Source organism: Myxocyprinus asiaticus, chromosome 5 (genome assembly GCF_019703515.2).
Source record: "Myxocyprinus asiaticus isolate MX2 ecotype Aquarium Trade chromosome 5, UBuf_Myxa_2, whole genome shotgun sequence".
Lineage (NCBI taxonomy): Eukaryota > Metazoa > Chordata > Actinopteri > Cypriniformes > Catostomidae > Myxocyprinus > Myxocyprinus asiaticus.
The window spans coordinates 28,822,554-29,110,911 of record NC_059348.1 but is presented as its reverse complement, the minus strand read 5'-3'; the positions used below and the strand labels follow the sequence as shown (position 1 = coordinate 29,110,911).

General features: G+C 38.7%; 4 protein-coding genes across 14 annotated transcripts; all 4 read right to left on the bottom strand.

Annotated features, from left to right (window-relative positions):
- Positions 1 to 56,372: 56,372 nt before the first annotated feature.
- On the bottom strand, positions 56,373 to 63,848 carry LOC127441529 (eukaryotic translation initiation factor 5A-1-like). Of its 2 annotated transcripts, none has more exons than XM_051699063.1 (5): positions 63,644 to 63,848; positions 62,348 to 62,537; positions 61,661 to 61,765; positions 59,617 to 59,748; positions 56,373 to 58,282 (listed from the first exon to the last, which is right to left on the bottom strand). In XM_051699063.1, the coding sequence occupies exons 2-5, from the start codon at positions 62,513 to 62,515 to the stop codon at positions 58,220 to 58,222; spliced, it is 468 nt and encodes a 155-aa protein (XP_051555023.1). In that variant the 5' UTR covers positions 62,516 to 62,537; positions 63,644 to 63,848; the 3' UTR covers positions 56,373 to 58,219. The 2 variants fall into 2 exon arrangements, with proteins under 2 accessions (XP_051555023.1, XP_051555024.1); XM_051699064.1 differs by having other exon boundaries at positions 63,670 to 63,848.
- A 10,254-nt stretch (positions 63,849 to 74,102) lies between these two features.
- On the bottom strand, positions 74,103 to 78,914 carry LOC127441525 (solute carrier family 2, facilitated glucose transporter member 2-like). 3 transcript variants are annotated; one of them, XM_051699055.1, is made up of 5 exons: positions 78,843 to 78,914; positions 77,753 to 78,113; positions 76,546 to 76,641; positions 75,126 to 75,286; positions 74,103 to 75,013 (listed from the first exon to the last, which is right to left on the bottom strand). In XM_051699055.1, the coding sequence occupies exons 1-5, from the start codon at positions 78,849 to 78,851 to the stop codon at positions 74,840 to 74,842; spliced, it is 801 nt and encodes a 266-aa protein (XP_051555015.1). In that variant the 5' UTR covers positions 78,852 to 78,914; the 3' UTR covers positions 74,103 to 74,839. The 3 variants fall into 3 exon arrangements, with proteins under 3 accessions (XP_051555015.1, XP_051555018.1, XP_051555016.1); XM_051699058.1 differs by lacking the exon at positions 77,753 to 78,113 and having other exon boundaries at positions 76,546 to 76,660; positions 78,843 to 78,897; XM_051699056.1 differs by lacking the exon at positions 74,103 to 75,013 and having other exon boundaries at positions 75,248 to 76,301.
- A 492-nt stretch (positions 78,915 to 79,406) lies between these two features.
- LOC127441510 (traf2 and NCK-interacting protein kinase-like) lies at positions 79,407 to 222,492 on the bottom strand. 7 transcript variants are annotated; one of them, XM_051699024.1, is made up of 33 exons: positions 222,159 to 222,492; positions 188,445 to 188,510; positions 143,975 to 144,031; positions 141,730 to 141,855; positions 132,256 to 132,366; positions 130,604 to 130,694; positions 126,569 to 126,699; positions 119,514 to 119,568; positions 117,797 to 117,875; positions 116,570 to 116,745; positions 112,916 to 112,982; positions 112,613 to 112,811; positions 110,530 to 110,640; positions 108,904 to 108,990; positions 107,270 to 107,464; positions 105,570 to 105,875; positions 102,673 to 102,837; positions 101,518 to 101,763; positions 100,857 to 100,984; positions 100,637 to 100,776; positions 97,113 to 97,210; positions 92,708 to 92,886; positions 89,363 to 89,468; positions 89,062 to 89,205; positions 88,476 to 88,578; positions 88,036 to 88,206; positions 87,239 to 87,382; positions 86,844 to 86,978; positions 86,513 to 86,613; positions 85,942 to 86,091; positions 84,656 to 84,815; positions 82,879 to 83,018; positions 79,407 to 81,403 (listed from the first exon to the last, which is right to left on the bottom strand). In XM_051699024.1, exons 1-33 carry the CDS (start codon positions 222,213 to 222,215, stop codon positions 81,320 to 81,322), a joined length of 4,308 nt encoding a protein of 1,435 aa, XP_051554984.1. In that variant the 5' UTR covers positions 222,216 to 222,492; the 3' UTR covers positions 79,407 to 81,319. The 7 variants fall into 7 exon arrangements, with proteins under 7 accessions (XP_051554984.1, XP_051554985.1, XP_051554987.1 ...); XM_051699025.1 differs by having other exon boundaries at positions 100,857 to 100,966; XM_051699027.1 differs by lacking the exon at positions 105,570 to 105,875.
- Positions 222,493 to 235,008: 12,516 nt separating this feature from the next.
- On the bottom strand, positions 235,009 to 285,326 carry LOC127441517 (phospholipase D1-like). Of its 2 annotated transcripts, none has more exons than XM_051699040.1 (26): positions 285,192 to 285,326; positions 266,609 to 266,797; positions 262,310 to 262,479; positions 261,747 to 261,889; positions 259,868 to 259,979; positions 258,761 to 258,826; positions 258,333 to 258,391; positions 257,517 to 257,609; positions 256,937 to 257,089; positions 254,783 to 254,932; positions 254,540 to 254,623; positions 252,570 to 252,651; positions 252,284 to 252,394; positions 251,246 to 251,437; positions 250,597 to 250,792; positions 248,229 to 248,357; positions 247,959 to 248,077; positions 247,668 to 247,781; positions 246,869 to 246,979; positions 245,504 to 245,592; positions 242,017 to 242,130; positions 240,250 to 240,299; positions 239,277 to 239,411; positions 238,622 to 238,775; positions 238,412 to 238,529; positions 235,009 to 236,949 (listed from the first exon to the last, which is right to left on the bottom strand). In XM_051699040.1, exons 2-26 carry the CDS (start codon positions 266,760 to 266,762, stop codon positions 236,725 to 236,727), a joined length of 3,123 nt encoding a protein of 1,040 aa, XP_051555000.1. In that variant the 5' UTR covers positions 266,763 to 266,797; positions 285,192 to 285,326; the 3' UTR covers positions 235,009 to 236,724. The 2 variants fall into 2 exon arrangements, with proteins under 2 accessions (XP_051555000.1, XP_051555001.1); XM_051699041.1 differs by lacking the exon at positions 285,192 to 285,326 and adding an exon at positions 261,996 to 262,041 and having other exon boundaries at positions 235,010 to 236,949; positions 266,609 to 266,756.
- Positions 285,327 to 288,358: the final 3,032 nt, after the last annotated feature.

Here is a 288,358-nt window from a genome sequence, read left to right as displayed (position 1 = left end):
GATGGCAATACTGTAAACAAGGTGTATGTCTGAGTCTCACTCCATTATTTTACCAGAACATTTTCATCATTGCAGTGTCATGAATAATGAGTGTGCAGGTAGTGTGTTGGTCTGAAGCAGTATATGGGCAGCTATCTGTGTTGGCGGTCATGTCCTCTGGCAGTATCAGCTGGCTCTATTAGAAGATATAAATAATCATGAGTTTACATGAGGGAGACAGAGAGAGAGAGAGAGAGAAAAGGAGAGAGTTATGTTGCTAAAAAAGACCCTGCATGTCCATCATTTAATAATTATTGTGCAGTTAACATGAATCTTTTTCTTTAGCAAAGCAGAGAAAACAATTAGACAGAAGGAGGCAATGAATGTTTAATGACTCTGATGAGCACAAACAAATATTTTCCTACAGAGGGAGATCAATTCTGCCTCCAAACCCTTTGCAATTTTCATTGTTCAGCATTTTAAACAGTATATAATGAGGATGAGGTTGTTCACAACTTTAGATGCCTGTGAAATTGGATCTTATATTACAGCTGTGACTAATCAGCCACATAAAGAAACACTTTCGCTTTCAGTTTAGACTCTGCAGTAGACAGGGTACCTGCTTTGTTCCAAAACATTGGAGGCAGCATTTTAAATCATCATAGGCACACTCCAGACAAGAAGGCTGTTCCAAAAGGAAGGCATCTAAATTATATTGCCTTCAAAGATACCTCGTTTTAGCTAAATTTCAAAGTAGCATTACATGTGTCTTTGATAGAAAAGCAACTTATAAAATGTATTGTGCCGAGCTCAGTAAACAGATACATATAAGAGGTTGAATGATGTGAAATGTTGATTATAAATATAAAAAGCACAATATAACAATGAAAAGAACAAGTTATGTTGAAAATGTATTATTTTACCTAATATTTGTGTGTCCTTCATTTTATGCTTGTTAGACAATCCCATTAGCTTAATAAGTTAGCAAAAAGCTAATATCAAACTTTATTGAAACTCAGTAGAAGTCAAGTCTCTCATGCCAAGCACTATTTGTGTGGGACAGAGATGCTGTCTATGTAGAGTGTTCCAAATCAGTCACTTATGATGTGCAATGACCAACCTGGTCTCACAGAAACAATACTTACATTTTTGCTAAATTATTATTTTGTGGCTCATTGTATGTATTTTAAATTAATTAATTTTTTTATTTATAGATTTTTTACAACAAATAAACAACGGTTATTTATTAATAACTTCTCGGTTACTGTTGTAACCTCCGTTCCCTGATGGAGAGAACAAGACGTTGTGTCGATGTAGTGACACTAGGGGTTGCCCTTGGGAACCCCAAACACCTCAGATCTTTGAGAAAAGGCCAATGAGAATTGGCGAGTGGAATTTGCATGCCACTCCCCCAGACATACAGTATGGGTATAAAATGAGGTGGCTCGCAACCACTCGTTCAGGTTTTGTGCTGAGGAGCCGAGACAGGGTCCCGGCCATTTCAGCTGGTAGTACAGCGATGTGGTGGGGGGACACACGACATTGTGTCGATGTAGTGACACTAAGGGTCCCTATACGAAACGCCACAACTAGCTGAACCGTGTTACTCGGACTGCAGGTGCAAGCAAGCTGCTGCATGCGTAGTAGCAGGTGCACCGGTCTGCACATAGCCTCCCCAATGCCCCAAAAAACATTGTATAGTTCTCCACATCCCTGGGGGGGAAGAGACGTATCTAGTATGGGAGCAGGCCGTGCCAGCCACTGCCTTTTTTCTCTATGTTTTCTCTCCACAGAGAATTCAGTTATTCGGCTGGGGCCATTTTAACGCTCAATATATGCGCCGGGGAAGGTGTTCTTTTCCTATCCTATTCTTTCAGGGGGAAAAGACCCCTCGGGGACCACATCCTGCCCGGAGGGGAGGTAACATGTGGCAAGCATGTCATGTGGTCTCAGAGCCACACATGGAAGAGGCGCGGTGGTAGGTCCTGCCTGAAAGGGGAGGAGCTCTACAAACACGGTGACCGGGACAGAGAGGGCTCTGTCGAAGGGAGATGCAGGTCTGCCGACAGGGAGACTGTACTGCGGAAAATACATCACAGGAGGTTACCGGAGTAATCAGCACCTGTGGAGCGCCTACCTCAGTAAGGGCATATTAGCACACATACTGGTTCCAGCTGTGAATTCCTCAGCTGAATTCGTGAGCCACAGGGTTAGGGAGGAAGGACAACCAGGGTTCACGGGTTCGTGAACTCGCATGGGAAAAGAAGTGCACATCTTCGTCTCTTTGGAGGAGAAAAGGCACTATACGCAAGCAATACACCCGTGCCAGCTGTCCGTATTCCCGAATTTATCTGTTCGTACCTGACAGAACACGGGACGAAACTGGCTCAACCTGGAGATTGTAATATCTCGCGAAGGTATTGGGTGTCACCCAGCCAGATATACCCGGTGGAGCCACGCCCCAAATCGCCTCCAGCACCAGCCGGGCCGGCCTCGTACCCGGAGATAGAAGGCACGGTGCGGGGGCGGCTAGAGTGGCTTTCCCCCTGAAGAAGGAAAGCCGTGAGCGCAACGTTGCCATGGTCATATTCTCGCAATGAGAACATGAACCATCCACGAATGCTGCCTCAGTGTGGTTATGACCCAGACACGTGAGGCAGCACCCGTGGTCATCGGAAGCGGAGAGATAGTGACCGCATCCAGGAATCACACAAAGACGGAAAGTCTAAGTCTAAGTCAATGTGTTTGCTCTAATAGAGAAAATATACTCTTTGCAGGAATATAAACTCTCTTAGTGCTGTCGAAGAGCCTAGGGGCGTAATCTGCACAGATCTGTGCAGAAGGAGAAAAAAGCCGCTGGAATGCGCCATATATCCAACAGCAAATGCTTCTTGGGAGGTGAATGGACTGGTAGTGGAAGACAGCTTGCTGACACACAGCCGCTCGGCTCCGAAGAAAAAATCTGAATGAGTAGTTGCAAGCCAGCTCCTTTTATACCCGTATGTCCGGGGAGTGGCATGCAAATTCCACTCGCCAATTCTCATTGGCCTTTTCTCAAAGATCTGAGGTGTTTGGGACTCCCAAGGGCGACCCCTAGTGTCACTACATCGACACAACATCGAGTTCTGATTTGTTTCATTAAAGCCAGCTCATGTTTCTGTTCTCTAGTCTACAAATTTAAATAATTTTTTATTTCTAATCATATGTATCTTATGTATATGTAGTTTTAGCAACAAAAATTATAATAATAATCATATAATGAGTAAAATATATAAAGTAGGTAATGTGATAAAGTTATGATAAAGTAGGATGTTTACTTCGACACTTCCAGTATAGACGGCCTCAAGCCGCTGTGTCGCGTCACATCAGTGGACACGTTCGGTGTAGGCAGGGTGTTATACCTTTCAAGGTGCACTATTATCTATTAATATTTTAATTAATATTATTATAAATTAATAGTTTCCTCACTAAAAAGTTTTCCTAAAGAAATTAATTGCAATTTTCAAACATATGTATATAATCATGATGACTCACTTGAGATGAAGACCCCAGTCATAGCAGTAACCTTATAAAAGCTGTTTTATTCTACATGGGGAAGGTCCTTTCATGGGGGCTGCGATGTTAGGATCACATGATCAGCCTGTTATTGGACACTTTCACACGTGGACTAAATTAATCATGGCTGACTGTGAATAGTGAGTGATTTTCTTCAATGACATCTGTAACTGAAAACTATTCTGTTTGAATGATGCTGCATCCAGGCCCTTAGGTGTCAGTGTAAGTCCAATATTACATGAACAAAAACTTACTTGCAACTTTAATATCAAAACAGCATGTGGTTTTTGCATCTTCTCCACACTGAAGCACAGATCTTGTGTGTTATACCTCTATTTTGACTCAAAGTCATGATGATTAGTAATTGTGTCTAAATGCATCCATGTGATATTAAGTGGAACTTGCAATGCTTTGAATGTGCATAGTGGAGACTTCTGCAAGACAGTGAGACATAACTTGCAATCTAAGATTGATGTCTCATGGCTTGCTGGAAGGAGAAGTGGTATTTCCTCACCTTGTGCAGGAGATGAAAAGAAAATAAACACCATTGGGAAGTTAATAATGTGGAGCAGTGCTGATAATCACAGAAAAAAGTAACTGAGTATCATTTTTTCTGATTGCCGTGTGAGGAAAAAGAAGGGCGCAAACAGAACCGTGAACAAGACCGTGTGAATGCAAGAGAATATCTGCAAGAAGGCATTAAAGTACCACCATCATGTTAGATAACGGCTGGTTTAAGTGATGACAAAAATAAAGGTACAGAGAGAGAGAGAGAAAAGAGAGAGAGAGAGAGAAATGGGTTTGAGAAAAAGACACAATTATAAAGAAAGAATAAAACAAGATGTCAAACTGTTTGTTTCTTTTGATATCTCATTCTTTCTATTTGGTCCCCATAGGAATTGCTGTGCCATTGTCTCAGTAAGATTATTTGCAGTTTCCATGTTTTTCAGTACAGTATTTACACACTATTTTTGTGTTGAGGAGACAAACTTTTGGAGATATTGCTGGAAGTTTGGTTCATGTTCATGCAAGATCTTGCATTGTCCACACAAAATCTTGCACTGTTTTTGCCAGCCTGGTCTCATGAAATTACATGAACATGACAACATTTTTGCAATTAAAGTTTTTGAAAAAATGTACATGTAAATGTAAATGTACATGTTTGTCTGCAGTTTTACAGTAAACATTATCAGGAAACCCGTCCTACAAAGAAACCCCAGAGAGGATTTGTGAGTAGTCATCTATAGTCCAAGTCCAATGCTTCAAGTAAATCCACAGCAGCTTAAAAGCACTAAACTTAAAAGAAAAACAAAATGAACACCAGAATGAAAGGAGTTGCAGAGTCCAAGGACTCCAACAGATATCAGAAGAGAAATGGGTCTGCCTTTTGTGGAATAAACACAGCCACCCATAAATGTCACTCATTCATCATGGAAAACAATAGGCAATGGGTTTTCACTGAGGACAGATAATTGTGCAAGGATGGATCATTTGAGAAGCCGTACAAAGAATCCTCCAGACAAACAGGGATAACATATCTTCAGACATTCATAAGCAATGTTACATAATGCCTGACTTCCCGCACTGTCAGATACCTTCTTAGAGACATGTGGACTTCTTTAGCCCAATCAAGAATAGCTTATTGTTGATTCAGTGATACAGCCCTTGTCATAGTCCTGATGAAGAGAGTTTATCTAGACCAAGGCCAGCACAAAGGGCTGTAATGTCGGCCAGATAGTAAAGAAGATGGGAACAAGGCCTTGGAAGCTGGAGCGAGGGATAAAAACATAGCAGGCTGCCAGTGAGTGTGTTACGGGTGTAATGGAGAAGCCTGGCTCCAAAAACATCTGCTTGTTATTTAGGCCTTGAAATTGAGTCTACGGCATTGTTTTATTCCTTTGAAAGAGCTGTAGGCACTAAGCCTTGATCATGAGCCCTACAAGATGGTACCCGATGTTTAATGAAGTGAACAACTATTGCAGATGAGGGGGTGCCATTATATATTGTTTTACTGGGGAGCTACATGTTCTTTTAGAATGTAGTGGTAATGTGATTCACTTATCTAGGCAGATACTCTAAACTTCTATTGTTTTTAAATTGAGCTAATTATAATTACTATAGACTAACCCAACCCTAACCATAAAAGAAGAGTTTTTTACATTTTTTAATTTATTTTTTTAATAAAAAAATAAAATGAAATAAACGAGCATGATCTCTATAAATTACGTGACTGCAGTTTCCTGAGCATATCGTGTTTTTCAGTTTTTAAAGTTAATGCTCTATCATGTTTTAACAAAACGTACCTACCTATCATAAACCTTTAACTGAAACCTAACCAATAGTCTCATAAAATGCAAATGCGATATGCACAAGTCACGTAAAAAAAGAGCAGGTGTAGTAAAAATTTCTATTAACTGATTTTCCAATTGAGGACGTCTCTGAATGATCCTAAAGGGCAGTTTTGTCAAACTTTGGCAAATTTTTCACCAAACAAGTATGTACAAAGTATGTACAAACAAATGTAGTTAAGTATGTGTAGCCAAGTGGATTTTTCCACTTGTAATTTGGTTCTGGTCATAAGTAGGACATGGTCCCTTTGGGACCGGAGTTTTGTGACACCCTCTTTCCGGCACACTTTCGTGTTGAAGATGTGAGAATATGCATTGTGCAAGAGAGCTCCCGATTTTTTTCATTGGTTGATAATTCTTTGGGATGCATATGGATTACATGTGTGGAGTTTGGCCATGTTTTTGCACATGCAGGACTGGCCTCTACCATATTTCGTTGAACCATACTTCGTTTCCGTATTTAATTTTTGTATTAAAATCTTTGTAATTTTTGTTTTGTTTTGGGGCTTTTTGTATACGGCCCCATTGACCGCTGTTTTTTGTTTATTTTTTAACAGCCATCAGATAAAACCCTCCAAAAACAGTTTTGTGTCCTGTGTGGTTCTTTGCAGCCCACCGGCTACATATGTACAGTCAATCAAACACAAACACACACACACACAAACAGCTGATGGTTATTCCTGCAGAGAACAGAGAGTACTGCTCTTTTAAACATAACATTGCAAGAGTTAGTACATGTTTGTTTAGGGCACACATGCCTCTTACTCTCCAGGTGGTTAAATACACATGTGTGGAAACGGATAACATTTCGTGTTCTCCCAAAATACAGAATACTAACTGCAGACAAGTACAAGAACCCCTATGGTTTGAGCACTTGAAACAGAGATTTGATTGAGCTCTTGAGATTCAAGAAAGAAATCTCGAAAAGTCTCAGATCTGCTAGTACAAAAGAAACAATAGTCTGAGGTGTCTAAAAAACAGCATGTAAGCTTGCCTTGTTAAGCAGCACTCATTAGTTTCACATTACACCAAAGTAAACATGGCCACTCTTCTATCCAGCATAATCACAGATCACATTTCAAACATCAGGTCCCGGCATGACTGAAGGTTTGACTGAATACATTGTGTACTGGAGGCATGGTCCAATCAAAATTATTCAGTCCACAAGTGTGACCATACAGTCAATAAGACTTTCTAATCAGATTTAGAGGAATATTATCCATCTGGCTATGAGGAATCCTGTACCAATTTCTGAACATGTGAACTAAAGTGCTGACAGTGTTAAACTCATAGTCTGAGAGTGAATGTGCCATTAGCAAGATAGATGAGCCCTCAGCTTCCATTTTCCCCAATGCTCTCTTGTTCTGTAACCTCTCTGATGTACGAGGCACTTTATCATTTTTCCCCAGACCTCAACAGCATGTCATTTGATGTTGCACAGGAGACAGCACCAATAAACACTAATAAATAGAAAGAAAAATAAAGGTGCTGTCCTACAGTACATACAAAAATAGATTTGATAACAGTGATTTTAGTCCATTTTTAATCTTGAATGTAGAGGGGGATCTGACCAGGTGGGTCTAATATTTGGCTGTTTAGCATGGTCCAGTTAGCCCCTGCTGGTAGATACCGTAACTACACCCTCTGTACCCAAATGCAGTCTTCTCCATTAACAGCCATAAAGCATGCCAAGTAGGCATGTATTCTGAAGAAATAATAGCATATAAATAAAAATATTTTATTATATTTTAGTAGAAGTTTTTAGTGCCTGGTTGTTTTAGGCACTAAAACAACAATCAAAACAAGCAAGTACATCTGACCCTATCTGTTATCTGTAATGTCAGAGCTCAGGGCAGTCTGAAGGGCTTGGGACTGTGTGTGTTCTTGTGGTGCCATATGCCAATCGGGTGAGAGAAAAAGGTAAAGTACAGTTTTACACCTGATGTGACAATGTATGTGTACGGACCCTTTACATGCACACTCACCTGGCCATATCTGACTGTCCATACAGGCCATGTGGCGGGATGAAGTAGGAGTGTACTGTGTAAAGAACATTCATACTGAAGGAGTGCTGAGAACATTAGTGGGAGAGATGTGGCTGTGCACCAGGAAAAACATTCTCTTACCTCACAACATGAGAATAACAGCCTACAAGTGCGTCAAAACAATCAAGTGCCTGTGTACTTCCCACCTCAAGCAGGTGTGAGAATGTGTGTGAAACAAGCTTAAAAGTTTAAAAACCTTTACAAAAACAGATTATGGAGGGGTCTGAACTGTCCATGTCTGATATTGTATATCTTTGGTATGAACCCCTTATATTGTAAACATACTCATTGGTCCATATAAGAAACTGAGAATATGATAAGGCCAGCCACTGTTTAAATGCACCATACAGGCATTTATTTTTTTTTATCTCCCAAGACCCATCTTCTGTTTTGTAACAACCACCCACATAAAATTAGGGAAGAGAGTGTTCATTTTTACCATGATTGATTCAGGGTTTTTAATGCTTTCACAGCGCTAGGTAATGTGGAAGTTCATAAACATGACTGAAACCCACAACTTTTATATATTTAGGCTAATGACAGCCTGTCAGTTCAGTTTGAAGACAGTTTGTGGTCTAGTAATAGCTTCAGGCTATCGGTCTGCATTCAGCACACTACAGCCAGGTCATGACCTTTCAGGATACAGAGTGCATTTCCAGCCCAGACAGCAGGAGGATTATAAGTGAGCAGATTTAAAAATTAGTTTTTATAAGGATCTGATTGTTTCAGTCAATGTGTAGTAACATCAACATGTGCATATCAAATGCTGTTATGTTGAGACAGTTATTGGTTTGATTTGATCCCTACTAGAGTTACATTAAATTATGGATTTATGCTGATTAAAGGCTGGTTTGTTGTGATAAAAGAGTAAAATGTCTGATCTGTACTGGATTTGGCTGGTTAGCTTTAGCAGTAAGCCCCTGCTGGCAGACACTGCAACTACACTATTATATGGCAATGGCAAAAGCTTTTTCTCCATTGATGGCCATTCAAAAGTAGCTAAGTATCCTGCATTTTTAGCATGCAACTTATAAATAACCAAAAATTACAACTAATTTGAATGGAAACCTCCACGTGTATCTATACATGCTTTATTGTGCACCCCCCAACCTATTCTGTCCTTTAAGAGTTACTGAATAAAGAAGATATAATATCAAATTGAATTTCTTTTTTCAGGCACACTGTAAGCTGAGCTTTGGATATTGTTCCTCCATCAGGAATGAGGGCTCTCTACTCAAAAATGCAAAAGGGAGGTTGTGACTGTGACATGGCCATGCGTTTATGTGGGCCCCCCTGTCTGGCATATATTAATTTCATCCAGCTGATGAGTCATTGTAAAAGCAAAAGGGAAACATACCATTCTGCCTAAAATCCCATGGTCTGATTAGGCCTACAGCACAGGTTTTTTAGGCCTAGGAGGGAATTATCCATCACATCTCCCATCTAACTCAGGCCCCTCTTTGTTCAAAGCACAATTTTGGCTCTTTTTTTTCCCTCCCCTTTTCTCCCCAATTTGGAATGCCCAATTCACAGTGCGCTCTAAATCCTCGTGGTGGCATAGTGACTCGCCTCAATCTGGGTGGCGGAGGATGGATCTCAGATGCCTCTGCGTCTGAGACCATCATTCCGCGCATCTTATCACGTGGCTTGTTGAGTAAATTACCACGGAGACATAGCGTGTGTGCAGGCTCACGCTATTCTCCGCGGCATCCACGCACAGCTCATCATGCGCCCCACCGAGAGCGAGAACCATGTTATAGTGACCACGAGGACGTTACCCCATGTGACTCTATCCTCCCTAGCAACAGGGCCAATTTGGTTGCTTGGGAGACCTGGCTGAGTCACTCAGCACGCCCTGGATTCGAACTCGCGACTCCAGGGGTGGTAGTCAGCGCCTTTACTCGCTGAGCTACCCAGGCCCCACAATTTTGGCTCTTGACCTTACTGTCAGTGCTATGTTTCTTGTCATATTGGAGATATTGAAGACTGACAGATCTCAATGAGTATAATTAAGCAATATCACACAAGCAAGCATTCTTTTGCACTGAACATCAGCAACGGCTTTGATTTGGTGGATAACTAGGGTTGGGTATCGATTTGATATCAATTGATATCGATTCTTAAATCCCAAGATCGAATGGCAAAATTCTGGACCAAGTTAGAAGGTGCCCTGAAGAATTAACAGCATTAGCTAAGAGAGAATTGTTTTCATATTCAAGCAAAATGGACATTATAACTGAAATATGCTCAAATGAATCGGAATAGAATCAAAATTGGAATCAAATCAAATCAAATTGAGAGTTTGTGAATAGAAAATTTAAATCTGTACTAATACCCAGCCCTATCGATAACACAGTGCTGATATTCAGTACAACAGCAAGAATGAGAGTATGATATTGATTAATTGGTAACACTTTATAATAACAGTACATGAATAATCATGAATTAATACCTGAAATAATAGTTACTTCCGCATAAATTAATGATGAGTTAAGGAATGGACTGATCAGGAACTAATGAAGAGCTAACATTAACTACAACATGACTCATATGAATTCATGCTATAATAACAGCCACCTTAATTACATGTTAGTACATGTTTGATAGTTAATGCATTAAATAACATTAGGGAATAAACTAAATCAAACAGCCTTTATAAGAAAGAATTTTAAGTATTTCAACCTTGAATTAAACATTAATATTTAATATTATCATTATTAAAATATTTTATACATTTAGCTGTCTGCCGTTTCACCACAAAATGACGTTGTATAATTCCGCCATTTTTTTAATGGACATAAAAAACTTAGAAAACACAAAATCAAAAATAATTTGATCTCAACCCATTTTACTTTATTCTCCATCCCTTTTATTTCATACTCAACCTACCACTCAATTCGCTCTTCATCCGGACCATAAAGGAAACTGTCTTTATGATGCTGGATCAATATTCATTTTTTTTTTGTTACAGTATATAGGCTATTGTTCTCAATATTTTTCCTGGTTACTTTCTGAGTTTCATCAGTACTCAAAATCAAGATTCACAATTATGATAATGACTGGGTCATCATCAACATCGTTGTTAATAATAGTTATTTGTTCATTTTTCTGTGGACATTTGTGCATGTAAACATTCAATCATTTATTGTGTGTGAACTTCATCCATTTCAAGTGCAGAGAGTTTGCTACATTTCTGCCCAGAACTACAGTATGTGGAGAGTTAGTTTCTGATGGGGCACTTATAAGCAGTGCTCTCTTGGTGTTGGCTGGCTGCTTGCAACTATTTCCTATGTTAATGGTGACATTATTAATCTAAAATTATTGGTTGTTTTGTTGGACTGAATTAAGGATTGGAGTCAAAGTGTCATAATATTAATTTTGACGATGTTATGTGCAGTATTTGAATTAACTGTATTATTTGAATTGAACGTATTAAGTGCTAACATTAGCATTTTTAGCATTTCCGATTTGAATGAATGAATGAATGAATGTTGAATTTATATAGTGCTTTTTCTGATACTACACTCAAAGCACTTTACACAGTGAACAGGGGACTCTCCTCAACAACCACCAGTGTGCAGCATCTATCTGGATGATGCGACAGTAGCCATAGTGCACTAGAACCCTCACTGCACACCAGCTGTTGGTGGAGAGGAGAGAGTGGACTGATACAGCCAATTAATGGATGGGGATTATTAGGAGGCCATGATGGATAAGGGCCAATGGGGGAATTTGGCCAGGACACCGGGGTTACACCCCTACTCTTTACGAGAAGTGCCCTGGGATTTTTAATGACCACAGAGAGTCAGGACCTCGGTTTAACATCTCATCCGAACGATGGTGCCTTTTTACAGTATAGTGTCCCCGTCATTATACTGGGGCGTTACGACCCACACAGACCGCAGGGTGAGAACCCCCTGCTGGCCTCACTAACACCTCTTCCAGAAGCAACTTTAGTTTTCCCTAGGAGGTCTCCCATCCAGGTCCTGACCAGGCTCAACTATGCTTGGCTTCGGTGGGTAACCAGTCTAGAGTTACAGGGTGATATGGCTGCTGCTTTGACATAAGGAGATATAGAGAGAGACGAAACACACCTTATAAATAATTTAAAAGTGTCTTGTATGTCTTGTATTTTATTTTGAGTCTGTGTATGTTTCAAATGAGATTTCATTCATTTAAAACAAGATTGGAAGACTTTTTCCCTTTATATTTTGTGTTTTTAATGTCATATATGCTGGTGGATTTGTATTTTCAAATAAGCAGATCTTTAAAAATCTTGGTCTTTATTTCACTGGTACAAAAGGGTAAGGATCACCTTAGTGCATGTGTATAATTACTAACTCATTATTAACTAACCATGAATCCATGACTTGTTAATGTATCATCATGTCATGTCTTTACTTGGTGGGGTGCATCATTCTTAACTCATTGTTAACTAATCATGAACTGTCATCAAACTGATGACTTGTTAATGCAGCATCATGTCATGATTTGACTTGGTGGGGCATATCATTATAAACTTACTATCAACTACACATGTACTACACTAGAATTCATCCCAGATAAATCACATATTGTTTAGCATCATTTGGTTTGACATAAGGTAAAAGCTGAGATGCGGACATGGAATGTGTATGGATGACGAGTGAACTGAGTGGTAGGACCCACAGTGGTAGGGTTAGTATGAAGGGAAAGGAATGGAAAATCACACAGAACGGGTTGAGATCAATTATTAATATTAAAAATAATTATTGGTGGCAATCATTAAAGGAAAAGTTCACCCAAAATTGAAAATTCTCTCATCATTTACTCACCCTCATGCCATTCCAGATGTGTGTGACTCTTTTTACTTCTGCAGAACCCAAACAAAGATTTTTAGAAGAATATTTCAGCTCTGTAGGTCCATAAAATGGTGACCAATATTTTTAAGCTCCAAAAAGCACATACATGCAGCATAAATGCAATCCAAATGACTTCAGTTGTTTAAACCATGTCTTCTAAAGTTGTCCAATCAGTTTGCGGTGATATCAGGCCAAAATATTACTCTTTTTTCACAATAAATTTCCTTGGCCATCATGATTTCAAACTTGATTACATTCCCTTGCATCATCTAGCACTCTGTGCATGCATCAAGCACAATCAAGTGTAACTGAGCTTGAAATCATGATTGTGCCTAGAGATGTACAGTGAAAAATGAGTTACATTTTGGTTTATTCTCACCCAAAACCAATAGCATCACTTACGAAGACATGTATTAAACCACTGGAGTCATACAGATAATTTTTTTGCTGTTTTATGTGCTATTTGGAACTTCAAAAATTTGGTCCCCGTTCACTTGAATCATGCATTGTATGGGCCTACAGAGCTGAGATATTCTTCTAAAAATCTTCATTTGTGTTCTGCAGACGAAACAGTCATACTCATCTGGAATGGTGTGAGGGTGAGTAAAAGATGGGAGAACTATTCCTTTAATATTTTCAACATTTGATAAGGATGATCCATGTAAATTAAGCAGAATAATCCTGCGTCATCCAGTGATGTTTGTGGCGAACCTGAAGACATCAAAAAATATAATTTATTTATATTATGACTACATTATGCACATTTAATTCAAGTTTGAAGTACTTCACATTCTTTCTTATAAGGGCTGTTTGATTTAGTTTATTTCCTAATATTAATTAATGCATTAACTATCAAACATGTAATAACGTAATTAAGATGACCGTTATTAATGCATGAATTCAAATGACTCATGTTGTAGTTAATGTTAACTCTTCATTAGTTCCTGATTAATCCATTCCTTAACTCATCATTAATTTATGCAGAAGTAACTATTAATTCAGGTATTAATTCATGATTATTCATGTACTGTTATTATAAAGTGTTACCGATTAATTATACTCTTTGATAATGTGCTTTTATACAACAGCTCTATAAACAAGATGCTGCAATCTTTAATAATGTCATGGTTACTTTCGGAACCTCCGTTCCCTGATGGAGGGAACGAGATGTTGTGTCAATGTAGTGACATTAGGGGTCACTCTTGGGAGCCCCAAACACCTCTGATCTTTTTTAAAAGGCCAATGAGAATTGGCGAGTGAAATTGGCATGCCACTCCCCCGGACATACGGGTATAAAAGGAGCTGGTATGCAACCACTCATTCAGGTTTTGTGCTGAGGAGCCGAGACAAGGTCCCGGCCATTTCAGCAGGTAGTTCAGTGTTGTGGCAAGAGGGACACAATGTCTCGTTCCCTCCATCAGGGAATGGAGGTTACAAAAGTAACCATGATGTTCCCAGTCTGTCACTCACTCGACGTTGTGTTGATGTAGTGACACTAGGGGTCCCTATACAAAATGCCACAACTAACTGAACTGTGTTACGTGAAGTGGCGGTGTGTGACGGGCAGACTGCTGTGTGCCTCGTAGCCAGCACACCAGGCCGCCACGTAACCTCCCCCAACATTCTTTATGAGTGTCGAACAGTTCTTCAGTTCAAAGTCGACTGCCCAACAAATAGGTGTACAGGCTAGTCCAGCTGAGGCCTTTTTTCCTTCTCTTTTCTCCCCAAAAAGAGTGGAATTTGTTAACTGACTGGGAGCCCTAAGTGTCTATGTCGGGGGGGTGTTACTCCCAAGGGGATAACACCATGGAGACCACACCCCACCCAAAAAAGGGAGGGGGGGTATTTTGAGTGGAAATACGTCACACGGTCTTTACCGAGCCTTGTCGAAATTATGTCATGTGGAGAGGTCCCATGGTGGGTCCTACCCAAAGGGGGAAGAGTTTCTACAAAGCATGGCAGCTGGGGGCAGAGGGGCATATCACATGGGGTTGCCTTTGGGGAACCAGCACATGCAGAGCACCTACCTCAGTACAGGGCCTAACTAGCACACTTACTGAGCCAGCAGCGAGTTTCTCAGCAAACTCAACTGCCACAGGGCTAAGGAGGAAAGTCATCCAGGGATCACAGTCTGTGAACACTACTGGGAGTCAGGAGCACATGTCTTCCCCTCAAGGGGGAAGCTTGCACCGGACACAGCAACGCCAAGGCCGGGTCTGCCTCCTCCTGGGGCAGTGCTTGCAGGTTCACCACCTGATCCCTAAAAGGGGTCGTGGGAACCTTGGGCACATAGCCCGGTTGGGGTCTCAGGATCACGTAAGAGTAACCCGTACCGAACTCCAGGCACGATTCGCTGACAGAGAACGCTTGCAGGTCCCCTACCCTCTTGATGGAAGTGAGCACAGTCAGGAGGGCAGTCTTCAAAGAGAGTGCCTTAAGTTCAGCTGACACCAAGGGCTCAAAGGGAGCTCCCCGTAGACCCTGAAGGACTACAGAGAGATCCCATGGGGGGACGAGGCGTGGTCCAGAGAGGTTCAACCTCCTAGCGCCTCTCAGGAACCTGATGATCAAGTCATGCTTCCCCAAGTACTTACCATCTACCGCATCATGATGAGCCGAAATAGCGGCTACATACACCTTCAAGGTGGAGGGGCACAGCCGCCCATCCAACCTCTCCTGCAGGAAGGAAAGCACCGATCCGACTGCACATCTCTGGGGATCTACGCATCGGGAAGAACACCACTTAGCGAACAGACACCACTTCAAGGCATACAGGTGCCTCGTAGAGGGAGCCCTAGCCTGAGTGATCGTGTCTACCAATGCGGGCGGTAGGCCACTTAAGTCCTCCATGTCCCATCCAAGGGCCAGACGTGGAGATTCCAGAGGTCTGGTCGCGGGTGCCAGATGGTGCCCCGTCCCTGAGAAAGAAGGTCCTTCCTCAGAGGAATTCGCCAGGGGTGGCTGTCACGAGGAGCGTGAGATCCGAGAACCATGTCTGGGTGGGCCAATAGGGTGCAACTAGGATGACTTGCTCTTCATCCTCCCTGACCTTGCACAGGGTCTGTGCAAGTAGGCTCATTGGGGGAAACGCATACTTGCATAGTCCAGGGGGCCAGCTGTGTGCCAACGCATCTATACCGAGAGGTGCCTCGGTCAGGGCGTACCAAAGCGGGCAGTGGGAGGATTCCCGGGAAGCAAACAGGTCTACCTGTGCTCGACCGAATCGACTCCAAATCAGCTGGACCACCTGAGGGTGGAGTCTCCACTCTCCCCAGAGGGTAACCTGATGTGACAGCGCGTCCGCTGTGGTGTTGAGGTCTCCCGGTGTGTGAGTGTCTCGTAGCGACTTGGGGCGCTGCTGACTCCAGAGGAGGAGACGGCGCAAGTTGTGACATGCAATGGGAGCGTAGACCGCCTTGGCAGTTGATGTATGCTACCGTCGCTGTGTTGTCCGTCTGGACCAATACATGCTTGCCCTGGATCAACGGCTGAAACCTCCGCAGGGCAAGCAGTACTGACAACATCTCTAGGCAGTTTATGTGCCAACGTAGCCGCGGGCCAGTCCAGGAGCCAGAAGCTGTGTGCCCGTTGCATACAGTGCCCCAGCCTGTCTTGGAGGCGTCTGTTGTAACCACGACGCGCCTGGAGACCTGCTCTAGGGGAACCCCTGCCCGTAGAAATGCAAGGTCGGTCCAAGGGCTGAAGAGGCGGCGACAGACCGGCGTTATGGTCATGCGATATGTCCCGTGGCGCCATGCCCATCTCGGGGCACGAGTCCGAAGCCAGTGCTGAAGTGGTCTCATATGCATCAACCCGAGCATTGTGGCTGCTGCTGAGGATGCCATATGCCCTAGGAGCCTCTGAAAGTGTTTCAGTGGAACTGCTGTTCTCATTCGTGAGGCGCGCTGTCATCGAGACTGAGTCCAACTCCAAACTGAGAAAAGAGATGCTCTGAACCAGGGAGAGTTTGCTCTTTTCCCAGTTGACCCGAAGCCCCAGTCGGCTGAGGTGCCGAAGCACGTGGTCCCTGTGTGCGCACAGTAACTCTCAAGAGTGAGCTAGGATCAGCCAGTCATTGAGATAGTTGAGGATGTGGATGCCCACTTCCCTTAGCGGGGCAAGGGCTGCCTCTGCGACCCTCATGAAGACGTGAGGGGACAGGGACAGGCCAAAGGGGAGGATCTTGTACTGGTACACCTGGCCTTCGAAGGCAAAGGGTCCGCAGGAAGGGTCTGTGTCCAGGAAAGACCGAGACGTGGAAGTACGCGTCCTTCAGGTCTACCGCCGTGAACCAATCTTGATGCCAGACGCTTGCTAGAATGAGCTTTTGCGTCAGCATCTTGAATGGGAGTCTGTGCAAAGCCCGGTTCAGTACTCGCAGGTCCAGGATTGGTCGCAACCCACCGTCTTTCCTTGGTATGATGAAGTAAGGGCTGTAGAACCCTTTCTTCATCTCGGCTGGAGGGACAGGCTCTATCGCGCCTTGCGCAGAAGGGTAGCGATCTCTGCATGCAAGGTAGCGGCGTTCTCGCCCTTCACCGAGGTGAAGCGGATGCTACTGAACCTGGGCGGGCGCCTGGTGAACTGAATCGTTTAGCCGAGTAGGACGGTCCGGACCAGCCATCACGTCGGGTTGAAAGCGCGAGCCACTCGCCCAAACTCCGAGCGAGGGGACCAAGGAAATGATCACGTCAGACGTACCGGCGGGTGGGGCCTCGCAGCGGAGCGGAGCTCGAGGTGACACGTCGAGGGGATCCGAGCCCCATGGCCGTGCTAAGTCCAGGGACATTGAAGCACTTACCTGGCTCCTGCCACCCACCATAAGATTGGCCGAAGGGGGGGAGGAGGAGTCTCGTCCCCGTAGTCCACCGGACCCAACCTCATGTGGGGGTGTTTGTGCCACAGCTGGGCGCACAGGGGCGGGAGGACCACCGCTGGAGCACCATACCTGTAAAGATGAGACGATGGATGGTGGTCGTGACGACGGCCGTGCACACCAGACATGTGACCCAGGGAACAAGGAAACTGCTCTTTTACTGAACTTTTGGGTACCGCAGCCTCTTGGGCATGTGGCGCAATTAAATGAAAACAAAACAAAAGATTCTGCTCCCGGCCCTCCACTGGGGGAGGGAGTGGTCTGCTTACCAGCTCCAGTGTAGCAGGTCTCCTTGCCCCTGGGTCGCCCATCTCAGGGGCACTTCGAAGCCTTCCTCGGGTTCTTAGCGGCTGGCCGTGAGACGGGTGGCGTCTGCTTCCTGCGCTGGGCTCTATGCCGGGGCTGGGCCATGGTCATGTTCTCGCAATGAGAACATGATCCATCCACGAACGATGTCTCCGCATGGGCAGCGCACAGACACGTAAGACAGCGATCGTGGCCATCGGAAGAGGAGAGATAACGAACGCAACCAGGAATAACACACAAACCGTGTGCCGCTCTTTCAGAAAGAAAATATACTCTTTTAGAATATACTCTTTTAAATGTTCTGCCGAAGCACCCAGGGGCGTTCTCTGCAAACCACAGATGCAGAGGGGAAGAAGCCGCTGAAATGTGCCGTAAGATCCAGCAAAGAGAGGTGAATGAACTCGGTGGATGAATTCAGCTCAATGAATAGAATCGCTCGATTCCGAAGAGAAAATCTGAATGAGTGGTTGCATACCAGCTCCTTTTATACCCGTATGTCCAGGGGAGTGGCATGCAAATTCCACTCACCAATTCTCATTGGCCTTTTAAAAAAAGATCAGAGGTGTTTGGGGCTCCCAAGAGTGACCCCTAGTGTCACTACATTGACACAACGTCGAGTGAGTGACAGATAGCGAACCTTCATTTTAATGTGGCCAGTTAGTTTGTGTAACTTTTCTCTGCCAATAAAATAGTCCCAAAAAAGCCAAAGCATCAAGCTTTGCATGTTGCTATGCAATGCACATATAATTGACATGCCCCCGACTTCTTAAAGAAAATTCTCCCCAAAAAGATCATTCAAAAAATTCAAAAGAGTTGCCCACTAGTAATAACACCTTTATGTGTGCTCAGCTCATAAATACTGACTTGAAAGCTGCATAATACTAACTTGACCAATGATAGTCATCACATTCATGGCTGTCTTTCAGTGGAAAGAAAGCCTTGGTTTGCACTCATAACATACCTTTGGGTATTTTGATTGACCAGTGCAAACAATGGTGTGTAACATGTGTAAAAGCCATCTGTGTGCTTAGAGGGTAAAATCTAAATTATACACTCTGCCATTTTACCACCTCAGGCATACAGCACTAACCTGTAAATATATAGAAATCTCTAAGGAAAATAACATAGGAATATAGCATGCACAGAACAGACATGGGTTTCACAGCTGGTGCACATTAGAATGGGACATGGTGAATCAAAGGGAAGGAGAAGGGGTGAAAAATGAGAGGGTGGGCACTGGACCATTGTGCAGATGGATATGCCAACAGAATGTTCTCAAACTAACATTCCTTCTAAAAATACACACACCGTTGATGGAGAGGTTGAGTGCTTCACACCAGTGACGTGTGACGAGACAGACGCAAAGCTGAGCTACCACTGGACTTGATGTCCCAAAAAGGTTTGGTACTTTGATCATTGAGTTACAAAGATCATAACACCACTGGAGCAAAACAGCAGTTAAAAGGGTTTTTGTTTTGCGAGAGCAAATCTCCATCTTATGGCCTCCAGGAGGAGCAGCTTTGATCTGCCTGTTTTGCATGTTTCAGTAGAGATGGCCAGCAGAGAGTGAAAACAGTGGAGTGGGGGCATGGGGCCAGGATAAGCAGATCTTCTGGGGAGTTTGGTCAGGATCAAGATATTTATTGCACTTCAGCATTATCTCAGTCACCAGCACCTTCTTGTTTCTATCGCACAGGTAGAAAAACACATTTTAGAGTAGTAAGGCCACTACCTGTAGAGTAAACATATACATCAACAAATGATTACCATCACATCAGATACACATACAGTGGTGTGAAAAAGTGTTTGCCCCCTTCCTGATTTCTTATTTTTTTGCATGTTTGTCACACTTAAATGTTTCAGATCATCAAACAAGTTTAAATATTAGTCAAAGATAACACAAGTAAACACAAAATGCAGTTTTAAAATGAAGGTTGTTATTATTAAGGGAAAACAAAATCCAAACCTACTTGGCCCTGTGTGAAAAAGTGATTGCCCCCTAAACCTAATAACTGGTTGGGCCACCCTTAGCAGCAACAACTGCAATCAAGCGTTTGCGATAACTTGCGATGAGTCTTTTACAGCTCTGTGGAGGAATTTTGGCCCACTCATCTTTGCAGAATTGTTGTAATTCAGCCACATTGGAGGGTTTTCAAGCATGAACTGCCTTTTTAAGGTCATGCCACAGCATCTCAATAGGATTCAGGTCAGGACTTTGACTAGGCCACTCCAAAGTCTTCATTTTGTTTTTCTTCAGCCATTCAGAGGTGGACTTGCTGGTGTGTTTTGGATCATTGTCCTGCTGCAGAACCCAAGTTCGCTTCAGCTTGAGGTCACGAACAGCTGGCCGGACATTCTCCTTCAGGATTTTTTGGTAGACAGCAGAATTCATGGTTCCATTTATCACAGCAAGTCTTCCAGGTCCTGAAGCAGCAAAACAGCCCCAGACCATCATACTACCACCACCATATTTTACTGTTGGTATGATGTTCTTTTTCTGAAATACGGTGTTACTTTTACGCCAGATGTAATGGGACACACACCTTCCAAAAAGTTCAACTTTTGTCTCGTCAGTCCACAGAGTATTTTCCCAAAAGTCTTGGGGATCATCAAGATGTTTTCTGGCAAAAATGAGATGAGCCTTAATGTTCTTTTTGCTCAGCAGTGGTTTTGGTCTTGGAACTCTGCCATGCAGGCCATTTTTGCCCAGTCTCTTTCTTATGGTGGAGTCATGAACACTGACCTTAACTGAGGCAAGTGAGGCCTGCAGTTCTTTGGATGTTGTTGTGGGGTCTTTTGTGACCTCTTGGATGAGTCGTCGCTGCGCTCTTGGGGTAATTTTGGTCGGCCGGCCACTCCTGGGAAGGTTCACCACTGTTCCATGTTTTCGCCATTTGTGGATAATGGCTCTCACTGTGGTTCTCTGGAGTCCCAAAGCTTTAGAAATGGCTTTATAACCTTTTCCAGACTGATAGATCTCAATTACTTTCTTTCTCATTTGTTCCTGAATTTCTTTGGATCTCGGCATGATGTCTAGCATTTGAAGATCTTTTGGTCTACTTCACTTTGTCAGGCAGGTCCTATTTAAGTGATTTCTTGATTGAGAACAGGTGTGGCAGTAATCAGGCCTGGGTGTGGCTAGAGAAATTGAACTCAGGTGTGATAAACCACAGTTAAGTTATGTTTTAAAAGGTGGGGCAAACACTTTTTCACACAGGGCCATGTAGGTTTGGATTTTGTTTTCCCTTAATAATAACAACCTTCATTTAAAAACTGCATTTTGTGTTTACTTGTGTTATCTTTGACTAATATTTAAACTTGTTTGATGATCTGAAACATTTAAGTGTGACAAACATGCAAAAAAATAAGAAATCAGGAAGGGGGCAAACACTTTTTCACACCACTGTATTATTTGATTGCCTGCTAGAAGCCAGCTCATACAATTGCGAAGTAAATGCAATCTAGAGGAACGGTTTTGATACGTGTAAATGGCCACATCCATTGCTGGATGATTCACTGACCTTAATCCCAGTGAAGCATATTTTATGATGTCCAGAGGATGGAGCAGTCTGGGACTGAGACATAGACATAAGCTGTGTCCCAAATGACACACTATACACTATGTCCTTACAAAATTTACTATGCACTAAACCATGTAGTGTATGAATTTTCAGTGTAGTATCATCCGAAATGGAACACTTAACGGTTTGTTACTACACGGAAGCATTCGCCCTTTAAAAGCTGATGGAAGTGACGTTTGAAGTGCACGTGATGTGTTGCCACTAACTTTAGCACATTAGTGGACCTCAGTTCAAAACTTGTATCTCAAACAACGTACATATTCACATAGCGTGGGGTGATGGTAAAGCATTCAACTTAAATATGCAAGGCGCAGTCTTCACAGAAGTTTCACTAGCTGCTACATTCTTCAATATTTACAACAGTTTTGTCAGACCAGCAACGCAGCCAGGTAACTCGGCCCCTTCCTCTATGTACGGCAAGCCGCATACACTGAGTGCATGAAGTGTCCAACATTCCACACTCCGTTTTGATGGTTGAAAAAGTGCATCATCCAGGCACTTAAAGTACACTTCTTTTTGTTCCATTTTCAGCGTAAACATACTTCTCGCACTACTTACACTACAAAATGACATGGAATAGTGCAGAAGTGTGTGGTTTGGGATGCACCTACAGTGCCTTGGGTTGCCAGATCAGGCTGTGAACCCAGACTTGTTGTTTACTCAGCAACCACTGTCTCAACAAATCACTTATATTGCATTTAATATCTATATCATGTATACTGTATTTAACATACCAAGGCTTGGCAACAGCAAATACATAAAAACACATGAAATCACACAGTTTTAAACATGCACTATTGAGGATAAGCTTTGCACACATATTTGCAGAGCACAACGAATACAGTAGGGTTCAAAAGTTTGAATCCATTTGAGTGTGTTTTAAAGAGCATCTTGAGTGCTTCAATGGAAGCTAGGAAATCTGACCTTTTTTTTTATAAAGGAGTTAGCATGGTTAATGTCACAAATATGTTTATTTCATTAGTGACCTTAAATTTTATGTTATAATGTTTCTTTATTTTTCAATATTAAACTCATAAAAAGTTTATTTTTAAGTTTTAATTAGATTTCAAATCCCATTTTTCTGTTGAACCCCACTGTAGTTGCTCACTGCTTTTTCAACTCATGTGCTCAAGATCATGAGTTTCTCTAAAAGAGGCTGAACAGGGCATTTCTCCCAAACATAAGTTTATCTAAAAATAAAATTTAGGTACGCCATAGAAATAATAATTAAAAAAAAAAAAAAACTGATAACAAAATACATCCCACACTAGCTGGGTTTCCATCCATGTATTATTATGCAATTTTTGGATATCGCATTCAAATTTTTAAATTGTACAATGTTGTAATAATTCTACAGGATCTGTTCTATTACCCCTGGTGGGTTTTATTTGCTGCACTCATTGATCGGTTCATGCATGGCTGCATGGATGGGCAGAGAGTTTGCCCAGCACAAAACCATACTGCCATTTCCAACAGTCTATAAGTGAATAAAGTATTCATTCAAGTATTTAAGTCAATTATTCATTTGACAGAAGTGGTCATGACTGAAATATATACAGTTTGTATATTATTCATATTATGTTACTGTTGCTAAAACAGCATACATGTGGTTAGAAACAAAATATGATTAAGTTTAATAAACCAGAGACCAGAAACATAATGAGCTGGCTTTAATGTAATGGTCAGAATTTATTTAGGTATGTAAGGGAAAAAAATTCTTGGCAAAAGAGATTCTAACAAACAGTATGATTTTTGGTGAGTAAAAACCATTTTATTTTGGATGGGATAAGAAAGTGGCTGAAGTAGCTCTGCAGCACGTCAACAATAGAATGGGGCATCCGTCCACAGTCGGCCCAACTCAACGTCACAACAGATGCATCCAAGGTCAAGGTCAAAGATATCTCTTTCGTCCCCGAGGGGCAATTTGTTGTACAGTCAGCAGTAAACACACAACCATCAGACAAACATTAATAATTGGACAATAGGTACAACATAAACAAAAAAATCACATTGAATTATTTAAGCTGGAACAAATGAGTCCTTAAGTCTATTTGTCCCACATGTTGGCAGATTGTATTTGCGGCCAGACAGAAGCAACTTAAACTCCTTGGACAGGGGGTGGCTAGAATCAGCCAAAATTGACTGGGCCTTCTGTAAAAACCCTGACCTTGTACAATGAGTTAAATCATTCAAGGTCATGCCTGCAATTTTGCTGCACACTTTAAAGATTACCCTGAAATCTGTTTCTATTTTTAATGTTAAGTAAACTGTACCAGCTGACAAAAGAAAACATAAGGACAGATTCAATAAAACAGGAATAAAACATTTTCATAAAAGTATTATCAACATTAAAACTTTGAAACTTTCGATAAATGTACATATATTGATGGGCTTTTCTACACACAGCATCAACCTGATACTCGGTCAACTTGTCATCAATGACAGTGCCAAGATATTTGTACTGCTGCACAAACTCATAAGCCTGATCATTAAACACTACATGGGATATGACTGTTGGGTTTCTCCTCAAATCTATTGTCATATCTTTAGTTTTCGATACATTAATGTCCAAAAAGGACGACTTACACCAATCTGTGAATTCCTCCACTACAGGGCCATGATCAGGGTCATCACTACTGAGAAGAGACACGATCACCGAATCATCGGAAAACTTAATGATATGATGCCTCACATATTGGCTTTAGCACTCATTAGTGTATAGCACAAATAAAAGAGGCGAGAGGACACACCCCTGGGGCGATCCCGTGAAGGAGAAAATAACATCTGATAAGACATCATTTACATTCACACGCTGCGACCTTCCAGTTAAAAAATCCATCAGCCAAAATATCATGCCAGTATCAATGCTGTGGATACTGCCTAGCCTTTCTGCTCAAATATGAGTCTGGATACAGTTAAAATTAAAATTAAAAAATTAAAAGTAATCGTACAAAAGTCTTTGTACCCTCAAGGTGTGATTGAATCATGTTTAAAAGGGTGCCCATCGCATCGTCAACACCCCTGCCTGACCTGTAGGCAAACTGGAACAGGTCCAAATTTGCCTGCACTGTATTTAGAAGAGCATCCTTCACAATCTTCACAAATGATTTCATAACAAGGGAGGTAAGTGCTACAGGCCTGTAGTCATTGAGTGACTTTGGAACATAATTTTTTGGCACAGGTACAATGATGGAATCTTTCCAAAGACAAGGAACCCTATGGAGATAGAGTGACAACACAAAGATAAAACAGAATATATCTGCCAACTGTTCAGCACAATTTTTAAGAATACGACCTCCAATACCATCAGGACCAGGACTTTTCTTTTAGAATGTACAATATTCTGTTCAAGAACAGCATTTTTGAAAACTGACAGTTCCTCACTGAAATCATTAAAATGATTATAAAAATGTTCAGTTCATTAGAAAGGTCAAGGTCAAGCTTGCCATCAAAGGAAATTTCTTAGACTGTATCTCCATCATTGATTTTACATCTTCCCATGCAGGGTGTAAATTACCAGTACTGAGCATATACTCAACTTTGTCCTTACGCTTAGCAAGCTTAAGTTTTTTTTTACTTGTTTCTGTAATTCCCTGTGTCACATCCCCTTTGTTAAAACTAATATTTCTCTGTATAACTGTGTTTTTGACAGATTTGAAGACCCATGGTTTATTATTTGGAACGGACGTGTGAGGGACCATTCACACCGAATGTGTTTTTGCGCACGTCTGTTCAGTTTTCCCATTGTTTAAACACATGCTGGACGAAAGTTTTTGAGACTTGCACCATGTCTCGCTTTTATATCAGTGTCTCATGCAGGACCGGCATATTTTAAACACCATGTCAAGTTAAAAAGAACTTCAAATTTTCAAAAATGCATGTTGAGACACCTGCGCTCTCTTTCATTCTTTGTGCTGCGTTTTGATTGTTTTTAGCACAGTTGTCACAAAGATTCAACATTCTAAACAAGTTCAGGCTGCATAGAGGGGACTGTTGCATTGTTTCATATTATTCCAGATTGCTCTGCACCAAGTGAAGTTTCAGCAAATAAACGTTAAGGCAAGGCTTTTTTTCCCTTCTGCTCTAGTGTACTAAGGGGCTGCTGTGCCTTGTTAAAACTGTGTATGTTTACTGTTTCATTACTGTTACAAATGTTGCCTCTATGCTTACATAAAATCCAGCCTATTGCAACAGTACTTGCTAGGACAAGAAATTAGATAGTAAGCCATTTCTGGTTCGGGTTGGGTTCGGGCTTAAAATCTGACGGTATAGTTCGGGCCGGGTAGGGTCAGGCCACATGGTCTCGGGTACGGGTCGGGTTCGGGTTTCATTTTAAGGCCCCTGCAGACCTCTAGGAGGGATACAGACAAGAGTCTCCCAATGTCTCCCTAACAACCACCATTTTATACCAGTTTTTGTTGACACAGAGACACAAGCCTCCACCGAGTGATTTACCGATCACTGTGGAGTCTCTGTCAAGGTGAAAAGGTACCCCGAATCCATCAATTTCCAGATCTGAATGAGAGTCTTGTTCTTTGAATCACGTTTCCGTTAAAGCAAGAAGACAAGCGCTATTGTATTCCGTCAGGAACTTGACATTTGCCCGAAGCTTGTCAACTTTGTTACGGAGTGATTGAACATGAGCCAGGATGACTGTGGGAAGGGGTATCCAACAGTGGCCCTGTCTCTTAAGCCTCTGGCGCATGCCGCCACGTCTCCCCCTTTTCCTCACACCCGTTGGCTTGGATGCCCAGTTCCAATTCCCCTCAGAAGGATCCTGCTGGATGATCTCCGTGGGGAAAGCTGCCGAGGGGTCCACGAAACCCACACCGGAGTTGCGTAGTAGCAGGAGGAACTCACGGCTATACAGGAGAGGCTCCCGGTACTCACAAAGTCCACTCAAAATGTGGCATACAAGCATAAAAAGGAGAAAGAAGTTCGTCGAATTAAGGTGAGTCATTTTTGCTTCTGTTTACCTTCAGTGTAGTTGAAGAAAATCAGTAGTGACCATAAAACAAAACAAGAAACATTAAAACCAGCACACTACACAACCGCTGCTGCATGTCGCCATTACCAAGGGGTGTTCGATTTCGAGTTTTTTGGAGTGGATTCTCGACTCCAGCCGTTGGAGTCGATGGAATCGACTCTTCGACTCCATTTATTTTTAATCAGGATAGTTTAAAAATTCAGGCCCATCACCAGGGATGGCAACAACCCGACGCTCCAGTGTAGACAGAGTGTTAAACACATGGGATGGAAACGCTGCTTTATTCGCAAATTGCTTATGCAACATAAAAAAAAAATTGCATAAATTAAATATGCAACTTAGATGGAAGCATAGCTACTGATATCCTCTTATGCAGATAAGGAACATAGAGAGGATAATGTTATAACGACACAAAGAATTAGACAGAGGTAATAGAGAGAAAAAGCAGATTGCATTCTGACTTCCTGTGTAAACACCTCATTTAAATATCTGCGTCAAGCTCTACCCCTGGGTCAGAAGGAATTTCACCCCAATCAAAGAATTCCAGACATTTAAAATTCAATTAAGGGTTTCCATCTGACTCAACGACTCTTTCTTTTTAGTTCCAGTGTCAGTCTATATTTTGTCCTACATTCACTGCATGAAAACAAAACTACACAATAGTCCTATTATAATAATGCCCAAGCTTTAGCAGTCAGTGTCAGCAGTCATATTCCCACACTTCTGTGCTCAAAGATGTTTACAAATACTGCAGTGAACAGTTGGATTGTTTGGATATGTGACCAATGTTTATTATTCAGTGTCGACAGTGATGAGGTTCCCGACAAAAGCAGGAATAGTGAGAGATGTTTAGTCAGATCATTTCTGCAGCTGTCCGGAATATTCCAGAAGGCCTAGTTTTCCATGACTATATGTTATCTACACCACTAATGAAGCACATTGCACTGTAACTCACAAAACTTACTAGGAACTTGTCTGCCTGTCTGAGATCTTTTTTGTTTTCATGAATCAAGAACAATGTCCTGGCTCAAACTAAAAGGAATGTAGTCGCTCAATGTCCTCTCAATTCACAACCTTTAGCACTTTTTGTATTCACAGGCTCCTGCAGCGACAAGGATATCCTTTATCATTTCAAAACACTTTTGATGAGTCCGGAAACATACAATCACCAGAGCTGGGTTTGCTGTACAGTGTGAAAAAGGATCCTTCCCTGCAATTTTGTGTCAGGACTCTTGGGGAGTTTCCAACCCTAAGATGTTATAATAGTATGTTATACGCAATAGTATAGAATAGTACGCAACTATTCAGTATGAAATTAAACACAGGGATGATGCAGTAAGTAACTCAAGAGTACGAACTATCATAAATTAATATACTGTATATTTGTATAAGGATTCGTAATGCCAGTCTAAGTCAAAACACTTCACAAAGCTGCGAGTGGCAAACTTGGATGCGTGTTTAGAAAATCTCAGACCACTTTCTTACAGATCACTGATAAAACATTGTATAAATGAAAAATCATGTTATGTCAGGACAGTAACTCGACATTATCTTTTTTTATTCAGCAAAGCACGTTTATTCACCAACCCCACCATAATTCAAACACATTTTTAGTGATTAATAGAATGCATGGCTTTTATGAAACTACAATGTACAGAAAAGAGTAACCATCATCAATAAATCACAAACAAATATATTTTCGGTAGCGCAAAATTGCTAAGCCACTCGGCCAATATTATTTTCCCCCTATTCCAAAACACACCTGTCTTAGTAAGAGTAGTAGCCATGTGCTCACATGGAAAGAATTGTTTTGACCACTGGATAACTGAGGTATGCCAAGAACATTTTTGTGATGTAGACATACAGTTTGCCCCTTTTGGCTAAATGGTCTCATCGTGGCGTGAAAAACATGAGTTGAAATACCTGATGGAACACAGAGATTTCTTATGTAGATCAGGGCTTTTCAAGTCCGGTCCTGGAGGGCCATCATCCGGCAAAGTTTAGCTCTGTCCCTTTTCATTAACACCTGAAGCAGCTAGTTAAGGTCTTCGAAATTAGTTAAAAATTACAGGCAGGTGTGTAAGAGCAGGGTTGAAACTAAACTCTGCAGGATGGTGGCTCTCCAGGGATGGAACTGAATAGCCTTTTCTTAAATTATATCACTTACTATAGGCATGGGTTTGAAGTATATTTACATATTTTCCAGAGCAGTTCCAGGTACACTAAACCAAGAAAACCTGAAAAAGTCATTAGTTAATACTTTCATCAAAGATTTTGACCAAGTCATTGGAATGACTGATCTCTTAAATGTCTATGGGATACTCATTATGTTATTATCGAGCTACAAACTGATGTAGTCATGTAGACTGTAACTCAGTCGAGTTACAGTCCAGATCGGTTTAAGTATAAATGACACAATTTATAATTGAATATTTGATGGAAGGATGTCAGTTGAGGACAACTCTGTCTTTTGGAACATGCACAAAAAGCTGTGGCCAACTGTGGTCCGATTAACATGTATACTGGACAAAGCCAAGCTACAATCTACAGTCTAGGTCTGTAGGTCAGACCTCGCACAATGAACAGCACCAAATCAGCATGGGCATTTATGCTGGTCTAAACTGGTCTTTTCAGCAGGGCTCTACAAGAGTGTAGTACCTGTATGAGTGTGCATGCTTACGTTCTTCTGAAGGAACATTAGTCCTGTAATAAAATATTATTTGTAATTAATAGCAAAGAGGTCTGAAATACAGTACCTGGATATCCGTTAGCAATAGCATTCTCATTGCTCTCAGTGGCTGCCAGAAATATGTGAGCCAATCACCTGAGCCATAAATGCCATGTTAGAATTCAATATTAGTACTCCTTGACGCAGACAACGGGGAAAAACAGTCTGTTTTAAGACCCCTTCAAGAATTAGTGACTGGAAAAACATCTAATATACATTATAATTATTTTTTTTTTATTTTTTTTTTACAATTAATTGTTTACAAAATATTTAGTTTATTATTTGTTTGATCATTATTTCATCAGTTTGTCAAAGGAGAAAATGCTTTTTTTACCGTCAGGGGCTAACAACTGAAGCTACCACTGAGCCTGACCCATTACTACTGTATAAATCCAACAAGACCATACAGCAAATCGACATATCACATATAGAACTTGTACATCTCCGAGATGTCTGTTTTAAATCTTTTCCTCTGAAAATTTCCTCTGGCATTACAATCTAATTAACATCTGCTAAACATCTTTAGAAGATCAGATTTACAAACCTTCTAAGTCATAAATGTCTCAAAGACATCTGCTAAAAGTCTTACTGACATCCGAGACATACTTATTGAAATATTTCTTATAGTCGTATTGCAGATAAGCAAACAACATAAAAATTACGTCTTCCAGATGTAAACACACACATCAAATAGACATCTGGGTGATGTATGTGTGCTATCAGGGTATGTTGCTTTCAAAATTTCATGTACCCTGAAATCAACCTCATTCTGTGGAACAAGTGCCATCCCCCATCAGACATGATACTGATAGCGCAACCTTAAAGACACAGGTTCTGATCCCCTATGAACCAGGAAGTGATCTCATTCACATAAACAATGATACGGTATTTGTGATGCGGAGGCTGGTTTTAACTCTAAAATAACATTTTACTCCACTGATGGTTGGGTTTAAGGTTGTATTTTTGGTTAGGGGCAAGAGTTAATAAAATACGCTTTCCTGTTCACTGTATAACATCATTTACAAATAAAAATAAAACTCTGTGGACATTTCACCTGAAAACTGGAGCTCACACATGTCCATACGTTCAACAAACCTTCCAGCTTCGCCCACTGGGGGCAGTGATTTGAATTACGGTATACACAGAACAATATACCTTATTCACAGTAGAGGCATCTTTGACATTTAACAGGAATGAAAACGAGGCTGTGAGGGAGAGACTTGCCATCTCATCAATGGCACGTATGGAACAAAGCTGTATAAATCTCCTAGATCCCATCTGGTTTTTCACAACTCATGTTGTCTGGATTTTTTCATTTTTTTCCTCCTAAATGATCTTGGAAATATATTTTTTCAATGTTTTGTCTGCGGAAGGATTCAAAAACTTTTAACTGCAATACAGCCCACTGAAGAGACTGTAAGTCTGTCCCTTACAGCCTCATTGTCATTCTTGTCAATAATCAAAAATGGTGCAACTGTGAATAAGGTCTATTTCAGCAGCAAAGTTTTCGATCTACTGCAGCCAAATTCACAGTGAGATTAGTCTGTTGCGTCAGTGCCACTTGACCATGTGATCTTGAACAATATGGAAAAAGTGCCACACAATGGAACTATTGTGGAATTGTTATATGTAAATGGAACATTCTGTGTTATCTGTAATCACGAACAACATATCTGATAATCTGTTACCATAATGCTGATTAACTTTTCAGATAAAGTGATGACTTTCTGTCAAGGCCCATTGTGGCAAGCAAGAATATCAACCACTTCCTTGAGAGCAGCTGCCCTCAACCTGGGTGTACTGCATTCCAGAGCAGTGTTGTTTTCTTAACTCTGCTCGACTCGGCTCTTCAAACAAGCAAAGAGCTTAACATGTGCGGTTGATTTTGCCTCCATGAGGAGCATTACATTCAGTCTGAGTAGAAAAATACTTCTTAAGTACCACACTTAAGCAGTCTTATGTAAGAGGCTACAAGCTATTCCTCACCTGCTAAATTATGACATTGCCAAATGTAAGAATTGTTGATATAGTTTAAAGTGGGCCATTCTTCAAAGATATAAGTGGTTTTATCTGAGGAAAAAAAAACTTTAAATATTCCATGTTTAATCGCTCTTGTGTGTTTTGTATTTATTTTTGCTCTCCGCTCAGATGGAAAATTGCCCCAAGCTTTTCACATAAGATATTCAATGCTGTCAGTGCTTTTATATCTATTTTTCTAAAAACATGAAAAACATCAAATTATGAAAGAAAATATTTCTCAAGGAAAAACCTTGCCAATATAAAGTGTCAGAGACAGGCTTCACATGGGTGTTTGATGAGAGCTGCCTTGTAAAAACTACATTAAAAGGGGCCAACAGCTCTTATCATTCTTCAGCATTTTAATCTGTGTCCTTCCCACATCAGAGCTACTTCCAAACGTAGGAGTTGAGCTTCTTTATTGTTTTCACTTTGACTAGCTTAAAGTATCATTCCATGGTGATTACTCCCACTAACAGTACAAAAGTTTTTTTTTAAATCCAAGCTTAGCCATAGAAATGACCACTAATACCAAAATCAATCTGTAATATTTTAATCAGGTGCTTCTCAGCAGTTAGCACTTTTAGGCCTGTCTAGAAACAAAATAACAGTAACTACAGAGCAAAAAAAAAAAAACATTTGTTTGGAATCATTTAAGCTCGCTCCAGGACCACTTAGAAGCACATGACTTATATTGACAGATGTATAATGAGACCAGCAGACAAAAATACCAATTATTTTATTTAGCACATTGTCTAGAATAATTGAAGGTATATCTTACATGAATAGAAAAGTTTCAGTTCATGTCATGCAGTTGTAATAATATTTACGTCTCTCTGCAAATTCTTCATGAGCTCAGAAGAGAGTGAACACCTGTTGAGTGAAACCATTAAATGAGTCAAACAGTGTATTGGGAATACAAGTGATGATGCCTGGGCCGGTACTCAAAGCTTCCTTTGTGCCAAAAGAGAAATTCTCTCTCATCTGTTTTCAATACAGACATCCTTCCATCAACCTCTCCCTCTCTCTCTCTCTGTGTATCTCTCTCTCTCTGTGTATCTCTCTCTCTCTCTCTCACTCTCTCTCTCTCTTTCTCTCTCTCTCTCACACACACACACACACACACACACACTCTCTCTCTCTCTCTCTCTCTCTCTTTCTCTCTCTCTCTCTCTCTCTCGCTCTCTCTCTCTATTCATCCTGAAGCCATGCTTATTAATTTGCTGGAAAAGACAGAGCCAGATGTGCTCGAAGGAATCTTATGCAAATGTACTACGGCTTCTGAAAGACTGTTTGCAGTCCCAGAGTACAAAGAGACATAGACATTCACTGTGTTTGAAATAATTGCACAAAAAAAAAAAAAAATGCTGCCTTTGCTGCCTTTGGAAGACAATTTCCTTAATTAGATAGTTATTTCACACACAAGACAACTAAATTAGATTAAAGGTTATTAATTATGCCTCCTTCAAATACACAGAAATTGTTCTACATGTGTCAAACTATAGATAAAAAGTAAACAAATTAAGAGAAATACAACCAAAATACATCTAAAAATTAGATGAGAAAATTATGAGTTAAAAAATCAAGGAATTTGAGGATGTTAATGTTAAAGCAGCAGAGAGTAAGTCAGTTAAATACATTAAAAGTCATGCAATTTGGAAAACTCTGTGTATGGCCATGACTTCACAAGAAATGCCTGGAGGGTTCTTTACACAGGAGCTGGACAAGAATATATGATTATCTGAGCTATTGTACTGCTACCACTGTTGAATGTACAGCTGAAAAGCCAGTCTGAGCCTCTCTCATCCCATGTAATCTTTCTCTTCAGAACATCCTGACAAATAAAGGCTCTGTCCATCTCATCTCTTTAAACACCTGGACTGAAGGAAGAGGATTTAAATAGGCTTGAGAATGTCTCTTAGATTCATTACCACACAAATGTGCTGCTTATTTGAGTAGTTTTTCGATATGGTGCTCTATCTTAAAGAAAAACTAATTTCAGAGTATATTTATAATAGATGCTACAAATTTAAATGCTGGGCCATGTTGGTGGACTTCATAGGAATTAAGAAGCTTACCCTGTATTTGATCATATTTCAGGAAGATAGTGATGAGATGAGATGTGAGATGAGATGAGATGAGATGAGATGAGATGAGAATTTATTTCATTAATTTAATTATTTATTAATACATTTATTAAATAAGATGTCAAAGCCTTTGGCCTAGCAGTTACCCAAGATCTTGCATGTTGATCATGTTGTCATAACTATTCCCTCTCTCTTATCCCCATTGCTTCCTGGCATCTCTGTACATTATTATCAATAACAAATTGCAAGGAAAAAAAAAACTTAAGATAAATATGGAATGTTCCAGGTTCAACAAAGTTAAGCACCATCAACAGCATCATATAGATAAAATAAATAAATAAATAAACTTTGTTTAAAAGAAAAAATCGCATCTACTGTAAAAAACATTAAAAAACACTGTTTCAAAAGTATAGCCAGAAGACTTTTAGTGAGTTCAAGTCATATTGGAATTATCATATTTACGAGTTAAGCGTACATGAACGCTACCACAAAGTCATAATTATGAGTGAGAATATCAGGATTTTCTTTGAGCCTCGAACTGGGGCTGAGTTCAGGATGTGTCGATTTAAGAATCAAATTGGAAGCAAATTGTTATTTGTAATAATTCAGTTTTACTTGGCAGTTAAGTTTTTTAGGTATTTTTACTGTTAACAAAAAATAACAATAAAGTTTGTCAGAAAACAAGACTCATTTAGCTGGTTTATGAAGCAACAGGCTTGTGCAACAAAACTACATTTCCCATCATTATATGTGGTTGCACAAGAATGATAAAATAGATAGATAAAGCATCAATTATATACCTAATGCGCAGCTTTACAGTTCATTTTGTGGAAAATGAGAGAAAGAAATATGTAATTGCCAAACGTATCCATTCTTGGCAAATAAAATCACTTGCACGCACATCACATCGTATTTACTATTTCCAATCTTGTAACTATGAACTTCCCAGGAGGACTTGGACGTATTATTAAACATAATAAAATCGCTTACTAACATTGTCCCTGCAAAGTTATACCCAATATTCCAACATTTTTTGTCATGACAACATAAAGCTGGCACACCCTGTAATCCTGGTAACTTTCGCATGATGTTTGCATAAGGAAACCAAGAAGGGAGGTGACATAACTCCCTTGTTTACATGGAGCTGATTGGGTAGTTTGCAAGACCATTGTCTTAAATCAACAGAAGAACATAAACTTATCTTCTTCCTGTTGTCTGCATACGTTCATGATGTCCGATGTCAAAAAACAACCAGAAAAGTCAAAATGCAAGCTGTCAAAAGCTGAACATTCCTTTAAACAAATCTGTTGCCGTAACCTCCCTTTACTAATGAAAATCACTAAAATCCCATGCTAATGACACAAGGCAACACATTGTACAATGACATTGTCAAGAATCAAATGAGGAAAACTCTCACTGATCTCTGAGAAATTAAACATGGTAATCCATATCTAAAAAGTCCCCTTTTGAGCTGTCCTGATCATTGTCAAAAAACAAACATAATGCTGTGAATTTAAGCATATTTCTAAAAATGCTCTCTGCTTTGGCACTTTCACTGACGTACTCCAGTCCTCACGATGAATACCTGTGTAGGGAACAGCATATATGTTTTGCCATTCCTCTTCCCCACCCAAATATGGATACAATAACCTTACAGGAAAGTAGGGAAGGGGAAAATAATGATAGAAATAAAAAACTTTTAGCTATCGTTCTTATCATCTGGGGATTCACCCTTTCATGCTTCCTGGTAGTGCACTTCAAATGGAGCCTAATGAAGGGGTGAGGGAAGCGTCATGTCTGTTATGAGCCTAGGGAACATGTTGCCCACCTGCAGGGACACATACTGTCCACATTAAAGGACAACGCCCTAGTGAACCTGGAGCAAATAAACGAAAACAGCCTCTGCTTTTGAATAAAACTGCATCTGTCCACCCACTCCCCCTCCCCTACATATTTCCCATCTCTTACAAATGAAAACTTAATACTCTCTGCCTGACCGTACATCCACTGCTGTTGACCCTGAGAAATATTGGCCAGCTGAGGGTCAATAACAGTGTGGGTCAGTCATGTCAGTTAACAGAGAATCTGTGAATGGTTCTATAGTTTAGATCATGTGTTTTCAATCTTTTCTGAATTAGGTACTTTAAGCCAACCCAGGGGCCCTCTAATATAAAAAGCTAAAATGCTTTTATTGGTCACATTTTATAAGAACTTTTGTCAATAAAATTAACAAACAGTTACAGCATTATGCTCATTTTAAAGCACTTTGCCATCACCAGGATTTATTGCACCACTTTACTATCCAACAGAGAGATTTACATTTGTATAGAACAAATTAACCACATTTAGTAGTGCATTTTGTAATATATCTGCAGAAAAGTTCTGTATGTATCAAATGATAGTACAACCAAGTGATGTCTCATGTGTTTGTACATTTTCAAAATCATTTTAAAAGAACGGGTAAAATGGTGTGCCTAACATGAGTCATTGGCTGAAATATGAAAGCACTGCAAACATGGCTGATCAGCAGAAAAACAGAAAATCACTCCCTAAAATAAGGTCAGAACATGCAGATAAGATTGTGCAAAGAAAAAATAAAACAACCCAATATAACAAAAACATATGGGATCACTTTACACACTGAAGTGATTGTGTGACATGAGGCAATCCTGAACTCATGGAAGGTCCTCTTTAACGACAGGGCCATAATTAAATGAAAAATGACAACATAGGATAAAATAAGGTACTGTTTTCATATGTATGAAGTCTGTTGTTTGTAGTTTATTGCTCTAAACAGAAAATGATGTCTACCAGATAACCACAGATCTAAGTTGTTTGGTACTTTCTAATGAAATCAATATTTTCTTCTCTTAAACACAAACCTTCTTATACCCTGCTAAAAAGACCAGCCTAGACCAGCATGAATTTCCATGCTGGTCCAAGCTGAATTATGCTGGTTTGTGGTTTAAAAAAAACAAACTAAATTACAATAGTTCTCTTAAATTTAAAAATACTTTCATGTTATCATCATGTTTCATTTTGGGTAAGATGTTAGTTTTTCCTTTTTTTGTTTGTTTTGATTTACCTTTTCAAGTACCTTTTACTCAGTGACTGACAAAAAAGTTGATGTTTGATTTTATAGCAAGTTTACTAATATTTAATGAAAAGAGTGTTAACTGCTAAAAAATTTTTTTTAAATGAACTGGATAGGTAATGTTTGTCAGGCAAACTTATATGTTGGCTTGACAAAGCCTTTACTGAAAGTTTAAAAGTTGAAAGTTTTAAACTTGTTTTAAAAGTTTTAAGTTTGATGGTTATACAGATATTAAATTAAAAGAATGTTCTGGGTTCAATACAAGTTAAGCTCAATCGACAGCATTTGAGGCATAATGTTGAGTACCACAAAAATTAGTTTTGACTCGTCCCTCTTTTTCTTTAAAAAAAAGCAAACACCAAAGTTACAGTGAGGTGGTTACAATGGAACTTAAGTGAATGGGGACAATGAAAGCAAATGAGGCCAAATTTTGGAGTGTTTAAACAAATGTGAAGCTTATAATTTTATAAAAGCACTTTCATAAATTCTTCTGTTTAAACTTGTGTATAATTTGAGCTGTAAAGTTGTTTAAATGGTCATTTTTTACAGTCGTTTTAGGGTTTGTTGACATTACGTCGTCATGGTAACAAAGTTGTAAAATTGGCTAAAACTTTACACAGAAAAGGTTAGTAAACGATTTTATTACACTAAAATTATGTTTATATGCATATTGTTTATGTCTTGCAGCTATACTTTTGAAAAAGTGAGTATTTTAAAGTTCAGAAATTGGGCCGCATTCACTTCCATTGTAAGTGCCTGACTGGAACCAAGAAAATAAATGTTTGTGGTACTCAACATTATGCCACAAATGCTGTCGATTGAGCTTTAATTGTACTGAACCCAGAACATTCCTTTAATGCAAACAGTCAGAATAATAGAAAGACAGACAGTGACAGGCCACGTACACACTGCATCTAAATATGGTTGTCAGTTCACCTTTTAGTGCTTAATTCTGTTCTGTACACACACAGTTCAGTAATTTACAGGAGTGACAACCGCATTCTACAACCGAATTAACTCAAAAAATTCAGGTAGTGAAACCTGCATTTTCATATATTTGTGAGTTTGGTGGATGTAGCCTAAAAGCTCTAGGAGGAGTTAAAGGAATAATTCACCCAAAAATGAAAATTCTCTCATTATTTACTCACCCTTATGCCATCCAAGATGTGTATGACTTTCTTTCATCTGTTGAACGCAAACAAAGATTTTTAGAGGAATATTTCAGCTCTGTAGGCCCATACAATGCAAGTGAATGGGTGCCAAAATTTTGAAGTTCCAAAATCCACATAAGGGCAAAATAAAAGTACGCCAGATGACTCCAGTGGTTAAATCAATGTCTTCTGAAGTGATATTATAGGTGTGGGTGAGAAACAGATAAATATTTACGTTTTTTTTTTTTTACTATAAATTCTCCTCCCTGCTCAGTCAACCTTCACTTCAGTTTCATTTTCCTATTCTGCTTCTTCTGTTTTTGGTGATTCACAGTCTTAATGCATATCGCCCTTTACTGGGAAGATAGTAGAATTTATGATAAAAAATTACTTAAATATTGATTCGTTTCACATACACACCATTCACTTGCATAGTATGGACCTAAGGAGCTAAAATATTCTTTTAAAAATCTTCATTTGTGTTCTGCAGAAGAAAGAGTCATACACATCTGGGATGCCAGGAGGGTGAGTACATCATGAGAGATTTTTCATTTTTGGTGAACTAACCCTTTAATGTTAGGGTTAGAAATTTTGGTATCGATGTATTTGGAATTACCCTATACAGAGATTGTAACAGTATGTTGGCTTTGTCTGTTTTCAGATTATTTAAAATTCTAAATTACCTAAAAAGATTAAAAGATTATGCTACTCATTACAATTTTAGTTGTGTAATTTGTAATGAATACCGGATTGCATTTGATAATCTACCCAACACTGTGTCTATTTGTTGGTTGATCTCCCCCAAAAAACAAATATTGTGGCTCTGTGGCGCCATCAAAACATTGTTGCTCGTTTCAGCATCCCGACCAGCCAGACACAGTTAATTTGGGAATAGCGTGAGTTTGGGGCGCGTTTCGGGACTATATGTTTGTTCCTTGTTTTAACCAAGGAAGACGGGGAGTTTTAAGGAATCTGTTATAAAACAGTGATTAATTTTGCTAATTCATTTGGTGGCACAAAAATTTTCAACAGGGTATATACTGTACTATTGTTTCCCAACACTCTTTGTCTTTACAGTGAAATATGAAGGCAATGCTAATTCTGCCTATTCTTTCATTAAACTGTTTATTAGTACTGTGGCAAAGAGTCAAAAGTTATTTTTATTTTTTGTTTTTTATTTTTACTCAACTAAGTGAACATTTGTAGTGTCTGTTCCAAAAAAAAAAAAAAAAAAAAAAAAAACCTTGAACAGTTATGCAGCTCTTAGAGCCCTAAGAACACCAGACTCTCTGACAAGTCATAGGTAAATGAATCCAAAGGAATGTACAGGATATGAGTTAGTTACATCTTAATGAATGGGGCATTTTCATATAGCAGTGTGCTGTGGTTCTTTTGGCCCAGTTCAAATCAAGAGTAATGACTTCACAGGAAGCCGAGGCTTAGAGACAAGATCCCACTGCTGTATGGGAGGCCACGGTAAGACAAGGGGTTACTGACAGAGTATTACCCTTTTCTACTCTTTGACTCTTTCCACTGCTCTCTTTTTTCCTATGTGTCTTTCAAGTCAAGTCAAGTCAAGTCAAATTTATTTATATAGCACTTTTCACAACAGACGTCATTTCAAAGCAGCTGTACCGGAAATTAAGCTATCACAGAAATGAATTAATATAATTCCAATATTAGTTATTTATGTTTAGAACTATTATGGTTTCAATTAGTAAACTAAGTAAGTGTTGTGTGTCCATGGTTAAACAAATTGATTTTGTATGAACTATAAGTTTTAGTGTTAAAGTCCTTGAAGTCATACCGAATTAACTGAGGAAATACACGTAGATGGGTTGTCCTTTGATTTTGGCAGATGAAGGCTTTTGTTGGCGGTTGATTCATTTCCAAGTGGAGATATTTTAATTAATTTAACTCTCGTCATAAATTGGAGGTGGCCCCTTTAATACTGGAGTGTTGGGACACCAGACCAAGTTTGTGTTTCATGCTGGTTAGAAGTGAGAACATGTATTGCACAACTGAGCTCCCAGTATTGTTCATTGTTTGAGAATTCTTTGAGTAAATATCCAATTTTACACAAAATGCTGATAAAAGTGCATTAAATATGTGTTCAGAAGTGTTGTATGTTAAAACTGAGTATTTGTTGTGGGTTATTTTTGAAGGATGCATATGGATTGCATGTGTGAAGTTACTAACCACATTTTGGAACTGGGTATGTAAATTTAACGTGAAACACATCTCATTTAATGATTTATAGCCCAGAGTGTTTTCCAGTTTAGTAAATAACTGTTGTAGGTGTTATATGTGGAAAACCTATGTAATGAGAATTCTATTGTTTTAAACTGCAGTACATTTCCTTAAAGTCTGGTTAGAAATGCATAGAATGCTTTGAGTGATTTAAGCATGTAATCAAGACATAAAATACTGTGAGTGTTTAAGCAAGTACTTGGATGCATAAAATGCTGTTAATGATATAAGTATGTATTAGGGTGATGTATGCTGAAGCATAGGGGTAAGCTAATGTTCTGTTTTGTGTTTTCTTTTGACATTAGCCTCTACCGTATTTCATTTGATGTATTCGTTGAACCATATTCCATTTTTTTGTATGTCATAACCAGATTTCAGTTTCTGTATTTTGTTTATTTTGTTAAATACAATACATCGACTGCTGTTTTTTTTTTTTTTTTTTTTTTTTTTTATCAAACAGCCATGAGATAAAACCCTCCCAAAAATAGATTTGTGTCCAGTGTGGGTATTTGCAGCCCACAGGCTACATCTATGTAGTTAATTTTTTAAGAGTGTGTTGTCCCTCCTTTGACCAAGATGATACAGGTATCATTTAGTGAGGAGCGTCGCAGTCCAGCTGGAAGCTTATGGCAGATAATTTTGGTGAACTACATCCTGAGCTCATGCTTCAGACAGTGGCTCATGAAGAATCCCATGTCTTTAAGTTTGCATCAATTCATCCTCTGTGAAGTCTGTCTTAGTAGACTGAAGTGAACTCTGGCTGAAGTTGGTCATCATCACTCAGCTACACTTAGCAGTGGGAGCAGTACATCAGTCAGGACCGGAGATGGATCTTGGAGGTTTTGGTAATCTCGGGGTATATATCCTGAGGTTTAGACAGGGAAAGAAATAGAATAAAATTAGCATAGATGCCATTCACTTTAAAGCAGTGTTAAAGAATAAGTGAAGTGTTTCCGGTTCTAGCAGACCTAACTAAAGCAGCATAACTATGAATTGAGGGATAAATGAGGTGTTTGCCTGGCTGAAGAGATGAGTCTTTAGTCTAGGATTAAATTGAGAGTGTGTTTGAGTCCCAAACGATACTAGGAAGACTATTCCATAGTTAGGAGCCAAGTAGGAAAATTATCTCCCTCCTTTTGTGGATTTTGATATTCTCAGTATTGTTAACAGGCTGGAGGTTGGGAAGAATCTAAGGGGGCCCCTGGACAGACAGAGTCCCAGCAGACCTCCCTGTCCCCTGCATGCTTTTCCTGTATGATTATGTGATAAATGGCCAATTCGCACAGGTTAGCTTAAATTAAGACTGCTCTTACTTAATAATAAAAGACGATCTAGTGTGTGGGATCCCCCAAAAGACTTTCAGTTGTTTGTCCCAGAAGCACTTTTTAAGCACTTTTTAAGTGATAAATGCACTTCCCATTTGTACAGGACATTTTTAGCCACCCAGCTCACCAATGCGGAATAATCTATGAGGGCCCCTTAACAGGGGCTCAGCAAAACTCCCTGTCCCCTGCATGCTTTTCCTGTATGATTTTGTGATAAATGGCCAATTCGCACAGGTTAGCTTAAATTAAGACTGCTCTTACTTTATAATAAAAGACTATCTAGTGCGTGGGATCTTTCAGTGGTTCAAATCAAATCACTTTTATTGTCACACAGCCATATACACAAGTGCAATGGTGTGTGAAATTCTTGGGTGCAGTTCCAATCAACATAGCAGTCGTGACAGTGATGAGACATATACCAATTTACAATAACATCAAATTAACACAACACAAAGTCTAATATACACATAATTACAACACAATATACAAATAATAACATACACTGTACAGTATACAATACACACAATATAGATACACATTATTCAATAAAAATAAAGTATATATAGTAGTATATAGTAGTATATATAGAATGTACAGTAGGTTGTATTGTACTGTATTGACATTCAGGCTGTCGGTTGATAGTAAGTTGTTAAGAGAGTATATAATATATTAATAATATAATTTATGACAGTCTGGTGTGAGATATAAGAGTAAGAGTAATAAAGTGCAGTGCTGATGTATTTTGATCATGGGAGATCAAGAGTTCAAAAGTCTGATTGCTTGGGGGAAGAAGCTATCATGGAGTCGGCCGGTGCGGGTCCTGATGCTGCGATACCGCCTGCCTGATGGTAGCAGTGAGAACAGCCCATGGCTCAGGTGGCTGGAGTCTCTGATGATCCTCCGAGCTTTTTTCACACACCGCCTGGTATATACTGTATGTCCTGGAGGGAGGGAAGCTCACCTCCGATGATGTGTCTGGCAGATCGCACCACCCTTTGCAGTGCTTTGCAGTTGTGGGCTGTGCTATTGCCGTACCAGGCGGAGATGCAGCCAGTCAGGATGCTCTCTACAGTGCAGGTGTAGAACCGTGTGAGGATGTGGCGGTTCATTCCAAACTTCCTCAGCCATCTCAGGAATAAGAGGAGCTGATGAGCCTTCTTCACAACGACTTCAGTGTGGACAGACCATGTGAGTTCCTCAGTGATGTGGACACCCAGGAACTTGAAGCTACTGACTCTCTCCACTGGTGCTCCATTGATGGTGATGGGACTGTGTTCTCTGTCTTTTCTTCTGAAGTCCACCACAAGCTCCTTTGTCTTACTGATGTTGAGGGAGAGGTTGTGCTCCTGACACCAGTGTGTCAGAGTGTGCACCTCCTCTCTGTAGGCTGTTTCATCATTGTCAGTGATCAGACCTACCACCGTCGTGTCATCAGCAAACTTAATGATGGCATTGGAGCTATGTGTTGCCACACAGTCATGTGTGTACAAGGAATACAAGAGTGGGCTAAGAACACAGCCCTGTGGGGCTCCAGTGTTGAGGGTCAGTGATGAGGAGATGTTGCTGCCTATTCTAACCACCTGGCGTCTGCTTGACAGGAAATCCAGGATCCAGCTGCACAGCGAGCTGTTTAAGCCCAGAGCCCGGAGTCTCTCATCTAGCTTGGAGGGCACTATGGTGTTGAATGCTAAGCTGTAGTCTACAAACAGAATTCTCACATAAGTGTTCTTTTTTTCCAGGTGGGAGAGTGCAGTGTGTATTGTAGATGCAATGGCATCATCAGTGGAGCAGTTGTTGCGGTAAGCAAACTGCAATGGATCTAGAGAGAGAGGCAGCACAGAGCAGGTGTAATCTCTGATTAGTCTCTCAAGCATTTGCTGATGATGGGGGTCAGAGCAACAGGGTGTCAGTCATTTAAGCAAGTTATTTTTGATTGCTTTGGAACAGGCACAATGGTGGATGTTTTAAAGCATGTGGGGACTACAGACAAAGAGAGGGAAAGGTTGAAAAACACCAGCCAGCTGGTTCGTGCACGCTCTGATGACGTGGCCCGGAATGCCGTCTGCGCCCGCGGCTTTGCGGATATTCACCCGTCGGAAGGATCGGGTTACATCCGCTACAGAGACGGAGAGTGAACTAACCTCTGTAGCTTCAGCCGCGAGAGCTCTCTCCGCGAGGGCGGTGTTATTTCCCTCGAAACGAGCATAAAAAGTATTTAGCTCATCCGGTAGAGAGGCAGCGGTGTTCATGGCGGAGTTTTTATTCCCTTTAAAGTCCGTGATGATGTTAATTCCCTGCCACATGCTTCTAGAGTTGGTGGTGTTAAACTGTCCTTCAATCTTGTTCCTGTACTGGCATTTTGCTGTTCTGATAGTTTTTCAGAGGGCATAACTGGCTTGTTTATGCTCCTCCGTGTTCCCGGAATTGAAAGTGGAGGTCCGCACATTAAGTGCCGCGCGAACATAACTATTTATCCATGGCTACTGGTTCGGATAGATCCGTGTTGTTCTGGTCGGAACAACGTCCTCCACACAGTTTCTGATGAAACACATTACGCTATCAGCATAAAGCTCAATGTCGTCATCAGAGGCGGACCGGAACATCTCCAAGTCTGTGTGATCAAAACAGTCCTGTAGCGTAGAGTCTGATTGGTCCGACCAGCACTGGATCGTTCTGAGGGTGGGTGCTTCCTGTTTCAGTTTCTGCCTGTAAGCAGGCAGAAGCAGAATGGAAGAGTGGTCCAATTTGCCAAATGGTGGGCGGGGGAGGGATTTGTAGCCATCCCGGAAGGGAGAGTAGCAATGGTATAAAAACCCGGTCCCCTTGTGTGTTGAAACTAATGTGCTGGTGGTATTTTGGTGTGATTTGAAACTGGCTTTATTAAAGTCCCCGGTCACAATGAACGCGGTCTCAGGGTGCGTGGTTTCCTGCTCACTTATACTCCCATACAGTTCCTTGAGTGCCCGGTCTATGTCAGCTTGTGGCGGGATGTACACAGCAGTGATAATGACCGCTGTGAATTCCCTCAGTAGCCAGAATAGTCAACACAGAAGCATGAGAAATTCCAGATCAGGAGAGCAGAAAGACTTGATAGAATGTACGTTCCTCTGATCACACCAGGATTTGTTGATCATAAAACATACACCACCACCTCTGCTTTTACCTGAGAGGTCTTTCGCTCTGTCCGCTTGGTGCACGAAGAACCCTGTGGGTTCAATGGCTGAGTCTGGAATCTCTGCAGACATCCAAGTTTCCGTAAGGCAGATAATGCAGCAGTCCCTCGTCTCTCATTGGAAAGAGATCCGCGCTTTCAGCTTGCAGAGCTTGTTATCCAGAGACTGAACATTTTGTCCAGTAGAATACTGGGTAGCGGGGGTCAATTTGCACAGCATCTTACTCTGATGAGAACACCGGCTCTGTTTCCCCTTTTCCTCCTGCGTTTCCGCGTCTGGACTACCCAGACAAAGGGCTCCGCTTGCGTGTTTGTAAACAGCGGGTCAGCATTGAGGAATTTGAAGTCCGGTTTACAGTGTGAAATTGCTGAACCAATGTCCAAAAGTGTTTGTCTGTCATAGACAATAAGGCAGACAACATCCAAGACAAAAAACATAAGAATTGTGAACAAAACAAACAAAACACTACCATGTTGTATCGGAGCTCACAATGCAGCAGCCATACTCGGCACCATCTTGAGTCCCAGAAGTACTTTTTAGCACTTTTTAAGTGCTAAATGCACTTCCCATTTGTACAGGATGTTTCTAGCCACCCGGCTCTTCATCAGACCAAAATTTCTATTTTTGGAGCTGTGGTGTGCAGACTTTTTCTTTTGGAGATTATTTTGGTCGGGCACCTACACTGAGCACTTTCACTATTGGATGTGTGTGCTTTTACTTATTGTTTTGATATTACTCTTCTAAGCAATTAGACTTAAAATTGTCACCTGGCGGTCTATAAGAAAGTCATGAACTTACATTGTAAAGGGCCCCACACATATCAGGGGACCAGCAGACCATTGAAAGAAACCCCTTAAGATAAGAAAATCCCCTAGTAACAAAACTTTTACAATTAGAACTAAGGGTTTTCTCAGATTTACATTTTTGTTGGTTGATTCTCAAACATAACACAGAGCAAAGCAAAATATGCATGCACAGAGTCAACCATTATCCCTCTTAACCCCCATAAATTCCCCATCCTCCTCTCAGTTCCCAACCCCACCCCAACCCCAAACAAACATTCCCGTGGTCCAAGCCTGAGTATACACATATAAACACGAAGAGAAAAAAAGTTTCTCTCCACATGACCCTCACTGAGAGCCTTCTTGAAAGGTCATGCATTTGTCCCATTTCTTACCATATGCACCTAATCTGCCAAGCTGTTTGTATGACATCTTTTTGAATGTCGCCACCCTGCCCAATTCTGTGAACAACTCTTGAAATAAGTGAGTGCCAATTGACTTCCATCCTCTAAGAATTATTTGTCTGCCAATCATTACACTAGTTTGGACCCAGCTTTTTGTATATTTGTCACCTACTTTAATAACCACCCCATCACCCAATATACATAGTCTGGGGCAGAATGAAATTTGAGCATCTAAAACCTCACAGATAAAATTCTTGATTCTTAGCGCAAAACCACAGAGCATGGGCTATGTCTCCATCCTCAAACTGACATCACCATCAGGTAGGTGTGCCTTTTAAACCAAACCTAAACAATCTAGAGGGAGTCCAATAGAAATTATGCAGAATCTTAAACTGAATAAGGCATACCCTTGGATCCCTAGACATAGTTTAAAAAAAATTAAGAATTCTTTCCCACTCCCCATCATCCTATACCAAGTTCAGATATCTTTCCCATAACCTCTTAAGAGCTGTTAAGGCCCATAAACAAGACTCTGAATCAATGAGGAATAATACACTGATGCTGAGCACCATACAAAGAGTGTCTGCAGCTTTAGGGTGCTGTGTACTAAAATCAAAAATTGTACAAAGTAAATGGCGCAACTATGAATAACTGAAAAATTGAGAACTAGAAATACCAAATTGCTGTGTTATACACTATTTTCAAATTATATCAAAGCTCAGTTTTCAGAAAGGTCACCATGTGTAGCGACACCCCTTTCCATCCACTCTTTCCAGCAAAAGGGGGACTTGTTAATACATCATTTGGGATTCAACCATATGCTTGAGGAAACATTTAGGTAAGTATCAAAATTGAATAGACTGGAAACCTTTGTCCATACTGAATGTGTGTGTGAAATAATGGGATGCATTTTTACTTATCTAGGCAATTTGATAGAAAGACTTTGCAATGGTGAAATTAGGGAAAGGACCACTTGTTCAGTGTTGTACCAGAGAGGGGCTCTCTCAGGTAGAAGTGGGCCAACTATCAAAGATTAAAAGCATAGTAATAAAACAAAGTTTTGTGGAGGCCTAAACCTCCTTTGTCAATTGGTCTTTGTAACTTACTAAAATGTACCCAAGGTCATTTACCATTTCAAATAAAAAACGTAGATATTCTATCAAATTGTTTAAAATAAGAAAGAGGAACTTCTAGAGGGAGAGACTGCAGTAAATAACTGAATTTGGAAATATAATTATTTTTTATAACATTGAAGTTCCCAGCCATAGTGGTGCCCACCTATCAACATCACATGAGAACTTTTTCATTAATAGGTCAAAATTAACACTAAATCTCTCAAATTTATGGAAATAAAATGCCTAAATACCTAATGCCTTGCTTGAGTCATTGAAAGGTGCCAGGTTGGAAAGCTGTGGTAGGGGAATATGCTGTCAGAACAAGAGCTTCCAATTTAGACCAATTCACCCTGTATCCTAAAAATTTGGAGAAAGAATTAATAATTCTGTGGAGGCTAGGCATAGATCTTCTAGGGTTGGAGACAAATAATAATATGTCATCTATGTAGAGTATAATTTTATGCACCACACCTCCTGCTACAATAACAGGAAAATCATCCACTTTTTTTATTGCGGCTGCTAATGCTTCCAGGGCGAGACAGAACACACAAAGGGGAGAGAGGACAGCCTTGCCGGGTTCCCTACCAAGAGAAAATAAATCTGAAATGAATCCATTAGTTTGCACTGCCGCTGACTGATGTTTATAGAGTAACTTCATCCACCCAATAAAAGTGTTCCCAAACCCGTACATTTCCAAAATCTTAAAAAGATAGTCCCTTCCAGTCAGGCTTCCTAAGCAACCGATTGGCCCGTTTGCTAGGGTGGGTAGAGTCACGTTGGGTTAACAACCTCGTGGGCGCCATAATGTGGTTCTCGCTCTCGGTGGGGCACGTGGTGAGTTGTGCGTGGATGCCGCGGAGAATAGTGTGAAGTCTCCACATGCGCTACGTCTCCGCGGTAACACACTCATCAAGCCACGTGATAAGATGCACGGATTGATGCGGAGGCAACTGAGATTTATCCTCCGCCACCCCAATTGAGGCAAGTCACTACGCCACCACGAGGACTTAGAGTGCATTGGGAATTGGGCATTCCAAATTGGGGAGAAAAGGGGAGGGAAAAAAATATAGTCCCATTCCTCACTATCAAACGCCTTCTCGACGTCAGGTGAGAATCGGGGTCTGATCATTCAATACTGACCACATAATATTTATAAAACATCTGTGGTGGGCAGGGCGGAGCCGAGCGGCGTCTGGGCAGAGCAAGGCCAGGAAGATAAGTGGTTCAGTCCGGTGTTTTTTTTTTTTTTTTTTTTTGTACATACACCGTACAATTGAACTGCACATGAAAGTTTTCAATTAAATAGGCCCCAGTACATAACAACATCAAACCCACAAAATGAACAAATAAACTCAACAAAAAGCCAATGAAGGGAAAGAAAAAATAAATTGAAAAAAGTAGATAGAGAGAGACAGAGGGCAACCTACCGAATAACAAACCCTCTCAGACCGCATCAGCAAAATGCTATGTAGCTCTGTGCGTGCGCTCTGTTTCCAGATGACGGCCCGCTGTGTCGAACAAATTTGGAATAAGCCTGTCCAGGAACTTTACCATATCTTGACCTTCCTTTCCTTCAGGGATTCCAATGAAACAAACATTATTACGTCTTCTTCGATTTTCCATATCCTCTCATTTTTCCCACACCTGATCCATATCAGTTTTATGGGTGGGTTAGTCTGCAGCTCTTTTCCGGCTGCTTCCAGAGACTCAATTCGCTTTTCAGCCTCTTCCATTCTTGTGATCAGGGCGGAAAGTTTCACCTCCATAGATGTGATCGCTCTACGTATTTCCACAAGGCCCTCCATGTCAGTCGAGATTTTCGTTAGCCCTGCAAAAATGTTTGCAATATCTTGACCTACATCCTGAGGCACGCTAACTAGACCCCCGCCATCTTGCTCTTGAGAGGCATCAGACACGTGTGACCGTAAATGCCTTTTAATGTCTCCACAGGCCGATGATTTAGAATTCTTCGACATCCTGCACTCCCAGCGCAGATTACCAATCAAAACTAAATCAGTTCTCACTGAGTAATGTTGACTGAAAGGATAATTATAGCAAAATGTAGCGGAGAACGGCAGTAGGCTGCTTCCACTCGCATAGCGTCACGTGACTCAACCAAGCTAAGGGTTTTCTTAACTTAAGGCATTTCTTGCAACTGTGCCCAGAATATGAACTTTAGTAGTGTGCTCTTTTGACTTGGTCACATAGCAACCACCTAACAACACCCAGTTTCAAGGGAAAATTACATTTATGTACATTTAAATGTACAGCATCTCAGACATAAAAAAAAAACCACACATATCCCAGCATAAACACAGAATGGGATGTTCAGATTGGTTTCTGGACAACTTTTTTTTTTTTAATCTTGAGAAACCACCTTTAACATCTACCATACTTCACTCAGAGTATTTACTTGTTTAGGAAGCAGCTGTGATGATAGAGACTCAGATAGAAACAACATCATGCTAGCATGTGTCTAATGGTTTCTGGACAGGGACACACTGTGTGGCTAGTTCTGATCTGGGATCAGGGTCTGGTGATGAGGGCCTAATTTATAATTATATTTATTTATCACACATTTGCACATATACAGTGAAATTCTTTTTTTCACATATCCCAGCTAAGCTGGGGTCAGAGTGCAGGGTCAGCCATGATATGGCACCCCCGGAGCAGATAGGTCAAGGGCCCAACAGTGGCATCTTGGTGGTGCTGGGGCTTGAACCCCCAACCTTCTGATCAGTAACCCAGAGCCTTAACTGCTGAGCCACCACTGCCCCTGATATGCATGAACACTGTCTACAGAGGAGCAGAATGACTCATACTTGAGTAACCCTTGGAGAGGCAAATACTGTAATATCTAAACTGGGCATTTTGCATTACTGGAAGGTTTTAGCTTGTATCAGTCTTACTCAGATTTTCTCGTTTCCTGAAAAACAAAAACCACTCATCAGGATGACTGTAGTTTAAATTGGTGGGGGGGGGGTTTCAACTGGTGGGACTCGACCCAAAAGTAAGTTGCAGGGCTGTTCGGATAGGGTCATGGACAGTGGGGAAAGGGCAAATTTCATGATAATCTCACATTCAAAGCTTTATATGCGTTAAATATGCTTCTGATCTTCTCTGCTTTATCTCTGGAATTCACGTGCGTCAACTGGACTTCCCTCGATATCGTGGAGCAGACCACAAAATTGATGTGACCCATTTGAATTCTTGTTATAGTCTTCTCGTTTAAAGTGCTATGGAGGAAGTGAAACTTCTCAAACAGTAGACAGTTCTGACGTTAAAAACAGCACTGAGCATGAAAAGACCTATGCACCAAAATAAAGGTTTTTTAGATTGCACATTATCTCCTGTACTAAAATGTATTATGATTTTATAGTAGTATCAGTAACTGCAGGATTTTGACCAAAAAAAATTGTTTCATTTTAAATAATCTTAATCAATTAGGTAGAATATATTAGACCACATTTTAATTACAATTGTGGCTGTGTGTGTGGGCAAGACAGACAGTAGCACTAAACTGATCCACCAATCAGAACGTTAATTTCAGACACGATGATATTTGCTAACTAAACGTATTTTCCATTTCAGCAAGGGGTGGGAAATTTCCAGTGTCTAATGCTGATGCACAAGCATCCCTGGAGTAACCATAATGCTTGTGCATCAGCATTAGACGAAAATGTATTTCCCTGATAAAGATATATATATATATATATATATACTCAGTTTTTCCAATAGTAATATATTTCTGTTTTATTTACTTTCACTTGGAGCTTATATTCTAATGCTGAAGTGTACTGTTCTCCATGTTGCAAAAGGCTGTATTTTATGTAAGCATCGTAGGCAACATTCGTAACAGTCTTGTAACGGTAAACACACAAGTCACGGCGGTCCCTCAGAACACTAGAGCATAAGAAAAAAAAAAAAACATTGCCGTTTATCAAACGCTGAAACTTTGCTTGGTGCAGAATAATCTGGAATAATTAAAAAATTGTAACAATCATCTCTTTGCAGCCTGAACTGGTTCAGAACATTAAATCTTTGTGACACCTGCGCTTAAAACAATCTTGACGCAGCTCAACGAATGAAACAGGATGCAGGTGTCTCGACATGCGTTTTTGAAATCTGAAGTTATTTTTAACTTGATACAGTGTCTAAAAATGTGCCGGTCCTACATGAGACACTGAAGAAACAGCGAGACGTTGTACAGCAGTCAAGGACGTTCGTCCAGCGCGTGTTTACATAGAAAAACAATGGAAAAACTGAGTAGATGCACGCAAAAACACGTTCAGTGTGAACGGCCCCTCATCCGTTTGGGCGTATCTGTGTGAGTGAGCGCGCGTGGGCGAAACAAGTTCGGAAGGCCTGTATATATATATATATATATATATATATATATATATATATATATATATTTTTTTTATTTATGTACTTATTTATTTATTTCCATAAATTACAAACCCGAACCCAAAGTCCTACTGACCCGAACCCGGCGGCTTCGTGAACCGCTCTGAGACCGCAGACAACAGCATAGTCGCGTGTGAACCCAGAACAACATGTCACCCCTCAAGCGGTTTTTGCAGAAATATTCTACTCGGGCTGGGGGCCCCCCGACGTCCGGAGCCCCACGCAACTGCGTGGTTTGGGTGGTGGTTAAAACCGCTACTCTCTCTCTCTCTCTCTATATATGTAAACATTTAAATTTAACTTATACAATTACACTTTGTGAAAATACTGCATATATTTCAGTCGTGCTAGTTTTTGATGCTGCACAACTGTGTCCCTTAATTATTTCAATATGTATTTTTATTTTTTTGCCTTTTTCTCATTATATCAAATCATTTCAATTTATATTTCTAAGTAGGCAAACCATTTCACTATACACAGAAAAACAAATAATAGTACACAAATAAAACAAATAACCATTCATTCTATTGTAGGCTATCAGAATGAGCTTTATTGCCAAGTGTTCTCATGTTCACAAGGAATTTTTATGGAGACAGGAGAAACAAGTGCACACAGAACATTACAGTTAGACACAGAATATAAAACAAGGTAAGAGTATAAATATACATACAAATAATAGGACATATAACATAGAATGGCATATGTACATGTGCAAGTGGTAATGTATGTGCAAGGTAAGCGTATGTACAGTTATTTAATTAAATATGTGTAAATTTACATATGTGCATGATATATTTATTTACATTATTGCACTATGGGGGAAGTCCTGAAGGCAGTTTAATTGTTCATGTGGAAAATAGCCTGAAGATAAAAACTGTTCTTGTGCCTGGATGTCCTGATGCTGAGTGCTCTGTAGCGCCGGCCAGAGAAGAACACTTTCCTCACTCTGGAGATGTACAGATCTTGGAGGGTGGGCAGGGAGGGCTATATCTGGTAATACAAGATAATGTTTTAACGTGATCATTACTTCACTCATATTAGCTACAATGCTTAACAGTTTATTGCATATTATGTATATATTAGTTTATTAATTAGAGTAATTATAAAGTATTAACAATTTTCATAGTAGCCTAATGAAAGTAACATTAATGACACCTATGAATTTAAATACATACTTAACATCAAGTTACCATACCATGGTCCTTGGTAGTGTACTGTACACCATGCCAGCAAGAAACTTACCCTGATATACATTTTGTAAGTTCATGTGGGACTATGATTACAACAGCCATTTTTTAATGGAAAAAAATATATATTTCTTACTCATTTTACATATGTACTGTATAATATTCATAAATTCACAGTATGCCCACCTCTTCAGACACTACTACACCACCAGGGTTTGGATGGTTACTTTTTAAATGTATTCCACTACAGATTACAGAATACATGCTGTAAAATATAATTTGTAACGTATTCCGTTAGATTACTCAAGGTCAGTAACGTATTCTAAATACTTTGGATTACTTCTTCAGCACTGGTTGATTTTTCACTTGTTTTGACTTTAAAAACTCTGCCAGTACAGTAAGACAAAATACATATATTAAAAATACATTCTCTGAAAAACCTAAATATCTTATGCAGTGTTGTTTCTAAAACAAGATTAATCAAATTGATCTTGTTTTAAGGATGTTTAGATATTTTTACAGGAAAACAATACAAAAAATTATCATCAAGAATATGATTTCTGCCAAAGGTCAAAGGTCTTACTAGAAAAAAAGAAATTATGATCCAACGTGAATTTCCTTGATAAAAAAATATGATCGTGCCTGGTAACGTGCATGTAAAATGGCTAGAAATAGCATTTTAGATTAGTGTAAAGCTGACAATTTACACAAGGTTTATTTCTATTTCTTCTGCTCCAAACTTACTTCTCTGTCTGCTCATATGAATGTAACACATCATAAGAAAGTGTTTCACCACTGTTCAAATGCACTTTGGATCACATAATTTGTATGTATAAATGTTTTCCATCTGAAAGGACTAAATATTAAATAAAATAAAATGCAAAGTAATCTCTTCAGTAATCAAAATACTTTTTGAATGTAACTATATTCTAATTACCAATGATTTAAATTGTAACTGTAGTGGAATACAGTTACTTATATTTTGTATTTTAAATACGTAATCCCATTACATGTATTCTGTTACTCCCAACACTGTATGCCACTGAGTGGTACATATGAGGACCAACAAGAATCATCCCTGGATTTGTGCATCATTAAAAATAATGGATGTGGTGGAACGTTTTTTGTCCCACACACACATGTACATTTAAAAGCAGATGAACACAAAGGCATCTACATCTGCATTTAATCTGTTTTATTCCAGCCTCTAGAATGTATGTTCTGATTTCAGAGTTGAGAAATGTAAAAAGAGCACTGCATTTCACAATCCTTCTCAGAAATGTTTATAGCACCACTGGGGAAGGACATATGCTACAGGAATCACTTGGCAATGCCTAAGGCTCCCGTTAGTAAGAAGACACATATGTAAACAGTGGGAAAGTTAACAGGAAAGAAAAAAACAGAGAACTTCCACATCTCAGTTTCCTAATCAAATGCACGTTTGAGCTGGACTGAGTTGATAGTTAAACTGTGCTGTACTGACATCTAGTGGCTACAGTATTTTATAAACGTTTAAGTGCTGGATATGACTCTTATTCAGAAAATGAAATGTAAATCAGAACAAAGGGGTAAGGCAATAGCCTAATATTATATCATAAGATAGTTTACAATATACAACAGTTAGTTACGGTTACGGAGATTGCGGTTTCTATAGTGAATGACTCTTGCGCATCGGCTACTGCAAAATAGTGAGAAATACACCAGCTCGGACGGCTATTTTTCCACTGAGAAAGCTGACCTTCAGAAAGCTGACAGCATCTCTGCTTGGGTGTGGCAACAGGTGATCACACACGCTCTGTCTCTCTCTCTCTCTCTCACACACACACACACATCCATCCTTGTTTATCCAATAACCTGTTAGAAACAGCACAAGCTGTGATACTATTTCTGAAGTGAAATTTCTGAATTACTAACGCATGCTTGGACACATCATTTGGTTTGAACCAGCAAAGGCAGATTCTGATCTGTCACGTAAGAATGTAGTTCCATGCACAAATGCATTTTCATGACCATACTCAGTTTTTCCTAATTTTTAAAAATGTACTTGTTCATTGAACTGTTGTATATAAGCAATATCACACACGCAATCGTGCTATATGGCCCTAAATCAGCACTGCTGTGATTACCTACGGCACATTGGCCAGCGGCCGAATCACAACAGTGCTGATGCAGGACCATATAGCACTCTTGCTCGTGTGATATTGCTTAAGTATTGTGAGCTGAATGTACTCAATATAGAAGGGTGTTTCTTTAACTTCTAGCACTGTGGATTTCTAAAAGGGTAATTCTCATTAAAACATGTTTCACTCTCTCTATATTTTCTTTTAATTGACTACTAACAATTTTCAACAGTGTGTACACAAATCACAGAAGATTTATGTAATTTTTGTTTGTTTTTTTTTTTTCTCATGAAAATTCCCATCACAATGTCACTTCCAGCACATCTCAAATTCCGTATTGTGTTTAATAGAATTCCTGGTGGAAATTACATTTTTAACGTTTTTCAAATAAAATGATTGTCTCCTTTGTCTTGCTGAGACTAATTTCATAGCTAACATTTTATAAAATTATGGCCAATAAAAATACTCTGTTCAAGTGATATTTACCTTGAATTTCCGTTGTGTTTTTCAAACAACACAGACATTTTTGTTGACTTGGTAAACAAGTAGCCTACATTCATTTTTATAAAAATAAAGAATTATGATATTAATAAAATATTGTATAAAATAAAAATAAAATATTACACAAAATATTATTGGGGCAATAGAAATAATACAATATAAAATACAAATAAAAATTAAGGCCAAAATTGTTTGTGTGCGGTGGAAATGTACTGCACTACTGTGGGACAGTGGTAATTTTTGAAAATTGTTAGAAATAATTTCCATAAAATACATAGGCTCAAACATGTGTCTTTATAGGTTTTAAACATGTTATATTTTGTATTTTTATAATGGATTTTCATAGTTTAATACTGAAAATCCAGCTAAAACAGTCAAATTTATACAATGTATTTAAAAAAATGTATCAAAAATAAATGAAAGCATGGTAAAAAGGACATTAAATGGCCCAAGGTTTTAAGAAATACCCAGAAATCTTTATAATGAATTTGCTAAACAGTAACAAAAAAAAGTCACTTTTGCTGTGCGTTTTTAAAAGACCCAAAAAATTTAAGAAAAGTACTTTACTTGCTGTGCAAGCCTCTACCAAAATATCTCTGGCTTGAGACAGAGAGGAGAGCTGTAAAATCCATATTAAGAGCTAAAAGCTTACCAGCTTCAGGCTGACAGGCAAAATGCCATTGTTTCAATTTTCAAAGTCAGCACATTACAACAGAATACCATCTGACTCGTTTGGGCAACAGCACAACTGGGCAATTGTTGCAAAATCTGTGGAATAAAATTCACTTTCGTGAATTTTAGTTTTTTTTTTTGGTTAATCTTTTGGATACTTGAACAAGACAAATGTTCATTGTGGCCACCCACAAAGATAACACAAACTGTGCTAATCCTTACAAAATGTAATATTTAAAGCTTTGATCATGCTTATTTCAGCTAGTTTTATTTCACAGGAAAGCAATGGGCAGTGACAAGCAGTGCTGCAATGGTCTTTTTTGCTCCATTTTTCCATGTTACCTGATACATTCATACTATTAGAGGAACAGTGAAAGTTCAAAATATCAGCATGAACAACTGCATGACTTTCTACAGTTCTAGTAAATGGAAGCTGATTTACAAAATTTTTTTCTGTCTTTGCTCTGTATACCCGTTATCCTATTGGTTCTAAGGATCAAGTATTATACAGAACAAGAATTAATGTGTTTTAATGGAAGAATTAAAACAAATCAGATGGACAGACAATCTATTGAAATGATTTTTGGAAAATGTAAAACTATTTGAGATGGCAAAATAAAAAAGCCATATCCTTAACCGTATGAGAAACAGGTATTGAACAGGTTTGTGTCTACTTCAAATCACGAGATCAGAAAATAATAGAATGTGCTTGCATGGCTGCCTTGATCGATAGATGACTGTTTAAAACAAATGTTTGATGTCCCTTTTGGATCAGAATCATTGTAAGCAGACCATGTGAATGACTGCACAGGCTTTATATAAATTGTAACCAGGTTGAAAAAAACACAAAAGCGATGTTTTTTTTCCTTTCAAGTTTATTGTAATTGCTCACCTCTTATCCCATCTGTGGTTTCCAACAACAATCATTCAACTATATGAAAAACACTGAACACTATCATTTCTACTGCTTGAGTGATTAAGCACACCTTCTTAAAGTTTGAACTGGTTGTACAATGGCCCAAGCTACTTAATTTAGATCCATACTGCTCTTCCATCATCTGTTAAGTTTTGCAGATAAACAGTGGTATTTTACAGGCAAAGTTAGAATCAATACAATACATTGCAAAACAACCAAACAGTGGAAACCTGAGAGACTCAATAAGTTTAAGATGCCAATGTGTACACTTTTCAATACTCAGTCATGTAATCCTTTCCATTTTTGAGCTCCCAGATTGGATTTTTTTTCTTCCTTTTTTTTTTTTTTTTTTTTATAAGAGCTATATTTCTAAAAACAAAAATTGGTCTCTTGAATCAGGGAACACAAATACAAATAACATGGAAAGACAAAAGCTGAAAATACCTCTTTGAAAAAACTTTCTGCCCAACCAAGTGCCTTTTAATTTGTGAATCCAGCTTACGATAAACAAAAGTATATTTTTAAAAAATTATTTAAAAAAAACAAAAAAATAACTAACACTCAGAGGAACCAAAATGCAAAGATATTATGTTCCCTAATCTTCTATACTGAGAGAAAAAAAAATTAAAATAAAAATACTATGAAAATACTTTCTTTGAGCAGAATGCAAAGAGTGCCCCTATAGGAAAACAAAACATAGCCTTAAAACAACTGAACAAGTCAGGTGCATACAAGTCCACAGAATGTGAATTCTGAAGACTGTGTATTGGTACTGAAGCCCTTTAGCACACATAATGTGTGAAAAACTAACAAGCTAGTTTCTGCATCTTAAAATCAGTTTGATGTATAGCAAAGCTACTGTAAACACAAACACATAGTTTGTTACAGAGGACATCCATTACACCTGCATCACAGCTGATTAACCAGTGCAAAACTCAAAGCCTTCCCTTACTGCTGAAAAGATGTAACAAACAAAAAGTTTTTTTTTTTTTTTTTGCTTTGCTGCATTAACAATTCTTAATTGTGATCAAAAAAGAAAAGGTTAAATACATAAGAATATATGAAAGACTGTAAACTTAAATCCAAGAAAAAAAAAAAAAATGGAAGTCAGGTAAACTAAAACTACATAAAAAAAAAAATGTTTTGCAATGTGCCAAATAAAATGCAAGGTTCTGATCAGTTATATTGTATGTGGTCATTTGGTGGGGATGCAAGTTGCTCTAGTCAGTTATTAGTCAACAAAAAATGACAACTTTATGCCTTAGGATTGCTGGTGGTCGGCCAATCGCCAACCTGTCAAAGCAACATTCTGATAAATTTTAGCCTACCTGAGACATGCAGGCTTTGGCACAAATGTTGATGTACCAAATGCCGACAAACTAGTCAGTGTCATTCATAGAGGTAATCTTCTATAACTGTTGCCTGATTTGCAACAGTTTAAGGCCCAAAGGCATTAAAACAAATCACTGACAGTTACTGCAATGTGTAGAGCTTTAAAAAAAACAACCCATTCCCATTTTTTAAATGATAAAAGTGTCAGCATATTGACAAAAGGAATGGATGAAGGGAAACACTAAAGTCCAAACATGCAGGAAACTTCAGTGATTTGGAAATATCCTGATCAGACTGCACCTTACCAGGTCCAGCAACTTTTTATTGATTAACAGAACCAATTCTGGGTAGTTTGTGAAGGCTGTGGCTTTGGTGACCTTCAGAACTAAAATGTGATATTTGTGATAGAGGCCCTCACTCAACCAGACAGACTTCCGTTCATTATGAACTCATGGGTTTGACGGCAATCGGACACTCCTCGCCCATAGCAGACAACACTGAGACCTAAAAGAGTTAGACACGAAACATCAGCAAAAAACTATGAGCTTTTTTCAATTCATTTGTGATACTGTATAGGGATTTTTTTCCAAATCCTTTGTTATAATTTTATACTGCCCTAACAAAGAGCAATTTTTAGCCAATTAAATATTACATAACGGTGCATACATTTTTTTCTTGTAATATTCATTTCCATTCATTTTTAGTATTTATTTTTTTTAAGGATTTTATAATATTCCTAGGTTTTTCCTGACTGTGTGAACCTTGATTTAAATACCTGTGCAGGGCTCCAGACTAAAAAAAGTTACTTAGGAGCCATTGGCTCCTTAACTGAAACATTTAGGAGCCAAATGGCTGTTTTTAGTTGCTAAATCATATAACTGCTCAATTTAGACTGTTGTTTAGAAACAAGATATAAAGCAGAAGACAGCTGATAAACCATTAATTGGAGGTTTAATAACAGTATATACTGCCTATTTGAAGATAAGTTTGCATTCCCTTTTGTCTCATAAATGTTCACTTCTCTTTCATAATTTATACAAATATGACAGATAAAAATTTTTTTATTTAGTACAGCTCTTCAGAATCTACATTACAGATATTTACATAAAGTATAGTATGCATATAGTAGTGTGTTGCCTTCTTGAGCATCAATGAATGTTTGCACCTTGTGTAATAGTTGTGTGAGTCCCTCAACTGTCCTAAGTGTCAAAAGCTTGATCTCATATATATATATATATATATATATATATATATATATATATATATGGTGCAGTGGTGCAGGACTTTTAATTATAAAGAAACCAGGAATATACATGGGACTCCTATTTTAAAATGTCTGCACTCCCAGTTGTGAGCTCACTAACGGCTGATTCCCTGAGAAAGTGACTCTGATTCAAACTGCTAATCTGAGCTCCTGAGTTCAAACCCTCAGTTCTTTTCGGGTGATTCATGAAAAAGACCTGGTTCAAAAGAGTCATTTGGTCATGACTCTCTCGTACTGGGTTTGTTGTGGTGCAGCGAGCTCATCACAACAGAATGGGTGAAAAGCGTATCGAGACACACTGGTGGTGCGCGCTCTAAAAATTTATTCAATAACTCACAAGATGATATCTCACCAAATCACATATGACCGCACACAACCTGACTGTCACCAGTGGTGACAAGAATTGGTCGCAGACCATTTTAGTCGCAGTCTGGAGCCCTGCTCTAACAACGGAGAACTAATGTAACTTCAAAAGACAAAGAACTTACATCTATAAATCTATTATAAAACTGCATTTAAAAAGTCTAAAATCACAATATAATATGAAGTGAATTTGAATAGAACAGACACAGACCAAAAATTCGTCCCCAGATTCAAATTTGCTCTCTATTTCTTTTCCGAGGTCCCCATCAGGCAGCTTAAGGTCCTCACGCAAATCTCCATTGTCCTTCAAGAGGGAAAGGTAGCCATCTGTAATGCCAACCAGCTGTGCCAAAGGGAAGACAAAAAAGGCATATTATTCCACAATACCACAGAATAGAAATAAAAAAATTTTGTTTAGTATAGCCCTGGCCCATGAAGCTCTATAGTTGTGCATAACCACTGACTGAGATGTGTATGTATTCTGGCAGGCACACAGGACAGGATCTTTTGGAATCCATTGCATTCCATTTAATGAGCATCCAGAGTTGTTAGAAGAGCAATTTAAAAAACATACTTGGTTGTAAAATATCTACAATAAGAGCTGTGTTTTTACACAAAAGCTGACTACCCATAAAAAGTTCTACATAAAAATCACCTCCTAGACCAGGGGTCGGCAACTTTTTTGACATGGAGTGCCATTTTTAAATTTTCCTAGTCAATGGCTGTGCCGAAGCATGTGATTGTATCTGAAATTTGAGTCCATTTGTAAAAATGTTTCTATTTTGCATTTTTCTAATTTAATCATTTATTTTTCATTACAAATGATATTATCAACATAACAATTTGAGTAAAAATGTTTGCAAAATGCAGTGATGATGATATCATCATGATCCTGCATGTAAATTTTCACAGAGCATATTGTGAAAGTGCTTTATTGAAAGAAAACATGTCCTTTTGTACAAAATGAATGAACACAGTTAATGTCACAAATTTGCTTATTTGATTACGGATCAAGTGGAATCTTAAATATTTCTTATATTGTGTCACACGTTTTTCAAAATCACTAGTATGCAAGCAATAGCGAGAGAGGATCAGGCTATTTTTTATTTATATCAAGTTTTTCACACATGCATTCCACTCTACATCTTGATGTAATCCTTCCTCATGATCACGCAGAATGTTTTCATCAGCTGAATGGGAGACTAAACACTAATAAAGTTTGACGAGGCTCGTGCAGCACGTGCAAGCCATTCATGCATCACAAGCTGATCAACGAAAAGTGCTAAATCGCACCTCCAAAATCCTAAAACTTTATTTCCAGGTTTAATTTATATTTTGAATAGACTCAGATTGTTGAACCCCACGATGTGGGTTTATGTTTTCTCTTTTAATTGTTTAATATAATTTTGTGTGTGACCGTGGTTTAAGGAGGGTGTACCTGTATGCTGGTTTGGAAATCTCAAGGATTAATAGTGGTGTTTTCCTTATTACATCACATGTTGTTCTGAATGCAAAAAGAAACAAATGAAACGCTGAATGTAGGCTGTCATCCGCGCAGCCAGACCGAATTAAAGCATGCGCTGCATGAGTCTGTTGGGTATACTTGCAGTCTTGTCACATTTTAACTTTTCATTTAGCCTCCCATTCAGCTCATGAAAACTCGCTGTGTGAACATGAGGAAGGATTACATCAAGATGTAGAGTGGAATGCAGGTGCGGAATTTATAATAAAAAAAAAAATTGTCTACCCCTCTCTCGCCGTTGCTGGCGTGCCAGTGATTACCCCTCCGTGTGCCAATGCTGGCACACGTGCCATAGGTTGCCGACCCCTGTGCTAGACCAATGATGGGTCTCTTAGAGCTTTCTGCCACAGGACTTTGGTCTAATACCTCGAAAAGCAATACAACCCTGAGATGGTAAAACATTTATTATGCTGGCAAATATTACAAACATAAACAGACATTACAGTACAACCATGTTTTTTATCCACTTGAAATCAGATACAAAGGATCACACACTACACTCAAATCAGTTATAATATCAGGAAAATACAATGAATATTCAATCAGTGAATATCTTTAAATCCAGCTGAAAGGGCTCAGGATAAGAGACAGGGTGAGCAGTGCCATTTAACCTCATCAATAATGGATAAAATTTGGTAAAAGCTACACTGGACTTCTGCACATGTGAATATGATTGACAAAATATGAAAATGCATTGATAAATAAGGCCTAAAGATTATTTAAGGTAACTTACTTGATAGTCAAGTCTCTTGATGTTAGGAACATCCATGTTGTGGGTGGAGGGGCAGATGTCTTCATTCTTCTTTCCAGTAAAAATGTCAATTCCAACCAAGTGAACCTGAAAAAGAAAATTAAGCCTCTGCATTTAGGATTATTGGGGGGGGGGGGTCTCCCCAATTGGTATGCCCAATTCCCAATGCACTCTAAGTCCTTGTGGTGGTGTAGTGACTCGCCTCAATCTGGGTGGCAGAGGACGAATCTCAGCTGCCTCCATGTCTGAGACCGTCAATCCGCGCATCTTATCACGTGGCTTGTTGAGCGCGTTACCGCGGAGACATAGCGCGTGTGGAGGCTCACACTATTCTCTGCGGCATCCATGCAAAACTTACCACATGCCCCACCGAGAGCGAGAACCACATTATAGCGACCACGAGGAGGTTAACCCAACGTGACTCTACCCACCCTAGCAACCGGGCCAATTTGGTTGCTTAGGAAGCCTGACTGGAGTCACACAGCACGCCCTGGATTTGAACTTGCAACTCCAGGTGTGGTAGTCAGCGTCTTTACTTGTTGAGCTACCCAGGCACCTTGCAGTTAGGATTTTTAATGTTTAAAATTTACAGTTTCAACATCATACAATGCATTACAAAATCTGGCATTTCATCATAAGCCCTTGGCAGTGAGTTTATGAATATGACACCTTGGCATGTCCATGCTTGCCAGTCTTGGAGGTTGACATCTCCACAATCTTGCATGCACGACCCTTCAGTACAACAAAGCCATTCTTGCGCAGAGCGCTGCACTGCATGGGGAAGGTTAATGAAGCCCCAGCATCACCACTGGTGAAATCAGTGTCAAGATCAGCCATGATGGGTTAATATCCGAAGATTCTGGGCACAGGGAAATATAAATAAGTGGCACAAATCATTCATAACAAAAAAAGTGGAGGTAGCATGGTATAGTGATGGTATCAGATAGCAATACCATGGTAGTTTGATTACTATATTCACGTACAATAACATTTGCATAATGTCAAGTTTTTTTTTGTTTTTTTTTTAAACAAAATATAGTTCTAGCATGGTACATTTAAAACCATGGTATTGCCACGTTCCAAAAAAATAAAATAGGATTCTTTCTGACACTTTATACTTGCATGTGTTATACAACCATTAAATGCTAAAATTGCTTGATTAGCTAATACATGACCAACTGCTTATCTCCATCAATGATCAACTGGATCGAGTTAGTAACAAAACAATTAAGGCACTTTTAAAGGAACGCTGAACATAGATATCTGGAGTTTGCTGTAAAGGAATTACAGAAAATGCAGGAAAGAAATTTGCAGTTTACAGAAACCCACTCATGTCTGGCAATCTGGAACCATTATTTGTATATAGGGATCAAATTCAGCATATTAGCGGGACCACGTTCTGATAAAAGTTCTACTGCATTAATCATTAACAGTTAAAGCTGAAATAACACGTTGCCCTTGTTGTAAAAAAAATAATAAATTGTAGTGTTAGGGGCCGTTCACGCCGAACACGTTCTTGCGCTAATAAAAGCGGCGCAACGTTCAAAGACGTCCGTACAACCGCGTTCGCCCCCTAACTTGTTAAAGTATGCGAACTCAATGAAAACGTTGTAAAATTGATTAGCTGTATTAATCAACTAATTTTTACAATATGGCCCACGACTTTAGGGTTAGACGCCTCTAAATTTGCTGAATCTAAAACAGCCAGGGCGGACAGAAATGTTTGGTCTCAATGAATGTCTCCGTTTGTAGCTGCACACAAAGTTAACCGGAACTACGGAGTTAGCTGACTCATTTAAAAACAGCTAATAATCTCACAAACCGTATAAATGTCACTTTGGAACAGAACTTTAGTAATGGTACGTTGTTAGCAAAAAAGTTAACATAGATGCTCTGAACTGAAAGGACTTTTGCCAGGCCGTTATGCGATTCTTTCTGTCCTTTCAATGAGCATGAGGTACGCACCTACAAAAACTAACAAAACTCCACACCCAAACGCTCTGTTCGACGGTTTCAGGAAACTTCGTCTCGAATCGCTAAATCCTCTTCCAAACTTGTTCCACCCACTATACTGTACTGGACTCTGAGGATTCGCATGTAAATGTTGCGATGCTGGTGCAGTGAGCGTCCAAAGCGCCAGTCATTCCCTTGCAACAAAAGAGAGTGTGTTCTGCGCAGGCGCAAAAACCTTCGCTGCAACGAGATTCTCATGAGGGCGAGAGAACACGAGATACTTCAGTGAAGTGTTGCTCAGTGTGAAAATGCAGCAATGCTATATAGTAAAATGAATAAACTGCATCAAAACAACGCAGTCAGCTTTAATCTGTATGTTTATTTTTGTTCTTAAGAAAACTTGGTCATATGGTAGCCATCATCTAATAGTGGGTTACTATATTAACACTAGAACGCATCGTCTGTTAACTTCACCCACCTTAAAGGGTAGTTCCCCCAGTAATGAACATTTTCTCATCATTTACTCACCCTCATGTCAACCCAGATGTTTATGACTTTCATTCTTCAGCAAAACATAAACAGATTTTTAGAAGAATATTTCAGCTCTGTAGGTCCATACAATGCAAGTGAATTGTGATCAGACATTTGTTGCCTGAAGGAAACATAAAAGTAATCCATAAGACTCTAGTGGTTAAATCCATATCTTCAGAAGTGATATAATAGGCGTGGGTGAGAAACAGATTAAAATGTATGTCCTTTTTTTACCTTAAATCTCCACTTTCACTTTTACATCTGAAGAAAAGGACTTAAATATTGTTTCTCACCCACACCTATTATATCACTTCTGAAGATATGAATTTAAACACTGGAGTCATATGGATTTTAGGTTTCCTTTATGTGATTTTTGGAGCTACAAAGGTCTGATCACAATTCACTTGCATTGTATGGACCTACAGAGCTGAGATACAGTGCATCCGGAAAGTATTCACAGCGCTTCACTTTTTCCACATTTTATGTTACAGCCTTATTCCAAAATGGATTAAATTCATTATTTTCCTCAAAATTCTACAAAAAATACCCCATAATGACAACGTGAAAGAAGTTTGTTTGAAATCTTTGCAAATTTATTAAAAATAAAAAATCACATGTTCATAAGTATTCACAGCCTTTGCCATGACACCCAAAATTGAGCTCAGGTGCATCCTTTTTCCACTGATCAACCTTGAGATGTTTCTACAACTTGATTAGAGTCCACCTGTGGTAAATTCAGTTGATTGGACATGATTTGGAAAGGCACACACCTGTCTATATAAGGTCCCACAGTTAACAATGCATGTCATAGCACAAACCAAGCCATGAAGTCCAAGGAATTGTCTGTAGACCTCCGAGACAGGATTGTATCGAGGCACAGATCTGGGGAAGGGTGCAGAAAAATTTCTACAGCATTGAAGGTCCCAATGAGCACAGTGGCCTCCATCATCCGTAAATGGAAGAAGTTTGGAACCACCAGGACTCTTCCTTGAGCTGGCTGCCTGGCCAAACTGAGCGATCGGGGGAGAATGGCCTTAGTCAGGGAGGTGACCAAGAACCCAATGGTCACTTTGTGGAGAGAGGAGAACCTTCCAGAAGAACAACCATCTCTGCAGCACTCCAACAATCAGGCCTGTATGGTAGAGTGGCCAGACGGAAGCCATTCCTCCGTAAAAGGCACATGACGGCTTGCCTGGAGTTTGCCAAAAGGCACCTGAAGGACTCTCGGACCATGAGAAACAAAGATTGAACTCTTTAGCCTGAATGGCAAGCGTCATGTCTGGAGGAACCCAGGCACCGCTCATCACCTGGCCAATACCATCCCTACAGTGAAGCATGGTGGCGGCATCATGCTGTGGGGATGGTTTTCAGCAGCAGGAACTGGGAGACAAGTCAGGATCGAGGGAAAGATGAATGCAGCAATGTACAGAGACATCCTTGATGAAAACCTGCTCCAGAGCGCTCTGGACCTCAGACTGGGGCGAAGGTTCATCTTCCAACAGGACAACGACCCTAAGCACACAGCCAAGATAACAAAGGAGTGGCTACGGGACAACTCTGTGAATGTCCTTGAGTGGCCCAGCCAGAGCCCAGGCTTGAACCCATTTGAACATCTCTGGAGAGATCTGAAAATGGCTGTGCGCTGACGCTCCCCATCCAACCTGATGGAGCTTGAGAGATCCTGCAAAGAAGAGTGGGAGAAACTGCCCAAAAATAGGTGTGCCAAGCTTGTAGCATCATACTCAAAAAGACTTGAGGCTGTAGTTGGTGCCAAAGGTGCTTCAACAAAGTATTGAGCAAAGGCTGTGAATATTTTATGTACCTTTTTTTTTTTATAAATTTGCAAAGATTTAAAAAAACTCACGTTATCATTATGGGGTATTGTTTGTAGAATTGAGGAAAATAATGAATTTAATCCATTTTGGAATAAGGCTGTAACATAACAAAATGTGGATGGGATGGAATGAGGGTGTTGAAGTGCTGCCGACTTGGAGGGGTTCATACTTGGTGCCTGTATTTCCGTTTTCATCTGGATCAGGGTGGCGACCATCACGGACCGTGGATTCGAGGTGGCGGCGTCAAGACCGTGGTGCTAACTTAAATCTATGTTCCCTGGGTAGCGGTAGGTCGGGAAATGCATATGGTACTTCTCAACTTTCATCTGACTCTATCTCCATGACAATAGCTCTAATCAATTCAAGATTTCTCTCTAACAAATCCTTTTATTCTGAACGATCTTTTTCGCTCTCATGAATTGGATTTTCTATTTGTTACAGAGACTTGGCTCAGCAACGGCTCCTCTTTCCGAGCTTGCACCTCCCGACTGTGGCTACTTTAGCTCCCCCAGGGCAGTCGGTAGGGGTGGGGGCCTTGCAGTTATTTTTAAAAACAAGTTTAAATGCAGACTTGTCTACTGAGGTGTTTTGTACATTTGAAGCTCAGTTGATTATGCTGAACTCATTTAAATCTGTTATGTGCTCACATCTACAGACCTCCATATCACAAAGATTTTATAAATGAGTTCTCTGACTTTTTATCTGCTATTATTCATTGCTCAGATAACATTTTAATTATGGGGGATTTTAATATTCACGTGTGTTGTCCTTTGAGACCCCTGGTCAAAGAGTTTGTTAATTTATTAGATTAATTTGTTTTATTTTAGAGTGTTGCTGGCCCTACACATATGTGGTCATACCCTTGATCTGGTTTTATCTCTTGGTTTTTCCATTAGCAATGTGCAAATTGCTGACACTGTTCTCAGACCATAAGACTGTTATTTGTAACCCTATTTTTTCATGCAATGATCAGGTTAATGATGGCCCTGTTGCTGTCGACTCTCATTTTATCTCTCCCTCTACCGCTAGTAGTTTTTCAGCTGCTTTTAATGTTTCTCCACTGAAATCACTGCTGGAGTCTCCATTTTCTGTCATGGGGCCTGAAGAGTTGGTCTCCCAGTTCAACTTATGTTCTGGCATCTTAAACATTGTGGCTCCGTTAAAGCTCTTGGGAAGAAAAAAAGTCAAGGCTCAGCCCTGGTTGAATAGTAATACCCGTGCTCTTAGGCAGGAGTGCAGGAAGGCTGAGCGAAAGTGGCTCAAAGATAAATTACAAGTTTCCTATGAGATTTTGAGAGAATAAATTTCAAAGGGCAGTTAAATTAGCCAGATAAAGCTATTTTTCTAATATCATTTCAAAGAACTGTCATAATTCTAAAGTTCTTTTTTCTACCATTACATAATTTCTTCATCCAGTTGCCCTTACCTCCATCTCCCCTTCGGTGGACACGTGAGCAGTTTTTAAAATTTGTTTCTGTTAAAATTGCTGGTATACGCTCACGGATCTTACCTGTTAGTAATGATCCTGTTCCCTATTCTGTTCCGCAAAATCTGTTGACCTGTTTTGTACCTGTGTCCCTGTCTCAACTCAAACACATAATTGCACATATGAAGCCTACTGGTTTTTTGTGTGATGTAATTCCATCCGCTTTAAGGAGGTGGTGGACTCAATTGGTCCAAGCGTGTTATCGATTGTCAACAGAAGCCTGACCACTGGTATTGCTCCCAGCTGCTTCAAGCATGCTGTTATTCAGCCTCTTAAGAAAGCAAATCTTGATTCATCTGATATGAACAGCTTTCGACCTATATCAAAATTATCCTTTATGTCAAAAATATTAGAGAAGATGGTGCTTGCACAATTAAATGATTTTTTAGCTAGCAATAATTTGCTCGATAAATTTCAGTCAGGTTTCAGAGCCGGTCATGGTACAGAGTTGGCTCTGAGAGTTTTAAATGATATTTTATTAGGTGTGGTTTCTAGTAGTCCTGTTGCTCTTCTGCTGCTGGATCTTAGTGCTGCTTTCGATATGGTCGATCATGACATTTTCATCAATCGCCTAAGAGACCAGGTTGGCATTCAAGGGTTAGCCTTAGATTGGGTCTCTTCATATCTCAAGGGTAGAACAATTTCAGTCTGTTTAGAGAACTGTTCTTCATCAGTTGTTCCTTTAATGTGTGGGGTTCCTCAGGGCTCCATCTTGGGACCTGTTTTATTCTCCTTTTACATGCTTCTATTAGGAAAGATCTTTAATAAGCATGGCATACAGTACCATCTGTATGCTGATGACTCTCAACTTTACTTTCCTATTAAACATGGGAAGCAACCCTCTTTTGAGTCTCTGTATAAATGCATGGCTGATTTGAAGTGTTGGTTGGCAAACAACTTTCTCCAATTAAACAAGGATAAGTCAAAGAGTTTATTCTTTTTGGTCAAAGGGGATGTGGGGTAAATTTAGATGGCAACTTATTGCTTCCAGGGAAAAAAACTTTGTGAAAAACCTGGGTGTTATTTTTGACACTGAGCTCAAGTTTGATAGGCAAATAAATGCTGTTGTTAAAATAGCTTTTTCCATTTTAGATCTATAGCAAAGTTGAAGTCCATCCTCTCTTTTGATGATTTGGAAAAGGTTGTGCATGCCTTTGTGTCTTCCCGTTTGGACTATTGAAATGCTTTGTATCTGGGTGTGAGTCAGGCCTCTCTCTCTCACCTGCAGCTGCTCCAGAATTCAGCTGCTAGGCTTTTAACTGGAGCCAGGAAAAGAGACCATATTACTCCAGTATTGATTTCCCTACATTGGTTACCGATCCAGTACAGAATCCAGTACAAATTGTTGCTATATGTATTTAAGGCTCTCCATGGTCTAGCACCAGAGTACATCTCTGATTTAATAAGTTTGCATCAACCTTCAAGGTCTCTCCGCTCTGGTGATCAGCTGTGTCTGTCGGTTCCTTGATCTCACCTTAAAACTCAAGGTGATAGTGCTTTTGTGGTGGCAGCCCCTAGACTTTGTAACGAGCTTCCGTTGGCCATGAAATCATCTCCGTCTCTAGTGTCTTTCCAGGGGGCCTTAAAAACGTATTTATTTTCCCTAGCTTTTAATTAATTGCATTATAAATTGTACTATGTCAATTTCTCTTATCCTGTCTTTGTCGGTTTTAAATGCTTGTTGTATTCTTAAGCTGTATGTGATGTTATTTTTTGTAACTCCATGGTACAAAAAATAACTTTGGTACCCAGTGCGGTTTTTGAAAATGCTCTATAAATAAAATTTAGTTGAGTTGAGGGTGAGTAAATGGTGAGAAATATACTTGCAGATGACACGTACATATTCATATTTTTATATGGCATATAACATATTTAATTGCAAAAGAAATGGAAACTGAAAACAACCAACGTATTACAAAAATAATACCAGTGTTAAATGCATTGAATCCTATAGGAGTGGTCCACCTGTATAGGTGTAGAAATGCAAATTCTCTAATAATTAAAAAAAATATTCAACTAAATGTTTAAAAAGTAAACAGAAGACACCTTAAATGAGGAATACCTGGAGTGGCAGATCAAAAGACCACCATGTAATGAAGAAGATATGTCCTAAAAACTAGACATTGGGACATTTTTGACCCACATTCCAGGATTGAAGTAGATATTATGATTGGCCAGTGACCTTTTTCTTTTTTTTTGGAGGGCTCTTAAAAGCATTAAATGGACCTGTCTACTATTTTCCCTGTAAAACATGTTTCCCTGTCTGCTGAACTAGGGGTTAAATTGAGAATTTGGAGGTTAGGGAACTTTATAATCGGGTGGTGATTTCATTTTATAATTTCATACAAAAAAACAATATTACAAATGACATCGGCATTGAAAAAGGCTGCATTTGCATGAACTCAAGAAATCTTAGAATTCAGTACGTGGAAATTCAGAATTTTAAAATTTATAATTTGTAATAAAAAAATATTTGTATTAAATTATGTGTGCAAATTAGAAGCATTTCTACTAATGGCCCCACCTGTAGGCTATATTTTCTAGAAAACGAACAAATATTTCCAAAAAAAAAAAACGAATTAGGATGCTGCATATTTTGTGATTTTCTATGGCACAAAGAACGGACCACAGATAAAAAGAGAAGAGTGTGCACATCTGTCTCTTGCTGCTCTGAGCAGTGCCGCTCTTGCATATGCCGCACAGAATCTGCAACTGACTTTAGCAAAGCATAGTAAGCTTGAGGGGGGGTGGGGGTAAGTACACTCGCTAACTGATTAAAAAGTCACTGTATACCAAAAATCTTGCCTTCTGCTGTAGCTACTAAATCTTGTTTAGACTCTGCATGTTTAAACCTGGCGCATTCACAATACATGCAAAAAAAATACAGTTGATTTGAACTCTTTTTATGGAGTTGAGTGTACTGGAATTATGTAAAGTGGGTCTTGAGTAATTTGAACAGGCCAGATTCTATTAATTGGGTTGTAAATTCAGTTCATCGGTTCAGATAATTCGCAAACATTTTAAACATTGCTTTAAAAATAACGACAATAACACAGTAACAAACATTTTTTGTTTTCCATATAAACTTACATTTTAAAAGGCAAACATAGAATACAACAAATTGTAACTCTGAATTGGAGAAATATAATACTTCACAAAACAACTGCAGACAATGTTCCCATAGCTTAATTTTAAATATACTTCATATAATTCTCACATTAAGGTTTATATAATGTTTCATATCACACATCCAAACACCACAAATCTAAACTCCTCCACTTTTACGATTTAAATAAGGGATCACATTAGAAGGTATACTCTGATGTTGAAATTTCATTACAGTATTTCAATATAATTACTAAAGTTGAAATGGTATTTGACTGTATTTCAATCATTAAAAGCATCTTCACTACACTGGGGGAAAAAATTGAAAATATGACAACATCTTAAGTGATTTTCTTTTTCTTTTTTTACAGATGGATAACTTTGAAAATATAAAATTTTTTCTAATCCATGCATCTCCATGAATTCAACATAAGATGTACAAAGGTCACGTTTATGTTGTGCAACCTCTCTAATGATTATGATGTTGTGATTAGATAATCTGTTTTCCTTTTTCTAGACCATAAGAGTTCTGGAAAAATGATTTTTTTAAGTCACTGAGCTCTCATGATGAGGCTCTATGGAATTCTCTGTCCTAACAGGTGAGTTCTGTGAAAGCAGTAACATCCTTCACTCCACAGTTTCTATAAGAATCTAATCTTGGCTAATGGCCCTCTTTAGGCCTCAGTAGAGCTCTTGAGCTGGATTATCTCAGTCTCAATTTGGGCTTTGTTTGGGAAGGTTCCTCGTTTGTGCTGAAAGACAGCTGCTATTTCCTCAAAAGTCTTCCCTTTTGTTTCAGGTTCACTAATGGTGAAAGCGAAGAGGAGTTTTGCAAAATTGATGAAGACATAGCTCCCACAAACCTCCTATGGACCAAAGCAGAGTTCATTATTTTTAAGTCTTTCTTCTTATTCTGGAGATTAAATGAAAAGGTAAGTTTAATCAAAAATGCACTCAATATTTTTTTGTTTTTGTTTATGTTGCTTTGGCCAAAATTATACCGACACCTAGCTGTGTGGATCTGGAATCATGCAAAAGCAAATTTTTTTTACCATTGTAGAAATGCACTATTCACAGTCAGCCATGATGAATTTATTCAATGAGTGATAGTGTCCGATAATAAGGGGTTACCAAGATCAAGATCAAGTCATGTGATTTCAACATGGCAGCCCACAGCTCTATGGCCAAACAGAAGACAGGCTTCAGCCACCTCAAGTTCCAGAGTTATTCAACAGCCAGATTACACTTAATCCATTCACAAGGTTTAAGGTGAGGTGTCTCTTTGGATCACAGTACTGTTATATGTAAACATGATTGATAATGTCAACGTAAATTTGTACAAACTCTCAGATTTTTTTATCATGCTAACAAATGCTAGGCTGTTTTTTCAATTTGGCATTTATACACAAAAAAAGAAATTCTGTCTTTTCCCACCCTCATGTAGTTCCAAAAAGATGTCACTCAGATTAAATAGACCAATACTTTGGCTACGTCACTGCATACGTCACACACAGAGGTGCTAAAAAAAAAACTGTGCGAAAACCTTTTTCGGATTTTGTTGTTGAAAAATGATTTTGAGGCCTCTCGTAGACGGCTTTGGTTTCAAGCCATTAACATTGCTGACTGTAATGGGGAGATCATTTCAACTAATGGCTTTGCAGCGAACATTTATAGCGAACATTATTATAGGTACAGTGCATCTGGAAAGTATTCACAGCGCTTCACTTTTTCCACATTTTATGATGTTACAGCCTTATTCCAAAATGGATTAAATTCATTATTTTCCTCAAAATTCTACAAACAATACCCCATAATGACAATGTGAAAGAAGTTTGTTTGAAATCTTTGCAAATTTATTAAAAAAAAAAATGAAAAAAAATAAATAAATCACATGTACATAAGTATTCACAGCCTTTGCTAAGTACTGTGTTGAAGCACATTTGGCACCAATTACAGCCTCAAGTCTTTTTGAGTATGATGCTACAAGCTTGGCACACCTATTTTTGGGCAGTTTCTCCCATTCTTCTTTGCAGGACCTCTCAAGCTCCATCAGGTTGGATGGGGAGCGTCGGTGCACAGCCATTTTCAGATCTCTCCAGATATGTTCAGTCGGGTTCAAGTCTGGGCTCTGGCTGGGCCACTCAAAGACATTCACAGAGTTGTCCCGTAGCCACTCCTTTGTTATCTTGGCTGTGTGCTTAGGGTCGTTGTCCTGTTGGAAGATGAACCTTCGCCCCAGTCTGAGGTCCAGAGCGCTCTGGAGCAGGTTTTCATCAAGGATGTCTCTGTACATTGCTGCATTCATCTTTCCCTCAATCCTGACTAGTCTCCCAGTTCCTGCTGCTGAAAAACATCCCCACAGCATGATGCTGCCACCACCATGCTTCACTGTAGGGATGGTATTGGCCAGGTGATGAGCAGTGCCTGGTTTCCTCCAGACATGACGCTTGCCATTCAGGCCAAAGAGTTCAATCTTTGTTTCTCATGGTCTGAGAGTCCTTCAGGTGCCTTTTGGCAAACTTCAGGCGGGCTGTCATGTGCCTTTTACTGAGGAGTGGCTTCTGTCTGGCCACTCTACCATACAGGCCTGATTGGTGGAGTGCTGCAGAGATGGTTGTTCTTCTGAAAGGTTCTCCTCTCTCCACAGAGAAATGCTGGAGCTCTGTCAGAGTGACCATCGGGTTCTTGGTCACCTCCCTGACTAAGGCCCTTCTCCCCGATCGCTCAGTTTGGCCGGGCGGCCATCTCAAGGAAGAGTCCTGGTGGTTCCAAACTTCTTCCATTTACGGATGTTGGAGGCCACTGTGCTCATTGGGACCTTCAATGCTGCAGAAATTTTTCTGTACCCTTCCCCAGATCCAAGCCTCGATACAATCCAGTCTCGGAGGTCTACAGACAATTCCTTGGACTTCATGGCTCGGTTTGTGCTCTGACATGCACTGTTAACTGTGGGACCTTATATAGACAGGTGTGTGCCTTTCCAAATCATGTCCAATGAACTGAATTTACCACAAGTGGACTCCAATGAAGTTGTAGAAACATCTCAAGGATGATCAGTGGAAACAGGATGCACCTGAGCTCAATTTTGAGTGTCATGGCAAAGGCTGTGAATACTTATGTACATGTGATTTTTTTTCATTTTTTATTTTTAATAAATTTGCAAAGATTTCAAAAAAACTTCTTTCACGTTGTCATTATGGAGTATTGTTTGTAGAATTTTGAGGAAAATAATGAATTTAATCCATTTTGGAATAAGGCTGTAACATAACAAAATGTGGAAAAAGTGAAGCGCTGTGAATACTTTCCGGATGCACTGTATGTTATTAACTCATATCATTATAAAAATTGTATAGCTAAGATTCTTTCTGTATTTATGATGGCTTTGTGTCGTACTTTCTTTTAATCATCTGCTCTGTCAAATCTAACACAACAGTTTCTGCCATCATTTACTGCGCATGCAATAATGGGATTGGTCTATATGGAGCCTCTTGTACTGGTTGGGTGTCAGTAACATCGGATCTCATTGGTTGGACATGTGCCATAAGCAGAATATATGATTAGAGAGCTGCAGTGGAGATGAAAATTAGCAGTGAATAATAACTTAAATTTAATTAAATTGGTGTGTTCCTCACACAAAGCTATTATATGGCTTCAGAAGACTTTTGAATCATAGCACGCCACAAATATGGATTACTTTAACACTATTTTATTTTAAGATTTATGTATTTCAACTTAATTACAAAATTCCATTAAATTGAATTGTGAAATCTTTAAAATAACTAAATTACATTAACAATAATAATAATTTAAAAAAAAATCTAATATTACTTAATTCACTTTGATGGAATTTGTTTATAAAACTGAAATACTAATCTTAAAAAAAAAAACTTGACAACTCATGGTCAACAGGAATTGTTGTGATATGGAAAATGCAAATATTCTTTAAAAACTGTAAAGTGAGAGCTATGAGAGAAGCTGGTCAACAGAGGCTTGCGTGTTCGCGCAAGATTTTGCATTGTTTAGTGCTAAAACATTATACATCAAAATTCATTAAAACATCTCCTTTTGTGTTAAGTTTGGTACAACATGAGGGTGAATAAATATTGACATCATTTTCATTTAAATGAACTATTCCTTTAATGTGCAGTCCAATGGAACTTGTTTCAAATGAGTTGGAATTATCTAAAACATCAGACTCAAGTTACTGTCAAAAACATCAAGGGAAGGCAAGACCCAAGAGACAACACCACTCTACTGTTTCCAAGAGACGAGAGCCTGTTCCTCAGCAGCCAGTGTTTGCCTATAAATTAGTGCCTGTTTACCGACACGAGTGAAAACGATGTTTATAACTCCAACTCCAATAGTGGCATACACAGGCTGACCGACCCCCGCTGTCTGGAAGATCGAAGTCGAATAATAAAAAATCTAGAAAAAACACAGATGATCAAATATTACTGTTGTCTAATAGAAATGGTGGTCATAAAATGTCAGCCAAAAGGGCAATTAAAATGGAAGAGTAAAGCAAAATTAAGCTCACTGCGTTAATTCCAGAGAACTGCTGGAATAAATGCATCATAAGGGCCACAAAGAGCTGCCTTACGATGGACACTTTCGCCTCTTTCATGGCCTCCTCCTTCTTTGCCTGCATCTCTGCTATGTCATTTGAGGTGTCATAATCCCCTTTTAGTCTTTTCAAATCTAACAGAAGGAAAAAGGACAGTAAGAATTGAGCATCATCGTTATTTTGCCTGGGTTGTCCTTATATCATCACCTTACAAGACACACTGATGTTTTTGGTCATTTACCCTCTGAATCCCTGACATTGGAAATCTAATAGAGAATTAAAACAATTTTTGGGTAATTGACAACCTTTTGATAATTCTGATTATTATAATCTGAAACCTCCCCAGATATATGATCACATGATTAAAGGAATAGTTAACCTAAAACTTTAAATTGTGTCATTATTTACTCACTGTCATGCTGTTCTAAACCTGTATGTTGTAATTTTGTCAGTGCAACACAATAGTAGAAATTTGTTATATTTAAAGACCATAATTACCATATAATAGCCATGGCTGTCAAATAAAAATTAAGTAAAGCACCATAAAAGTAGCATAATAGTAGTCAATCTAACTTGAGCACTGTATTCCAAGTTGTCTGAATCTGTACGATAGTGAGAAACAGACCGAAATGTAAGTTGTTATTCACTGATAATCTTTACTTCCACCAAAGCTCACATCTAGCCTGCATCATGTGTGCCAAAAATGGTGCGTCAATGTCATTGATGCCAAAAAGCACTGGTTCTCTTACTTCCTGTAGAAACCGATCGTGAAGGAGCATTTTTTTTTTTCATTTGAAGGAGGACATGCACTAGACTCCTGCACTTTTTGGAGCTTGACCGACATGGTCGCTATGTAATTGGCTGTACATTATCCAGATACATGGACATGAAATATTGATCTGAGTTGAATTATTTTATGAACTTGTAAAAGTAAACAGTTTCTCCAACTTCCACTGAAGTCACTGACAAATCCCGCTAGAAAAGAGGACACCATGCCTCCAATGGAGAAGACAGCCACAGACAGTGACCAATATATGACCACAGATGGATCAGTTGGATTTTCCTGTTCTGTAGAGTTGCCTCCATCTCTACAGGTCAGATCTTCATTATATACACACAGAGACCTAGTGTAGTGCCTCTCACAATTACCTAAAATGTAAAATAACACTGTCATTATGCTGCCAGTGCTCTCATTGTGCTGTCATGTAAAATCCCAGCCCAGTATGATATTTAATAATAGACCTTTCTCTAGGAGACAGATATACTGTATTCTCGGAGAAATAAATCCATATCTTGCTCTGCTCAGAATTTGTAAAGTGAAAGGTAAGATACTGAATATAGTGGTAGTAATGAAGCACAGATTGAGAGAAATAGATTGGGTGTTGATGCTGACCTTCTGTGGGGCATTGATTATGCCCAGACTGTATCCTATCTGCAGAGAGCCTAGTACAGCTGTGAACACTGCCAGAGTCAGTGTGCCTGTTAACTTCTGCAAGATAGTTAGGAGCCTGTCAACACACGCATACAAAAAAAACTACTAACAAAGCAGTGCTTGATTTGCTCTTGATAAATTCAGAACATAGTGCCAGAAATGAGGAATACACATTATTTGGAAATCCTGCAGAAATTACAACACTCAATATTTGCAAGAGTACTGAGAGAGCAAGAACTCTTTCCAGGGCTTCACTGAAACAAGCTCCAGTTTTGGATGTACAAGTTTTGCAAAGACACTTAAAAATCATTGCAACATACACACACACACACAAAATGCTTTTCCCAAGCACACAATGAAAGGGCAAGGTTACACTATTATTATATAAAATATAGTATAAATAAAATAATAAATGAAAACTAAAATATATTTGGAAAATGAATAAAATATAAAGTCCCACTTTAGGTGTCATTTACTGCTATGTACTTTTTTGATACAATGCACTTGTGTCCATACGTGTTGTTGCATTTACTTACATTTGTAGTTACACTGTTAACCTTACCCCTAACCTTAAACCTAACCCAATCCTTACCCTAAACCTAACATCTACCCCTACCCCTAAATACCCATACCTCAACCTCAGTAGCAGTAAATGTGAATCTTGCGAGAATTTTGCAGAATAAAATTGTAACACAGTAAATATATTGTATGTATTTTAATGTTAGTACATATCAAAGACAACTAATATAAAGTGACCAAATATAATTATTTATTATAATAATATTGTAACATGGTTAAAAAATGGGAAAGGAGAGGCAGGAACAGGCTGAACGGTCAAAATAATATTTAATGAAACAAAAAGACAAACACCACAAATGCACAAACGGCAGCTGCGTGTGGCTCTCTCTCTCTCGAACTGCCACATCCTGCTGCACTTATCCCTCTCCTCGGCTGATTAGCCTCCTCGTCACACTCTTCCCTCCTTTGCCTCAGGCCAAGGAACTGCCGGGGAATTCCTTTGGCCCCGCCTGCCGGCAGGCTCTTCCCCGCCTCTCAAGAGCTGGGGAGGGGGACGAGGGAAGGGAAAAACAAAAACAAAAAGAGGAGAGGGAAAGGGTAAGGCGGAGTGACAGTGAGAGAGAGAGAAAACAAACTTGCTCGCCGGTACCCAGACACGCTGTAGCCTGGTCCTTGACCACTCCTCCATCCTCTGACGGACGACAGCCGCTCCTCCCTGGGCAGACCGACCAAGTCCACTGACCCCTGGCGGATGGAACGCCCCTCCGCGTTTTGGTAGGGAGGGAGCCCCTCCGCCCCTGGCAGCGGCTCCACCACTCCAGGCAGCCGGCAGCGAGCCCCTCCTCCCCTCGCGGACGGCGGCCGTTCCTCCATGTCCAGGCAGCCAGAAGCGGCGACTCCATTCCCCCGGTGAACGGCCACGGCTGCTCCTTCAGCGCATCCCTCCTCCTTCCCGGGTTTCGGCACCAATGTAACAAGGTTAAAATGGGAAAGGAGGAGGCAGGAACCGGCTGAACGGTCAAAATAATACTTAATGAAACAAAGAGACACACAACACAAATGCACACACGGCAGCTGTGTGTGGTTCTCTCTCTCGAACTGCCTCATCCAGCTGCATTATCCCTCTCCTCTGCTGATTAGCCCTCCCCCTCGTCACAAATATTAATAAAAATAGTGAAGGTGAACATGAAAACTGCATTATTTTAAAATATTTATAATACTATATAATTTGATATAAAATTATATTGTAACTACATTATTAATAATAATGTAGTTTGTAACATGTAATATGTGTATCAAGTGTTACCAAGAGCAACAACTGAACTGTTGCCTACCACAGTTCCTTATTTGGAGTTATTAATCCATTTACAACTGAATGGCAATTAATTTTTGTGTAAATCACAGTTGCATTAATGTTCAACTCTGAAACATCGTAATCTCAGCACATACAAGTACAACCGCCGCACTCAAAAATATCTCATGACTTTCTCCATCTCATTCATACAACAAGAGTAAATTCACAAAACGTGAACATTTCAATTTAGGGAACAATTAGCCAAGTCAAATGCCATAATTACATTCATAAGATAGTACACAGTCTTTCACATTGCATTTACTCAAAGTCTGAATAATTAAGTTGCAAAGCATGAGTTTCTGGTTAATTACAGCATTCTGATTGTCAGTAGTCACGGATTTATGAAAAAAACAAACAAAAAAAACAAATCAATGAATCAATTTACCTTGTCCATTTTGTACGAAGCATGAGCAAACGCTGCTTGTGGTGGCTAATGGTGGCTCCAAGGTTCTCAACTGCTTTCCCAATACCCAGTAAATGATCAATCCTGTCACTGCAAGATCATGCCGCACATGTGTTTGCTGTGGTGAAGAGACCTTATGCCAGAAGACACCTGATCATCTGATCATGTCCATGTATTAACAGTGTTTCAAATAATTTTCCAACTCAAGATTAGTCTAATATTCCACTCTTTACAACAATGAAAATTACATTTTTTATACTCATAGATGTCATTTTAAAGGATATTAATGCATTTTTCTGATGCAAACAGTGAAGAATGTCAGGTGTCAGCATTGCTGGATTAGCTTTTTTCAATCAGTATAACAAAACGTTGTCGGATAAGGCATATTTGCTTGAGCAAGAGGAGTTAATGTATTACATCATCTATTAAAGAGCAAAGACTGAGGGTTGTATCAGTGCTCAGCGATATTCTTGCTTCCATGACCTACGTGAAAACAGGCACCCTTTCCAAACAAACAAAACAGGGGACACGACAATGCAAAAAAAAGGTATTTTATTTTTCTTATTAAAAAAAAAAAGAAAAAGAAAAAAGGAGGACATAGTGCTTCTATCACCGTTAAAGAACCAAAAAATTGTTTTACAGCTTTTGAAAGAACGACAATCCTTAAAAACGTATTAAGACAGAAACATATTAAGTAACCATTCTTGAGTGTCAAATAGTTATTTAAAAGAGCTCAGTGAGGTTAGAAATTATTTCTTTCCCAGCACTAGCCAACACAGTGTTTCACACAGCATACATACATACATCAGCAGGACATTATTGCTAAAAACCTCTCATTCCTTCACCATTAAAATATCTTCATTTGCTAATGTAAGAGATGTGAAAGAAATATAAATATCTATATAGTGTGCAAACATCAAGTGACTAAGAAAATCGAAAGCATTGAACTGATGGCCCACCCAGTCAAGCAAACAAAACAAAGAAATGTAGTAACATGAAACAAACAACATAAAACAAAATCTATAAAACAATATATTATGGCTAATGGTACTTCTGCTGACCTAAAAGTCCAGATCAATAATATTTTAGGCCTAAAGTCAGTTTATAAATTGTGAATTTCAAGTAGCCTATTACATCGTTGTCAAGAAAGACCATTTCCCTTTCTGGAATGTTTTGAGCCCCAGTTAAATTTGACCAATTAAACATTATTACAAAATAAAAGTGCAAGAATATGTAGTTTAACACAATACCAACCCATTTAAATGTTGAGAATAGAGGCTTATGTTAACAACAGCCCACAAGTGACGTCTGCTATGTAGCTTAGAGTTATGGCATACAAATATTAGGCTCAAATTTAAAATCAGTGTGCATCTAATGGTTGATTTCTTTACTTATACATGTAAACTTGTGCTAGGCACTATTATGAAATCCAAATTAAAGTCATTCTCAGTTGTCACTGAAATACAGGTGCTTTTATCTTTCTTTACCTGTCTTTCTTTCCATTTAAAACTCACAGGAATTTTATTGATATCAAACATCATGTTGGTCTGACAGAAACATCATAGAAGATCTGATCCAGTGTCTACACAAACATGCAACCAGTGAGGAGGACAATTTTAAAGACCATTTTAGTCTCAGTTAACTTTCATGCTCCAGTTTTCTCATGTTTAAAACATTCCAAAAAAGACCAGAGAAGTTAAAAGAATGAATAAGAAAACATGGTATGCAACTTGAAGTTCCACTCATGACCCAGGCAGCAATTTTGTTGGCTAATTCCATTTTTTTTTTTTTTTTATCTCAAAGCTATAGAACATGAACAAACTGAACTACATTTTGAGATACAGTACTTTGGATAATGTCCAGTATATGGATCTTGTTGACAATATACAAATGAGCACCAGTGTTGTTTCTTCTGAGCACGTTGCTCTCTTTTGAGAAATTGGATAAAACTAATTTTCACAAATATCTGTGAACTGGAAAAACCGTTGCCAGTACTGGAAATGACACATCTAAAGCTCGGCCTGAGTGCTTGCTAAAGTCACCCCAATGTGGTTTTATTTTTAAATACTGTCCAATTCTAATCATGCATGAGACTAAAATTTATTGACAACTGAAAAGTCAATCAATGGGAAAACAGGGGAAGGAAGGTAAAGGGGGGGATACTTAGAGAACTGATATCAGGCTTTACTGGAGGCCACAAATAGGGTCCAAAACCAAGTTCAAGTCAATCAGCCCCCTCTTCTGGGGACTGTATGCCACTGCAGGTGATCTCAGATACTGCATCTCCATGAGCAGTGTGCAGAGAGCCAGTGCACTCACCAGGGCCCCAGCCCATTTGTCCAGGCTTAGTCTCTTTATTATTGTTGTTTTTCAGATTAATGTGTCAAAGTACCGTGCGCTCACAAATGCAATGCTGACAGGACAGGATAAGGCTCCACAGTGTTTGGTCTGCAGGAGCTTCACCAGTTCATCAGAGTGTTCCTGTTGAGCGTCATGAAGAACACTTGACTGCTGCCTCCCGAGCGGACCGAGGCAAAGAAAACCTACAGAAACAACAGTGTTAGAATGTGCAATGTTTTAATCTTCAATATCAAACATACTAAAATAGATAGCTAATCCTGCTGAAAAAAAAAAAAAGACTAGACTATCTAAACTGGGTCAGATCATGACCAGTTAAAACCATTTTATTGACCAGTATAATGTGTGTTTTGGGCATTCTCATGTTGGTTTTGGCCCTAAAAAAAAAACAAGAAAAAAAAAAAAACAGCTTACACCAGCCTAAGCTTGTTTGCTTGTCTTAGCTGGTTTAAGATGGTCTAGCTCCGTGGTTCTTAACTGGTTTTGCTTCGGGACCCATATTTTACATTGGACATCAAGAGATGACCCAACATAGTAAAAAACCTGTATTTAATGTAGCCTGGATTACATTTTCTTTTATCTTGTATAATTGAGGGGCATGTATCAAGTGACATAAATTTGGTTGATGTCATGATAATACTAAATAATAATAATAATATTAATAATAAATAATAGTATTTGTTTTGAAATAAAGTAGTCTAAACACATTTAGAAACTTTAACCACAATTGCCACAGCTGTAATTAAAATGTGGTCTAATAGATTTGACCTTATAGATTAAGATTATTTAATATAAAACTTTTAAAAAATCTTGTCAAAATACTACAGCTACTTTTAATGTAAAATAATGATACATTTTAGTACGGGAGATCATGTGGAATCTTAAAAACCTTTATTTTGGCACATAGGTCTTATCATCCTCAGTGCTGTTAACGTCAGAACTGTCTACTGTTTGAGAAGTTTGGCTTCCTCCATAGCACTTTAAACTAGAACATTCAAACAATAATTCAAATGGGTCACATCAATTTTGTGGTCTGCGATGCAATATTGACGGAAGTCCGGTTGTCACACATGCGCTCCAGAGATACAGTAGGTTAAAGTAGAGCAGATCAGAAGCATATTTAGCACGTGTAAAGCGTCAAACGCAAGATTATCATGAAATCTGCCTTTCAACGGATGGAGAACCATGGCATTGTTCTTTCCCTGCTATCCGTGACCCTATCCGAACAGACCTGTGGCCCACTTTTGGGTCGAGTTCCACCAGTTGAGAAACACTGGCCTAGCTGGTCTTCCAGTCTGGTCAAACAGGTCTTCAGGTGGTCTAGTTGGTCTCTCAGCCTAGCCAAGATGGTGCTAAATTGTCCAGCCAGCTGGTCTCCCAGACAGACTAGCTTGAAAGTGCTTCAAACCCCTCTAAATCCAGAAAAGCCCACCTAACCATTTTAGGCTTGCAGCAGGGAAAATAACCAGCTTGCTAAACAGCATGCTCATCTAAAACCAGAAATACGTCTTGTAATTTAAGCTGGTCCAAACTGGTCTAAGCTGCTTTTCAACAGGGAACATGTAGCGGAGTACACATTAGAAATGGATAAAGTAGATGAACAAACGTTTGCAGATCTACAACAATTTCAGGCTCTAAACAAAAAGTTGAAGTGTCTAACCTTGTCATTCCTTTCACAGAGGAACTTCAGTCTCTGAGCTCTCTTGTGCATGAAAACCCCATCCAGGTGGCCTGTCTCCACAGAGCGGATCTCAATGGCTTTCTCTCCCCAGCCCATGATCTGGTTGGAATGGATATAAGCTGCAAAAGAGAACAGTCAAGTATAGAACATTTTTTACTTAAATAATGCACCTCTTCATTAGCAAAATCAACACACCAGTTCACTCAAATATGTTGAAGGCATTTCATTTTGGAACAGGTTTACTATAAAATAGATAGTTCAGACTAAAATTTGATAGCATGAGCAGCATTGTAAAATGCTGATAAAAACTTACAGTACTCCCTTTATTAAGGCCATGTCCTCACTAATAAGTTTTTGGTTGAAAACACATTGATTTTACTAAGTTTATGCCACTCGTCCACATTGGAACATCGTTTTCCTACACTGAACACTCTCTTGTACCACACACCTTGGAAAACTTTGATGTTAGGGAACGGAAAACGGAGTAGTGTTAAGTATTAGTGTGAATGTGGCCTGGTAAATTCTGTATTCATGCAGCAAGTTGTCACGTCACTTGGCAATAGTAAACAGCCTCCAGTTAGGCTAATGAACAATATTACTTGGCAGAAAAATTATATTAATTATTAATTTAAAAAATTTACATTGGTGTCTTCGATCATTGCTTTTGCTGCCGTTTAAAAAAAGCAATGATCCGCTCGAGGCTGTGTGTTACAGTGATTTTGTTATAGGTAAGGGAGTTCATACCCAACCTGTTTTTCTGTCCTGTGCTGTTTTTGATTTTTTTCTATGTAAACATGTTTTAGACGGATGTCTTTGACGTTGCAACATGTCTTGCAGTTTTTTTTCCTCATTCACACACAGCAACAACCACAGTAAATCAGGCTGATGTTTAGCAAGAGTGTTCCAGAGGCAACTCCCTTAAAATGAATAACTCCGTCCACAAGCTCCACTAATAAAGCACAACAGCCTGCCAAACATTAGGCGTTCTGTCCAAGCACCCCCCCCCCCCGTCAAGATTATTATATAGGATAATGCGCCGAGCGCCCCAAATCCTCCAAGCTAATGCATTACTCAAAACCAGCTCACACACACACACATAACCGCAATCATATTTTTCAAAACAGCAGAGGAGTTGAAGGCAAGTTTGAATGTTATTGAACTTTGGATGAACTACTTTATCTCCTCCCACAGGGCATAGGCTGTGTGGTGGCCCTTTGTTGTTTTCCTGCACGTCTGTTGCCTATGCATCCCTCAAGCTCTGTGTAAGCCCATGTACTGCTGGAACAAGCTAACACAAATAGACACAGCGGTTGTGGTAGAGGACAAGCAGATATCAAGTGTGAGCGTGACTGTGAATCACGGTAATACTAAGGCAAAGGTCATTAAGGCAAACTAAAGAGAACAGCCTTCCTTTCAGATAAATTAAATAAGAGGGTCGAGACAAACTTTGTCTTCAGCCATGAGTCACTGTTTTCTGACATGACGCTTTTTCCAAAGGGTAAATTTAGTGAAGGAATAATCTGTTCAAAACACTATAATTAACGACCATTGCCTTACAAAAAAGTACTGTGGCAGGACTATGGTACAGTGATGATACTGGAGAGTATTCCCATAGTACTTTGACCTTTACCATGGTACTGTATGATTACCATAGTCATATATAATGGTACACTTGTATGTTTCTCATGATCTTAAAGCCTTTTCATCAAAGAGCTGAAACGAGTTACTATGTTTCTATCGACAGATGCAGACTCACCAACAGAAGTAGGCATCTCTCCCCACTGCAAGACCACGTCCTTGGTGATTCTGCCGTAAGTATTGACATATACACCCTCGTCTTCATAACACAGCAGCATCTCCATGCCATCAGTCTTAGGAAGCACCACGATGGCGTGAGGTGTCACACTACTCTGAATCTGAGAGAGAGAAGGGGAAGGATTTACTGGCAGATCAGGCTGCAGTGCTTAAAGAGACCATTAGAGGGCCACATATTCCAAGAGTCTTTGTTTACTGAAGGGAATCAAAATAAGACAACAAAGGAGGCTCATGGCACAAAGCCCATCTCAGACTGAAGGGAAATTTAATAACAGCTGCAACAAAATCTGAATGCTCTGGATTGATGCATTACTCCATTAAATTTTAAGAGCAGCAAGCGTTATCACTGAGCAAGTTATACAGTTATGAACACCTTAGAGCACTCAGCATGAATGTATTTATTTCTATGTAACTTTTCACAATTGTGTTTTTGACATTTCATGTTTAATTTAGTAGAAGAATAGCTTGTCTCCTTCAATGCTCCTTCAAATCTTCCTGGCACCTCTCACACCAACAGGTGCTGTCAAGGGAATATGATGGGTGTGGAGGCTCATGTCATTTTCCAAGATTAGACAACAACCTCCGAGAGCTACATCACTAAGGGATCCTCTGCACCAATCACAACAGCCTTCCATACACAGAAGCAAAACTACATTGTGTTTTTACAGATGCCAAACCACAGCCTGGTATCACTGAGACTCAAACCAAAGGACATTATTTGTGTCTGGATTGTACTAATTTCTGGTTATTAAATATTTGTTTTGTAATTTAAAAAACTTTTATTGTAATTTTTTTTAAAATATATGATTCTTCACAGGACTTTTCAGAACAATAAGAATGGCCCGGGACAGTGTGAGAGTGTTTCAGAACAGTTGATGGAACTGTCACTTGCCCTACTGGGCCAGTGCTCACATTCTTATGTTCCAAAAACCCTTAGTGTTTGGTGAATTTTGCTGAAAACTAAAAAATGTGAGTAACTTATGATAGTTTTGGAAGCAAGGGTTATAATGGGTTACAAATAGTTAACAAATCTGTAATTATTGCTCTGTATTCCATCATTTTCCAGCAAAAGCATTTATGAAGTTTACACCTGTCATGGAGCTTTTTTGTGTCAAGGCCAGTAAAAATATCAGCAGAGCAAGTAAAAATCTAAACTACTTGCCCAGTCAAATAGTTATTGTTGATCTATGAGGCTAATTAATTGTGATGGGGAAAAAAATTACTTACATGTGAGGGTATGTAGATGTCATAGGGGTTCCCAGAATCCACGTCTATCACATGAAAGCCCACACTGGAGCCATAGATGACCTTTAACCTCTGACCCTCTTCTACAGTCAGGTCCACCAGCTGAGGTTTGTGATGCAGTTCTGTGAATGACTGCCCGGGATAAGTCGAGAGGAAAGCAGAATAGATCAGATAAAGAGATAGATGCTGAATAGCCTGGGGAATTTTTCAAGGCTGTATGTAATTGTTACACAGGCAGTTAATGCATTTAAACAGACCCATCAAGGTAGAAGCATGTTCTTTCATTTACAAATTATTCTTTCCCATATGGTTTAAATAGCAGTACTTAGTGATTTAGAGGCAAAGAAAGAAAGAAAGAAATGTGAAAAGAAAAAAAGAAAAAAGAAAAAGGAGAAAAAATAAAAAGGAAAGAAGAAAAGAAAGAAAAAAGAAGAAATGAAAACGACAGACAGACAGACAGAAAGAGAGAGAATGAGGGAAAGAAAAAGCAGAAAAAGAAAAAGAAGAAAAGAAAAATATTAGAAGGGAAGGACATACATAGAGTGCTTAATACCTTGAAAGCCATGAATTTATGGTAAGGTTTGGGGGCCCATGCGTAAATCTCTACAGAGTTCTTCAATGCGATCACCAGGAATTTGATTCTCTCGTATTTCACTGAAAACAAAGTCAATCAGACTTTGAGTTACCTGCAGCTCACATTGGCAGTCTGTCATATTCATACAGAAGCAGACTGACACCTGCTGCCACTCTACATGCTGTTAGAGCGAAGCAGAATGATAATCCTCTCAATTAGCATCAGAGATCTCTATTAGCCTACTCTACCCTTACTGTCTTTAGCCCTCATCCCTGACCTCTAGTCAAGGATGCAGAGATAGTTCACTTACCAACTTTATAGTGAATGCATCCTTCAAGATCTCCAACAGTGATCCAGCCCTGTTTCTTTTCCACCTCTGGATCATTGTGCAGTATTCTGTTCCTCAGCCATGACAAGTAGTAGACACGTAGCTTGTTTTTCTTCCCTGTAAACACCAATGAGAGGGTAAACATGTTAATGAAACATAATGTGTATCCCTTGAAGACAGTCATATCTAAGATCTTCCACCAGGTGCTTTGGTTCAAAAATTATATATCTCTTAAGGGAAGCAGCTCAGATCCAGGAAAATGCTCTTTGCTTTAAAAACATGCACTGAAATCTTATCTGACTGCAGTACATGACACTGAAATATGAACTTTTCTATGACCCTGTTTAGCAGTGTTTGATCCCTGCACTCAGACAGACCTGATATGGTGACCAAGACATTTAGACCCTCCAGCACCTCCATCTGTTGGAAGCGTCGGCGAGTGATGAGGTTATAGACCTTTCCCTGACCACTGCGGTCCAGCAGCATTAGACCATTCTCAGTGCCAACCAACAGGTTCACACCTGAATATGCACAAACACAAATACACAAAACACAAGCCTTATTACTACGTAACATGACACGGTCACCACAAACAAAGCTTACACCGTAACCTAACCCGGTGCGACATGACAAAGTGACAAGCGATAAAAGCCATCTCTTCCATTTTAATCTGAGTTTCTATCCTAATCAGCCGTGACAAGCATACAATTTTGTCAATCACTCGGTTTCTACTTCTGCCGCATCCCTCTGGATAGCCCTGCTCACGAAAACTCGCTACTCATATATTTTTAACATTAAACATGAACAAGGAGAGGCTGATTGTGGGAGTTGCAAAACTTGTGAAATTATATGACAAATCCCTCAAGATCAACAAGAAAAACCACAAAAAGTATAATGAAGTCATGAAAATACAACTTAAGTCTTCTTAGTTTTACGTTCTTTAGTACAGTGTGTTGTGAGAGAACTCAACACACTGTTCCTATTGACTTTGATTTTGTTGCGCAGCGCAGCATTTTTGCTTTCAGTCTGGACAGAAAAACTCCTTGTTGCTGGAATCTTGTCAGATTGTGCCGGGCTTGGACACAATGTTAAGACTTAAGGCAATTAAAACAAAAAATGCTTCTGTTGTGAAATAGGTTTATATAGTCAGATAGGTAGAGAGAGGGTAATGTACCCCATAGAGCTGCACACAGGATCTCCGAGTTGAAGCGTTTCTTGTATTTGCGGATCTCTGGCGTGTCGCTGTGGGGTCTGATGTTGGTGGGGTTGACGTTAACAACAGAAATCTTGCGAGCCTCGTTCAGTTTGGCCTGTTCCTGACGCAAGAGCTCATTGGCAAACAAAGCTGCAGATGTGAGAAGACACAGAAGAATATTATATGGTTTGAAACAGGAAGCATTTCATTCAAACGATTACCTTCACAAGAACCAAATTCGACTGAACGCAAAATTATGAATTGAAATGGTTTTGATTCATTCAAATGTCCACAGTTTCTGAATCAGAATTCACAAATAAAATAAAAATTACGTGAAGAGCCATCCAAAGTAACTTTTCGTCAAAGTCTACCTTTAATTGTTTGCATACATTGATTTGATTTGTTATATGTTTACTTACCGGCAGCTGAGCTCTCATCATCATTGTCTGTGGGGGAGGTCGGATACACAAGCTGGTCCACAAAAGGAGTGAAGGAAGCTTTCGATGCATCGCCAAGCCCAAACTGATAAAACAACATTGTACCATATCAGCTGCAGTGAAAAGATTTAACACCAGACGTGCAGAACAAAAGGCAGTCTGGGTTTGGGGCTAAAAACACAATAGAAACACAATTCCTCTGTTTGGATAATAGATAGGACAGAAGATTTAAGCTCTGACTATGAATGAGCAGGCAATTTCAGACAAGCTGCCTATTCATAAATAGAATCAAGAGTTGGTCCAGATACAGTAAATCCAAGATTAGAGAGCAATATTACTAACAGAGTTTATTGTTATTATTATTATTTTTTAGGCCTTTTGGCAATTGTATTAATAGTGTAGTATATAGGGGACAGGAAATTAAAAGAAGCAGAAGGGGGAATAGGACTGGGACTTGAACTTGTTTGGCTCATGTGAGCGCCACAGCTCAAAGTGTAAGAGCATGTGCGATTACCACTAGGCCATGCCTACAACTGTTTTTTTCTTTTACTCTCATCATGTAATATACCTCATCCATAGAGTTCAGTTCCTGAGAATTGAGTCCAGTAGGAGTTCCTGATGGGGATTGGCTTTGCTGCAACAGGTCTGGCAGGTTACTGTGACCCGCGAAACCATTGCTATCGCCATGCCCCATGCGCTGCCTCTCATTGGTCTACACAGTGAAATGGACATCAATTAAAAGTGGGTACAAATAACTGTTTGTGTGTGTGTGTATAATATTTGATGTTGAAAGGAGAAAATACATGTGTATGGAGAATTTTTGAGAGATCTGGTAAATAACCTCTAATCTGACTGGCATGGAGTCTTACCTCTCTCATCCTTAGGGTACCATCTTTTGATTCATCATTGTAGGAGTCACCAAAAGAGTCATCTTGGGTGCTTGTGAAAGATTCATTATTCCCCTGAACAGAGGGCCTGAGTGAGACAAACACAGGAAACATGGGTTTCAGTTTAACAGATCAACATCAAACCCCACAACAGAATTAATTGACATTTTATTTATTTTTGCCTTTTTACCACAATGCTATTGATAGGAGGGCTGGGTTATACTGTATATATTTATAAAAATCAAATCTTGATATTTTCAGTCTTTTGATGATATACGTCTCTATGTTCTCTGATGTAGATGGAGTATAATTATGCTTTTTTTTTCCAGTCAGAGTATTTCGATCAAACACTTGTAACCAGGTTGATACAAAATGAAAAAATACAGTAGATATTTACAAAGCACCTCCTCTTTAATTATAAACAAGAACATTGCCATTTTTATGGCTTTTTAAAGTAGCAATTTGTCTGGAAAGAGATACCTTTATACCTTTATACAGTAAACCATTCATTTTGAGTGAAGAAAAAGATGATAGTTAAAATACTTAATTCTATCAGTTTTAAACAAAAACAGAATCACACCACACATATCCAGGGATCAGGATGTCACAGAAATTTGGGGAAGGTCTCTTTTGACTTGGTTTAGGAAGCAACCATCTTGCAACCATAGGAATGCCCTAGCAACACTCTAGTATCACCCTAGAAATCACCTCAAACACCCTGACATTGCATAAATATAAACAAGTGTCATAAAATCTTTTGACTTATTTATTCATCGTTGTGAAGAATCCAAATGCATTTTGACCAAATACAAGAGTAAGATTTGTTTTGCACTTTTTTGAACTCTTAGACGGGTCAAAAATTACCCACACATAATGAATATGGCATATTCTCCACTCTGTTTTTCACTAAATGTACACAAGATAGAATTAATTAAATATTTAATAGTTTTCATTTATATCCACCAATAATACAGTAATAAACAGCTATATCTATCTACATATATTTTTATTACACATTTTTATAAGGGCTGTCAATCAGTTAAAATTTTTAAATCAAATGAATTACATGGTGTCAATTCACAGTTTTCACATTTCAATATTTACTGAGGAATACCCCATAATAAAGATAATTGTGTATGATTAAAATAACAAATATCATATTTACTATTATTACATATTATTGTTATCCATATCATTGAACATAGCCAACCTTCCATCTGCACTATTTTTAATTGCTTTATGTCATCATGCGTAAAGACGGACGCTTTGATCTTCTTTCTTTGGTTGCGTCACATTTTACTAGTTTTCAACATCTCTAGTCATAAGCGCTGTTTTTAAGATGCTGTGTAAAGTTACAAATATTTTGAAACTTTAAAAAATGCATCTTGAGATTTTTGGATTCTGTTATTGGCTGTCTAGCTGTTTTTGAGTGCAAAAGCACATCTGGGGAAGGCTGTGCTGCCTGTTTATTTGATGAGGCACGTTGCCTGCACAGCTGGAGCACTGACTGCACAAAATTCACAAAAAACATCATGGAGGTACAATAAGCTTGAATAGCTTAGCTGAAAGGTAAATTCCTTATTACAGAATTTATGTATGTGTTGGAGGTGTGACTGCGTTAATTTCTTCAGGCTTTTTACCCACCATTTTATTAAATCACATTAAATTATCATGCTAATTTAAAAACACTAAAATTAAAGCACTAATTGTTATATATGAATAATGCCACATGAAGAATCGATTAATTAAAATTGACGGTTTGAACTGATTTCTTAAAATGAATCGAAATTACCAATCCTAGTCGCTGTGCTACTGAAATTTAAATCAGACACTTTTTAAACATTTCTTAATGCTCTCAAACTCAGAAGTTGAGAGATAGTGGAATTTGTCTTCTAAGTAATGTAATTTCAGTAGTGAGTCTTTAGGAAACAGGATAGCAACATAAAAAGCACAATAAAATCATTGCGATATTCACAATGTGGTCAAATGTCATAATTTGTGAATATTCAATATATCGCTCAGCCCTAATTGATAGGAATAGTAGAAAGAGAACAGGAAATGATGGGAAGAAATGGGGGAATGGGATCAAGAAATTATACAAGCCTGACTCAAACTCGAACCTTCTGCATGGACACCACGGCTCCTAAATAGGGATACACCGATACCACTTTCTCCGATACGATTCCGATATTGAAAATCTCAGTATCGGCCGATACGGTTTCCAAGCCAATACCAGTGTTGATTTTGCATAATCAGTTTAGAATATCTTTACATTATTGTGTGGAACTAATTGGGAGTACTCTTTAATTTGTAAAGAAACACAAACCTCTGACTACACATTATTTCAATATAAATGTATAGCCTATTAAAAACTTTATTGTTAACTAGTTTACTGGATAATGTAGCAGCAAAATTAACAGTAATTCCAGTCTTCAAGTCTTCAGTAGGAAAGAAACCAGTGTTTTATTTTTTCCTTTTTTTTCCTTTTTTTCCAAAAAATTTTTCAACTTGTATCTGGACTTTAAAGTATTCAAATCTCTTTTTTGTTCAATTTAGTTGTAAGACATCAGTCCACTTTTCATTCACACAGTTATTTTTTTGGAACCCATTCAACTTAAATATTGTAAACAAATACTAATGATGACAATAATAATAATAATAAATTGTTATATTATTATTATTGACTTTTAATTTTAATTTTAAATACAACAGTAATATATTTAAATCGTGCACTTTTTAAACCCTCAGGCTTTTATTTTGACATTCTGAACTCTCCAGGAAGTCCTGTATGTGTCGGTTTGTAGGCAAGTTCACAGTAGTTTAATTTGCTTCTTATTCAAATTCTGGTAAAATGCACCTCCAGTGCCATTCTAAATGCATATTATAAGTGAACCAAACTATTGAGCATCTACGTACATCTGAGATGCTCTTCTTGAGTAGCCCTCAATATTTGTGTCAACAGAGCAGCACCACTCACTAACACGCTGGTGCTGCGCATACTATATATTTACTTATTAAACACAGCCTTTTGTGATTCACAGAGCTATCGCACATCTTCAAGTGGCTTTGAATAAAATGCACGAGTCATATGAACTGCTTTAATGGTGTTTTTATGGTTCTTTCATGTCATTTTTGGAGTTTGACAGTAACGAACATGACTAACACACAGTATTGGATTTGGATCGTGCTCGTCGGACCGATACCCGATCCGTCTAAAAGCTTCAGTATCGGAGCTGATACCGATCCAGGTATCGGATCGGTGCAGCCCTACTCCTAAACACAATGAATTATCAGGAACAAGAGAAAACTGGAGGCATGTGTGCTTACATGATCCGGGGTATGTCACTGACGGGCACCGTGCCATCATGCCCCATGTTCTCACCATCCTCATCCTCACTGCTCTCAGAGTCCTCACTAGAGGAGGAATAGTCAGTCAGTTTAAGGGGTGGCCGGGTGATCTCATCTATCCGCAGCTCCCTCAGTTCTTTAGCCAGGGCAGTCAGATCCTGAGAGAAACAGAGAGAGAGAGAGAGACTGATTAGTAATAAGGGTCATTACAATTGTAACTCAACAGTTGCAAAACCTTTATTAGGGGTTTGCTCAAGTAGAAGAGAGATTCAATTAAAGACAGGACACCTATATGACAATATGAAAATGAATGACGCAATGAAAGTGTTCACTAGTCCATATACTTTTGTCCATGTACTGTATGTTCCCATTCTCTAACTTAATAAAAACAGCAAGAACAAAACACTGAAACAATTGAACCAATTCAATTTGTATTTCTACATTCATGTTAAGGTCATCTGCATTTGAACCATAATCCCAACTCTAGGGCCAACACAAGGATGGCCCCTAATGAACCTTGGTTGCAATGGAAACAGCGAGGCTCCCTAAAAGTGGCTGGGGTTATTTGTGTTGGGGCGAGAGAACCTGTGCCAGACAGGGAATGACACACACACACACACACACACACCGTCCACTGACTAAGCCACTGCCCATCACGGAATTTTACTGTGTTCCATGGACTTATTTATTGATTTATTCACCATTTTTTTTGTTTTGTTGTGCAAATGTGTTATCCGTCCTATTTATAGGTTTTTCATTTTAACTCATTCTTATGTATTTATTCAAAGATTTTGTATTTAAGAATGGGGAGGTGGGGGTTAATTTTATTTAAATAATGGTATGTTCCAGTTGGAAAAGGCGGGAAAATTTCCCTATTTAACCCAGCCACCACTAGAGGGAAGACAAGATGGATGACGAGTGTTTGAGCACATGGACAAGGTTGCTAGCGCTGCTTGAGCATTCTCCTTGTCACCCCACTGTTGGATGTCAGCACGGTGACAGGTTCCAGAGGATGAGTTCCCTGGCATGGAGTGTCGGCTGATGGAGCGACTAGGATGCCAGGGAGGACTCAACCATGGGATGGGAGACTGCAACACTAATTGGATGGTTGAGGATCTTGGGCATTGTTGAGAGTGCCCTCAGAGTCTCTGGGGACTTTGTGCTGTCATGGCTGACTGTGCTGACACTTGATTATAGTGTCAGTTTTAAGGGGTGTGTGATGGTGAACCTGTGGAGCAGTCTCCCAGCACGAATTTTACTGGGTTCCATGGACTTATTTATTGTTTTACTCACCATTTTGCAATATTTCTTGGGGTTTTGTTGTGCAAATGTGCTATCCATCCTATTTATAGGTTTTGTTTTTAAACTCCCATTTTAACTCATTCTTATGTATTTATTCAAAGATTTTGTATTTAAGAATGGAGAGGTGAGGGTTAATTTTATTTAAATAATGGTATGTTCCAATTGAAAAAGGAGGGAACATTTCCCTATTTAATCCAGCCCACTAGAGGGAAGACAAGATGGACAACAAGTGTTTGAGCACATGGACAAGGTTGCTGGCGCTGCTTGAGCGAAATATACTCTGGCCTCTATAATTGAGGGAGGGGAGTTGGTACTGTTTTAGTACCTAAAACAGGTCTAGCTTTTAAACTGTTTTTTATTTTTTTTTATGTAACCTTGGTTTATGTTAGCTTTTAAACACTTATTATTTGCACATTTTGCACCTGGATTAAACATCTTTTTGAAATGCCATTCCTTGTCTCTGGTGTGATTCTGCTTGTGACCGCTCCGGTCCCATCACACACTGGCAATACCCATTAGGTGAGAAAGTTTTGAGGGTGAAAGAGGACAAGTTTTTTTCAAGTCAGACAAGAATTCCCACAGCCTTCTGCCAAGAAACCTTTAGAATAATAGCGATAAAGGGAGAGAAGAAAGATTGAGAGAGACAGAGAGAAAAATGGACAGGGGTGTTACTATCCTTATCTATGGCTTTCTAGCCATGACTGAGGTTATGATGACAGGATGGGGAGAGAGAGAGAGAGAGAGAGAGAGACACTTGCAAAGCTGGAGCTGGTTAATGCAGATTGTAGGTCAAACAGCTAATTATGTCGACAGCTCTAGTTCTCTGTTTAAACATTCATCACATCACAGAGACTTCCCAGTCTTCTTTTCTGAATGTACTAAGCATAAGCTTCCTCAAGAAAATACTTAAAAGGTCTCTGAGCCAAAACAGCTCATAGAGAAACAAACCAGCCATTTAAAATAAATGCATTCAAATAAATAAAAATATAAGACTTGGCTCTGAACAGATGTAGAAAGTATCCTTTTGATCTCTCTCTGAGGCTTGAATAATCTAAACATGTTCACATCTAGAAACAGCTGGAAGATTATCTGCAGGTCACTGGGAGCCAAGAAAAGTGTGAGTGGTGAGGTTTGAGGTGGGCTATATGCTGGCACCACCATGGTCTCACACTGTATTGACTCTCTATTGAAGCTTATGACCTTTTAGCAGAACTGTTAAGATAAGCGCAACCAGCCTTGTTTTGTCGCATGTGAAGCTAAACAGTCTCAAAGCATTCAGACCAATTCACTTTCAGTGCCTAGACATTACACTGCGTGCCCAATTATCAGGCAAACTGTATTCCTCTGGATTAATTTTATTGTTGAACAAACACAATGCTCTCAGTCAATCCAAAATGTTACTGAACCTCAAACCTGAACGTTTAACAAAGAAAAAGTGAGTTTTGTCTTTCTCAGGGGAATATACAAGTGTGCACAATTATTAGGCAACTATTAGTGTGCACAATTATTAGGCAACTAAATTACAAAAATAATTTCTCCCAACTCAATTGTTTATTCTCAATTTTTAGAGCAGGTGCAACAAATAAGTAATACAAATTTTTGGCCTTTCAAAAATATTCAGTGACCAATATAGCCACCCTTCTTTTCAATAACTGCCATGAGCCTTACATCCTTGGAGTCTGTCAGTTTCTTGATCTGTTCATGATCAACTTTTGCTGAAGCAGCAACCACAGTCACCCAAATGATGTTCAAAGAGGTGTATTGTCTTCCCTCACTGTAAATCTCACGTTTGAGAAGGGCCCACAAGTTCTCAGTAAGATTTAGGTGAGGAAGGGGGCCGAATCATTATTTGGGCATCTTTGAGGCCCTTGCTGGCTAGCCAAGCAGTGGAGTACTTGGATGCATGTGATGGAGCATTGTCCTGCATAAAGATCATGGCCTTCTTGAATGCTGAGGCTTGAAGAAAGTACCTTCCAGAAACTGGCAGTAGGTTTGAGAGTTGAGTTTCAGTCCATCTTCAGCTCGAAAAGGTCCAACTACCTGATCCTTAAATGATAGCAGCCTATACCAGTACCCCTCCTCCACCTTGCTGGCACCTGAATCGAAGTGGTACCCTGTGGCCATTAGTGATCCAGCCATGGGCCCATCCATCTGGTCCATCAAGATTCACTGTCATTTCATCTGTCCATAAAACCTTTGAAAATTTCTTTGACCAATCTTGATGCTTCAACTTGTGAATATATTCAGTGGTGGTCGTGTTTCAGCCTTCTTGACCTTGGCCATGTCTCTGAGCCCTTGACACCTTGTACTTCTGGACACTCTAGGTAGGTTGCAGTTCTGTGATATGGTAGCATTGGAGGATAATGGTTTCCTGGTAGCTTCACGTTTAATTCTTCTCAAGTCTTTTGCGGTTAATTTGCACCTTTTCTTCTCCATGCGTTTTTTGCACCCCAGTTGACTATTCGCAACAAAACATTTGATTGTCCGGTGGTCACGCCTCAATAATTTAGCTATTTCAAGAGTGTTGCATCTGTCTGAAAGGCATTTTACAATATTTTACTTTTCAATGTCAGTAAAATCTCTTTTAGGCCCATTTTACCTGAGGTAATGAAGCTGCCTAATAATTATGCACACCTTGATATAAGGTGTTAGTCACTTTCGCCACACCCTCCCTCATTAAACAAATACATACCAACTGAAAATGATTGAATCCAATAAGCATTCAAGTTTATATGGTTTGGAGTTGGAAAATGTGCATGGAAATAATGCTAAGATTAGAATACTCACTTGCCTAATAATTGGGCACGCAGTGTATAAGTGAACACATGTGGAAAGCTAGCCTTCAGGAAGGGACACACAGCAATATAACCACCGAAACTTTTGGCCTTGAAATGTTCAACTGTGTGCATGTACAGAGGTTGTTTAATCTAGAACTGTGTTCAGAAGTCACAACTACATCCAAAAAGAAGTAAAAAGACCTTCAAGTAAGGAGAAAGTTCGATGATTGAACAGAGGCGTGTCTATTGAGATAGGAAATAAAGAAGGGCAAGAACATGTTTAAGGGCTGTAGGGATGAACTCACCGCAGGTCGACTGGGTTTGTTGAAATCTTTGTCTTCCTCCTCACTGGGCTTAGAGGTCTCCTGTGATGCCACTGGAGAGCCGTCTGATTTACCAGAGCCTGAAAAACACAGACAGACAGAAAGATCAAATTAAAAGACAGACAAAAAGAATGAAAGACAGACATACATAAGGACACACAGAACGATAGACAGACAGAAAGACAAACAGACTGACAGAAAGACAAACGGACAGAGCGAAAGACAAACAGAGAGACAGAAAGAACGAAACAGACAGGCAGACAGGATGAAAGACAGACAGGCAGAACGAACAACAGGCAGTCAGACATATCGAAAGACAGGCAGTCAGACAGGCCGAAAGAAAGACAGACAAACAGAATGAATGAAAGACAGAACAAAAGACAGTCAGACAGAATGAAAGACAGACAGTCAGACATATCAAAAGACAGACAGACAGAATGAAAGACAGACAGTCAGACATATCAAAAGACAGACAGACAGAACGGAAGACAGACAGACAGACCAAAAGACAGACAGACAGACCAAAAGACAGACAGACAGACCAAATGACAGACAGACAGACAGGATGAAAGACAGACAGACAGACAGAATGAAAGAAAGACAGGCAGTCAGATAGAACGAAAGAAAAACAGACAAACAGAATGAAAGACAGAACAAAAGACAGTCAGACAGAACGAAAGTCAGACAGTCAGACATATCAAAAGACAGACAGACAGACAGACAGTCAGACATATCAAAAGACAGACAGACCAAAAGACAGACAGACAGACCAAAAGACAGACAGACAGACCAAATGACAGACAGACAGACCAAATGACAGACAGACAGACAGGATGAAAGGAAGACAGAGACAGAATGAAAGACAGACAGATAGATAGACAGACAGATAGATAGACAGACAGACAGACAGAACGAAAGAAAGACAGGCAGTCAGACAGAACGAAAGAAAAACAGACAAACAGAATGAAAGACAGAACAAAAGACAGTCAGACAGAACGAAAGACAGACAGACAGACAGTCAGACAGACAGTCAGACAGACCAAAAGACAGACAGACAGACCAAAAGACAGACAGACAGACCAAATGACAGACAGGATGAAAGGAAGACAGAGACAGAATGAAAGACATACAGATAGACAGACAGACAGACAGAACGTAATAGACAGACAGACAGAACGAAAGAAAGACAGGCAGTCAGACAGAACGAAAGAAAAACAGACAAACAGAATGAATGAAAGACAGAACAAAAGACAGTCAGACAGAACAAAAGACAGTCAGACAGAACGAAAGACAGTCAGACAGAACGAAAGACAGACAGACAGACAGTCAGACATATCAAAAGACAGACAGAGAGAACAAAAGACAGACAGACAGGATGAAAGGAAGACAGAGACAGAACGAAAAAAGAGACAGACAGAACAAAAGACAGACAGAACAAAAGAGACAGAATGAAAGACAAACAGAATGAAAGATAGACAGACCAACAGACACAGATAACTAAAAACATGCATTGGCCACATGAGCACAAAGGCTCAATGTGCACCAACCACTAAGCCATGGATCTGACACAGTGTTTTTTTTTTTTTTTTATCTAAACAATTCAAGTGCCCAAAACAGGCAACCAAAGCTTCCACTGTCATACTATAGAGTATACTGCCTTCTCTCTAGAGAATGACTGCAGATCTGACAAGGCAAACAGAGTGGAACAGAAGCACAAAAATAACCGGGATAGAGTCTGAAAGAGTGCCAGCTCCTTCAGTCCCGTGGAGGGTGTCAGATGTGAGGCATGCTGGGAGGCTGAGGCAGACTTATGCATCAACACCAGTCACTCACAGCACACCATGACTATTTACACTGACTCCAAAATACACTCTAAATAAGCATTTTAAACAGAGATGTGCTCAACCTCACTATGGGGTGGTGCGTAAAGGCAAAACAGTCTAATGTACGTGAACACAGACACTTATAGCTACGCAAGCTCTATTTTGTGTGTGTTGCATTCCAATTTCAAGGATGTAAACAATAACAAAGGAATTAGAACGCTTCTGGCCTGGGAGCACTTTCGATATCATTACTGGTTCCTTTAAATAAGGCTCTGAGTTAACATATTTCTCAAAGAACACCAAACATTTACCTGAAGTGATTTATCCAGATGTGTTGTTGATACTGAGCGTCTACATGAGAAAGGTAAAGAAATTGTATGGTAGTTTCTATGCTCACAATTATTATCGGGAATATTGGATCACTCCTATTATAATCAATAAGCCATTCAATAAAGCTGTCTGCGTGGACCTGTGGACAAGTTAAGGATTTATTTTTTTGTGTTCCTAATTTGCAAGTCATTTTGGATAAAGGTGTTTGCTAAATGGCTAAATTTAATGGAAAATTAATAGCGCAGCTTCATTCATTATAATGGGGGCGATCTAAAGTAACTTTTAGAGCTCTACCTATCAAACTTTATGGAGCATAAATTCTGTTCGCCTACCATAGATAAGACGTGCTGAAGTTGTTAGTACTACATGTATCCAGCTGTCTTGCTTCAGTGCAGCGGTTCTTGCATTTTTTCAGAGATCTAAACACTTTCATTTCTGTTAGTTCCAGGCATCCAGGGAGCATCCAGCCACCGAACAACATGGTCCACATTTTAATAATAACATTTTATGACATTCGTGTCAACATTAGTAACATTAATTGTGTTAGTCACTATGAATTAAGTGCCTCCCGCTGTTGTTTTGAATGAGTATGACAACTAGGAGGAAATGTTCAAGGAACAAAGACATCACTTCCTTAAACCAATGAATAGTCCTTGAAATGGTCTATAGTCAAATACTGAATTCGCAGAGCAACATTTTAAAGAGACTATTGCTGAGCAAGTAAGTTCAAGTCAATGTATTTATAGCAACTTACCTGAATAACAAGACATTTGGTTTTATGTCACAAACTTTTGAGGATAACTCTATCGCCCCGTTGAGCACTGAGGTTTGTTACCACCAGAGAAACGCAACCACATTACTTTAAACGGACCAAACACTGGCAATGCGTTGGCCAAGTTCTCAGGTCTGCATTCACATTCTTGCTTAAAATATGTTTATAGCCTACTGGTTATGGTTAAGGGCTGTTTACAGAAAGGGTTGTTTTTCTATCCCCATTAGGAGCGAGTCATGAGTCATCAAAATTGTGCCCTTGATTAAGATTGCATTCTAGAATTTAAAAAAAGAAGAGCAATCTATTAAGTTTACTGCATTCAGCTGAAAAAAATGTATGAATGACCTGAACAACATACAACAAGTTAGAGAAGACCAGCCCTTTTCAAAAGTCCACATACTGCAGGAAGTTAACTCAAGATGACGCCTTGGTTAATAATAAAAAATAAATAAATTAATAGATATTAAATAAATGGAAAAAAGCTGAATTCTTTTCACTTGAAACAGCAAGTTCTTAACTGAAAAAGCTTGTAGACATACAAAGCCCTTTACTCACATGTTGAAAAGGCTGAGGGGTCTTACCTCTAGGCTGGTTCCTCTCACTAGATCCTGGATGGGAGCCACCCTGAGTGCTAGGTGTGCTGGAACTGGATGAGCTGTTACTGCTGGTTCTCTGCAAAGCCACGTCCAGGGACAATTCTGTCCTCCTCAGGTCTGGATTACTGTATAGTTCAACACAGAAATATATAGTCAATGCTATAATCCACCAACACAAAGTTTGGGGATCTGGCAGAGTGCTCACCTGGTGCATATGAGCTGAGAAGCTGCTCTCCCCCCTCCACCTGATTCTCCATTCCCTGGAGAGATCTTCCTCACCAGAGCTGGGGAGATAGAGGTGGTCCGCTGAGGCACCTGGGTAGTACCGGACAACTTTAATCAAAAGCATAAATGACTAAATGTCAGAGAGATACGGGATCATAGCATGATTGCCACAAATCCATCCCCCTTCAAAACAAAGAATGGCAAAGAGTGCAATTTTGGATATCTCAGCTAGTTCTACATCTATATGAATCTAAACACATTCAAATTCTTTACAGTATATTAAAGGTGCACTCAGTATGCACTGTCATTGCCATTTTGATGAAAGACAAAAACTGCCATTAGGATGATCCGGCAGTGGAATGAATATGATGTTCTCTGGAAGATGCTGGCGTTTGAGGCAAGTTCCCCAGATATTTGTTCTTATTCACTCAATCAACTTGCAAGACTTGGCAGGTCATGTAATCTCAACATGGCAGCCACCATCAGGGGGAAAACTGCCTCTAGGACCCTGATTTGAAGAAGTCTTCATCCCATGTGAGTGTACATTTTAAATTATTTGTTTTCAAAAGACATAAAACATCTTTAAAGTAGAAAAGCATTACTTGTTGCATCTTTAAGCTCACTGCTCTAATCGTTCTGACCTTGGGAGGAATGTCCTCTTCTCTCAGCCAGGGGGAACTGCGGTCAAATTTCTCCTCACGGCTGGGTGCTCGGGGGGCCGCAGGGGGCATCTCTGAAGTCGGGTCAGAGTTCTGGCGTGGCATCTCAGGCCGATGGGACACCAGGCTCTCCTGGAAGGCTGAAACACCCTTGGCAGACTGGTCATGCACAGACTGAGAGACTGACATAGAGGTGCTGTGGGATCTCACAGGAACCAAATGAGCCATCTGAAAGAATGAAAAAGCAACCAATGATTAGATGGTAAAAAAAAATTATAGCTCTGTCCCAAAACTTAGTGAATTGCCTCTAAGGGGCCTTTTAGACTGAACATGTTCTTATGCTAAAAAAAAAAAAAGCTAAATGTAGTGTAACAAGTATAACAGAACACAGATGTCTCAAAACATGTTTTAAAGTTTAAGTTATTTTTAACTTGACACGGCATATAAAAAGCATGAAGCTCCTGCAAGAGACGCTGAAAAAACAGCGAGACGAGGCACAACAGTCAAAGACATAAACTGAAAAACAACACAGAGAGACGCAAAAATGTGTTAGGACCCGTAGGCAGTGTTTAAGCTGTCATGGAACCTCATAGGTGACTGATTTGGAACACACAAATAGCGCTCTCCACTGGAGACTCAACCTGCAATAAGAGTCTGATGTTAGCATGTTGCTAAGCTAACAGCACAATATTCTGAACATAAAAGCACAGCACTCACAAACACTAGGTAAAAATTGTTTTATTTACACTGAACTACGTTTTATAGCTACTTTTTAATATTCAATGAAATGTAATTTTATGATAAATGAACATTTCTCACACCTTGTCCGACACTTGTATTTTTGCTTGAGCAAGGTACCTTAGAAGGCAGCAAAATTATAATGGCTACCTTTTGAAACAGCCTTCACATCAGGAGCATACCTATAAAGCCTTAAAACGCAGCCTCCATAGACAGCTCACTAGGTTTTGGAAAACAGCCTACAATATGTTCGTCTGTCGCAGTCAAAACACTAAATAGCCTAATCAGTGTGTGGAGTAAGGCAACAGTCGATGTGTCATATCTGGCCATGTCCACATTTACCATAATAAATACAAAAATTGTGCTTGGACCAAACAGCTAAATGAAGTTATACAGTACCTGAGGCTCCACAGGACGGTGGATAGGAGGAGTCCGTGCCGGCTGCATACCCCCACTGCTAAAGGACTCTGAACGTGGTGGAAGGGAAGGATCGGAGATACGGTTGGCCACTTTATGCTGCAGGGCTGGAGAGCTTTGGCGGTTAAGTTTGGAGCGCTCCTCAACCTTCATGAATAATAAAAAGATAGAGATCTATCACCAAACGCTCATTGCAAAGTTAATCATTAGAAACTATGACATCATCTGAAAAAGAATAGCACTATTAAGTATACTGCATTAGGCTGAATTAGCTGTTGCATGTTGATCAGGTCATTCATACAACGATCGGTTAGAGCAGCACCTTCTAAAAGCCCCTCTAAGAACAGAGCTGGCAGAGAAATTGATGACCTTTGAAAAGTAAAAAGATAGCAAAAATTCCAATTAAGTTCAATGAATAAAGAATCTGCTTTGGCAATAGAAAAAGCAAAGATGTGAGATGCTGCTTGGTAAATGTCTTTCAACTTGATTAAAGACTTGAGATCCTATCTCATTTCTATAAGTATATGTGGTACAATTAAATTAATTAAATTAAAATGAGTGGTAACCAAAAAAAGGTTACCACTAATTTTTATAAAAACTTTTATTTGTATTCATGAGATGTGGAATGTGTGACTGTTGGAATGACTAATATGTGAAGTACTCTATTCTCTTCTTTCAGTGTCTCACAACTTGAGGCCATCTTGTTGCACTAACAGATTCTTTCAGAAGAACAGAAGCTAAAGAGAGACATTAGTTAACCATCCCAGAGTCTCAGAGATGCAGAATCCTACTGTAGACATTAAAGGGGAGGAAGCAAGTCAAATTTGAAAAGGAATCAGAGGTTAGTGTAAAGATGAATGGCAGTTTGCTCAGGAGGCATGATTCCACTATGTCTACAATCAAAATAATTTAGGTTAATTAAACAGCATTTTAAATGGCAAGTAAATGACTTGTCATTGGTTGTATAACTGTGTGGTTAAGTATGACCATGACTAATTAATGACTATACTGGTTGCTAGGCAAGTTTTTATTGTTAATGTTTCGCTTTTATTCTTAATCTTAGATAAATGTAGGAATCAATTAGGTTTTCCAGAAGTTCTTTGCAAAGATGTCAAAACTGCATTCCAGAAAACTGAGCACTTCCCAATGTATTAAACACACAATGTTGTATACAGGGTCCAAAACTAATGGCTGCCAAGCGCCAAAAGAGAGTAAAATTGTCTTGTAAAAAAGTATGAGAAAAAAGTTGCCTGCCAGTGACCGCTAACTTTAAAAGGAACTGTTAAGTGACAGGAGTAATCCCACCCCTTCACTATGGGTTTACCCCAGTCTCTTCAACTGAAACAAACATTTTTAAATAAAATGGTAAGAATTGACAGTTACCTGAACTGTTTGCCACTATTATACAATTAAAAAACAGCTAAATAATCCCACTGTCATAACAAATCATAAAAATATATATTTTTAATAATAATAAAAAAGCACAATACGGTTTCATGGCCAGTAAGAAATATTTATGGTTGATAAATTGTGTCAATTCACTCACCATTGGCAGGTTTGGCAGAAAAGTTTGGACCCCGTTTGTCAAAGCTGATGCACTAAGGTTACTGTAGTCCATTGTTCTAATTTTCAACATTTCCCAAAACTGTCTCATTTATTTGTCTCATTGTCTTAGTATAGTATACGAGAAGTTCACCACATGCCACCTTGCGAGAGAAAAGAGAGCTCCATCACCAACAGGCAATGCACTCAGAATCACCCAGCAAATGGACTGGACTGCATCAAAAGCTAAAGCTTACACAAACACGGAGGACATCCAGACAGCGTGGTGGGCCATCTGAAGGGGCTGAGAATCAGGATCAGGGCGAGACAAATGACAGAGGGACTTGAATGATGTCATTGATGAGTAAGAGCCAATAGGATGGGAATGGGAGGGGCTTAACACTAGCAGAGGTTGTGAAGTGGTTTGCCGCTCTTGAAATTATCTTGATAGTTCTGCATCTAATTACTTAAAATTACATTTAAAAAACATTTAATACATGCCTTTTTTTTACACTTATATCCACTGTGAAGCATTATACTTTGTGCATACTGTCTGTAATAGCATCGATCAGTGGCCTAACTAAAGCAGCTCTAAAGCAGTAAAATTATGCCATTTAATGAGCAAATCACTGAAACATTTAACAAAAGAACTGTGGCAATATAAAGCTATTTACATCTATTTACAATTATTGCAGACCACCTCATTTAAAGAAGGGCCTGATCGTCATCATGTAGGGGGGAGATAATGGGGAGCCTACAGGGGAAAAGAGGGTGGTGGAGTTGCGGCAGCTACTGGGGGATGAAGACCTAGAAGAAGTAGGACTGCTTTTGGGTGAGCTGCGAGGAGAAAGCCCAATCCAGTTCAATACAGAACGAAGTGGCTCTGCCATGTTGGACTTTTTAGAGAGCTTTAGGCGGACATTAAAGAAGCCCTCCCGTCCACAAGACTTGGAGCGCCAAATGGGTTTCAAACTCTGCCTGAGAAGGTCCGCTGAAGCGGATGAAGACAGGTCCAGAGCAGAGGAGCTGCGTTGCGCATGAACTGAATCTTCTGAACTGAATGTTACGAGAGGCAGGGCCCACTGGCATTGTGGTACAGCCAAGAGTTGCTTGCATGGCACAGAGTTGGAACGGTGCTCTCTTGCCTTTTGTTGTCGGAGGGAGCTCTCCGGGGCTGACTTGGACAGCTCACACTCTTCCACTGTGATCAGGCACTCATGGCTAACAGAAAATCTTGGGAACAGCTCTTCATAATCAAGTACATCTAACCTACGGCAAGGTGAGACTGAGGCCTTGCGGCGCTTCAACCTGGCACAGGCCAGGTTCTCAGAACTAACCGCTTTAGTGATCGCAGGGTTGGGCTTGCGTCCGCGAGCCTCCTGCCCAGCCTTCTGGGAGGGCTTGAGCTGACAGACCTGCTGACTTATGTTCTCTCGACTGTCTCGCTGGCCTGAGACCTGGATGGAGGGCTGTGCAGACAGCCTCTGCTGCTGTAAATGCTGCATGACCTGTTTGCGAATTAAGGGAAGCTGGTTAGCGGGGGCAGGGGGGGTCCTGCAAGGGGTTTTCCGCTGACTGGAGGGGGATGAGGAAGGCTTGTTGTTGATTGGTTGGTTGATCTGTTTACGGGGCCGGCCTCGGACCTGAAACAGTGAGTCAAGAGGTTTTGGTCAACACATTTAAGTTGGTCAGACAAGACAAAAAGATATCCTTAGGAAAGCAAAAACAAAACCAGACCAACAAATCAAAAGAGCTCCAGTGACGCATCGTATTTTACAGATATAAAGTCGCCCCTGTTCAAAATTGCAAAAAAACACAGATGGCAGAGGCCAAATGCAACCTGACTGAGGTTTCATTTGGTAGGCATTGGGACCCAGCAGAAGCTGTCTTCCCTTCATCATGTCAAGTCGCGCTCCGTTAAGATTATCTTGAGATCTATGCATCAGATCAAGTTGTACTTGGGCTCGTTTTAATCCTAAGCATCAGCTTTATGTTATCGTGTGTAACAGTTTTCCATATTCAGTTTGTTTCATGAAAAAAAACACAACAAGATAGCCACATCTGTTTATAACATATAACTCTATGCTGTATACAAATAAGCAGCTTTTAGTCAGTGAGTAAAACAATATGCTTGTTGTATTCTTCTCATTCATTAACTTTAACGACTGTCAATCACGGATATTTCTGATATTTGCAACCCTATTTGCTAAATACTAATTTCGGATGATGAAAAAACTCAATTTATATTCTGGAAAATATGGTAATAGCATCAAATATAATATCCGGGTTCCCACACTTTTGAACAATTCATTTTCCACATTTCCATAACCTTTCCAGTCATTGATGATTACTGGATAAGTATCTTTTAGAAATCATTTCAAAGACATTGCTGGGTGGATTCCCATTTGCATGTCCAGTACCAATCTTTGAAATTAATAGATTTAAAAGGATAGTTCACCTACATGCAGATGAACATTCTGTCATGATTTACTCAAGCTCAAATTGTTTTAGACTTATATGACTTACCAACACAAAATGAGATGTTAGGCAAAATGTTCGGGACTGACAGCCTCAGTCACCATTTACTTTTATTGCATCTTTTTTCCATATAATGAAAGCAAAAGGTAACTGAGGCTAAAACTCTGCCCAACATCTCTTTTTTTGTAATTCACAGAAGAAACTATTTTTTTCCAGGCCTGAAAATCACAATTTCAAAAAGTTTTCTGTGGGAACCCTGTAATACGGATTCCTTTAATCATAATTGTGGTATAATTTGACTGAAGACTCTGGTGGCCATTTTGTTGATGTGCTAGGACAAAAAACACAAACAAAAAAAAAGTTAATCTGTCCAATTTAATTTGGTGTAATCTGGATCAGCATTGCTGGATTTTTGGCATTCCCAGACTGACCTCAATGAGCTGGTGACCCTGAAAAGTGTGCTGAAATATATTCCTGCAGAATAAGGCAGCACTGCCGTGCTGAAATAATGGACTAATAAAGTCACTGAATTCATTAATTTTTGAATCTGCTCTGTTACCTCTTTGGCCCAGGCTGGTTTGTCACTGGGGTTGGCGGCATCTTTGTAATGGTAGAGTTGCTTCTTCTCTGCAGGTCTTGGGTCTTGCTGTTGCCGTTGATGTTGGAGAGAGACGAGGTACGCCCTCTCTTGATGCAGCTGTCTCTGTAATCTCTCTGCCTGTCTCTGTTCCTCCAGCTGTTTATGTTTGTACTCCTGAACACAGAGTGTGAAAAAAGAGAGACAATGATAGTTAAAGATAGAGAAACCCTTTAATAGCTAATCTGAGACTCCACACAAGGGCCATGCAATAATGGATTGAAATACAATACCACAAAAGCATAATAACACTTGGCACATGCTTGGCTGTACATCAACACATATACACATACAAAACATGCACATGCTGGATCATTTAAGGCGTATAGCTCAAAACAAACAGGTAGAGGCAAAGGTTGTGCTCCTGATCTATAATCCATATTTACTGCACTACACACTCAGATGTGTGCCACCATCCTGTGCCAGGCATATGTTCTGCATGTGTGGCACAGAACTGGGACAGTGCTACTTTAGCTACAGACGAGAAAAAAAAAAAAAAAGAACCACTTTCCTTTACATCTCCTGTATGACTTGCTCAGTTAGGTTTGAAGCTAATGAAAAAAGCTACCTAGAAAATAGACTACACTGCAGTTTTCACTCTCCCCCCTTCTCTATTTCTTACTCTCCCTAGTGGCTTCAAAGAAAAGCAAGTTTTATAGAATCTTTTTGGCCTCTTTTAAACAGCAAAATTCTCCTACTCCCATGAGAGCAGAGAAGGAAAGGAACACCTGCTTCAGTCTGCTGCACCTCTCATAGCTTCATTTAAAATGCCAAATGCAAAGCACTGTACAGGAACAAATGCTTTAATTTACTGAGATTAGAAAAGCTTTGATGTGCTATAACTTGCCTGTCTACTTGATTACACAATACACAAATATCAGCTTGAAATTAAGCATACAGTCCTGTTGTTTGGATTGTTTTGTTCGGTCCACATCAGAAACAGAAATGAAAAGGACTATTGGACAAATGCAATATCTAGATACATGTTATTACTCAATATCACAATTTGTCTCAATGTAATAAAAATGGTGACCTGAAACTTGTCAGTCGGTTGCCACAAAATAGTTTTGGATTGTATTTAAAACCGCATTCTATTCAGAGATGTGGCGCAGTGGTTAGCGAGCGTTAGTGAGAGCGAGTTGGTGCCATGGTGCTTAGATGGGTTATTCAGGTACAAGTCCAGCCTGCAAATTGTCCCTATCCTATTTCTCCCCCTTTCCTCTACAATTTTCTGTTCTCAATCTTGTAAACTCCCCCTCCCCCCAAAACAGCATTTTGTTCTTCTAATTGCATTGTGCATTTAACACATAGTCCATGTATTAATAAAAGCAAAAAAATGACATTTAATTTCAGTGTATCAAAACAGAAAACTGGAATTGGAATTATAATGGGATTATTGTATCGGCACAACCATAACGACACCCGCGCAAACATCACGCAACAGAATGATACAATAAGGGTCACTGCAGCAGTGGGTCAGGCAGGAGCAGGGGGGATTCGTGATAGAAAGAGGACAGGGTTCAGGGGTGCAGCAGGGCAAGTCTCTTCTCTGTTACCAGTAGGAGAGCCTGCTCTTGCAAGAGCTGCTGCTGCAGGATCTCAAGCTGCCTTTGTTCCTCCTCCAACTGACGACGGATATACTCCTACAACCCAGAACCAACACCAGACAGAGAAAGACAGGAAAACGTCACAGTTTATATACAGGATTCAGAGTGAAAGTTTGACAGGAAGATGTTAAAGATGTCAAAATTATTAGACAGACAGAATGATAAAAAGATTGAATGACAAAATGTTAGAATTATAGAAAGACAGACAGAAAGACACATATAGATAAACAGAATGACAGATCGATAGAACAACAGACAAACAGACAGATAGAACAACAGACAAACAGTCAGATAGACAGAATGACAGACAGAACAACCAATAGACAGTGACAAAGATAAAATGACAGACAGACAGATAAAATGACAGACAGATAAAATGACAGACAGAGCGACAGATAGACAGAACAGACAAACAGATAAAACAATAGATACAACGACAAAGACAGAACAGCAGACAGATTGAACAACAGATAGACAGACAGATACAATGACACAGAACGAGAGACAGACAGATACAACGAGACAGACAGACAGATACAACGAGACAGACAGACAGACAGACAGATACAACGAGACAGACAGACAGACAGACAGATACAACGAGACAGACAGACAGACGGATAGATAGAATGCACACATCAAATCACTCTTAGCCAAACAGGGGTGAGATAATTACAAAAGAAAGAAGAAAAATAAAAAATTGCATGGTGTAGACCAGTTCAATGCATGGAGAAACCAGAGAAAGAATAGAGCAGATAGTGTGACAAGAACAGAGAGGGAATAAAAGCATGGAGAGAGAGAGAGAGAGAGAGAGAGAGATGGGAGTTTTTCACATCAGTACACCTGAAAGAGTGAGTCAGAGAGCAAAAGAGTGAATGTGGGAGATATTGAAAGTGAGAGCAAAGAGACTGCTGTGTCCTCCAGTGCAAACAAACCCATGATACTGTGAGATGAGGTAGATGGAAAAACCGTAAGAGCTCTGGAAAACAGCTGCCATTAACAGCCACTCTCATGCCGCTCATAGAGCCTTTCTCAGAAACATCCCAACAGCTCTGCAAGGTAATTAACCTTACCCACACCAATGAAAGAGAGAGATATTTTATTTGACTATTTATCAAGTCACCCAGTGACTCAACAATCCCTTCAAAACATCACGAGGTGGGGCTGTGTGGCAGGCAGCACAGTTCAAGTTCATGTGGGCACACATACATCTCAGTTAAGTTCGATGATCAATCAGCATGAAGCAGATAAAGGCAGTTGTGATGTGTGCTCATTTCCAGTGTTATCTAGCTCTCCAACTTACTTGGCTATCTAATTGAGTACATACCATATACTTCTATTGTTTTTATATTAAGCTAATAATAAATACTACAGACTAACCCAAACCCTAATCTTAATTACTTAAGCTTAATTGCACTCTTATTATTTACCTTATTTATAAATTCACACACACGGTTACTTTGACAACAGTTTCCTTTCTTTTAATTGAGTGTGTAATTGGTTTCCAGCTGTGTCATTGGAGGAGTGCTGTGAAAAACACTGTGTGTGTGTGTGTGAATACTGTCTTGTATATACCTGCTCCCTCTCGGCCTGTCTCCTCTCCTCCTCTCGACGGAGTTGCTCCTCATAGCGATGTCTCTGCTCCCTCTCCTGCTTCTTCCTGACCTCCCGCTCATGTCGCTGTTGCTGTGAGACACAAGAGCCACACACACACCATCCTGCAGTTGAATCACCTGTTATGTCTTTACATTGCAAGAGTGTAGGAACCAAAAAACATTTTCCCTGTAATGTAATGGGGTTCTAATGAAGCTCCACCGAGTGTGTAATTTGCTAAAGTTTGATGCTTTTTAGATGTAAATTGCCAGTGTTAGTCAGACCAGCTGATGTCCTCAATTACACACCAGAAGGACTACCACCCCTGGAGTCGTGAGTTCAAATCTAGGGTGTGCTGAGTGACTCCAGCCAGGTCTCCTAAGCAACCAAATTGGCCTGGTTGCTAGGGAGGGTAGAGTCACATGGGGTAACCTCCTCGTGGTCACTATAATGTGTGGTTCTCGCTCTCGGTGGGGCACGTGGTGAGTTGTGCGTGGATGCCGCGGAGAACAGCGTGGGCCTGCACACGCGCTACATCTCCGCGGTAACGCGCTCAACAAGCCACGTGATAAGATGCGCGGATTGATGGTCTCAGACGTGGAGGCAACTGGGATTCGTCCGCCGCCATCCGAATTGAGGCGAGTCACTACGCCACCACGAGGACGTAGAGCGCATTGGGATTGGGCATTCCAAATTGGGGAGAAAAGGGGAGAAAATAAATAAAAAATATATTTACACACCAGAAGGTATTAGGCCTGAGTGATATGGCAAAAACGAAAACCTTTTGATTCAAAATGTTTGATGCAAGAAGTAAAATACAGTAAAAATAGTAGCTTAAAATAAATAGTTTTGTTTTCCTTCAATAAATGAACATGAGGAAGAATTTTATTTATTAATTTTCATTTATATGCACCAATATAATTATAGAAAGTAATAAACACCTATATTTATCTAAATGAATTTTTCACTAAAACATTTTAATATATCAAAAATGGCACATGAATATTTTTGAGCAATGATGCAAATAAACAGTAGCTTCAGTGTTTACATGCATCTTAAACTGATTATGCTTATAAAGCAGACAAGGTCACGTAAACGCCTTAAATGACATTCCTCTATTGGGTAAGGTCATAAACTGTTTAAGCATAAACCGATACTCAAGTTTAAATCAGAGACACTATTAAACATCTGTCTTAAGACTTGTTTTGTTTTTTCTCATTCTTGGAAGATGCAAGACAAAGAGTGATCGCAAAATTGGTCTAATGACTGCAGAAAACTTAAAGGGCAAATAAAAAGTTAACTAAAATCATTCACAATATGATATTCATAAATGTATAATCACCATCAAAAGCAGCGCTAATATTCAATATGATTAGTTTGCACTTGAAGCTGTACTCCAAAACCAGACTTCATAAAAACTAGCACACCATTTGCACACATTGTGTTTCTGCTTCTCACAATGCATCAGTTCCCTTAAGATGATCCTTGGCCTCATGGAATGCTAAGCCTTTTTGTAAAAACACTCATCCAATCCCTGTGGGAGAGGAATGCTGGTCTTTATGTATGTGTGTGACTATGCCCTAATCTGGATTTTCTCAATGTAAATAGCACAATTTCTTTACATCACAGGGCAGGTCTAAGTGTATGAAAGCAGCAAAGCTCCAGAGATTTATATTAAGAAAAGTGGCATTCATATCAGCTCAGAGCAGATCAAGTTATCTTAGCTATAATGAATCCTGCGCCATAAGACTACAGCTGGTACAAGTCTGCAATATCATCACGGCCATTATTGGTAAACACTGTTCAGCTAACGGCCCAGGTTTACTTTATTTTTGAGTGTTCCGGATTGCCTGGCACGTTGCCTTTGTGAGTATACTCATCTGACCGTGAGCGAATACGAACGCGTTTGACACATGCCCACAACAATTTCTTTGTGACACCCTTTTAGAAGAGTCAATCGGCGGTGCATGTGCCGATAATGTGCATAGACAGATGTGCGGCAAGTATACTTTGGCCTTAAATTTGCCAAAGCTCAGTCTAATGCAACATGCACGCTATGGCATACCTCTTCTAATCGGCGCCTCTGCTCTTTCTGTTCCTCAATGCGCTTTTGTCTCTCCGCCAGTAGTTGGTGCTTGTGTCCCTCATTCTGCTGTTGTTCCAGCTGCTGCCTGCGCAAGGCCTCCGATCGCTCCTTATTGGCCAGCTGCAGGCGCAGGAAGTCCCGCCTCAAAGTGGACTCACCGGGTATGTTGATGATGGAGCTGTATGATGACAAATCAATGGATGTTCAATCAGTTCAAACTCTTATACACACACATCTCTTACAACTGTGTCTCCAACCCCAAATGCCTCATGATGACTGTACCTGGGTTCTCCCATGTCACGTTCCTCCTCCTCCTCTTCACTCCCGCTGTATTCATACTCCGTCTCATCTGCAGGAGTGAAAATGTCCAGCAGTCACATTTAGACATGTAAAAAACCCTCCTAGATGAGATCTCAGTTACCATTCAGTGCCCTCAGAGCATCAGTCTGTGTTTAAATGTTAGTCAAGGTTTCTAGCACCAAAATCACTAGTTGTAATTTCCAAGAACATTTTCATCCCTCTTTCTGAACCATAGAATTAAGAAGGTTGTTTTTGCTATCGCTGCTTTAAGACTTCATTTTGATTCAGTACACTTAATACTTCTGTGTGCAAGCGAACTGTGTTAGGATTGGCTAACCTCCCAGTACCTGTGTTGTGCCAGAGCCCCTTTAAGGTAAGCAAAACAAAGCGTAACACGGTGGTACACTGGCAAAGAGACCAGATGCTGTTATTTTTGAATGGATGTCAATGTAGGAGATGCTTCAGTACACTGAATAAACTGCTTTTGGGAGGGCTCAGCTCATCACTTAAAAATGCTGTAAGCGATTTTTTTATGGAAAAGTATGCAAAAAATGTTCCTACTCCCTTAAAGATATCAATGAAATAAATGTTCTGAGATATCTCACCGGTCTCTGTGACAGCTGTAGACTTTGTAAACAGCAAACAAAAATGTGTCTTCGGACTGCGGACATTAATGCTTTTCACCTGTCAATCATTTTGCTTGCACTCATAGTGTTGTATTTGAAGTGGGTCACTGAGGCTATGATTCATAATGTTTGTCAGTTGAAGGCGGTATTGTTCCACTGTTGAATTTGACAGCCACAGGAACAAACAATGCTGCTTTTTTGCCAAGTTTTAGTCTCAAAATGATCTATGGAGGGTGGGGTTTTGGTATGAGGGGGTATGGCTAATTCAACAGCTCAGTCACATGAAAGCTTCATAACGCTAAAATAGTTTACAGAAACTTTAATGAATTGACTGCCTGTCCGTTAAACTTCAACATGCTTTATACTAAACAATCCTTTTGGAGTGAACTATGTGAACTATGTGTTGAGTTTACTACAAAAATTGCTTTTTTCTTTTCTTTCTTTTTTTTTTTTTTTTTTTTTTTAAAGAGAAGTTGCAGGTGATTTTACGACAGGTAGGTGTCAGTTTACATTCCTTCCTTTTAATTTGTAAGATATCCACAAATGTTGAATGTTGATTTACTGTCGTAAGACTCTGAACGCGGTTCAATTAAGTCAGGGCCATTATATGATTGCCGTAGGAGACTCCAGGTTATCCAGGTTGACCATTAGGCTCTCTACTATGGTAGAGCCACAGAGGTTGGTATCTCAGTATATAAAAAAAATCTTTTGTTGTGCAATATTCTGTTCCCCTAGGATAGGGTATTCAATTTGGTGCCTGATTGGAAATCCTAGATATCGTTTGAAGACTTATCTAGTCTTAATCATAAAAATTCATTAATTAATGTTGTGTAAGCTATATATGGCATCTCACATAACATAACCAAAGCAACAAATGGTCAAATGAAGCGTTTCTCTTTCTATTTTCAGTTAACATGCTAACCAATTAGACTGCTAAGCTAACAGTCCAACATGCATTCCTCACGGTTATCAAGCTAATCAATTATCCTACTAAGCTAGCATAAGCAGTGCAGATACTTAAGATTATTATATGAAAACACTGAATTTCAAGTTATATGGTAAATTAATATGGTAATACTGTGTTTATTGACTGTATTTACATGAACTTTCATGACACTTCAACACTTCTCATGAACTACTCAAGGGGGATAGGATATTATGGGGGAACTAAATATTGCATGACACTGGCATAGTTCACACTGTCATTCATTGGAGCAGGCCAAGTTGCTGAATTCTGAATACCGTTGGCATGTAAATGTGGGCGGCAATGTCAGAAATTAACTTTCATATAAATGGGCAATATTTGCCCTTGGATTTGATTTTCAGGTGCATTTTTACCTTTATGAGGGCATATTTTTACAGACATTTAAAACAAACTGTCTCATCTGTTTATGTCAAATATGTCAATTCAATAAATTCATTAAATTATAACTATTGAAAATAAATACATTTTAAAAAAAATGCAAAATTGCATGCACATTTTGAATTTGGGGGGCATTTTGGTGACAATTTTGCCTTGAGACCCCCTTTAATTTCTGACCCTGGTGGGTGGTTAAATGTTGACATGCTCATGGTTGTGACATCATAACCATGACTGTTTCTGAATGACTTGTTAAATCATCTGTGTGGATTTGGAAGAGAGTTGTGTGTTTTGAACATCAGAATATCCCTACATAATACATCAAACTTTAATTTCAATAGAAAAAAAAAATAATAATAATTCCATGATATGTCCCCTTGGAAAGAGCCAGCTATATAACAGCACTATAAACCCTAGTCATGCAGTGCAGCTCTATGTTATTTTAAACAAACAGCATTTGAGAGAGAGAGAGAGAGAGAGAGAGAGAGAGAGAGAGAGAGAGAGAGAGAGAGAGAGAGAGAGAGAGAGAGAGAGAGAGAGAGAGAGAGAGAGAGAGAGAGAGAGAGAGAGAGAGAGAGAGAGAGAGAGAGAGAGAGAGAGAGAGAGAGAGAGAGTGGGCTGGGACTAATAGAAAATGTCTACTGTTGTTATCTTTAATGCCAGCACAGAGTACAGCTAAAATACAGAGAAACAGCACCTTAGACCCACATTTCTTTGCTCTGAACTCAACAGAGCCAAGCACACAAACTGAACACCCCCATGTAAGACAGGCTTGAGCCCATATACTCCTTTATTTACATGTTCTCACTTAGCAGACACTTTTATCCAATGTGACTTATACAAGCAGAAGCGATTAATCCAAAGGAGAAATGCAACCATACTAAATTTCAATTGACCATAACGATCTTCTATCTTACTTCATATAAACAACCCTGTACGTTTCTTTAATTACAGTTCACTCAATAAGCCAAATTCTTTCATTATTTACTCATCTGTTTAACACAACAGGAGAGGTTTAGCAGAATGCTGACACTGCCTCTTTTCCATACATTGAAAGTGAATGGTGACCAGGGGCTGTAAAGCTCAAAAAATAAAATAACACCATAAAAGTAGTCTATACGTCTATCCCTTAAAATGACTAAATACACAGATATTCACTTTGACCTACAAGCATGCAAAGCTTTAGGCCTACATCTGCTCAAACTGCTCTCTTCTCAATAACATTGCTTATAACAGGACAGCAACATCCGGAGTGGAGAATATGTCAAAACAGCCATTTGGAGAAGGGTAAACGTTCTCGCTAAACTCTAATATGATAAAACCTCAAAGCAGCATTTAAAGGGGCTATTTGGAGAACAAGGCAAGCCAAATGGAAAATAGGAAATAATGGAGGTCATGTGTTATGTGAAAAATGCTAAATGTCAGTAGAGATGGAGTATTCTGTGAGGCAATTTCTCAGCCGCATGGTTTACATGCCTGCCCTCTCCTCGTGGTACTGCGAAGTAATTTGTTTTGGTGCGCTTATAGTCAAGCATGTACAGAAAACATGAGTAGCACACAGAGCAGGGCATATCTGTTTTGGCATGCTAATAGATGGCTGATAAGGTCACAGTGTGTGTGTTTGTATGTTGTGTAATGCAGAACGCTCACCTCTCTCGCCTCTCTTCTTCTTGGTGCGGTCGATATGGTCTTTGAGCTGAATGCGAATCTGCCTCTCATTGGGCAGGTCTCTGATGAAGGGATGTTTGAGGAGCTGCTCTGTACTGGGCCGCTGGCTGTGGTTCTTCACCAGACAGCTCTCGATGAACGACTGGAACTTCTTAGACCTGCAGATAAGGGCGAGTGGGGCTAGATGTGTCAATCGTACCAGTGCAGTTATAATCGAGCTACAGTGGGGTTTTGCGTAATCAAACTACAGTCTTCATCTCTCTGTCCAAATATACATGACACAATGTTTAATCAAATATTTGAAAGAGGGATGTCAGCTGAGGAAGTGCCACGGTCTTTTGGAACATGTGCACAAGAGACCAGTTGTGGTCCAATTTACTTGTATACATGCTGGACGAAGCCGAGCTACAGTTGCATTATCTAGTTCTGTTAGTCCGAATTTGCAAAAATCAAACTACTATGATTTCAGTCAGACTAAAGCGTTTACCTGACATTTTAAAAAGAGGAATTCAGAGTCCCACTGAAATCGAACTCTTTAAAGTGCATGTAAACATATTGAGTGGGTAAACTGTGCTGCCCTCTTGAATATCCCATGAAATAATAATGTGTGACTTGTAATTGTCTTATAATCATATGTTAGTTTTGAGGCTATCTATATGCTAGTGTCCTTCAAAGATTTGACAAAATAATATATATATATATATATATATATATATATATATATATATATATATATATATATATAACAGAACCTGTAAAACAACTGCTAACGGCTTATCTTCTGTGATTATTTTTGTCACTGCTTGATAACTTTAGAATGAATATCTCATGTGTTTGATGTTTTGTTTACAAGTCTTGCAAGATTAACGCTTTGGTCAGGCAGTTTGGTCGGGCAGTCTGTTTACACTTAAAAATCATTTAGGAGTCATGAAATATCAGTCATTGTTAAACAAAAACCTGTATGCCTAACGTGTCAAGCAACTTTCCTCAAGCATTTGATTTTGAATGGCTGCGTGTGAAGGGCAGACATAGAAAATGAAGATCACAAGAGACAGATAAAGTGAATAGTAAAAAATAAAGTGTTGAGGACTTTTTGATTAATAGTAGATTGGACAGTGTGTTCATGAGATCTTGTTTGGTTTCAGCGAGGCTCTGAACTGGGGGGTGGGGACATCTCTGTGACCTCTGCAAACAAAGAGATGCACTCACCACTTCTTGGACTTGAGCCTGGGAGCTGGGTTTCTAGGGATGAGGAACAGGGCTCTCATCGGGTGCATGTCACACAGAGCTGTGGGGAAAAAGGAGAACTTTAACACTGACTGTCTAGTGCAGCCTAAGACTATCCAGTACAGCTCAGACCAACATTTAGATGTAGACAGGACAAATATGCAAGAGTATATTTACATTCTATCTTCATTACATTCATATTTACTGTTTCTTTCAGTAAATACATATTCTTTCATAATTAAGACTTACACATATTTTTACATAATGTAAACATCTCTGGTGCTTCCAAGACGGTCCAGTGAGAAAGGACTTTTACCCTTTACCACACAAACATTTGTTCAAAATGTGCATAAAATCTGGCTACCTAATATAAGTTTTTACATAAACTAAGGCAACATTCACTCTGCAGTTAAATGTGGCCCTAAATTCTTTTTTTTTTTACCCTCATATTTTTCACAGATATGCTTATCGATGACAGTGTGAATAGCAAAAAAAAATATTTAGATCTGATATTTTTAATTCCGATCTGGGCCAATTTCATATGTGGAAATAAATCGGATAAATATCAGATTTTTTGCAGTGTGACTTCAGTGTTAACAGTCAAATTTGAATTAATGTAATATGTACGTGAATATAAAGCAATTGTTATCATAATTGCAGGTTCATAATATTATCATAGACAATTTATGCACAATATGCACAATATGACGCATTAAACCAAAAGCTGCAAAAAATACTGGTTTATGATATACTGTACATTGAATTTCATTAGTTCCCAAATGTTGAGGTCGAAGTTAAAATGTTGACGCTAATGCATAGATCTGAAGTCTAGATAAAAGCAAAAGCATGTTAGTATGAGTTCTGCAAGTGTCCTCAACTGTGGTTGAAAAATAGGTCTATTTACCATGTATGACATATTATAAATGTAGTCTTCAGCGTTCTTCAATTTCTCACAATGTCAAACACATCAACAAAAGGTTAAACTCAATTTTCAACATGCTTGTGAAATCCGACACCTAGCTACAGATAAATCAACAAAATATGAACCAAATATCAACTCTGGAATAGTGTTGTGTGCCTTCAATAGACCCAGGTGCCAACAAGCAGATGTGGGCAGGTGTCAATAAGTTTCAAGCACAGAGCAGGCACAGCTGGAGAGTACAGTGTCTTTCAACCTGGCAGCAGAGTTGGCAAGCTCAATCCATACTAGAGGACGGTCAAGCTTAGTGTGTTTGAACAGAAATGTCACTTTTGGCCACAAATCTGCTGCTACGTACCGAGGCCAATACACCAGTGCCAACAAAAATACACACACACGGACATACACAACAATTTGCTGCATGTAATAACAAGGGTGAGTCATCTATTAGAAAAGGCAGATTTGTCCTCAAGTGCACTGCCCAGCAGTTCTCTGTCCCCTGCCAAAGCATTGCCACCCTGCCAGGGCACCTTCCAACAGGATTATTTCCCTCTCCAGCTAGGACAAGATCACGACAGTTTGCCTTCCCCCTTGCCTGTCCATCACTGCTTAGCCATCTGTGAGACAGTCCTCCACAGAGCAGCTCAGTCTGATTTTTATACCAGATGCAATGAAGATGTCTGTGACATTCAAATATACCCTAATGTGTCTTTGAATGGTATCTGTTTTTGCTGTAAAGATAAACAGGGATATACAAAGCAGTGAAGGGCTGTTACTTACGTGGGGCTCCTTCGGCCATCTCGATGGCTGTGATTCCTAATGACCACAGGTCACTCTGTAACAAAACACATGGAAATCAAAGATTTTTAGAAGAATATCTTAGCTCAGTAGGTCCATTCATTGCAAGTGAATGGTGGTCAGAACTTTGAAGCTCCAAAAAGCATATAAATGCAGCATAAACTTAATTGATATAATTCCAGTTGTTAAATCCATATCTTCAGAAGCCATATGATAGGTGTGGGTGAGAAACATCAATATTTAAGTATTTTCTTTCCAATAAATTCTCCTCCTTGGGTAGTGATATGCACAAAGCATGTGAATCGCCAAAAACAAAAGAACTCTTTAGAAGAGCGCTAAGAAGGGCTGCTTGAAAGTGGAGATTTATAGACTTTAATATTGATCTGTTTCTCATCCAAACCTATCATATTTCATCTGAAGACATTGATTTAACCACTGGAGTCATATGGATAACATTTTTTGCCGCCTTTATATGCTTTTTGGACCTTCAAAGCTCTGGCCACCATTCACTTGCACTGAATGGACCAACATAGCTGAGTGAGTAAATGATGAGAATTTTTCATTTTGGGTGAACTATCCCTTTAAATGTATTTTTTAGTGTAAATATTATTTAAATATAGTACCTTAATGACCAGTGATGTCTACATAAAAACCAATGCTGAGATGAAGGTGAGTTTTGCCCACAAGTCACTAAGCAAAATTGCCAGGTGCATGAGTAAACACTCAGAAGTGGCAGCATGTATTAAACTCCACAGCATGACATTATGCAGCAAAATACCAAAAGCGTATCCTAAGGTTGTCTACTTGTATGCCAGTTGTTTTAAAACATCTATAGGTACCCAAAATTACAGATGGGAAAAGAGTGACAGAGCTTTCAGCAACATATATACATATGTGTGTGTGTGTGTATTATATATATATATATATATATATATATATATATATATATATATATATATATATATATATATATACACACACACACACACACACACACACACACACACACACACACACACACACACACACACACACACACACACACATATGATGTATATATATACTGATGTCACTTTGCTTAAATTAGTTCACATTTACTATAGAGTCTAGTCAAAAAAAGTGTTAATGTAGTATACTATATAGTAAATGTGAACTCATTTAAGCAAAGTAATGTCAAACCCATGGGTGGGGTCAATGAGCATCAGCAGTTTAAAGGTTAACTTCCCTCACCTGTGGCTTTTTAAATTGCAATTAGTGCCTGTGTATAAATATGCAATGAGTTTGTTAGCCCTCACGTGGATGCACTGAGCAGGCTAGGTACTGAGCCATGGGGAGCAGAAAAGAACTGTCAAAAGGCCTGCGTAACAAGATAATGGAACATTATAAAGATGGAAAAGGATATAAAAAGATATCCAAAGCCTTGAAAATGTCAGTCAGTACTGTTCAATCACTTATTAAGAAGTGGAAAATTCGGGGATCTCTTGATTCCAAGCCAAGGTCAGGTAGACCAAAAGAGATTTCAGTCACAACTGCCAGAAGAATTGTTCGGGATACAAAGAAAAACCCACAGGTAACCTCAGGAGAAATACAGGCTGCTCTGGAAAAAGATGGTGTGGTTGTTTCAAGGAGCACAATATGACGATACTCGAACAAAAATGAGCTGCATGGTCGAGTTGCCAGAAAAAAGCCTTTACTGCACCAATGCCACAAAAAACCCGGTTACAATATGCACGACAACACCTTGACACACCTCACAGCTTCTAGCACACTGTAATTTGAAGTGACGAGACCAAAATAGAGCTTTATGGTCACAACCATAAGCACTATGTTTGGAGAGGGGTCAACAAGGCCTATAGTGAAAAGAATACCATCCCCACTGTGAAGCATGGTGGTGGCTCACTGATGTTTTGGGGGTGTGTGAGCTCTAAAGGCACGGGGAATCTTGTGAAAATTGATGGCAAGATGAATGCAGCATGTTATCAGAAAATACTGGCAATTTGCATTCTTCTGCACGAAAGCTACGCATGGGATGCTCTTGGACTTTCCAGCACGACAATGACCCTAAGCACAAGGCCAAGTTGACCCTCCAGTGGTTACAGCAGAAAAAGGTGAAGGTTCTGGAGTGGCCATCACAGTCTCCTGACCTTAATATCGTCGAGCCACTCTGGGGAGATCTCAAATGTGTCATTGATGCTATGCAGGGTATGCAGACTTTTGAACAGGGGTCATTTCATTTTTTTCTTTGTTGCCATGTTTTGATTTATGATTGTGCCATACTGTTATAACCTACAGCTGAATATGAATCCCATAAGAAATAAAAGAAATGTGTTTTGCCTGCTCACTCATGTTTTCTTTAAAAATGGTACATACAGTTGTGCTCAAAAGTTTGCATACCCTTGGAGAATTGGTAATATATATACCATTTTTAAAGAAAACATGAGTGAGCAGGCAAAACACATTTCTTTTATGTCTTATGGGATGCATATTCAACTGTAGGTTATAACAGAATGGCACAATCATAAAACAAAACATGGCAACAAAGAATAAAATGAAATGACCCCTGTTCAAAAGTCTGCATACCCTTAGTTCTTAATACTGTGTATTGCCCCCTTTAGCATCAATGACAGCGTGCAGTCTTTCGTAATGGTTGTCTATGAGGCCCCAAATTCTTGCAGGTGGTATAGCTGCCCATTCGTCTTGGCAAAATGCCTCCAGGTCATGCAAAGTCTTTGGTCGTCTTGCATGAACCGCACGTTTGAGATCTCCCCAGAGTGCTCGATGATATTAAGGTCAGGAGACTGTGATGGCCACTCCAGAACCTTCACCTTTTTCTGCTGTAACCACAGGAGGGTCAACTTGGCCTTGTGCTTAGGGTCATTGTCGTGCTGGAAAGTCCAAGAGCGTCCCATGCGTAGCTTTCGTGCAGAAGAATGCAAATTGTCTGCCAGTATTTTCTGATAACATGCTGCATTCATCTTGCCATCAATTTTCACAAGATTCCCCGTGCCTTTAGAGTTCACACACCCCCAAAACATCAGTGAGTCACCACCATGCTTCACAGTGGGGATGGGATTCTTTTCACTAAAGGCCTTGTTGACCCCTCTCCAAACATAACGCTTATGGTTGTGACCATAAAGCTCTATTTTGGTCTCGTCACTCCAAATTACAGTGTGCCAGAAGCTGTGAGGCGTGTCAAGGTGTTGTCGGGCATAATGTAACCAGGCTTTTTTGTGGCACTGGCGAAGTAAAGGCTTCTTTCTGGCAACTCGACCATGCAGCTCATTTTTGTTCAAGTATCGTCGTATTGTGCTCCTTGAAACAACCACACTGTCTTTTTCCAGAGCAGCCTGTATTTCTCCTGAGGTTACCTGTGGGTTTTTCTTTGTATCCCGAACAATTCTTCTGGCAGTTGTGGCTGCCACTTCTTAATAAGTGACTGAACAGTACTGACTGGCATTTTCAAGGTTTTGGATATCTTTTTATATCCTTTTCCATCTTTATAAAGTTCCATTACCTTGTTACGCAGGTCTTTTGACAGTTATTTCTGCTCCCCATGGCTCAGTATCTAGCCTGCTCAGTCCATCCACGTGAGAGCTAACAAACTCATTGACTATTTATACACAGGCACTGATTGCAATTTAAAAAGCCACAGGTGTGGGAAATTAACCTTTAATTGCCATTTAAACCTGTGTGTGTCACCTTGTGTGTCACCTTGTGTGTCAAACATTCAGGGGTATGTAAACTTTTGATCAGGGCCATTTGGGTGATTTCTGTTATCATTATGATTTAAAAAGGAGCCAAACAACTATGTGATGATAAATGGTTTCATATGATCACTATCCTTAAATAAAAGACATTTTTTTTTTTTTTTTTTTTGCATGATCAGTCATATTTTCAAAATCAATGCCAAAATTTCACAATTTCTGCCAGGGTATGCAAACTTTTGAGCACAACTGTATGTATGTATGTGTATACACACACACACACACACACACACACACACACACACACACACACACACACACACACACACACGTGTATGTATGTATGCATGTATGTGTGTGTGTGTATGTATGTGTGTATATATACTGTATATATACACACACACACACACACACACACACACACACACACACACACTGTTGATATCCTGGGATTTTCAAGCACAACAGTCTCTAGAATTTACTCCGAATGGGGCCAAAAACAAAAAACATCCAGAGAACGGCAGTTCTGCAGATGGAAACACCTTGTTGAGGAGAGACGTCAACAGATAATGGCCAGACTGGTTTGAACTGACAAAGTCTACGGTAACTCAGATAACTGCTCTGTATAATTGTGGTGAGAAGAATAGCATCTCAGAATGCTGCGGGTTGGCGCTGTTTTGGCAACATATATATATATATATATATATATTAAAAGGGAGTTTTATTAATGAATATATAAAAAAAAAGCAAACTAAATGCAAAAATTTGCATGCTCAAAAACTTCTTGGATGAATTCCTAAAATGTCAGATGTCAAAAAAAAATAAAAAAAATAATGTGAAATAAAAAAAGCAAAGTTGTCTATATTCTTTTTAGAGCTCACCATGGTTGCTTTGATAAAACAGTGGTGAAAGTTATGATAAATTACACTAATATTCAATAAACAATTTTATTTATTAATAATATTAAGTCAACAATTCTTCCGCCAAGCAATGTAGGTCCTGAGCCTGACTGTAGACAGTTACCGTTTCAATTGTTTGTATCAACCCGCAGTGTAACAATTAAATTTATGTGTGGTCACAGGTACGTGAACATAGCTCATCTAATCAGATTTTAGATCTGAAACAATCAGTTTTTTAATCTAGGAAGTATCTATTTACTTCAGAACCACGAGTCACCAGCCTCTCTTCTTTCTGTCTACTTCCTCTCTTCCCTCAAAACGTACCATGGGACATTCCTTGGTATGCAAACAAAAAAACGTGATAACCTTTCATTTGTCTTCCATTCAAGTCTGGCTCAGTCACTTGACTTCAGTTCTCTGGAACTGTTTTTGTTAAATATAACTGAAGTCATGTTGCATTCCAAAGTAACGTGTTGAATTATTTGATCGCATGACTTAAATATAAAAACGCAGATTAAAGAGGAGCTCCATTCCATTAATTCCACTCCCCCTTCTTCAGAGGAGAGACACATATGCATAGTTTTTCCCCAACTTTTCCTTATTCCTTTGAATACCAACAGAGCTGATCTCACAACATTCCAGTCCATAGTTAAACAAAAGACCATCTTACAGAGCAAGGTCAAACTCAATAAATGCTTTTAAGAGTTTAATTTTATCACTGGAGTTATGTCTTTGACATAGTGGCCCCCCAAAAGTATTTGGACACCTTCGGACACTTAAGTCACAATTAATGTCTTAATGTCATTATCAATATAGCAAACACATCATATACGCAAATATATCTATCGCTTTATCATTCCAAACTAACTTCTTTCTGTCAAATGTTTTGCTTGAATATTGTTTGTGCTATATTTCTTGAAAACGAATGCCACTTGGTTTGATATTCTGTTACACAATGTAGACATTCATACATTTGTTCAGACATTCATCAAGTGTCATAAGGGTCCAAATCCTTTTTGGTTTCGCTATATAAGCAAACTGATATGATAATAATATAAATGCAATGCAGCATCCTCCTGATATTCAATATGGGGAGTAAATCCACTGCACATTTTTAACGGCAATAAAAGCACACTTTTACTTTACGTTTTTCTGAGCTTTGAGCTAGACCAGGGATGAATTTTTAAATATGCAATGAAACTGACTAGAGCCTAACAGTAGAAAGAGAAACAGGCCAATATTTCTTTACACAGGAAGGGGAGGGTGGTCTCACTACAGTTGTCTAGATGTGTGTCCTGTTATTGTGACATTATCAACACAGCCAGCTGTGGCACCAATCACTGTATTAACGTGTGTGATTTGTAGATAATGCTAGCTAAATTGTTTTCAAGGAGAGTTTATTAGATTTTGATTGCATATGCTTGCGTGTATTGAGTAAACTGAGGGCCTGTGATCAATACTCTCCTCCCGGCTAAATCACTTCTGACTAATTTAAAATAAAGGAAAGTGATCGGCTGAGCTGTTTGTTTGTTTTTGTGTAGCAGCGTCCGCAGCAGAGTCACCTCCTGAATAAATTTATGTGTGTGTTTTCTCAAGAAAACAAAGTAAAATCACAGATTATTACTAGACCATACAGCATATCATATGTTACAGATTATTACTGCAGTTAAGGTGGGTTACCATACTCGATCATGCATTTCCATTCCATATATTTCAGTTTTCGAGGGCTGTTTTATTGTGTATCACCTACATTTTGCACAGTAAATATGAAAGCCTAATAACTTTGTTTTGTAGCATTGCTGGGGTTTGCCAATTCATCAAAAATGTAACAACAATTTAAAACTAATTTTTTAACCACTCCACAGATCTAATATAAGCAACAAATTATATTTACCATTAATAATTTTTTTTTTAAAAATGTCAACAAAAAACAAATTCCTAAAAGGTAACCTACAAAATTTACTTCATGTAGTAAAATCAACTATTCAAAAACAGTAAAAAATATTACTGAAAAATACTGAACCAACCGGACTTCATGAAGAGTATATTTCACAGGAATGTCATTTTAATGGCTCAGAACAGGTAGAAATAGCACAGTTTCACTTTTTTTAAATTTTTTTAACAAAAGTCTATGTCAGCAGCACCTTTATATTATTCATGAGAGGGGAACTTTTTCAGCCATTCAGAAGAACTGATTGCAAATATGCTTTTGCGTGGTCCAAAGCAGGAGAGTTTCTAGAATTATGGACGGATGGATCATCATGCTTTCCAGCTTTCCACACCTACCCTTTTCAACATTATGGCGAGAACTGACCCATGCTGAAATGGGCTCTTTCCTACCCCTTTGAAAGCAGAGTTGGCAAAAATCCTGACAGTGTGAAGTTCTCTGTAAAGTATCCTGAAACTTCAAGGAGTATAAGACAGGAAAGCTCACCTTATAGTCGTAAGTGGCTTCAGGGTTCTCATCACACGCAATGACCTCTGGTGCCATCCAATAAGGTGTGCCGATGAAAGTGTTCCTGCGGCTCACAGTGCGGTCCAGTTGTGCACTCACACCAAAGTCCACTGGGGTTTAAATAAAAGACAGAGTGGAAATCAGCCTGATTAGTGTTAAATCAGCTGCAGTGGCTGGGAACAATGTTCAACTGCCTTGACAAATCCCAGACACTGTACCCTGACAGACAGTTGCCTCACTATGTGCAAATTAAGCTATATATTCAATAAACAAGAAGTTCGGGGCCTGGGTGGCTCAGCGAGTAAAGACGCTGACTACCACCCCTGGAGTCGCGAGTTTGAATCCAGGGTGTGCTGAGTGACTCCAGCCAGGTCTCCTAAGCAACCAAATTAGCCCGGTTGCTAGGGAGGGTAGAGTCACATGGGGTAACCTCCTCGTGGTCGTGATTAGGGGTTCTCGCTCTCAATGGGGCGCGCGGTAAGTTGTGTGTGGATCGCGGAGAGTAGCATGAGCCTCCCGTGCTGCGAGTCTCTGCGGTGTCATGCAGAGTGAGCCACGTGATCAGAGGCACGGATTGACTGTCTCGGAAGTGGAGGCAACTGAGACTTGTCCTCCGCCACCTGGATTGAGGTGAGTAACTGCACCACCACAAGGACCTACTATATAGTGGGAATTGGGCATTCCAAATTGGGAGAAAAGGGGATCAAATAAAAATAAATAAAAATAAAAATAAACAAACAAGAAGTTCATATCGAGTAACTTACATTTTAGACACAATATGGCCAATTGTTTTGTCTATTCTTATAATTATTTATGCTGGTATAAGTGATAGAGTGAAGAGCCACACTGCAAAAACCATCAGTAACTGCAGCTCAGATTTGTGCCATAAATGCTGTCAAGATGGATGGGGAATTTATGAAAGTGTTGGATAACATAAGAGTCTAGACAAACTCGTGATGTTAACATGAAGAATGTAAGCGCATTTACGTATGAGGAATAATTAAAGAGAATCAAATAGTTGGTGACATGCAAGATTAGAGTCCGCGCTTAAAGGTAAATGGTGTCTTCTTACAGAGCACATGAAGACATAACATGTAAATGAGATCAAATCAAATCTACTCATGGAAGACAGAGCGAGAGAGCGAGCGCGAGAAGAATCAGAAAAAGACTTACACTGTCCAACAAAAAACAGTTATATTTTTACTTGGTTTTATATATATTTATATATATATATATGGCAGTATATACACCGATCAGCCACAACATTAAAACCAACTGTCTGGCTATTCTCTGTTGACCTGTCTCATCAACAAGGCGTTTCCATCCACAGAACTGGATGTTTTTTGTTTTTGGCACCATTCGGAGTAAATTCTAGAGACTGTTGTGTGTGAAAATCCCAGGATATCAGCAGTTACAGAAATACTCAAACCAGCCCGTCTGGCACCAACAAACATCCATGCAATTATCTAATCAGCCAATCGTGCGGCAGCAGCGCAGTGCATAAAATCATGCAGATACGGGCTAGGAGCTTCAGTTAATGTTCACATCAATCATCAGAATGGGGAAAAATGTGATCTCAGTAATTTGGACCGTGGCATGATTGTTGATGCCAGACGGGCTGGTTTGTATTTGAGTATTTCTGTAACTGCTGATCTCCAGGAATTTTCATGCTTTGTACAATTGTGGTCAGAAGAAATGCATCTCAGAATGTTATTCTGACATGCGGGTTGGCGCTGTTTTGGCAGCACGAGGGGGACCTACACAATATTAGGCAGGTGGTTTTAATGTTGTGGCTGATCGAGATATATCGAGATATATCGAGATATATATATATATATATATATATATATATATAACTCAGCAAAAAAAGAAACATCCATTTTTCAGTACACTGTTTTTAAAGATAATTTTGTACAAATCCAAATAACTTTACAGATCTTTATTGTAAAGGGTTTAAACAATGTTTTCCATGCTTGTTCAATGAACCATAAACAATTAAAGAAAATGCACATGTGGAATGGTCGTTAAGACACTAACAGCTTACAGACGGTAGGCAATTAAGGTCACAGTTATAAAAACTTAGGACACTAAAGAGACCTTTCGACTGACTCTGATAAACACCAAAAGAAAGATGCCCAGGGTCCCTGCTCATCTGAGTGAACGTGCCTTAGGCATGCTGCATGGAGGCATGAGGACTGCAGATGTGGCCAGGGCAATAAATTGCAATGTCCCTACTGTGAGACACCTAAGACAGCGCTACAGGGAGACAGGAAGGACAGCTGATCGTCCTTGCAGTGGCAGACCACATGTAACAACACCTGCACAAGATCGATACATCCGAATATCACACCTGTGGGACAGGTACAGAATGGCAACTAAAACTGCCCGAGTTACACCAGGAACGCACAATCCCTCCATTAGTGCTCAGACTGTCCACAAAAGGCTGAACTGAGGGCTTGTAGGCCAGGTCCTTACCAGACATCACCAGCAACAACGTCGACTATGGGCACAAACCCACCTTCGCTGGACCAGACAGGACTGGCAAAAAGTGCTCTTCACTGACGAGTTGCGGTTTTGCCTCTCCAGGGGTGATGGTCGGACTCGCATTTATTGTCGAAGGAATGAGCGTTACACCGAGGCCTGTACTTTGGAGCGGGATTGATTTGGAGGCGGAGGGTCTATCATGGTCTGGGGCGGTGTGTCACTGCATCATCGGACTGAGCTTGTTGTCACTGCGGGCAAGCTCAACGCTTTGCATTAAAGGGAAGACATCCTCCTCCCTCATGTGGTACCCTTCCTGCAGGCTCATCCTGACATGACCCTCCAGTATGACAATGCCACCAGCCATACTGCTCGTTCTGTGCGTGATTTCCTGCAAGACAGGAATGTCAGTGTTCTGCCATGGCCAGCAAAGAGCCCGGATCACAATCCCATTGAGCATGTCTGGGACCTGTTGTATTGGAGGGTGAGGGTTACAGCCATTCCCCATAGAAATGTCCGGGAATTTGCAAGTGCCTTGGTGGAAGAGTGGGGTAACATCTCACAGCAAGAACTGGCAAATATGGTGCAGTCCATGAGGAGGAGATGCACTGCAGTACTTAATGCAGCTGGCGGCCACACCAGATACTGACTGTTGCATTTGATTTTGACTCCCCCTTTGTTCAGGGACACATTATTCCATTTCTGTTAGTCACATGTCTGTGAAACTTGTTCAGTTTATGTCTTAGTTGTTGAATCTTTTTATGTTCATACAAATATTTACACATGTTAAGCTTGCTGAAAATAAAAGCAGTTGAAAGTGAGAGGACGTTTCTTTTTTTGCTGAGTTATATACACACACACACACACACAGTTTATGGGGCTGTCGATCAATTAATTTGAATAATTACATAACATGCCGATTAAGTCATCAAATTAATCACTTATGAATATTTACTAAGAAAAGGCTTGCTGGTTTAACGAGACGCATTGCCTACACAGCTGGACCGCTGACTGCCCCCTACTGACACAGATTTGCCAAATATATGCGCCATATGTATTAATTATTTTAGACTTTTAACAACTTAAAATAAATGAAAATGTTACTTTTTGCCAAAAAAAAAAAAAAAAAACATCTTGTATCACCATATTTTTCCTTTTAAAATAAAAGCTAATAAGTTTGTTTAACAATTAGCATTTCATCTTATGAGAGAGGAAGGACAAGCACATTTATCTACCATTAAGTCTTTAGCATATTTATGAAATCTTTTAGATTAGCACTGTCATGAACTAAGTGATTATCAATTTTTACCTCACATTGGCTAATTGAATTTCCTCTGATCTATACTCCACTGTCTCACAGTCAATCCTGATTTCCCTGCTGAGTCTTAAAGAGGACAGCATTAAAGGACAACAGCACATTAACATTGCCTGGCTGTGCTTCACTGGCATTCCTTTGCACAGGATTTACACTCCACCACTGTGCAGAGTGGGTTTAAAGCAAAGTGATCCAAGCCTACAGGGCTGTGATCTTACCTAGTTTGACCTCAGCGTTCTCTGTCAACAGCACGTTCTGGCCTTTGATGTCTCTGTGGATGACTTTGTGATTGTGGAGATGAGTGAGACCCTGGTGCAGAGAGAAAATGAATTAGAACAAAGGGAAAAAGGACACCTGCATGGCAGAATCCTTCATTCACAAACTAGAGATTGATTAAATAACTAACTATGGACATGCTACACTAAGTTTGACAATCAGACAGTGTGCCAATACCTTTTGTGTTGATTTTGAACAGTATCTCTTTTGTTTCATCATTGAAAACCAAACAAACGTCTTCTGTTTTACATGCACTGTCAGAAAAAAAAAATGCAAAAACTGTACCTTTAGTGACAACAGCTTGTCACTGAGGCAGTACCCTCACAGGTACAACCAATGTACCTTCCATATATATATATATATATACACACACACACACATACATACCATACATACATACCATACATACATATATATACACACACACAATGTATATATACAGTTGAAGTTAGAAGTTTACATACACTTAGGTTGAAGTCATTTATATTTTTTAACCACTCCACAGATTTAATATTAGCAAACTATATACATTTAGGACATCTACTTTGTGCATGACACAAATAATCTTTCCAACAATTGTTTACAGACAGATTGTTTCACTTTTAATTGACTATAAATCACAATTCCAGTGGGTCAGAAGTTTACATACATTAAGTTAACTGTCCCTTTAAGCAGCTTGGAAAATTCCAGAAAATTATGTCAAGCATTTGGGCAATTAGCTTCTGATTGAAGGTGTACCTGTTTGGAGATGCTGCTTCAATATATCCACATAATTTTCCTTCCTCATGATGCCATCTATTTTGTGATGTGCACCAGTCCCTCCTACAGCAAAGCACCCCCACAACATGATGCTGCCAAATATTACTTGTGTCATGCACAAAGTAGTTGTCCTAAATGACTTGCAAAACTATAGTTTGCTAATATTAAATCTGTGGAGTATTTAATGACTTCAACCTAAGTGTATGTAAACTTCTGAAACTATATATATATATATATATATATATATATATATATATATATATATATACACACACACACACACACACACACATATATATATGTATATGTATATGTATATGTATATATATATATGTATGTGTGTGTGTGTGTGTATATATATATATATATATATATATATATATATATATATATATATATATATATATATATATACACACACACACACACACACACACACACACACACACACATACATATACATATACATACATACATACACATATATATATGTACCTTAAGTGTCTTAACTGTTCCTAAAGGGTATATATTAGCACCTTAAGTTGTAAATAAGATACAGTGTGTGTACCTTTGAGGGTACTACACCAGTGACAAGCTGTCGTACCCCTATAGGTACTATTTGTATACACCTTTTTCTAAAGGTGTGGTTTCTGTTTGTCAAAACTGGTCATTTATGGTAATGAGCTGGCTCCTCGACCTGGTTTCGATTTAGAACATCATCAAAGATGATTAGGACCTTGGTTAGGACTGGTAGCCCACATAAAACAGCTACTATGCTGTGACAACCTTAAGCTGATTTTACCAGCAGGGAAGTGAATGAAGGACAGCCACTTACCCTGAGGATCTCTCTGCTGATGTAGGCAGTCCATTCCTCCCTCAGTGAGTTGCCCTTGGTGTTCTTGATCAGGTCTGTCACTGAGCCTGCGCCACAGAATTCCATTACCAGCTGTAGAGGAGACAACACAAGTTACTTCCTGTGGGACGCTCCCGCCTGCAAATCAAGACCTTCCTTTTGATTTTCACACACTCTCTTCCGACGCATGATGTGATGAAGCAATGAATGACAGGACATTTCATAGATCGCTTGTATTTAAATCTACAATGTCGAGCTTGGTAGCTCCTCCCACTGTAAAATCTAACTGGTACAAAATCCTGCTTCTCATAACTGTACATAAAACATAAAATATAATCTGATTGGATGTGACTGTCTCATGTTGTGCACTGTGCAGCAGTTTTAAGTTCAGTGTGGACAGACAGAATGCTTGTCGCATCGAGCCTGGTTAGGACACGCTGTTAAACGTTGTGTTCTGGCGTCTCTTAGCTCTGTGTGTCTGGAACAGGCCCACTGCATCTCAGATGTCCCATTTAATCTTATTTTGCTCCCGCCTGTCATCGCTTGTAGAACAACCCACTTAAACTGCAAAACAATCACAAAGCCAACCAGGACAAACAAACAGCACAATGGGGACTGCCTGCTTTAATCAGGCTGGAACTTTTCCATGGGATTCACAAAATTACGCCCCACTGAACACTGGGAGGTGTTTTATTATATATTAAGAGTAAGAGAGAGAGTGGGGAAGGTCCCTTAGATCATTAAAAAAACATGATAAATATTGCAGCATTCAACACAAAAACCCAAGAAGGGACATTCAAATGGAGCAAATAAATCTTTTCAGAGCAGTGCTCAACCGCAGACTGGGGGGGAGAGAGAGAGAGAGAATGAATGAAAGAAAACCAGCTGAAAGAACAATAGAAAGAAAAAAGAACAACTAATGTACAAAAAGAAATAAAGAAACAAAAGAAATAATGAACTATTGAATGAATGAACAAAAGAATAATAAACAAGAAATAAATGAAAGAATGCACAAAAGAAAAGAGAACGAATTAATGAAAAAGAATGAAAGAGAACAAACTAATAAATGAACAAATGAAAATATCAAAAAGTAAAAATAACAAATGAACCAAAGAATGAATGAATGAACAAACTAACAAGAGTGAAAGAAGGATAAAGAACGAAAGATCGAAAGACAGAAAGACAGAATGACAAAGAACGAATGAACAAAAAGAAATAAAGCCAAAGACAAATGAATGAATGAAAGAAAATAATGAATGAATGATGAACAAAAGAAATAAACAAAATAAACTATTGAATGACTGAAGAGAAAAGAACAAAATAAAAGAAAATGAAAGAATAAACCAAAGAAATAAATGAAGAAAGACTGAATGAACGGAAAATAAATAAAACGAATAAATGAACAAATGAGTAAAAAAAAAAAAAAAGTAAAAAGTACAAATAAGCAAACGAGCGAAAGAACGAATGAACAAAATAACAAACAAAAAACAAGAATGAAAGAAAGAAGAAACAAACAAACAAACAAACAAACAAAGTGTGGTATCTGTCTATTAATATACATGTGCATGTGCAGTAATGTGCATGCACTGAAGTCTCAGATCCCCTCCTCTCCTCTCTCTCCGGTCTGTGTCTCTCAGACACAGTGTTCAATGTTTTAAAGGCTGTATCACTCAGGTTTAATTGGACCTGATTAACGGAACTTGCTGACAAGCACAGGAGATCGGCTGAGACAGTGTGCAAACGTGCAGATTTCTCACAGCTCCCCATTCACTTTAACATCTGATGTGAATGGCATTTTTATTTACAATGTCATTGGAACAGCCTTGGAACACCGCTTGTCCAATCAGATTAGAGGACTGGAGCTAAATGTTGCATAAAGCATAACATGCTATGGAAACATGGATAAAACAAGAACAAAAACAGCTAGGAGTGTTAATACAAATAAATGAAAAGAAAATGAAGCTAGAAATGAAATTAGTTTAAATATTTATATTTTAAGCACTGCCTTCATTTACTTTTCAAGATTAGTGCCGCTTTAGCTTGAAAATTGTGGTAAACCTGAAATGAAAATGTCAGTTGAAATAGGGGCATATAAAAGAAATTGAGTTTGCATGTGGAATATACAGTAGCTTAAGGCTTCCTACCAAGTTTGGTGATTCTATTTTGAGAACTGGGAGAATTTTTACGCCACAGAATAATTACAAATTTAATAGAAAGAACAGAACTTTGGCCTTTCGGAGCCACCATAATAACACTTCAACGTTTGTTTGCTTTTCTGAACATTTAGAAGAAAAACTTTCCTTCAGCTAGGTTTCATCTGTCATAATTATTTCTACTATTATTGGACTTTGATAGGATGAGAAAATTCCTCTGATGCAGAAGGTGTTATTGCTGTAATACAGATAAGCCTGTATTAAAGAGGGTGTTAGTTAATCACTGCCCATTAATCTTTGCCCATTTGTTTTCCAGGATGGAGGCAGCGGACCCTAACAGAGGAGAACAACACTGTTCTTGTGAAAAGGGCAACTGTCAAATAATTACATTTCTTGGTGTTGAGAAACACTGGGAAATAATCAAATTTAAACACTTACTTAATGAAACTTAATGATAGAGTGTCCAGCATATTTAATTGAATGTAAATGAAAGCAATGGCTGTGAGGGACAGGAGTAAAGTCCGTTCAACACGTTGTACCCAACCTCTCGCTCACAGCCTCACTTTCATTTGTGTCATATTAAATATGGCATCTTCCTGACCTAAGGCCTACAATGAAAAAGAGTCAATGATTAGGGTGGCCAGACGTCCCGTTTTTCCTGGAACAGTCCCGTATTTAAGCACTTTTTCAAGAGTCCTAACTTATTCTTATTAAATTATCCAATCACAATCCTATCATTAGACGTCCAGTTAGTGAACTGATTGAAGTGTCAGTCTGAAAGAGCACAGATGGAATTGCGGCCAGAAAATGTCAAGAAAGCGTGCATGTACATTTAATGAGGATATTCAAAAAGAGTTTAAATTCATAAAAAAGGAGTCACAGACAGAGTCAAGTAAAGTGTTGTGTGAGATTTGTGGAGCTCGCTTTTCCATCGCCCATGGAGGCCACACCGACATTGTGCAGCATGTTATTACAAAAAAGCATGTGGATGCTGCTAAACGTAAGTGTGCCACACCAAGTGTTAGCGATTTTTTGTGAAGCAAAGTTCAGAATCTGACAATGTGCACGTAAGTGAAGGACTTTTTTGCTTATCATTCTGTTGTGCACGGCCACAGCTTTGCACATTCATGACCTGAGAAAAGTCTTGCAGGTCACGCTGGGGGAATCATTCATACCCTCTGATGTTAAAAAGCAGTTGGATGCCCTGGTTGAAGCTGGAGACATGCGAGAGGATGATTTCTTTTGTGCAGTGAGAAACTTTTATTCAGCATCGGTGGATTACCTCCAAACTTGGAGCTGCTCATTGGAGAACACAGAAAAACTTGTCTGGACCCTACTGAGAGACATCCCAGAGTGGAAAGACATTCAGAGCATCCTCGAACACTTCTACTCCAGACTCCCCACTCTCAGTTTGATTGACGAAACCACGCTCTATGATGAGTGGGCTTGCATGAAAACATTGTCACTCGTTGCATCACTGAGTGGAACATGAACAAGACGGCTGTGTCTGAGAGATGGACAGATGTTTTTTGTGTGCTGGAGAGCAAGACCATCAACTTCGGAGTCTTAACCAAGGTCATGGAGTTTGTTTTATGCCTGCCTGGGTTATCTGGATCTGTGGAATGTGTTCTCATAAATGAATGCAGCATGGACACCGGATAAATCTCGACTCAGTGTTACAGTCATGAAGGAAATGCTTTTCATACATCTTAATTTTTGACTGGACTGCTCTGAATTTTACGATAAACTCTTTAAAGACAAGCGACACAGGGAAAAATTGCTGCCAGTGAAAAGTACAAGGTGACAGCAGTTACAGATGAAGATGCACCCTCTACTTCGCATTGATCTGCGCCTAGGTAAGGATACGTCCATTTCATTTTTGCTGGGAGGGGGCTGTCTGTTTTCCACAAGCAGGAATCTGGTCACCCTATCAATGATGGGCTGCTAATTGTTTTGTCCGGATTTATTAAGTAATTGAAAAATACATTATAGGCTAAATACAATTTACATAAAACAATTACACCTCTACTATAAATAGCATGTTTTCAATGTCAATTTCGGGGGTTTAAATATTTTATTTATTTATTTTACACATTTACGTTTGGCTTTATATTTTTACAAAGGCGCTTAATTTACTGTCTTGTTAATATTACATTTTAAATATACTGTAATTAATAATACAATTATTAAAAAGAGGATATCTGGAGCAGATACAAAGTTCCATTTCACCTCAGGCTGCGCATGCTTCTTCACTCTCTCACTCACCGTGTGCACAGGAAAATGTCCTCGCAAGATGAATAAGGCAGTTATGGAAAAAACTTCGGTAGTGGTGCGGGAAGCAGATTTCTGAAACGTTGGCTTGCATGTCACAAAATAATCGCCTCAGGTGAGTCAGGTACCGTCTTTCACCGGACCATTTTGACATGTTAATTTTGCTGATCAAAAAGTTTACTTTTAACAATGTGTTAAGAACATTATATTAGGTTTATTTTACATTTCTCACGGGCCTATTTTTTTCTATTCTTGCTCATAACTGTTATTGGTTAACGGTCTTAACTGAACAGCTGTCATATTAGATCATAGGCTAATGCACGTGAAAAATTCGCAACTTTTCAACACATTTTTTCTCAGATTTTGCTTACCTGTTAATTATTTTCAACAATGTGCTGACTGTTTCTGACTGCTCCACAGGTCCTGCACTATTCATTTAATTGTTTCAATAAATATGTATTCGCCAACATTGATTCAGTGAATGCGTGTCATGCTCTATTTTTATTGTACAATGATCACAATGCAAGGCAAGCACATCGATGTTAAAATTCCACTGAAAAGGGGCATTAGAGTCATATTGGCTTTTGGATTAGATTAAGTATTTTAAATGGGTTGCATAAACACACAAACAATTAGACTAATCGACATTTAAATATCAGTGAAATCAGTTGTTCCGCAAATCCCTAGTTACTAGCAAGTGTATTGTCATGCTACACTGTTGAAAAATATAGCTTGTTACTTGGAACAGCATCAATATTTTGAAAACAACTGAGCAATATGATTTTAAATTACCGCCACTACTAGTAGTTTGTTACTCCGCTAAAATGAATTTAACACACCAGTTGTGGGAAACGTCTGAAAAAGGTCGCTATTCAGCTTTGCTGATCCACCAACCCTCTGGTCTGGCCTCCTCCTCATCCTGTAATTGGAAGTGACTTGTGCTTCTCGCTTCTCTAATCGCTCTTTAGCCGAAGGTGTCATGTCTAGCCATGGGCCCTTGAGCACAGCACAGCCCTCATTTTCAAGTACTCCATGTTAAGAGATGTTTGCTGGACCACACAACAGCCACTCAAGCTCTGGCTGCCTCTGGAAATGGCCTCCAGTTAAATAAGGCAAAACTTTATTACATTATTTAGTTCTCTGGAATTAAACATATGCTTTAGTGGCCAGTATGCCTTAAGTATTTGCAAGTTCAATTAGGGATAAACCCACTGTGTGAGTATGGTTACAGTTTAGCTCAGTCTTGATGTATAAGCAATTCATAAGCAATTTATGACATACAAAACCACAACAACACAGGGGCAGAAAAATCATGTGCTGCTTGACTTCCACATTAATTTATGATTCATAAGAAACTAGTTATCTTCTTGTCTGGGAGGCCATAAACAAGGAAGAATGAGATCATTAAGCTTTGCTGATGAGACTGTGTTTTGGGATATGGTGCTTCTCTATTTTAAGACACTGACTCATTTTCACAGACTATCATGCTCAACTGTAGGCCGTGATTCAGCACTAATGTGTGTCCTGCTAGACAGAGAAGTGTACATAAAGTAGGATCTTGGACCCCTTGTTACATTTGGTACAATACTGAATGCTTCACTTGAAGTCCAGCCTAAAATAACATTTATGGCACCATATTAAAAAACATATATCGGATTCAATACAAGTTTACAGTGGGGCACATGCAATGGAAGTAAATGGGCCAATTTTTGGAGGGTTTAAAGACAGGAATGTGAAGCTTATAATTTTATAAAAGCACATAAATTAATTCTTATGTTAAAACTTCTGTATTATTTGTGCTGTAAAGTTGCTTAAATAGTTTTTTACGGTCGTTTTAGGGTTTACAGCTTTACGTATTCATGGCAACGAAGTTGTAAAATTGGATATAACTTTACACTGAAAAGGTTATTAAGCGATGTTATCACACTAAACAATTGTTAACATACATATTGTTTCATTGGCTTCCATTTACCAGAGTCAAAATTCATTTTTGTCGTTATCAACATTATGCTACAAATGCTGTAAATTAAGCTTAACTTGTACTGAACCTAGAATATTCCTTTAATGTATTTACAGTAGATACTTTGTTGTAATGTTTAGATTACCTTTAGTTCACTCAAAAAAGAAAATGTACTAGCCAACATGAGGTTCCAAAACCATGCAGTGACTAAAAAAGATGCAGTGAAAGTGAATGGTGACTGAAGCTAACATTCTACCTAACATCTCCATTTGTGTTCCACGGAAGATACATTTTTTAAAGGGGATTGGAATATGAAGGTGAGTCAATAATGACAGAATTTTCATTTTTGGTTGTCCTATCCCTTTAACAGTATAAAAACTCTGGAAAATAGCAATTACCTCGTTCCAGGCTTTCAAATATGCCACGACGCCCTCTCCATCAATCTGAATAGAATGGGCACTGTGCTACAAACTAATCTCTGTGCAATAGCACAAAACAGGAGGAGAAATTTATAGGCTTCGAGCTTAATTCTGAGTTCATAGCTTTAATTTTGTCTAAAAGCCAAGTCGGCGCGAGCAATCATAAAACACAAACTGCTGACCCCAGAGCAGCGCTGAAGCTCAGAGTGCCAGAGAGAATGGATTCCCTCGAAATGTGCCCACCAAGTACCTAAAGGAGGACTAAATTGAATGTGGCTCTCCCACTAAGAGCTTCTTTTGCTATCTCTCTGTCTTTTGCTGTGTGATTGGCAGGTGAGAAGGCATATTAGTGGTTTGTGGCCCTCCAGTCTTGTAGCACTGGGAATGTCATCCTTCATTTGAAAGGTCTCCCCATTCAAGAGCTGTCACTCTGCGCTGAAATGTGTCACAAATGCACTTCATTTCCTGCGATGTCTATCTTTATTGGTGGAGCGCTCCATCTGCGTGCCCCTGTGTGTTCCTGCAGCCACTGACAAACAAAACAATTTACCCTGCTGCTATCAGGTCTGTCCTTTCCTTTGGCTGTGGAACAGAAAGAGAGGAAGAGAGGAGAGGAAGATATGGAAAGAAGGATTGACGTGGAGAGGGAGAGTAAAAGAGAGTTCCAGCCCAGTTCCACAGGTGACTCTCACTAAATTTCCTCACTACTATGGTAACTGAATATTCAATATAAAAAATAAACAAATAAAATAAAAATTGTTATATATATAAAATCAATACTGTACTCCAGCTAGATGGAATTATCTATCAGGAATGAGTGTAAAAAATGAGTATGTAGCCATCATATGTTACGCAGCTTTTGACAGATTTGACAGATTATCATGTACTGAAGCTGACGAGTACAGACTCGGCCTAACTACAAAACAGACCCTAAAATTTGGTGTGGAACAGTTCACCCTAAGATGAAAATTCCTTCGTTACTTACCCTCGAGCCTTCATGTGTTTTATTAAACTTTTGGGTGTTTTTTTAATTTTTAAAGTGAGTTACTATAAATTGCAATTGAACAGAAATCAGCGATCGTAACATTCTTTCAAATATCTCCTTTTGTGTTAAGCAGAAAAGAAGAAAATGAATATTACTTCATTGTAATGAATGGCTGAGTAAGTGAACATATGTATGTACTTATGGTGTGATGTCGGTGTTCTGAATGTTGAATAATACAAAAAAAAAAATCTTCAAATGAAAAACGGACAGGAGCGGGCGGTCAGAAAACAGCCTGAAAAATCTGATGTGGATATCTTTTTTTATTATTATTTTATCAGTTAATTAATGCAAAAAAAAAAAAAAAAAAAAAAAAAAACTATAATAATTGTTTTATTCAACAACTAATTTATTTTTGATAACAATATACCTAAAATATCAGTAAAAATGTGCACGTGCATCAAATTATCCAACATTTAGAGCAGGTAGTCAACGGGGCTTTATGAGAATGGCAGAGCAAAGCAAGGACACACTGTCATCAAGGGATGTGAAACTCAGACTGGAAAATGGTGAATTTAGTGTTTAGAAACCAAGCTCAGGCAAGTTAGATCGGCATCATTTCACATGTCATCTGATAACAGCAATAACAGAATTTTTTTTAATATTCTTTGTGTACACTTGTCTATTTGTATGGCTTTTGCCCTATGTGGAAAACAAATGCAGGGTTGCGGGAATGGGAGAGGTCATTGCTGGCTGAGAGGGGGTGAACATGGAGTAATATTCAGTGGAAGCATTCGTGTGTGGGATAGAATCTTGCGGGAGGGATGGAAAAACACAAACCCACATATCTGGGGAGGTGCAGAGAATGATGATCGGGTTATAAGAATGATAGTCTGACCCTTACTGATGTAAGCGATGTGTGTAATTCAAATGACACACCAGTCACAAACATTTACCTCTGTGGAAGACTTTCCTATCATCAGATGTTTATCTAAGATTATGTACGTTTTTTTTCTGCAGAACTCCATGTCACATATGTAAAATAATACTCTTATTAAGCCACCAAAATAAAAATATGATAAATATTAATCACAATATATAATTTAGGGAAAAACATGGGATGTCGTCCAAACTAATCTATTTTCGTTTGAAAACCAATTTCTACTGGAATGCGTTTTCTAAGTGCCAGTTTTCAGCAGAACAAGCTCCACTGTGGATGAGGCATAAACGTAGCAACATCAATGCAGTTTCTAAAGAAAACGTACTAGTGTAGACATGACCTAAACGTGCAAGTACCCACCAACACACTAACTCAGTGGAAACACTATGATAAGTAAGCTAAAAAAAAGTAACATAAAAAGAATTTCAGGTAACTAAAAGAAACATTATCCTTTCTAGTATTGAAAGGTGCATAAAGAGACTGACACTTCACAGCCTTTAAAAGCCCTCATCATTTCCCAGCACAGAGTTCCATTTACTCTTCATGACAACAAGTCAGTAGGCAAGGCAACGGTGCTTTGATTCCTGTTCAGCAATGCTCATTCAAGGCCCATTTATCATCCACTTCCTCATGGGCTAATAAACGACAACTTATACACAGTACAGTGTGTGTGGACCACAGATGGATACACTATTTCTATTTCCACAGGCACAGTGAGGCATGGTACTCACCCACAGCTGGTCATCCATACCGGGAGGGTTCTTTTTAATGAAGGCACCATAGTAGGTGGCAATGTTCCTGTGGTGGGAGTACTTCTTCAGCATGTTGATCTCAGCTTTGATCTCCTCCTCTTCCTCCTGTGAGGACACATCGAGCATGGGATTCATGTGATATGTGATATCAACCATACCCTACACTCCTTAAAGCAATTCACAGAAAAAATGTAATTCTGTCATTTACACACTCTCGTGACTTACTTTCTTCAGTAGAACACAAAACATAAATTTTTAAAGAATATCCAGGGCCATTTTTTTTTTTCATGTAATGTAAGTCAATGAGGACTGAGGCATTCAAAAAAAAAAAAAAAAAAACGGCTCATATTCAAAGTCTTCTGAAGTCATATAATAGCTTTGTATGAGGAACAGACTGAAATGTAAGTCATCATTCAACGATAGTCTTCACCGCTAATGGGCTGTTAACTGCTGCGACCGGATCATTGAGTCAGTGAGTTGAATTTGATGACCACATCAGTTCAGTTTGTGAACTAATCATTCAGACCACTTTTTTCAATTGAAATGTTTTTTTTTTTTTGTTTTTTTTTTAAATCAGACATCGCAACTTTTCCCATGAACACTCATGAACGCACCAATGAGGGCTAGAGCAGATGTCAAGAATTTCTGTGAATAATGACTTAAATTTCCGTTTGTTTCTCACAAAATGCTAGTATTTGGCTTCAGAACACAAAATATTGTGCACAAGTGGTATGTACCACTTTTATGGTGCTTTTGCATCATTTAAGCTTAAAAGCTCCATTCCCCATTCACTGGAATTGCAAGGAATGGCAGAGTCTTCATAATTTCTCCTTTTGTGTACCACTGGAGAAAGAAAGTTGTTTGTGTTTGAAAAGATATGAGGGCAAGTAAATGACAGAACTTTTTTTTTTTTTTTGGGTGAACTATCCCTTTAAGTAAAGCTCGAGGCAAGTGAGACCACTCAAGCTGACCTATAATGAGGGCTGATGGCCCAGTTGCAGGTGTTTTTATATGAAGTAGAGAGCTGAAGCAGAGGGGAAAGGAGGGCAGAGAGCACAGGATTAGCTCTTGGTCCACCTCATTACACCAGAGTAGAGTACTCCTATGGGATTTCTCAGCTCCCTACTCACTTATCTCTTCTCAAGAGTGAGCTGAATGCTGGAGATGAACAGCAATTTGAGCTAATGACAGCCCTACACTAGGTCAAAGAGTCAGACATTCCAATAAAGACCCCCTCCATCCCCATCAGTAAGGAGAGTTGGAAAATATAGGGAGTTACCTACCAAGACAGCATTTTTAAGCATTACAGGCACATGATGCCTAAAAATGCTGTCCACATGTTTTCCAAACCTTATGATAAATTACCAGTCATTTCTTTTTGACCTCTGTGTGTCCTTTTCAGTCATTTGTAATTGTTGAATAATGATTTTAAAGAATACTTTTGATTCAGACCAATTCACTAATGAATCACGAATCAAGTTTAACCGATTTATTGAAAAGAACTCCAAAGAATGATTTGCAAAAAAAAAAAAAAAAAAAAAGGACTGGTATACAGTATTAGGGAAAGGGGGCGGGATGTTTTTTTGTGAAAATGTCTGTTTTTGTTTACAAGATACCATGTAATCTCTGCTAATCAACTTTTATTCACCCTGAAATAACAGAGGCAAGTCAATGTCATTTCAAAATACAAACGTGTCTAGTGAAATCGTAACAGTTTTTTAATTACATTTGCTGTGGTATTTCAGAATCTACTGTACAACAGCCAATGGGTTAAATTACTTTAAATTTAAAAAAATAGAGACTGGGAAAATCAGCCATTAAAAAGAGCAGACATGACTGCAATGATAGGACTATGATTAAAAATGTTGTCCCAATTCAAATTCTAGCTGCAACCCAATTACTTTTTAGGAAAATTTAGATAAAACTACTTTATACAGATAAAGACAGCTCTAGCCTTTTATACTGTCTTATAAAAAGGATGATAAAAGGTTATTAGGCAGAAGTCAGAAAACTAATGAGAAGATAACCAAGCATAGAATATAAATGGATATAAAAAAAAGCTTTGTCCAGGGTAAGACCACCTAAGGCTAAAATGCACCTGCAGATCGGAGTCGAGGACTCTTTGTATGGACACCTCTTTTTCCACAGCTCGCTGTTTCAACAGCTTCAGCGCATATTAAGGGGTCAGTAAGGAAAATGCAATTAAAAAAAAAAATACACTCACCCCTGTGACATCCATGCACTTGATAGCAGCGAGTTGGCCTGTTTTGACATGTCGGCCCTGTAGAGAAACAAACACAGGTTGTGTGTTCAGGAAAAGGTGTAGTGACTTATAACACTTATAATAAATTACTTAACTGTATTTAGTTTTATCCTATATTCAAACCTTACATTTTTCAATTTCATCAAATTTCATCAAATTGAATTGTGTAATTTATAACAAATTGAATTAAATATTTACAGTATTTATTATTATATGTTTTTAATTAAAGATTACTCAAATTGTATGGATTTTTTTTACATATATAAAAATATATATATAAATAAATATTTTGAGGATATAAAAGAGAACTGTACTTCATGTCTAGAAAACAAACAATCTACACCTAAAAAATTTGAAACTCTGGACAAAATTTAAGAAACAAGTAACACCACAAATGTTATGAAAGTGTAGCATTTCTATTTTGTCATTAGAGTTGCTTGTTATTTTGGAATACAGTTCAAAGTCATGAATGTCAAAATAAGCCATAGTCAATGATACCCATCATCAACGTCTTTAAGGAGTAAGTGGCATTTTTCTGAGTGGTGACCTCAATTCTGACATCACCTGCTTTTATCATGAGCTTTCCAAACAAATACAGCCTGAGAAAACACTTTACAAAGAACATGATCCTTCAATAATTGGTAATTAATGAATGCAAGGGAGAAGTTTTCATGACATTAAAAGGTTAAACCTGTAAGTCATCTGAGCTCTTAACTCATTACTCCTGTCAATCAAAGCAATACAACTTACTGTGCAAGTTTGTTTCATTAACAACCTTTTTTTATCTCTGAAGCAGTTTGTTTTAATTGCAAGAAAAATATTTTAAAAAGCTTGACACTTATGCACACCTCATATGATCACTATGTGATCCCCATCTGGTATGAATTACATCCATCACTGGTATGGTATCACTGTGCTGCACCTACAGATCCTAACTATTAAACGTGCACTCAGTAATGTTTTCCTCAATAAAAAAAAAGTTTAACACCTAAAAGACATGAACTGTAATTTTACAATATATATAGTAAATCATGCCCACTCACATTAAAATGAAGACTCCAGTCATACCAGTAGGCTTATAAAAGCTGTTTTATTCTACATTGAGAGGGTCCGCACATGGGGGTTGCCATGTTACAATCACATGACTAGCCGAATACTACTTGCTTAATCTCAGTAACCGTCCTGTTATTTGACACTTTCACTCATTGATTAAAGTAATCATGGCTGACTGTGAATACTAAATTTCTACAACGGCATCTGAAACTGAAATCTACTGATTTTAAATGATATCAGTGTAAGTCCAAAATGACACAAAGACAAAAGTTACTTAGTGCACCTTTAAACTAAGCACTAAGTAGGTTTACATGTCAGGAACTACTGTATATCTTCTAATCTAGCAGATGTCACTTACTGAATTTGCTTAATAAAAAAGCATTTTAACATTTATAAAGTAGTAATCATTTTATAAAATAAATACAGCACATAAGAGTGAGCTATCTTGTAAATATAGTCACAATTGTGCCTAAAAGCGCCCCTTAGCCATGACTATATTCACAACATAGCACAGCCTCTCGTAGCTTATTGCTTAAATTTAAAACCATATCAGAATTTACAAAAAATAGCTAAACTGTGAAACAGCTACAGTTTCTCCATTCATGGAGAACCAAAAAAAAAAAAAACACCAAGCAATAAAATTTTGAAAAATATTCCTTACAATAAAGGGAGAACTCTTAAGAATTTGTAAAGGGTCAACAGAAAGAACTGGCACAGCAACTCATTGGCTCATTATCATTAAACACCCATACAAGCTTATTGGTGTGAGCATGAGCCAAGAGTGAAACCACCCACATGCTTTCCCCAAATCACAATTCACATGAAGGTTTACAGTAGAGGCAGCTGGTTCCCCATTTCTGAGTCACGAGGATCTTTTGTTAGTAATCGAAGACAGTGGAGTCCAAGATGTGTTAGAGCAGTAAAGCCCAGATTTCAACGTGGACAAAGAGTTCTTACAGGGAAAGCGGTCAGTGCAGAGGAGAGCTAGCACTGGCTTTCCTCAAACAGGAACATGCAGAACGTCTTCCCCATCCCCTATGCTAACACGTCAGTGGTCGTGACCAAGTGAAACCATGACTAAGGGAAACCAGAGGACAATCTCTTAGTGATTGGTTATTGGTTTGGTATACAAAAGCAGAATGACAAAATCAACTTCATACTAAATAGGGATTAAAGAATCAGTTGATAAAAAAAAAAAAAAAAACCAACAAAAAAAAAAACCATTTAATACTACTCATGCATAGCACAGATGAGGTTAAGTCATTAGTCCCCTCTCGTGAATATGCACTCATTTACAAACGCTCTTTACAGTAATGCCAATTTTCTTTGAGACACTTTTAGGTATTTAGCATGTGTTCAATTCAATGTAAATACAAATTATGCATATAAACAATAAACATAAAAAAAAATATAATAATTACAATATAATATTTATTGATGGAATACATGGATTTGTTTATTTTTATAAAGCTAAAATGTGACCAATGATGAAAAACGCATAAAATATAATTATTAAAAATTAATATTTTCATTACGGCTGTCAAATTAAAATTAAAAATGTAAGAGAAAAAAAAAAAAGTAAATTTGAATGCTAAAACTGTGCATTCTAATTTTGGATGTGTGCCAAGAACTGACGATGACTACAGATCGATCGCATTTTTGCGCTAAAAAAGGCTAGACAAATACAGTTTAATAGAAAGCAGGCGTCTTTAAGTTTTTTTTTTTATTAGACACCAGTGTGGTACTAGTGAAAGTGTAACACCATGTGAACTATTGAAGCGTTTTCCCCCCTCATTTTACTTTTGACTTAACATTTGAGAATATGGACTGACTAAAACATTTTATTTATTTTTATGCACATTAGTTGAAAATGGAATGCTCTTTTTTAACAGCCAGGAATGTTCTTTGCAATAATATTACACTGTGCTGTATGGTTTATGTATTCTTTGCGTCCTCTTGTGGACTAAGGTAACAACATCAATTTAAAAATCAGCTGACTTTAAAATTAACAGCATTAGCTGGGAAAAATATTTCATATATAAATAAAATGGTGGTAAAAAGCGGACTTTATAACTTAAATATACCCAAATTAATCTAAATCTAATCGAGCACTTGTCAGTGAGAATCAAATGGAAAAATCTGTATCAATACCCAGCTGTAGTACTAAATCTTTGATTGCAAACAATCCTTTAAAGGTGAAGTGTGTAATTTCTGTGCCAATATATAGTTATTTTGATAATCAATTATTATATTTAAAATTTAAAAAGCCTGTATTTCCCCGATTTTACATATTTTTTTTTATTTATTTAAAAAAAAAAAAACACAGATCAGCCACAACATTAAAAACACCTGCCTAATATTGTGTATTTCCCCCTCATGCAGCCAAAACAGCGCCAACCCACATTCTGAGATGCTATTCTTCTCACCACAACTGTACAGAGGGGTTTATCGGAGTTACCGTAGACTTTGTCAGTTCGAACCAGTCTGGCCATTCTCTGTTGACCTCTCATCAACAAGACAATTCCATCCGCAGAACTGCCGCTCACTGGATGTCTTTTTGTTTTTGGCACCATTCTGAATAAATTCTAGAGACTGTTGTGTGTGAAAATCCCAGGAGATCAGCAGTTACAGAAATACTCAAACTAGCCCGTCTGGCACCAACAATCATCCATGTGATTATATAATCAGCCAATCGTGTGGCAGCAGTGCAGTGCATAAAGTCGTGCAGTGCATAAAGTCGTGCAGATACGGGTCAGGAGCTTCAGTTAATGTTCACAACAACCATCAGAATGGGGGGAAAAATGTGATCAGTAATTTGGACCGTGGCATGACTGTTGGTGCTAGACATGCTGGTTTGAGTAATTCTGTAACTGCTGATCTGCTGGGATTTTCACACACAACAGTCTCTAGAATTTACTCAGAATGGTGCCAAAAACAAAAAATGATTCAGTTCTCCACTTCAACTCATCTATATATCATGCAAACACATTTTTCACTACTGTAAAGTGAGCTTCTCCATACACGACTCACATATCTGACTAATCGATAATGAAATTCATTGGTTCTTTTCATCATCAATTATTATTGATTTTATCCATTAGTTAAAGCAGCACTAGACTATTTACAAGCAGGTTTCATGATCACTTCCCCCATTTTCTATTTGTCAAGACAAACAAATAGCCTTGCCCAAGTTTTGCAATTGCTGCTATGTCAGGCTGGTCGGGATTCTCAAACAAAGAGCAAAGTTTTGATGGCGTTTCTGTTCAAGAACCATTTTTAGCTGTATATGGTTCTTGAGGTGGCTATATGATTCTTTGAAGATAACAAAGTTCTTGTTGTTTTATTATTGGTTCTACAGATCAGTATATTTAAAGTCTTTAAAGCACCAGCAAATAATTTTGTGAAGAACTAGAGACTAAAGTACTTTGTGGGAGTTAAAAATATTTCTATGTCAGGCTGTAATCTTTTCTGGATCTAATCATTACATTTGTTTGTAAAAGTGTAGCTGAGAGACTTTGCCAGGTTTGCATGTCATCCTGCCACACACTGGTCTGTCTGGTGTTGCCTCACTTATTCACCTCAACTATCTGCCTAGTTGTTCATCTGGGGCCAAGTTAAAACTTAGCCTAGTTGTGGTGTAAATGAGCACCAAGTCACAATTTACACACTACTAAATATTTGAGCGTTGCACCATTAAACTTAGGTAGAATGTAACCCTACGTATGAACTAAATATTTACGAAAGCCTCTGACCAGGAGTAACTGATGGAATAAAAAAAGCAGACTGATATTTTATGACATCAGTGAGCTCATGTTTTGCATGACAGGCATCAATCCTTTCAACATAAATTATGATGCTGACATTTACAACAGAGAGAGGGAAGGGGAAAAAAAAAAAAAAAAGGTACTTTTCAACGGCTCTTCAGCATGAAACCGATCTAACAGTGCAGCTTTCAGGGTGCGTCGCCTAGTGTCAATTTCAACACAATCAAAATATATATAGGATATTAAAATGAATAAATGTCTGTTTTTCCAGCCTGCTGTATTCCTATTTATTTATCACCCCTTATTTATTTTAGATACAGTTCCTATAATATTGTTATTTACATAGGGCAAATATACTATTTATCAAATCTACTTTTATTACGTATCTCATTTTAATGGGGATTTATTACAGCTGACAATTACGTGAGCAAACAAGGTGTGAACATCAATCGTAACAAGATCAAATTGAAGTTCATGGATTTTTAACACTTCTGTATATAATAAATATGAAGGCTGCTTATTGGATAAATACAGGTAAACGTCATATTATACGACTACGCATTACTTTACGGAGAGCTTACGACCTACTAGTTAAGTCTTGCCTTAAGAATAGGAGGTGCAACCGAATTAAGCACTGACTTAGTTACAAACTAACTAGTAGTTACTAAGCCCTTAGTGTGAACTTTACATCTCAACTTACGTAAGAACTTACGCACAGCTGGTGCAACCCTACCCTGATGTGGGTCACAAGCGTAGTAACAGACTCCACTACAGCATCAGCCAATCAGCAGCCAGCGTTCTTATTAAAACTCAACAGCACCTACCTTGACACTCCGCAATATACTATCTGCGCTTTTCTTCAGACATCAGAGAGACAAATAGACAGAAGGAAAGAGACCGCAAAGCAGTAACAAAGGAAAGGCACAAGATACCAGAGAGGAAGATATCTTGACAGTTAAATGTCAGAATTGTCTCTGTAGAAAAGCGCACCCTGACAAGCAGGTTTTGGCCCTAACAAGGTGGGTGTCCTTGGTTACTTGTCAGAGGGCCAAAAGAAAGATTCAAGCAAATGACAGGACCACCTCAGAGGCTCCATTAATGGCCAAGAATTCAACGAGGAGCAAACATTCAAAGTCCCTTACCATTCATTACACGGCTCCAGTATGAGCATAATAACCTCCACTATTGTAGCTACACACACACAGCAGATGGGCCAGACAGCGCTGCCTTTCAGGGGCTCAGTGAATAGATTCAGCTGTCATTCAAAAGAAAAATCAAATCCTCTTTTCTTCCAAATTGAACGTGGGGAGTTATTTTACCATCAGCAGGTATTCTGCCATTGATTTCAGGCTAGAAACCTCACGAACTTGCCATCTGCAACTCAAAATGCACTCTCTCTCAACTACTGACCTTAGAAGAACCCAGTTTACCTCCCCATCCCTCCACCAATTCACTATATACTCATCTATATTGCACAGTCACTGTATCGCATTGCTTTGTATTGTACTGCATGTTAGATTCATCCAGCTATTTTAAAGCTGTGCTTTCATAATCTTGCCTCCATTCTATATTTATCCTGGTCTTTGTGAATTAGATCTGCTCTAATAGCCTGTATGAATGAGGATTACTAGATTTAAAACATACCATATGAATGCTGTGTAGCCTACTTGTGTATATTCCAAGCACTCTGACCGCCAAAGGCATCTCTCTAACATGAGGTTAGAGTTTCTTTACAAGCACACAAACAGGAATAACAATAAAACGTCTCTCTCTCTCTGGCAGAGAAATCAGCACGAGAATGGGAGAGGCTGATGAAGATGAATAGTACTCATTCTCTGATTTTGGGTAACACATGACTCTGCTTCCTCCAATCCAGCTGATGAAATTAAAGATTCAACTTTACAGATAAACGCTTCAGCAAACCACTTCTCTTCACAAACTAAAAAGGTACCATGTTCTTTTGGACATGGTACTAGGGATGCACCGATCCGATACCTGGATCGGTATCTGCTCTGATACTGACGTTTTTAAACGGATCGGGTATCAGTCCGACAAGCCCGATCAAAATCCGATACTGTGTGTTAGTCATGTTCGTTACTGTCAAGCTCAAAAAATGACATAAAAGAACCATTAAAACACAATAGTAGTACATATGATTCGTGCATTTTATTCAAAGCCACTTGAAGACGTGCAATAGCTCTGTGACTCATAAAAGGCTGTGTTTAATAAGTAAATATATAAAATGCACGCGCAGCTCCAGCACTTATTGAATGGTCCTGCTCTGTTTACAATACCAACTTTAGTGATATAAATGTACATTAAATATTTGATTCCAGTCAGTTTGTTGCAGCTTGCAGTGACAGCTGATAGTTTTTTTATTTTATTTTATAGAGCAAGCAAAATCATATGCAGTCTTATTCTGTGGTATAATGTTTTTGAGTTAGAGACTACAGACAAAGGGCTTCAGGTGTTAGATAACATGGATCGCCCGAACTCACAGGGAAACAACTGGGTTTAATAAGATCGCTGAACTGTTTGAGATGCAGGCAAGAACTGTGCATCCCTCCTCACTTTATTCCCACTGAAACCAATTCGCTAGTGGCTTCTATGCATGGCAGTAGAGGCGCAGTGCAAGGTGAGCATCCCTGATAAGACTAAATTGACTGTGCTCTTTTGACCAGCTTTGGATCCATGCCATCAACAAATTGCATCGCTGTAAACTTTTGACCTCTCAGAAAACCGAAACCCATAAACACAGATGCAACAAAATACCTTTTAAAATTACTAAGAACAGATCATCTCCTGGAATACAGAGTTGCATTCCCTAGCCTTTTCACTCTAAATAAAGCATCACTTTAGGCTAGCGTAGTTCCAAAGTTGCTCAAAGCCAAGCAACTTATTTGCTGTTTGCAGTAGCGCAAAGCACACCAGCCCGCTCCAATCTGTCAGTTTACAGCAGCTGATCAGCAAAACACTCTGCGAGGTACTGAAGTGCTACACAAGAGCTGTGGAAAGCAAGCCAAAAACATTCTGAGCTTGTGAGAGGAAAGTAAGCTTGCAACCAGAGACTTTATGCTTTAATGGTTCTTATTGCAAAATGTCATAAATTTAGGGATACAGATGCAGGGATGCAAACTAATGAAAGGCGAAAAAGATGAAAAAGTCATAGCAGGTGTTCCAGGGGTATGTTTTCAGTTGATTTGTTTGTTGTATTTGAAAGATTTTTTGTGTGGGTGTGTGTGTTTAAGTTTAAAGTACCCATTTCAAAAGATTTTAAGGGGCCATTTACACGACAACATTTTCAACTAAAAACGGAAAGCTTTTTATGCGTTTTGGCTGTTCATTTACACGACAACGGCGTTTTGGGGCCGGAAAACGCAAACGTTTGAAAACGGTTTCAAAGTGCACGTTTTTGAAAACGATGCCGTTATCGTCTCCATGTAAACATACAAAAAAGCGAATTTGTGAAAACTTGACGTCATGCGCACGCGTATTACGTGTTCAGTCTATAGGCATGCGTGCAAGTGCTTCAAAACAACACATGAGACATTCAAAACTACAATGGTGGACTACAAGACTGTGTTTGTGCTGCTCAAGATTGAGTTTATTGAAGCTTCTCCAGCAAAGTGTAGATTTACTGCATCACTACTACGACCAGCGATAGCCATCTTCATTGTATTCACCGCTCTGTGGAAGAATGCTTATGTGCGCAGGCGCGTAGTGTTTCTTTACAAAGTGACATCACCAACTACTGGCCTGGCATGCATAATACAGAGTTTTTAGTCTCTTTCGTGGATCCGTGTGAACGGGGATCGTTTTGACAATGTTGTCGTCTGTACGCGAAACTTTTCAAAAACACAAAGGAAAAACGTTTCCGTTTTTGGTACATCGTTGTCGTGTAAATGTACCCTAATAAATAAAACGTAGAACATTTTACCAAACAAATTGGGCAAATTAGCTTAAAAATATGTGACTTTAGCCAAACGGTGTGTAGTTTGCATACCTTTAAAATGATTGGACAATGGATCAAGACTTAAGATAGAATAAACACAATTGCTCAGTTACAAAACCTAGTGAGCTGCCCAGGGATGTAACATTTTATGGCCAGAAACATTTTACACAAGTACACGAACACACACCTGAGTGCTTGGTCAACCAATTGGTACTGTACCTTCAAAAGTTTGTGCCATCAAACCGGATTTGTTCTTATTCAGGTAAGCTGCTAAATTATACTGAATTTAACTTGCTCAGTAATATTCTTTTCAAACTGTTGCGACTGTTTTTTTAAAATACATTTTAGAGTATCATGCTGTTAGCTTAGCAACATGCTAATGTCAAATTACACTGAAATCAATTGCAAGTCAAGTATCCTGTGAGGAGCGTTGTTTGTGTGGAACATGGAGTTGCTGCCTATGCAGGGCATTCCAAAAGGATGTTGCCTTATGTAGGCAGTAGACAGTGAGGTAGCTCACTAGGTTTTGGAAAAGAGCAAACACTCTGCAGTCCAGATTGACAGCTAGTAAAACAAAATGTATGCAGACTAGATGTGGATATAATCACTTTTTCCATCCACTGAAGCAGAGAGAACAATTTGGCAGCTTTAGAAAGCTGATTTGACTGTTTAATCCCACAGTGTGGTTTGTCAATTTTCAAAACTCTTAACATTACAGAGCAAACAACATGACAAAAAACAAGAACTCCCTTGGAGTGCAAATATCTAACAGAGAGAAAGAGAGATGGTACTGCTAATAAGAAAGCATATGTTTTAAACCAAATGTAACATTTAAAAGTAAACAAAGCTCTTTTCATAATTAACTAGAAGGTGAGACAATTCTGTCCATTAGCAATGCCCAATCTTAAACTAGGACATGTGCAATCATGTGGGCCTTCCAACTCATCTCAGAGATATACATTTCCATTAGTGGTGCTGTATCTGGGTCATCATCATGCACATCTTCGAATTTACAATTCTACCTCAGGAGAATGTGTTTGCTCTCAGAAGACTTGAGCAGCAAAGCAGCTCCAATATCTGTGTATGTTCCAAGATTAATATTCAGGGCTTCAGACTGAAAAAAATGACTTAGGAGCCAATGGCTCCTAAACTGAAGCATTAAGAAGCCAAATGGCTGTTTTTAGTTGCCAAATCACAGAATTGCTCAATTTAGATTGCTGTTCAGAAACTAGACAGAAAGCAGAAGACAGCTGATAACCCATTAATCAGAAGTTTAATAACAGTATATACAGTTGAAGTCAGAAGTTTACATACACTTAGGTTGAAGTCATTAAAACGCCACAAATTTAGTATTAGCAAACTACAGTTTTGGCAAGTCGTTTAGGACATCTACTTTGTGCATGGCACGAGTAACTTTTCCAACAATTGTTTAGACAGATTGTTTCACTTTTAATTGACTAATCACAATTAAAAGTATGTCAGAAATTTAAATAAACTAAGTTAACTGTGCTTTTAAGCAGCTTGGCAAATTCCAGAAAACTATGTCAAGCCTTTAGACAATTAGCCAATTAGCTTCTGATAGGAGGTGTACTGAATTGGAGGTGTACCTGTGGATGTATTTTAAGGCCTAACTTCAAACACAGTGCCTCTTTGCTTGACATTATGGGAAAATCAAATCGTCTCCTAGAGATGACCGTAATTTGGTGTGAAAAGTGCTAATCAATCCCAGAACAACAGCAAAGGACCTTGTGAAGATGCTGGAGGAAACAGGTAGACAAGTATCTATATCCACAGTAAAACAAGTCCTATATCGACATATCCTGAAAGGCTGCTCAGCAAGGAAGAAGCCACTGCTCCAAAAAAGCCAGACTACAGTTTGCAAGTGCGCATGGGGACATAGATCTTAATTTTGGAGAAATGTCTTCTAGTCTGATGAAATTTTTTTTTTTTTTAACTGTTTGGCCATAATAACCATCGTTATGTTGGGAGGAAAAAGGGCGAAGAACACCATCCCAACCGTGAAGCATGGGGGTGGCAGCATCATGTTGTGGGGGTGCTTTACTACAGGAAGGACTGGTGCAGTTCACAAAATAGATGACAGCATGAGGAAGGAAAATTATGTGGATATATTGAAGCAACATCTCAAGACATCAGCCAGGAAGTTAAAGCTCAGTTGCAAATGGGTCTTCCAAATTTACAATGACCCCAAGCATACCTCCAAAGTTGTGGCAAAATGGCTTAAGGACAAAGTCAAGGTACTGGAGTGGCCATAACAAAAACCCTGACCTCAATCAGATACAACATTTGTGGGCAGAACTGAAAAAGCATGTGCGAGCAAGGAGGCCTAAAAACCTGACTCAGTTACACCAGTTCTGTCTGGAGGAATGGGTCAAAATTCCAACAACTTATTGTGAGAAGCTTGTGGAAGGCTACCCAAAATGTTTGACTCAAGTTAAACAATTTAAAGGCAATGCTACCAAATACTAACAAAGTGTATGTAAACTTCTGACCCACTGGGAATGTGATGAAAGAAATAAAAGCTGAAATAAATCATTCTTTCTACTATTATTCTGACATTTCACATTCTTAAAATAAAGTAGTGATCCTAACTGACAGGAAATATTTTCTACGATTAAATGTCAGCAATTGTGAAAAACTGACTTTAAATGTATTTGGCTAATGTGTATGTAAACTTCTGACTTCAACTGTATAGTTGAGAAGATAAGTTTGCATTCACTTTTGTCTCAAATGTTCACACCCCTTTCATAATTTATACAACTATAACAGATAAAAGATTTTATTTAGTACTGCTCTTCAGAATCTACATTACAGATATTTACATATAGTATGCATATAGTAGTGTGCTGTCTTCTTGAGCATCAATGAATGTTTGCACCTTGTGTAATAGTTGTGTACAAGTCCTTCAATTGTCAAAAGCTTGATTTTATATATACACTGTATATACACAGGTGTGTGTATGTATATACATTAACAGTCAAAAGTTTTGAAAAACTTGACTGAAATGTTTCTCATGATCTTAAAAATCTTTTGATCTGAAGGCGTATGCTTAAATGTTTGAAATTAGTTTTGTAGACAAAAATATAATTGTGCCACCATATAAATGTATTTCATTATATAAAAAAAAAAAATAATAATAAAATAAATAAATAAAAAAGTTATTGAAATTGATGACTTGGACCAAATAATAAAGAAAAGCAGCCAATAAGTGCCCAACAAATAGATGGGAACTCCTTCAATACTGTTTAAAAAGCATCCAAGGGTGATACCTCAAGAAGGTGGTTGAGAAAATGTCAAGAGTACATGTCTGCAAATTCTAGACAATGGGTGACTACTTTGAAGATGCTAAAATATAACACAGTTTTGATTTATTTTGGATTTTGTTTAGTAACATAATTCCCATAGTTCCATTTATGTTATTCCACAATTTTGATGACTTTACTATTATTCTAAAATGTGAAAAAAAAATAATAATAATAATTATAATAAAGAATGAGTAAGTGTTTCAAAACCTTTGACAGGTAGAGAGAGAGATCTTTTTTTTTTTTTTTTTTACTGTTTTAAATTATTGCCTTAGTCTTTCTTTATTGTTACCAGATGGCCCAGACACAGAGACTACAAGAGCGCAAACTGAAAGCAATCCTAGATAAAGTTTATTGTGCTACTCAAATACCAATCAATAATTACCAGAAGAAAAAAAAAAAGTGGTACACAATATGGGACTTTTAATTATAAAGAAGCCCGAAATACACATGGGACTCTTATTTTGAAATGTCTGCACTCCCAGTTGTGAGCTCACTAACGGCTGATTCACTGAGAAAGTGACTCTGATTCAAACTGCTAATCTGAGCTCCTGAGTTCAAATCCTCAGTTCTTCAGGTGATTCATGAAAAAGACCAGGTTCAGAAGAGTCATTTGTTCACAACTCTCTGGCGCTGTTTGTTGTTGCATGCAGTGCAGCAATCAGAATGGGTGAAAAACGGCACGAGACATTGGTGCGCACTCTAAAGATGTATTTAATAACTCACAGCATGATATCTGACGAAACTGCATATGAATCCACAAAACCCAACAGTAGCCAATGTCGACTTGATTTTAAATTATCGTTGCAATAAATTATTTTTAGTCACAGTCTGGAGCCCTGTTATTTGCTAGATTATAGACCAGGCTAGGTTGCACAATTTACATCCAAAATATTACAACAAAATTCCACATTTAAATGCTTCAGGTTTGTGTTGGCTACAATTTTTAGTCATCTAATGTTAACCTACCAAAACACATGTTTCTTAACTTTCTGAATCAAGATACGGTCCTGATTTGTGCTGCTCCATGCAGAACTCTGCTAACCAGCACATTACTATAAAAATTGCTCTGTCAGTGCCATTTACCCATTAAACTACCAGCATCTGCACATCCACACCACTATAAAGAAAATATTTAACCATGGGAAGGATAGAGTAGCAAACTGTAAACTTGAAAGTCCTCATTGTGGCTTTTCTTTCCACATTCCTCTTAATCTTTGCTTTCATGTTTAGTGAACAAGTGACTTTAAAGAATGAAAGAGACCGTGTCTTTCTTCAGAAGGTGAATCAAAGGTTTGTGGCTCTTAAAATACCACATCAATAAACACTTCAACAGCAGCAGCTCCTCATAATAATTCAATCTATATGAAAGTATTAAAAAGACACATAAAATCTTGTATTTCCAGTCTCAAAGAATTGCTCTGGAATCAATGGAACCAAAAAAGACGAATCAATTTAAATAAAGTCCATGAGTTGACTGGACAAGCTTTAATGACACTCACCAAAGAATCCTTGTGATTCGAGCATCATCCAAGTGGGCCAAGCCATAGAGCCATGGCAAATAATTGGACACAATGTTTTTTCTCCCAGCGTGCAATCAGCCCATAATCAGACAGTGGGCCTACTGGGTCCGTCTCTTTTCTGCATACCAATTCAATTACAAAGTCCATTGAGGGTTATTAAAATGCAAGTGGCTTCCCATACAGTAGCCTAGCAACAAGTAAGCAGTGCAGTCCAGCAGAGGATCTGAACTGCTGATCACTCTTCTTTCTCTCTGATAAACAGAGCTCATGGAATGCTGCCCCACAAGCCATTTGGCTCAGTTTGCTCGGAGCTAAATTAAGTTCAGGCAGTTCACAGACACTCTGATAGACTCACTCATTTTAAATGTTGTCATTAAGTCAGTGCTGGAGAAAACTGTGAAATGATCAGCAATCTTTAACTGATGATCCAACCGGGGACGGTATGATCAGAGACATAAGAGATGGACCACTTACGGAAAAATTAATGGGGAAAAAAATCAATGCTAAATATGACGCCTGTAGGAATGGACGGCCCATCTTTTATTTAAAAGATCTCCTTTTTGATAACATTTTGCATAATCTAGAGTGTGCATGCACATTATCTGTAACAGCATGAAAAAAAAAGTTTTTTTAAACATGATTTGAGAAAAAGAAGGAAAGTTTATGATGCGATTTTATTGCTGATTTAACGTTTTCAAAGATTTTTTTCTCCATTCAAGTTGGAGCTATACTCCAATACAAAAAATAGCTGCCCGGGCAACATGATCACACAGGAAGTTGGAATGTTGTTTCCGAGTGTTCCGTTACCCTACAATCGGCCACAATATGCTGATTCGCCGACAAGCATCTTCCCCATTAGACATTTTTGCACCAGCTCCAGCATGTTTAAATTCCCCTGTTAAATGATCAGAAGCATGTTGTGTCAGCATCTTGGGAGACCTGGGTTCAGATCCAGCGTTGGAACCAGGAAGTATTTACATTACAAGCGCAAAATGGATGTTGCATTTTTCAAATCTAATACAAATTTTACTCCACAGATAGTTAGGTCTGGGGTTTGCATTGGGGACACAGTTCACAAAATTTGCATTACACCCTGTACAGTTGAAAACAACTCGCTAAACAACTCGCCTTCGGCGCCCCTCCGTGTATATTACACCTGGAAAATGCCCATGCCTATCTGCCCAACAGCACTTACCACTTTGGCCTCTGGCGGGGGCGGCAGTGTTTCGAATTGCGCTATGGACAGACCAATTTTAGCTATAGAAAAATCAACCTACTGTTTCTGATATCACTGTGAGATTACCAAGATGGCCACTGGATTAACAGACTGTATACAAGTACTTCCAAAACAAAAGCAAAAACTGGATGGATTGTAGCCATGTCTTTTGTACTCTACAAACTTGTTCCATGTCAGATTAGCTTTCTCAGCAAATCTATTCAATAGGAAATTACCATATTGCAGTACCAGATTCCTGTCAAATTTACAGGGGTATTTGAGTGTGTCTGAGCTAGTCTGTTCAAATCCATATCATTCTGCTTAGACCAGAGTGGGACAAATTCATGCTTCATCAAATTAAAGTCCAGCGATCCAAATGCTGTTTGTCTCCTGAGCTGAAAACACAATCGAAATCAGCCAGATGAGTCAAAGAGAGGAGAACAAGTAAATTACATTTTCTTTTCCCCTTCAAAGTGAATCTTAAAGTTCTGTAAGAGCTCAAATTGGACAGCTTATTAATCCCCCGCAACTCCCCAATGAAAAATGTTTTTGAAATTCTTAAGGCAGCCTTGAAAATTCACTCAAAGCTCGAATCCATATCTTGTGAGAGTATTATATCAGGCAAGCACTGACAGCGGTTGATGGAGACAATACCGCAAGGACAATAAAGTGAAAAACAAGAAAACTGTTGAAGAAAGCTCAGAATTCCCATACGCAAGATCCAGTTCATCGAAAAATCGAGTAGCGTAATACACAATTCGCCAGAGTCGTGAAATTTTCAAAGTCCTTTTTAAAGCAAGTCAGGTCATTTTACGGCCATCTTAGTAAAGCCTCTGGGCAGCTATTTCCAGCTCAAGTCTACTTGAAATCTACTGAAATCTTCAAAAATGTCTGCTTACATTTCAATAACATATATCTGCTATCATAAATTTAAAACACAATGTGTGTAATCAATGCCAAATACTTAAAATTCAATCAATGCATTATTCTAACAAATCAGATGGATCCATTTATTTTAATAAACTAGGCCTAGAACAAAAACAAATCTCAGAAATAGCATATCAGATGTTACAAATGAGAGTTTAAAAAAAAAAAAAAAAAAAAACACTGAAATACAGACACATTTTTGTCCCACATCTAAACTTCTGTGGCAATTAGTTGCCACTTTTGGTGCCCCAAGCCACCATCATTTTTTTTTAAACAAATGGCCAGTCTCTTGCTTACACTACATCAGGTATAGATTAATAAGCCTACAATAACATAAGCAGCAGTTGTCCGTGTGTAAAGCAAGTGCCTTCTATATTCTTATACTGATAAAATTCTAAATTTGGACACACTTCTTAAAAAATGTATGATTTTTCTCTTTGAAACAGCCTCAAATCTCTGATCATTTCTGACTAGCAGAATTACCAGAGGCACAGAAATAACACCTCATACTGTGAGCTTTTTTTCCCAGTGCAACATCCACCCCCTGTGACCTACATGTAGCAGAACCATGGGTAATGTGTGTCTATGTGTATGTGTGTGAATACACTAGTGACTAATATGGGCCGCTCTGAATCCCATGAGTGCAAAAAGCAGATCCACAGTGAGGTAGAGCCACATTGAGTGCCACTGTTTTTAAGCAAAAGTGTGTTTATGAATTTATAACTGTCATAGTTACATTACAGCTATTATACTATAATTAATAATTACACATGTACAAAGATGTTGCTAAAAACAAAGACAAGAGAGAGAAAAGAGCAGCAGAGTAGATAGAAGCTGCTAGCCTGCAGGCCATACAACCATCACTGTTCTGCCACCACACATCAACACAGGGCAAAGACAAATGAAGTTCAGGGACGTGATTGGCCAAGAGAATATACAAGAATACAAGACATGGTTAGAGCCAGAAAGAGTGGAGGGAATGAGCTAGAAGGGGTCATGGAATGGTCATCCAAATCTTACCTCTGCTATTTCTGTCTAAATAGTGCAAAGTGTCTCTCTGTGAGAGAGCGTGAGCAGGAGGTGAACATAACATAATGGGGGCTCAGGCTGCTGAATTTAGGTGGGACTCCATTACAGGTGTAAACAAATGTCAGTGCACCTCTGAGATGCCTTGAGGGCGCTTTCACTCGAGAGCTGATGTGTGAACATCAGTCAGCTTGACATCAGAGTATGGTTGATGTAGTCGTATGACAGCCGTTTTTCACTTTTAAAAGTGGTCTGGGGTGTGGTACATGAGGATCATAGTACGGTTTACTATTGATATTAAAGTAATCTGGTCTAACTTGTGGAAATAAACTGCTATTGATGACGTGAAATTTGTATGTAGTATATTACACATTTATTGTAGTTTATTATTACATTTCTCACTGCTGCTGGTCTCCACCAAAATTGCCTATAGCAAGCAGCTCACATTCTTCACATTTCTTGCAATATATCTGCGGCAGACATATGGCAGTATCTGTGCATGTGACAGATAGTTCACTTTTTTCAGGTTGACTTTCTTTATTCCATAGGAAAAAAATGTTTGTATATTAAGATGTTGTTTCCATACAATGAAAGGAAATTGTAATGACTGAGGCTGCCTAACATCTTTTGCTTTCTATGGAAGAAAGTCACAGGGGCTGTTCACACCAAACGAGTCTTTGCGCTAAAGAAAGCTAGATCCACATCCAAACAATGGGTTTATAAAACAGTAAATAATGGGTTTGCACTTGCAAATAATCCCATTGCTAGGGCTGTCACGATCATCCAATTTGGCTGACAATTAATTGTCAAACAAACAATTGCTATTATAACGATTAATTGTCTGTTTTAGTGCTATGACAATGAATGTCTCTTTAAGAGTTTTCACGATTAATTGTCATATAATTGTCATATTTCTTAAGGTGTGCTTCATACACCTTAAGAAGTCATTTTTACACATATAAATTGAAATAGGGATATGTGATTTCCTTTTAAGGCTTTAAAAACTAATAAAAATAATGTTTTAAATATAAAAATATTTCTAAATACTTAAAATATGTCTCTTTTTGGTCAACTTTAGTTTGTCCATTTTTACATTTACACTTGTTTTTTGAACACTTTTACATTATATATTTTTATAAAAAAAATCTATATATGTATATTTATATATAAATTATTATATTTATATAATATTTTGTTATATTATGCAAGTCAAATAATTCTGCCTTGATTTCTTCTTTCACACGTTATTTTAATGCTCTGATAAATCCCACGAGCCCTTGTTTCTCATGAAGCAAAACCTTGGAGATTTCGTTTCATTTCATCACTCCACAGAAATAAAGCATGCGTCATCTCCTCTGTGTCAAGGCGTGTATGAACCAGGAACATTTACCATTACATGATCGTTTAAAGTGAAACCGGAGCGCTTTGTGTTCACTATCACAGTTTATACTTGTTCGTTTATATTTTCGCATGAGTTTGGTAGGAGCCTCTGCTATCACGCGCACTGTCAGCAGAGGCTCGTGCCAAACTCCCGCTTGCGTTTCTGATTCAGAGCGCTTGAGAAGCTCTTTGCGTGCTCTTCTGGACAGGAGGTAGTTGAGGTCCGTGGTGCAGCTCAGTGACACTTGGACTCGAAGTTCAACTGAATGTCACACAAACGTGCCGTTCATGGCATTTATAAAGTATATTAGATTAAAATGACATTATTTGGGCATTAAAATGTGACTGGAATTAGAATGCCCAATAATCGCGGTTGTATCAGATAAACGCAATCAGACGGTTATTTAATAATCACGGCAGACCTACCTATTGCAAATAATGACTATTATGCCTTAGCTCTGACAGCTCAGCTTGGAGCAGAAAGGAATTACAGTATATAAAGAAGTTAAAAACAAAGAGGATCGATGGAATAATTCAGTGGCCGCGGTGAGTGTGCTGATATTAATGGAGAGAGTCAGTGAAGCATGCAAAGTAATTACAGTGAGGACCCAAAAGCAGGAAGATCAGCCGGGTGACACATTAGAGCTGCCTCACAGGAAATCACTTGCAGGGTCTCAATCCAAAATGTTTAGCATTTTTTAAGCGCATTTCTAAAAATTTGACTTAAGAAAATACGAATTGTTGTGCGTTTCCATCCACTACGTTATGCGCATTATCATGAGAGAGCCGCATCGTCATGATGGAGCAGCTGAATGACCTCTCCCTGCTTTGGGGACAGTTTTATTTGCAAGACTGGAGCAAGTATTTCATTTTATTAAATTAATTCTAGACACCGCAGAATAAGTGTAATATCTGATATAATGTGGGCTGAAATAGCTGCGATTGCCCACACACCGCCAGTCTCCGCATACTACTGAGTGCCCACTCTCAAAACTGTTCTGGCAGATCGTGAGGACCCACTTTATTGACCAGCTGTGGGTTAAACACTTCCGAATGACAAGCGCCATGTTCAAAGAATTGTGTGCCACGGTCAGACCTTTCGGTGGGCTAGTCACATCAAGCTATCGCACACTCATAACACATGCACAACTGGTCAAAACACGCCACTGTTTTGCGAATAAACCGTTTCCATCACCTTAATGCGCATTTTAACTAATGCAAAACTCTAGAAAATCCACCTCCTCCTAGCGAATTAAATTAAGAAAATGTATAAAGTTTATTCGCATATCAAGCGTTTCCATTCAGGATTTCTTATGCGCAATTTCAAAATGCGCATAAAAATAGTTGGATGGAAACCCACAGCCCGTCACTCAAGAGCAGCCTATCAGCTCACACAGAGGAAATAGTGATGGTGCTTGGCATCATTCAATAAGGCCAGTCCTTGACACACAATCTCGTCTAGGGTTAATGTTAGGGAACATTTCCAGTTTGAAAGCATGACAGCACATCCTGAGGAAACTGGCCAGTGGCATTATGCAACACATTATTTGCCAATTCAAGCAAGTCCAAATAATTTATCACAATGATTAAAATATGAAGCAACATTATTACAAAATGTCCTGAGGACTACCTAACCCGCTCAGCTGACCTTCATACTAGAGACCAATATGTACATTTCTACTTAAACATCAATCAGTTCTTTAATTTCAGGTTTATGATAAATGGCATCCGCAGCATTACACTTCATGTATCAAAGTTATGAATTTAAACATTCCAATTTGTTGCATAATGGCAAAAACAATTTGCAAATCAACCAGCGTTTCCATCCCATGTGTTCAAGAGAACAAAATAGTAAATCTGGGGAAAATCGGCACAAAATGGAAGTTGTAGCCACTGGGGAAGCCACTGTGGCTCTTTTATTCAATGTAATGCATTACTTGAGGTTTAGATCGTGCAAACAAAATGTTCTCACAAACCTCATGTTTTCTAGTGTTCAGAAGTAAAATAGTAGGGCTTGGCGATAAAACGATATCGATATTTAAAAAAAACTTTTGAGTAATTTGATATATTTACCTAGCCTATGTTCTACATCTAAACGATAAGTACCTGTCGCTAAAAATGCAAGCCGTTCGGCAAAGTTATACAACCAACTAGCTAACTGAATAACAGTCATGAAATCAGCCTGTCAGGAAATATTAGTTCTGCTCTTGTGGAAACCGGCAATGAGGCTTATTAGCTGCTAGCTAGCTATCCAGCCAATATTATATTGTTGTGTTCTGAACAAGACAGAAATGTAACAGCTATCATTTTTTTCATGATCCATAGCATTGTCACAGGCAATAAAGTGTTTCTTCTTCTTGTGATGTTTATTGCCGGTTGGTAATCCAGCCTTTGGTGCATTACCAACGCCTACTGAGCTAGACTACAGAACATCATAAGAAAGTCTTTCAGTGGAGTCAAATTTCCGCTGAAGATGATGAAACTGGCAAAATTTCATCGAAGAGAGGTCGTACATCTTATGTAAGATTAAATCCTAAACTAAGTACACTTTAAATGTAGCTTACCCTCTGGAGTTTAAAAAGTTATGTTTGCATTAATTCTTGAGGTCTAACAAACATGTGGAATGCATTTCCTCCCCCATTAATGGTATGAAATGTATATCATGATAAATTTGACATCGAACAATATGAAAAAAATATATATTGTGATCATATTTTTGGCCATATTGGCCAGCCCTAATAGCCACTCATCTTTTTTGCTCCGGCATTTCAGAATGACCATAGCAACATTTGCGATGCTATGTAATGATATCTGTCTGCTGATTAGTTCAGTTATGAGTGAAATATTCAGTCACATGACTTGAGTGCAAGGTCACGTCAGTTTTGGTGCACATTTTAGTATTTATTCAGTGAATGTGTTTCCAACGTAGTTTATGCGCATGTCTTATAGAAAAAAAACGTGGCATCTCAAGTGAGCGTTTAAATTTCATGTGCATTTTGAAGATTTTATTTGCATCTTGGTGTTTCTATCTCGTATTTTTTATGCAATATCCCAAAATTCACATATTAATATGTGGATAGAAACCCAGCTTATCTGCATCTGTATTCACATGGAAATGAATTCAATATATTTACATATATATCCGAAAAACAATAACCAAACAAGAGACAAAGCTCAGAATAAAAATATTTTAATATGTTATCTGCATTAGTCAAAGAGGCCCATTTCACTCTCATTCCTACTCCAAACACAAGAGTGAAGGGTTCTGAGCTGAGGGTTTTAAAAAGTGCCCCACAAGACCATTTGAACAAGTGTTTGAATTTTGGTGCCAAGCATTGGGAATTCTAGGTGGCTCAGGTAATTGGGGAAGGTTTCCATACGAACAAATATGCGGCTGGCAAAAGCTAGGCTCTGCATTGTGCTGCCAATAAATACAAAACATGCGGTCTGTTTCTGGCCACAATTCACAATCCCAAGATGAGATAGAAAACCATCCAATAGGACTAGAAAAATGGGACGGAACTATTTACATATATATCTGAAAAACAATAATCAAACTAAATGAAAGACAAAGCTCTGAAAAAACAAATCAATTATGTAGGCCTAAAACTGTCGGACACATATGAAATATAAATCACTTCTCCCAGCTTGCCTTTCTCTGCTGAGCGGCTTTAATTAAAAAGAGAAAAAGGCAATTAAAATTGCAGAGCAAACAGCTTATGGCTGCTCAGTGGGGTCACTGTCTGTCCCCCTCTCTTCTCTCAGTTTTGACTCATCTGTTTGGATCTTCTCTGCTTTCAGTCAGCTGAATCATTCCATTTTCCACACTCTTGTTCTTACCATTCTGCCTCACACTCTTTCTCAGTCCTCTGAGACTGGATCGATAGAAATGGGATTTATACATCATGCCTATGTGATAGATGCCCCACTGTTAAAAGAATATGGCCACATTACCCATACACCTCCCTGCCCTCAGCTCAACACATCAATGCATGTTCTCTTCTTACAGACACATAAAACAACAAAACACAGCTCTACACATTAAAATACCTTTTTCCAGAGTAGACGATATTTTTTATTTGAGTGAACAATATCAAAGATGCTTTCAAGGCAAGTTAGTCCACTCCATGCTCCACGCTGCCATCTTTGGAACGCTCCCGGAGAGGCTGAGTAGCTATTTTTCTATGTAAACAAGCAGCATTCAAGTACAGCTCCTATCTACTTGAATAGGTAACGACTGAAATCTCCAAAACGTAAGTGAAGATTACGATCAAAGAACAGTAAAATCTGACAACACTTCTATCATAAATTGTGCTGCTTTAGCTCAGATCACGCTAAAAAACGCTATTTTCTCAGCTTGTCTAGCTAATGCGCATGTGTGTTTTCAAGTTGATTGACAGGCAATGTCTGTATTTAAAAGGTGACTGGCTCTTTAATCTGTAAAGCGGGACTTCCTTTTCTACATCTGTTGGCCATTCCAATTTCTCAGATTTATTTTTCAAGAGGTGGCCCGTCTGCTAAAATAGTATCTGACAAAACATTCAAAATGCCCTTCTGTTTCATAGCTGGTGTTGTTCAGCCACTGAGACACAAAAAAACCTCTTATGAAAAATGTCCAGGGAGAAAAATAAATAAATAAAATAAAAAATAAAATAATTTAACTAGGACCCGCTGAAAGAAACTGTTAAAACCACCAGAAGCTTGTTTGCTTGATTTTATTCCTTTATTGGATATGAATCACTTCAAATTTGCTTGAATGTCATACAAGTGCCTTTTCCTGTGATCTTCTGAACGCGTGTCACTGCTTTATGCCGTCACTAAACAAACAGACAATGAATTGCCTTTGGAATAGGCCATCAATTAGCTTGTTGGAGTTGGTTACCATGGCAACAGCAATGTTTGTATTGATTTACTACCCTGCTCATTGTATGCCAAAGTATAACAAAGACTAGCTGGCTCTGAAGGTATGACACATTTTTCTTTTCATGCATTTTGTCTTAAGGATTTGCGCAACACGTAGTCAAACCCGTTCGGAGGCAGAAGTGTCAAATGTATTTTGCATGCGCTATTTGTCAAGTGATGTAGTCTCTGACTTCTCTTGACATTTACAATAAGATCAGCTTCTTGAGGAACTTTAAACATTCCATTATTCATCCGCCACAGCAAAAAAACTAGCGCTGAGGCTCATTTTTCACTTAGCGCACCGCTGGACATTCACAGGGGACAGACATATACTCAAAGACAGCATTTACAGCAGCACAAGCTGCCCTGGATCAACCACTAGAATAAATAACCAAACCCTTCTTCCATATAAGAGGCCCACAGGCCCTTGAGATGGTAGATGATATGTCATCCAATGAGCAATCACTGAATTCTCATGCCTCTTTTGCTCTTAAGCAGTGATGGATCTAGTGATCTAATCATGCTCCTCCCCTCAGCAATCATCTGGAGCCCCAGAGAAGCTGGAGAGCTAAAGAAAGTCCCTTAAGAGGCTGTTGAAGGCTCATATTCACCCATCCGATGAGAGTCAAGCAGATGTTTTGACTGTATTTCTAGTAGGCAAGAGGTATCATGGTGGGTTGCCCCAGAACACCCAGACATGAACACTTTAGGAGGAAGGGAGAAAACAATATTACCAAATGTTACTTAAGCACAAGAGGAGGCACAACAAACAATGGAGTACAAGCAATCCCTTCAGCCGAGAAAACTAAAGACCTGTTGGCCTCTATGGGTGATGCACAGTGATGTACACAGTAGGTAGGTGAACAGGGTTTTTTTTGGGGGGGGGGGGTGGTTATAACAACTGTTACTTAAGTGTATTTTAGCACAGATGGAACACAAATATTGACCAAGCAGCAACATCAATTTTTAAATGTATCCACATTCACAACTTTACATTTATTCTCCCAGTTAACTCCTACATTAAACAGCTAAGAGGAAAATTGCTTTACGGTCTTCCTTTGGCACAGAAGAACATGGCAATCTGACAAAAAAAAAAAAAAAAAAAAAAAAAAGAAAAAGAAAAAAATTCTAGATTTATTTATTCATCCTGTTTCACTCTAATCTATCTTGGAAGGTATTTTTCTGATGCAACAAACTTTGTAATGCAGCACTTCATACTTCGGTCTCTTTTAGATTAATCATTAATGTTGCATTATTCCTCTTTCATAAGTCGCTTTGGATAAAAGCGTCTGCCAAATGAAACAATGTAAATGTTTACTCTGCTACCTAAAATTAGATGTCCCACAGACTTCTGCATTATTTTTAAAGCTAATTTGAAATTCTATAGACTAACCTTAAAATAAGTCTTTTAGCATTTTCCTAGTTTTAAAACTAATATTTGCTTTATTTCTAATAATTTTTCCAGTTGAAGACATCCCTGAATGTCTCCAAACTATAGCTAGGTATGTACTCTACTGTATTTACTATTATTTTTATATAAAGCTAATTATAATTGCTATATACTGCCCCTAACACACACCCTAGCCCTACCTCTTAAAGAAAAATATTTTTTTGAATATTAAAATAAATTTTGCTTAATTTAATGATTTTTCCAGCTGAGGATGTCCCTGAATGTCCTTAAATTATGGCTTTGTATGTACTCTATTGTTTTTAGTATTGTTTTAATATAAAGCTAAGCTAAATATAATTCCAATGGCTAATGCTAACCCATGCCCTAAACTTGCCCCTAAAAGAAAACTTTGTATTTTCTGAATTTTAAAAATCTTGTATTTTCTATCTTTTCTCATTTTACTAATGTCACTTGCAGATGTCACTGAATGTCCCCGAACTATGTGTGTTCTCATGCGCACTCACACATACACATATTTAGCTAGCTTCTACCTGCAGCATAATTAAATGATCTTTTCTGGTCAGAGGACAGGATTGAGCCAGTCTAATCCTGGAGGATTCAACTCAAAATCTGCTGGGGGCCGAACACCTACTCTATGACAGCAGGGTCTGGCACATCAACCACCATCAGCTTTAAAAGCAAACTGGATGGGAGAATGGAAATAATTCCTGATGAGACAGGATCTCACCTCGCCACTAAACTCTATTATCCCAAACCTTACAAACAGACATGACCACAATACCAAAAATGGGGATGCAAATCGAAAATCCTCTGCTGGCATGTAATGAATGTTCCTTGCAGGGGAAGAGCTTTTCTTGTTCTCTGTGTGCCTGTTTAGTTATGCACTCTTGTGCCTGGACCGCATGTCAAAGGCCTCTGTGGAAGACTGGATGCAGCTGAGGGTTAGTGATGTCCTGCCAGGAAACCTGTCAGACAACCAACCTGATGTCTGCAGGTGAGAGGAGAGGGAGGTGGGGAAAGGCAGATTGCTTGGTTTATTCTGAGCTTGGACAGATAGGGAGGGAGAAAGAGAGCAGCAGGCAGAGAAAAGCAATGACATGCTCCGGCAGTCCTGGGAGGTCACCGGAATGATGGAATACATTTACATTGCCCAGGTACACTAGGTGAGAGAGGAAGTAATAGCTCTGCTTCCAAAAACTACTGTACTTAGTTGCCTCGATGCCTACTGCCTATATATGCAGCTGCCTTCTAAAGAAGCCTCTTAACGGTCATTAAAACTTGTAAGTGACTGTTTTGGAAATACACAGGCAGCAAATACATGGTATGCTGCCTTAGAAGTAGGAAAAAATATATCTTAGAAGGCAACATAATTAAGATGCCTACCTTTGGAACTTCTGTCGTGACAAGAGTGCACCTATGACGCCTTAAAATGCTGCCTTCATAGACAGCTCAATATGTTTTGGAACAGAACAAATGAGAGAGGTAAGGACAGAAGGGACAGGAATGGGGCAAAAGAAACAGAGGAAGAGGTCTACAGAACTAGAAAGATAAGGTGCTCCAATATGATGTCAAATGGCCAGACAAAGACGAAGACAGAAATAAATGAGTGAGTGTGATCAATCGATCAGGGGTCATTTCTGTAGGCATGGTGGTTATCTGACAGCTTGGAGAGACCCGGCCTAAATAGCTTTTTAAAGTCAGTGAATATTGATGGGGGAAGCGTAGGAGAAAAGATGGGGGTGGGCCATGGAAGGGAGGTTACTGACATCAGGCTTTGCTAATTGACCCTTGGGGTTGGTTATAAGAGAACTGGAATGGCAAGACAGTTAAAAAGGTGCTGGGTCTTGGGGAAGACAGGACATAACTAGGTTAATGGGCATCAAATCAGATGCTTCTTTCACTGCCAGGTGGGCTAGAGCACCCCACACACATCTCAAAGCATCTACACACTCTGCATACAAGATTATCAGAGAACTGAAAGGCGCCAGTACATACAAATTTTACGCTATGATTAACGGATTAACTAAAGTAGGGGCAATTCTAGGATTTCAGTTGAGGAGGGCTTATCCCCGAAATACGAGATGTTATGAGTCAGCAGAATATTTCTTGCATTAAGTGTGAGAGGTCACAAGTTCAAATCCTGCTTGACTGACAATTTTCTATTCTTTACATTTATTCATTTGTCAGACGCTTTTACCCTAAGCGCTTTTATCCAAAGCATATTTCATAATATAATTACATTTGCATCTGTTCATCGGTAGTATTTGGCTGCACTTTATTTTGGGATTTCACTGGAAAAGAGAGAGGGCGAATGAGCGATAGAGCTTTCGAGTGCAGGTCAAGCAGCTGTATGCAGGAGCTGTGCCCTGTGCTGCCATAGAGATCATTGCCACTGATGCCTACAGACCTTATTCACAGCAGCGCCATGTTTGATTTTTGACAAGTCTTTTGCACAACTCTTTATTGGCTATAGAATTTCTTGAAATCATATTTTTGATCAGCGGAAAGATCCAAAACACTTTAAACAACAGTAGGACTCATTGAAGTGGCCATAAATCTCTCTCTCACAGCCTCGTTGTCATTTCAGTCAAAAAAATTCAAGATGGTGCTACTGTGAATAGGGTCCATTCCTTGGTGCACTGCTGTTTAAAGGCAAGAAAAATGATTGGTTAGGGGAGTATTCAGAGTGACAACCCAAAATACAGTAGATTAGGTTGACGGGGGGGGGGGAGAAGATTAGGTTTGACAACCATCGTATGTCAGCTGTATTAAAGTGCTTAAAATGCATCAGCGTCCGATATAATTTTCATGGCGAAAAGCTGGCAGCTCAAGGTTGAATACAGGCGGTCAACTGGCTGGTTAGCAGGTCCTCGTGAGCCCCTGCTGGTAACTTACACCCTATGATGACAGCTCTTCAAAAGTAGCCATGTTTTCTGATCAAATAATTTTTTCGCCAAGAAACATTTAAAAACACAAATCTTTCCTTACATTAAAGTATATCTTTTTCCCCAATAACAGATTTTTTTTGATGACTGTAGATATTGAGCGAGTATGTCAATGATCGTATCAGTAATTGTGTCAACAATAGAAACTAATGATTGTTTCAAAGAATGATTATGAAACTTTTAAGTTTGGTATCCCCAGTCTTAAAAGTTTGGTTACATCCTGAGCTGAGGTGCTCAGGTGGGTGACAGAGGTTTGATTCCAGCCTGCAACGTGTCTGTTCCTAATCTCCTCATCTCTCCCTCTGTCCCTCTCTACTGTTTAATAAAAAAACACCACGAAAGTCTTTTAGCGCACCATACAGCAGCTAGCAGCTAACCCACATCAAAATTCACAACTGAATCCACGTGCCCGTCCATGAATGCTGCAATTCAAAGGCTGTGTGTGTTGATCTTCTATGTGCAGTAGAAAGCTCTACTCTACAACCATAGCTGCCCTCTCACTCTCTCTCGCTCTCTCACTCACTCTGTGTGTGTGTGAATTGGGGAAAGAACGTGGATCAGATTTGCATTTTTTATTATGGCTGAGTGTAGAATCTAGGGAGAAAAATCTAATTTAAATTAAGATCAGTACAAAAGGCCCCATTATACTCTGCATTAAGACTTGAAAGTCACAACCTTGTTCTGGTTCTTTGACCTATAAGGACAAAGGGCTGATAATTCATGACCCTAATGAGTGTGATCAAGGAGAGATGGGGAGTACTGATGCATTTTTAATGTAAATCCATTTGATCTAGATTAGAGTTTGTGACGAGAGCAAGGTCTATGGCTTAAAGGGATAGTTCACTCGAAAATGAAATTGTCATCATTTAGTCAACCTTATGTCATTCCAGACCCTAATGACCTGTGAACTAATGAACATTTCTGAATTTGGCAGATGCTTGATTCCAAAGCATCTTAGTGCTTTCAAGTTATATATTTCACCAGATCCAAGGAAGACAGACAGACATACATGTTTGGAACAGCATAAATGCAAGTTAATGAAAGAATTTTCATTTTGGTGCTAACTACCTCTTTAAAATGCCAATAAGCAAAGAACCATTTATTAATATCACCCCAAAGTGTGAATGAAAGACAGTAACTCCAGGAAGTCAGAGGGAGGTTGTTACTCTGCTTTGCTATGCGAGAGAGCAGCGTGATGTTTCCTGCAATCCAATATCGCACACCTCCCATCTGGCTTGGGGGGGAAAAAAACGAGAGGGAAACTTCCCTTTGAAGTCCTCAGATCTTTCCACGCAGAACGAATACAGAAGTTCTGATGGCTGATAACGTTAAGTGTTCTTCCCTGGTCATGGCTCCCCTCAAATCATCTTGCTTAGCTCATTTCCAGTGGAACGGTAAAACCCAGGACAAACCCAGGCACTCACACAAACATGCACTTACATGTAATGAGATTACACTGCAAAAGCATATCGATTGATGTGACGGCATGTGTTTCTGTTCCATAATTTTGTAAGGACTGTTCTTGCAAACTTAAGAAAAACATCAAAACTGCACCAAAGACCTTGTTTCTACCTGGTATTATGGGAATTTTGGTCGATCCGATCAAAAGTGGTCAGGCGAAACATCCCGGTTTAAATCTGGTCGTAATGTGTCTCTTTTGAATACTTGTGTTCGGATTTCTTGATGGCATACAGCAATCACTACATCAGTGTATGTTCCTGCACGTGTACAACCAGAGCACATTGCAAAGTGACCTTACATGCTAAGTGTGATGAATCTGAAGCAATGATATCATCCCCACACCAAAACTTGGTAAAAATGCACAACAAAATGATAACTGTATGGCACACACTGAATTAAACATGCAACTTAGCACAATACTGTTTGAAACATTTATATTTGCATCCTGAATATGGTTGCACACAAGGGCGTAGCCAGGAAATTACTTTTGGGTGGTCCTTCATAAAAATGGATGGGCCAAATTTGCGGCAAAACATTTCTTTACCAATTTTTTCCTCAATAACAGAAAGGTGGCCAATTCAAACAGTTCTTTCAGAAACCAGAATTTATGCATTTTTAACTATTTAAAATATATATATATATTTGAAGTCAAAGCATAATCTGTAATATTGGGCATGGGCCCAACCAAATAAGATCCAGGCCCACCCTTGGCTACACCACTAGTTGCACATACAATTTTAGAAATAGTAGGCAGTATACAAATAAAAGATGTTATTCAAAACATTGTGTGCAGTAGTAAGAATACTGCTGCAGAAGTCACATGCTACAAGATGGGACCAGAAGCCAAAAGGCTTATTTAAACTATAGGGTGCTTTATGTAACTTTGCAGTAAAGGGAAATGCAAAATTACAGCACCACAACACATGATTTGTGATGTGCTGCATGAATCACTAAAACTGTGAAACTAAAATATTTTAAAATATTGACATTTTGAAAACGGCTTTAATGAGGGAGAGCAAAATTGACGTGGGTGACTTTTCCGCTGACAGGAAAATTTGGCGGGTTCTCCGTTTAATGATCAGTCAGCAGCATATGATTTGCAGTTCCGCATGTACAAAAAAACATGAGCGTTTGCTGTCTGGTTCACGAGCACTTGACAGTAACAAAATCATCTCTGCTGGAAAAACCAAGACCCACAGTTACGTCTTCTTGTCTTTCAAGTTGAAAGCCCACAGCTGGGTGAGGGACAGTCCAGATGCCTGTCCTTACTGAAGCGCAGACTTCAGTCACAATCCAGTAACTCTCAGTAGGAACAGAGCTGTTGCAGTAGTCCACCTTGTCTATACTAAGCATTGCACTGAAGCGAAAGGAAGAAAAATGAAGAAAAGAGATATTTTAAAGGGATAGAATTAGTCATAATTTATTCACCCTCATGTTGTTTCAAACCTGTTTGACTTTCTTATGTGGAACACAAAAGATGATGTTTGGCCTAGAGAGTGAGTGAATGACAGAATTTTCATTTTTGGATTGATTATTCCTGCACAGTTATGGATATACAACTGTCACATGACATATCAAGGTTCTGCCTTTGTGATGAAAGTCACGAAGCAGAAATCCAAGACAGCAAATGGGCATCTTGTGTATTTTATAACTATTTATGAAAGGCCTTGAAAAGAAAAAAGCAAATTCAGTATATAAATTGTTCTTCAGCATCAATACACTAGCATCAAACTAGAGCCGAGACAGTCATTGAGAAACTGAGACTTTCCCCGTTTTTCAAGGTGGAAGCGGTAACAGTCAGCTGCTTCTGGTCTGGCCTGCGGCTTTGCTTTCTTAAATAACTGTTATGCTGCATGAAATACAAGAACTCCTTTTTATTACAAAAGAATTGGTAATACATTTGCAGGAATACAGAACAGGTTTCAGTGTTTAAGAAAACTGACCATATGTGTCTTATGGTGCTTTTACACTTTGTTCGATTGCTTGGACCTAGGCCTGTCGCGATTATTAAATAACCGTCTGATCACGGTTATTTGATCTAGACTACTGTGCACTTTAAATTCCAATCACATTTTACCATCCAAATAAGGGAATGAACGGTGCGTTGAAGAGTTTCATTCAACTGAACTCTGACTGCCTCACTGAGCCACACCGCAGAACGCACTGTGTGCAGCTCCTGAAGAGCGCATCGAGATTAACCGCTTCTGAACCAGGTTTGAAGTGCTGTGATGCACGCGCCGTCTGCACAGTTTCGTGCAAAACTCCCGCGAAAATATAAACAAGGATTTCAGTGAATGCAAAGCACTCCTGTTTCACTGTAAAGATCGTGTAACGCAAATGTTATTTGTTGTTGTAAGTTCATACATGCAGTGTTAAATGATATGCAGTGACACAAAGGAGCCCTGTCCATGGATTTTTATTTAATCAAAATAAAGATATTTAGGTTAAATTTAAATGTATGTACTATAGGTGGCGGTAAATATATTTAGTGCTGTTATTGGTTATCAATTTTTATATCATTGTTAATCACCTTTTTGCCTTTGCTAGTTTGAAATGATCCTGCAGCATGACAAATTAATTTTTAAAAGTAGAAATATTCCATATATTCTCTCAATTAATGAGGTCATAAAATCTGCATGCATAATTATAAAAGAATGAACACAATATTGTTTAAAATATTTTTAGATGGAGTATAATATCAAAAACAATGTAGCCTATTTTTTTATTATTTACACATTTCAGTTTTTTAGAACAAAAGTGTAATCTTTTATAAAATGTAATGAATACAACTTTATACATTCAGTTTTTTATTTATTTTATTTATTTATTTATTTATTTTTGTAAGATTACACAGTTTAACATGATGGAATTTTGTTATGAATCTGAAATGCATAAATCTTAAAATTCTTTTTTTGTGTATATGTCCCACTGCAGGAGATGTCAACATCCTCAAAGTATTTCATGTCAACTACCCTTAAGAAATTTGCAGATTGCGTCGCTGGATTGATGCAATACTAGTTGAGCAAGCGCAAAACCACTGATGTGACACAAAGCAAAACAAATCCACGTGACAGTGGACAACAACGGAAATATTTCCATTCCTTCAACTAGATGATAAAAAATAAAGATAGACATAAAAATAAACAAATCATAACATTATAAATAACATCACAATAAATAACATTATCATTTAAAATTGTATTTTGTATTTACTCAAATTTCCTTTGTTTTATGTAAGATTTAGTTTGAATTTTTGAAACAATTTAGTATGAGATATACATAAAAACAGAAGAAATCAGGATGGGGCCAAATAATTTTTCACAGCACTGCACATGCATTCTTTATTCAAAAGGCCACTGCCTAATTCCTGGACAACATTAGTTTACCATTACTGTCAATTAAAATGCCACTGATGAGTTTTGGACACGAACAAGTATTTTATTTAATTGAAGAGTAATTCACTATTTTCTAATTGCATCTCCTCATTTCATTCATGACTGGGAAATGTTTTGCTATAATAGGCGATGAAAGGAACTCAGATGCCAACAAGGAGCACTGGCTCATGCCGAAGCGCTTGGAGCAGTGTGGGCAAATGCCAGGAAGCATGCCATCTGTCATTTGGAGACTTGTTGGTGAGGGGTAGAGGAAGCCTTAGCTCAGGCTGTTTAAAGGCCACATGAAATGGCTTGATGAGCTCATGTATCTTTCGTGTTGACATACTGTATTTCCTATTGAAACTGAAAGGTGGGGCATGACATAACGAAAGGATTTTTAAGAAAGGGATAATGTACAGTCAGCCGGTCATTGTCACAAAATAAACCACAACAGGGTGGTCACAAACTTGACGCTGACCAAAGGGGTCTTCTATCAACCTGAAGGGGTATATTTTGCACTTATTAAAAGGCTGCTGATAACAAAAATAAAATATAGAAATGGACACAAAATATTGATTTGCGTTGAAATTGTTATTATGTGAGAAGAAAGAGACCACCGAGTCACCAGAAACACTGAATACATTTCAGCATTATGGTATATATCAAAATACCACAGTATCACCTTCAGATACAATCACTGTACCATAAATTCACCACAGTACCTTTTTGTAAGTGAAAAGCCACAAACCTAAGATTTAGATTTTATGGGGTCTAAAACTTCATCCTTTGCAAGTCTTGCATTTTCTTGAATGGGTAACTAGCAGTGTACAACAGAGATACAGAGCTGATTTAATTACTGCAGCAGTGGGGCAATTGACAGCTTAATCTCCCCTCATCATAGCCCTGCCTCGAACACCACAGATGCCTCATTTGCCTTTACCCCCCAGAGAGCCTCATACTACTCTAACATTAGTTAGAGACAAATGAAGACAAAGTACCAAAACCAGCATTCTTCCTCCACCTTCTCTTCAGTTCCTCCTTTCCTAAAACATTCTCAACTGCCTTGCCATGGTATTGTGGCATGAATTATGTAAGGAGTAAAAACTGTAATTACCAAGCCTCACTCCATGAGCTCATCACTGCCCATAGCGGAATTTTAGCAACAGACAACGTACACAAGCAAATGTGTGTGTTAGCGCAGAACCTCAGCCCTGAAAAGCAGCATGAAATATTTAAGGGCACTGAGGAAGAGCTTTAAATTATTCAACTTTAACTGTTTTTTCTATCTTTGGAAGTTTTAGGAATTCAATATCACTATATATAAAAGTAGGAATGTATTCAGCTGCTGGAGAACAAAGCCTGGGATGAGAAAGAGCTCATTTTACATGTAAAGTATTAGAAACACAGACATTCTGACTCTGAGAATTGTATAAGGGAATTAATTTATAAAGAAGAGGGAATAAGAACAAGGGATTAAAATGTGTGCTCTTTTGAAGAGGATGATTGTGGGTTGCCATATTCAGCTCTCGTAAAGCTAAATGAAACATTTATCCCCCCATGATAACCAAAACACAATAAGACAGTGTAATGACAAAACGTTTTAGATGAAGAGAAGAAACTCGAGGCTCTTTTGCACAACTGTTAGAACAATTCCAAATACAGTATCTCACAGTTCAGTTCTGTAAAGAAATTCTATTTATATTTGTCTACAGAAGTAATTTTGAACCTTTAAGCATAAGCCTTTGGATCCAAACTGAACAAATTCAGTCAAGTGTGTCCAAATTTTGCCTGGTATACAAGTCAATCAAATGAAAAAAAAGTCGTGTACAATTCACAAAGTACTACTTTGTGTTCGCTCCTGTACCTGTACATACATTAAATTATTTCACACTTAATCACACAAGTAAGGCAAGAGTTAATAATGGTATTGCAGAACATTCCATTTATGGGAATGGTTCTGGTCAACAACCTGAGAGAAATATACTGTCTTGAGCATTTTTTTCGCAATCTCTCAAAGGAAATGCCAATTTTTATGTAACTGAGAAGGAAACCGCATCAAATCAAACTAATCAAAGCAGCTAGAAAAAAAGTGACTCTCTAGTGGAGCATCTGGTTGGTGGTTTGGAAGGTAGACTTGTTTCGTTTTAGGTGTTGGTTTCTGCCTAGGGCAAGTGCAGGCATGACAAACCACACCCCAAGTTAACCATTTAATTCACGTTTACAATTTGAAAGATGGTGAATAAAGAAAATTGCTTGGAGAGATTTTTCACCTGTCTTGGCCGATTAGCAAAAAATATTTGACTGTTTTTAAGGAATTTACTAGATTAAATACAGCTTTGGCATTTTAGACAAATGGATATATGAATATATATTCCTTTAATAGACTAATTTTACAGTATATATTGACAATATTACCAATAATGTATGCACCTTAAATAATCTGATTATTTCATATTAAGTATGTTTAGCAGCATATTACACCTAAAATTAAGAATGCAACAAGAGGACTTTTCATAACCAGTATATTAAAAATGCGACTGCTATCATATGTGATGTAAATCTGTAGTGTCATTGTAATAGAACAGCAAAGTGTGGAATCTCCAAAATTCCAAAAACACACAAATTCCACTGACACACTTTGGGACAACCACAATTTTAAAATGCACATGAATGTTTGCTTCATCCTCGATGATTCATCGGTGAACTGCTCTGGTTTCGGACACAATAACAGTGTTGAGTAAAATAACACTGGTCTTACAAAATCTTATGACTGCTTGTGGTGTGATCAAGATGAGTGTAGCATGAGAAAATGCTGACTTGATCAAAACCGGTACCCAGTAAAAACAAGCTTTGATGGTCTCATATTCGAAGGCTGTCACACTGTCTACAGACATTAATATTGTTTGGTTAAGAATGAGATCAAGTGGCATGTGGGTGACTGATGATGAAGAAAGCTTCCATGGAGCACTTAACCAGTCATTATAAAAAAAATTATATTTTATATATATTTTTTTAAATAATAATTCCTGTTGCACTTTATTCTGTTTTGAATACTATTCTGATGCTAGTGAAACTTTGTAATACGGCACTTTTCTTACCACTGTCTCCTTAATGCGATTCGCTTGTTTTCCTCTTTTGTAAGTCGCTATGGATAAAAGCGTCTGCCAAATGAATAAATATAAATGTAAAGCTGAGGAGATGAGGCATGTGAATACCTAACTTCAATAGCTTTAAAATGCCCTCTAGAATTGAACATGAACAAAAGGTTTAAAAAAAATAAATACATGTAAAGCTCATTTTAATTACAATCATGCTTCTTAGTCAAATTTCGACAGCACTAAATCAATATTAATCTTATCATAATCATGCAGTGAAGACTACAGTATGCCAACAATTTAAGTAGTTTTATTTTACATTTGATTATTTCTGTATTTTTTCAATTTCTGAATGTTTACTGAAATACCTGATACTGTACCTGTAGAACTTGAAAGCATAGCTGACTTAATTTGTATCCTTGTTCTATTGTCATTTGTTTCTTTGTTCTCCTTTTATTACTGACTGTTTACTTTTATTATTTACTTGAATAATTAATTGAAAAACTTGATGCAATGTTTACTTCATTCAGAAATACTTAAACTGTTACATGCCTTTGTTTTAATTTGTTACTATATTAACATTTATATCTTTAAAATAAGGGTGTGTTCAAATAGCATATTAGTTTTGCTGTCGTATCGATATTAGTATCGAGAATCGTGACATTTCACTGGTACTGGTATCGACTAATGAAATTTGGTACTATGGCAACCCAAAAGAGGGTGAACCAATGCAAAGAGAAATAAATTATGGCAGTTTCTATTTTGGGATTAACAGATCTCAATTTAATAAAGGGCAAGAAGTAATTTAGCAAGTCGTCAGGGTAATGGAATCAGTACCCATATCTCCCAGTCACGTTCACAACAGGACTCACCCAAGAGACCCGAAACCACCCAAGACATACAAGCCCAGTGAGAATGTGAGTCACCATTCGTAATAACAACAGCACAGAAAATGTTTGGATTATTCAACTACACTGTCAAATTCAATCAGCAATAACAAAGCATAACACACAAACAGGCCACTAAAGCAACATTTTTCAATTCTGGTAATGTTGCTCCACCCAGACTTGTGACTGCTTGAGCTGTCCCATTGAGCTTTGAAATGACTTCATCCCACGAGTCAATGTGATGTGGCTTATTTCAACTTGAACAGGCATTACTCTGACCCATTTCAAGTCTCTTGTATGTCTGTCAGTGCATTTACATGAACTTTACAAGTAGTGCCCGACCAATATATCGGTCGGCCGACATTTTACCGATATGCGCAGATATGAAAACTTTTATTTCAGAAAATATAATTCAGAAAACAATGCTTGGGGTGATTTAGAATTGGTGCCATAACGTAGTTTGTCCAGCAGAGCATGCTGCGACTCCATTGTTTACAGAGCTGAGCTGACGGTGGTTCTGCAGACAGTGTGGAGTTAAGTGGAGTCTTCACAGTAAGTTGCTAACTAGTTTGTGAAATACATACTGGAAAGTTAATAAACAATGACCCCATCATTTTCCCTTTTCAATAATACTAATATAAAGTTAACCCTGTCCCTGACAACCATGTCACTCATGTCTGTTTGCTGTTAGCCAGCTATAGTTTGTCAGCGCAGTAAGTAATGTAGCATATTGAAAGGTAAGCATCAGAGCATCTTTTTGCAGCTCATCAGACAACGGTGCAGTGGTGGATTGTGCTAACTAGCTAACTAGCTAACCATGTAGCTACTTTCATTGCTTGTCAGCTGAGTGGAAGCTAATTTGTAAACATGTATTCACCAAACTGTTTTAAGGATTCACAGTTTGGTACCCCCTTCAACTGAACAATTCCAATCATTGCATTTATAAAATGTAATATTTAAAAGTCTGGTTTTCCACTGTTGAAAGTTTCCCTTGAAATAGCAGAATACGGTGTAACACCGCTGCCGCTGTTTTTCTCTCGTCTCGGCAGGTATAAAAGCTTCTTGTTTCACAACCTGCCAATAAACTGACTGACAGTATTAAAATAGTCAGCATTTGATTGATACTAAACAGTAATACTGATGTTTATTTAGATATTTATTGTATTTTTATTTATTCTTTATTTTCTCAGTGTTCATTTCTAGAATCTGTTGACATTATTATACAATGTCAAATATTCTTTAATAAAAATATTTAAGAAAGCAGCCTCCTGAGCATCTTTGCATAGTCATATTGGTGCCAAATCGGTGAAAAATCCACATAGAATAATTCCAGCTCAAAATTTAACTATATCGGCCACCGTATCGGTAATCGGTGAATTTTTCCCCTCTAAAATCGGTATCAGTCTCAAAAATCCCATATCCGTCGGGCTCTACTTAAAAGACAGAGTACAACAATAATTTGTCTTATTAAAATATCATGTAAACCCTTTCATAACAGTCTGATTTCTGCAAAGTCGGAGTAACAAACCTAGAAAATGAGACTGTAGCTCAGCCTCTTCCAGCATGTATATACGTAAATCGGACCACAAATGGCCTTGTCATTGTGCGCATGCTCCGAAAGACAGGTGAGGCTAGACGTAACATGTTTAACCCTGCATATTTGTCGTCCTTCACTCAAATATTTGATTACGTTTTGTGCCAACTGCAACTGGAAAGAATGTAGCTCATCTGTGCAAAAACAAGCAGTAGCTCGATTATATCCTTGTCAAAAAACAAAAACAACAACATTGTAATAATCCGTAAGGTAGCTTTGATATTTCCAGGAATTTTATCTAGACTGTTCCGAAACCGACCTAAATGAGATTCTTGAAAGTCAACATGATGTGCTACGGCTTGGTTTACCATAGATTCTTGTTGATTTGACCTTCACTGATTCTCTGAGAAAGATAAGCTGATGAGACAGTCAACAAGATCCAAATCATAACATAAACCAAGCGAAAGTCCACCATTGGGGGGGGGGGGTTGTTAATGTTTGAAAAAAAAATTTCAAAGACAGCATTATCTGAATATATCTCAGATTGAGATTTACTAATATCAGACAAAAACATTAACGGCTAAGCCTTTTTTTTTTTTTTGCACATGGGTGTTAAGCTGATTTTCACATACAGTCAAACTAAGATACAGAATGGATGAAAGAAAGAGTAAGAAGGGGAAGGAGAGAAAGAGTTACAGGACTGAAGAAAGCTATGATAAGTCAGATTCACTAAGCAACAGCTTGATGGGGTGATTTGAGAGCTTTTCTTTACAGGTCTTCAGAGCAGGTGCCTCAGCTCAGACAAGGTGTCTCTGCTGTACAAGGGGACATTTAGAGGGAGATATTTTTATTCAATGGCAGAACCAAAAATAGGTCAATGTCATCCAAAATATCTTGAATGCAGTCTGCTCAGTGCCTCTGTTCTCAGACAAGCCCTTGCAATTACTGATGCACTTTCACGAGTGCCAACACCCTGGTACTTTTTTGTCCAACAGGGCTGAATGAAGAAAAAATACCTGCAAAAAAAGCTGTGCTATCCCAGGCTGAACTGAAAATGTTCTTCAATGATGCCCATGAATATCACAAGACCACTAGAGCTCCTTTATGCAAGCACATTTAACTTAATTTAACTCTGGAGACAGGTTCATTAGGCAGACTTTCAGTATAATATAGTACATGGCCAAATTTATGTGGTTACCCCCTTTTAATCAACGGTATGGTTATTTCTAACAGGTGCAGAAAATCAAGTGTACAGCCATGCAATCTCATTAGACAAATTTTTAGTGGAATGGGGCACAACTTTCCAGTTCCAGCATGACAATACCTCTGTGCACGAAACGAGAGCCATATAAAATTGGTTTGCCATGTTTGGTGCGAAGAACTTGACCCGAACCCCACTGAACAACTTTCGGATGAATTTGGAAGGCCAACTGCGAGCCAGAACCTATCACTCAAAATCAGTACCACACCTCACTGATGCTGTTATCAAATTGGGAGCAAACCCCCATTGCTATGTTCCAACATCTGGGGAAAAGCCTTCCTGAAGAGTGGAAGCTGTTAGGGAGGACCAACTCTATTCATGCTATTGGTTTAGAAACAAAATACTCAACAAGCACATATGGGTGTGATGTTTGCGTGTCTACAAACTTCTGGCCATATAGTGTGTACCACAGAAGACAACAGGGTGAGTGCATGAGTGGAATGCCAGGTCAGAAGACAATGCAAGAGAAGGAGGACCACCAGAGCCCAGATCTCCCAGTATAGCAGCTCAGTCAGGCCAACTCAGCATGATGAAGCTCTGTGTCCCATTTTCAGCCTGCCCTGAGGCCACTAACCACTGCCTCCCAGGTGGGCTACAGCTTGTGCTAAGAGGAAAAAGGAAGCATAGCATTAGCTATTAACATAGCGAGTCGGGATAGGCGCACTCACCAACCCAGATCCATGAATGTCAAAAAGTAGCACACAAGTCAGTCTTAATCAGTTTCTGTTGAACCAACCACAACCGACAAACATGTATGTACATCTTAGATAGTGTTGACAGGCAAAATTTAAGTAAAAAAAAGGAAGAGATGACTTTATTACAAACTGAATACTACAAAATGATTTTAGTGATCCATGCCTGGCACCCAAATCCTGTCTTGGGGATGGATAGCAGTCAGGACACTCACGATCCCAGAACTCTTATGGAATTTTGCTGGGATCCATCTGCGAACCTGTCAACTTCTTTCCAGGAATTGTATCTGCTGCTGTTCTATTATCAATAAGATGAGGACTACTCACTGGTTTAACGTCTCTCACCAGGCAGATCTTCCATCGACTGGTGACAGACACAGCTGAAATGACCGGCCTTAACTTCTTACGAAACACACATTCTCATGATTTAGGGACAAGAAACAGGGACAAGTTACCACCAGATTTTGAGTCTTGGGGTCCACAGCTCTAGAACTAGACAAGGCTCAACAAATAGGAGTTGCTGTATATTTCAGATTTTTACTTGTCCTGGCGACATTTTTACTGACCCTGAGGCAAAATTGACATAGGAATAACAACTGCAGGAAATAATGCATCACAACTGAATACATTTTTTAACAAAATCTTGCCTTAGTGTTGTGAAACACATCTTGTGAACAACTGACATTAAAATGTAAGAATGTATCCTGTGTGTATGCTCCCTCAATATTTTGCACCAGTGCTTACTTGACTGCATAGAAACTGAATTGACAGAGTAAATGCAGCACAATAGGCCCAGGAGTGCAACAGTCTTGTTCTGTAATTTAAAGTCCCCATTCATTTTCTCCATAGGCTAATTGATTTTTAACAATAACTTACATACCCTTAGCTCCGAGGTATATGGCATATGGAATGGAGCTTCGGTAAATGTGATATTGTGGTATAAATTTGGCATAATAAATGTGCTATTGTGGTATAAATTTGGTAAATGCTTCTGTTGAAGCCATTGTTCTGCATTATTTAAACTTTATTTTTTTTATTTTTTTTTTAAACGTGTTTAATAGCGGAATTCCAAGTTAATAAATACACTACCTATGTAACTGAAGAGAAAAGATTCACCAATCAGAGAATCCCATGACGCACTGGGAATGATGCAATCGAGTGTCTCCCAACATGATCAAACTACCTTTTTATTTGTATATATCTGAATATTTTGCAATAAATAAAATGTATTGTTTCTATATTTATAATCAAAAGCTTTAAATCAACAGTTTTACATTTTCCCATCGTTTCTATTCGATTATGTCATTCTCAATGCTTCATGGGATTGTGACTCAATTCCTCATGAATGCCATTAAGTACACAAGCTGTGTCCCAAACGACACACTATACACTATGCACTTACAAAATGTACTATGCACTCAGCCATGTAGTGTATAAATTTTCCAAGTGCAGAATCCTCCCAAATGGAACACTTAAAGAGCCCATATTTTGCTAATTTACATGTTCAGGATTTTATTTTGGGGGTCTACTAAAATAGGTTTACATGCTTTAATGTTCAAAAAACACATTATTTTTCTCATACTGCACATTTCTGCAAAACCTATTTTCATAATCTGGCTCTGAATTAGCTCCTGTCTCTTTAAAGCCCCCCTTTCAGAAAAGCCCTGTCTGCTCTGATTGGTCAGCTGGCCTATTGGTCAACCGCACAGAGCGTGTTAGAAATATAACACCCCTTACTATAACCGAGTTTCAGGCTTCCTTAACAGCTGTAAACACTATTGTAACTATGGTAACAATGGCGTCGGTTTTTGCTGTATCAGTCGAGTCCGATAATGAAAGTTTGGAAGAACAAGCTGATCGACCTGAACCACTTTCGCAAGCACGACTTGAGCAGGATGTTTCACAGTGGTACGTTTTAATTTAGTAGTTTTCTTACAAGTACACTGATTATTGTGAACCTAGCAAAACTTCCAGTAAAAGACGGATAGTGCAACTAAGTTAGTCATCTTTTGCTGGAATGGGTGCAGCCGAACTTTTGTCGCCAGAACTATGAATGGAGAATAGAGGCTTACTCCCGATTGGACATTACCGGGGGTATTAGAGAGTTAGTGAGCAAGTTAGCTGTGGACTACCGTGGATAGCGGCCATAACATTACAGCTTGTAATTATAGAATTATATGATTATATAAGACTCTTGAGATCGACCAGTTTGTTACACAGTTTTAAATAAAACTGGCCCACAGCTGAACAGTAAACCCTTACCAAAACAATAACATTACATAGCATGTTAGCCGAGCACTACTGTGGATTGCAGATGTAAAATGACCGTTTGTAAAAATAAATCCATCTCCACACTTGATCACTATTCATGATAGTAAGAACGACAAACAATCTGCATAATTCTACACAATTGTAGGTAAAAGTGGGCCCACAGCTGATTAGCAAAACTATTTCAACACAATAACATTAGTTAGCAGGTTAGCAGAGGCCTACATCTGTGCACTGGGTGTTACATAGTGACGTAGATACTTTACAGAAGAAATGGCTGGACTACAAATTAGCCGTTTCTTGTAGTTCTTGAGCAGTGTTGTCTTGCTTTGTAACTTTGCAGACCGTTTACATGTACAAACAGCTATATTACACATTAAAGAAAAGGTAAAATCCCAAAAAGCATAATAGGGTGTCTTTAACATTTTTTTACTTCACTGAAGCATTCGCCATTTAACAGCTGACGGAAGTGATATTTCAAACCCAAGCGTTGTGTTGCCGCTAGCATGCTATCCACCCTCAGTTCAACACTTATATCTCAATAATATACATATTCACACAGCATGGTATGATGGTAAAGCATTTAACTCACTTTTGTAAGTGGCTGTCTTCACAGAAGTTTCGCTAGTTGGCATATTCTCCAATAGTTTGCCAGATCACCAATCGCTGACGGTAACTCTGCCCCTTCCTCCATGTACGGCAAGCCGCATGCGCTGAGTGCACGAAGTGTCCAACATTCCACACTCCGTTTTGATGCTTGAAAAGTGCATAATCCAGGTACTCATAGTACACTTCTTTTTGATGCATTTTCAGTGTAAACATACTACTTGAACTACTTACACTCCAAAATGACGTACAATAGCACAGAAGTGTGCGGTTTGGGACGCACCTACAGTCTTGTATCTTAATGTTTTTGTCCAATTTTCAAAAACTTTGTTTTGAATTAAAATTTGTATAGTTGTAATTCACCTCAGAGCTATTTGGTTTGGTCCATGGCTTATAACTCTTTTATAAAGGATTTTATGAAATCCCTATGGGAAAAAAAGTGACTGGGAAAAACACCTCTGGAACCAAGATGGCTGAAAAAGTGTGTGGGGCACTGCTGTACTCTATAGGGCTAGTGACAACTGGCACACTGGCCCATTATTCCTGAAGAATTGATGTCACATGTTGTGGTTACTTCAACACTCATAACAACCGAATGACCTTCAGGTCCACCAGGCCTCGTCTTTCACTTTTAAACAGCCATGGTAAAATAATCCCCCGTGCCACATGGATCCAAAGTAAGGGATCTTAACAGCATCAACTACAGCATTTGATCCAATCTCTTCTGCTATAAACCTGATCTCATGTAAATTTTTCGGGGTTTGTTACTAATTTGAAGGCAATGAGGGGGCTGACAGACGTGGGACTGTGAGACTGATGGATGAGGTGTGTTCACGGTCAAACACGGACGACTAAGCGAACAGAAGGAAGCCAAGTGGAAGAGATTCACCTGCCTGTCCGAGCAGAGATCGCCTCGCTCCATAAAAATAGAACGTGTGTGTGTGTGTCTGCCACAGGTTTCAAGGCAAAAAGTGATGTGTGTACATCAGACACTCTCTTATCACATTCCTCCCACTAAAGAGCCTCTTCTAGGCTCTATATCTGCTAACTCTGGCACGGAGCCAGTTCTCATCTCTCTTCCTCCACTGCTTTTCCCTCTCTCTCCGCCTATCTGGTGGGCTCCCCTCCCCTCGTTCTGGTCTCCTCCTTGCCAGCATTTGTCCTGGTTCTGCAGCAGGGAGCATCTTTGTGCTGGGATATAACTGAATGATGATTTAAAACTTTAAGTTCATGCCCAGGTATACTTTATCCTCCAAAGTTTAAACTTTTAACGCCACAGCGGACATGTCACCCCGGAACTGCCAGGAAACTTGTAATGAACCACGCAATATATTTAGCAGAGATGTTGCCACAGTCACAATTTTCATGAGAAATTAGAAATCAAACTCCAGACAGTTCAGATGAACATCCTACAACTAAGTGCTATTGTTGGCATTCCCATGGCTCAAACAGCAGCTGTGGAGGAGGCGGCAGATGGAAAATATTGTTCGTTTTGAAAGGAAGAGTGCAAATTGTGCTGTCATTGAGACTGCTGTCTGAGGGAGCAACATTGCAATGTTAGTTTAAAAGTGAGAAAGAGAGAGAAGGAATGAGCAGAAGGCTGCTGAGAGGGTCCCTGGTTGCAAAAACTGTAGCTTTTGACGCTTTGAGTAGTAGATTAATGAAACGAGAGTGTGTGTGAGTGAATGTGAGAATAACAGAAGTCGTGCCTGTGAAGACAACACACCTTCTCCTTTACAGAGACCAAAACCACATTTGTTGAAACCTCACACTACTGATCCTCCAATTAAAATGGCTTACAGGGAAAGAAATAAAACAAAGAATAGGTTCTTACCTTGTACACCTGACCATAAGTGCCATTGCCCACCAGTTCCACCAGCTCAAATATCCCTGCCGGGTCCTACAGAGAGAAGAATGCATGGTCAGTAAAAGTAGGAACAAAACACAGAAAGAGCAACAAACATACAGGTGCATCTCAATAAATTAGAATGTCGTGGAAAAGTTCATTTATTTCAGTAATTCAACTCAAATTGTGAAACTCGTGTATTAAATAAATTCAATGCACACAGACTGAAGTAGTTTAAGTCTTTGGTTCTTTTAATTGTGATGATTTTGGCTCACATTTAACAAAAACCCACCAATTCACTATCTCAAAAAATTAGAATACATCATAAGACCAATAAAAAAAACATTTTTAGTGAATTGTTGGCCTTCTGGAAAGTATGTTCATTTACTGTATATGTACTCAATACTTGGTAGGGGCTCCTTTTGTTTTAATTACTGCCTCAATTCGGCGTGGCATGGAGATGATTAGTTTGTGGCACTGCTGAGGTGGTATGGAAGCCCAGGTTTCTTTGACAGTGGCCTTCAGCTCATCTGCATTTTTTGGTCTCTTGTTTCTCATTTTCCTCTTGACAATACCCCATAGATTCTCTATGGGGTTCAGGTCTGGTGAGTTTGCTGGCCAGTCAAGCACACCAACACCATGGTCATTTAACCAACTTTTGGTGCTTTTGGCAGTGTGGGCAGGTGCCAAATCCTGCTGGAAAATGAAATCAGCATCTTTAAAAAGCTGGTCAGCAGAAGGAAGCCTGAAGTGCTCCAAAATTTCTTGGTAAACGGGTGCAGTGACTTTGGTTTTCAAAAAACACAATGGACCAACACCAGCAGATGACATTGCACCCCAAATCATCACAGACTGTGGAAACTTAAAACTGGACTTCAAGCAACTTGGGCTATGAGCTTCTCCACCCTTCCTCCAGACTCTAGGACCTTGGTTTCCAAATGAAATACAAAACTTGCTCTCATCTGAAAAGAGGACTTTGGACCACTGGGCAACAGTCCAGTTCTTCTTCTCCTTAGCCCAGGTAAGACGCCTCTGACGTTGTCTGTGGTTCAGGAGTGGCTTAAGAGGAATACGACAACTGTAGCCAAATTCCTTGACATGTCTGTGTGTGGTGGCTCTTGATGCCTTGACCCCAGCCTCAGTCCATTCCTTGTGAAGTTCACCCAAATTCTTGAATCGATTTTGCTTGACAATCATAAGGCTGCAGTTCTCTTGGTTGGTTGTGCATCTTTTTCTTCCACACTTTTTCCTTCCACTCAACTTTCTGTTAACATGCTTGGATACAGCATTCTGTGAACAGCCAGCTTCTTTGGCAATGAATGTTTGTGGCTTACCCTCCTTGTGAAGGGTGTCAGTGATTGTCTTCTGGACAACTGTCAGATCAGCAGTCTTCCCCATGATTGTGTAGCCTAGTGAACCAAACTGAGAGACCATTTTGAAGGCTCAGGAAACCTTTGCAGGTGTTTTGAGTTGATTAGCTGATTGGCATGTCACCATATTCTAATTTTTTGAGATAGTGAATTGGTGGGTTTTTGTTAAATGTGAGCCAAAATCATCACAATTAAAAGAACCAAAGACTTAAACTACTTCAGTCTGTGTGCATTGAATTTATTTAATACACGAGTTTCACAATTTGAGTTGAATTACTGAAATAAATGAACTTTTCCATGACATTCTAATTTATTGAGATGCACCTGTAGTCTGATAGCACACAGAACATAGCCAATACACTGTATATAGGCTAATTGTATTTGAATCATCTTTAGATGGTTTGTTTTAGAGGTCAAACAACAGTGGATTTATCACGACAGTTATCTCGATAACTAAGGTGGTGGAAAGGACCGATGACCAATTAATCAGCTGATAGCTTTAAAAAATCTATTTATAGAATGTAAAAAATTCTTAGTCTTTACTTACTATGACAGGCACGGACATATATGCTACAAGACTCCAAAATTAATAACATCCCAAACGCAATTTATTATGCAACCAAAATCCAAATAATGATAATAATAATATTAATAATGATGATAATAATAATAATAATAATAATAATAAATGTAGGATTTTTAACTATTAATTATTAACAAGCCAAAACACTAAAGGGACACTTATTTTGAAATAATGGAGACTTGGCTCCATTACAATGCTCTATATTAAAGTATTTACAAAGTTAAGCTTTTATTTTTATTTTTTTTTAGTTTGGAATGCCCAATTTCCACTACTTAGTAGGTCCTCGTGGTGGCACGGTTACTCAACTCAATCCGGGTGGCGGAGGACAAGTCTCAGTTGCCTCCGCTTCTGAGACGTCAATCCGCACATCTTATCACGTGGCTCGTTGTGCATGACACAGCGGAGACTCGCAGTATGCGAGGCTCATGCTAATATCCTCGATCCACACACAACTTACCACATGCCCCATTGAGAGTGAGAACCACTCATTGTGACCACGAGGAGGTTACACCATGTGACTCTACCCTCCCTAGCAACCAGGCCAATTTTGGTTGCTTAGGAGACCTGGCTGGAGTCACTCAGCACCCCCTGGATTTGAACTCGTTACTCCAGGTGTGGTAGTCAGCGTCAATACTTGCTGAGATACCTAGGCCCCCCAAAGTTAGGCTTTTTATAGCCTATACAGTATATTTCACCAGATGAGGTTTAATGATTATATTATGCACAAGATATGCCGTTGGAGATACAATAAAAAAAAACAACAACTAAAAATCGCAACATCAGCATACATTTTTGCCGATAACCGATAGTCCCAAAAAGCAACTATCTGCACCGTTAAATCAGCAAAACCAATATATCGGTCTACCTCTAGTTTGTTTATCTGCAATATATTACTAAAATGCTCAAATGTTAAAATGACATTCAGCATTTACTTCTGTAATGTGACATACTGGATTTCTAAGTGAAACAGTATATTCCATGGGATTAAAATTTAGGCCGGGACTCGATTTTACCCTTTGTGAATTGATTGGAGGCCGAAAAAAGTGTTCTATCCCAGAATGGACAAATGCAGCTAGATAGGCATGGACTACATATATGACAAGTGATTAGAGGGGAGGGGTTAAAAATAAGAGGGCTTGGTGACATCAGCTGAAAAGGAAGGTCACACTACTTTTTGATTTCATGTTGACTTTAATAAACAGCTCTGATAAAAATGCTAAAAACAGCATTTCCACCTGCAAGCTAATTACTTCTCAGCTCACACGGACACCAAAACCCTTGATATCCTCCATCACAAAACTGTTGCTATGTACCATCTCTCCTGACCAGCACCCGACCAAGTGTGAGATTCAAATCCAACACTCCATCTAACACCTAAATAAAGAAATGCCAAATACAAAAGGGAAGTACAGGGAGGCCATTTTACTGTGTGCAATTCAATCTGGCTTCACCCCAACACCATATTGTAGAGTTTGTGACTCAAGCTGTGTGTACGTACAATAAAGTTACTATAAAGCAGTGAAGGGGGAGTGACGTCTTTAGAGAAGACATTGCTCAAGGGCTCAAAGGACAAAACCAGACCAGGAGTGTGTATGTGTGTAAGGGTGTGTATGAGTGTTTTCTGTTGTTAGTGCTCCAGTGAGAACTATCGACAGACAGCGAGATTGTACTGTACACTAAGACAAGAATCAACCATCACATTTGCACATCTGAGTGGCATTCCACACAAATGTGGCTCACTTCCAGCTCCACACCTGGCCTGCGATCCATGTGATTTTGCAGTTCCAGTTAGTGACAATTCACCTAGATTTTTACTCCCCCTCATGTTGTTCCAAAATTGCATTACATTCTTCTGTGAAACACAAAAGTAGAAATGTTATGAAAAATGTTAAATAATGAAAATATAATGAAAATGAATGGAGATCCGGGCTGTCAAGCTCCAAAATGAAAGAGTCTTTATTCACTTTCATTATATTGAAAACAATAGTCAGTACATTCAACATTTCTCCTTTTATGTTCCATGGAACTAAGTAAGTCACGCGGGTTCAGAATGACATGAGTGTGAGTCAGCACATCAGAATTTTCATTTTTGGGTGAACTATTCCTTTAGGGTGCCAAGGGGTGTCAACATTCATGATTTTGGCTGATCATAAACAATATTTCACACAATGCCATCATCTTAAGAGCAGCTATATGGTTTGGCTCTCTGGAGATGAGTAGCATCTTGTACATGCACTGACTATCCAAAAAAATCAAAGTTGGTTGCAATGGCGTTCACACAAGCTGCCAATTATAGACAGCCTGCTCAACAACACTTGTGAAGCAGAATGTTGAACTGACTGTTTCGGAAATGTGCCCTGTCTGCAAGTTGAGGCCATATAGCCATGGAGAGACCGGTGCCATGACACTGATCTATGCCCGAAACATTCTACACAAGAATTTAAACGCAAGTGCTTCCAGCTGCACAAGCTCTATTTCATGGTTGTTGCATTTCAAAATGTGTCAGACTAGGGCTGCATAATTATTAGAAAAACTTATCGCGATTATGATTACAGCTGTCACGATTATGTAAGTGAAAACTGACGATTATTCAATTTAAGTCTACTCCTATTGCATTAATGGTTTCTATTTAGAATGTGTTTTTGCAGCGTTTCAGTTTCAAATCAATCCCAGACGTGTGCGTTTTGCAATGAAATGACAATGGCCAATCGCAGCGAGCCTTCAGACCAATCAGTCATGGCAACCAATCCTTATGCGCAAGTTTTAAATAGCCTGACGTCCAGATGCTTGCTTACAGTATGTTTCATTTCTGTTTGCGATGGCACAAGAAAATTAGTGATAAAGAAACATTGTCTGGCACTCAAAAAGAAGCTGTAGAACAAAGGTGTGCAATTTTGAATTGTTTTCAATTCGTTGCATGTCGCACCGTTTTATTTATCGCAAACTAAAACGATCCCGGCGTTATAATCAAGGTACAGGCAGGGTCTAAATAACTGATTTACTGTGTTGTTTAAACAGCTATATTTATTTTGTGAGCATTTGTGAGGGCAGAACTCTGTGTCATTGAGCTCGTGCTGAACTGCAGGGCTCAAACAGTGAGCGACAGCTTCAGTCATTATAATGGGAGAGTTTGAACATTGTTACGTTCCTCGATTTTTGTGTACAATTTATTAAAAAAGAATAATAGTTGTATTTATGTATTAAACAGCTATGAAGTGGCTTGTTTTGGACATAGAAAAAGTCACATTTCACGGACCATCTTTGTTATCGCGTCTGCTCAAAGAAATACCTACTTGACACAACTGCTGTTGGTAGATTTACATTTTATCAAATCACACAAACTCGTAAACCTGCTGATCTTACTTTTCAAACCACTGTGATAGATTTGAACCCAAATATGATCTAACAATGATCTTATGCGAACAACACCACAATACGGGAATTTAAATGCAGTAAGTAACTTTAATCTAAAAACATTTCAGTTCGACTACTGAATGTGTCAAATAATATTATTTACTGTATGTGGGCCAATAATTTAAGCAGTAAAGACACATTGCATGTCTGATATTTTTATGTCACATTTTTCAGTCTTTGGAAGTGTTAAATGTGTGAGGATGTGAATACATCAACATGATACATCACACAGAGGCATATTAACTGAAATTAAAACTGGTTTTGTCAATAGTTAAAAAAGAACCTACATGTATTTCTTAACTTTAAATCACAGATATACCTTTATAATAACCTTTAGTAACATTAGCAAACATTATTCCAGTATGTATTGCATAAAAGAAACTGCAGCATCGCCCATAACCTGCTGTTCTGAAGAACGCAGAATCGTGGTTGCCTGCTTAGTGACGTCACAGTAATTTCATCAAATAATTGTCAATAATAATCGTGATTACAATATCAAGTGCAATAATCGGCAATTATGATTTTTGTCATAATCGTGCAGCCCTATGTCAGACCGCAATTTATTACGCAACACAAGTATGCATTGCATTCTCAGTATTACCACAAATAGCAAACTTTGGTGTGGACTCTCTTCTACTACAGACTTTAAAGTCAGAGTGACTGTGAGGAAAATCTTGATTAGCAAGTTTCTTAAAGTCAACAAGTTTATAGCAAGCTACCTGAATAACAACACATCCAGTTTAATGGCACAGACATATGAAGGTTTGCGTTAGCACACTTGCATAGAGTACATCCGGGTTTGAATTTGCATACTAACAGAGTATGTACTGCATTTATAGAAGAACATGCTTCTCAGCTGAAAATTATATTCTGTAGGTATGTAGGCGAGTAGCAAGAATACATTCCCAGGCCATACTACATCTTTTGGTGGCCAAAGGTTTGGAATAATGTACAGATTTTGCTGTTTCGGAAGGAAATTGGTACTTTAATTCATTAGTGGCATTCAACTGATCACAAAGTATAGTCAGGACACCCAAAACATTTGACCCAAGTTAAACAATTTAAAAGGCAATGCTACCAAATACTAACAAAGTGTACATAAACTTCTGACCCACTGGGAATATGATGAAAGAAATAAAAGCTGAAAGAAATAATCCTCTCTACTATTATTCTGACATTTCATATTCTTCAAATAGTGATCCTAACTGACCTAAGACAGGGAATGTTTTCTATGATTAAATGTCAGAAATTGTGCAAAACTTAGTTTAAATGTATTTGGCTAAGGTGTATGTATGTTTTGACTTCAACTTGTTATACATACAGTCATGTGAAAAAGAAAGTACACCCTCCTTGAATTCTATGGTTTTACGTATCAGGACATAATAAAAATCATCTGGTCCTTAGCAGGTCTTAAAATTAGGTAAATACAACCTCAGATGAACAACAACACATGACATATTACACCATGTCATGATTTAACAAAAATAAAGCCAAAATGGAGAAGCCATGTGTGAAAAACTAAGTACACCTTATCATTCAATAGCAATTAAGAGGCTAAGTAGTAGCCAAGTGCTGCTAATCAAATGCCCTTGATTAGTTGATTATCAGCAAGTGTGACAACCTCTATAAAAGCCTAAGTTTTAGCAGTTTGCTGATCTGGAGCATTCAGCAATTCCTCCACAACGATATGAGAGACTGATAAAGTCATACAGAAACGATTACCTGAAGTTATTGCTGCTAAAGGTGGTTCTACAAGCTATTAAATCATAAGGTGTACTTAATTTTCACACATGGCTTCTCCATTTTGGCTTTATTTTTGTTAAATAAATCATGACACGGTGTAATATGTCATGTGTTGTTGTTCATCTGAGGTTGTATTTACCTAATTTTAAGACATGCTAAGGACCAGATGATTCTTATTATGTCCTCATAGGTAAAACCATAGAATTCAAGGAGGGTGTACTTTCTTTTTCACACGACTGTGCGCGCGCGCGCATACACACACGCGCGCGCACGCGCACACACACTGTATACAGTAAATACACCCCTACTTAAAGTCACTCAACTCTCTGCCATTTTTTTTCCCACCGTTTTGAATACAATGTTTTCTTAAGTCATGTGGCATTATCGGATAGTAAAGTGTCCAGTGGATGCGCACTTCAGAATCTCGGATGTAGTAGGTCATCTGGGTTTTACTCTCCTACTGTTTTATGAATACTGAGGTCTTGGACTCTACTCAATTAACATACTGCTTTGGCATAGTTTGTAAGTATGCATATTTGGATGCTGGGTTTATTGCGATATAGATCCAAGAAAGAGAGGTTTTAGATATTGCACAGAGAACTCACAGGCCACACAACAAATAAGAACTCCACCACATACACATACACAGACACACTAATCCAATTAAAGCAAAACTGCCTTTAGCAGCAGGTGATCAGACTGCATTTTTTTGTTTCTTGCAAGCTTAGAAAAACAAGGCCAACACATAAACCCACATCAATAGACACAAACTTTCTAATTATTAGGAATGCGACACAAACAAAAATCATACACAAGCAAATGTCAATAAAAAAAATAAAAGAAAGTCAAGCACGTTGTCCCAGTTTCTCCCTGAAACAATGCCAGGATTTCTCAACGATGACTATAGTGTCACTGACTCTTGCTTGTTTTCTGTTACTTATTCTCAGGCCACTTTCCAGATAGCATGATAAATATTTCTATCGACAACTATTGTTATTAGCCAAAGTAGAGAATGGGAGAATTTTTTTTTTTTTACATGTGTTAGATAAAAGACGTACTGTTTGTCTGTGTAGAATCATTTTAGCTGTTAAGGTTAGGATCCCTCAGGGTACAAACTGGTTCTGTTGATTTTGCTAGCTATTCACATAACATTAGCAGAAACCACTCAGGTTTATGGCCGCTCCCAAACTCCATTTCACGCCATGGTGGTCTCGATGCTAAGAGCTTAGCTGAAATTGCTTCATCAACCTTCATTGTCTGTACTAAAAGAAGGTTGAGCGCAATGTGGTTCATGGAGCCATTTGTAGTGGTCTTAAACAGATATTAATCCCAATAGAGCCACGTCGATGCAAGAAATCCTTTTCACACAAAAAAATATTGAAAGGGTTTTTTATTTCACTGTTTAGATTCTTGGTTTTAAACATGTAATTTTGTATTTTTAATTTTAGTATTTAAAGTCTGGGTCTTGGACTAAAACAATAGGCTAAAATCTAACGCAATAAAATCTGACATAAAAGGCTATACAAAAGTATCAAAAATAAATAAAGCCTGCTTTAAATGTTTCAAATTCAGTTTTAATCTGAAATTCATGAAAGTGCCCAAAGTTGAAGTAATGTATATAATTAGATCTCTCCAAGATGATAACTGGATGCTACTCACTGAATCAAACATGCAACGTGATGAGGTCATGTGACAACACTGTTACATCTGGTTTGAAACGTTTGTTGTAGAACAGTGCTTATTTTTTTTACATACTATTTTTCTAAAATAGTACGCAGCATACAATATATACTGCACTGTATCCAGTAAGCTGGTATTTAATTCGGATTATAGCCCCAGTGTACTGATAAAGGCCTGTACAGTCTCCGGTTACATTGCATAAAGTCAGCCAATCAGCTTGGAGCTTACCATTAAAAAAACCTCGTGGCATTTATGTGCGCAGTATGTATGTGTGACAGGGGTACGTGTACACCCACTTCAAGCTCTTAGACTTCCACTTGACCTTCTCTTAAGCTAAAGAATATGGCTGCAACTAATGATTATTTTGATAATCAACTAATTTAATGATTATAAGAATGATTATTCGGGCAATTATTGCACCGATTAATCATTAGTTCTTAACCGATTATTCAGCTGTTTGGAAAGTTTGGAGTGCGTCTGGACTGAGAGCTACGTTTTCTCAATCAGGCGCGATCTGCAGTGTTCTTCTCACACGTCATTATTAGAGTTTAATGTGATCTCATGTTACATTAAGATCAAACGAATATTGAACAACGAAAACTTTTGTCCAATTTTTTTTTTTTGGTTTTTTTTTTTTTTTGTCGACGTTGTCGATAACGTCGACTAATCGTTTCAGCCCTACTAAAGAACAGATTTTCTTACCAGAGATTTAACATTTAACAGTAGAAACTCATTTGATTGAGTGAGGGAACGCAAAAGGACATATTTATTTATTATAGTGTTACAGTATATAAATGTCTTTTTTCTACTCTGCAGCTTATATCTTGACTGTTTCCCTTACTCAGCCCTTCTTCTCTTTACAAAGGTCCCATGGCTTTCTTCTTTCTCCTCTTCACCTCAGCCATCTCATGCTGGGCCTGTGTTTTGTCTGCCAAGACTGGCAGGATGGCCCTTCTCTCCGGCTGCACTAGCAGACATGTCAGTCTTTGTGTCTATGGAAATGTGTTTCACTCATTATTTATTTCCCCTTCTCATTCCTCTCTCTCTTCTTGGGGAGGAAGGATGTACATTCTCCCTGCATACCTTCCTGTCTTGGTTCATCTAAGTGAGGGTCAGTATGCAGAGACAGGACAGCGTGATGGACACAGAGGCGTTAAGAACCTTGCACATCCCTTGGGTTTCTGTTGTTTAGGCAAACATGAGCCGAATGCCATGTTATGGTTCCCACCATCAGTCAAAAGAACTGCCTGACAAACTAACATGGCAGCACTAGATACAGTGGAAGGAAAGAACAGCCTCAAATTTGTTTACATATAGAGGTAGAGGCAAAATAGAATCTTGACGCAACTTACGGAAAAGCGATTGTCAACCTAATGTAACATCTACTGTTAAATATTAGCTTTTTCACATGTTTTATGTCTCCCACACTTTTGACTAATGAATTTCCATGACTTTTCTAGACAGTTGTGATTTCTGGATAACAATTTTTTATTATTATTATTATTATTTAAAAATTCAGACTGATTTGCTAATGACTCATTCGGACTAATTTGTGAACCAGTTCAACCAAATAATTTAAAAAGTACTGACTCTAAAGAATGATTCGCTCACAAATCAAAGGCTTTCAAGCACGTTTTATGCTACCAAAGAGCAATATTTAGCTATAAAATATTTTAAAGCAGAGTATAAATAGAAAACTGTTTATGACAGAAATCCCCATGACTTTCCAAGGCCTGGAAAATACAACTTTAAAGTTACCTGGTACCCTGATTTCTGCTTGTCACTGTGCAACTTCCACTTTGCAAGCAGATGCCACAACATAATATGAAAGTATTCACACCTTAGCTGACTTTGTGTGAAATGAGTGCAGCAGATTTAAGGGTTTAGGAGCAGGTGTTTGGGGTGTCTACAAATGGGCTCCTCTCATGTTCAGGATGATCAGTCTGCTTGACACTGACCCTGGATTACAAAACACAATGTGTGCTCCAAACATTTCACAATGCCTCACTTCCTCTGCCACACACACACACACACACACACACCACGTCAACATCCATATTTGATATGCTGCTGGAAAGAGCTGAGGCTCAGGCACATGTGAGCACAACATTTCCATTGATGTGCTAGAAATAGCACAGTATCACAGTATATTGCAAGATCATATTGCTAAACTGTTTCTGTAATACTGATTGAAAACCATTATGAACAATCACGGCTACATTTTTTTTTTAACTAAAGCGTTACATAAAGTGAAGCTGTTTTGCACTGCGGCCAGACTTCATTCATTTGCTTTGAATAATCTTTTGTTTGTGTCCAAGTTCCAAATAAGTTCAACATGGTTGTTTAATATAGAAACACTTTTTGTTGAATTCCCTACAAAAAACTACTGTATACTGTGATGATGATGACGATGATGATGAGATATATATAACGTTATATAAAACCGTGATATAACATTTGGTCATACCACCCACCCCTACATTCTGTAAATTACAGTAAACGCTTTTCAAAATATTTTCTTTTTCAGGTAATTACCATCAAACTGTCAACACATACAGAGGTGATTCCACTGTATGTTCCCACACATCTTAAGATAGTGAAAATTCAGATCATGTTACGGAACTGTGCATGCATGCAAATATCTTTAAGGATTCTCATGTAGAGTGCCTGATGAATGCGCAATCTGCCCTCAGACCTTGCTCACAAATCATTTCACGCTTTTTACTTCCAAATATCTGATGCAGCACACAACTACTGTAAACTGTCTGGGGAGGGGCGGGAGGTATACGCAACTTCTGTCTTCACAAGCCAATGAGTCACATAAATGGCAAATGAAGAACATGGTTCCGACATCAATACGCAACAGCACCATGGGAGAGCGAAGTCTGCTGAAACGCTGATCAATACCACAGTGATGACATGAACCTTTGGCTCCGAAATCCTATTTCGGATGCTAAAGCTTGCTCCCAATCAAGTGAGGCAGGTATCTTTTGGTGCCTGCATCCTATGCTGCCAGTTCAAATGAATAGAGGCTGTGTGAAGTGCTGCCTCAAGCTGATAGATCAACACTCTTACATTAGTGAATTAAGAACACTGCTGAAGGTTTTCTTTCCAATGCAACCAAGAATGACATTATAAGTGCAAAACACTTCACAACATTTTGCTAAAGGTGCAAACAGAGATGTAACACATTTAGAGGCTAAAGAGACAGCAATACTCTTATTCAAAATGGAATCATAACAGGTGACTTTGAAGAGTCCCCTCTAAGCATATTCTCACAAGGAGGTAATTATCCAACACATGGACAAGCCAAAAGGTCTTTCCCACATTCCTTGGCTTGTATAGAGTAAACATTCTGCATATTCCTCAGGAAATGTATAACCTTCACAACATCAATATCATCAGTCATACTGTCAGTTTTTCAAATTCACTGCATGACACTGATCATAAATAAGGAAGGTCTACCCCTAAATGTGAAAAATATCACAACTTGTGAAGTGTACTTAAAAGGCAAAATACAAGAGTATTCACAATGCATTTAACTTCCGTAGTGTGACTTTTTTACAGTGAAACAGTAGATTAAGTGGGGAAAATGAAGGGCAGAGCATTTATCCATCAGAATTTGACTGAATGGAAACATTTTAGGCTATGATAATATTGGATAATATCATTATTCCACTTTTCACAGACCCTCGGTAACGGCACCAGAAAAGTCGAAAGATGAAAGATTTTGACAACCACTTTGTTGGAAACTTGTGGCAAGTTGTTTCATTTGCAGCAAATAAACAGTTTTTATTTGCTAGAAGTTTGCGGGTCTTCAATAGTGGTAAACTTGCAAACCTTGGAAACCTTGGCACAATGGCAACAATAGAAATTTTTCCACTACTGGAAAACAGTTTTTTGGCAAACCTCTGGCAAATACCTGCTACTACTGGCAAACAGTTATAGCCACCCTGTGGCAAGAACATATAATCCATCACAGGTGTCAAACTTTTTATTAAGTAAAATGTGACTGTCCACATTTATTAAGGTATATTTGGTGAATTATGTTCTTTTCAACTTAATACCAAAATTCTATCAAATTAAATTGTGTAATGTTTAACTGATTTAAATGAATAAAACTTCAAATATTTAGGGTTATTACATTTTAAAAAGTTTGAGTGTTGAGTAAAAATCATCTTAAACAGATGTGCTAGTCTGTTAAACTCAGAAAAAGTCACAACTAAATGAAAGTCCACATTAGCACTTCAGCATACTACAGGCAGGAAATGGGTCAGCGGACGTGTGCTGGAGGGCATAGTGACGGAGAGGGAGGGGGAAGGGGGGGATTCAGTACAGCTAACGTTGCAAGGCACAGGCTAACTGCAATCACAAAACACTGTCTTTATACATAAACCCACAAGCTCTTTCAACTACAGCACTAGCATATAAAGCAGTCTAGACAAGGGGTGTGAAAGTTCTCTGCAACTCTCAGTCATCTATGCATAAAGTGCATTGAAATGTGACTGCTAGAATTGGCAGTTGAGCCCATCATAAAAAACTATGAAATTTGCTGTCTTGGTGCATGTATTAGGGATATGCAAAACTACTGTACATATCTTCAAAACAGAGTGGTTGGTGGATTGCCTGAATGACTAGTTGACTAATTGGCCTGAAGGAAGATGTGAATAATTAGGCTGGATGCATTTTTAGGGGGTGTTCACATAGGACACATTCTTGTGTTCAGAAACTTCTGTGCAGATCAGCATGTCAACTACTGTTTTTTTTTTTTTTTTTTGATTTTTCCCCTTTTTCTCCCAATTTGGAATGCCCAATTCCCAATGCGCTCTAAGTCCTCGTGGTCGCATAGTGATTCGCCTCAGTCCGGGTGGCGGAGGACGAATCCCAGTTGCCTCCACGTCTGAGACAGTCAACCCGCGCATCTTATCACATGGCTTGTTGAGCGCGTTGCCACGGAGACACAACGCGTGTGGAGGCTTCACACCATCCACCGCGGCAACCACGCTCAATTCACCATGCGCCCCACCGAGAACAAACCACATTATAGCGACCACGAGGAGGTTACCCCATGTGACTCTACCCTCCCTAGCAACCGGGCCAATTTGGTTGCTTAGGAGACCTGGCTGGAGTCACTCAGCACACCCTGGGATTCGAACTAGTGAACTCCAGGGGTGGTAGCCAGCATATTTTACTCAACTACTGTATTTTTAACGTGACTTGTCATCTTAAGTGAAGTTTGGGAGTCATGTGACGCTATGCGAGGAGTGGACGTGAGCGGCGAGCTCTGCACACTTTGCTAGTTTTATTACTATGTGTCATAAACCGGTGAGATTTGATACACCCCGATTCTTAAGACAATGTCAAAGAATTCAAAATCCTCGGGCTCTGAAGATATTAAAAGACACTTACGTGCTCAAGCTGATTCCCCTCAGCGGCAGGCCGAAAGCACCGGACTCAGTTCGGACAGTGAACTGAAAGAAATCCGGCACGAATTCATGAATGTGTCGGCAATGCTGACGAAGGTCGTTGCAGACTTGGTGGATCTTGCTGCAATACGGCGATCGATCACTTCCATGGAGATGAAATTCTGAGTTGATTACAAGATTGTCGGACGTTACTAACTGCTAACCCGCTAGCGACCAAGATAGATTTGGAACGCATTTGGGAAAAACTGGAGGATTTGGAGAATTGTAATCACCGAAACAACATCCGAATTGTTGGAATTCCTGAGCATGAGGAAGGCCGAGATATGGTAAAATTCCTAGACGAGCTCTTCCCGAGTCTGCTCGACATAACAGGCCATAAACTGGAAATCGAGCGAGCTCACAGAGTTCTGGCTCTGAGTTCTACGGAGGGAGACAGGCCCCAATAAATTCTGGCCACATTTCTGAGATCATCCGATAAAGATCTCGTGTTACGTGAAAAACTTTCTTGGAAGAACCACAGCATTTTCTTGTTCCCAGAATTCGACAAGAGAGAAACGTGATCGATTCAGGGAATACAAGAATCTCTTACATCAACGGAAGATCACTTTTGCACTGATGTTCCCGGCCAAACTGAGAATAGATACTAAGGATGGCCGAAGAAAATTTACATGCCCACAGCAAGCACTGTCCTACATAAAAACATTGAAGTAAGCCATTTGGGGATTTTGACGTTACCGCCTAGTGGACCCATCTCACTGAACATACACTTGACTGTCCGAGGAAACTGGGCACCTTTTTCGTTTCGCTTTGTGCTGGTTCCTCCTAGCGGCTGGAGTTTGTTTTCTGTAATCTCATTTCTTCGGGACAGCTTCTGGATGAATCTGCTCATTTTGGGTGCTTATGCCTCCTGTTGGCTTGAGCTGGTTTTATGCAAAACTTCTTGCAGGACATTGGAGTGAGTTTGACTGCCTGAAGAACTGAATGGCCCGTTTTTTTTGTTTTTTGCTGGTTCCGCTATAGGCTGGAGTTTGTTTTGTGGAGGAACACACCTTGGAGACAATTAAGTGGATGAATCTACATGTTTTTTTTTTGTATGTGTGTGTGTGTGTGTGTGTGTGTGTGTGTGTGTTTATTCCGCTTACGGGCTGGAGTTTGTTTTATAGATTATCTTCTGTTGTGTAATTATGTCAACTTTTTTGTATAGAAGCACCGGACTTGAGCAATCTGACAGCAAAGTTGTCACGGGGCTCTTGTAGGCATCCATGGACTGTTTGAGTTTAGAGGGATGGACGGCGGTTGGCGCTGTCGTGCACGGGGTTAATGCGCAACGTTAGGGGGTTGATTGTTGCACCAATGTGGAATGTGGTCTTCATAATTGTATTTTTGACACAGTTGAATTTTTCTAATGTGCCAAAATATCAAATGTTAATGAGTGGATTATCTCTCTCCACGTGGAATGAAGGAAGGTTATTTCTTTTCTTAAACTTAAGAAATATGATAGTGTTTCTTCAAGAAACGCATCTTTCCCTGCAGGAAGACAGAAAACAAACTCCAGCCGCTAGTTGGAACCAGCACAAAGTGAAACGAAAAAGCCACCCAGTTTCCTCGGACAGTCAAGTGTATGTTCAGTGAGACAGGTCCACTAGGCGGCAACATGAAAATCCCCAAATGGCTTACTCACTTCAATGTTTTTATGGGGTGGACATGATTTCTTTAGTGCTGGCTCAAGTAAGAGCTGAGGGGTATTCCAGAAAGCAGGTTAAGCAGTTTACTTTACCTCACAAATCTTCTTTACTCCAGCATTTCCAGTCTCACACAGCAGATTTGCATTCAAAAGTGAACAAACTTTGTACATTGTGCTTTAACTTTTAATGGGAAGGTTTTAATACTGTAATATTTTTTTAATGCAGAACACATTGGAAAGTCCCCCACACTCTTCACTGTGAAGACAGGACTTAATGTATTTATATTTAGCCCTTCTAATAAATAATCTTTATTCTATAAATTTCATAGAATAAAATATCTGTCGGCCGATATTATCCTTTCACCGATATATCGGTATCTGCGTATATTTTACTGATATGCACCGATACGAAAACGTTTTTTTCAGAACATATAATGCAGAAAAACAATGCTTTAGAATTGGTGTCATAGAGTAGTTTGTCAGGCAGAGCGCGCTCCAACTCCATTGTTTACAGAGCTGACTCTGAGCTGACGGTGGCTCTGCAGACAGGGCGGAGATAAACGGTGCGGATTTGAGCAGTCTCTTCTCCTTAAATTGCTAACTAGTTTGTGAAATACATACTGGAAAGTTAATACAAAAATGACCCCATCATTTTTTATAACTAATATAACATTAACCCTGTCCCTGACAACCATGTCACTCATGTTTATCACATCTGTTTGCTGTTAGCCAGTTATAGTTTATCAGTGCAGTAAGTAATGTAGCAGATTGAAAGGTAAAACAGAGCATCTTTTTGCAGCTCAGTAGACGACGGTGTGGTGGTGGATTGTGTGTGGTGAGTGTTGATTTCACGCTTTGCTGTTACCTAGTTGGTGAAACACAATGCTGGTCCATCTTTTACTCTCCGTGACAATGAGCTTATAGCTAACTAGCTAACCATGTAGCTACTTTCAAACCTTGTCAGCGTGTAAACATGTATTCACCAAACTGTTTTGTTCAGGATTCACAGTTTGGTACCCTTTCAACCAAACAACTCCAGTCGTTGCATTTATAAAATCTGGTTTTCCAGACATTAAAATGGGATACGTAATAAAAGTAGATTTAATAAATAGTATATCTGCCCTATGTAAATAATAATATATAGGAACTGTATCTAAAATAAATGAGGGGTGATAAATACTAATACAACAGGCTGGAAAAATACACATTTATTCATTTTAATATTCTCATATATACTGTATATTATATATATATATATATATATATATATATATATATATATATATATATATATATATATATATCATTCATTCTGAATGTGTTGAATCTTGACACCGGGCGACGCACCCTAAAAACGGCACCGTTAGATCGGTTTCATTCTGAAGGTAACGTTTTTTTTTCCCCTCTCTCGTAAATGTAAACGAGTGTAAATGCCAACATCATCATATATGTCGAAAGGACTGATGCCTGTTAACCAAAACATGAGCTCACTGATGTCATTAAATGAGTCTGCTTTTTTATTCCATCAGTTACTCCTGGTCGGAGGCTTCCGTAAATATTTAGTGTATACGTAGGGTTACGTCCTTCATAAATGTAATGGTGCAACGCTCAAATATTTAGTAGAGCGTAAATTGTGACATAGTGCCCATTTACGCCACAACTAGGCTAAGTTGTAATGTACGTATAGCTGGTGCAACCGGCCCCTGATGTTTATTTAACTATTTATATTCATTTATTCTTTATTTAAATGGTCAGCCATTGACTGATACTAAACAGTACTGATGTTTATTTAGCTAATTATTTTATTTGAATTTATTCTTTATTTTCTCAGTGTTCATTTCTAGAATTTGTTGACAATGTATAATAATAAATGTCAAATGTTCTTTGATAAAAATATTTAAGAAAGCAGCCTTCTGAGTACCTTTGCATAGTCATATCGGTGCAAAATCGGTACAGTCCACATAGAAATGGTGTGTTTTCATTCCAGCTCAAAAATTAAATATATCGGCCACCATATCGGTAATCGGTGAATTTTCCCCTCTCTAAAATCAGTATCGGTCTCAAATCCCATATCGGTCGGGCTCTACAATGAATATTAATGTTATTTATAAAATGACATTCCATAGTTTCAATATGTAGGTAATGTCTGCCAATTAAAAGCTTAAGCAATTAATCACTCGTTATTCTTCTTCACTAACAAGATAATGTGATAATTTCACAGAGCACAGATATAGAGGTTAGAGATTTTATTTCTTATCACTCTAATTCATGTAGGCTATTGTACATATAAATGCACAAATTTCCAGACTTGTTCATTGTACTCTATTATCTGAGAATATAAATGAGACATGCTGTTATTTAATGTCACCCACAGTGCCCACATTTAGCTGGTGGTCAGGTGATTCAATGAAAAGATGTATCTTTCTGATGCTCAGCCTCCTCTACTCCATCAGAAGCTGTACATGGTCAATCTCTAAATTACATTTTTGTTCTGCATTTCAATAGGGACCTTTTACAGCTTCCTATTAACAAGGAAGAGACGAGCTACTTTTCCCTAATGCTGAGATCTATAATGTATAGTCGGACACATGATCTTCAATTAAAACAATATAATTTCATTCTATACCAAGTTGGTGGAGGCAGATGGACCCTACTGTACATGACAACACAACAAGTTTTAATGCCACATCAAATGAGAAAAGAACACAATGGACATGTAACTCCTATCACTGTCCACCGTTACAGCAGATCTTCATCTTATAATGCACATGAATAATCCTGTGTGGCCTACTAAAAAACATTACATAAAATCTATGGAAAATTATGACAATTGTGGGAGATCCTACAATTGAAAGAGGATCTATTTTTTTTTTTTTTTCTTGGATTTCCCCTTTTTCTCCCAATTTGGAATGCCCAATTCCCAATGTGCTTTTAAGTCCTTGTGGTCGCGTAGCGGCAGAGGACGAATCCCAGTTGCCTCCACGTCTGAGATCGTCAACCCGCATATCTTATCACGTGGCTTGTTGAGCGCGTTGCCACGGAGACATTGCGTGTGTGGAGGCTTCACACCATCCACCGCGGCAACCACGCTCAACTCAACATGCGCCCCACCGAGAACGAACCACATTATAGTGATCACGAGGAGGTTACCCCATGTGACTCTACCCTCCCTAGCAACCGGGCCAATTTAGTTGCTTAGGCAACCTGGCTGGAGTCACTCAGCACGCCCTGGGATTCGAATTTGCGAACTCCAGGGGTGGTAGCCAGCGTCTTTACCACTGAGCTACCCAGGCCCCCCTTGAAAGAGGGTCTATTAATACAATGAGACCATCAGCAACTGTGGGAAAATAAAAGTGATATGATTCTAAGTTTTTAGATACCACAACTGGGTACATCAAATGGTATTAAAAATCAAAGAAATATATTTAGTTCACATGACATACAGTAAAATAAAATGAGCATGCAAAGATCATGGTAAATACCATTAAAATTAATCTTAAAATAAAATATATATTAAACCTATAGGCTATTATCATAATATTAATAGAATATGAATGTATAATGAAGTTCAGTGCAAACAAATAACGTAACGGTCAACCTATTAAACATTAATGTAGGTGAGAGAGGTCTAATATTAATGTTGAATTAAGCTTTTATATGTACGGTAGAACTTTATAATTTTATTAATTAAAAAATTCATACAATGATTCAGTAAAATTTCTGTCAAGCAAACTCTCAGTCCTAAACCAATGTAGCTCCTATTGCTATTACGAGTGAAGACGAAATAATGCTCGTTTGCAGTCATTAAAACTTCATGTACTGCTTCACTGAAATATGGCGCGCCTTTCTTCTTAGTGTCTGTTTCCATGGTGACTCGTGGATTCGGTGATCTGCTGAGAATGCCTTTCTGAGTTCACAGAGAACGCGCAAAAACTCTGAGTTTCAAACTCATGGCTGAATGAACTAACCCCGTGCAGGTGTTCTGGAACCCACATACCACAAGTAAGCAAGTTTTGGGTTAATCAACTGAGAGTTCAGGGTTTATGTCACGGTAAGTTAACCTTGCTTTCTGGAATACCCCTCTGGGGAGTCTTTACATTGATAAGTAAACATCTACAATTCAAATGTCTCAAACAGATTAAAGATAAATTAGGAAGAGTCATTATTGTTTTAGCAGAAATTCAGGGGCAAAGGTTGAATTTGGCTAATATTTACGCACCTAACGCTGATGATCAGGGCTTTTTTATAGATCTTTAAGGGATGTTGCAAGCCACTGGCACCCCTCATGATATAATACTGGGAGGAGATTTTCGATGGACTCAGTCCTTGATCATAGTCAAGCAAAAGTGTGTAAGCCCCCTAGAGCAACATTGATGCTCCATAGGATGTGTAAAAATCTTGGTCTTACAGATATTTGGAGACTTCTGAACCCATCTGGTAGGGACTATAAATTTTTTTCATCAGTCCATAAGATTTAGTCTAGAATAGATTTTTTAATATATATCCATGTCTCTCATTTCATCTGTTGTTGGTTGTTCAATTGGAAACATTTTAGTCTCGGATCACACCCTGGTGAGTTTAGAGGTGTTGCCACATATGGAGATAATAATAAATTATATAGTTGGCACTTTAATGTATCCCTTTTGCAAAATCCTGAATTCCAACAAATGTTAAAGGCTGAAATCAATGTTTATATGGAGACCAACTGGTCCTCAGTATCCTCTGTGGGCGTGGCTTGGGAGGCACTTAAGGTGGTTCTTAGGGGTCGGATCATACAGTATGCCTCATTCATTAAAAAATCCAAAGCGAGAACTCGTGGAGTTGGAAGGGAATATTAAAAGTGCAGAGGCAGAGCTGAAGCGCCGAATGTCATCTGATGGCCTCAGAGAATTGACCCAACTGAAATACAGATATAATACTATTTTGTTGCGAAAGGTGTAGTATTGGCTTTTCATGGCAAGACAGACATACTTTGAGTCGGAGGACAAAGCAGGAAAGCTTTTTGCTAGATACATAAAGCAGAGAGAGTCCTTTTCTACCATTCCCTCGCTGAAATTTGCTGGTGGTGAAATATTTACCTCAGCCATTGATATTAATAATGCTTTTAAAGAATTCTATCTTGATCTTTACAGTTCCACATCTTCGACTACTGATAAAGATATTAGAAACTTTGTGGAACCATTAGAACTCCCTAAACTGACGACTGAGCAAAAAAATTCTCTCGATTCTGAGATAACCTTGGAGGAGCTTGATGAGGTAAGTAAGGCCCTGCCTACAGGCAAGGCTCCGGGGCCAGATGGTTTTGCGGCTGAATTTTTTTGATCTTATGCTACAGAACTGGCTCCACTTTTGTTAGAAGTTTATATGGAATCATTAAAGAATGGAAAGCTTCCGCCAACCATGACACCAGCCCGGATCAGTCTGATTCTTAAAAAGGACAAAGATCCAAGCGAGTGTAAGAGTTACCGTACAATTTCCCTGATCCAGCTAGACATAAAAATATTGTTCAAATTCTGGCTAACCGATTAAGTAACGTTATGACATCTCTTATACATATAGATCAGGTGGGGTTTATTCAAAATGCAGCTCTACTGATAACATTAGGCGTTTCATCAATATCATGTGGTCAGTGGCGAAGGATCAGACTCCGGTCGCTGCCATCTCACTTGATGCCGAAAAGGCGTTTGATATGGTAGAATGGGATTATCTTTAAGATTTTGGAAATATACGGGTTCGGGAATACTTTCATTGGATGGATCAAGTTACTTTATAGACACCCGGTAGCGGCGGTACAAACGAATGGATTAAATTCCGATTATTTTACTCTGGGCAGGGGCACCCGGCAGGGTTGTCCTCTTTCCCAATTATTGTTCCGTCTTGCCCTGGAACCATTAGCAGCCGCGATAGAGGAGGAGAATTTCCTAGAGGTGGTGGTGGGAGGTGTGGCGCATAAGCTTTTGCTTCACGCAGATTATATTTTATTATTCATCTCCGACCCTACCATCTATGCCTTTCCTCAACAGAATTGTTAATTCCTTTTCTAAGTTCTCGGGATACAGAGTCAACTGACAGCGTACTACCGAGTAACGGCTTTCCAGGCGGGCGCATTCCAGTGGCCCAAACAGGGCATTAAGTATTTGGGCATTTTATTCCCAGCAAATTTGTCTGATTTAGTTAGAGTTAATTTTGACCCTTTAATAAAAAGGTTTGAGCGATGTGGGCAGGTGGGCTTCATTACATTTATCTATGATTGGGAAGGTTAATGTTATAAAAATTAATTGTATTCCAAAATTTAACTACCTGCTACAATCTCTCCCTCCAGATGTCCCCCTCTCTAACTTCAAGCAATTTGATAGCATAGTACTTCATTTGGAAAGCTAAGCATCCTAGATTACACAGACCGATTGACAAAGGTGGGCTAGGCCTACCCAAGATTTTGTTTTATTATTACGCATTCAGTCTCAACATTTGGCTTACTGGTCGCTTCCACCTGAGAGAGCCCCTCCCTGGTTTTGTATTGAACGGTAAGTTCTTGCCCCTATTTTGCCATTGCAAAGCCTATCAAACTAATCGGAAAAGTTAAATTACACCCCGTTATCTCACATTTGCACTTGGTATGGACAAACGTGTCCAGAGTGTTTAATTCGGACATTTATTTAAATGTTGCCTCAAGCATATTGCTAACCCTAAATTATGTATTAATAAGTCCCCTTTCTGCTGGTCAGAGTGGATTGTGAGGGAGGTTAATACACTCAGTGACCTATATGAGAGTGGAGTGTTGAGATCTTTTGAAAATTTTGTTCAACATTTTGGGATTCCCAGATCTCATTTTTATAGGTATTTACAGCTGCGTCACCTGCTCTGTATTGTTTTTGGAAGTGGCACACACCCACCTAAAGTGGCAGATACTCTGGGAGAGGTGATTAAAGCTTTCGGAAAAGGTCATGAGGCATCAGTGTATTACTCCCTGCTAATTCAGTGTCTGGGGGACGGAGCTTCAACTTCTCAAGAGATTATGGGAGAAAGATTTCAATTTGGTATTGGAGGAGGGAGTGTGGGCTAGGATTCTAAAAAATGTCAAGTCTGCATTTACAGATGCAAGGGTGCGGCTTATGCAATTTAAGATTTTACATAGATTCTGTTGGACCCCATCTAGATTATATAGGCTTGGTCTTAAAGACACCCACCTGCTGGCGATGCCAGTCAGAAGATGGAGACACAACCCATGCTTTTTGGGGGTGTGTTAAGATCCAGGAATTTTGATGGAAAGTTCAGAGTTTTTTGTGTGATGTTTTAGGCACTCGAATTTCACTCTGCCCCAGACTCTGTATTTTGGGCGATGAGGCAGTCCTAAATTTTGGGGATAACCACAAAAAAATTGGGTTCTGACCAGCTTTGGTTGGCAGGCAAATTATTTGAAGGGGATGGAAGTCGGACAGGGCCCCCTCATTTCTAGAGTGGTGTGCGGAGATGGGGAGAGTGGCTGCTTTTGAAGGGGTGTCAAGCAGACCGACATCTCATGCAGGGTTGGCAAACAAAACATTACATTTGCTGGTGACAGGCAATGCTGGTCTTTTCAACAGTGATGTATATTAAAAATTGGGATATATAAAAATGACTCTGGCCTGTAAGACAGATGGAATGCAGCTCAGTACCAGGGGTGTGACAGCAAGTGACTAACACATATATTATTCTCCCACAAGAAAAACAGAGGTGCTCAAAACAAAATTGCTTCTGCCAGCAGCCATCACAATGAGTGTCACACACCCAGGGTAGGCATGCCAGACCCCTCAGTATCACCTGTAGAGCCTTTCACAGCCCCTCGGTGACTACTGTTCTTTGTGAAGGAGTGCAGGTACGCTCTTACCATTTCTCCTACAATTTTGCCAACGTACACATGCAGAGTGTACAGAAGACAGGTGAGGGAGGGAAGCAGATGGTACAACACCTGGCCTTCACAGCATCAGTCCCAGTGATATTCCTTCAATTCAACAATCCTCTGAATGATAAGAAAGTGTACAGAGTCTCAAACTGAAAGATTGTGGAAGAGGATGAAAGCAGGACCTTAACCCTCTGGGGTCTGAGGGTGTTTTGGGCCCTGGAGAAGTTTTGACATGCCTTGACATTTGTGCTTTTTTCAGTTGCTTAAAAACATATTAATGGCTAAAGTCTGATATCACTGTATTCAGCACAAACGGGGCTACAATAATATGTGAGCAACATATATATGTTTGTATTTTTGAGAAAATAACATTTATGCATGTTTTTTGAAAAAACAAAAATTGTAAGTCACTGAAATAAGGCCATATAACACATACTAAACATTTGTTCACAAGACTTTTGAGGCTTGGATCTTGTAGCCTAGAGTTTTTGCTATAAAATGATGTGAAAACCATCCTGATCACGCATTCATACAAAACAATATAGTCATTTAACTTTTGCAAGACACTTTTAGTGTTAGAAAGGCCATATGTGAGAAGGCATGGATGATCATGAATATTGATGTGATTCACACTTGAGGAGACAAAGACCCCTCCCCTGAGAGAGAATGAATGTGAGGAGACTTAATGATTGAATGTATTGTTTGTAGCTTATTCACAAAATCAAGTTTGTTAAAAGAAGTAATCTGACTATACATTTTCTTTACATAAAGACTTTACTTTAGACCTACACTACCATTTAAAAGTTTTAGATCAGTAAGATTTTTTTAATGTTTTTAAAAGAAGTCTCTTCTGCTCATCAAGGCTGCATTTATTTGATCCGAAATACAGCAAAAACAGTGATACTGTGAAATATTTTTACAATTTAAAATAACTTTTCTATTTGAATATATTGTCAAATGCAATTAATTCCTGTGATCAAAGCTGAATTTTCAGCATCATTACTGCAGTCTTCAGTGTCACATGTTCCTTCAGAAATCATTCTAATATGCTGATTTTCTAATATGGGCATATTTACAGTACATTTTACACATTTACACCCGAACAGATATTTGCAAGCACAAGCTTCGTTGATGATAATGAGGCAGCATAAACACTAGTTAAAATATAATCTAAACATTCATATTATTTTTATATCATACAGCATACAATTTAAATACCTGCTTTAGCCGAAACAACATTTAAATGTAACTAAAACTTGCCTATTAGGACATATTTCAAATTTCAATACTCTGAATCCTGGCTGGCAAGTCTGGAAATAGTCCAGCTAGTAAAATATGTAGATGTTTATATAAAATAGCATGTCAACTAATGTAAGTAAAACTAAATGACTCTCTCATCCGGAATTGTATCCTCGGCTGGATCAAGACACTCTTCAAAATACAAACATTCATCATCGGATTCCCGCTCTTTTTCTGAGGAAAATGTGAACTCTTTGTCACTATCCAGGACCATCTGTAGAGCTTCCTCACCTGTGTAGCGTGCCATCTTCCAAACGTGCAGGAAAGTGAATTTGTTTTAAGGCATTGTCGGGGGCGTTTACCATTTACATTGATCGCCTCAGCACATTACCGTATGAATAGCACACTCTGCTGGTGGGTGCGATCTCAATAGAGATAATGAGCTGAGCCCATAGAAACTGTACATCGCTTTGTTTCATACAGATTACATTGCAGGAGAATATTTGCTTTAAATATGAATTGTTTTATTTAAAAGTAGACATTAAGCTTTCTTTAGACATATGTTTCATGTTTGTGTGAATAATATTCGCAGAGTTTCAGTTCATTTTTGTGATGCATTTCAGAAAGATGCTCGCGGAGACATAGACGGCTGAAAGCGCACCTTGTTTATTATAAGGTTTTGTTGTTATTGTGAGTGTACACAGATAAAAGTTGACCCTTTATGGTTTCTAATGATGTCTTACACTTATCTGTATGGCCAAAAATGATGGAGTATTTTAAGTTGTTTCCACTGTTATGCGGAATAAAATCCAGCAGGACGCGCCGGAGCATCCGTCGACCCAGAGGGTTAAGGCCCAATTCCAAACCAAACAAACACTTCCAGTGTGTATATTATATGAATTAGTGAGGAAGGTTTTTTTTTTTTTTTACATTTTGTTTTGATATTTTAATCAGCAGTGCTTTAAATAGAGTGCTAACAATGTGTTGTGATGTTTAGCTGCTTAAGCTTTCACAAAAGTTGTCTTTAAATTCAATGCCTTTAAGCATCATCACTATGGCCATACACATTCAGATGGACATCTTTGGCCTTTACATTGTGTCTTGTGGGCATTCTGCCACATGCATTGCGTTTTTAAGGCCACATCCATCCCAATCAATTTTTGTTTGAAAACTCTGTTTTAATTCTTCTAATTAGGGATGGGCTTTACTGGTCATTTTGCCTACTCGAGTACTCTGACTAATTACTCATCGAGATCTCGAGGGGCAATGACATGTACATAACTGGATATATAATAACATGTCTGACATACGTCTTTGGCTACTGAATTGCGTCGTCTTGTTCAAGTGTATCGTCTATTATTTTATAACAGCCTATAAAAATGAAAAGATTGCATAATCAAAACATAATGCATCATATTTTGTCATTGTGAAGAATCGCTGCCCAACTCAATGAAAGAATGGACACAATGCACATCTGTCTGTCAGGTTACCGTAGTAATTAGTAAGCACGCACCAGTTTTTTTCGTGACTGTCCGAACCGTCTATTTTCAAATCGCTTTCAGTTTTGAAGACGCTGCATTCTGTTCCATTTAGCTGCACTCTGTCTAGCTGTTTGAAACACTCGCCTGCTGTATATGCGATGAGTCCACTGCCACACGCACCTGGTGTGTGTGTGTCCAAGTGTTCACTCCTGTAGGAAAGCCGCAATGCTCAGTATTGTTGCTGTGATAATTCATGAAGCGTTCCATTCAACTTGGAAAGTCTGAATTTCTACCTTTCAGCTGGGGAAAGTGCAACGGAATGACACATTATGTTGGACTACTAAGCTGGAAACTGGTGTGGAAATCTTCAACTCCCATTTCGACGAGATGCAGGTGTGTGTATAACGTCACTTAGGGCAGGGAGGTTTACAGTCAGTAACAAACATTCACTTTTATTGAATAACATCCATTAACAAGTCAAAGTTAACATTAAATGATAATAAAACCTGTTTAGCAAACATTTTGCAGAGACAGGTGTTCAAAACACGGTTAAATACTCTCTTTGTTTTGATTATCGTAATGATAGCATTTAAGCATCGTATATCAGTTTGGTTGCTACGAGACGTCTCTGACAATCAATGTACCCCTCAAAACCACAACGTAGTCATCTCAAAATTAAAGATAAGCTCCCTCTTTGACAAACACATTTGTGTTTAGTTTTCAGGTAATTGTCACTGAATTTCGAATTCAGTGAAAAGTCACATCATGCATGATCATCATCGTTTTCATGATCGACCACTGCTGCCATGTCCGAGTACCCAAGTACTCATGCCCATCCCTGCATCTAATGTCATCGTTTTCAAAGTATGCGGTAACGGAGGGTGCTTTCAAAGCATTCCATTTTCAGAAGAACAAAATGCCATTCCAGTGTGGATGAGAGGCATAAACGTAGCTAAATCAAAGCGTTTTCAAATGAAAATGAATTGGTGTGAACCTGTCTTAAGACAGCATGCCAAGTGAAAAATAGTTACATTCAAGAGTCTTGAGACCCCTGAATTGTGTTCTGTCTAGCTGTTTATTTAAGGCAAGAACCTAAAAGTCGGCATAATTTGGCCGATCTTAGGGTACTGGAACTTTCTGAAACAACATGTAGACTTCCAGTGAGATCATGTTGCTCCCTTTCACCCTTTTCATCACGATTATTTTGCTAAAAAGTATTTAACCTTGAATCTTGATATCCCTGACTGAACCGAATCCCCTATTCCAACAGCAGGCCTGTCAAAGCCACAAGTAAAATAAGTCTAGTCTGCATTGTGGAAAAGCACCACCTAATTAATATGGGTGAACGAAGGTCATTCTGCCAACCCATATCAAAACCAAGGCTAATAACACCATTGCTGTGCTCTACATGACCCCAAGTCAAACAAAGGTCCCCACAACTTCTGTTTGGAGCTAAAAATATCCAGACAACAAACAGAAAGGGCATGGATCTCATTTCAACGTTTGTGATCAGAGCACAGAAGCTCATTTTCAGATGTTTTCTCTCAGTACTTGGTAAGGCAGACGAGGTAATGCCAAACATGGCTCCCATATATGTGGGACACAGACCTCTGCTACTGTGCCAGAGAGAGTGTTTGTGAATGGCCCATCTGAGCATGTGCTGCACTCAAATGTTTCCCCACTACTGCACATGTCAGTGCTCTGCTTCTGGGTGACCTATTTCTCTACTGTCTCCAACACAACATGCGAGAGAAGGCACACTAGCATGACTATATCTAAATGAATGGGAAAACAGGAAGATAAAAGCAGATTAAGTACAGTTAATATACCAGATGCAGTGTTTACATCAAACATAAAGCAGAGACCCAACATGTTACCAAAATTGTTTAAATGTACAGGTGCATCTCAATAAATTAGAATGTCATGGAAAAGTTCATTTATTTCAGTAATTCAACTCAAATTGTGAAACTCGTGTATTAAATAAATTCAATGCACACAGACTGAAGTAGTTTAAGTCTTTGGTTCTTTTAATTGTGATGATTTTGGCTCACATTTAACAAAAACCCACCAATTCACTATCTCAAAAAATTCGAATATGGTGACATGCCAATCAGCTAATCAACTCAAAACACCTGCAAAGGTTTCCTGAGCCTTCAAAATGGTCTCTCAGTTTGGTTCACTAGGCTACACAATCATGGGGAAGACTGCTGATCTGACAGTTGTCCAGAAGACAATCATTGACACCCTTCACAAGGAGGGTAAGCCACAAACATTCACTGCCAAAGAAGCTGGCTGTTCACAGAGTGCTGTATCCAAGCATGTTAACAGAAAGTTGAGTGGAAGGAAAAAGTGTGGAAGAAAAAGATGCACAACCAACCGAGAGAACCGCAGCCTTATGAGGATTGTCAAGCAAAATCGATTCAAGAATTTGGGTGAACTTCACAAGGAATGGACTGAGGCTGGGGTCAAGGCATCAAGAGCCACCACACACAGATGTGTCAAGAAATTTGGCTACAGTTGTCGTATTCCTCTTGTTAAGCCACTCCTGAACCACAGACAACGTCAGAGGCGTCTTACCTGGGCTAAGGAGAAGAAGAACTGGACTGTTGCCCAGTGGTCCAAAGTCCTCTTTTCAGATGAGAAGTTTTGTATTTCATTTGGAAACCAAGGTCCTAGAGTCTGGAGGAAGGGTGGAGAAGCTCATAGCCCAAGTTGCTTGTAGTCCAGTGTTAAGTTTCCACAGTCTGTGATGATTTGGGGTGCAATGTCATCTGCTGGTGTTGGTCCATTGTGTTTTTTGAAAACCAAAGTCACTGCACCCGTTTACCAAGAAATTTTGGAGCACTTCATGCTTCCTTCTGCTGACCAGCTTTTTAAAGATGCTGATTTCATTTTCCAGCAGGATTTGGCACCTGCCCACACTTCCAAAAGCACCAAAAGTTGGTTAAATGACCATGGTGTTGGTGTGCTTGACTGGCCAGCAAACTCACCAGACCTGAACCCCATAGAGAATCTATGGGGTATTGTCAAGAGGAAAATGAGAAACAAGAGACCAAAAAATGCAGATGAGCTGAAGGCCACTGTCAAAGAAACCTGGGCTTCCATACCACCTCAGCAGTGCCACAAACTGATCACCTCCATGCCACGCCGAATTGAGGCAGTAATTAAAGCAAAAGGAGCCCCTACCAAGTATTGAGTGCATATACAGTAAATGAACATACTTTCCAGAAGGCCAACAATTCACTAAAAATGTTTTTTTATTGGTCTTATGATGTATTCTAATTTTTTGAGATAGTGAATTGGTGGGTTTTTGTTAAATGTGAGCCAAAATCATCACAATTAAAAGAACCAAAGACTTAAACTACTTCAGTCTGTGTGCATTGAATTTATTTAATACACGAGTTTCACAATTTGAGTTGAATTACTGAAATAAATGAACTTTTCCATGACATTCTAATTTATTGAGATGCACCTGTACATTTAAACAATTTTGGTAACATGTTGGGTCTCTGCTTTATGTTTGATGTAAACACTGCATCTGGTATATTAACTGTACTTAATCTGCTTTTATCTTCCTGTTTTCCCATTCATTTAGATATAGTCATGCTAGTGTGATCATACATTTTACCTTGCGCAATTTTGTCCACGTTGGCATTTGCATAATTTGGCAAGCTTCTACCTAGGGCTGGGTGATTTCACAATATAAAGTGTCAATTGATAGAGATTTTGCTATATCGTGTATATTGCAATATGTAAATATCCATGTGCACAGCATGGGCTTATCTATCAGTGCACAGGACTTCACATGGGACTGAGAGAATTTAAGAAACATCAACAGGGTTTAAAAAATATTCGGCGGCCGCCCAATTACCTTCGATTACATTCATCTCATGTTCAGCGTTTCACAAGCTTTTAATATGCTTCTCATCAGACACGCGCATCTGTGTTTCATGCGAGCGTCGCATGCGCTATCTCTGGAGCACGCAAGTGCGCGCAAGTCCAGCAGGCTTCCTGATATTCACTGAAGAGTGCAGAGCGGGATCACGTGCACTCCTTAATCATTTTTGACCCAGGAAAAACCCTAAGAAAAACATCTCCACAGAATGGGACAGCTCCTAAACAAATCAAGAAAATGAAGAGGAGCTTGTTATTAAAACAAGTGCGACATCTGTGGTGTCGGTTCACAAAATCCAACAGGGAGCAGAAAAATATAATATGCAAACTGTGTCGCACGACAATAATCACTCATAATTATAGTAATTTTTTTCACCTCAAAATGAAGCAAGCAAAATAATATTATGAAAGTCAAAAGATACGCTCTGCATTAATACGCCTATTTTTATTTTAATTATTATTTATTTATTTTTTTGCAAGTGTTTATTTATTTGATATTTCTTTTCTGTAAGAAGTGTTTATTTTCGTTGCATAATTTTTTTTTACTACTATTATTTGTTATTTATTCTCTATGTTGTATTACTTGGGAGAATCTCGAGTTTCTTGAGGAAAAAGTTTATAATATACGTCAACAAAATAGACTGAAATGTGGAATAATTATTTAAAACCATGTTGTTGATCTTTTTACTTTTGACTATTGTCAAGCTCCAAATGAATAGAATAAACTGACAGAACTGCCCAAAAATAGATATTACAATATAGTTAATTAAATAAAAATAAAAACAAAAAGATTTACTATATCATGATATAAAATTACTCATATCGCGATATAGATTTTGGTCATTTCGCCCAAGTGACAGATATAGAATTTGGTCATATCTACAAAGTGACAGATACATTTTCACCAAAATTCGTAGAGTTTGATTGGAGACACAGCCTCACGGTAAACAAGATATAGGAAGCATTTTTTCATCCCTTTTATAAGTTGATAAGCCTATTTATTTTGCTATCCTAACTATGCAAAATGTTATGCTTTTTTCATGTGACTTATTTTTGTGTCGTGACCCACCAGCTTGTAACCACTGTTGTGTGGGTTTTTAGGAACCTGTTGGACAGACAGATAAATGAAGGCTGTGTCAGCACCTGGGTGTCTGTTATGTCACAAGTACAAAAACAACCTGCATATCCAGACAAAGCATCAGCCATGTTTTAAAAAACAGTCTGCATTGGCCTCAAGCCCTATCAGGCATTTTATCAAATGAAAGCTCAGACGCTGCATGACCAGAATACGCCATGACATTAAGCCACATAATCGGCCTTGGCAGAGGAACGCAAGTGAAAGAGCAAGGTCAAGGAGGGCACAGTGATTTCTCCCACTCCGTCACACAGATTTGATGCCTTTAAGCAAAGCCCGTCTCTCTGTGTGAGCAACCAGTGCTGGCCTCCACCATTGTTTGCCCCTGCTAACAGAGAGTAACAGTCAGTAACTGATGTGAGCGGCCTTTAAATTTAACTCCTTCCACAGGAAGGTGTGAAATATAGCCAAGAGCGATATATCATGCTGGCTCAGTGAAGGGCAGAGGGTAGGGCTGTTATAAACCATAGATTAACACTTGCCCAAATCCTACTCAAAATATGAGTGACATCTGTGGCAGCATGTGATCTGCGGTGTTGAAGCATGCATACACAAACAGATTCATGTGTGAGAAGGGAAGAATGAAGTCCACTAATGCACTAGACACAATGGATGGTCAAATCAAAAGCACTCAAAAGGCTATCTGCTGTAATCTTTCCATCCCACACGCTACTTAGCCTCGTGAGCAGCGAGAGAAGAGCACTTCATGTGCATCCCTTTAGCCCATTAGATCCTACAGCACACCGGGTAATTGGTTTATGGCCGCTGTGAAACTGTGCCTCGCCATGATGCTATATGGGATAATGAAAATCCTCAAAAACTGTCCATTCAGTCCGACACCCTGATTTTGGGTCATATCTCTGCTGAAAGAAACGGTTTAAATCCACCTAAGATGGTCTTAGCTGGTCTGATATGTCTCCCAGCCAAGCTAAGCTAGTTTTGAAGCATGACCAGCTAAAAAGTGACCAAAACCAAAAAAGCAAACAAATGTACATTTTAACATTTTCATTTATGCATTTATTTCCTAGGAATCAAACCCATGACCTTGGCGTTGCTAGCGCCATACCTCTAAAAGTTGAGCTATAGGTACATACACACATGCTCAAAAACTAATTAGACAGACACGCAAACACAGTTTTTAAGCCAACAATGGATCTATTAAAAAAAAAAAAAAAAAACAGAAGCCTTGTTAGGAAGTAACCCAGTTTATCCACTAAGTCGCAGGCAAACATGCTGCCAGTAATTTGGTAGCATTAGAGGGATTTTAACATTTCTCAAGCCATGCATATGGTTTGACATGGATCCTGCAGCAGTGCACACTCACAGTACAATTTTGTTCCCCTTAAACAAACAAATGAATAAAGAAGATCACACAGACTGCAGTAAAAGTCCTGATATAGCAAACAGTAATCTGAGGACCAGGCAAAGTGTAACTTGATTAAGACATAATAGTACAGAGTTTAAACCCAATGTGTAATGTATGGGTCATTCCTGCAGTACAAGGTATGGTATTATTATAATGTTTAATTTCAACCGATGACAATTCAAATAGGCTTGTTAAAAAGAATAGATTATTTACAACGTTACACACTGGTGTGGGCCTAAAAGTCAAATGATAAATTATTGAAATCAATTTAACTTATTGCATTTGTGTCAAACATCTTTGATCAAAATAAGTGCTAAATCAACAGTTTTCACACAATTAAGTGTCTAGTATTGCAGTGTCTCACTAACATGTATTCATTTAAGGCAAATGTGTTATTTTAACACTGAAAGTGGGTGTTTTTTTGTATCTCCCTTGACTTATTTTGTGTATTGATATTTAGGGAACTCCTTTTTAGGCTTCATTAGACTGCGACATCTGGATTTTATACATTTTCCCCTCTATAACCTGATCAATTCACTGGCCTTTTTTTAAATTATTTTTTTATTTTTGCAATATGTAGTAAGTTTCACAAAACAATTATTCGGTCTGACAAATGCTTTGCCTACAGCTTCTATCGGCTGACCAAGAGGGAAACGGTCCGGCTCAGAAATAAACTAACGGTGAAAACGTGTGATTAATTCCATTTCCATTATTGTATTGAATGTTGCGGTCTCGCTGTTGTAATGGCAGGTGCACAACACCAACAGTCACGATTGAGCATCTTCAATAAAAGGACATAACTTACCCTCAACGCTGAGAGGTCTATTTCATCCAGACTCCGAGCTGGAGAATCGCTCGCCATATTACGAGTGAAAGAAAACCGGAATTCGAGGAGAAACAAAGAAATTTGACTGAATCGACCTCAGACAGTCGTTTGCTGATTTCCTCTGTAGCGCGTGCAAATCACGTCCCTTGTTCGCTCTTGCTTCACAATATTTCTTTTAACTGTGGATTCCACCGATGCAACACAAGCCTTCGCGAGACCTCATTAAGACATATCCTCAAAAAACAAAAACATCGTGTGCTATGAGGACAAGGGCATGTTTTCAGTACCGACTACACATCTTTCGCTCCCTTCTCTGTCGTTGAAATCTCAACACTGCTCGTCTTCAGACCAGCATCAATCAGATGTGTGGGAGTGGTTAAAATTAAAGGGGCGTGGTATGTCTCACTAGCACCGCCCATTCACTGGTTCCTCGGTTAGCAACACTGCTGCAAGAACAACGTGCAAATCTACCTATTACATGATGATGCCCCGAAGCTTTTAACGCACTCGCCTTAGACCTGCCTCATGTTTTTTATTTATTATTAGTTGAAAGCTCTAAATCAGTCCAATATTTAGTAAACAAATTGTTAAATCAGTAAATGCTTATCATTTATCTTGATTTTGCAAGACTCAAAAGCACATCTACACAAGGATGGTTTAAGATCCCAGTTCATTAAGAAAAATTTTATATATAAAAAAAAATATATATATATATATATATATATATATATATATATATATATATATATATATATATATGTGTGTGTGTGTGTGTTATGTATATTTAAAAAAAGAAAAGAAAGGATTTAGCCTGTCTTTCATCTTTCAATACAGATTCTACATGTCCTCAGGAATTCACAACTGTTTGTAGTTTTGTTGTCAGTTATCAGTAAGCCTACGTGCTGTTTCTTGGGAACTCTCTAAAGAGACTGAAGCATGCACTCTTACCTTATAAACAGATCAACTTGGCAGATTCAAACCAAACTGACACTGTGCCACACCTTTGTTTTAATGTTGCTGTTTCAGACATGGGAAATGAGATATGGTTAAAAGACTTAACCCTATAGCATTCAAAAGAATACTAATTTGTGCTTGATACTTCTCAAGAAGCAAATGTAATGCAAAAACTCTCTCGCTTTAATAATATGAAGTAAACTTATGTTTATAATTTTGATCTTGTAGAAGTTTAGCAATAAACAAATTTTATGATATACTGTATAAAAACTTCCCATGCAGATGTGTTTGGTCCTGAGTTTTGTGGGATATATAATGTAGGTACACCTCTTGTATACTGTTAAATGTGTTAAAAGGTTTTCAAAATATATATTAAATTAATAATTAAAATAAAAATAATACACTTCTGACATAGAATATTTGTCAATCACGTGCATTTTAAATTCTTGTTTTATTTCTATTTAAAGAAATGCATTAAAAGCTCTTCCTTTTCCTCCTTATTTTCATCTATTGTCATCAGAACTACTGCAGATGTAAGAAGGCTGGCACAACCTTCTCTGTAATTCAGCCTGAAATGTATTGTTTCCAAGGAAACTTGACTTATATAATCTTTAATTCACTTCATAGGAACTCTACTTTTTTTCATAGTCTACCTCCTTTAAAAACCTGAGGGTGAAAGACATTTTTATTCTTTTTTTTGCTATGTTGTCTCTTCATTTCTAAATAATTTTTTAAGTAACATGCCTTTCACAAGACATATCACAGATATTTTGGGCAAAAATTAGAGGGGTGAACCTGTCACTCAGATATGTTATCCATTAAACTATTCTTTTAAAAAAACGTGTTTAATGAGACAGGGGATCTAGCCATTCTGGGGAGGCTATGTTGCAGCATGTCCGTTGGCCATATGAGATATTGCTAAACATTAAATATAATTGAAAACTAGTAGTGGATGTTTCCAAAAAATGAAAATGCATGTGGAATTTCAGTATTAAAAAAGCCTTTATTAGAGGAGCTGCATCTTAAAAAATCACCAATGCATATCAGCCCAAACAGGCCTTCAAAATAATTGAAAATAAAATAATCAAAAATAATTGGTTAAAAACAAATGTTTTCCCCACAGGTTATCACTACATTACTAATACTTGTAGAGTGTTTAAAGACTTTAAATTAATTATATTTGACTTATGGTATAAAATATATTTTATCAGTAATATTTCAAAAAATCACATTCACCACAGACGAAATATTACAAAGCAGTCTGGTCCACATTTCCAATTATTGGTTTAACAAGATGCAAACCTTGAATTCAAAGTTTCAGCATTTATACAAATCTGTATTAGAATTCCACGGATTCCTCTTTGTATAGCTTATGTAAAATAGCTCCTCAGCAACAATTAGATACAAGTGTGTCCATTAGCCCTCCACATTTCCTTACATGCAAGGCATTCAAGTGGGTGTTTCAAGCTTAGAGGTCAGCAAAGCAAAAGCCATATGAGAGTCACTGTCTGTATTTTGATGTAAGTTGATCATTGGTATGTTTTCTGATATTTGATAATATTATTAGCCTACCATTAATATTTCAGTAATATTAAATTATCTTTGCACTCATCTGTTTTTGGTGTTGCCACTTAACAAAGAAAGGCGCTTAATTCAGTGCACCAAAGGGAGCATTTAGGTTGTTTAGCAGATGATTTTATCCAAAGCGACAACAAAAGCGATTCATCCTTGGGAGACATTAGCATGAGAAAAGCCACAATGCAAAGTTCCAAGATAACTCAGTAAGAGCTGAGAGGTGAAACAACAGAAACAGAAATAGTCGAGGGTTTTTCAAGAGTAAGTGCAATAACAGCTGTGAGTCAAGTGCTCGTGCAAGAGTCTTCAAGTGTTTTTTGAAGGTTTTCTCCTGTTCTGATTTAGAATATAATTTTGTTAAAAGGGATTATATGCCCTTTTGTGTTGGAACCTTGATGTACCTGAAGAGAACACATGGGGCATGGGCCAAATGCTTGATTTCCCTGCCAGACTCCCCCTGGTTTTTGCACGCTGTAGGCAAAACAAGAGGGTAGATCTTGCATGCTATTTGAGACTCTAATGACTCACACAAACGTGCTTATGCATGTAATGTGTGCCAGTTAAAAATAATTATCTGAATTTGCATCTATGGATTTTCAAGGAAGTAGAAAGGCTAGAATATTCATGCTTATTTTAAATACCATATAATTTCTGTGTCTATGTGGAGAAAGTGTGCTTGTTAAATTTCTAGCAAGAGTCTGTTCATTTGTACCCCAGAGGTGCTTCTAAAGTACATGTAGTAACTACAGTAAGTTTCCAGTTACAGAGGAATCAGTATACCTGTATTCCCTCTACTGTTTCTCTTTAAAGGCTGTCAAGGATCAAAATGATAGAACCAGGAGTCTGCAATATAGAAATCAAACATGAAGAGTAAGATTTGGTGAACCTGCAAATAACAAGAAAGTCTTTCAAGGGATAGTGCACCCAAAATTGAAAATTCTCTCATCACTTACCCTCATGCCATCCTAGATGTGATTTACTTTCTTTCTTCAGCTGAACAAAGATGTTTAGAAGAAACAACATGAAGTCAGCACTCAACACATCAGCTCAACTCAATGCTGTGTTCAAGGGCACTTCCACTCGTATCCCAAGAAGAGCCATTTAATATAGTTTCTCACAGTTTTTTATTATTAAAGCTGATGTGTGTAATTGTTACAATGTTAAAATTCCATATTCCAGCTTTATTCAGAGTCATCTATAAGTAAGCCATTTGTAGGCTGATTTCCCCTATAACACATTCAGAACATTCTGTTTGTCTGACCAACCACCCAGCCCAAGAGTTTGGGGCTGAACTATCTGTTTGGCCAATCAATGGAAGACCAATAGGGGGAGTTTTCTGGAATCTGTTTGAAAACAGTTTCAGCTTTAATAAGTTCAGGCATGAGCAAGAGCTCTATGTTTTAGTTTCAGGATCTGTACCTGCACATCCTCAAACAATTCACAATGTCAGTTTTATTCCTTGGCAGACCTGGACGATGAAATAAAATTTAATAAAACGATTTGCAAACGCTCCATTTCTTTTGTTTAAAACATTGTGTGGTGCTTGCTTCGAGTCAAACTCTCATGCTATGTGTCTTAAACCATTAAAGTTACGCCAATCAAATATTGTTTTCTTACACAAATTCCTCTCTGCAGTGGCATACTGCAGTCAGGCTGTGTATGTCAATATGCAGCTCAGTGGCATTGGGCCCTTGGGGACACATCTATAGGTGATAATATCTACATTGGGCAGTATGAACAGCCCTGGAATCTGCTATATTCTTGATCTGCCCTCTCTGTCCACTAATGACAGTGAAAAATGTTTAGTCTCAACTCGATAAGGATTGATCCCCGTTCATGAAGACCCTGTTCAAGAGATAAAAATGAGGTAAAAAGTGTTCTATAAAACAATCGTACCTTAGCAGTGCTGTGGGAGGATTGTCTCTGCTAGGGCATAATCAATTAAATGTCTGTCTTAAGTGTATTGGTTTTTGCACTATTGTCCACTGTGTGTTGCTGACTGTTAGGGACTGAATCAATTATTGATAAGAATAGTTAAAATGGAAAATGTAATTGGGGTGACAGTATGGCAGTGGCGTTGCTCTAGTGGAAAGAAAAAATGGCCACCACCTAACAGTGAGATGTGAGTTTGTGTCCTTCCAAGAATATCTGGTTGTAAATCACTGTCAGTAGTGGTCCTTCAGAGGAGGCAGAGGAGACTGAGCTGCCTCAAAAATGTATTAAAAATTAACAGAACAATAAAAGTGACAGAATTAACAGTTGGTTTAATACATTTGCCTATTAAATGTGCATAACTCAGATGCCAGTAGTGTAAAAATATGTTTGGTAATAACAGCCCCCAAACGTTTGCTTTTGCATGATTCTTCATCCATGCTGCTGGGTGTCAGTATAAGTCGAAGACAACTAGTATTTTCGGCAGGCACATAATAACCAAAAAATTACTAAGTGCACATTTTAGAGAAGGAAACATGAGACAATTAAATGTAAAATCATATGCAAAAAAATGCATCCATATGACAACAACAAACTTCACTTTATTATCCTTATGGCAAAACAGAATGGTTGTTTTTGTCTGTTACATTTACATTTTATTTGTACATTAATCAATGAACAAGATGTGGAATTAAAAAATATGTTCAAAGTAATTACTGGAACAGGATAAAAGGCTTAATAATGAACAAACAAAGAAACAAATTAAACTATAGAGACAACTATAACAAAATTAATAATTTATTAATCAAATATTCTGTTGTTCATGTTGTTGATCACAATGTAAAATTTGTAAATTCACTATAAAGCTATAGGTTTGTTTTTGTTTTTCACACCCTTAACTAAGTGACAATCGATTTAGGTCAGAATCACACATTCCTCCAGACATGAGACAACATGTGGCGGGACATCAGTGAGAGAATCAGGAATGACGTGTTTTGGTTGGGTGTCTTGACATGTAAATTAAAAATTCAGAAAGGCTTCCTGTTCGACAGCTTTTATAACTGTGTGTGAAGTCAGGTGGGAAACTATCTGTGCATTAACTGGTAGCGGTATCATACTCCTATGGAAAAAAACATAATAATAGGGTGTGAAATGGAACAGTGATGCCTATCAGGTTAATTATTCTTCCCCATCTGTAACAATGAATCACGGAACATTACAATGTTACAGTGAAGTAAAATTAGATTCTTTAGAAAAAAAGAATGTTACAGTGAATTCTCATTTATTACAAAACTGAGGACAAATACTGTAAATTGTATGTGAATCTACATTGAGATGCTAGAGACATAGAAATAAAGAAGCATAAAGCTATGTATACAATGATTCAGCGTAGGTTAAAGTGAGTTATGGCTAAGGTTTGGGATTGACTGAATTACATTTGCTATTTGTCTCAGGCCAAGATAATGCAGACTTCAAGATGACAACAAGGTTAATAGCTTGAAAAACAGTGAAGGTGGCCAATTTCTAAATTATTTTGAAAAGATGATTAACTTAGTGAGAGGGAAGAATCCTGAGAATAGCTTGGGTGTGTTTACTTTCTATTCAACTTTACTGTACTTGAGTTGCACATTTTTAAAGGGATAGTTCACCCAAAAATGTCATGTCATCATTTACTCACCCTCTTGTTGTTCAAATCCAGTATGACTGCCTTCCTACAGGATGACTACAGAATGTTAGGAAGCACAGCCTCAGTCACCATTCACTTTCATTGCATCTTTGTCTCCATACAATGAAAGTGAATGGTGACTGAGGTCACTGAGGTTTGGGTGAACTATCATTAACATAATTATCATAAAGATGCTTTACAATAAACACAGAATATAATCCACAAAGAGACCTGGTTTATTGCAACAGTGGGAAGGAAAAACCCCTTCTAAAATAAAAATAACTCAAAGAGAGTAAACCACATAAAGAACATGGTGATTACTGTCTGCCTTGAACTAGCCTTGAAGATGGACAGCACATTTTAAAGTTATCAGTTTAGAGAAACAGGACAAATCCAAAATGGGAAAAGTCAACAATCACAGTATATAAAGCTGCAATGGAGATTAGGAGAAGCTGAATTACAAATTGACAATTTGCCAGTATAATCTATTTGAAAGGGCCCAGAATAGTCACACAAACTGGTTGCTTTCAATCAGGGCAGCAGTGATTGGCACAGATCTGATGATCATACAGTACGAGCTACTGCAGCTCCATCTAGAGCTTTGGAGTAAGAACAACAGGGAAAGTTTAGATTGAAATGATTATATAAGGTAATAAAATGTCTCTGGTCATACTTGTGGTAAAAGAGGGAGTGATGTTCTCTACAGTTATTGTAAAGAACATTGTATCGTAAAGAAAAAAAAAACAGATGCTTTGGCATCACAATTAACAGTGGTAAAACTAAAGAGTCAGTATCATGCAATATTTGGTCACATATGAAATCCTGTCCAACTAGGACCCTGATAAGATTTCATTGGCTGAAAGAAGTTACATTGAGTGTTATATTCAATACCTGATCGGAAAAACAATATCTAGAATATTTCTGTAGTCTAGATACAAAATAAAGTAAGTCATTTTGTGTAAGCTATTTTACATATGACATGATATAACCAAAACAACAAATAGTCAAATTGAAAGTTTCTCCAATGCTGCGTCCGAATATCCATACTTCCCTACTATGTATAAATTATGCCAATAACAGGATGCCAATGGAGTAGCATGTCCAAATCCCAGCTGCAGGCCATGCATTTTAAGTCTAGGCCTTCAGAGTGATTCATGCCATTAAGAAAACACAGTTTCACAATGAATAAGACGCCGTATGCCTATCATACATTACGTGGCAGTCAACTAGTAATACCAATTTATATTTTCTGTCCTTTTCTGCATATCGCTGCCCCCTTCGCCAGTCCGCCCCAGCTCCTGATGTTGCTATAACAATGCAAAAAGCACTTACCAATTTACTTGAAGTGAAAATCACTCCTCCTTTCCTGTTTAATAAATTAAGCAATCACATGGACATGCAGAACATCTCGTGTTTGTAAATCCATAAGGATCTCTTTCTCAACGGCGATGGCGGCAGTGATGACGATCTTGCACTCTTCGCTTTCAAATTACATACATCACTTAAAACGTGATTGCATCACTCATGGCCAGCTAGAAGGCCTCGACCGGGACATATCCTAAAGATCACACCCACCAAGAACAAATAAATCAATCTGATTGGCTGATGAATCTGACAATCTGACTTTAGATGCCTTTTCACTTACACTGTTGAGGGATTCTGTGGAAATTCTGAAGGCCTGAGGGGGTGGAGCTCAGACTCACGCGCTGCTTCGGCTAACGAGCTCGGCTTCAGGCATGCGATTTGTGAAACAGTTGTCACACTTTGCTTGTAAGCATCAAGGAATGAATTCTGACTGGATAAACTTTTTGTTTTTCTCTATTTGTTTGTGGATTAATTAAGAGTGGAAAGTGATTAAAAATACATAGGCAAAAAGGTGATTGAGAATGAAAGGATGAAAAATATTTATTTATTTGGCATTTTAGGCCAGCAGAGAAGGCTTTGCTGGCCCTGAGAATTTGCCAATGCCAAATCCTCAGTATTCATTGAGAAGTAAGCAAGAAATATTCGGATGACCTACTATTTCTGGCGAGATTCTGAAGTGCTGATAGACTGGACACATTGTAATCCCATAATCCCTCAGGAGCTGAGGCAACATCACGTTCAAAACACTGGACTTAAAAGAACAGCGGTAAACCGCAAGTCAGACTGCTCTTCTCAACTTTAAGTGTTTTATATACACTATATTGCCAAAAGTATTCGCTCATCTGCCTTTAGACGCATATGAACTTAAGTGACATCCCATTCTTAATCCATAGGGTTTAATATGACGTCGGCCCACCCTTTGCAGCTATAACAGCTTCAACTCTTCTGGGAAGGCTTTCCACAAGGTTTAGGAGTGTGTTTATGGGAATTTTTGACCATTCTTCCAGAAGCGCATTTGTGAGGTCAGACACTGATGTTGGACGAGAAGGCCTGGCTCGCAGTCTTCGCTCTAATTTATCCCAAAGGTGCTCTATCAGGTTGAGGTCAGGACTCTGTGCAGGCCAGTCAAGTTCTTCTACACCAAACTCGCTCATCCATGTCTTTATGGACCTTGCTTTGTGCACTGGTGCGCAGTCATGTTGGAACAGGAAGGAGCCATCCCCAAACTGTTCCCACAAAGTTGGGAGCATGGAATTGTCCAAAATCTCTTGGTATGCTGAAGCATTCAGAGTTCCTTTCACTGGAACTAAGGGGCCAAGCCCAGCTTCTGAAAAACAACCCCACACCATAATCCCCCCTCCACCAAACTTCACAGTTGGCACAATGCAGTCAGACAAGTACGTTCTCCTGGCAACCGCCAAACCCAGACTCGTCCATCAGATTGCCAGATGGAGAAGCGTGATCCGTCACTCCAGAGAACGCGTCTCCACTGCTCTAGATTCCAGTGGCAGCGTGCTTTACACCACTGCATCCGACGCTTTGCATTGCACTTGGTGATGTATGGCTTGGATGCAGCTGCTCGGCCATGGAAACCCATTCCATGAAGCTCTCTACGCACTGTTCTTGAGCTAATCTGAAGGCCACATGAACTTTGGAGGTCTGTAGCGATTGACTCTGCAGAAAGTTGGCGACCTCTGCGCACTATGCGCCTCAGCATCCGCTGACCCCGCTCTGTCATTTTACGTGGCCTACCACTTCGTGGCTGAGTTGCTGTCATTCCCAATCGCTTCCACTTTGTTATAATACCACTGACAGTTGACTGTGGAATATTTAGTAGCGAGGAAATTTCACGACTGGACTTGTTGCACAGGTGGCATCCTATCACAGTACCACGCTGGAATTCACTGAGCTCCTGAGAGCGGCCCATTCTTTCACAAATGTTTGCAGAAGCAGTCTGCATGCCTAAGTGCTTCATTTTATACACCTGTGGCCATGGAAGTGATTAGAACACCTGAATTCAATTATTTGGATGGGTGAGCGAATACTTTTGGCAATATAGTGTATATACCAAGTTGTTTCTTGTGCTTAAATTGTGCTTGTTTAACAAAACCAGAGCAGATTATTTCCACGGTTGTTGTTGTTACGTCATATATTCAGGTGACGGGTCAATACCCATGTCCCCAGATGATGTATATCCGTCATTTTTTCATTCTTCTTGCATGCACACCTAAAAGAACGTACTGTTATACAGGCCGAGAAGTGTTTCCTTCATCAAATATAGTACATACTGTGACAGCACGTGGTTTCGCACACAGGGTGTGTGTTTCAGGTAGCATGCTAACCGATTAGCCTTCTAAGCTAACATTCCATTATGCATTCCCTACGTTTATCAAGCGAAGAATATATGAAAGTATTTATGTGATCAGCTGCAACAGGAATTAGTTACAGTAATAGTAGTAAAACTTCTGTTCAAACAACTACCCAAGGGGGACAGGATTTCATTGGGGGACTGAATATCACATGATACTGGCTCAGACCACCCGGTCTGTCTACCAAAAACACTAGCATTGCACTGGCCCTTGATTTCCATTGCTTAAATACAAAGATCTATATACACCAAAAATATTGTCATAATTTATACTTAAATTTTACATGTTTGAAATCTTCTAAACAAAGCATAATATTACAGCAGCAATACAGGTGTGTGCATTTGTTTATATTACGAAAATAACGATTCTGCAGACTTCTGAACATTAATGCAAATTTGCCACAGAACACTCCTCTTATTTTAGCAGAGGACAATTTGTGTAATGAGCCATTTCACAATACAAGAGAACTTCAGTAAATGGTAATTAGGACAGTGCTGCTGTTTTCAAATGGCACATGCGATTAGTGAGACATGACAACTCAGCAATTGACTACGTAACTCTTGAAGAATCCGAAGGTGCCCAATATGTCTGGATGTGTTGAGTAGGTGGAGATTTTTAAACTATTCAATGATAAGAAGTCATTAAAGTCACAGAGATAATCAATCAAAACAGCCTGTCTCTTCATTTCAAAACCTACAAATATGATTCCACTCAAAGGATGTCATTAAAATCAGCCGAGCTCTATCAGATGTCTCCTCCAATGAGGCGCATTTGGGAACAAACCAGTGGCCAGATTTGCATTTAAATTGCTTTGTAATGACTGTGTTGCAGACTTCAGGTTTCAACTGATACTGGGCACAGATCAGAGCTAGTTTTCTTGTGAAATTACAGCATTAAAACGAATGTTCATAAGGCTACAACTCATATTTTTAAACCAGTGTCCATGTGGGCATGTTTTGATTAGATTTCAGCATTTAAATACTACTTCAAGACATGTAATTTTTTTCCGATGATATAATAATTTCTCCTTTTCCAGCTTTATATGCAGAGATAAGTAAGCCATTTGTAGGTTGATTTCCAGAAAAGTGTAAACACTTTGGCTCAGTGATGCTATCAAAACATTGCTCTGTTTTTTTGAGTGGCCCGTCCAGGGGTGTGTTTTCCATACAATGACCTAATTCACTGCTTGACCACCATAGTATGATTGTTGGAGAAATTAACAAGCTAGACACAATTGTTTCCCAAATCCATCATACTATGTCTAACATCTGTCATTTGAACCACATTGGTTCAACAATATAGAGCTGTCGTTAATGATGTTATACGGGGGTGGAGTAATAACTTCTGAGGATATAAAATTATAACAGCTCATTTACACGTACACAGAAAGCTGTTTAATGTGTGAAAGCTGCTGAAAGAATGTAATGTGACATACATTGCACTGCAATAATGGGGTTTCCCTCTACATCAGACTTGGGGTTCCCCCGATGCACATATGCATATACGCGCATGCACACTCTTCAAAAACATACAAGAACGGCACTTATGGTTTAACATGGACATATAATCAGTGTTTTCTGACAGAAACCGTGTGTGTTAAAGCATTTTCTCTTAACAGCCTTTAATCCCATAAACAGCATTTGCATGACGTGTCAGAATGCCGCTTTCTGCAAAACCCCGGAGTAAGCCATTTTTTTAAGTGCATGTAAACGCTGTCAAAGTTTTGAAAGACAAAGATGCATGGTATAAAAGATATAGAAGCCTCAGCGAAGTGAAATAATGTCCACATAGCAAACTAACAAGGAAATACACTCACCAGCCACTTTATTATGTAAACCTACATCTACTTATTCATGTGATTATCTAATCAGCCAATCGTGTGGCAGCATTGTAATGTATAAAATCATGCAGAAATGGGTCAGGAGCTTCAGTTAATGTTCACATCAACCATCAGAAAATGTGATCTCAGTGATTTCGACTGTGGCATGATTGTTGGTGACAGATGGGCTGGTTTGAGTATTTCTGTAACTGCTGATCTCCTGGGATTTTCATGCACATTTTCATGTCTCTAGAGTGTAAAGAGAATGGTGCAAAAAACAAAAAACATCCAGTGAGCGGCAGTACTGTGGGCGATAATAGCTGGTTAATGACAGAAGTCAGAGGAGAATGGCCAGACGGGTCCAAGCTGACAGGAAGGTGACATAACCCAAATAATGTTACAACAGTTCTATGCAGAAAAGCATTTCTGAACATACAACACTTCGAACATTGAGGCGGATGGGCTACAGCAGTAGAAGACCCCTCCGGGAACCACCACTGTCAGCTAAGAACAGGAAACTGAGGCTGCAGTTCGATTTCTGCTGAGGTACACAAAAAGTAGGCCCACTGCAGCCTCAGTTTTCTGTTCTTGGCTGACAGAAGTGGAACACAACGTGGTCTTCTGCTGTTTTAGCCCATCCGCCTCAAGGTTCGACATGTTGTGCATTCTGAGATTCTATTCTGCTCACTACAATTGTACAGAGGGGTTGTCTGAGTTACCGTAGCCTTTCTGTCAGCTCGAACCATTCTGGCCATTCTCCATTGACCTCTCTCATCAACAAGTCATTTTTCTCCACAGAACTGCCGCTCACTGGGTGTTTTTCACACCATTCTATATAGACTCTAGAGACTGTTATTTCTGCAGTTACAGAAATACTGAAACTAGTCCGTCTGGCACCAACAATCATGCCATAGTCCAAATCAATGAGATTGAAATTTTTCCACATTCTGATGGTTAATGTGAACATTAACTGAAGCTCCTGACCCATATCTGCATGATTTTATACATTACACTGCTGCCACATGATTGGCTGATTAGATAATCTCATGAATAAGTAGATGTACAGGTGCACCTTATAAAGTGGCCGGTGAGTGTATGTTCCTAGCCAGAGGTGGAGAGCTTTAGTTCCAATCACACAACTTTGCGATGCTGTTTGCGAATATTTGTTGGAACTATGGTTTCGGGAAACACCAATTTATTGAACTATGTTGGTAATGATGCGACCTTGTGACCATAGTTTGCTGATGATGCTTTTGGGAAACACATCCCAGCCCGACACATCAACATTGACTCAAACAATGCGTGAATTTGGGGTGGGACTATTTGTTCGATCATTTTAGCAACTCTATTTGGTGACGTTTGTGGCACAGAAATTGCAAACTTCAGCTTTAACCAAGGAAACAAGTCACAACTTTTTCTGTGGATTTTGAGGGTTTATTTGGAACTTATTTAGTGCAAATTTCTGTACAAATGAATTAATACAGAGCTTATCGAAGATCCCTTGAAACCAGGACTAAATACACCCTGTCTTTCAAATTCTGAGTCATTACACCTAGCCAGTTATGAAATGGTGCAGAGTTCCAGAGCTGCCATGTTATTCAGTCAGTTTTGGCTTTGCTGTCACTGAAATGAACAATTTACAATGTGCTCTGAAATCTTGGACGAAAGCAATGCATCTTCATAGAGCAAAAAGTAAGAGGGTAAACTTCATTCTTATCTCTTCAATTTTAAGATTCTGAGGTTATGATACATAGATTCATTGACATTTGAATTGTCACAGTTTCATACATATTCCAAACCTTTCTCTTTGATTGATTGAAAAAAAGCACAATGAAAAACATGAAAATAGCACCAAAAAAACTGGCATTATTTCAGAAACATGTGGGTAACTGCAGAAAATGGTTGACTGATGATATTCTGACACCAAGGGAGAATGTGAAAATAGCAACAACCACTAACTCATAAAAAACGGACCCATGCCACATTTGTGAGGTGGGAAATGTACAATTGGGAAAGACACACAAGGCTGTTTGGTGTTGAGAGGTAACAAACTGCCTTCAGACACTCAGCACTTTAATTCACAGACAGACTGTCTGGCCTCCCCAGAGCACTGACACTTACTGGACAGTGCGAGCCACAGCAGACCCAGTCTAAGAGTAGATTCCATGCAGCAAACACATATCACTGGACTCAGCCTGTCACAGATGCTCTTCCACTGGGGCCACAACACTAAAGAATGGGTCGCAGTGACAAAATTATATCTGAAAGGGCTTCCACTCTCTATTTGACCCTTTTCTTTGAGTGGTGTCTCTACAAATGAGCCATCTCTAGCAATAAAATCAGATCTTCTTTATGTACATTAGAATGATATGATTTATTTAAAAGGTCATTCTGTTTTGGCATCTCAAAGAGGCAACTTTGATTATGACATTATATTAAAAGCACGATTATATGTGCTGCTAATCAAGGTGCTTATAAAATATAATTATTTGACGATATGTACATTTACAACATTGATAAAAGATACAAAACAAAATTAAACTGTCCATTTCATAAACAACAAAAGGACATATCTTAAAGAGGTTGCCTTAAAGAGTTAGTTCAGCCAAAAATAAAAATTCTGTCATCATTTCCTCACTCTCATATTGTTCTAAAACCATCTGACTGGTAAAACTTGTCATATGGGTTTGGAACAACATGACAGAATTTTAATTTTTGGGTGAACTAGCCCTTTACTATTCTTTGCTCCTTCTTATCAGTTCTGTGTGAAGTTTTAAATCCAAAGATTTGTCTGCCAGAGTGGTATCTTTGTTTTTCCCCACATTGGATGTGGATTGTCTTTTCTGTGGTTTGCATTTGGCAGCATCAGGTCCAGATCTCAGTGGGCACCATGGCTTCTTTGGTACCTACTGAGGGCATGAGGTTCTCCTCACAGAGGAATTCAAGTGGGAACTGAACCAAGAAGCCCCTTATCTTCTTCAACAGCTCCTGAGCTTTCACAGGGTCTTCTTTATCTAGACCTGGTTTGGACTGGAAACTCAAGAGCTCCTGTTTGTTTCGCACCAGACTGGAGGGCAGACAGCGGAATACCTATAATGTAATGACATCAATGATTTTGCAGTGCCTTGCCACTCAGACTTTGGCAATTTTGCATAGATGGCAAGTTCATTTTTAAACATGGCAAAAGTCTAACATTTTATAAGCAAAAGTGAATGCAAAACAGGTCCTTGAAAAAGAATCTTGAAAATTAAAATGCTCAAAAATTAAAAGATAAAAATGGTAAAACCTTTAAATTGATCCTTGAAAAATGATTTGAAGACAAATATTTTAATAATTACCAGAAATGTTCAAATAATATAACACCACTCTTATGTCAAATGAAATAATCTTTTTCTGTCACTGATATAATTGCAGTCTTCATCTCATATGAGTGTGCATTATTTTAAACACATATGTTAGCACTATTAATTATTTTAAAGAAATAGTTCACCCACATCATGAGTGAGTAAATATGATAATTTTTGGGAGAACTATTCCTTTAAAGGGATAGTCCACCCAAATATGAAAATTCTCCCTCAGTGTCATCCAAGATGTGTATAACTTTCTTTCTTTTGCATAACACAAAAAGATTTATAGAAGAATATCTCAGCTCTGTTGGTCCTCACAATGCAAATGAATGGTGACCAGAACTCAGTAATTCATAAGACTCCAGTGGTTAAATCTATATATTCAGAAGTGATATGACAGGTGTTGGTGAAAAACAGATCAATATTTACGTTTTTTTCCCCTATAAATTCTCAAGAAGAACAAAAGAAGAACTCTTAGAGGAGTGAAGTGCTTGGGAAGGATGCTTGAAAGTGGAGATTTATAGGCTTAAATATTAATCTGTTTCTCACCCACACATATCATATTGCTTCTGAAGACATGGATTTAACCACTGGAGTCGTATGTATTACTTGTGTGCTCCCTTTATGTGGATTTTGAACCTTAAAAGTTCTGGTCACCATTCACTTGCATTGTGAGGACCAACTGAGCTGAGATATTCTTCTAAAACCTTAATTTGTGTTCGGCAGAAGAAAGAAAGTCACATCTGGGATGCCATGAGGCGTGGTGAGTAAATGATGGCAGAATTTTTATTTTTGGGTGAACTATCCATTTAAGGCTAAACATTTATTTTCTTGGTACACCTTTAAGGAGAGAACTAAAACATCCAAATGTATATGTGTCTTTTTTTGGTTGTGTGTCTGGTGTGTTAAAGCTGCTATTTACAGAAATTGTCAGCCCACATTGGTGGCTCAGAAGAAGAATCTCATTCCTTTACAGCTCATTATTACCAGGATACCATGAAGTTACCAAGCAGCCAGTCAAGCATGAGAGCTTCAACAGTGACTGAGAGAAATACCTATCTGACAAATAAATGAGCAATGCCTCTAAATCATAATTCATACGCTCCATGTAATAGGGAGATGGAAAGTAGCCATCATTAAATACATTGCTTGCCCTTGTGAGACAAGACAGCTAAAAAGGCAAAGGAAAATCATGTATACTGTACCTTCTCATAGATGGTGGCGTTCCGTCCAGAGATGGTCATCCAGACATCTTTGTAGAATCGGTCACTGATGGGGTCACTCACATCGATGGTTGGATCAGTAAAGCCACCAAGAATGGTTCTGGATTATGGAGACAAAACAAGAGCTTGAGCTGTGATTCGGAAGTTATGTGTTTCTAACAGTAGGACTGTTGGCTGTCCATCAGATCTTACTTAAAGCACTCCAGTCGGAGCTGCAGGGCAAACTTGCCAGCCTGATACTCTTGTCCATCCATCACTGATGGCATCATTTCAGAGTCTTCAAAAATAACAGCCACCTCGCTGTCCCTTTTTCCCAACATGCTACGGTCATTGATGTTGGCAGAACCTGGATGTCAGAGAAAAAGATGAAAGAAAAACGAAAAAAGATAGAAAGAAAAAGAAAGAAAGAAAGAATGAATAAACAATGAGTAAAGCTGACATGACTTAATAAGTCCAGTGAGAATCCAGCCCAACAGTGGCTCAACCAATGGCATCGGTTTGGGGGACTATCTCCTTGATCGACCAATGGAAGATGTAAGGTAGTGTTCAGGAAGACGGTTTGAAAACAAATTATTTTTGCACTTCTGTTTGGTGATGATGTTGGCTCAAAATTCAACACTTCACCATTAAGATTCTCTTGAATAACTCTTGAACAAGTCTCACTTAGCATTTAAGTCAATGTTTTACCGAAGTCTGCCACAAGGGGGAGCAAAAGCATCTAGGCCACCTGGTGGTGGATTATGCAACAAGTTGCTCCGTACTGAGCAATTGAACTGAAAAGCAGGAATGCGTGATTCTTAGAAGCTTTGAACGTTACCTCAAACCCCTCCATATGTTGCTAACTCACCAATAATGACAGTGTTGTCATCAGTGATGAACATCTTGCTATGAACATAGATAAGTTCAGTCACCAGCCTGCCCTCCAGCTCAGCGTGGGTCCTCAGACCACAAAACGAGATGTAGTTCAGCCATTGGTCGTCCACTGTGTGGGAAAAAAGAGAGAAAGAAGGTGAAATAGTAACCTTAGAAAAAAATCCTAGATGAAAAATATGATCTCTTGCCAAAAACTCCAGGGGTTTTCAAACTGTTTGATGTCAACGACCCTTGCAGGGATCCCCTTCCACAATTATAAAGATAAATATACAGTATGTATATATTTTCATGTATAAAGACCCATTTTTACTGTGAGAAAAATAGTGAGTGTGATATTATAAATCAAACGTTGTTTGCAAAATCAAAGAATTGGCCTTTATACTGGCATTATATACTAAACTGATAAAATATTAAATTTAATTAAAATAATTTTTTAATTTTACTTTGAATTTTATTTTTTATTTACTTTGTACTCAATTGACAGTTTATCTTTCATAGAATAAAGTAATCATAATTAATGTCATGGTTTTTGACCGGTCTTTGGAAAGATGAACAAAACGGTAATTCGGTATTTAGATCATTCTAAAATGAGAGATTATTCAATATGTTGTAATGTGTTTTATGATGCACAGAACAGGCTGGTCTGGCTTTTGCCATTTTTGAACCTTTGTAAATGAGGCAGAAAAAACTATGGGAACTTCCGAGTTAGGAAAACAGACCCAATATTTAGCACAATGTTTAATACATATTTAACAGCAGAGTCTAACCAGAATGTTGGGGCAATATTAAACTTAGTGCACCCTTGCAAGCACTGTAATTATTTGTGATGTGATGTTATCCACAAACTTAATCATTTAGCCACATACTGTCCCATAAATAAGAGAGAAAGAGAGAGAGAGAGAGAGAGAGAGAGAGAGAGAAACAGAGAGAAGAACAATCAGACTTACTTTCTTTCTTCAGCTGAGTGATTATGGAGTACTCTCCTCTGTTCATGGTCCTAAAAAATCAAGACATGTAGGCCATGATTAGAAAAACGTTTTATGGGCTAGTTTTTTAAATGTTATCTTACATTATGACAATGCAATGTGTTCTCAAGCTACACCAGAGTCCTACACAGTACACATGACATTATTCTCTTGGTTACCATGGTACAGTATCTATCAAAAGCAAGATTATAAACCAGTAAACCTGTCTTCCAACGTAAAACATGGAACAACTGCAAGAGAGCTGCAGTAAAGATGATCTTTACTTGCAATTTAAAAAAAAGAAATCTCAATAAATTGACAAATAAATAAATCTTGCAGCACATTTTTCCACATTTACAGTGCAGCATTGAAGCACTGCTGACTTCAATTCATTTTCCAAATGAATGAAATGAGCATTTAACACTTGGCTGTAACTCTCATTTGTGTAATGGAATGAATTTGTAAGACGGCATTGGAAAAAATGGAGCCCTGTCTAACGCGGGAGATTATCCTCACATCAACGACATTTACAATTTTCTTTGACAAATTCTTCCTTTCATCCAGAAGATATGCCAAGAGTGTGATTGGAAGGTTATCGTTTAGATTAGAATGAATATGCTTGACTGCTGACAGCAGGATGATTCGGGATAAAAGCAGGTTTGTCTCATAGATCAAGACTGCTCGCGCTTCCTCTCCGATAAAGCTGAAAGAAGCTGTTAAGATGTTTAGTGCACTGCCAGACTCATTAAATGTTAATTACTGCATCACTGGGAGGGGAACAACTGCTGTGAACTCATGAATAACACTGCAGAATCAGACTGTACATTCATGCTCAGTGCATGTCCTATGCAACATTTGGTTTTGAAGACAACATGAAACCAACATGAAATCTTATTACGAATGATTCATCAGTGAATGTTATTCTAAAGAAAAAAAAAATAAATGTAATGAAATATCTTTCTCCGCCTCTGAAACGATGTGACCAATGCATCCTTCAAGTGGAGTTGGAAATATCGCCATAACGAGTTTCGAACACATGAACGATCAAGCACAGTTGTATTTACCAGTGGGAAACTTGGAATTCTAGATGATATCCGAGTTGACGAGTTGTGATGTTGGAAAGGGCGTGTCGGCATGAAAGATCATGGAAAACAATGAATTTGCTAGATACCATGCATTAATAAATCAGATAGGTCATGTAAATGTCATGCAGGTGTATTCACCTGTGCTTATTGACAGGTACAACAGGAAACAGGATGGCTTTTACCATCATTTATTGTGTTTTTGTTTAAGTTTGGCTTCTTGTGTATTTTGTTTTTTGACTTGTGTATGCATGACATTTCTTAACAACGAATGCCCAACCTGGATGTAGAAGCTTCCCGAGTGGCCTAATATGTTTCACATTCACTTGCACCAATAAAATCCAAATGAATACAATCAAGTCAAGACCTACATTATTTCCTTTACATTATAATTTTGTGTTTCACTCATAAATACGATACAATACAGCAGTTAAACTGAAACTGAAAGTGATGTGTGTAATTTTTTTGTTCAAATGCTTTCTCCTATACAAACTTAAGATGCAGAGTCAATTATAAATATGCCATTTGTAGGTTGATTTCCCTCAAAAGCGTAGACACTGTGACACTATCAAAACATTCCCCTGCTTGTTTGAGAATCCCAACCAGCCCGACATATCAACTTTTTTTCCCAATAACGACACATGCACAGCAACAGTTTCATTCCTACCTGTAATTGAAATGCATGACAGCCTGTAATGCGCTCCCTCCTCCTGTGGATATGTCGCCTTCGAAGCCAGGCAGCAGAGGAGTCACCACATACACACGGAACTTCTTATTCTCTCTGTGACATATTACATCACACATCAGTCCCAATACATCCACGTAAATACACAACATGCAGTACATGGTCATAAGTATGTGGACACTCCCTTCTAATCAACAGATTTGCCTTGGCCCCTTTAGACTATTCTTAACGCTAAGGCATGCAATGATATACTTGAAAATTGTGGTTTTCCAACTTTGTGGCAACAGATTGGGAAGAGTCCTTTTCTGTCCAAGTATGATAATGCCCCTAGGCACAAAGCGAGGTCCATAAAGAAACTGTTTACAGAGTCTGGTGTGAAACAACATGACTTGCTTGCACAAAGCCAAAACCGGATCCCCACTGAACACCTTTGGGATGAATTGGAAGGCCAAGAACCCATCACCCAAAATCAGTGCCTGACCTCACTGATGTTCTTGTTTCTGTATGGGAGCAAATCTCCACTGCCATGTTCCAACATCTAGTGGAAAGCTTTTCCAGAGTTGAAACTGTTATAGCAGCAAAGAGAGGACCAAGTCCCTATTAAAGCCTATGGGTTTTGAAATTATATACACAACAAGCACATGTGGGTGTGGTGTTTGGTTGTCCACATACTTTTGGCCATATAGTGAATGACACTCATTCTAAAATCATATTCCCTAACCTTCTGTTGCGTTAAAGGGATAGTTCACCCAAAAATGAAAATTCTCACATCATTTACTCACCTTCATGCCAGATGTGTATGACTTTTTTTCTTCTGCAGAACACAAATTATGATTTTTAGAAGAAAATTTCTGCTCCGTAGGTCCATACAGTGCAAGTGAATGGGTGTCAAAATGTTGATGCTCTAAAAAGCACATAAAGGCATCATAAAAGTGAGCCATATGACTCTAGTGCTTTAATCCATATTTTCAGAAGTGATATGATAGGTGTGGGTGAGAAACAGATCAATATTTAAGTCCTTTTTGTTTGAAATTATAATCTCTGCCCAATGGTGTGCGGTATGCATGAAGAATGTGAATCACCAAAAACACAAGAAGAAGAATGTGAAAGTGATCTGTTTCTAACCCACATCTATCATATCGCTTCTGAAGATATTTATTTAACCACTGGAGTCTTATGGATTACTTTTATGCTGACTTGTGTAATTTTTGGAGCTTAAAATTTTTGGGACCTACAGAGCAGAAATATTCTTCTAAAAATCTTTGTTTGTGTTCAGCATATGTAAGAAATTCATACATATCTGGGATTTTTGAGTGAACTATTCCTTTAATTACACCATCCTTTCCACCACGTTTCTTTTAAGCAACATTTCCTTATGCTCAATCTGTGTGCTGCCTCCATAACTATAAATTCATTGGCTGTGTCTCGTTTGGAAGGATGCGTCCTCCGGAGGTCACATTTGTCGGCTGCATACGTCATCAAGGCTGTCTCGTTTCAGAAAAGCGAATAGGACGCTTCGAATGCAGCCTTCGAATGCGACCTTCTTTCACGGGAATTCGGAGGAATGCATGAGGTGTATCCTTCATGGGCACTCACAACCCACAATTCTTTGCTTCAACGGAAATTTCTAAAAAAAAAATTACGCCAATTTGCCCGTAAATATGATGTTCAAATGCAAGTAATGTTAATTCCCAAGTTGAAGTAGATGGGTGCAGAGTATATAATATGTATAATTATATTAATATATAATTAAAATAAAGTATTAGACTAAAAGTACACCTGTAAAATCTATTTTCTTTTCTCTTTACATCATTATAACTCTCCTAAAATGTACCTCATACATTCCCTTCCAGAGGGACTTTGTTCCCTTCTCACTCAAAGTGCTCACGCTTGTTAAAGAGTAGCGTGCTGTCATAGCAACCATGCTTGGTTCCGTTTCTGTTTGTCCTACGAATGCCATCTCGTTTAAACGAGACTTGTTTAAAGGAGGACACTCGGTATACTGCAGCCTTCAAAGGACGCATCCTACCTAGCATGCAGCCTTCGAAAACGAGACACAGCCATTAGAAATGACTCCTCTCCCAGAGAGCTTTCTAAACACATTGCGATTTAACATAACATTGTTATAATACAAACATCAATGCAGTTTTTAAGTACTGAGGACAATTCATGTGAAGACTGAATGAAGAGTGGCACGTCTAGGTGCAGAGCTGCTCATGTCACGTGTGCATTGACAGGTGCGAGCTTCTCATTAGCTGCCAATGTGCATTAAAGACAGGCCTGATTCGGGGGCCTGGGTAGCTCAGCGAGTATTGACGCTGACTACCTACCCTCCCTAGCAACCAGGCTAATTTGGTTGCTTAGGAGACCTGGCTGGAGTCACTCAGCACACCCTGGATTTGAACTCGCAACTCCAGCCAGGTCTCCTAAGCAACCAAATTGGCCCGGTTGCTAGGGAGGGTATAGTCACTTGTGGTAACCTCCTCGTGGTCGCGATTAGTGGTTCTCGCTCTCGATGGAGTGCATGGTAAATTGTGCGTGGATTGTGGTGAATAGCATGATCCTCCACGTGCCGACTCTCCGCGGTGTCATACACAGCGAGCCACGTGATAAGATGCGTGGATCGACAGTCTCAGAAGTGGAGGCAACTGAGACATGTCCCAATTGAGGTGAGTAACCGCGCCACCACGAGGACCTACTAAGTAGTGGGAATTGGGCATTCCAAATTGAGGAGAAAAGGGGATAAAAAAATACAATAAAAAAGACAGGCCTGATTCTCCAGCTGAGCCAGTGTGCATGACAGGCTGCACAGAGAGAAACTTACCCCTGTATATCAGATAACTTCCAGGACATCATTAGCATGGAAAAAGGTGGCAGTTTACTGAAGGGAGTGACATAGATGTGTCTGCTTACAGACCCTATGAAATCACTTAGCATGCACAGTTTTCTGTCCTGTGTTGACATATATTTCCTATTGAAACAGTAAGTTTGGGTGGAATTTATTCGAAGGGCTTGTTTGTTTTTTTAAGCCAATAGGCTTTAGCTACAGTATGTCACAATCATGAACCATGTTTTGCTACCTGCTAGGCTAATACTAGAGGGAAAGACATTTTCATTCTAGAGAACATTTGATTGGACAAAAATCTGTGTAGTGCATGATGAGTTAGCACTATTTTTGGTCCATTTTCCCAGAAGAAAAAGACAGCATTTAAATGCATGTATGTGCTAATATGCATGTATGTGCTTTTGTCAACATTTACAATAGGAGTACACTAGCATGTAGATTGTTTCAAAGCTAATTCACATAGACTGAATTTTGAAGGGTTTTAAAGACCTAATAGGGACATAAAGAAGATGGGTTTGCTTGTGTGTTTGTTTATATGCCTGTGCATCCCTACTGAGATCTATTGGTCCAGTGAATGGTGATGAATGACAATCAGTGTTAATGCATTAGGATTCTTGCACTTACTTGTGAGCTCTGATGATTCTCTCAATAATGGCATCTCCAATCTTGTTGCAAACATGTTTGTTATCGGCACAGCTAATGAAAAACTGGTTCTGAAAGAAAACAATGCAATGAAATGCAGAAACAATCACTTTAGTTCATCAGGCACGTAATGTCAGGTGAATAATTTATTATAGGCATTTGCCATCTTTAAGGAGAAGAAAAGGGAACAGGATCAGGAAACACGAGCCATGAACACAGTGTCTCAATCGGTCAGAGTTTGTGCACTAACTGCTATGGCAGGTCTGTAAAGTGAAACAGTTTTGCTCGCATTTGTGATTAAAAATGCTAATATGCGACGTCAAATTTGAACCCATTTGCACGAGTGCGAGAAGAACAAAGAACACGTTTAACAGGTTGCTGTGGACGCGTTGTCAAAGTTGCAGTAAAATGTTCCATGGTGCACACTGGTCCCGCATTGCAGCCTGTGCACGAAAGAGAACTGCAGAAACAGATCCGATCAATGAAAATGTAAGATATTATTCTGTTTGCCCTCAAAGGCATCTAGTTGCTCGATTTCCAGAGGACTAGCTCAGGCATGTTTCTAAAATTCCGATAAACACCATAGTGAGATGAGTTCCTCTAAATGGCCATTCAGATAAGTGGTCTATTCATATGGGGTTTTCAGTGGTCTATTCTTTTTTTTTTCTCCCCAGTTTTGCATGCCCAATTCCCAATGCATGCTAAGTCCTCATGGTGGCGTAGTGACTCCGGGTGGCGGAGGACGAATCTCAGTTGCCTCCGCGTCTGAGACCGTCAATCCACGCATCTTATCATGTGGCTTGTTGAGCGTGTTACCGCAGAGACTTAGCGCGTGTGGAGGCTCACGCTATTCTCCGCGTCATCCACGCACAACTCCACAAAACCACGCGCCCCACTGAGAGCGAGAACCACATCATAGCGACCACGAGGAGGTTAACCCAACGTGACTCTACCCACCCTAGCAACCGGGCAAATTGGTTGCTTAGGAAGCCTGACTGGAGTCACTCAGCTCACCCTGGATTCGAACATGCGACTCCAGGTGTGGTAGTCAGCGTCTTTACTCGCTGAGCTACCCAGGCCCCCTTCAGTGGTCTATTCTTAAAGTATACAATTAATATGTTAACAAACTGATTAAAATTCAAAGTGTTATTGTTTTGCTCAATTATATGATTAGTTATTTTTTTGCATTTAGCATTCTTTTATGAACAGACCCACTGGTTGAGAACCACTGATATAATGTATTACGTACAGGTATTTTGCACCTAAGTCACAACGGAGGTCCACACATTTGAAGCATACATTATGGCTGTAAACTAACAGACAGCAAGAAAAATGTTGATTGTGAACCTCAATGTAGATGAAGTGCTTGCTCTTGGCGATGACCTGAATGTAGGCATTATGAATGGACTCCTCATGATGCTTGATTCCAGCGGACCAGTCTGCAGCTGACCGCAATACCTGAAAGACAATTACATTTATTCATTTGGCAGATGCTTTTTTCCAAAGCGACTTACAGTGCATTCAGGGTAGGGGAGATGGGGGCTAGTAGTCACACTTTTCTCTATTAATTTCTGTATAGGGCACATAACTTAAACTAAATGAAAACGGATATTGAACATTTGCATGGTTATTGCCCATGAGAAAAGATAAGTTTCAATGAGCACACGTTGACCAATAACAGGTTGTCACACTATATGCGAAATATATAAGTGTAGAGCCAAGGAGGGGCCGGGCTGGAATGACGCACGCCCAGTCCCCAATCAACCTGATGGGGCGCGCGAGGGATAAAGGCAGCCGGGGACGACAGTTCGAGAGAGAGAGAATTACAGGCAGCTGCCTTGCATGTGTTTGTTTGTGTGTTTTTGGTTAAGTTGTTCATTAAACTATTATTTAAGTTGTCAAGCCGGTTCTCGCCTCCTCCTTTGCACTGAACCCTTTACAATAGCGAAAACATACCTTTGTGCACCGGTAATTGGACTGTTGACCACCTTATCATTACTGAGCTATAACCCTTATGACAACTTGTGACCGGTGTGACAACTAGCCTCTCACCCACGGCTTTGTCCTTTCCTAGACCAGTTGAGTTACAGATATTACAGTGCAGTTGTCTCTTTTGCGTGTGTGTGTGTGTGTATTTCCTTCTAACCTGAACTTTGGTCTGGACACAGTCTGGCACTTGGTACTTCAGATCATTGCCCGTACTATGAGATTTGGGCAGCAGAAATGGATAGGAGAGAGATCTGTACTTTGGCTTCATTATCTAAAAGAGAGGGGGAAAAAAAGAAAAATCTGTTTCTTGTGACAGAACAGAATAATGCTTTAAAAAAATGCCACTTCTTGAAGTGAACATAAAAGGAATTCATAAAACTGTAAAGTATGAAGAGAAGTTTGAAGTGTTTGGGTCAGGGCTCTGGCAGAGGGTTGGTAAATATCCCACCTTGGTGAAGTTCCAGCGCTGTATAAAGTGCCTGGCCACATCTCTGGCTGCTTTCCCATGCACCACTGAGGAGATGTCATGCCAGGGCATTCTGGGGGTCGTGTACCTGTCAATAAAATCTGTAGTCGAGCACAGTGTTAAAAAGCAAGACTGCAAACATGAATCACATAAAATACCCTGTGTTTATAACGGGAACCTTGGATTACCAGAGTTAATGATTAATGTAATGAAGAAAATAAAAAACTGCCAGGAAATAAACATGTGGCTCACCATCAAAAGGCTTGTCCAGCTGAACCCAGTCTTTGTAGACGAAGTTGCAATAGTCTTTGCCATGCCAGAAGCGTGTGTTCCCCATCAGCTCTCCTTCTCCTGTCTGCAGACTGTGCACTGAGCCACTCACTGTAGACACAAGACACACAATACCATTGTACAACACTAACTGATCCTTGGAAATCAACAAAAAATGCTTTTAAATCTGCCAGTTCATGAAGTCAAATTACTTTTATCAAGATGTATGCAACTATGGAAATTCAGGCATACACATACGGTACACACAACATGTAGAGAATATAGGCTATGAATACACGATACACATAAACATGCTGAAACATGTACATGTCACAACTGAAACAGTTTAGCAGTAGATGCCAGTGTCAAATGACAAAATAACTTACATCAAGCCAAGCAAACATCAGACCACTGACACATTTAGATTGTCAAGTTCCATGACAAACATGTAATAACAAAGGCATGGTATGAGAGCCAGTGTATGTATATTTTATTGTACTTCAAAATAGTATATCAAATCCTAAAACTGAATAATTACAGGGGTCACATCACACATTGTTACTCATACATTGTAATTTTTGTGAGGTCCACAAAAATAACAACAACAACAACAACAAAACAGCCATTATTTAGTTTTTCATGACCATTTTCCAACCTTTTTGAACCAATAGAATTAAACAGGCATTTTATGAGCTGCTGGGTTTGATGTCAGGTCAAATCTATTTATCTATCTAGGGTATCTATCCTACTTTCTCCTTATTACCTTATAAACCAAATGATGTGTTCTTAACAAGTAAATGTGGTCAATGATATGTGAATGTTTTGAGTTTTTTTTTTACATCATAAATCTATAGGATTCCATAACGAGCCATTTTTGCAGCTCGATTTTGATCAATTATAGTACAATTAACTCTTGTATCTCAAAAGATCAAGGAAAATCTGACTCCTCATGATACGACCACTTTAATAGCAAATGCATGTGTTTAGTGTTAAAACAATCTGTGACAAATGAAATTTCCCCTACCACAGTCTGTTAATTGTGTGTTCAAATCTCTGATGTAGAAATTTAAGGTCAAAGTAATTTCATTAATGCATATCTCTGCTATTCTTTAAGTCAGTCTCAAATACACCAAATCCTTTCTCGGACCGTCTGCAGAAAACCTATACACAGAGTATGTTTGATCTCTGGCTGAGTGAACAAACAGGGAGAGCTAAACCAAGAAAACAAAAGCGTGCTCACTCAAGCCAGATGTCCAGAACTATACCAATATCAGCCAGAGAGGATAAGCATAACTGCACATCGAACACGGAAGAAACTGAACACTGAAAACACTGCAAACACATGCAACTCTAATAAAGGTGATGACACAGTCAGAATCCAACAAATTTCCCAGATGTGTGAAAACATCCATAACATTTAAGTGATCTGAATATAATCCATTAAAGAATGGCACAGAGCTGCCTAAGAAAGACAACTGTTTGAAGTGGCTGTTATCCAAGCAACTGTTTGAAGTTAAGGTCACAGAGGAATTCGTCATCAGCAGACACTGAGAACGTAACACAAATATACCGTGCACACAGAGTGTATTGTGGATTCAGTTTACACAGGTTTGTTTCTTTCTTTAAAAGGATAGTTCACCTGAAAATTACAATTCTCTCATCATTTACTCACACTCATGCCATCCCAGATGTGTATGACTTTCTTTCTTCTGCAGAACACAAACAAAGATTTTTAGAATTTCAGCTCTGTTGGTCCTCACAATACAAGTCAATGGTGACCAGAACTCAGAAGGTCCATAAAGGACATAAAGGCAGCATAAAAGTAATCCATATGACTCATGTGTTTAACTCCATGTCTTCAAAAGTGATACAATAGATGTGGGTGAGAAACAGATCAAAATTTAAGTCCTTTTTTTTTTTTTTTTTACTATAAATCTTCACCTATGACCAGCCCCAACCAGCAGGTGGCTGAATGTGAATGTAAAAGTCACTTCAATATAGAATGTGGAAGTGAAAGTGTACATTTACAGTACAAAATGACTTAAATATTGATCTGTTTCACCCCCACATATCATATAGCTTCAGAAGATATGGATTTAATCACTGGAGTCATCTGGATTACTTTTATGCTCTTTTTATGTGCTTTTTGGACCTTCTGAGATCTGGCCACCATTTACTTGCATTGTGTGGACCAACAGAGCTGAGATATTCTTCAAAAAATCTTAAATTGTGTTCTGCAGAAGAAAGACAGTCATACACATCTGGGATGGCATGAGGGTGAGTAAATGATGAGAGAATTTTCATTATCATGAAATATCCCTTTAAGGCTAGTTACAGCAGAATTTCTTACTCTTAGAGCTGTCAATGCTGCTGATGCTGTCGGCATGGTGAAGGCCACGTTGGAGGTGATGGTAAAAGCTGAAACGTGCCTTGCGAGTGTGACCGATGCCCTTGAGTTTGGGCAGGTCCACTGCGTCATCAACCATTGAGCGGCTGCCATTTCCACTTGAGGAACTTTTTTTCTTGGGCTTGGATGGATTCAGTCCCTGAGTCCCAAAACAAACATAATTCCATTTAATTTTAACTGGCAGAAACATCTAGAAACAGTCATTAATTTCAAAATTCAAAGCCAAAGACATAATGACATACTATAGGTGTGTCATCTATGAGAGTGGATCCAATAATGAAGCAAAATAAAGTAATAATTGGTTGAAGACATGGCTATAACTTTTTAGGTGCCTATGAGAATTTGGACACACTCAACGGAACTTGTTTCTTATGATCTTAAAAACCTTTTAATCTAAAGACTTATGCTTAAGAGAGTATACAGAGCTGTAATCTAGGCAAAGGGTGGCTACTTTGAAGATGCTAAAAGTTAAGATTCCCATACGTCTATCTGTGTTATTTCATAGATTTGTTGAAGTACTAATGCAGAATAAGCTGATGTGGTAAACATTTTGACTGGTTGTGTATGTGTGTATGGAGATGATGTCTTTTACCTGCTCTATGGCTTGGGCAACAGAGCGTGTTACACTTCCTACATCTGTGAGCCGGTGCTCCCGGTCATCCCAACGACCATATGCTAGATCAATTCCCCCGACGAAAGCAACTGATTGGTCGATCACTACTATCTTCTCATGGTGTGCCCATAAGTAGACAGAGGAGGAGACGTGATCAGGGTGTCTCATCACCTGTTGACAGGGAAGAACAGTTACAATATTGTGTCATAAAGATATATACACAAGTAGGTTTTCAAGGTTTAAAGGTAAACATTTAATGTCAGTCAGTTTTTTGCACCAAAAAGTCATAATTTAAACATTTTAAATTTCAAAGCCTAACCATTTTCCACCCTCTTTTTGACTCTAAGAATAAAACTGTCAGTCTTTGCTGGTGTGACTTATAGAAACAACCCCTTCACATATGAAATTAGCAACAGCAGTTTGCTTCTTTTTTGCCCAGAATGTGGGTTTGTTGTCATGTAAACTATATTTTTTACTGCCCCATTCTTTAATAACAGCCTCGTTGTAAAGCCTACAGTACATTTTGAGAGGATCACATAAGAATAAAACCACACTGAAATGTGCTGCATAAACTAACAACCGACTAAATGACTGGGAACTGTTAAAAATGAACTTCATTCACAGTTTTCCTAACATTGGGAGTCTTTGGAAGGATATTTGGAGTGACAAGAGCAACACATTTGGAACTAGGAACAGTACTAGGTTAGGCAAATTACCTCACTATGACTCGCCAGGCCAAATATCTAAACACCGAATAAATTTGGCGTTGACGTATAAATGTCAGTGGATAATGTTACAGGCTTCTGATGTCTTAAACCAGAGGATTTCAATATAAGACATTTTTGCAGCTTGGTTTCAATTAATAGTTTTTTTGGAGTTTATAATGTAACTTCTCAGTTCTGAAACTTACATTATGTTTTCACAGCAAAATGAACTCTTTTATCTTAAAAGATCAAGGACCATTTGATACCTCATTATACAAACCGTTTAAAAGTCCCACAGAGGTGCACACGTTACCTTGATGTTTGGGTGAAGGTGCATTAGTGTTCTTTTGCTGTATTCACTATTGATGCCGAGTGCCAGCTCCACTTCCTTATACAGCATGACAAAGATCCTCACTCCTTGTTGCTAAAAGACAAAGAGAAATTATTTTAATCCAGCCTCAAAGTTTAAACTCAGTTCATAAAGACATTCATTCAGTTATGAGAGTTTAAATTAATTTCACCACTTAATAATTACATTCATGCGAAATTATATGCATGACACTATTTGACACTATTTGAGTAATGTTCAGGGGACTTACAGCCTTGCGTTTCAGAATGCAGTCTAGCCTCCAGCGATTACCCTCTACCACAGGCCTCTTAAGAAAGATCTCAGGACTGAGCCTGCACACCAGAAAAAGTTACAATGATCTACCACAATGTTTGTGGTATACAGTACCACAAACACACCTTTAAAGTCAACACAAAATCAAAACGGACCACATTTACTTTCTTAATACATTTTCCTGGTTTCATTGTGCATGATTAATCAGGGAATGTTATTCCAGAGGCGAAAATGTTTGTCTTTGTAATTTTTCATCAATATATAATGACTTGCGATGTGGTGCGCCGCATCTGAAAATACTTTGTACTTTGAAGGATGCTTCAATGAATAGTTCACCCAAAAATGAAAATTATCATTTACTCACCCTCATGCCATCCCAGATGTGTGTGACTTTCTTTCTTCTGCCTAAAACAAATGAAGATTTTTAGAAGAATATCTCAGCTCTGTAGGTCCTCACAATGCAAGTCAACAGGGTCCAAAACTTTGAAGTTCAGAAATCACATAAAGGCAGCATAAAAGTAATCCATACAACTCCAGTGGTTTAATCCATATCTACAGAAGTGATATAATTGGTGTGGGTGAAAGTCAATATTTAAGTCCTTTTTTACTATAAGTTCTCTTCCCTGCCCAGTAGGTGGTGATATGCACGAAGAATGCGAATCACCAAAAACACAAGAAGAAGACCTCTTAGGAGAGAAGAGTGCTTAGGAGGGCTGTTTAAAATAGTGGAGATTTATGGTATAAAAAAGGACTTAAGTATTTATCTGTTTCTCACTCACAACTATCATATTTCTTCTGAAGACATGGATTAAAACACTGGAGTTGTATGGATTACTTTTATGCTGCCTTTATATGCTTTTCAAACTTCAAAGTTTTGGACCCTGTTAACCTGCATTGTAAGGACCTACAGAGCTGAGATATTCTTTCTAAAAATCTATGTGTTCAGCAGAAGAAAGAAAGTAATACACATCTGGGATGGCATGAGGGTGAGTAAATGATAAGAGAATTTTCAACAGGTGCTGTGGGGGAGAAGTCCTCCACAATTGCCAACTTATATCCACTTTTCACGGCCTACATTTTTTTAATATCCTGTTGTTGAATATCCTGTTTCATTTGGAAATACATAACATTACCCAAGTAATATTGGGTTTAGAATGTAGTTTCATGTTGACTTTAAGTACATCAAATAAATGTTTGATCTTTCTTACTCTACAAGCATGAAGATGAAAACGCTTGCAGTGTAAAATCAGTGGAATGCATTAAAACTACATGAAAAACACATATTTAGATATTCCAGTTTCTCCACCATAACCATCCACCCCATGACACACAGACAGGATCAGACCATTAAGTCTATTCCAGGCAAGATATTTCTGAAATAAGTAGGGCTGGAAACTCGAAACCAGTGAAGTGAGAGGTACTGCTAGACTAGTCAAACTGTCTAACATAAACCTCCCACACTGAGCCTGGCTCCACATCCACATCCACAGGCTCTGCATGTGGGGTTGCAATGATCATCCGTCTTGCACTACCAGTGCATTTTGTTGAAAATTTGTTGAATAAATCTACATATTTCACAGTCCAGTTAAAGGTGAAGCGTGTAATATTTTTTCAATATTATGATACTGTCTCCAATCCCAGCTTAATATGCATAAACAACTGTAAGGCATTTACTTAGAGGTCAATTACCCCAATAAGTGTCAATACTGTAACTCTGTAGTGCTACCAAACATTGCCCTCTCTGTTTGAGCATCCCAACCAGCCATTGGTTCAGCAAGATGGGTTCAATGGTGTGAGTTTGGCACGGGACTGACGGGAACAGTAATTACATTTGGTGATGCTACCATCACAGAAAATACTCACTTCAGCTTTAATAAGGTATATTTCTCAGCAGAAATGAGACACTGCATGTACTTGTTGAAGGGTTAACAGTGTGAACATACATACCACCAGTCTGTGATGAAGATCTCTTCTCTGGCCTCCTCCAGTGCATTTGCAAGATCCTCCATGTAGGTTTTGCCATTCACATACCTGGACAGTCATAAATTCAAATTTCAGGAATGAAAATATTTTTTCCAAGACGTCACAAGGTAGTAGATGAAACAGAAATCTGACAGGACACCAAAAAGAAAATCTCTGTATTTGCCTAAAACAGGAACAATTAGATGTGTTGGCTGAAATCAAAATTACCATTTAGAGGGTATGTTCTCCTCCTCCCTGGCAAAAGATCCAAAGCGGTGGTTCCTTAAAAAGTCCTTGCCATGTTTCTTGACAAAGCTTTCAATGGCCTGACCCCACCATCGTGCATGTCTGTAACTAGTGAATTTTAGCACCAGTTTCCTTCACAAAAGACACACACAAACACCAAGCATTTATAAGATGATACACTCACATAACAGAGATATCTGATTTGAAACTGGATATGAAAAGAATACTGTTTATATTTGTATTATAGACCATTTCAAGGACTATTCATCAGTTTAAAGAAGTGATGTCTTTGTTCCGTAAACATTTCCTACTAGTTGTCATACTCATTCAAAACATCAGTGGGAGGCACATCACTCACAGTGACTTTAACACGATTAACTTTACTAACGATTACACGATTTGTCATAAAATTTCATTTTTAAAATGTGGGCCATGTTGTCCGGTTGCTGGATGCTACCTGGTTGCCTGGAACTAATGGAAATTAAAGTATTTAGATCTCCGAAAAAGAAAACACAAATGGACGCATGGACAGCAACAGTGAAACGAGACAGCTTGATACGTGCAGCACTAACACCTGTAGCACATGTTATCTCTTGTAGGTGAACAAAATTTATGCCAACTAATTGTAAGTTTGATAGGTAGAGCTCTAAAAGTGACTATAGATTGATTTAATTAATGAATGAAGCTGCGCAAGTAATTTTCTATTACATTTAGTCATTTAGCAGACACTTTTTTTCTGTTCTTTTTTTTTATCCACTTTTCTCCCAATTTGGAATGCCCAATTCCCATCACTTAGTGGGTCATTGTGGTGGTGCGGTTACTCATCTCAATCACAAGTCTCAGTTGCCTCCACTTCTGAGACAGTCAATCCGTGCATCTTATCACATGGCTTGTTGTGCATGACACCACAGAGACTCTGTGACACATGCTTCTCTCCGCGATCCACACACAACTTACCACACGTCACATTGAGAGCGAGAACCACTAATCACGACCACGAGGAGGTTACCCCATGTGGCTCTACCCTCTCTAGCAACCGGGCCAATTTGGTTGCTTAGGAGACCTGGCTGGAGTCACTCAGCACACCCTGGATTCAAACTCACGACTCCAGGGGTGGTAGTCAGCGTCAATACTCGCTGAGCTACACAGGCCCCCTATTTAGCAGACGCTTTCACGACAGTCAATGGAACAGCACACTCTTACTTCAATTCACTCCTCCAGGTCTATGTCCCAACTTGCTCTCTGTAGTCAATTAACGAGCGGCATCTGGCGGTCCCATCGCAAAGGGTCACAAAGTCGATTTCACAATCATTCACTTTCTCTGTTCCTCTGCGGTGGAATGTTCTTCAAACCTCTACACGATCTGCTGACACCATCTCAGCATTCAAGAACCAATTGAAAACACATCTGTTCCATGAGCACTTAACCAATCCACACTAAATGCACGTACTATTTAAAAATTAAAAAAGGGAAACAAATTTTTAAATAAAAATCCTTGTCTGTCTCTTTCTTCTGCACTAGCATCTGTACTACTCCAGCCACTTTGAGAACACTGAAGATATTGTTGACTTTTGTATGAAAAATTGCTTATGTTCCTCATTTGTAAGTCACTTTGAATAAAAACATTTGCTAAATGACTAAATGTAATTAGGTATCTTAACATTAAAAAATAAATCCTTACCTTGTCCGCAGCAGGTCACTCAGACAGCTTCGTTGAACGGCTTCATTGATTTTAACAGGAGCGATCCAATATTAATATATAATATCTCTCCGCAGAGGAAGTAATCTAAACTATGATAGAATTTCATTGCTTTTCTAACATAGACGTTCAGTATCAACAACATGTCTGGATAAGTCACTTTAGGTAAACGTTTGATGTTCTTTGACAAAATACATTAACTCAGAGCCTTATTTATAGGATCTGGTATTTGTACCGGAAGTGCTCCCAAGCCAGTAGCATTCTTAATCTTTTGTTATTGTTTTCATCCATGAAATGGACTATATTTTTATGTTTTAGGTAAGTTTAGGTAATTTTATTGCAGAAACTGTGGAGGAGGAAGAGAAGGAGAAAAAGGAGGAGGAGAAGTTGATGATTATGAAGGAGAAGTAGGAGAATAAGAATCTAAGAGAACATACCTGGACAGATTTTCTATGCTTACTCCATGTTTGGTCTCTGTTTGTTTGGAGTCCATTTTGATGCTAAACTCATTGTCTACCAGCAGGACAAACGAAATCACACCTGTGTCTGGCTTCATGTACAGTAGGAAAGAGTCCTTCACAACCAGCCACCTAAACACAGAGCACAAATTACTTTAGTATTAGTTATGATATGATAACCATCAGGTCAAACCTAGCCTAAAAGTAAGCTTACTTAAAGTGCTATTCTACTGAGAGAAGTGGCAGCAGTGCAACAGTGTCAGTTTAATCAGAGCATGAAAATAGCATAGTATCAGTTGAACAAGAGATAAACAGCATGTGAGACTCAAAGAGACTAATGTAATGTGTGTGCACAGGCATTCGCTCTCTCCCATTTTGTTTTGTCACAGATTACACTGCTTTAAAGAATGTTGCACAAAATTTTAAAGCTCAAAGTAAAATGAACAGCCTCATTGCATGAATGTACTTATCTACTATTGCAGCTGACCTGGGGGAGATTCAGCAAATTAGTTTGTGTTGCATAAACAATTTGAGTGTTATAAGAAATGCTGGGATTGACCTCTTGGACCAACGGTAGCAGATTTCATTGTGGCCACAGCAGTTCAGGCCGGGGATACGGTGACCTCCTGACCTTTTATAAACAATGCCTTCTCTGAAAGAAACAAGCATGGCATTAGTCTTCTTTACATAACCATAAGAATAAGAAATTATGTAATGAATACAATTTTGTGTAAAGAAAATTAAGTCTACTTTTAGGAACATTATTTGTATTATGATGTTTTTATTTGAATGTTTTTTTTTTTATGACAATTAAGCACACCACCCTCATTAGCATTACTGTATTGTGAAAAAAATAATTATTTAAATTTTTTAAATTGTAAAGTATTAACAAATCATGGTAGTATTTGTCAAACTTCCTATACTTTGTGCTGCTTGTAGAAGGGAAAAAACAGTTGGATTACAAAAAACAAATGGTAGAATAAGACTCTCACAGTAATGATATAATGAGAATCACTGAGAATAATGAAAATGACAATAAATAAATACAAATTGGGGGGTGGGGGTTATTGGTATGGATACTTGATTGTCAAAAAAAATTATGTCACAATGCAAAAAATATCTAAAATAGGCTTAATTTATAAATGCAAAATTAAAAGAATAGTTAATTCATATTAAATAATTATTATTTATATATATATATATATATATATATATATTTTGAGGAGAAATATGAATCTGACATGTTTTCATGAGATTCACCCTCTAAACAAGAATCTAGGCATAGCCAAAATTATTTAGCCATTAGTTTTAAATTATCATTCACTGTAAGGCAATAATAAAACAGTACTGCAAAACAAAAAGTGAGTGTTCTTACAAGCCCTTTGGGCCCAGGTCTTGAATGAAGGACAACTGGCTCACATCAATAAACTCCATCTAGAAAAAAGAAACAATTCTGCTTAATACCAGCGAGACCGAGATGCAGCTTCATTTAAAAGAAGTTGACACTATATCCTCAGCTATACTGACCCTGAGAGAGTATGAAAGAGAAAGAGAAAGAAACAAGGAATTTGAGAAAGAAAGAGAGAGAAGGCAGAGAATTAGAGATGTCCTTGATTAAAGCTGCTGAAATTGCCAGCACTGAGCTGAGAGACCTGCACATTAGCACGGTCAGGACACACAGTCTCCATCTGTAATATTGATCCTCGCACTGCTGCTTCATTAAAGATAACTCGATGTGAGCTCCATCAGGCCAGAACTCCCAATATTCATTCCACAAGGTACAAAGATAAAGCGTGAGCTTACGGTTGCATAGTATTTTCGGTACATTGACATCCTCAGCAGCTTGTTTAGGTAGTCTTCCAGTTGTTTCTGCAAAACAAGTTAAATACATTTTAATAATTTGGTTCTTTGTTGATGGACCACAATAGAGCTCAAACTATTGGGTTCAAGAAGTAATTCCATTCAAAATCTCCATACCGAAAATTATTTTTAGCAGCATAACCCTTCCAAGATAAAAGCTGCAGGCCAGTGTGATTTCAACTTAATTCATTTTTTAAAAACTGTTTAATTGCCACATTTTCTGTAAACCACTACACTACCCAGAATCCTGAAGCAAGATCCACCAATCAGAGAAGTCGCTGTAAACATAGAAATAGCATGGCAAGAAGGGTAGTAGTGAGTTTTTGCAGGCTAGTTAATGTTAACTAGCCATGTAGCAACAACCAAACCTTAGTTCATATAGGACATTGTAGTGCAGCGTAGTATAAAATATAGCAGTGTTTTTAATTTTTTTTAAAATAAAAAATAACATAAAAAAAAGACTGATTTGATTAATTCATATCTTTTGCAGTGTATTATTGGTCATTAATTCCCTAATAAAATACATTAAGGTCACCATTTTTTGCCTTGGTCTTTATATTTGAAGCAAAAAAAATAAATAAATAAAAATAAATAAATAAATATGAATGTTTTGTAATGTTTTGATTAATCTCAGAACAGCTTAGTTTGATTCAAGGCTTAGAAGATCTCTTTATTTAAGAATTACCAGCATTACTTATAGAGAAAATGAATGGGAAAATAGTTCTAAAACCCAGGCCACAAACAAAGTGTGCAGACACTATTGAGCTCATCATCTAGACTTACATAGGTATTGTAGCATATTCTGTGAACAGTACATGTCCTTATGTGACTCGTACTCGATGATGCGAAAAGCAGAGACTCTAGTGAGTGTTGTTAGCACATGTTCTAAACCAGAAAATCATGTCAGTGCCGTAATGTGGGAGATACCTGACCACACACTCACATGCCTTATGATGATAAAGATTGCGTCATGCTCAACATTGTGAATGCTCACTTTTTAATAATGTGATCAAGGGTTGGTGGTGCAGTTGGCACACCAGAGACACTCACCTTCCTACTGGACACTTGCTCCTCTCGCGCCAGCTCCTCTCTGCCTCCTCGAGGCAGAACGAGCATCTGCCTCACCTCGCTCCGCTTGATGCTCTTCCTTCTCACTGTATGGCTGAAAGAAAGACAGAGATATCAAGGTCTGAGAGAGAAGAAGGAACACTAACAAAGGGAAACATGTATCAATGAAAATGAATAGCCATGTAATCTGAGAAAAGAGGGTGAGTCAAAAAAGGGAAAAGAGGGAGTGAGAGAAAGGACAACAGAGAAAAAAGGCAGAGAAAGAAGGTACTTAGAGAAAAACAACAGAGAAAAAAACAAGCATAGAGGAAGTGAAAAATATTTCAGCTCAGAATGAGGATCAACTGATAGGCCCTGTTTACCCCTGGTATTAACACCTGTCTTGGGTTATTCAATCTCAAGTGGTCAGGCGAGATACATCACCATTTATAACTTGCATTAACATGTGTTTCCTGTGACAATTGGTGATTTCAAGGGGAGGGTCTCTGAATTCATGATTGCATATGTCAATTATCAAGTTAGACAGTAAGCACAGAAAAGTTTGCATTTTAATCTTGCCAACTAAAGATGTTCTAAACAGGATACTCATAGTTATTTTTTGCAAGTAACAGTATTAAATGAATAAGGTGATTATAAAAAAGAAGTTAAAGCTGAAGTATGTAATTTCTGCGAAACTAGCTCCACCAAATGGAATTGCAAAAATAAACATTGTTTTCAAAACAGCTTTCTGAATATGCCCCGTCTGCCATTGGTCAAACAAAGAGATAGTCCCGCTCCCAACTCATGCCATTGTTTGAGTCAACGTAATTGTGCTTGTATAGGCTGGTCGCTTAAAACAGAGGATTTTCATAGCGCCATAGAGACATTGCTTACAGATTTCGAGAAAATTAACCTATGAATGGCTTACTTATATTTGTCTCTGCATATTAGCTGGGATAAGAGAAAGTATTTTAACACCGAAAAAGTGACATACTTCAGTTTTAACCTCATATACCTAGTCAGTGAAAGACACACCATTTGGGCCCATCTTGAATATTTTTTTTATATATATACGTGTGCTTGACATACATTTAACTATTTTGCAGACACTTTTATCCAGTGTTAAAAATTTAGTTTTACATGAAGGAAATTTAATTTGATTTTTAAGGCATTTATGAGGGCATTTATTTTTTTCTAATCATTTACTATGAAACATAATCTACCTCATCCCACAAGTCAAATAAGTTAATTTAATTAATTTATTAATATACATTTATTACCACTTACCCGAAGAATTAAATCAACATTAACTAATATTTTTGACATAATATGTAAGTAGAACTGTAATAGAATATTAAGAACTTGATCATATGTTTCAAATAAAAAAATGTAAAAAAAATTACAAATGCATTTTTGGCCCCCACATTTTGAATTTTGGGGGCATTTTTGCCCTGAGCCCCCCTTAATTTCAGACCCTTCTTTTATCCTAAGCAAATTATTTGTGAAGTCTGTATGTGTTTCTCCAAACTTTTACATTTGCTGGTTATTTTTTTTTTTTTAAAGCCACATGCAATCAGCTAAGTGTTCGGTTTAACTTTAAATTAATTACAAAACATTTTGGACCCCATTTACACCTCGAGACCATAGTATGATAAGGGTCTATAAATAAATACAAAACAAATGGGCCCAAATGGTGTGTCCTTCATTGACTAGGTATATGTGCTTAACTCCTTTTTGACTAAAATACTAGATGATAGAACCTTATAAAACTGAGGTCGCAACCTGTATTTAGCGCTGTCTGCTTGTGATTGGATCAGCTGAAACAGATATTAATATCAGCTGTGCACATGGTGTGAGTTAAATTGACAGGCAGGCGTCTGACCTTCGGGTGGGCAATGGGATCCTCATGAGGGTCTTGTAGCGAAGAAGCTCTTTGTGCAGCTCCATGAAGTGCTTCTCTTTCCTTTTCACCACCCAGGTGAAGTTCCCATGTTTAAGCTCTATCTTAAACACTGCTGGCATTGCCTGTGGACACAGCAGTTACATCAGATCTGTTATAGGTAATATCTTTGAACCTTCATCTTAAAGGTTAGTTCACACATAACTGAAACCACTGTCATCATTTACTCACCCTCATGTTATTCCAAATCCATATCCATATGACTCTCTTTATTCCACTGAACACAAAAGGAGAAGTCAGGCAGAATGTTAGTCTCAGTCGCAAATCACCTTCATTGTAAGATAAACAGATCTAATGTAAATGGTGACAGGCTAACATTCTGCCTAACATCTACTTTTGTGTTCCACAGAAAAAAGAAAGTCATACAGGTTTGAAACAATACAAGGGTTGGTGAATGATGACAGAATTGTCATTTTTGGGTCATCTATGCCTTTTAACTTACTGCTAAAGACACAAATTGAAAAGTGTTTGTGTGCTTCATAGACCTTGGAAACACTCCTGTGTTTGGAGATATTGAAGCGGTCTGGGGTCCTGGTGAACCTCTCCACATCTAGAATCTTAGCAGTGATGGGGACAGTGTTCAGGTAGATCTGAGCTTCTGCCTCTTTAAAGCCAACTGTTCTGTACACGGCTGAGAATGGGATGTGGAAATCTCCTGAAAGAGATTACAGGGCAGACTGAGGCATGCCTGAGTGAATGTGTGCTCTAGTGCATGTGTGTTTGTGATGTAAAGGGACATGCTGCAACATGCTGAGGAGTCATTATCTTAAAGGAATAGTTCACCCAAAACTACAAATTCTCTCATTATTCACTTACCCTGATGCCATCCCAGATGTTTATGAGTGTCTTTCTTCAGCAGACCACAAATTAAGATTTTCTGAAAAATGTTGGAGCTCTGTAGGTTCTTATAATGTAAATAAACTGTGCCATCAGGCTGCTGGCTATTTGATGCTCCAAAAGGCATATTTCTGCAGCATAAAAGTAATCCACACGACACCAGTTGATCAATTAATGTCTTCTTTTTTTTGTTGCAATTAAAAATTTTTATTGATACATATATACACAAAGAAAAACCCAACACATATACAACAAATCAACATTTCACATTCAACCCCCACTAATATCCTTCCCCATTCACCAACCCCACCCGACCCCCAACAAACACCCCTGTGGACACACATAACACATATACAAAAAAAAAAAAAAAAACAGAAAACAAAAAATAAATATATATAATAAACAAACATAATTAAACTAAACTACACTCTCCACACCCCCTCCCCGAGAGTCCCGCAAAAACGCTAAATAATTAGTAAGTCCAAAAACCCTAGCCTTCTATTTGCCACCTCCTTGAAAGCTGCCACCCTATCCATTTCCACAGACCACTCCGAAAATGAGGGCACTCTATTCGACTTCCATCCCCTTAAAATAATTTGCCTGCCAATCATGAGACTGGTCAGAACCCAATTTTTTATGTGATTATCCTCCAAATTTATGACCGCCCCATCACCCAGAATACAGAGTCTGGGACAAAGTAAAATTTGATTGCCCAAAAAGTCACACATATAACTGAACCTTCAACCAAAATTCTTGGATCTTAACACACCCCCAAAAAACATGGATTGTGACTGGCAATGCCAGCAGGAGGGTGTGTCTTTAAGACCAAGCCTATACAATCTAGAGGGGGTCCAGTAGATTCTATGTAATATCTTGAATTGCATAAGGCGCACCCTTGCATCTCTAGATGCAGACTTGACATTTTTTAGAATCCTAGCCCACACTCCAATACCGTTTAAATCTTTCTCCCATAATCTCTTGATAGAAGTTAAAGCTCTGTCCCCCAGACTCTGAATTGACCGGGAGTAATACATTGATGCCTCATGACCTTTTCCAAAAGCAGTAATCACCTCTCCCAGGGTATCTGCCGCTTTAGAGGGGTGTGTACTACTCCCACAAATAGTACAGAGCAGCTAGCACAGCTGTAAATACAGTACCTATAGAACTGAGATCTGGGAATCTCAAAGTGTTGAACCAAATTTTCAAAAGATCTCAACCCTCCACTCTCATATAGGTCACCGAGTGCAGTAACCCCCCCTCACATAATTTAGGGTTCAGCCATATGCTCGAGGCAACATTTAAATAAATGTCTGAATTAAACACTCTGGACACTTTTTGTCCATACCGCGTTCAAATGTGAGATAACAGGGTGTGACGTAACTTCTCCGGTTAGTTTAATAAAAAGGCTTTGTAATGGCAAAATAGGGGAAGAACTTCCTGTTATATACAAAACCAGGGAGGGCTCTCTCAGGTGGAAGCGACCAATGAACTAAATGTCTGAGACTGAATGAATAATAATAAAACAAAATCTTGGGTAGGCCTAGCCCACCTTTGTCAGTCGGCCTATGTAATTTAGTAAAATGTAATCTGGGATGTTTACCATTCAAAATGAAGGACTTCGCTATACTATCAAATTGCTTGAAATAAGAGAGTGGGACATCTACAGGGAGATATTGTAACAAGTAGTTACATTTTGGAATACAATTCATTTTAATAACATTAACCTTCCCAATCATAGATAAATGTAATGAAGCCCACCTGCCCACATCGCTCGAAAACCTTTTTATTAAGGGGTCAAAATTAACTAACTAAATCAGACAAATTTGCTGGGAATAAAATGCCCAAACACTTAATGACCTGTTTGGGCCACTGGAAGGCCTCCGGCTGGAAAGCCATAACTGGGCAGTATGTTGTCAGTGCCAAAGCTTCGGATTTAGACCAATTGACTCTGTATCCTGAGAACTTAGAAAAGGAATTAATAATTCTGTGGAGGCGAGGCATAGATCTAATAGTGTCGGAGACAAATTATAAAATATCATTTGCGTAAAGCAAAAGCTTATGCACCATACCTCCCGCCACCACCCCTGGAAAATCATCCTCCTTTCTTATCGTGGCTGCTAATGGTTCCAGGGTGAGACAGAACAATAATTGGGAAAGAGGGCAACCCTGCCAGGTGCCCCTATCCAGAGTAAAATAATCTGAAATTAATCCATTCATTGGTACCGCCACTACCGTGTGTCTATAAAGTAATTTAATCCATCCAATAAAAGTTTTCCCAAACCTGTATATTTCCAAAATCTTAAAAAGATAATCCCATTCTACCATATCAAACGCCTTTTTGGCATCAAAAGAGATGGCAGCGACCGGAGTCTGATCATTCGCCACTGACCACATGATATTGATGAAACGCCTAATGTTAACAGAAGAGCTGCAACCCACATAAACCCCACCTGATCTATATGTATAAGAGATGTCATAACTTTACTAAATCTGTTAGGCAGAATTTTTTACAATATTTTTACATCTAGCTGGATCAGGGAAATTGGACGGTAAACACTTGCTTGGATCTTTGACATTTTTAAGAATCAGTTGATCTGGGCTTGCGTCATGGTTAGTGGAAGCTTTCCATTCTTTAATGATTCCGTATAAAATTCGAACAAAAGTGGAACCAGATCTGAGGTATAAGATCTAAAAAATTCAGTGGCAAAACCATCTGGCCCCGGAGCCTTGCCTGTAGGCAAGGCCTTAATCACCTCGCCAAGCTCCTCCAAGGCATCTCATAATCAAGATAATATTTTTTGCTCAATTGTCAGTTTAGGGAGTTGTAATGATTCCACAAACTTCCTAATATCTTCATCAGTAGACGAAGACGTGGAACTATAAAGATCAAGATAAATTCTTTAAGAGCATTATTAATATCAATGGCCACCACCAGCAGATTTCACTGTGGGAATGGTAGAACAATTAACGTCTTCTAATGCAAATCAATGATTGGTGTAAGAAACAAATTGATAATTAAAACGTTTTTAACTTTAAATTGTTGCTTCCGGCCAATGCTGTTTGAAATGAATTAACTCTTACATGACATTCTTTCTTCTGTTGTATACAAAGCGTGTGCTTCCGAATTCTCACATGAACACGCCATAGCACTTACGTCACTGATGTGTCGACTGCTGGCAGGAAGCAATTTTTTTTAAAGTTAATAAAGTTTTCATAATTGATTTGTTTCTTACACCAACAAATCGATTTGCTTAAGAAGACATTAATTGACCAACTGGAGTCGTGTGGATCAATTATATGTTACCTAAATATGCCAGCAGCCTGATGGCGCCCGTTTACTTACATTATAAGAACTTACAGAGCTTCAACATTTTTCTAAAAATCTACATTTCTGTTCTGCTGAAGAAAGACATTCATACACATCTGGGATGGCATCAGGGTAAGTGAATAATGAGAGAATTTTCATTTTTGGGTGAACTATTCCTTTAAAATTCAGTGTTCCTGCACTAGAATAAAAAGCAAGATGCGGCTCTATGGTTCAAGATGTACATCTAGTGCAAGTTTACGTAGAAAAATGATTAAAAAAACAGCACAGACAGATGTGAAAGTGTTCTGTGTGAATGGACTCTAACATATGGAACAAACACTGGGTCAAATATTGATATTAACCATGTTACCAGATCAATTTGTGCCAAAATACAGAGAATGTGATTGGCCAACAACGACAAACATGGGAAGCATTTTCTTATCCCTCTTAAAGATGTATAGGCCTATTTATTTTTCTATCCTAACTGTGCCTGATTATAAGATTATCGGTAGTTGTATATATCATTATTATTTCCATTGTCCGCAGCCCATTTTGGAATCACAACCCACCAGATGAGAAGATACTGTTGTTTCCACAATTAATGGATGATCTAGGTCTTGAAATGAATAAAAACACTTACCTGAGCGGTTGAACTCATTGAAGTCCACCTCTTCAGGCTCATCCTCAGCATCTGAGAAGCCCAGCTCCCTGGTGTCGAGGTTCTCCACAGTGTCATTCATGTCTGCTTTCATCAGAGTGAGTCTACTTCTGGTGGGCTCAGACTGCCGAAGCATACTCAGCACTCCTCAGCCTGAAAGGCCAGCATTGCCTACACAAATACACATATGTATTGTCAAAACGTAAAAAAAAAAAAAAAAAATTCTAAGCGGAATTCTGAGCGAATTCAAATTTGCTTTGATTGGTTTGGTAAAGTAATTCATGTCTCATTCATGTTCATTTTCAGAAATTTACGTTTGAGTCATGTTTGTAGTGTCCTTGATAGATTGATGCAAGTAAAGTAATGTAAATTAGCCTTAAACTCAACCGCTTAGTCAGTTTTACTAAACAACACTCCAGCATGTTACAGAGGGATTGGTTATTGTTTAAGCAAATGTTAAATAATTTAAAGCTTTTGGCATTCCAGGATTTTGATTGATGTTTGAATGTCATTATATACATCTTGCACTTGCTCACTTCTATTTAAAACATTTCCTCTTTCAGTCAGAGGTCAAAGGTCAATGTATTTTCCTGTGGAGCATTTTCCTTTCCTTTCAGTGTACATTAATCTAATAATATACACAGGATCAACTCATAATGTCATTCTCTCACAAAAACAGCTTAAAAAGGAGGCCACATCCTGTTGTATCTGCAATGTGTTTTGAGAACAGAAACCAAGAAAACCCCAAAACAGTACAGAAATTACACTGATTATTGCTTTCACATCAGATCAAGCCACTGACAAACATAAGAAATCCAAAAGGTTTCTACCATGGTTAAGGACTTTATTTTTAAGTGAGTTATTGGCATGATCAAGAGGTTGAATATGAATTTAGAGATGTGAAAAGTAAGTGACATCAGAAGCTGACCCAGCTGTAAATGAATGGCTCAGTAAATCACTAGAGGCAGACGGATATACCGGTTTTACGTGGGGATTTGCTGTAGCTAAATCTTTCATCATTGGCAATTTTTATCCATATTTTTATCCTCACTTCAATGCATTTTTTGTTATTTTGATTAGATAAATCAAGTGTTTTAAATTAAAGCGAGGAAATGCGAATAGAAATGTGACTATAAGGAAAGGTGCACCATCAGCACATTTATTGTGTCTCCAACTTCATATCTTGTGAATAGTCATACAAAACCTCATTTGGTGAAATATAAACACATACAAAATATACTTAATCTGGTGAATATTACCAAATTAAGCTATAAAACGTCCAACTTTATGCTTCAAAGACTGAGTTTTTTTATTTTTAACAACCTATAAATCGATTTTAAAAACAATAGACCGATTAATTGGTTTTCAACTTTTTCCACCACAATAGTTATTAGGAATGCCATAAAATATTGATACATCAATTATTGATATGTATATATCTATATTTAAATGAATGTAGTCTGGCGTAACAGCTTTGGGAGACCACAAAGGAGTGATATAACATTTACTGTACTTAATACTGAAGGACGTGTCAATGCGGTGCAGGTGGGAGTCCAAAGCTGTGAATCTAGTCATCATACACACAAAAGATACAAAGGTTTTTGTACTTCTTCAAGAATGAACAAAGTGATGTTGATGTTTGCAGGTTAGTGTATGAAACTTATGTAACTGTACAAACTAAATAATTAGAAATGGCAACATTTATTATGCAATTTCTCTGTATTTAGCCTTGAATAGGTTTCATTCAAGCTGTCAAACCACAAAAAGACATACTTGTAACTGAAAATACATTGTGTAGGCTATATGAAAGATATACAGTAGGAGTGTAACGGTTCTCGGTAAAAAACCGAACCGTACGGTTTGCCACCACGGTTCGATAAGCATTGGCACCGCAGTTCACCTCAAGTTTAATGATGCATCTGGAACACAAGGTTTGGTGAAAGAAACAAAGAGTCAAATATACAGGCACAGTTACAACCTCCGCTAATGCACCTGTATGGCTCTGTAGATAAACAAGCTCTGCCTATGTTTCACATGGGTCAACTTGATGACATCATTGTTCTGCAAGCATTGTGTGCAGTTGAAAATGGCAAGTGGAAAAAACAATTTGCTGAGCGATTTGTGTTTCTCCTTTCTGGAAACATTTTCTTCTTGCAGTAAATAACAACAGCGATGGTCAAAATATTTTTACAAAACAGGCACTGTTTGCCGACATCGCTCGATGCGAGTGCCGTATGCTGGTAATTTATGTAAAAAATGCAAGTGAGGGTTTAAAACGCACACGCCAGTTCTTCCTGTTTCCTTGTGCGGCTGTAATCTATTGCGCATGCGAGCGTTAATAATGCACTTTGATTAATGGCATTAAAATGCCGTTATAGTAATACATCGACACATGATTAATCATTTATGCTGATATCAACCGGAAAAAGAAAGAGCTGCAGATGAGCTGAAACTGCACACACTCTCTTCCATTTTTAAGCACGCACTCAGTGCTAATTCAGACAGACATGAAACAATAACTAAAGCGGTTGGGGTGTTCATTGCCATATGTGGGATTTCCACATATGATTAAAATACCAGAGCCACATTATCACAACATCCCTTCTTGGATCCATTTTTATAGCAAGGTTATTCCTTTTATAGAATGTTGAATATATGTTGTTTAAAATGCACTTTATGTCGATACATGTAGGATTAAAGCCCAGGTATTAATTTTAAATGTTGATTCAGTAATTAGAAAAAAGTTTTTTTAGTTAAGGACCCTGATGAAAATTAACCATGGTTTTACTATAGTAATATTGTAGTAACCATGAACCACAATTAACCATCAGAGCAGAAATCATGGTTTTGATACAATTAACCATGGTTTTATAACAGTAATACTGCAGTTGTCATATATTAATCATGATTTTACTATATATTGTAACCATGACAGTAACCATGTTGATTCTGTGGTTACTATAATTTTACTACAAATACCATGATTAAACTATGGTAACTGTAGTAAAACCATGATTTTTGTTAAGGGCAAACCTGTTGAAGTGTTTACCAAATAAGAGTATTCTTTGGATTTTGAAGTAATATTTTTTTTCTGAACAAAGCAAATACTGAACCGTACCGAAACCGTGACCCTAAAACCGTGATACAAGCCGAACTGTGAGAAATTTGAACCGTTACACCCCTAGTATATACACAATATATAATCCAGTGATGGCTATAAAAAATCTATGTCCTGCGATAATGATTGGGGCCAAATTTAATGGAAAACTAAGCGAGTTGTGCTCCATGGCGGAGCTGGGCACTGCGACAGACGGCAAGCGGCAGTGGTGGTATGAGCACCTACATAGAAAATAATTGTTGTCTGCCAGATGCGTCCAGTGTGCGACCCACTTTAAGTTACCCTACCAATCACACTTTACCAAAATTGTGTTAAGAAATATGTGTGAAGAGACAAAAACTATTGTACAACGAGTAGCCCTATTTACATCGGAAAAAATGCAGATATTGATCGAGAATCATCGGGAAATATTTCTGATTATCTGTGTGTGAAAAAGGCATCGATCCCAGCATAATACAGGTGCATCTCAATAAATTAGAATGTCGTGGAAAAGTTCATTTATTTCAGTAATTCAACTCAAATTATGAAACTCGTGTATTAAATAAATTCAATGCACACAGACTGAAGTAGTTTAAGTCTTTGGTTCTTTTAATTGTGATGATTTTGGCTCACATTTAACAAAAACCCACCAATTCACTATCTCAAAAAATTTGAATATGGTGACATGCCAATCAGCTAATCAACTCAAAACACCTGCAAAGGTTTCCTGAGCCTTCAAAATGGTCTCTCAGTTTGGTTCTCTAGGCTACACAATCATGGGGAAGACTGCTGATCTGACAGTTGTCCAGAAGACAATCATTGACACCCTTCACAAGGAGGGTAAGCCACAAACATTCATTGCCAAAGAAGCTGGCTGTTCACAGAGTGCTGTATCCAAGCATGTTAACAGAAAGTTGAGTGGAAGGAAAAAGTGTGGAAGAAAAAGATGCACAACCAACCGAGAGAACCGCAGCCTTATGATTGTCAAGCAAAATCGATTCAAGAATTTGGGTGAACTTCACAAGGAATGGACTGAGGCTGGGGTCAAGGCATCAAGAGCCACCACACACAGACATGTCAAGGAATTTGGCTACAGTTGTCGTATTCCTCTTGTCAAGCCACTCCTGAACCACAGACAACGTCAGAGGCGTCTTACCTGGGCTAAGGAGAAGAAGAACTGGACTGTTGCCCAGTGTTCCAAAGTCCTCTTTTCAGATGAGAGCAAGTTTTGTATTTCATTTGGAAACCAAGGTCCTAGAGTCTGGAGGAATGGTGGAGAAGCTCATAGCCCAAGTTGCTTGAAGTCCAGTGTTAAGTTTCCACAGTCTGTGATGATTTGGGGTGCAATGTCATCTGCTGGTGATGGTCCATTGTGTTTTTTGAAAACCAAAGTCACTGCACCCATTTACCAAGAAATTTTGGAGCACTTCAGGCTTCCTTCTGCTGACCAGCTTTTTAAAGATGCTGATTTCATTTTCCAGCAGGATTTGGCACCTGCCCACACTGCCAAAAGCACCAAAAGTTGGTTAAATGACCATGGTGTTGGTGTGCTTGACTGGCCAGCAAACTCTCCAGACCTGAACCCCATAGAAAATCTATGGGGTATTGTCAAGAGGAAAATGAGAAACAAGAGACCAAAAAATGCAGATGAGCTGAAGGCCACTGTCAAAGAAACCTGGGCTTCCATACCACCTCAGCAGTGCCACAAACTGATCATCTCCATGCCACGCCGAATTGAGGCAGTAATTAAAGCAAAAGGAGCCCCTACCAAGTATTGAGTACATATACAGTAAATGAACATACTTTCCAGAAGGCCAACAATTCACTAAAAATGTTTTTTTTATTGGTCTTATGATGTATTCTAATTTTTTGAGATAGTGAATTGGTGGGTTTTTGTTAAATGTGAGCCAAAATCATCACAATTAAAAGAACCAAAGACTTAAACTACTTCAGTCTGTGTGCACTGAATTTATTTAATACACGAGTTTCACAATTTGAGTTGAATTACTGAAATAAATGAACTTTTCCACGACATTCTAATTTATTGAGATGCACCTGTAAATCAAAATCAAATCAAATCACTTTTATTGTCACACAACCATATACACAAGTGCAATAGTGTGTGAAATTCTTGGGTGCATTTCTGAGCAACATAGCAGTCGTGAAAGTGATGAGACACATACCAATTTACAATAAACATCAGATTAACAAAACACAATTAAAGTCTAATATACACATAATTACACACAACACAATATACAAATAATAACATACACTGTACAGTATACAATACACACAATACAATAAAAAAGTATATATAGTATATATAGAATGTACAGTAGGTTGTATTGTACTGTATAAACATTCAGGCTGTCGGTTGATAGTAAGTTGTTAAGAGAAAATATAATATAATAATAATATAATTTATGACAGTCCGGTGTGAGATATAAGAGTAAGAGTAATAAAGTGCAGTGCTGATGTATTTTGATCGTGGGAGATCAAGAGTTCAAAAGTCTGATTGCTTGGGGGAAGAAGCTATCATGGAGTCGGCCGGTGCGGGTCCTGATGCTGCGATACCGCCTGCCTGATGGTAGCAGTGAGAACAGCCCATGGCTCGGGTGGCTGGAGTCTCTGATGATCCTCTGAGCTTTTTTCACACACCACCTGATATATATGTCCTGGAGGGAGGGAAGCTCACCTCCGATGATGTGTCTGGCAGTTCGCACCACCTATAAGATAATAGTTATCTTATAGGCAAAATCCACTATTGGTCGACCTCTAATAATCAATAATCTGGCTTCTATATCTATTTAAGTATTACAATTTGTGATATGTGGAGGAAACAATACAGAGGAACCGGTTATAAAAAAAGAAAAGAGAGAGCATGAATGTGAGACAGAGAGAGGGATTATATAGAGATGCTAAGGCAGATCTGTTGAGTCACCACTTGTTACTAACACAATTTACAACATAGACATGAGTATCATAAAGCTAAATGTAACAGCTAATACTATTTTTCAGGCCTTTTTACTCAATATACAGTCAACATTTGTTTTCTTAAGATAAAAACATCATTATAAGAGGAAATAGGAGCAAAGACACAGGGCTGCTCTTTCTGTTTCTCTCATAAAGGCAAACTATACTTCTGTTTTTAAGACTACAGTAATTTTGCTGCCAAGTGCACTTTTCTCTCTGTAACTACACCACAAACCATCTATTAAACATAATTGAACATTTTCTCCCCTCATTTGGCTGTTGGTGGTGGGCTGCAGACTGGCCTGCTCAGTCTGATTGCATAATGACCTTTTAAAATTTGTGAAAGAGAAATAATGTGTTAGAAAGGAGGTAGCTGAAGCTACTGAACCTTATGCCTTATGTAAGAAGACAAGCATGGCAGTTAGGAGTGGCTCTTTGGCAACTTTATAATCTATATGACATCATCTTTTCCAGTCTGGCTACCTTTAGGAGTTTTTCCTAACTCAGTGAACCAACCCAGTCCTCCTACACTAAAGGAATCAAGCTAGTCTCATACAATGAACGTTACTCGATATCAATTTCTGCAAACTGACTTTTACATGCCACTATCTACTTTTTGCTGCATTTTCCAGGTAAAATTAACACTAGAGGCACTACAACAACTGTGCGTTTTATTCATTGTTATACAAGTCACAAGTACAATTGCTGATTATGACTTTATAAAAACGTATTTTTCACTCTATTACTCACCCCTTGCTATGTTATGATATCAAAACACTTTTACTTTAACACATGATTTGAAAAACGATATATTTTAACTTCTGTATTACAGACCCTTCTACATATACACACTTTTTTCTATATCATTAGCTTGCTTGGTAGCTCACCTGATTGTTTCCGATTAATTCAAATTTGCGTTTTGACAATTTTTTAATCGAGAAATCGAGATTTTGCAAAAAATATTGCAAACGCTATAGTTAGATATGTTGTAAATCCACCAAAGGTTGAATAAGGAAGAGAAAAATAATTCATAGCGCCATGGGTGCCTGCAGAATTTAATCTGAGGGTATGCACAGAAATCTGCCTAGAGGTCTACATGGGCCTTAAAATGAAACCTGAACCCGAGACCCTACCCGGCCTGAACGATACTGTCAGATTTTAAGCCCAAACCCAACCCAAACCCGAAATTGTCACGTTTATGTGATTTGTTATTGTTTTCTTGTCTTTTATTTTTAGTTTAGTTCCTGTTCCTGATCTTGTCATGTGATTTCATGTTTCCCTCCATGTTCATGTGTCTTGTTTTCATTGGTTTATTGTCTATTTACCTTGTTATCAGTTCTGTCTTGTCATTGGTTAACTTGTTTGTCTTGTTACTTGTCTATGTATTTAAGCCTCATGTTTGCCATTATCCATTGTCAGGTATTGTTTGTTTATGTAACGCTGTTTCATAGTCAAGTCATGTCAAGTTTAGTCAAGTTCATGTTTTTGTTTTGTTCATGTTTGGAGTTATGGTTTTTTGGATATCACGTTTGTAAATAAAACTGCACTTGGGTTCATCATCGTCTCTTCGACTACGTTACAGAAATCCCTTACTATCTTAATTTCTTCTCCTAGTATCTTCTCCTAGTATAGCTGTATTTTATGTAAGCATATAGGCAACATTCTTAACAGTACTGAAATAGTAAACACACACAGTTTTATCAAGACACAGCAGCCCCTCAGTACACTAGAGCAGAAGAAAAAAAAACACTGCCTTACCGTTTATTTGCTGAAACTTCACCTGGTGCAGAACAATCTGGAATAATATGAAACAATGCAACAGTCCCCTCTATGCAGGCTACAGCTGCAGGCACCACTGCATAGCGAAGACCACTGATAGATTTTTTTGTGCCGCTCCCGATCTGATCGGCTGCACGTGTGTGGCGCGCTCCAAATGAACCTGACAGGTTAACAACACAGACCGATATAAAAGACAGTGATAATATTCCCAGTACGATTGTACACAGTGTGATTGCAGACTGGCCAAAACGGGCGATGATAAGCTGAAACGGGCTGCGGCGTTATGCTGAATGAGCCGTGACTGGCTGAAGAGGGCCACAAAACGGTGCCGCGATATGTATAAAAAAGGACAGGCCGGTTGCTATGTAAAATCCTGGGTCGATTTCTCTTCCCAGTCCTGATTGTAGCTCAGCTTCATCCATCACACATGTTGATGATGGTCTCCATTCTTTTCTTTTACCCATAAAAAAGCGTTAGTTACGTGACAGTTATTGCGCTTCATTTCAAATCATGGAGAGGCTATAAATAGTAGAATCAAACATCCGCTGCTCCATTTGCCATGATGATTCAGATAGATCGCTAATTATTTCTTTGTTCTGTCACGTGTTTCAAGTGTACTGCATCTATAGCCAACATTTGGCAAGCGATCATTTTGACAAACTTTGCTAGTTGAATTGTAATGATAAATTATTTCATATTGCTGCGCTGCTCAGTGTGAACAGCTAGAGGGCACATCTATCTGCAGGGGTTTATGAATATACACACAAATTGTTTGATATATAATAAGTACTTATTAGATAAACCTGATAATTCATAGATATTGATTTCTAGATAACTTTCTAGATAGACTTGGTTTAGACTGTAATAATAATACACTGTACACTCTTAATACACTGGCTAAGAATTATTTTGCAGTTTTCTTATTCTATTATTTCTGAACATCTGGGTTCATTAGATTAAAATTTATTTTACATTTACACTCTGATGACAACATCCCCCTGTGGTGCATTGTGGTGCATTAGATGCATTTGTAAATTTTTCTTGCACACTTTTGTTTCCTATAATGAAAAGAACTTGGATTTCTCTAACCAGGTTGCCTTGCATTCTAATAAAAAACATACAATTAGAATCATGTTGGAGTTCATTTAAAGCTGAAAAAATTGAATCGTGAATCATCCATAAATTTGATAAAAATCGAGATTTTATTTTTTTGCCATATCGCCCAGCCCTGTGTGTTACATTGCAATACTTGCAATTCATACATTGTAATTGAAGCCATATGATAGTGATTGTGTGGTAAACAGACATTTAGTCATTATTCACTAATAATCTTGCTGTCAAGTGGGCTGGAAACCAATGTGACTGGTTTTGCTGAACGAATAATTCGGTTTTGTAAACTGGATTAATCGATTCATTGAAAAGATCTGACTCAAATAAGCGATTCTTTCACAAATCAGACAAAGCTACATCTCTAATAAACTCATAAACATGCCAAGGAGATTTGTGGCGGATGATTTTTATTGAATAATAAATTAAATTCTGATCTGTTCTTCAAATAAAGCAACTATCTGACTTCAGAAACTTGAAATATAGCACACAAGACAAATGGACCAATATTATTATTATTAATAATAATAATATAATTATTGTTTTGATAATTTTATCAAATGGTCTCATCTCTTTCCTGATGCCAGGCAGTCAGAGTACCCACAGCCTGGCTCAGTATATCGACCATGCCCTACTAATTTGTGGTTCATCGTTCACTGTGGGGGAGATGGACGCCAAGCCAGAGACCCACGTCATGGCCGCCAAGCCAGAGTTCCTCGTCATGGTTGCTGAGCTAGTGCCATCTTTTGCGCAGGATCCTGAGTCTGCTCCATGCCATGTCACAGCAACTCCTCAGCCTGCTCCATTCCATGTTACAGCAACGCCTCAGCCTGCTCCATGCCATGTCACAGCCATGCCTGTGCCTACTCCATGCCAAGTCACAGCCATGCCTGAGACTGCTCCATGCCATGTCACAGCCAAGCTTCAGTCTGTTCCATGCAATGTTTCAGGCTCACCTCTGATCAACGAGCCAACGGCCAAGCCTGCAACGGTCAATGAGCCAATGCTCACGTCTGCCACGTCCAATGAACCAGCGTTGCAAGCCTCGTCTGTCCCAGAGCCAGCGTTACAAACCTCGTCCGTTCCAGAGCCATCTCTCACTGGGCTATTTGAGTTGGAATTAGTTCCCGCCCTTGTGCCCACCCTGTGTTCTCCTGATCTGCCGGTTTCCCCCAAGCCACCGGCTCAATCATCGCCCTCTGAGATATCTCAGACACAGAGAACATTTGAACCTCTGACTCTGCCTAGACCCTCTGAGCCCTGGACTCTGCCTTGGCCTGTCGATCCCTCGACATCACCTCGGCTCTACGTTCTCTCGGCTCCACCGCGGTCCTTCAGCCTGTCGGCTTTACTGGGGTCCCTCATCCCTCCAACTCCTCCTTGGTCTGTCGGTCACCTGGCTCCGATCCTCTGGCTATGCCTCGTCTCTCCGGTCCTTCAGCTCCACTGAGGACCTCCTTCCCTACAGCTCCAACTTGGTCCTCAGCCCCACTGGCTCAGCCTCAGTCTTCCGATCCCCCAGCTCCGCCTTGCTCCTCCTAGCCTCAGGAACCACCTTGGTCCTCCCTGCCTCCAGCTCCACCCTGGCCCTTCGAGTCTTCGGCTACTATCCGGGTATTCAGTTCTCCATGGTTTTGCCCCTCGAGCCTCTCACGGCTCCGTCTTCCATGGCTCCGCCCCTCAGGCCTCTCATGGCTCCACCCCCAACGGGCTCCGCCCTGGCCTCATGTTCCACGCCCTGTCTCACCAGGCCATACCCCATGCCTGGTTTCACCATGTTTCCATGTCATGCCACGTAACCACATCAAGTCGCCACAGTCAAGTCAAGTTCATGTTTTGTTTTTTAGTCAAGTTAAGTCAAGTTCATGTTTGTTTTGTTCACGTTTCGATTTACGGTTTTTTGATTTCACTTATGTAAATAAACTGCACTTGGGTTCTTCACATCATCATCGTCTTCGTCAGCCTGTCATTGCTAAGTGTACGTTACAATTTAGCTTTTTAGTCATTTTGGAGCTTTACAGCCCAAGTCCTCACTCACTCACTTTCATTATATATAAAAAAAAAAAAAGAAGAAGAATGGCCAGAATGTTCTTTAAAAATTCACCATTTGTTTTCTACTGAAGTAGGAAAGTCGTACGGGCTGTAAATCATGAGGGTGAGTAAATAATGAATTTTTTAAATATTTTTTAGCTAAACCGTCCCTTTACTATAGGAGGACTGGTTGGTTCAGTGATTTAAGGAGAATAACAGACTTTCCAATTTTAGATGAACTGTTCCTATTAAAGTTATTTCTTCTCCTCAATCCACACACATTACACAGCAACGTAAACTAGTAACCAAGTCCTTTAATCCATTCGCAAACAAAAAAAGTGATTTGTAATCCAAAATATACAATTATGGTGGGTTTAGCTAAATTTCCCAAAATGTGTTGCTACTATAGAGAAACAGTATCTATCTAGTCATTCTTTCATTTTTTTCATTTCCTCTTTAGGGTTAAATCTGCAAGTTACAGGCATGCTGTGAATTATGACAGAAAATTACTACAGTCTATTGCCCCAGAGACTTCCATTGTGAGAGCACTTGGGTAAGAGTATGAGATATGAGCTGAAATTACTTTCTGTGGTAATCAACAGCATGCCACTGATGCTGTCGACATGACTTGTATTTAACTCAGAATATTTCTTTAATTCAGTGTCTATGTAGGCCATGTTTATTGTAAATATTGAAGGTCTAAATAGACTGTGCTGGTGGTTAGGGTAAATGTTGCTGGTTCTGAAGGACAGATAATGGAGGGACTTGTGTGTGTGTGGGTGAACATTTAGAATTGTGGTATCTCATGTGGATCTCCCACCTGTGCAATGACAATTAGAGTCAGCTTTGAAGGTCTGCGCATGTCAGAGAGGGCCAGTAAATCAAGTGTGTAAGCCACCAGTCCACTGGTACAATAATATAATTTTTTTTTTTTTATTACTTACTGTAAGGTAAATTTTAACCCAACCCCTACAATACCAGAAAGGGCATTCCTGAGTGAGGTGTATATATTTACAGTTTGATGATGGATAAGTGTGATTTCACTAGTGCTCTAGTGAAAAGTGAAGCTAGTGCTCTTTTGACTGTGTAAACAAATGCACTGCTAAGGGTATCCTGTCCATTCATTTATCTCAACAAATAAGACTGGGCTGAACCTGCGTATGCTCCCTTGAAGTGAACATTTAAAACGCAAAACAAAACTATGAAACATTCTCTATTTCAAAGCAACCATAAAGTGCAATAACCCTGACCTGTCTTGGACAAATTATTTACTAAAGGACAAATTATTTAATGGACCATGCTGATGCCGATATTCAGAGAGCAGGGTGGCTGATAGGCTGGTACAATGCTGCTGCTAAAAAAAAAAAAAAAAGTCTTCTTTTGCATTATTTACTCAAAATTTTACTCCAAACTTTAACTTTGTAAAAACAAATCTTAAAAAAATAAATAAATAAAAACATTGATTGTGTTTTAAATGGTACATAACAGTTTCTTATGATTTCTGTTTAGTCATCCAATTTTAGTAATTTAACTGCACAAGAAATTGTTAATATATCAGGAAGAAAGAAATAACAGTGCACATAGTAGTCTAGCAACCATGGATTGCGCATGTGCGCATTAGAAATCGCATTTTCTCACAAAAGACTCGAACTCATTGTACATACAGTGAATATGACGTTTAATCATAGCGCACAAGAAGCGTTTTTTTACTTTGATGTTGCTCTCATGCGCTCGTACGGATCCAGCAAGCAGCAATCTACTGACAGTTTACACAGCCCGGATTACCTGTTTGGATTGTCACGGACTGACCAACCCAGTCTCAAGAAAATTCGTACATATTTTAAGAGTTGATTATTTTGTATGATTTCATACGAGTTCGTTCGTATGAATTTGTACTGTTTCATCATGTGCAAATGCCCGGATGTCTAATGCGGAGGTAAGCGTGACTTTCGCGCACAAGGCATTAAGGACATGCTTATTAATATTATGCCCTTACCCAAACCCCTTATCTAAACCAAACCGATCTGTAGAGTGTGCAAACATGATAGGAAGCTGTTGTGCGTGACAGAAGCAAGTAATTGTTGTGTATTAGATGGAAACGATGTCCAGCGACGTCATTGGCTGTAGTGAAAGTCATACGATATCACACGAATTAGCCAAATTTAGAAAACAGGTATGAATCCTTATGATTTCGCCATGAGAGTGTGTAGGACTGGCTGTCATTCAACATTCATAAATTAGAGAAACTGAGTTTTGATCCTGGCTGATAGACACTTCCGAGGAAACTATTATGAGTGCTTGACAGGCAGAAAACACAGGATTTTCATGAGGTTTGTGAATTACATCTGTTTAAAAGAGTTATCCGCATATTTGCAGGCGGTATATGATTTTAGTTTTATTGATATTTGCCTTTTTATCATTAGACAAGAAAGTTAAAAGTTACAGGGAACTGTTGAGGAGAGAGAGAAAGAGAATGAATTAGGCGAGCACTTTAACATTATGAGCTCATACGTGTCTGTTGCGGCTCTGATATGTGGAGCATTTAAATAAGACTTTCACTGGTCTATTATTGTAGTAACATCATGGCACGTAACAACAAATAACGAACAGTGATTAGTCATTTATACACTACCGGTCAAAAGTTTTTGAAACACTTACTCATTCTTTCTTATAATTGTTTTTTTTTCTTTTTTTTTCACATTTAGAATAATAGTAAAGTCATCAAAACTATGGAATAACATAAATGGAACTTTGGGAATTATGTTGTGACTAAACAAAATCCAAAATAAATCAAAACTGTGTTATATTTTAGCATCTTCAAAGTAGTCACCCTTTGCCTAGAATTTGCAGACATGTACTCTTGACATTTTCTCAACCGACTTCTTGAGGTATCACCCTGGGATACTTTTTAAACAGTATTGAAGGAGTTCCCATCTACAGTTGAAATCAAAATTATTCAATCCCCCTGACCAGCAATACATTCTGGTGATGTGAATTAAACACATCAACTAAAACCTCAGTAAACAGTCAAAGTAAGTTTTTAATACACATTTGAGTGATTTAAGAACTAAGAGTTCAGTTTACCCAAATTTTAATATAAAAAAATAACTAATTCTCTCCACAAATGACATGTCAAAAATATTCATCCCCAAAGTCAATCATTTGTGGAGCATCCTTTATCCTTAATAACAGCAAATAAGTGTTTCAGGTAATTGTTCTCAGGCTTGACACCTCTCTATTATAATTTGTACACATTTCTCATGAGCAAAAGCTTCCAGCTCATTGTCATTCTTTGGTTTCTGTGCTGCCACCGCTTCCTTGAAATCCCAACAAAGGTTTGCAATGGGATTTTAATGATGGACTGAAAGGGCCATTTAAGGACATTCCACGATCTATCCCTGAACCAGATTTTGGACAACTTGGATGTATCCTTGGTGTTATTGTCTTGCTGGAAAGTCCAGTGATCACCGAGCTTCAATTTACACACTGAAGGCATCACATTTTTCATGCCAAAATGGCCTGATACCTGAAAGAATCCATGGTGTCAGTCACATAGTTAGAATAGCCATTTCCTGAAGCCGCAAAACACTCGCATAACAGGAATGACCCACCTCCATGCTTGACTGTGGGGATGGTGTCGTTCTTGTCATCACCTTCTCATGTTACTCGACATATTGCTGACCCATGGGTCTAAAACTCATTTTCAGTTTAGTGTCATATGTCTATAAAACCTTCTTCCAGGACTCCACAGGTCTTTCCTAAATACTTCTTGAATATTCAAGTCAACATTTCCCTTGGTGAAGTTTTGCTTTATTCCACACCCCAAGAAGGTTGCTGTTGTAACATATTTTAAAAAATGTATGAATGGTGTACAATTGAAGTGCCTTGGAAATGTACTTTTAGCCATTAACATTCTTGTGTAATGAAATAATCTCCTCTATTAGCTTTTGAGACAGCTTATTTTTAATTGCATTTTTTGCATAGAAATATATTTTTGCTTACAATGCTAAATTTAAATTTTAAAACTTAAATAAGTGCCATTGAAGATTGATGACTTAATTTTGTTTTAAAACATTTACTTGTGTAGCCTTACATATTTAAGAAACAGCTACATGCAATAGGGGTTGAATAATTATGACATGGCTGTATTTAAAAAATAAATCCTGCTATTTAGAAATATTTGGTTATATATTCACACTATGACTTTGAATGTGTCACTCAACTGATATAGATGTAAAGTTTAAAAATTCTGGGTCATCAGAAAAGCTTACCTTTGTAAATCCTTACTGTCTTGGGGGGGATGAATAATTTCGATTGCATCTATATGTTGGGCACTTATTGGCTGCTTTTCTTTATTATTTGGTCCAAGTCATCAATTTCAAAACTTTTTTTTTTTTTATAAAACTTTTGTTTTGTAATTAAATAAATTAATATGGTGGCACAATTATATTTTTGTCTACAAAACTAATTTCAAACATTTAATCATACACCTTCAGATCAAAAGATTTTTGAGATCATGAGAAACATTTCAGTCAAGTGTTTCAAAACTTTTGACCGGTAGTGTGTGTGTGTGTGTGTGTGTGTGTGTGTGTGTGTGTGTTTATATATATATATTATACTGCCTTTTATTTTCTCTGATTTTAATGTAAAAAAATCGTTGTCCAACAGATTTTTTTTTTCTTTTTACTGTAATACATAAAAATTTTATGCGTTAACGAAATGAGAATCATCACTGAAAACAATGGTAATAGTAAAAGTAAAACATTGGGATACACTGCGGTAAATATAATTTTCTTATAAAAAATACTAGTGAAAAAAATATTTAAATGTTTTTTTGTATTTTTTTTTATTCTTGATTTGGGGTTAAATATGACATTTTTAAACAGGACATTTTCAGAGCTAAACAGGAAATTTTCTTGACAGGTTTTGTGAGAATCACTCTATAATACAAAGATAAAAAAAAAAATTCTAGCATTGAAATTGAATAGGCCTAACAATAATGCCATAACATGTTGTGAAAAGTTAAACAGCAGAGGCTAACATCATCCACATCAATAGAACACTGTGGCTTCATTTTACTTAGGGTGACAAAGTTTAATAACTGGCATTTTATTTTATTTTTGTATTTTTAATTTTATTATCTGCATTCAGCACAGTTTTTCCTGCTGTCCGCGACCCTACTAGAACTGACCTGTGACCATTTTTGGCATGCAGGTCACGAGTCACGACCCACCGGTTGTCAGACCCACAACCACTGATGTAAAGCAAGAGGTGAACTGTATAATATACCCTTGATAGCTAAATTAGACAGGAAAAGTAAATATAAACAATACAACCTTCAAAATTAGCAAAACATGCCTCTCTCACTGCTATCATGATTTTCTCTTCCACAATACTAATTTCCCTTTCTCTGAATAAACTCGCTCAAATGTATTTATTTGACATACAGAGTAACAGAAACAGAGTGATGATAATAATGGCAAAAAAGAGTGAGAGAGAATGTTTTTTTCTTTTGCATATTGTGGATGGGATATCAGCCGTCGCTTCCTGCCAACAAGTTCCTGCCCATTGTGATCGTCATGGAGAAGGCTCAGGGCCTTTGGGAGGAGAGCAACGTTTATTATGCAACCACTTAGGTTAGTGCTATATGAGAAATGTTGCTACAGACACTGGAATCACTTGTTTGTGTTGGGGTATACATGTGACTAGGAACTGTAGGAAAATGCAGTGCCACTGTTAGACATCAACAGCGTGACAGAAAACACTGCAAAACTGACACTAACTTACTCTGAGTCACCATGTCTTCATAGATTCCATGGTAAAAACAGATGGCAAAAATAATCCATTCAAGCACATATCTGGGAATTATCTGGGGGGTCTCCATGTAAGTTTCAAAGTATTAAAAAAAAAGAGATTTTGTTAAGGGCAGCATGTAGGCTGAGAGAGTTACCCCTGCTAAACACTGTAAATACCTCTCTATGGTAGCAAAAGCTTTCTCAAGAGATGTAAGACTTACGGTATTACTTCATGAAGTCAGTTTCAGAGCAACTGCACTTTGTACTTGAAGGCAGTTTATGACAGGACAGCTAACATACAGGACAGTCTCATGTGTACTGATTAATGAATGAGTGACACGCCAAAAGTGTAAAAGATAAGCAGACAACATAGAGGACCATTTAAAACAGCCACAATCCAATGCAAACACAATTACCCAAAGTGCCAGAATAATGGGAAAATTACATTATCGTTTCTAGCAATTCGTTTAAACTAAGCATTCAAAAGTGAGACTTGAGTGAATTCAAGAGGCCGTGCAAGTTAAAAGAATGTTCCAGGTTCAATACAAGTTAAGCTCAATCGACAGCATTTGTGGCACAAAGTCGATTACCACAAAAAATTATTTCCACTCGTCCCTCGTTTATAAAAAAAAAAAAAAAAAAAAACAGTTATAAGGAACTTACTCTACATTGGAATCGAATGGGGCCAGTCCATAAACATTCAGTTTAATACCGTTTCAAAAGTAATGCCACACGTGTGATAAAATCACTTAAAAACCTCATATGTGTGAAGTTATATCGAATATAAAAACGTTGTTAATTTGGTATAAAAACTCTGTAATCTGGTAAATGTCGTAACGCTGGTAAATCCCTCATTTTATCACACTAAAATCATGTCAACACATACATTGTTTATGTCTTGTAGCTATACTTTTGAAACAGTGTGTATTTTAATGTTTATGGACGGGCCCCATTCAATTCCATTGTGTGCCTTACGGAAACCTGCAGTTTTTGCTGGGGTTTTTTTTCTTCAATAAACAAGGGACGAGTTGAAATTATTTTTGTGGTAATCAACATTATGGCACAAATGCTGTCAATTGAGCTTGACTTGTATTGAACCTGGAGAATTCCTTTAACCTTATACATGCCATAAGTGCCACTTTTAACCAATCAGGATCTGAGGTTACATCCAAGCATTGGCGATCACCTATTACCCTTACCCTTCCTTACCCTCCATCCATATATATCTCATTGTAGTTTATATTTACAGTATGACAACATAAAATCAACATGACTGACTAAAGTTGTAAAGCAACCATTTAACTTTGGAATATTTACCATTACCCTCTATTGTAATGGGCAGATTGGGAAAGATTTTATTCTGGTTAAAACAAACATTAAGATATTGTCTCCTTTGTTATTTAATAACTCATGCATCAGAGGGTTCAAATGGAATACAAAGTGTCTTCTAGCTTATACTCACAGCTGCAAAAACAAGAGAGAGATTTGGGATTCTGAGAAAAGCCAACTTGACTTTTCCTCTCTTGTGCACTGGTCACATATTCCATCACGGATACAAAAGCTTCTCACACTGGGGTGAGGCAGGACAGGAGCCAAGAAATAACAGCACCAGAATGGCTTTCTCTTACATTCACATACTCATTTAAACACACAACACACAGTTAAAACTGGTTCTGTCTCCCCATGAGCTAGAAACTTCTGAGAGTTTACTCACTTTAACTCTGTAAGCAGAGACACAAAAGCTGGGAGCAGAGCAAGTAACAACACAAGCTTCACTGACCTGTCCCGGCAGATGTGATTCCCACATGATAAATCTGCTGTTGACTTCCAAAACAATGAAAGATTTAGGAGACAGTGTTAAAATAAAAAAAACACTCGCTCCCTTTCTGTTACAGACTGAACAGGAGGGCAGTGGATATATGTGAAAAAACAATGTGCTTGAAGGGGAGTGGCCTCTACGGGGCACTGGAGTGTCAGTCATGATCACTCAGCCAATGAAGTGCACCACATGACAATATTTTCCTCCCCTTTCTCAGCTGTTTTATGCACTGGTCTCAGAGGCTGGTTTAGATCTCCTCAAAGGAAAGAAAAATCACAAATGAGATCTCTGTAGTGTTTAAGTTGTTTCACATAGACACCAATAAGATTAAATGGAGCCTTCTGCATATCAGTCTTTTGCTTAGATTTTTTCCTGAGAAACACACCCCAGTTATCTTATGAGTAATCTCCTTTAGAGTTTGAGAAGAAATCTCAACGGTCTCATCTGTTTAAGTTTGCCAAGATAACAAATCAAAAATAAAAACATTTTTCTGCAACCAAAAGTCAAAGTTTCAATTTGAACTCAAAAATGTCTCATAAAATTCTTCCAAGATCAAATTACACCATGTAACAATTATTTTTATTTTTTTTTTGGTTCCTGGGTAGTGTGTTATTTCCTAATTGCTTATGCCTCAAAAGTATAGAAAATCATTCCCCACAAACTTTGCTTTTGTGACCAGGACAGTGATATTTTGAAATGTACCTATTTTCCAGAACATTCCAGATAGATTCAGTGCTGAGTAACCTTGGAGTAACTTCTAGAACTTTCTAGAACTTTCCAGTAATATTAATAGTAGTATAAATACAGGGGCCTTAAGCCCACCAGTTCAGTTTAGTTCCAGCTGCCTAAGTGGATACATATCTGCATTTTTCTGAGATGGTACCGAGAGGCTGCAAGCATCCGGCAGACGCATTTTGCTATGTCTGCGGACAGTTTATCAAGACAAGAGTGAAAAAGTTATCCGTGGAAGCATCTGCTAAGATGTGTGAGGCCTACAAGGCATATTTCGGCATGCCTATCAAGACAAACCCTGGGCACCTCATTTCACCTGCGAGCACTGCAAAAAAAAAAACTCTGGAAGGTAAGATGGACAATTGTTGCTCGCATGTTTATGTATAAAATTTGTTCATTTTTTAAATTGTAAAAGTTTTTAATTTTAAAATGTTTTTCTGGGACGCCTTTGGGACAGCAGGGACACCAAGGCGCACTACCACAGGTGGGACTGGACACAGCGGACCGAGTTCTCTGTGGGGAGGAACAACGTCAAGTGGAAGCCACTGGTGGACCCCCGGAAGGTGCTGATGCCACCACTGCACATCAAATTGGGCCTTATGAAACAATTTGTCAGAGCTCTAGATAAGGAGTCGGCAGCCTTCAAGTACCTTCAAGACTTCTTCCCTAAGCTGTCTGAGGCAAATTTCAAAGCCGGTGTCTTTGTCGGACCACAGATAAAGATGATCCTGGAGTGCAATGAATTCCCCAAGAAGCTCACTAGTAAAGAGAATACGGCTTGGAACAGCTTTGTCGCAGTGGTTTGAGGCTTCCTGGGCAATCACAAGGCCGAAAACTATGTGGAGCTGGTTGAGACTCTGGTGAAGAACTACGGCACAATGGGCTGTAGGATGTCCCTCAAAGTCCATATTCTTGATGCTCATCTTGATAAATTCAAGGAGAACATGGGCGCGTACTCGGAGGAGCAAGGCAAGCGCTTCCACCAGGATATACTGGACTTGGAACACCGCTACCATGGACAGTATAACGAGAACATGATGGAAGACTACATTTGGGGACTGATTCGTGAAAGTGATTTACAGTCTAATCGTAAATCTCGAAAAACTACTCACTTCTAAATCTTTTGTAGTAATTTTTGTATTACTTTATTATAAATACATGTTAATTTGGACTTTATGTGAACGAAAAGACACACATTCGCCCGTTTTCTCATTGGAAATAGGTACATTTCAAAATATCACTGTCATGGTCACAAAAGCAAAGTTTGTGGGGAATGATAGCCATTTTCTATACTTTTGAGGCATAAGCAATTAGGAAATAACACTTACTACTCAGGAACAAAAAGTGTGTTACATAGTGTTATCTGAGCTGTTATCTATTCCACATAGATTTTTATAGCTCCCCAAAAACAAGACTTAACATTATTTTATTTTATATTATATTATTATGAATACATTTTTATTAAACATATTTTTTATCTTGTTTTAAGGGTGGTTAGATAATGTTATCAGAAAATAAGACAAATATTGCAGTGTATTCTTACTTTACAATATGTCAACCATTGTCTCAACTGTGTCTACTTTTATTTCTCCAAATTATTTTGAAGTTGATACATGAATGAACTATAATGAGAAGTCCATTTAATCTCTGAGCTATAAAAAAAGCAACCTCTGAGATATACAAAAAATCCTTTTGTTCTGTACCAAAAGGTTTTATTTATTTATTTATTTACAGTACACAGGATATGCTTGATTGACAGCTGTGTGGAGTATTGCTCATCTGTATTCATATAAGAGACCTGAGACTGCTTTAGCTGCAATTGGCTAAAATGACAAGCATCATCTCCACTAAGACTTTGAGGTCATAATGTCAAACCAACTTTTCCCCAAGCTGCTATGCAGCCAGAACCATAAGTTTACCCTTGGACAGTTTGTTCTGCTCGTCAAACAAACTGCAAGCATTTTCCTGGAGCCCTTCCACTCCAGAATCCATCCATTTTCCATTGTGAGGTAGAGTTCCACTCCAGTGTGTTTAAATGGATTAATCACTGAGGAACAAGAGCAAAGATGCCACGCTAAAGGACGTCCCGACATATCTGACACTTGGTGGACAACAACAAAGAAAGAGGAGAAGATAGACTTCTGAGGACAATAAATCATTTGTATTTTCAATTTTCCGCCTTGTCTGACGTGAGGCCTCTGGTCTATGGAGTCTGTAATAATTACCATGGCGGGGTGTGCCAGGGCAGCCATACCTTTGCTCAAATGGCAGGCATTGCCATTTATCACAACTGCAAGCAAACATCTCTCTTTCACACACAAAACAATGTCAGGTGAACAGACTCTCAAAAGCAGGAGGGAGAGGCAAAAACACAGAAAAAGATGGTGCAATGTAAG

Bases quoted from the DNA above. Each gene is read 5' to 3' on its own strand.
- LOC127441529 (XM_051699063.1), bottom strand. From the start codon at position 62,515: ATGGCTGATCTTGACACTGATTTCACCAGTGGTGATGCTGGGGCTTCA. The intron at 61,766-62,347 runs GTGTCATATTCA...TTTCTTTTTCAG, and splicing joins GCAAGCATGGACATGCCAAG to GTTCACTTGGTTGGAATTGA. The intron at 59,749-61,660 runs GTAAGTTACCTT...CCTTTGGCACAG, and splicing joins TCAAGAGACTTGACTATCAA to CTGGTTGGCATTACAGATGG.
- LOC127441510 (XM_051699024.1), bottom strand. From the start codon at position 222,215: ATGGCGAGCGATTCTCCAGCTCGGAGTCTGGATGAAATAGACCTCTCA. The intron at 119,569-126,568 runs GTGAGCTTTCCT...GTTTTGTTACAG, and splicing joins AAGCCACTTACGACTATAAG to AGTGACCTGTGGTCATTAGG. The intron at 105,876-107,269 runs GTAACAGAGCAG...TCACTGTTTCAG, and splicing joins AACCAGCCTGGGCCAAAGAG to GTCCGAGGCCGGCCCCGTAA.
- LOC127441517 (XM_051699040.1), bottom strand. From the start codon at position 266,762: ATGCTTCGGCAGTCTGAGCCCACCAGAAGTAGACTCACTCTGATGAAA. The intron at 250,793-251,245 runs GTAAAAGACATC...TTTGGGACTCAG, and splicing joins TTGCCCAAGCCATAGAGCAG to GGACTGAATCCATCCAAGCC. The intron at 248,078-248,228 runs GTGAGCCACATG...GCTCGACTACAG, and splicing joins GCTGGACAAGCCTTTTGATG to ATTTTATTGACAGGTACACG.
- LOC127441525 (XM_051699055.1), bottom strand. The intron at 76,642-77,752 runs GTACCGGCGAGC...ACTATCTTGCAG, and splicing joins CCAGGCTACAGCGTGTCTGG to AAGTTAACAGGCACACTGAC. The intron at 75,287-76,545 runs GTCAGCATCAAC...TCCTTCTGTTAG, and splicing joins TAATCAATGCCCCACAGAAG to ATTTGAAAAGACTAAAAGGG.